This window comes from Bubalus bubalis, chromosome 2 (genome assembly GCF_019923935.1).
Source record: "Bubalus bubalis isolate 160015118507 breed Murrah chromosome 2, NDDB_SH_1, whole genome shotgun sequence".
In the NCBI taxonomy this organism is placed as follows: Eukaryota; Metazoa; Chordata; class Mammalia; order Artiodactyla; family Bovidae; genus Bubalus; species Bubalus bubalis.
Genome location: NC_059158.1, coordinates 19378494 through 19633529, shown reverse-complemented (window position 1 = coordinate 19633529; position 255036 = coordinate 19378494). Strand labels below are relative to the sequence as shown.

The 255036-nt window shown below is 42.6% G+C and overlaps 3 protein-coding genes, 1 long non-coding RNA gene and 1 other non-coding gene across 13 annotated transcripts in view; 3 read left to right on the top strand and 2 right to left on the bottom strand.

Moving 5' to 3' along the window:
* Positions 1–29012: 29012 nt before the first annotated feature.
* On the top strand, positions 29013–243417 carry RIPOR2 (RHO family interacting cell polarization regulator 2). 9 transcript variants are annotated; one of them, XM_025266481.3, is made up of 23 exons: positions 132820–132937; positions 191503–191644; positions 191942–192068; positions 195796–195951; positions 196639–196717; positions 198470–198493; positions 199888–199941; positions 203757–203906; positions 208227–208290; positions 213664–213707; positions 214915–215040; positions 215354–215502; positions 217319–217448; positions 221467–222150; positions 225706–225890; positions 228091–228259; positions 232150–232285; positions 233534–233695; positions 234632–234790; positions 235782–235987; positions 237735–237818; positions 241102–241192; positions 241468–243417. In XM_025266481.3, exons 3-23 carry the CDS (start codon positions 191968–191970, stop codon positions 241566–241568), a joined length of 3054 nt encoding a protein of 1017 aa, XP_025122266.1. In that variant the 5' UTR covers positions 132820–132937; positions 191503–191644; positions 191942–191967; the 3' UTR covers positions 241569–243417. The 9 variants fall into 9 exon arrangements, 8 of the variants coding, with proteins under 8 accessions (XP_044783888.1, XP_006051250.1, XP_044783892.1 ...); XM_044927950.2 differs by lacking the exon at positions 132820–132937 and adding an exon at positions 190594–190846; XM_006051188.4 differs by lacking the exons at positions 132820–132937; positions 191503–191644 and adding an exon at positions 29014–29465.
* Positions 95164–118529, bottom strand: LOC112579654. The gene is made up of 3 exons (XR_003103950.3): positions 118182–118529; positions 115995–116065; positions 95164–95244 (listed from the first exon to the last, which is right to left on the bottom strand). It is a non-coding gene; the product is annotated as an uncharacterized LOC112579654 (long non-coding RNA).
* Positions 178523–178629, top strand: LOC112583044. Its single transcript, XR_003107407.2, has one exon. It is a non-coding gene; the product is annotated as a U6 spliceosomal RNA (small nuclear RNA).
* Positions 243418–247300: 3883 nt separating the features above from the next.
* ARMH2 (armadillo like helical domain containing 2) lies at positions 247301–250166 on the top strand. The gene is made up of 2 exons (XM_006051191.4): positions 247301–247562; positions 249734–250166. Exons 1-2 carry the CDS (start codon positions 247301–247303, stop codon positions 250159–250161), a joined length of 690 nt encoding a protein of 229 aa, XP_006051253.1. The 3' UTR covers positions 250162–250166.
* Positions 250167–253691: 3525 nt separating this feature from the next.
* The window catches only part of GMNN (geminin DNA replication inhibitor), a 10761-nt gene continuing 9416 nt past the window's right edge, over positions 253692–255036 (bottom strand). The window contains exon 7 of the mRNA XM_006051192.3: positions 253692–254088. Coding sequence (XP_006051254.2) covers positions 253999–254088 — 90 coding nt within the window. The 3' untranslated portion in view covers positions 253692–253998. The remainder of the gene's footprint in view (positions 254089–255036) is intronic.

Sequence of the window (255036 nt, the reverse complement as noted above, 5' to 3'; positions counted from 1 at the left end):
ATAGACGTGGTAGAGACATCCTGTCCTGAAGACGTCACAGTTTAAACACATAAAGATTTTGAAGGACCATTAAGTAACTAGAATTATTTTCTTTGATGCCCAAGGCTGGATACCCACCTGGCCTCCATGTTTACTGCCAGGTAATAAGTAACTTGCCAAAGAAAGGATGTGTGTTAAGACATGAAAAAAAACCTGTTAATTGATGTCCCTTGTTTACAAGTAAATTGTAGGCTAATAATTATACTTTTTTGAGTTATTTGACAGACCATTATAGCTTTAAGAAACTGCTGTGATTTCAACTAGAGCTAGTAACTAAAAATGATTTCAGTTCTATAGCCATTGAAAATGTCTTCCTTATGTAATATACATTCCAACAAGAAGTGAATAAGATCTAAAGAAAACAGTAATATTTTGTCAAGGGATATAAAAGAAAACTAGAACAAATGGGAAAGTATATTATTGTCCGGATGGAAATATTTTATGTTGTACAAATCTCTAAATACAGTTAAATCCCAATAAAAATCTAAAATTCATAAAGAACCCCAACAAATAAATTATTAAAATGTAAACAATAAAATAGAAAAACGTAAGAAATATGAATAGGAAATTTTCTAAGGATATACAAGTGGCCAATGAATGAATTAGAAGAAGCTTAAATTCATTAATAAGGTGTACCAGGATAAGTTTACAAGAAGGCTCATTTGCAAAATTATTTAACATTTTAAAAATGAGAAGAAACAAGTATCAATTGTGACATAATTAAATGTATCAGAGTAAATCATACTAAGAGTGATTAAAAACAATGAGGTAAAGATATATTATTGATTCAGAAAGACTTATGATACAGATTTTAAAAAGAATCAACTTGCAAAGAATACAATATTATGAGTTTTATGTTAAAATAGCACTACAGGGAATTCCCTGGTTGTCCAGGGGTTAGAACTCCATGCTTCACTATAGGGGGTATGGGTTTGATCCCTGGTTGGGGATCAAAGATCCCACAAGTCACATGGCCAAAAAAAATTTCTTAAAAATAAGCCACTACATATAGTAATGTGTACATGAATGTGTGTGTGTGTGTGACCCTAACGAAGATTTAGAGAGCTTTACATCAGTCTATTAACAGGGAGCAGACAAGCTAGGAGAAGGCAGGTAACAGGATCCTTCATTTCTTGATTAATATACTTTTGTGTAGTTTAAATGTATTAACAAGAAAGCATTCCTGTATTTATTATGTAATTAAGAAAACAAACATTAGTATACATAGTATTGTAGACTCTAAATCCACCCTCTAACTCAGTTCTACTATTTTAAATATTTTTTCTGGTTTTATTCAATATTTCTATTTTATTGGGTATACATTTTTTATTTTGCTATGTGTTAAAATAATTTTAATGCCTGCAATACTCCATATTCTGAATGAACAAGAACTAACTCTTCTCTTGCTGAACACTATCTAATCTTATGAAGACTCTCATCCATTTTACTTTTTTCATATTTTTGGATTCTTTTCTTGGGATAGAATTCTTGAAGTTGGATTACTGACTTAAAGGATATGAACGGTTTGGCTTTTGGTAGGACCTCATCAATCTTCCAGCTAAGGAACAGACCCCTACAACATACGGACAATCTCTCATGCTATGTTTGCGCTAGTTTGTTCCCCACGGAGCTCTCTAATGTTAATTCTGCACACATTACACACTTTCTTGCTTGCAAGTCTTATTATACTATTTCTCTTTTTAACATCCCTTCATTTTTCTGAAAAAGAGCAACAACAAAGAACACTTAATACACATATGTATTCTAAAGCATGGAGAAGGCACCCCATTCCAGTACTCTTGCCTGGAAAATCCCATGGATGGAGGAGCCTGGTAGGCTGCAGTCCATGGGGGCGCTAAGAGTCGGACATGACTGAGCAACTTCACTTTCACGCATTGGAGAAGGAAATGGCAACCCTCTCCAGCATTCTTGCCTGGGGAATCCCAGGGACGGCGGAGCCTGGTGGGCTGCCGTCTGTGGGGTCGCACAGAGTTGGACACGACTGAAGCGACTTAGCAGCAGCATTCTAAAGCATTAACCTAATTGTAAGAAAGAAGATAAAACTCTGCCTATCTCTTAACCCCAAATATAATTATTTTGGTAGCTGAAACTCAGAGTTAATTTACCCAGTATCATAGACCATATTGGAGAAGGCAATGGCACCCCACTCCAGTACTCTTGCCTGGAAAATCCCATGGGCGGAGGAGCCTGGTAGGCTGCAGTCCATGGGGTCACTAGGAGTCGGACACGACTGAGCGACTTCACTTTCACTTTTCACTTTCGTGCATTGGAGAAGGAAATGGCAACCCACTCCAGTGTTCTTGCCTGGAGAATCCCAGGGACGGGGGAGCCTGGTGGGCTGCCGTCTCTGGGGTCGCACAGAGTCGGACATGACTGAAGCGACTTAGCAGCAGCAGCAGCATAGACCATATTGGGCTACCCTGGTGGCTCAGAGGTTAAAGCGTCTGTCTGCAATGAGGGAAACCTGGGTTCGATCCCTAGGTTGGGAAGATCCCCTGGACAAGGAAATGGTAACCCACTCCAATATTCTTGCCTGGAGAATCCCATGGACGGAGGAGCCTGGTGGGCTACAGTCCACGGGGTCACAAAGAGTCGGACACGACTGACCGACTTCACTATAAACCATATAGATTTTAAGAATATGTATTTTCCCCCGCGGGCTCAATAAATCTATATTAATCAGAAGGCAGGAAAATGTGCCTTGAATGGTTTCAGTTTTCCTGGCTTGGTCCTCATCCTGCATTGGTCCTCATCACAGGGGAGTCGGGGTTAGCTTTGGAAACTGCAATGAGCCGCGGTCACCGATAGGTGGCGGAAAAGGAGCGCGTCCAAACCCCGCGGCGCGCGAGACCGCTCTCTCCGGCCGGTTTCTGGATGCTGCCTGAGTCCTGCACGTCGCGGGCTCCGAGGCGGCTTCAGAGTACCTCAAGCTGTCACTCTTGCCAGAATCCTCTTCCTCTGGTGTTTGTGGGAAGAGAGGGGTTCAGCCGTCCCTCGGCAGCTCGCCCTCGTCGTCCCCGGCTCCTCCGCTGGGCACCGGGCACCTGTCGCCCGGCCTCCACGCCACCGGCTGGCGGACTGAAGGTACGGCCTCTTCAGCCCAGCGCTGACTGAAGTCAGGGAACGGCGGAGCAGGAGGCAAAGTTGTGCGCGAAACATGGCGTCGCCCTGTATCGTGGGAACACACCTGAGGCATCAAATCCTTACAGGAAGGCCCCTGGGCGGTGAGGGAGGTGGGGTTCAGTTCAGTTCAGTTCAGGCGCTCAGTCGTGTCCTACTCTTTGAGACCCCGTGAATCACAGCACGCCAGGCCTCCCTGTCCATCACCAACTCCCGGAGTTCACTCAGACTCACGTCCATCGAGTCAGTGATGCCATCCAGCCGTCTCATCCTCTCATCCCCTTCTCCTCCTGCCGTCAATCCCTCCCAGCATCAGAGTCTTTTGCAATGAGTCACCCTTCGCATGAAGTGGCCCAAGTATTGGAGTTTCAGCTTTAGCATCAGTCCTTCCAAAGAAATCCCAGGGCTGATCTCCTTCAGAATGGACTGGTTGGATCTCCTTGCAGTCCAAGGGACTCTCAAGAGTCTTCTCCAACACCACAGTTCAAAAGCATCAATTCTTTGGCACTCCGCTTTCTTCACAGTCCAACTCTCACATCCATACATGACCACTGGGAAAACCTTGACTAGACGGACCTTTGTTGGCAAAGTAATATCTCTGCTTTTCAATATGCTATCTAGGTTGGTCATAACTTTCCTTCCAAGGAGTAAGCGTCTTTTACTTTCATGGCTGCAGTCACCATCTGCAGTGATTTTGGAGCCCCCAAAAATAAAGTCTGACACTGTTTCCACTGTTTCCCCATCTATTTGCCATGAAGTGATGGGACCAGATGCCATGGTCTTCATTTTCTGAATGTTGAGCTTTAAGCCAACTTTTTCACTCTCCTCTTTCACTTTCATCAAGAGGCTCTTTAGTTCCTCTTCAATTTCTGCCATAAGGGTGGTGTCATCTGCATATCTGAGGTTATTGATATTTCTCCTGGCAATCTTGATTCCAGCTTGTGTTTCTTCCAGTCTAGCGTTTCTCATGATGTACTCTGAATATAAGTTAAATAAACAGGGTGACAATATACAGCCTTGACGTACTCCTTTTCCTATTTGGAACCAGTCTGTTGTTCCATGTCCAGTTCTAACTGTTGCTTCCTGACCTGCATACAAGTTTCTCAAGAGGCAGGTCAGGTGGTCTGGTATTCCTATCTATTTCAGAATTTTCCACAGTTTATTGTGATCCACACAGTCAAAGGCTTTGGCATAGTCAATAAAGCAGGAATAGATGTTTTTCTGGAACTCTCTTGCTTTTTCCATGATCCAGAGGATGTTGGCAATTTGGTCTCTGGTGCCTCTGCCTTTTCTAAAACCAGCTTGAACATCTTAAAGTTCATGGTTCACATATTGCTGAAGCCTGGCTTGGAAAATTTTGAGCATTACTTCACGATGGTGTGATCACTGACCTAGAGCCAGACATCCTGGAATGTGAAGTCAAGTGGACCTTAGAAAGCATCACTATGAACAAAGTTAGTGGAGGTGATGGAATTCCAGTTGAGCTCTTTCAAATCCTGAAAGATGATGCTGTGAAAGTGCTGCACTCAATATGCCAGCAAATTTGGAAAACTCAGCAGTGGCCACAGGACTGGAAAAGGTCATTTTTCATTCCAATCCCAAAGAAAGGCAATGCCAAAGAATGCTCAAACTGATGCACAATTGCACTTATCTCACATGCTAGTAAAGTCATGCTCAAAATTCTCCAAGCCAGGCTTCAGCAATATGTGAACTGTGAACTTCCTGATGTTCAAGCTGCTTTTAGAAAAGGCAGAGGCACCAGAGACCAAATTGCCAACATCCTCTGGATCATGGAAAAAGCAAGAGAGTTCCAGAAAAACATCTATTTCTGCTTTATTGACTATGCCAAAGCCTTTGACTGTGTGGATCACAATAAACTGTGGAAAATTCTGAAAGAGATGGGAATACCAGACCACCTGACCTGCCTCTTGAGAAATCTGTATGCAGGTCAGGAAGCAACAGTTAGAACTGGGCATGGAACAACAGACTGGTTCCAAATAGGAAAAGGAGTATGTCAAGGCTGTATATTATCACCCGGCTTATTTAACTTATATTCAGAGTACATCATGAGAAACGCTAGACTGGAAGAAACACAAGCTGGAATCAAGATTGCCAGGAGAAATATCAATAACCTCAGATATGCAGATGACACCACCCTTATGGCAGAAAGTGAAGAGGAACTAAAAAGCCTCTTGATGAAAGTGAAAGAGGAGAGTGAAAAAGTTGGCTTAAAGCTCAACATTCAGAAAACGAAGATCATGGCATCTGGTCCCATCACTTCATGGCAAATAGATGGGGAAACAGTGGAAACAGTGTCAGACTTTATTTTTGGGGGCTCCAAAATCACTGCAGATGGTGACTGCAGCCATGAAAGTAAAAGACGCTTACTCCTTGGAAGGAAAGTTATGACCAACCTAGATAGCATATTGAAAAGCAGAGATATTACTTTGCCAACAAAGGTCCGTCTAGTCAAGGTTTTCCCAGTGGTCATGTATGGATGTGAGAGTTGGACTGTGAAGAAAGCGGAGTGCCAAAGAATTGATGCTTTTGAACTGTGGTGTTGGAGAAGACTCTTGAGAGTCCTTTGGACTGCAAGGAGATCCAACCAGTCCATTCTGAAGGAGATTAGCCCTGGGATTTCTTTGGAGGGAATGATGCTGAAGCTGAAACTCCAATACTTTGGCCACTTCATGCGAAGGGTTGACTCACTGGAAAAGACTCTGATGCTGGGAGGGATTGACGGCAGGAGGAGAAGGGGACGACAGAGGATGAGATGGCCAGATGGCATCACTGAGTCAATGGACGTGAGTCTCAGTGAACTCCGGGAGTTGGTGATGGACAGGAAGGCCTGGTGTGCCCCGATTCATGGGGTCGCGAAGAGTCAGACACAACTGAGCGACTGAACTGAACTGAACTTACTAGCATGTGAGATGAGTGCAATTGTGCATCAGTTTGAGCATTCTTTGGCATTGCCTTTCTTTGGGATTGGAATGAAAACTGACCTTTTCCAGTCCTGTGGCCACTGCTGAGTTTTCCAAATTTGCTAGCATATTGACTGCAGCACTTTCACAGCATCATCTTTCAGGATTTGAAAGAGCTCAACTGGAATTCCATCACCTCCACTAGCTTTGTTCGTAGTGATGCTTTCCAAGGCCCACTCGACTTCACATTCCAGGATGTCTGGCTCTAGGTCAGTGATCACACCATCATGATTATCTGGATCATGAAGATCTTTTTTGTACAGTTCTTCTGTGTATTCTTGCCACCTCCTCTTAATATCTTCTGCTTGTGTTAGATCCATACCATTTCTGTCCTTTCTCGAGCCCATCTTTGCATGAAATGTTCCCTTGGTATCTTTAATTTTCTTGAAGAGATCTCTAGTCTTTCCCATTCTGTTGTTTTCCTCTTTCTTTGCACTGATCGCTGAGGAAGGCTTTCTTATCTCTCCTTGCTATTCTTTGGAACTCTGCATTCAGATGCTTTTATCTTTCCTTTTCTCCTTTGCTTTTTGCTTCTCTTCTTTTCACAGCTATTTGTAAGGCCTCCCCAGACAGCCATTTTGCTTTTTTGCATTTCTTTTCCATGGGGATGGTCTTGATCCCTGTCTCCTGTACAATGTCATGAACCTCGGTCTATAGTTCATCAGGCATTCTATCAGATCTAGTCCCTTAAATCTATTTCTCACTTCCACTGTATAACCATAAGGAATTTTATTTGGGTCATACCTGAATGGTGTAGTGGTTTTCCCTACTTTCTTCAATATAAGTCTGAATTTGGCAGTAAGGAGTTCATGATCTGAGCCACAGTCAGCTCCTGGTCTTGTTTTTGCTGACTATATAAAGCTTCTCCATCTTTGGTTGCAAAGAATATAATCAGTCTGATTTCGGTATTGACCATCTGGTGATGTCCATGTATAGAGTCTTCTCTTGTGTTGTTGGAAGAGGGTGTTTGCCATGACCAGTGCGTTCTCTTGGCAAAACTCTGTTAGCCTTTGCCCTTCTTCATTCTGTATTCCAAGGCCAAATTTGCCTGTTACTCCAGGTGTTTCCTGACTTCCTACTTTTGCATTCCAGTCCCCTATAATGAAAATGACACCCTTTTGGGGTGTTAGTTCTAAAAGGTCTTGTAGGTCTTCATAGAACTGTTCAACGTCAGCTTCTTCCACGTTACTGGTTGGGGCATAGACTTGGATTACTGTGATATTGAATGGTTTGCCTTGGAAACGAACAGAGATCATTCTGTTGTTTTTGAGATTGCATCCAAGTACTGCATTTCAGACTCTTTTGTTGACCATGATGGCTACTCCATTTCTTCTAAGGGATTCCTGCCCACAGTATTAGATATAATGGTCATCTTAGTTAAATTCACCCATTCCAGTCCATTTTAGTTCGCTGATTCGTAGAATGTCGACATTCACTCTTGCTGCCTTCTGTTTGACCACTTCCAATTTGCCTTGATTCATGGACCTAACATTCCAGGTTCCTATGCAACATTGCTCCTTACAGCATCAGACCTTGCTTCTATCACCAGTCACATCCACAACTGGGTATTGTTTTTGCTTTGGCTCCATCCCTTCATTCTTTCTGGAGTTATTTCTCCACTGATATCCAGTAGCATATTGGGCACCTACCGACCTGGGGAGTTCCTCTTTCAGTATCCTATCATTTTGCCTTTTCATACTGTTCATGGGGTTCCCAAGGCAAGAATACTGAAGTGGTTTGCCATTCCCTTCTCCAGTGGACCACATTCAGTCAGACCTCTCCACCATGACCCGCCCATCTTGGGTGGCCCCACATGGCATGGCTTAGTTTCCTTGAGTTAGACAAGGCTGTGGTCCTGTGTGATTAGATTGACTAGTTTTCTGTGAGTATGGTTTCAGTGTGTCTGCCCTCTGATGCCCTCTTGCAACACCTACCATCTTACTTGGGTTTCTCTTAACTTGGACGTGGGGTATCTCTTCACGGCTGCTCCAGCAAAGCGCAACCGCTGCTCCTTACCTTGGACGAGGGGTATCTCCTCATGGCCGCCCCTCCTGACCTTGAACATGGAGTAGCTCCTCTCGGCCACCGCCCCTGACCTCGGCTGTGGGGTAGCTCCTCTTGGCCCTCCTGTGCCCTCAGGAGCCACTGCTCCTTGGACATGGAGAGGGGCGGAACAACACAATTCCAGGCTTCTGTTTAGGGAGGAGACGGGTTAAACCGCCTGCTTCTCCAGGCATACTTCACCCACCAGTGAGGGGACTCTTTTCCACCTGCAGAAACTGACCGAGGCTCAGGTCTCCTGTTCCCAGGTAGTGCGTTTCCTCCGGTCTGAAATATTCTCTCAGTTATTCCTCAAGGGCATCCGAGGTGCAGTCAGCCTTCACCTCTGCGGGACCTGCAGACCTGCTGGCTGAGCCGAGGGGCCCTGCGGCTCAGTCCTCAAGGCCCCCCGTGTCCAGGGCAGGGACTTAGCTGGTCCTCTTAGACCATGGTCCCCAACCCCTGGGCCATGGACCCATACAGGTCCCTGTCCTGTCAGGAACGGGGCTGCACAGCAGAAGGTTAGCGGTGGGCCAGGGAGGGAAGCTTCATTTGTATTTATAACTGCTCCCCATCGCCTCCAGGTGGGACCCTCTAGTTTCAGGAAAACAAGCTCCGGGTGCCCACTTATTCTGCATTATGGTGAGTTGTGTAATTATTTCATTATATATCACAATATAATAATAATAGAAATAATGTGCACGATAAATGTAATGAGCTTAAATCATCCCCGGAACCATCAACCCCACCCCCACCCCACCCCAGCCCTAGTCTGTGGAAGAATCGTTTTCCATGAAACCAGTCCCTGGTGCCAAAAGGTTGGGGACCACTGCTCTTAGAGATAGATTCTGCTCTGGGTAAACGTGTGGATAACAGTTGAATCAAACCCACAGTTTATTAAGGGTTGTTGTTGTTTAATTGCTAAGTCTGTCTGACCGTTTTGCCACCCCTTGGACTGTAGCCCGCCAGGCTCCTCTATTCATGGGATTTCCCAGGCAAGAATGCTGGAGTGGGTTGCCCATTCCTTCTCCCCGGGATCTTCCCAACCCAGAGATCAAACCTGTGTTTCCTGCCTTGCAGGTGGATTCTTTACCACTGAGCCACCAGGGAAGCCCTGTTCATCAAGGGACAAATGTTTAGTTTTGGAAAAGCAGTCTCAAGTTTTAAGAAGGAAGGCATAGTGTCCTAACTTGCCAACCGCAGAGTTCAGACTTTGCTTTATTGGTTAATACAGAGTTTCTTCTTGTCCTTTGACATCGTCATCCGCCCATTCCTGTCCAGCCCTGCTTTTCAAATTGCGCATCTTTGGGCCAAGTGGCACAATAAAGAACTTTGTGTCTGAGCTATTTCCTCCTTAAAGGGCACACCCAACAGTAGATTCTTTCAACTTTGCAATCTCATCTTGTAAGTATTAGATTCTTAGCGTCCTCCTCAGCCTCAGTCTTGGGAGGATGTTTTAATCTTCCATTTACAAAATTAAACACCAAGATGGGAGGATTGTACTGCTGTGTGTCATCACAACTATCCCACAGCTGAAACACTGTCCTGCTGAAAGGGCCTCCTGTGTTACTGATAATCTGATAACAAATGATGGATCTGCCCAATAATCCAGCTAAAAGAAGAAGGAAGGGAACCTTTCCCTTCAGAGGCATGGACCTAAACAAGCTGGACCTGTGAAGCCCTTGTATCCATTAAAACGTCATTTACAGGGAATTCTCTGGAGGTCCAGTGGTTAGGACTCTGTGCTTCCACTGCAGAGGGTTTGATCCCTGGTCAGGGAGCTAAGAGCCCTGTGCAGGGGTTAAAAAAAAAAAAAAGGACCAAATTAGCATTTCCGGAGCTGGTCATTTGAGTAGCTATAATTGACTGAGGCTAATGGAAACTATGCAGCAGTTAAAAACTTTCATTTATCACTTTTGCATGAAAAAATTCTAGGACCAGGGTTAATTTGCCTTCATGAAAAAATAGGTCAAGCAAAATTCTTATAAAGCCAGGAAATGAAGCAAGGGTTCCAGATCCTCAGGCTAATATTTCCCTGAGAAAAAATTAAAATATCAATGGCTTCACGGGCCAGGAGCAAACATTTTGTTGCCCTCTGGGTGCATACATTCATGCTCAGTCGTGTCTGACTCTTTGCAACACTATGGACTATAGCCTGCCAGGCTCCTCTGTCCAAAGCTTTTCTCCAGGCAAGAATACTGGAGGGGATTGTCTACGCTCTGGGTAGACAAATATTATTAAGTACAAAGTTCGACTAGACATTTGGGACACGGTGAGCACAGCATTTATTGAAACACGGGGTCCCAGCTACCCTGACCCTACCAGCTGAAGTGCCCAGGAACTCAGCTGCAACTCTGTGGCACTTACAGTGAATTCTGGAAATGACACATGTCCAATAATAATTATCATTATAATTAGGGTATTACTGTATGCTTTTTATAAACTATTTGTGAAGCCAGAGAGCTTATTATTCAATATCATCACCCAGGAAACATGACACTTGGGTTCCTGCCCCAAAAGAGGACCATTTGGAGCTTGAATCCCATCTGGAATTTACTTTTCTCATCAAGAGGACAAAATACCACAACTCATTCTCATCTCCCATCACTGACTAGGAGAGAAAAGAGACGAATGGGAGACAGAGTGCTTTGATTAAGGAGTGCTGCAAAATTGGGCAAAAAAAGGAAGAAATCCTTCTCAGATAAAATTCAGCCTAGGCTGATAGTTTGCAAAGCTGATTAGAGAAAGCAAAAACTCTTTAGGAATATCATTGCAATATACTCTGACCTTACAATGCAATGCTAAAACAAAGAATTTTCTTTGACGAGTGACTAGTTTTAACAATTAGCTGAATCTAGTCCCCAGTAGAATAACTTCAGACACTGAGGAGGTAGGAACTGGAAAGCCAGAAAACAGTGAAAGCCCAAACAGTTCAATCTTATCATCACACTTAAGAGTTTCATCAATTTCATCAATTGGAAATGAAGGAGCGATTCATATCAGAAATTTGCAATGTCATTTGCAGTTTGTTGTATGCAATGTTGCTGTAGAGAAACCTATATTCGGCTGGCATCCCAGAGTATGCTGGTTCTTAGAGGTGCATGATCTGAAGAACGTGTGACTGCTGTGAGGGATCAGCCTCACCATTGAGACTAGGTTCTGGGTCTCAGCTTGGGTGGGTCAGATGAGGGGACAGCAGATCCTGTTTCCTTCTGGGGTGCCTCCTGCCTGTTTACTCGGGACACCTCTCTTCCAAGCCCATTCTAGCTTCCATTGAGCTTTTTCTTTCTCTACATGTGCCAAGACTCCAACCGTCCTCATCGCTTACCTATTAGGTATGTCCAGCCTACACCTCTCTGCACCCACCTCTCTCTTCTCTGAACCTCATCACACCACACAATTGAGCACCCACTGGATGGCCAATCGTTTTATGTGGCTGGTCTGTTTTTTTGTTTTAACTTTATTTAGCTTTCTCAGGTCTTAGCTGCAGCATGCAGGATCCTTGTTGAATCATGTGGGATTTCTCATTGCCGCCCACGGGCTCTGTAGTTGTCACAGGGGCTCTGGGGCACGCAGGCTTCAGTAGTTGCAGTGCTCTGTCTTCGTTGCTCTGCAGCATGTGGGATCTCAGTTCCCTGACAAAGTATCAAACCCACATCCCCTGCATTGCAAGGTGAATTCTTAACCACTGGACCACCAAGGAAGTCCCTATGTGGTTAGTCTTGTCTCCCTGTTTGTGTCTATAAGCTGTAGAGGTCACAGTCTTTATATTTCTGTGTTCACACTTCTTAACACAGTACTGTTTTCTATGAATACTTAATATTAACAATAGTTAACATTTATGAAACTCTACTAGATGTCAGGCACTCTGCTAAGCATACAATATACATTGCTTTTTCTTTGAGGTATACTATCAATAACTTACTGTTAATTCAACATTCAGAAAACGAAGATCATGGCATCTGGTCCCACCACTTCATGGGAAATAGATAGGGAAACAGTGGAAACAGTGTCAGACTTTATTTTTCTGGGCTCCAAAATCACTACAGATGGTGACTGCAGCCATGAAATTAAAAGACGCTTACTCCTTGGAAGGAAAGTTATGACCAACCTAGATAGCATATTCAAAAGCAGAGACATTACTTTGCCAGCAAAGATTCGTCTAGTCAAGGCTATGGTTTTTCCTGTGGTCATGTATGGATGTGAGAGTTGGACTGTGAAGAAAGCTGAGCGCCGAAGAATTGATGCTTTTGAACTGTGGTGTTGGAGAAGACTCTTGAGAGTCCTTTGGACTGCAAGGAGATCCAACCAGTCCATTCTGAAGGAGATCAGCCCTGGGTGTTCTTTGGAAGAAATGATGCTAAAGCTGAAACTCCAGTACTTTGGCCACCTCGTGCGAACAGTTGACTCACTGGAAAAGACTCTGATGCTGGGAGGGATTGGGGGCAGGAGGAGAAGGGGACGACAGAGGATGAGATGGCTGGATGGCATCACTGACTCGATGGACGTGAGTCTGAGTGAACTCTGGGAGTTGGTGATGGACAGAGAGGCCTGGCGTGCTGTAATTCATGGGGTCGCAAAGAGTCGGACACGACTGAGCGACTGATCTGATCTCTGATCAATAACTTACAATATTATATTAGGTTCATATGTACAACATAGCAATTTAAATACATTGTTTCTTTCAAGATAGGAGGACGGTTCTATTATCCCTATTTTACCAACTTGGAAACCAAGGCTCAAAGAGCTAGATAACTAACTTGCCTAAGACACACCATCTGTTTGATCCAGAAACTTGAACAGGAGTGTTCCTGTGTATAAAGCCCTGGTCCTAACCCCCCAGGTGTTGCTTCTCTGGTAGATGGATGACAGGCCGGTGGCATCGCTCAGTGGCTGAGTGTTTCTCCTGTGCCCTCTGCCTCAGGGGTTGAGGGAGGTGGCTCAGATGATCTCACCTGGCCGCAGGACCTTTGCAAGGATTGGAGACAAATAAGTAAGGTTCTCCCTGGGTGCCTGTTAAACAGGTCCTTTGCAATGCTAATGGATTTTCTGGAGACAGTGAGCAGCTCTTGGGGGCAGAATGGCCCGTGATGCCTGATTATGCATTCCTAGCACACAAGCCTCCTTTTAGGAGGTATGGGACAGATGATTAAACAACTATTCTCTCTCCCTCCCCACCCCAATCTGCTGCCTTCTGTCCACCGAGGACACTTGCTTTATTTTTTTAAATAACTGTCTGGATTTAAGGATACATGCGAATATTTTCTTTTCCCAGCTGCAGCACGAAGTGCCTGGATGTTTCAGATTCTTGGGTCTCTCAGAGATGGTTTGCATCAACAATAATGTCCTCTTAGGATATGGCTGGTTAGAAATATGATCCAGATTAGTGCCTTCCAAATTACAAATGTAACAATAACACTGAAATATTAAATTATCATCATGAAGGGCTAACATTTATCCAGGGCTTTCTCTTGGCATTCAATCAATATGCTAAGTTTTTAATAAGCTTTGTCTCATTTAATCACCAAAACCACCACCAGATACATATTTATTAATTGTGTGACCTGGAGTAATTTCTTAAGCTCCCTGGGCTTCAGTGCCTTGGTCTGCCAAATGGAGATAACAATAGTACCTGCCTTGTAAGTTTGTAATGATAACCGAATTAAATAATCCACATAAAGATTAGTGCCACTGCAAAAAAAAAAAAAAGAAAAGCTCAGTGTGTCTCCATTTTACAGATCAGGAATCGAGCCCCTGCAGAATCTTGCCTAAGCCACATAACTGAGATCTAAACCTCAAAGTGAAATCCATTAACCAGTCTGACATACTGCCTTGCTTAGTTAATTGCTGGTTTAATTTTAATTTTAATTATTTAAACTGTTGTCTTTTGTCCTCTCACTGTACTGTGTCTGGTTGGGTAGAGAACAGGGCTACAAAGATGAAGGTCAGTGAATACATCCCCCACTGGTAATCCTGCAACCCATAATAGAACGATGAAGGGGCTGAGGGGCTGTGGATGAATCCATGCATATCCATCATCACTATTAGAATAAAACCAAGCTCTACTGTTAGTAGCTCCAGTTAGGGTGACCCTGTGTGCCCTAGTTCTCCCAAGCCAGTCTTAATTTATTACAGTCTTCCTGGTGTAATTATTAAGAGTGCCCTCTTCCTTCTAAAAGGTCCGTGTTTAGACAATCAATTATGTGTTCACTTCATCCACAGTCATATCATCTTTAGCAAATAAAGGGGAGCATGTTCCTTAGGGGAAGCCTATTGGTCTGAAATGTGAGCTACAGTGCTGGCTGCCCGCCCATTTACCTGTCAAGCTACCTGCATTTCCACTGCTGCTTTCTGTGTGGTCTTGACATTTTCTCAGCCTCTATGAGTGTACTGTTAAAATCTCAGAGCCCCTGTTTGTCCCATGTGTCCTCAAGGAGCCCTAGTGTGTGCCCCCCATTCCTGTCTGGTTTCCCAACTTGGTGCCCTTTACTCTAGACTTGTCTTTACATCCCCTGCCATGTCTCATCCTGTAGGGAGCTGCTCTCTGCTTGTTGTTATGCTCGAAGTATGAAAACTGATCGTAAGTGTGGTAGATGGTGTTGCTTTTGTCTTTGTATTACCCATTTCTTGTTCTCTTGGTAAGATCAAGTTTACTGAAGTTTACTGAACCACCCTTTCCTACTCTAAGTGGGGCTGAACCCTCTTCCCTACCTCAGCCATCGGCACATGGCTAGGCTTATCCATCAGAGTTACAGCAGTTGGTTCTCAGGGATTACGTGACTCACTTTAAGACAATAAGGAGCAGTCCTGAAATTTGGGCTGGGGTGACAGGGGTTGCTAAGAGAGTAGGAGGGAGCTACTGAGGCCATCTGAGAATGAAGCCAACACAGAGGAAAGCAAAGCTGACCAAAAAAAAAAGAGTTCTGAGGACATTATTTTGGCATCTGGCTCATCTGTGCTTACAGTCTACCCTGATTGTTGTTGTTTAGTCCCTGAATCATGTCTGGCTCTTTTGAGACCTTCCAGGCTCCTCTGTCCATGGGTTTTCTCAGGCAAGAATACCAGAATGGGTTGTCATTTCCTTCTCCAGGGGATCTTCTCGACCCAGGGATCAAACCCACATCCCCTGCATTGGCAAGTAGATTCTTTGTCCCTGAGCTACTAGGAAAGCCCTCCAAAGCTTGGTTTAATTGGCTCTGTAATCAGGATAGATTCCTGAGTCAATTAAACCCTACTTTATGTTTATGTCATTTCAAGTCAGATTTCTGTCACTTGCAACCCCAAAAGTCCTGGTAAACGCAACAGGGAAATGTGTTGTCTCTCTCAAAAGGTTTACATTTCAATCACAGACAGGCTTTCACCCAAAGAGGTGAATTTGTGCAATAGGGATTTTAGTCTTCAGTGCCAAGCTGAGGTGGCCAGAATATTTTGAAGTGAGGTTAGGAAGAAGAGATAGCCCAATTCTGCCACACCAGGGACTGTCTCATCTGCCAGGCATTGAGACTGGCCCAAAGGAGGACCTTGGTTGGCTTCAAGGACACAGCCAGCCCTGTGTGATCTCTTAGCGTAAGATCACTTCTCACTGAAATCCACTCACAGTGCCTGTCCTCCTAACCAGCAGTAGCCACCCCCACAACAGTCATCAGGAGTATTACTTTGTGAGAATCAGCTAAGGTGGCAGCTTGTCCTAGAAATGTCACCTCTTATCCTGCCTCCAGTTGCTGGCCTCCCCATGTTTAGCTTTCAGACAGGCAGCTGGACTTGGCAGGAAGAGTCTATTTTTCTGAAAGTTAAAACTGCTCTCCCAGCTGGCGAGGGAAGGGGGCCAGCAAAGAAGATCAGGTCACATACCAAACCAACCTCCTTTTCTTTCTTTCTTTTTTTTTAAGGAGTGGTGTGGCTGTCCTCCTTGTTTTCTTTGAAGGAAGATAATTTTATGAAGGCAGAGAGACTGGGCTCCCCAGCAGCCTCTCTCAGTGGGTGGGACCCACTGAAGAATGCAGGGGTGAGAAACAAAACCAAACCTCAGAGGCTAGAAAGAATGCATTTCCCATGGACACCAGTTACATCCATTAATGGCTCACAAGTGAGTTCAGATTCATTTTTTGATCCATAGGATTGTTTTAAATTGAGCTCCAGAAACAGGCCCTGAGAGCTGGATTCATGTGTAAGTGATTTATTAAGGAGATGTTCCCAGGGAAGCCAGGAAGCTGGGGATGACAGACAGAGAGAGGAAGAACCCAAGAAAAGGACCATCTCTGGCCAAGTCCCCTTCTCAGCCTAACTCCCCAGGGGAGCTCTGGGGGTGAATTACGCCTCAGGGTGTGTCCCCACTCCAAGGCAAGGTGGCTGGGCTTTCAGACTCCCTCACCAGCAGTTGACACTTCCTGTTTATGGACCACCCTGGAGGAAGGGAGAACTCCCAGGCCCTTCTGGCTCTTTACACTTGTGACCATTTAAGAGCAAAGGCACACAGAAGCCTTGGGTGGTGTGGATAACACACAGATACGGTAAAAGGATGCCAGGTATCTGACATGGGCTCCAGCAGTGTGTATCAGAGTCATCACAGAAGCTTACAAAATGCAGGTTTTCTGGGCTCATCTCTTGGGGAGGATTAACTGGCCCATGAAGAGACCCTTTCTTTCTTTGAGAACTACACCCCTCCAATCCCCATCCATCCACCCCTGGGCGTGCACGTGTGCGCACACACACACACACACACAATGCCACCTTCCACATCTGAGTTCCACTGTTTCCATGATCACAGTCCAGCCAGGGAGATTCTTTCTCCTGAGACTTTGGTCTGGGGACTGACAGGCTTCTGTGACATCTGGCTGTTGGCTTGGCCGGGGATGGAGTGGACTTAGAGGTGAGCTCCCCATGTGGGTTGACTGAGCTTGGACATGGGCCCAGTGAAGTGGAGAAAACCAATCCACAGAAAGAAAACAGAGGATGTACCAGATTAATAGCTAATAAATATGAGACGCTGGCACTGTTTTTACACAGCTGAGCCCATCTGATCCTCACCGCAACCTTGTGGGATCGGAGCTGTCGTTGTTCTCAGCCAGAGTCAAGACACTCCAGTCTCAAGTGGTTTAGTAGCTTATCCAGGGTCACACGGTTTGAAAGGGTGCAGTCGGGATTCACTCCTCTGGTTTGACTCCTGGCTCACTCGCTGCCCGTGGGCCCAGGAGGGTAGTTGAGCACTCAGAAGCCCAGGGAGAGTTCATGACTCCTGAGAGCAAGCGAAGGCCAGGCAGTGTCTGACTGACGGCTGCCCAGGTTCCTGGTGGCGGTCCTCTCTTCAGACACCTGCTCGAAGCATTTGCTGTATCATCTTTTTATAAATCCTCTCCCCTCACGTCAAAACAAAACAAAACAAACTCATATTGTGTTTATAGTGGATTTCTATTGCTTGCAACTGAGACTCTGAAGGAGGACACCTGCTCTTGCGGAAATGAGAAAAAGACTGAAATTTGTCTCCAGGCCTTTTCAACTCCAAAAATTCTTTTTCTGGTTCTGTGCCCCAGGTTGGCTGTACAGGAGTTTCACCTGGGTCAGAGTCCAGGGTCAGAACAGGCAAAGGCCAGGTGATGTGACGCTAGCAGCTGCACAGCCTCAACATCCTTATTCCAGCCTCATCTCTGGGTCCTCCGAGTCAGAGTACAAATCTCCCTGGGAAGGAAAGTTCCCCCATGAGAGACAAGCCTTTTCAGGTGGAGGGGATACGAGTGAGTACCAAGGAGGAACCCCAAACTCTTAAGAACTGTCAGAGAAATCATGCTGTGTGTTGTGATTAGATTACGTCCAAGTGGCTTGATTACTGCTCTCCACAGACACAAGATAGGGAAAGAATGGAAACAGTGACAGACTTTCTTTTCTTGGGCTCCAAAATCACTGCAGATAGTGACTGCAGCCATGAAATTAAAACATGCTTGCTTCTTGGAAGAAAAGCTATGACCAACCTGCTGCTGCTACTACTGCTAAGTTGCTTCAGTCGTGTCCGACTCTGTGCGACACCATAGACGGCAGCCCACCAGGCTCCCCCGTCCCTGGGATTCTCCAGACAAGAATACTGGAGTGGGTTACCATTTCCTTCTCCAATGCATGCATGTGATCCCATAGACAGCAGCCCACCAGGCTCCTCCATCCCTGGGATTCTCCAGACAAGAATACTGGAGTGGGTTGCCATTTCCTTCTCCAATGCATGCATGCATAGTAAGTCGCTTCAGTCGTGTCCAACTCTGTGCTGCCCTACAGACGGCAGCCCACCAGGCTCCTCTGTTCACAGGATTCTCTAGGCAAGAATACTGGAGGGGGTTGCCATTTCCTTCTCCAATGACCAACCTAGACAGCATATTAAAAAGCAGAGACATTACTTTGCCAACAAAGGTCCTTCGAGTCAAAGCTATGGTTTTTCCAGTAGTCATGTATGGATGTGAGAGTTGGACCATAAAGAAAGCTGAGTGACAAAGAATTGATGCTTTTGAACTGTGGTGATGGAGAAGACTCGAGAGTCCCTTGAACTTCAAAGAGATCAAACCAGTCCATCCTAAAGGAAATCAACACTGAATATTCATTGGAAGGACTGATGCTGAGGCTGAAACTCCAATACTTTGGCCACCTGATGTGAAGAACTGACTCATTGGGAAAGACCTTGATGCTGGGAAATACTGAAGGTGGGAGGAGAAGGGGATGACAGGATGAGATGGTTGGATGGCATCACCGACTTGATGAACATGAGTTTGGGCAGGCTCTGGGAGTTGGTGATGGACAGGGAAACCTGATGTGCTGAAGTTCGTGGGGTCACAAAGAGTCGGACATGACTGAGCAACTGAACTGAACTGAACAGACACAAATAGAGTCAGCCAGAGTGCTCACTAACAGGAGAACAATGTCTATAGTAGAAGAGAATATAATGCAAGGCTGATAACTTCATTTATAGTTGAAGTGAGAAGATCCAGTTTCCTTTAGCAGTCATATGGGCTTCCCTGGTGGCTCAGACGGCAAAGAATCTGCCTGCAATGTGGGAGACTTGGGTTTGATCCCTTGGAAAAGGGAATGGACTCCAGTATTCTTTTTTTTTTTTTTTTTTTTTTTTTGCTCCAACTAAATCATTTAGTTTCCCCTGAAGAAATGACTGAAAAAAACGTAACTCTGGAAAAACAAGGCTAAACACAGCATTCTGAGTGTTGCATGACACCACCAACCCTCTACATGAAACGGTAATAATGCCCATTGGTGGATATACATGTCAGAGGTTTAAATTCCATGTGTACAGATTTAATAACTGCAAAGAAAAACAGATGCAAAAAAATTAAAAAAAATAAAAACAGCCAGACAAACACTGTGTATACACGATGTCCCTTTTGCATTGTACTTTAGAAAGGGGGCCAGCAGCACCCGGCAGTAAACCAAGGGCAGAACCCCACTGTTGATGGTGTTACCACTCTGCTCAGCTCAGCGGTCATGGCATCAGCTCTGTGTCACCACCTGCCACAGCTGAAGCCTCCACCCCTGGCTGCACCCACAGCTGCCCCACTCCAGTATTCTTGTCTGGAGAATCCCATGGACAGAGGAGCCTGGTGGACTACAGTCCATGCGGTCGCAAAAGAGTCGAACATGATGAGCAACAAAACCCTTTCACTTTACGGCCAAGGGAACAATTTCCTCTCTGAAGCGATTTGAATCCATAGAGGTATACAACCTCTATGCAGGATTAAGGAAAATTTTATTCTAAACTACTGAACTATAAAGAAAATTGTAAATGGTTATAAGAAATAGAGATTTAAATTTGAGTAAGATCTTCATTCCTTCTCTTTAGCCATTCTATGATACTCCTCAATGTAATATATACATAGTGTAATATATAGAGATCTATATGGTGAATACATAATACCCTCTAGAATATAAATGGTTTTTCATCTTTATCTTTGATGAGCAAGAGATTTTCAACAGAGCATTTACATTCATTAAGAACTTATGTCAACAAATATTCAACCCTTGATATCAAAGACAATTGTAGCTTATACTTCTAAAATTAAGGTTAAAGAAATCTAAAAATTCTAATCTCCAGAGTTAAACTCACAAAATCAACACCTTAGCAGAAGATACCTTTAAAATGACCGTAAGGTTGTAAAACAAAAGAAAAAAAGACCTGGTTTTGTCAATAGTCTTAACCACAGGTGACAAATTTGCAGTTGTTCCCCCTCTGGTAACATGACAGGGATTCCCAGTCCATCAGCCCAGCCTTGCTTACTGAGACTGGCCAAGACCTCAGAATTCTTTCCAGAGCAGCATCCAGGAAACAAATATTAAGCTGTTGGTGATGGCATCTTACTGTCTGTATCAGTCTGTGTTCCTTTGAAAATTACAGGATCTTCTGGCTAATTTATGGTAAAGGAGAGTTATAATAGCTCATAAAATCACTAAGGGGGCTGAAGGTACACAGTCTAGCCTGAACTTCTCAGGCTAGAAGCTGGGAGCTGTAGGCAGCAAGCTCCTAGAAGCATCGTGCCTCTGCCATGATCAGAAAGCTTCTGAGTTTCATCCTGCCCTGCCCCTTCTGATTTTAGCAGAATTAAAGCCACTGCACTGGCCCAAAGGTCTACACTCCCTCCACAAGGCCAACAGCTTGCTCTGCCCACCTGCTCCTTCAAGACTCACATCAGGGCACCAGCCTTGTTGACTCTTAAGTCATGTGAGGATCTCTAGATGTGGGATACTTGTAGGTTTCCACCCTACACAGCAGGAAGGTGCCTTGCAGGAGGGATGGCAGTCTACAGTTCTGCTTCAGCATCTCACGATGAACCTGTGGCGTTAGATACAGGAAGAAAGCACGGAAGAATCAGGAAGAACTCTAAGATATAACAGTTGGGATTGGCTAATGTTCATCCAGCACTATCTAGGAGAGAAGGTGCCCCAGTGAGATAGATGTCCAGTCCTTTGTAGAGGTAAACCTCTAAAGAGAGGAGAGAGAAGCTCTGGGCCATTGTCACCTGCCAAAGCATGGTCAACTGTCTTGCTTCCTCAGGACTGGAGGACTTCCCAGAATGTACAATTTTCAGTGCTTCACCTGGAAAAGTCTCTGGCAAGCCAGAATGCATTGGTTGTCTTAACTCGGTGACACTAACCATCAGTATCAGTCAACTGACTCAAGGACTTAGTTCAGATTTTACTCTCACCTAGCAACATTTTGGTTAGATTTTGGCTTACCCCCAGTGTGGGGGATAATGCCCCCTAAACATTTAGCACCGTGTCTGGTACATAGCAAGCGCTCAGTAGATGCTTATCTTTTTGTAGTTTAAGTGTATTTCACTTTTGAGTACGTCCTGACTGGATAATCTACATGTTTCATTTCCTTGGCAATTTTTCTTCCTCTGTACTTGAACATGCTTCTCTCTGATTTGCATGCATCTTTCTGTTGAGATTTTGCTTAGGTAGTGTGAGTAGTTTCTGGAGACATCTCCTGGGCCTCTCCGGCTCCCAACCTCAGCATCACATGCAGGAACAAGACGGGTCCACCAGAGGTGGTCCACACTCTCTGAGGCTCCAAGTGGGCGGCTGCTGGTGTCTGGAGCATCGCCGTCCTCCGACTCCCTCACGTGGCAACGCCCTGTGGTCTAAGAGAGCTACTTCCTCCGCCCGTGGAGGCAGGAAGCCTGAGAACTGAGGGCTCCTGAGGGTAACGGCGCTGATCAGCCAGTTGGTGAGGGAGGCCCTCGGAGGCCAGAACAAATTCACCTTCTTGCCCACGACTAGAAGGCTTGTCCTTCCCTGGCTGCGGCATCTCCCCTCAGCCCTGCCTTTTCAGGCCACGTTCTCCGCTCCCTCCTCCCCTCCTCCTTTCACTTCATTCACAAGGTCTCTGTCATCTCCTCCCACAGACTTTGCTCTTGTGAGTCTTTGGCCTGTGTTGCCTTTATTCTCAGTCCTCTCCCCCGCTTGATATGGCCCGTCTTTCAAGGCATCGCTCAACTGCCTTGGATTTCCTCTTCTGCTTCCTCTTCAGATCCATTTCTCAGGCATCCCAGTCCCCAGCTGACTTGATGCTGCTGCTCTAAAACCAGTCACATCGGATTTGGTAATAGAGTTCTTTGTCATCAGTCTACAGTCCAGGCTGAATTTTAAAGTCTCCAGGGCAAAGCCATGTATTATGCATCTTTGTGTGCCTGGTGCCTAATACAGATCTAAAATCCAAATTAGGGGCTTCCCTGGTGGTCTCCAGTGGATAAGACTTCACCTCCCAATGCAGGGGGTTCAGGTTTGAGCCATGGTAGAGGAGCAAAGATCCCATTTGCCTCACAGCCAGAAAAACAAAACATAAAACAAAAGCAATATTGGAAAATCTGAATTAGATGAACCTGGTAAGGAAGAGACCCCCAGACTCCTTGGCAGACCTCCCTCAAGCAGGCTAGATAGATTCCCACAAGTTTTGGACCCAGAAACTTTAGAGAGAGAAGATTCCCTGACCCTTTTTTTTCTTTATCTCCCTTTAATCTCTCCCCACTCCAGCCTAAAGGCACATAAAAATACAGATTACTCCAGTTAGATAAATATCCCTTGGGGAATTTTTCTTTTGGGAATGAAACTTTTCAAATCCAGTTTTGTAGCATAATTTAAAAATATAGTCCTTGTTATGGTCCTTGATCACGCATAAAATACAATGTTTAAAACATTGCTGAAAACCCCAGATATCCCAAGATGTCTTTGTAATGGCTTGTGAATGTGGAAAGAGCCCTGATCCATGAAGCAGAACAGCTGAGTATGAATATAGCCTCAAGAACCAAGTGGTTTTTTGCCACTGACAAGACATATATCCCCTTTGAGTCCCTGTTTCTTCCGTGAATTGAAAGAGTGGGGCAGCGATTACTGAGATCGCTCCAGCTCTAGGATTCTAGATCTGACTCTATGGTTTCTTAAAGTAAAAGCAGAGAAGCTGCTCTTGAATCATGGACTTTTCACCGCTCCCCCTACCCCGTCATGTGACAAGGCTGGGAAGGGTCCAAATCCAATGACATTAAGATCAAAGAAGAGTTGAATTTTCTAAGACTAAATATAATGAGGAAGTATCTGCATCTTGAGTCTCCCCAGAGGAAGCCACACACAAAGGTCACACAGATCACTGCTCTCACATTTTTCTTCTGCCTAAATCGAGGCTGCTTGTGCTGATGGAGTCAGAGGGGAAAATGGACCTTGTTCTTGTCCACGTAAAGGCAACTCAGCTCCACTGACGTCACTCAGGCACCATTTGCATAATAAATTATTTTCCAACTTAAAATATCTGGGCCCTTGATCACAGAAGAAAACAAGTCTCTTCCACGAGACCTCACAGTGTTTGTAAATGTCAAGGGCTCTTGGGACAGACACTGCATAGCTCAATTAGCAAGCTCACACCCAGCATCCCTCACAGTTTTTCTTGTATCTGTTTCTTTGGGTGATGTCTGAGTCTCTGCCTTCTGAAGCTTAAACTCAGTGAATGGATTCTTTCTCTCTTGTGTGCCCAAGAGGTGAGTGCTTCAAATTGGACCCTGGATGTTACCTCCTGAATGGCTCCTTTCTTTCTCTCTTCCAGTAAATCAATCATCAACTCTGTTGGTTTAACATCTTCATTAGGCATCCCTTCTTCTCTACTGCTGTGGGAGTAGTTAGTGTGGAAGTAAGTAAGGAAAGTGGATTTTATCCTGAGAGAAAGTACATTATTAAAGGGGCTTATGTGGTGGCAGTATATGGTCAGACCTGCATTTTCAGAAGTTGACTCTGGCTTTAATGAGCATGTGGATTGGGGTGGGTGGCAAAAGTGGAACAGGAAGACACTGATGAGGGGGTGTCAAGGCAGTTCATGTGACAGGATGATGGTCTGGGCCGGGATGGTGGCTGTGAGCACAGCTAGAGGGAGGATCTGGGAGGGGACAAGGAGGTGGATTCCCTCGGATCAACCGTTGGTTTGAATGTGGGCAGGAGGCTTAGGGCACTAGGAGGATCACCTACGCCTCTGATGGGGGCAATGGCTGGGAGGTGGGCTGTTCACTGAGACAGGAAATGATGCAGAGAAGTAGTTTGAGAGTGAGGAAGGTGGGTGGGGAGAGGGCAGGGATGGGCTGTGTCTGCCAGCAAGACAGCAGATAGAATGCAGGCACTGCGTGCTCTTTCATCGTCCAACTCACAATTGTCTATCTCTCCTCCACAAAAACCAGCCTCAAAAAATGTCCCAGCTCTAAAAACTCCTGTGAAATCTGACCTCAGCAGCAGTGGCAAGAACACTGAACTGAGACTGGGGGTGAGCTGCGTTAAGACTTGGCCCAAATCCATCAGCCTGCTGTGTAAACTTGGATGTGTCCCCAGACCTCTCTGAGCCTCGGTTTCATTGTCTCTAAAGTGAGGCTTTTGAATGTGAGGTTGTCTAGGACAATTCTCTAATAGCTGTCAGATGTTCTAATTCATTATCATTTAGGAATTGCCTTTGCCAAGGCTGCATGGGACATCTTTCAAACACAGAATAGTATTGCCAAATTTAAAATATGTAGAGCATAGTGCATAGTTGGTGAAGGCGATGGCACCCCACTCCAGTACTCTCGCCTGGAAAATCCCATGGACGGAGGAGCCTGGTAGGCTGCAGTCCATGGGGTCACTAAGAGTCGGACACAATTGAGCGACTTCACTTTCACTTTTCCTTTCATGCATTGGAGAAGGAAATGGCAACCCACTCCAGTGTTCTTGCCTGGAGAATCCCAGGGACGGGGGAGCCTGGTGGGCTGCCGTCTATGGGGTCTTATAGAGTCGGACACGACTGAAGTGACTTAGCAGCAGTAGCAACAGTGCATAGTTACACTGTTGTTTTTTTTTAATTGCTTAATTTGAGTTAATATAGCTTGTGGTTAGGCCCAGAGCCAGGCTACCTGAATTCAAATCTCATCTCAGTCACCTGCTGCTGTGTGAGCCCTGCAAATTATTAAACTTCTCTCTGCCCCCAGTTTCACCATCTGTGAAATGGGTACAGGATTATGGTGACAGTGATCTGAAATTAATATCTGTAAAATACTGTATCGGATAATTGCTATTTGGAGTAACTACTCTTTAGCCTTCATTCATTTATCTATAACATGGGATTAGTAAAACTACTCATTAATAAGAATATAGGGGGAATTAAATATAATAACATAGCCACTTAAAGCATGCAACCCAACGCCTGTTTCTTGGTAAGTACTCAGTCAGTGCAGGTAGATAGACAGCCCGATAGACATAACTAGAACTTGGCTCTCAATTGCTTTCCAGTTTCCAAAAAATAAACAAAACAATTTGTCCCTTTTGGGTATGTTTGTGACAGGAGAGAAGTAAATCAGGTGCGGTCCTGTCATTTCCTCCTGGTGTTTAATAAGCTTTTATTTTAAAGTAATACCAAGTTCTCCTTAATGGCTTTCTTTAAAAGGAGCACAATATGCCTTGGCTTAGCAATTTCCATTCTCCACTGAGTAACTGAAGATCTGCTTCTCCCCAGGACAGTTTTAATGTAGAACTAGAAATGCTGGTGCTCTTTCTCCTGAACATAACACTTAGCTTGCATTTATTGAAAATAAGTTAAAGGAAAAAGGTAGCAGCAAGGATCACATAATTATGCTTTTCTCCATATTCTTTTTAACATATTGCTCCTAGCAGACTCTGATTCTGCCATGAAATTCTGCAACTTATGAAAATTTAATAGCACCAAAAGCCCAGAGAAGAGTAAAAATTGATATTCTACACGTCACACAAATGCAAATGTCGCTTGGGAGAATAACACTCCACAGACCATTTACTCCCGGGTGTTTATGAGTGTGTACTTGATGAAAGAACAGATAAAGCTCGAAGAGTTAGGGAAGGGAACCATATGGTAAGAGCTAGGGGTCTGCAGCAATGCCAATCTGACCAGAAAGAATGATGACAAGAGATGGAGGCGAGGCTTCCGTTTCTAGTTTCACCCCCACCTCCAAGTCTCACCATGATGGTAAAGAGTAAACTGGCAAAATTTGTATTTCAATTCACTAGAGATGAGGATCTGATCTGATCTGAGAGATGAGGAAATGCAAAGTTTTCAGCTGCCTCTCATCTTAGACCTAATTGTACTTTCCACCCACTCTGGTCCACTGTTCCCCTCATCTGCTGTTGTAAATTATGTACATTGGAAAAGCATTGACTCATGCAGCAGAAGTTTGGGAAATGTGTGGACTAATGAGGAGGAAAGAAGATCTGATCCTGATTGCAAAAAGAAAGGGTTGCGGGGCGGGGGGTGGGCGGGGCGCTTCATTTTGTATTACATTCTCTATATTCAAGTTTATTGTGGATACAGACATGCAGGAGCCAAATGGTGAAAGAGAGTCACAGAAGGGAGTGTGACCACAGCACTCTAACAGCCTCCCCAAGTTTCCCCTCATCTCTAATTTGCCTAGCTGGCAGCTACCTGATTTGATTTATGGTAAGTGACGTGAAGAGCAGAAAATTATGTTGCAATTAGCAGTTGTACAAGTCAACAAACAGAACTGTTAGAATAGCCATCCTAGGTCTCTCAGACAAGCGGCTCTCTTGTGCTGGGTGTGTCACTCTAGGGAATTATGTCCAGTTGGCAAGAGCCAATAAAACTTCCACAGGATTGGTCCTCATCTTGGTGTCTACCTTTCCCCTGCTTCAGAAAATGAAGCTTAGGATGTAGACAAATCAGTGAGGACTCAGGTCCAGTGGCGATTTGTCTGGATCAGCAAAGCCCAGCATGACCCACAATTGCCAAGTCACTACACTTGGTAGAAAGGTTTAGGTCGTGGTCCCTCACACTAAGAAAGATAACCTGGAAATGGACTCAAGGAATCTTCTAGAAGCTGGACAAGGCAAAGAAACTGTCCTCTCCTAGAGCCCCAAGAAGATATGCAATCTTGTGGACATCTCAATCTTAGTCCTGTTGGACTCCTTTCAGACTTCAACCTTGAGAACTATAAGAAAACCAATTTGTGTTGTTTTATGCCAAGAAATATGTGGTAGTTTTAGTGACGCTTCCCAGGTGGCTCAGTGGTAAAGAATCCATTTGCCATTGCAGGATATGTGGGTTCGATTCCTGTGTTGGGAAGATCCCCTGGAGAAGGAAATGGCAACCCACTCCAATATTCTTGCCTGGAGAATTCCATGGACAGAGGAGCCTGGTGGGCTACAGTCTATGGGGTCACAAAAAAGTCGAACGTGACTTAGGAACTAAACAACAACAATTAGTTATAGCAGCAATAGGAAATTAAACCCAGGACTCCTGATAGAATGTATCCGAGATATCCGAGACCACCTCCTTTTGCAGGTAAGACAAGGGAGACCCAGGGAATTTGCTAACTTTCAGAAACTTGTATGGCTAGTGACCAACAGCCTGTCATGACATGGAGCAATTCCTTGAAGCTAAACCTAAAGCTTTTTGCTTGTATTAATTCACTAAATCGTCAGCATGACCCGAAGGCTGCAGTTCTTTTTAGCCTCATTTTACAGATGAAGAAACTGAGGTACAGTGAGGTTAAAGCCATGATGCTACTAAGCAGGCTACTAAGAGTCTGTGCCCAGGCAGTGTGGCTCTGGAACATATTCCCTTCACCATCAGGCATAATGCTGGTTGGACAAGGAGCAGTCCCATAGTCTACCCACCCCTAGAGTTAGCTTACCTTCATCTCATTTCATCTTGACAACCCCATGGGGTATGCAGGCTATTTCTATTTTAAGATGAAGGAAACAAGGCCCAGGGACTAAAGCACACCTCTGGTTTGTAGCAATCATGACCCAGCCCCCTCCATCCCCCCAGCAGTTTTGCCTCAGTGGCACCAGGAGGGACACAAAGGACAGAGGGCAGAGTTTCTGACTTCAGCAGGCTTATGGATCATCTTGGGCTAAATTTGGTAACTTGAATATCACTTTTTCCAGCCCTGACCTTCTAGCAAGACTATTCCTGAGGCTTTGATCAATAACTGCTGTCTGAAGCAATCTGACATGACACACTGAAGAGCTTGAACAGAGTAAGTGATCAATCATAGACAGCGCTTCCCCTGCCAGGCGCAGCACCCAGGGGTCACAAATTGAGGCTGTTATTATAGCCAATACAATGCATTTCGTTAGACTGTGTGTTTATTTGGTGTGGCTTGAGGATGGGCTGGTGGAGGTTTGGGGAGGCAGGCTCAAGCTGCCCCAGCCATGCCTCGGTGCCACCGGTTTCCCAGGCAGACCACACTGCAGGCTCAGGAGAGGAGCACACAGTCTCTGCCACCAAGAAGCTGATGTGCTGTTTGGACATGCACCTTAAGACAAACCGCAAACAAACAAAAGTCCTAACACATAAGGGCCTTCCAGGCATGATGAGCGGAGAGGCACAGCTGTGTAGGGGCTAGCCCCATCAATGTGGGTGCAGGAACACTTCCTGGAAAAATAAGATTTTGAAGCATGAATGGGTGGGTGAGGAGGGAGTGTGGTCTCAGGTGGAGACAAAAGTGTGTGCAATGGGATGGATGAGAAAGTTCAAATGAGCATTTTGAGGATAGTGAATGTAGCAGGTCAGGGAGCATAAAGGATTCATGTGGGCACAGTGAAGTCCTGATGTTGGTTACCACTGAACCTTCATTTAGTCAACAAGTGTTTATTGTTTGCAAACTGTGCCAGGCCCTAGACTAGGCACTACAGACCCAGAAGCAAATAGATCACGTGTCCTAAAAGGAGAGCACCACTGCCTGATTGGGGCTCCAGTCACCCTGCCCCGTGTCCTGGCAGCCAAGCTCAGATCTTCAATCCCGCCTGCAGAGAGGGATCCCCATTTCAGGCCATTCTTCCTGCAGATAAGTACACCTGCCCTCCCCCAGCCTCTGACGTGGGGCAGACACAGGAGCCCTGCGATCTCAGCACGAATAAATTACCGGCCCATCATCTTCATGCATAAAACATGGCACAGGAGGCCGGAGCCGGGCAGCCCATTGCAGCAGCTGCCTTCGGGCCAGTCCGGAGTTAAGGGAAGGTAAAAAAAAAAAAAAGGCAAGTTACAAGATAAAAGAAGTCAACGGAAGCCTCGGATATATAAAAAAAAGAAGAAGAGGGCTCAAAAAAAAATTTTTTTTTTTTTGTACGTCTGGCCCTGACTTCCTGTATCGCTGCGAGCACTTTTTTTCTCCAGCCATGAGGAGGTGTTAGACCCTCACTTTGGGACCATGGTGTTACCATCACGACTGCATTGGATCAGAAACAGGCCATGGAGGGACCGGATCCGGAGGCGGCAGCTCAACCGTGAGTGTCCGGATGCTGCCCCCTCCCCTCTCCTCCCTACCATCCCCCTCCACACCTTCCTCAACACAGGCATTTGGGCCCCTCCTGCTAATAGGCTCCAAGCATCCCCCTACACCTACTCCTTCGTGTCCTGTGCCTCATCTCCCAATGGTCTTTTCTTAATTTTCACCCACTCCTCTCTGTTCCTGTGTCCTTCCAACAGCTCTGTCCTAATGAGAGGTAACTAAACATGCTTTGTTTCAAGTAACAAGCAAGGGCCTCTTTTCTATATTTCTTCACCTTGATAGAAAGTGCAAATATTAATACCAATCAAGGGATTGTGTGGGTCGGAATTTTTGTTTTTTACAGTAGGGGGAAAATGCAATGTCTAAATCAAACAGGTATCAGTGGTGTAATTAGAATGTATGAACTCAGCGAGACACATTTCCTTTAAAGACCCAATCATATGTTTCTTAAATGATCAAGCTCAAACTAAGATCTCCTTTGAGTTAGAGGAACTCTAACCAAAAGCAAGCTTTAATTTAATTCATTGATTTGTTATTTATTAAACTATAGTTGACTTAAAGTATTGTGTTAGTTTCAGTGGTACAGCTTCAGATTCTTTTCCATCATAGGATATTACAAGATATTGAATGTAATTCCCTGTGCTATACAGTAGATCTTTGTTGTTTATTTTATATATAATGGTATGTATCTATTAATCCCATACTCCTAATTTATCCCTCTCCTTCCCTTCTCCCCTTTCAGTTCAGTTCAGTTCAGTTCATTTCAGTCGCTCAGTCGTGTCCAACTCTTTGTGACCCCATGAATTTGCAGCATGCCAGGCCTCCCTGTCCATCACCAACGCCAGGCCTCCCTGTCCATCACCAACTCCCGGACTTCACCCAAATTCATGTCCATTGAGTCGGTGATGCCATCCAGCCATCTCATCCTCTGTCATCCCCTTCTCCTCCTGACCCCAATCCCTCCCAGCATCAGAATCTTTTCCAATAAGTCAACTGTTCGCATGAGGTGGCCGAAGTATTGGAATTTCAGCTTCAGCATCATTCCTTCCAAAGAACACCCAGGACTGATCTCCTTTAGAATGGACTGGTTGGATCTCCTTGCAGTCCAAGGGACTCTCAAGAGTCTTCTCCCCTTTGCTAACTGCTAAGTCACTTCACTCGTGTCTGACTCTGTGTGACCCCAGAGACGGCAGCCCACCAGGCTCCGCCGTCCCTGGGATCCACCAGGCTCCGCCGTCCCTGGGATTCTCCAGGCAAGAACACTGGAGTGGGTTGCCATTTCCTTCTCCAGTGCATGAAAGTGAAAAGTGAAAGTGAAGTCTCTCAGTCGTCTCTGACTCTTAGCGACCCCATGGACTGCAGCCTACCAGGCTCTTCCGTCCATGGGATTTTCCAGGCAAGAGTACTGGAGTGGGGGTGCCATTGCCTTCTCCCTTCTCCCCTTTAGTAACCCTAAATTTGTTTTCCGTATCCTTGAGTGTGTTTCTCTTTTGTAAATAAGTTGATTTGTATTATTTTCTTAGATTGCACATATAAGTGGTATCATATAATATTTGTCTTTGTCTGACTTACTTCACTTAGTGTGACAATCTCTTATGTCTGTCCATGGACAATGTTTCAACCTTTTTTTATGACTGAATAATATTGTGTGTGTACCAGATCTTCTTTTCCATTCATATGTTGATGGGCATTTAGGTTGCTTCCATGTCTTGGCTGTTGTAAATAATGCTGCTATGAACATTGGGGTATATGTGTCTTTTCAAATTAAAGTTTTCGTCTTTCTGGATATATGCTCAAGAGTGGAATTGCTGGATCATATGGTAGCTCTATTTTAGTTTTTTCAAGAAGCGTCTGTACTGTTTTCTGTAGTGACTGTATCAGTTTACATTCCCACCAATAGTGTGGGAGGGTTCCCTTTTCTCCTCTCCAGCATTTAATGTTTGTAGACTATTTGATGGTGCCCATTCTGACTGGTGTGAGGTAATCAAAAGGGAGAGTGTAGTATTGAAGTAATCGGAGAAAGAGAAAGCATTCTAAGGACGTATGTGTCAAAACCACTATCCATCAGTAAGTAACAAATTGGTATATGTCTGTTGCTGGAAAGGTGTATTTAACTCAGATGTCAGCAAATTCAAAAGGTTAGAGGGGCCTGGCTGCTAAGGTAAATGAATTGAAAGGGCTATTGTCATGGTGATTAGGAATAGCTCATTCTCTTCTTATCTCTGCCGTGAGAAAAACAATAGTGAAACCATGATGATAAATTATAATTGCCTCTTTGCCTCAGTCTGGGGAGGCAATAGGGCATGGTGGAGACTGTGGTGCATGGGAAAGCACTCATCTAGGAGGGCACCCACCATTCAGTGCTGTCAGACTACTTGCATGAGGAATGGGGAGTCTGACAGGTTGTCAGATTTCCCATTTTTTTTTTTTTTTCAAGAAAAGCAAAAGAAAAGTACTATTTTCTAAGTAAAAGCTCTCAAGTATAAACATTGGAAGTTAATTCTGTAAATTGTAAATATAGCTAATAGTATGCTTTAATGCAAAATGTGACAGCTGTGGGCCACCAAGCCCTGGTTTAAGCGCTGGGTGTTGTTCTCATTAAAGGCCCATCACATAGTGTATTTAAGCCTAGTTATAGAGTCAGACACGACTGAGTGACTGATCTGGTCTGATCTGATCTGATACGTTGGCGATCCTTTCTTACGTGTTAAAAGCTCCTGGAAAAGAGTTAAATTATGATGAATGAGTGGTTTAGGAACATAAAGACCATCTACTAGCTTAGGAGGGCAAGCTGGGCTGGTTGGATTCCAAATGGCACCTGGATACAAGGAATTGCACCTGCAAAATCTTTCTTTAATGTAATTGAAGAAGCTAATTTTTTCAGAGTCTCACCTTATTCATGTGCTTCTTTCGGTTGCACCTACCTTGATTTTATTTATTTATTTAAATGTATTGCTTAATTGGGGGGAACACTTTACAGTGCTGTGTTGGTTTCTGCCGTACAACAATGCAATTCAGCCGTAATTATACATACATCACCTCCCTCCTGAGCCTCCCTCCCTCTCGCCATATCACCCCCCCGGGTCATCACAGAGCATGAAACAGGGCTCCCTATGTTATATAGCAACTTCTCACCAGCTATCTGCTTTACACACGGTCGTGTGTATATGTCGATGCTACTTTCTCTATTTGTCCCACTCTCTCCTTCCCCCACTATATCTGCATCTGCTTGATTTTAAATTCCAGTTTTTGTGGTCCCTTAGATGAGGACATCTTTGCTGTGGGATGTGCCACCAAAAAAGGATGGGGTGTGATCTGCATTGTTACATACTGACCCAGGGGTCAGCCTTCCCTCTGAAAACAAGAACTTGGGAGAAGGGCCTGCTTCATTGTACTGATTACAGTTAAATTATGAAACTAACATCTGGGTACTGTGATACGATGTCTGCATGGATTTAATATGAAACAATGATGTGTTAGTAAATGTTTAATCCAAGCTTGACATTCAGCAGGCTAGTTCTGACTTCTTTGGCCTATGTGTCTGAGGCAGGAGGGATTCTGACCTGCTGTATTAGGGTCAGAGAAATAGCAGCAGGATCCAGCTCATGGAACCCTTGAGCATGTCTGAAGGCAGAGAATTAGAGGCCATGGAAAGGGAGAAAGAGTGGAGACAGTGAAGAAGGAAGGAACAATGGAGAAGCCTTCACTGCAAACACCAGCCTGCAAGGCTCATCCTAGACGTTGTTTATCCGTTGCTAGGATCTGTGTTGGATAATTTTTCAGCCCTCTTTTTCTGAGGCCTTTCTTACAAGTTAGCATCCCCTCTAACTTGGTGACCCTAGGAGACCCTAGCATTGTTGCCCCTTGGGGTTATTCTGTCATTGAGAAAAAAAAAAACAGAAAATAACTCTTTTTTCCTTAAATACAAGCAACCTTGAATGGCAGTAAGAGGTGCACATGGTACAACTCACCCCTTTCATGCCCGTGCAGACGTTGCTAATCAACCACAACTTTCTCTGTCTTTCTTTTTTCCCAAGGAGGCTATGCCCAGTCTTAGAATCCTTTCCAATATAATGCTGCTATTTGTAATCAGTTAGACTTGCCACAACAGTTGAAATGTGAATTTGTTTTTTCTATTGCTTCACAACAAATTATCACAAGCTGATTGTCTGAAAACAACATATATTTATTATCTCACAGTTTTCATGAGTCAGGAGATTGGTTATGAATTAGCTGGGTCTTTTCCTCAGGGTCTCCCAATGCTGCAGTCAGGGTGATAGCCAAGATCACAGTCTCTTCTGAGACTCAAGGTCTTCCTCTGAGTTCAGTGGTTGTTTGCAGAATTCAGTTCCCTGTGGTTTTAGGACTGAGGGATGAGCAAAGCCTCATCCATTGTTTCCTAAAGGCTACCCACTATTCCCTGCCACAGGGCCCTCTCCACAACTTGGCAGTTCTGTTTCCTCAAGGCTAACTAGAGAGTGTCTGTTGCTGTCTGTAATCTCGCCGTTAAAGGGATCGTCTGATTAGGCCAGGCCCACCCAGGGCAACTTCCCTTTTGTTTAGTTCAAAATCAACTGATCTGGGACCTTAATTACATGTGTAAATTTTAAAATCTTTGCCATATACTGAAACCTAATCATGGAAGTAAAACCTCATCATATTCACAAGCCTTGTCCACACTCTACATAAGGAAATTATACAGAGCATGTACAGCAGGGGCAGGAATCATGGGAGCATATTAGAATTCTGCTTACTACAAAACCATTTGTCATCCTTGCACTAGAACTTTGATTTTGAGCTTCAGGAAAGCTTTGTTTTTCTTTTTTACTTTTTACTGTGAAAATTTTTCAGATGTTCAGGAAAGTAGAGAAAATAATATAATGAATCTCATATACCCATCATCTAATTTAACAGTGATTAACATTTTGCCACATTTGCTTCATCTGTTTTCCTGCTGAAATAGTTTAAAATAAATTACAAGCATTATGACATCTCAACTCTAAATATTTTAGTAAGAGCATCTCTAAAAACTAAGGGCCTTTTTCTATTTAACTGCCTAATAAAATGAATGATGATTCCCTAATATGATTTAATACATAGTTTGTATTCACATCTCCCAGGTAGATAGAATACAATTCTTAATGTGCTCCCCTAAAGCCTGTAACCCTTAGCAAAACTTCTGGCATCTAGCGTACTTGAAAATGTTTGAATTCAATCAAACATATATTCACATTAAAGCAGTGACCTCCAAAGACCAGTTTTCCCCTAGTCCCTCTCACTTCTTCTTTTCACTGCCCGAGTCTGTAATGAGATATTTACATGATTTACAGTCTATAATTGTGCGGGGTGGAAAATAATGAAACCAACGTATGAGCTGTAATGTCCTTCTTAGCGATAGTTGAATTTTAAAAGAAGCCATCAATTAAATCAATTGTCTAAAGAAAATATTAAAAATAAAAGATACCAGCAGAGAAAGCCCCAAATATGTGATGGTGGGCAGTTACCTTGAGGAGGTGCTTATCTGACATCCTGAAAACCTTATCAAGCTGCTTACCTGAGCCCTCCCCAGGTACAAAGGGGTCTAGATAGAGCAAAGCGGGCACCCAGCTTTCTGAACGATGACAGTGTCAGCTCAGGGTCTGGCCATGAGGGGTGGGCACAGATAAGAATGACCCTGACTTTCCTTGAGTCTGCTAAAATTGAGGGATGGTGAAAGGAGAGAAAACCTGGAAAGTGTATAAACATTGATAGCAGGGACGTCACATGCCTCTTCTACATCTTAGCTATTGTGGGCAAGTCCCTCTACTTCTCTGAATGTCCACTTCCTTAAGCCCAAAATGGTTGTTATAATGACACCAACCTTGCAATGTTATTGGGGAAATTAAAAGGTAAAGTATGTCAAGCGCCTAGCACAGTGCTTGACACATGGCAGCAGTAGCTCTTCGGGGTCCGAAAGACTGGTAGTGATGACATTTGGGACAGGGCGAAGGGGCTGCCATGGCCAGCACCACACTCTGGTCTAGAGGGAAATGCCATGCTGGAGAAGGCAGCCCCCCTCTTCCTTAGCTCCTAACATCATACCACTTTACCCCCTTATCTGGCCAGCTTGCACCATGCGAGGCAGGAGGCAACTCAGTCCTGCCAGGGGAAAACCACTCTGGCTCCTGGGGGTGCAACTAATTCCTGATCTGGGAAGCCAGGGTGTTTTCCACCCACGGTGCATCCCCAGGCAGTTTGCAGTACAAGTAAATGCATCCAGGTGGCACAGACCAAGGGGAACTTACTGCTTTGCCCTGCGTCTGGGGAGGGCGTTGATGGAGGAGACTACAGGCAACACCCTCTGCGGGCCCAGGGGAAAAAATGGAGGCAGTTCTCTTGTCCCTGAAAGGACAACAGTGACACAGCTGATAGACGTCTGGGAGTCAGGAATGCTGCTGTCCCCAAGATACCATTGGTCACTTCCTTCCCAGTGTTAATGTGACGTGGCTGTCTCTGGTTGTCTGGTTTGGCCCTTTCCCTGACTCAGTGTGGTGGTTTTCTTGATCATGATGGGGCATGAAGGGGACCGGTAGGCAGCAGTCTGAGTTCCACAGACCTGTCTCTGGACAGTGGTTGGGAGTGCAGGTGTGACTTTGAAGGAGGGCTCTCCTAGATTGGCAGCTCTCCTACACTTGGAGGTAAGAAGAACCCAGCCGGTTATTCCTTATGCAGTGTGGCTTTGGAAGGCAGTCTGGTTCAAAGGAAAGTCTTGGAGTCTTCTAAATACCTGTGTCACTAGATGAAATGGAGGCCACGGTTGGTTCTGCGCAGACCCCAGAGGGGGCCAACGGATGGAGCAGTATGCAGGGCTGCCCACTTGGCAGATGACTAGTGCTTGCCAAAGACCCAGCATCGGCTTACAGAGCAGTCTGGCTGACTATCGGCTTTCCTGGCTCACCTGTTAACTGGGGAGGGTCGGCAGACGTGCTGTTGGGCTGGAACGATTCTCACATTTCTCCCCAGGGCTCCTCACCCTCAGGATTTTTCACCAGCTTGGGGAAGCCATATGGCTGCAGATTGAGCTTTTCAGCCTGGGTACAGGCACCCAAACATCCTAGACAAGAGAAGAAGCCATATTGTTGCCTTTCCTGATCTGCTTGCCCTTGTTCTGACACTGTTAGCCTAGCTTCCAAATGTCAAATTCGTTGTGGTGCTGTTGCTGATTCAAGGTGGTCTTCTCGATTCTTTTTTTTTAAAATGAAGTATAGTTAATTTACAAAATTGGGTAAGTTTCTGGTGTCCAGCAGAGTGATTCAGTTACACATGTATATGTGTGTGTATATATATATGTGTGTATGGATATGAGAGTTGGACTAAAAAGAAAGCTGAGCACTGAAGAATTGATGCTTTTGAACTGTGGTGTTGGAGAAGACTCTTGAGAGTCCCTTGGACTGCAAGGAAATCCAACCAGTCCATCCTAAAGGAGATCAGTCATGGGTGTTCATTGGAAGGACTGATGCTGAAGCCGAAACTCCAATACTTTGGCCACCTCATGCGAAGAGTTGACTCCTTGGAAAAGACCCTGATGCTGGGAAAGATTGAAGGCAGGAGGAGAAGGGGATGACAGAGGATGAGATGGCTGGATGGCATCACCATCTCAATGGATATGAGTTTGAGCAAGCTCCAAGAGTTGGTGATGGATAGGGAAGCCTGGTGTCCTCGACCCCCCTGCAATCCATGGGGTCACAAAGAGTTGGACACAACTGAGTGACTGAACTGAACTGAATATATATATATATATATATATATATATATTTCATATTCTTTTCCATTATAGCTTATTATGAGATGCTGAATATAGTTCTCTGTGTTATACAGTAGGAACTTATTTTATACATAGTTTGTATCTGCTGATCTCAAACTCCTAGCTTATCCCCCTGTGCACCCCCTGCTTTCCCCTTTAGTAACCATAAGTTTGTTTTCTGTCTGAGTCTGTTTCTGTTTTGTACATTCATTTGCATCATTTTTTTAGAGTCCACATATAGTGATTTCATATAATATTTGTCTTTCTCCGTTTGACTTACTTCACTTAGTATGTTAATCTCAAGGTTCATCCATGTTGCTGCAAATGGCATTATTTAGTTCTTTCTTGTGGCTAATATTCCATTGTATATATGTACCACATCTCCTTTATGCATTCATCTGTCAATATACATTTAGGTTTCTCCCATGTCTTGGCTATTGTAGATAGTGCTGCTATGAACATTGGGGTGCATGTATCTTTTGGAATTAGAGTTTCCTTTGGATACATGCCCAGGAGGGGGATCACTGAATCATATGGTAGCTCTGTTTTAAGTTTTTAAAGGAACCGTCATACTGTTTTCCATGGTGGTTCTGTCCTGTCTTACACACCATGAGTTCCTTTCTTGATTTCTGTTTCCTTGAAAGCCATAAACTTAAAGACTTGGGAGGAGGTGAGCAAGGGGTCACCTCAAGTATAAAAAAGCAAATAAAGAAACCTTCAAGAACATTTCTATAATCCACAGATCACATATTATCCTAGGTTTCAGTCTGCGTGCATGCTACGTATTCAGTCGCTCAGGTGTGTCTGACTCTTTGCAACCCCATTGACTGTAGTTCCCAGCCAGGCTCCTCTGTCCATGGGATTTCCCAGGCAAGAATACTAGAATGAGTTGCCATTTCCTCCTCCAGGGGATCTTCCCAACCCAGGGATTGTACCAAAGTCTCCTGCATTGGCAGGCAGATTCTTTACCACTGAGCCACGAGGGAAGCCCAGGTTTCAGTCTAGCCACCTCATAAAGTTGCCCATGAACAGCCTCAGCCCAGACAGCAGGTAGGCCAGCCCCCTAGGGCCTGAGTTTCTCCCCAGTTCCACATCCTGTTTTCCCGCTGTTCTGCCAGTTACTGAGAATTTGGCTGTATTTTGTCGTAGGGAGCCTAGTATTCATACTGGTGTAATAATTGGTTATATCACTTCAAACATGACTTTACCTATTTTCTCATCATCCAGAATATTAGTTATTTCTATGGGAGTCTTACCCTCGTCCTTCCTGCCTGAACAATTGAGTCTGGAGTGCCACTGCCAAATGCCCCATTCCAGCTTATACTGTCAAGGAAAAAAAGGACTGGAAACCTGAGAACAGGAGATACTTTGAATAATTCAAGGGGGTTCTGTTGATTGAGAAAGTGCTCTCTTTGTATGTACACTGACCTGGACAGATATTTCAGCTGTCTCCAGCCAAGGATGGACAAAAGAGAGAGTGTGGAGGAAAAGAGGAAGGAGAGGAAGAAGAAACAAATTTGAATACAACTAACTAAAATTAAAAAAATGAAAACAGCAGTGGGATTAGAGGACTCAGAGCTTGATGGCAGGTCTTAAAGCCTTTAATCCTCAGATTGGTTGTTGGTGGAGAGATCTAAAGAGCCCCAAAGTTAATCACTGGAATAACATCTTGGACTCTGGTTGGAAGCAGAAAATTACCAAAATTGCAGACTTTGTCCATAGAATTAAACCAGTGTATTAGGATGGGGTAGGGGAGGTGGGGGAAGAGTCTTACGGGATAGAGACCATCTTAGCCTAAAAACAAGCCACTGTGGGATAGAAACCATCTTAGCCTAAAAACAAACTAAACTTCTTTAGTTTGTTTTGATCTGATACAAAACTATTACGTCTTTGTTGTATAATAACCACACAATACAAAAAAACATATGAGGGCTTCCCTGGTGGCTCAGTGGTAAAGAATCTGCCTGCCAGTGCAGGGGGCATGGATTTGATCCCTGGTCCAGGAAGATTCCACATATCGTGGGACACAACTACTGAAGCCCAAGTGCCTAGAGCTTGTGCTGTGCAACAAGAGAAACCACTGCACTGAGAAACCCACACACTGCAACGAAGAGTAGCCCCCACTCACTGCAACGAAAGAAAGCCTGGGTGCAGCAACGAAGACCCAGCACAGCCATAATTAAGTAAATCTTTTAAAAAAAGGAAAAAAAAAACACATAAGAGAGCAGGAGAAAGTCATCTAGAATTCCCAGCCCCCTCATCGTACAGCACAGTGATCCCATTTCTTTTTGTAAAATATGATCAATATGTTATTTTCATAGGCTCCGTTCTGCAACTTGCTTGTTTCATTTAACAACATAACTTGAGTACTTTTCTGACAGTCAGTATCCATAAATAATCTTTAGACTTTAGATACAGTCAAATTCAAATGGAGGCCTGCAGAGTTTGGGCATTTTGAATGTATCTAATCTGATTCACTGAAATATACCTTAAAAATTATTATAATTATAAAAGTGGATTGAATTGGATGGGGACTGAACAGTCCACTTAATTTTCACATAACCTGGTAGTCTCTGACTTTCCAGCCATGCTGTACTGCCCTGTCTGTACTCAGATAATAATGTGGCGTGTTTAAAAGATCAGGGTAATCAGGAATGGGTTTGTGTATCTACTTTCAGAAAACTATCCCTACACACTCTATGACGGGTAAATCTTTTCATCCCCCACCACATGAAGGGTGATTTGAACACAAGTCCAACCATTCCTTATCCCGTCACAGGTTGGTACCTGGTTTGCAAGATACTAGGATGCCCTTGTGCTTACGGCTGGGTAGATTAGCATGGATCTTCATCATAGAATGTAACGGAAAGAGGCATCTTAAACCAGAGCCCCCCCCAAAAAAGAGTTAGGCAAGATCAAGAAAAACAGAGTCTGGGATATTTGCTCACCATCTGAATTGCTGCTGCCCAGAGCTTTGTTCCCTGAAGTTTTTGTACGAATAGAGTCAAATTAATCCAATTCTTCAGTGTTCAAGCAAGTGACAAAAAGCCATAAAGAACTTACTTGCTAGTATTGTGTTAACAGGAGGATAGCAAATACATGCAAATGAGCCTGCAAATAATCTCAAGAGATTCCCCACTGTGGACCAAGAGGAAGCTTTACTTCTGTCAGGATGGTTTCAAAGGGAGAGAAAAGATGCTTTTTTGAGCTGTCAGAAACTATGAAAGCAATTTTGTGGGCCTGAAAGCACCCTCTAAGTGGTGCAGATGATGAAGGAATGTGTTAGATGTATTTTTAAATGATTTCCAAGATTTCATAAGCACAATTTTTACATACAGAAAGGTTGAAAGAATTATAGTGGGACTATCCAAATAACCACCACTTAGATTCTACCACTAATATTTTACTATACTTGCTTTATCTTATACCTATCCATATATCCATCCCTCTATCAATCCATGAATAAATCTTATTTTCAGTGCTTTCAGGGAATTTCCTGGCTGTCCAGTGGTTAGGTTTCCATGCTTTCACTGGTTCGGACCTGTGTTCAACCCGTGATTGGGGAACTAAGATCACACAAGCCCTGTAGCACAGCCAAAAATTAAAAACAAAACAAAGCAAAAATGCTTTCAAAGTTAGTTATAGACATCCACACACCTCACTCTAAATACTTATATATATACACACATGTATATATATGTGTGTGTGTCATTTAATCTTTGTTAATGGTTCTCAAGTTTTTTGAGGTTTAATTTACATCCATTTTTTGGTGTATAGTCTTGGGCTTCCTAGGTGACACTAGCGGCTAAGAACCCACCTGCTAATGCAGGTTAGATGTGAGAGATGCCAGTTTGATTCCTGGGTCAGGAAGATCCCCTATAGGAGGGCACAGCCACCCACTCCAGTATTCTTGCCTGGAGAATCCCATGGGCAGAGGAGCCTGGTGGGCTGCAGTCCATGAGATAGCACAGAGTCGGACACGACTGAAGCAACTTAGCACGCACCCATGTGTGAGTCTTGATAAACATCTATAGTTGTGTAACTACCACAACAATCAAGATTTGAAAAGTTCCACCACCTCAAACATTCCCTCATGCTCCTTTGTAGTCAACCCAAGCCTTCATCAACCAGTGGTCTGCTTTCTGTTCTTATAGTTTTATCTTTTTCAGAATGTTTTCTACATGGAATCTATAGCTGTAGCCTTCTGAGTCTGGCTTCTTTAGTTTAGCATAATACATTCAAGATTCACCCATGCTGTTGCATGCACATTTGTGCATCTTCACTGCAGAGTGGGATCTATTATTGGGTGTATTTTTATAAGGTATAATCATGTGCAGGTGGTAAAATCCCTGATTCCCCCAAAAGCCTGGGCAAACAGTGATTACCACAGTGGACAACCCCTCGGGTCTCCATGGTTCTCCTGGCTCTGTTCCCATCTCCAGAAGCTCTAGACAAATTAGGGACAAGGAACCTCTCTGGAGTCCTGATGTGCTTTGTCTGTGCCCTGGGAGTATTAGTGGGAACTACTCAGGGATACTTTATTTACCTTTTAAATTATCATCAGTAAATGATTCTGGTTCAGAAGGTATCAACCCTACCTTTTTTCCTGTGACACTGTATGTGATTGCAGAGACAAGTCGGGATTGTTTTTCCCAGTATGAGACCTAAATCCAGGCTGACATAGAGGAGCAGAGGCAAGGTGGCGGGTGTGGGGCGGAGAGAACCAGAACGAGAGAGAGGGAAGCCCGTTCTCTATGGAGGCCCTACTGGCCTTGACAAGCTCACACAGTTGCAGAGGAGCCAGGAGTCCTGCTGGGGCTGAAGAGCTCTGACTGGCCCATTCTTTCTCCCTCCATTTTCTTTCCCTAATGCAAGTTAAAATTCTGTGTTTCACATCTAAAATAATAACATCCCACACACAGAAGGAAAAGAGTGAAAGAACCTGTTGATTTCTTCAGGAAATCATGCAGTTTAGCTTTAGGCTTTTAGTCTAACTTTTAACTGAGCAGCCCACACATCGTTATCATTCTCTCAAAGGACTAGACATCAACTTCCTGCTATCTCCTCCACAGCTAAAATGAAGTTGCCTGGTTTTAAGATGAGCAGCATAATCTTCAGGGAGAGACTACATTTTTTTTTTCACCCTTACCCCTAATGCGGTCTCCATTTCTGTATCATCTTAAGAAGGTAATGTGGAGGGCGAATGTGAGTGTCCCCACCAAGGGCATGGGATTTGTTTTCAGGTCTCGCCTCTCATCATCTGGGAGACATCAGTCAGACTACTCACCCTCTCTGTGCAGTCAATATTCTTTCTTTTTTCACCTAGCCAGAAGTTTGCACTTGGTTTTTTGTGCAACCCTTCTTAGAACACCTCTTCCAGGGTAACTGCTTCCAGGATTCTCCTGCCTCAGGTTGTATTAGGAAATGATGGCCCCTCGGTACCTAGACACAGCCCAAGTCTCACCTTTCCTCTTCCCACATCAAACCAAACTCTCTTCTCCCCATCACCCCTCACTTATCCGCACTTCCCGGCACTGTGCCAGGCAGTCTATGAGTCATTCTTTCATTTGATCCTCATCCCAGCCCTTTGAGGTGAGTCCTTGTACCCACTTAGCAGGTGAGGACTTTGAGGCTCAGAGAAGTTAAAGGACTACTGAGTGGCAGAACAGAGCCAAGATTCGAAGTCATTTCTATACAAGTCCAAAGCGGTTTTCATGGCAAGAATCTACCTCCAGGACTCAATCCCAAATCAGCTCTCAATCTAATCATTTCTCCAGCTTCCTGCACTATCTATTCAGAAAAATCCATTTTACCATGCCTCCCCACATCTCAAAATGTGGGCCCAGTTTTAATGCACACAGCTCTGGGAGTCTCCTGAAGGTAGATTGCAGGGCTCCTGATGTCTGATTGCAGTCAGAGAGATATCTATTGTCTGCTGGGAACACTATCTTCCCGTGCTGTGCTAAATGTAGAGGTGATTGAGAAATATATGGAGGGGAAACGCCGACCAAATGTTAAAATCTATGAAATATCTATCCTGAGTCCCTGGATTCTTTTCTAGGCCAGACAGGGGTGGTGAGGACCACTTAGAAAGAAACCTGAACACCTTGGGCTCAGAGCTAGTGCTTGTCTTGACCAGACAGTGTCCCCTGTCTTCTCCAAAAGCAAGTAAAAGCCAATCCCCCAGCCTCCCCTCCACAACCGGAAGCTCTGCTGCCTCCAGGGCCCCAGCCCTGTTTAAAGACCCCCTTGACCCAGGGAACTTGCCTCTTCCCACCTGTTTAGTGAGTTTCCCATCCTGGTGGTGGCTTCTGACCTCTGTGCCTTCCCAGGTGGCACTTTGAAGCATAGAACAGAGCAGAGCGAGACCTAAAATCGCTCCAGGTTGTGGTGACCAACACTCAAGGGCCCCTTTCCTCCCTAGCAGAAACTCGGTTCAAGGCCGTTCCCATGCTCATGGGAAAATGACCTTTTCTGTACTCAGAAGGGGCTCCGCTCCCAGTCTGCCATTTGTGACATGGCCACCACGAGCCTCAGTCAGTTCAGTTCAGTCACTCAGTCATGTCCAATTCTTTGCGACCCCATGGACTGCAGCACGCCAGGCTTCCCTGTCAATTCCCGGAGCTTGCTCAGACTCATGTCCATTGAGTCAGTGATGCCATCCAACCATCTCATCCTCTGTCATCCCCTTCTCCTCCTGCCTTCAATCTTTTCCAGCATCAGGGTCTTTTCCAATGAGTCAGCTCTTCACATCAGGTGGCCAAAGTATTGGAGTTTCGGCTTCAGCATCAGGTCTTCCAATGAATATTCAGGACTGATTTCCTTTAGGATGGACTGGTTGGATCTCCTTGCAGTCCAAAGGACTCTCAAGTTCATGGTGTTGAACTTCTCAACACCACAGTTCAAAAGCATCAATTCTTTGGTGCTCAGCTTTATTTGTAGTCTTTCTTTATATTCTTTATATTTCTTTATATTCCTCTGTTTACTCTAAAATTGTCAAGGTCTTTCACTTAAGACAGCTATAGTCTAGACTATACCAAGGGTCACCAAGTCAAAGAAATTGCTGGGGAGGGGACTTCCTGCTTGTCCAATGGCTAGGACTTCGAGATCCCATTCCTGGGGGCCCAGGTTCAAAGTTCAATCCCTGGTCAGGGGACTTCATCCCGTAAGTCTCAATTAAGAGTTCACCTGCCACAACTGAAACATCCTACATGCCACAATGAAGAAATTGCTGGGGAATTCATCTTCTAAATTCATACAAATGTTCTCTTTAAAAGTATACATTGATTTTTTTCCGTTTTAAAAATGGATGGTAAAAAGAGAAATTTACAGCAATTCAAAATAGAGTAACAAAATTCATGTCTCCAGAAATTCTGAGGCTTCTTGTTTTTCAGGAGAAACAAGAAGGATTTATAATTAGTGTTGTCATTGTTTGCATATTGATCTTTCAAAGTGCTCTAAAAGATCAATCATTTCAATCTACCCTTCAGTCCTTTATTTTTATCTGCTAAGCAAATGTCAACTTTAGCTTATCTTTATGTGAATTTCATAAATATGAACCTGTGAGACTTGAAATAACGGAACTCAGCTCTCCATTCAACTTGTGGTGAAATGCACACCCATATAAATAACTAATAAAAGTGCACTAACAGCCAAATACAAGCAATGGAAGCAACTTCCCTCTCTTCCACACACAATAGCCCTTGATTAACCATACAGCACTAGGAAATTTTAAAAACCTCTTATGTAGCATTTTATACTTTTGTTTACCTTTAATTTTACCTATACATAGCATTCATTTATAAAACTGTCTTTCTGAACACAGTCCTTTCAAAAATGGCTCACCCGTGACTCAGAAAAACCAAGTCTTTGTAACTCTTAATCCCAGGCAATTTCTTCCGTTTCTTTCGTTCATGAATATGCTTAGAATTTGGCTTCAAAATACCTTGAGATAAAGGACAAAGAAAACATCACTTAGAGTCAGAAAGAAGCTCATCAGTACATCCCAGTCTTCCCATTCAAGCCCAAGTTTCAGTCTCCCATGGCTCTGATTCTTGACTTCTAGTAAAATCTGCTTCTTACTCTTCTTGAACAAAAGTGACCACTGGAGGGCCTGTGTGGGGGGAGTGATGGCTCCTTAAAGTCCAAAATCCGAGTTTCCAAAGCCACGTTGAAATATTCGTATTCATCATATCATAGGAAGTATATCTTTTTAAACCCTGTGTGCATTTCCTTTAGACAAACGTGTGGTCTTCTTAATTCCAGCAACTAAGTTTTATTTTAATCAATTATATTCTGAAAAGAGTAAAAGGATAATTTCTTTGTCTTCAGAAATTCAGTTTAAATTCCAAAGACCTTTTACATTTCCCTCCTTTTAAGGCACAAGTATTTCTAGGGTGGAAATGAGGGGAATAGAATGAGCTTTCTTTTTGTCTTCTGTAATTTTTTAGAAAGTGAAAGTGAAGGTGCTCAGTTGTGTCTGACCCTTTATGACTCTGTGGACTGTAGCCTACCAGGTCCTTGGTCCATGGCATTTTCCAGGCCTGAATACTGGAGTGGGTTGCCATTTCTTCTCCATGGGATCTTCCTGACCCAGGGATCAAACCTCGGTTGTAGGCAGACGCTTTACTGTCTGAGCTACCAGGGAAGCCAGTGTCCTCCCCCAGCTCTGGCCTCCCAGACCACTGTTGTTCAATAGGAAGTTTCTATAAAAACCCAAGGTATTATCCCCAAATAGCAGAAAATTTAAACACCATTGCACTAGTGGTAAAGAACCTGCCTGCCAATGCAGGTGATGTAAGAGAGGTGAGCTTGACCCTGGGTCAGGAAGATCCCCTGGAGGAGGGCACAGCAATCCACTCCAGTGTTCTTGCCTGGAGAATCCCATGGACAGAGAAGCCTGGTGGGCTATGGTCCATGGGGTCGCAAAGAGTCGGACACGACTGAAGCGACTTACCACGCATGCCATTTTTTTGAATTCTTTGTCTAGAAGAACCAAACCACTAAATAAGTAGAAGCTTTTAAATGATCCATTTCGCCTCTGACTATATCTTCAATCAGATTCTTAGAACTCCCACCACCCATGTGAGCGCAAGAACCTGTGGGTCGGGGCATGAAGCAGAGAGGGCCTCCCAGGCCAGCTCAGTGGAGAGCCAGACACACACCTCCACCTTCCCTGTCTACTCCCTTCCTCCCCCACCTGTCTTCTCTTTTTCTTGGTTCTTCTTCCCTCCATTATGATCACATGTCTCATCACTCACCTAATGATATGTAACCCAGAGTCACAGACTTGGTCTCCAAGGATGTTGTAAACCTAAAAAGGATAGAAACTTTATTTTTCAAATATGCAGCTAGAAGCTCAGAAAATAGCTTTCCATGTCCTAGAGGGACACTGTGGTGGGTCAGGCCACTCCAGGACTCAGTGCCGGAGACCGTCAGTCATTCTTCGTCTCTCTGACTGCTCTGAAAATGAGTCTACTGGACAGCAACACTCATATTTCCAAAATTATACTGTGGTTGGATTTTCTCTTTCTCCTGTCTTCAGGTGTCTTTGACAATTAGTGAATAGATCTCTAAAACTTAGAAATCTTATTTGGGCTGATCAAAGGTACAGTATTCGTGTTATATTAAAAAGGAATCTATTGCCCTTAAATTATGGATGATTAAACAAACTGTGGTACCTCTATACATGGAGATACTAATCAGCAATAGAAAAAAGGACAGATACATGCAACCACATGGATTATTCTCAAATGGATTACATGAAAGAAGTCAGGCTCCAAAGGCTACACACTGGATGATTCAGCTCACATGACATTCTGGGAAATGCAAAATGATAGGACAGAAAACAAATCTTTGGTTGCCGAGGGCTGAGTAGAGAGGTTGACTGCAAAGAGGTCTGAGGGGAAACTTTTTCTTATGATGGAACTCTTCTAAATCTTGATTGTGATGTGGGTTATACTATCTAGGCATTTATCAAAACTCATAGAACTATACACTAAAAAGGATGACTTTTATTCCATATAACTTTTACCTTAAAAAGTATCTGTGCTTTGCTGTGCTTAGTTGCTCAGTCATGTCCAACTCTTTGTGACCCCATGGACTGTTGCCCACCAGGCTTCTCTGTCCAGGGGGATTCTCTAGGCAAGAATACTGGAGTGGGTTGCCATGCCCTCCTCTAGGTAAAAAGTATTTAATCTCGTTAAATTTATGGATTTATTTCTGTATAGTTATAGAGCATTTTAAAAAGTCTAATGTGTAGGTCCTCTTGCCACCAACTTTCATTATAAATCGATTATTTGATTCAAAGAATTAAGAAATGCAGGGCTGTTTCATATAGTAAGATAGATTTCCTTCTGGTCCCTTACCAACTCATGCTATAGACAAACTCTCCAGCCAACTGCTGGGACCCTTCACAGTCTTTCCATATTTGCTAGAAACCTTCTCCCATAACTTATACCTGATCCCTCTTATCAGGCAGGGCTGTGTCCCCTCAGCCTCTCTAACACCAGAGCTTATCCCTCCAACCAGGCCTTTTTCCATGTAGTTGCCTGATCAGGAATGCTTTCCTTTTCCCCTCTCTTCTTCCTCCTCTTCACCTTCCTTCACCATCAGTGAACACCCAGGAAATGAGTACTATTCTAGGGACAAGGGAAACAAAGAATACACTTGATAAGAATCTTATCCCCAAAGAGCTCGCAGGTCCAGGAAATAGGATTTATGCAATGTGGTTAAAATGTTTTGACAGAATGATTTGTGAATTTTTTTTTTTTTTTTTAGCTCTTCAGGGTTATCTAACTTTTTGACATTGAATACTTTCACAAGTAATTTTTGGTAATAAGGAAAAGCAGAAATTAAGGGCTTAATAAGTGGTTTGGACCAGAGGTGGTGAGACAACTTGACATTAGGATGTCAAAAATTAGAAACTGTCAGTATCAAGAAGGGAACTGGTGGGAGGAGATGTCCTGTGGAAACCTGTTACAAATGGCAGACACATCCATCTTAATCTATACTGATGCTCTCATTCACATTAAGAATCAAGCCTGAATATCAGATTGATTCATTGGATAGCACAGGAGAAATTGACTTTTGGAGAAGCATAATTAATTGCAACGATCAGATCTTCAGTCAGTTCAGTTCAGTCTCTCAGTCATGTCCAGCTCTTTGTGACCCCATGGACTGCAGTACACCAGGCTTAAAACACATCGCCTCTGTGTTTCATTTCAAATTCAACTCAATTCAATTTTCATTCTTTAAGTCAGAATGAACTTTTGGTTCAGAAAAAAAATATTCCTTCTTTTTTGCACAATTTCTACTAACACAGAAAAAGACACTTACTTTGGTGGTTTATTACTCAAAAAATAACAAGTCAGCACTACCCACAAGCAAATTTCAATACTAGCTTCTGCTGTGATACATGGGCTTCCCAGGTGCGCTGGTGGTAAAGAAGCCCCTGCCAGTGCAGAAGACTCAAGTTTCATCTCTGGGTCGGGAAGATTCCCTGGAGAAGGGCACGGCAACCCACTCCAGTTTTCTTGCCTGGAGAATCCCATGGACAGAGGAGCCTGGTGGGCTACACATCCAGGGTCAAAAAGAAATGGACACGACTGAAGCGACTTAGTGTGCACATACATGCTGTGATACATATTATTGAAGATCGTTTGTAAAATAAAAAAGTGCAAAGGAGACATTAAAAATTCTGTAATCCACCATCTAGATATAACTGTCATTAACATTTTGAAGTATATCTTCCTACTAGACTTTTGTTTATGTACATATTTGTATAAAATAATTGGGATAATATTATGTATATAAGATTTTGGTAGTCTGCTTCTTTGAATTAATATAGGATCATAAAATGTTACTATGATAATAAAAATTCCTCAAAAACTAGATTTTTCACATAGTAGCTATAATATTTCATCGTACAAATATATCAAAACCTATTGACATTGCTTTCTAATTGTTCGCTAGAATTACTGTCTTTGTACAAATGTTATCAACACCCGACTATTTTCATAGAAAAGATTTCTTTAAGTGTGATACTAGGGTATACATCAAAGACTATAAATATCTTTAAGGCTCTTGATGTTGTTGTCATTTAGTTGCTAAGTTGTGTCCAACTGTTTTTTGACCCCATGGACAGTAGCCAGTCAGGTTCCTCTGTCCATGGGATTTCCCAGGCAAGAATACTAGAGTGAGTTGCCATTCCTACTCCAGGAGATCTTCCTAACCCAGGGATGGAACCCAAGGGTCTTGTGTCTCTTGTGTTGGCAGTTGGATTCTTTACCACCAAGCCACCTGGGAAGCCCAACGCTCCTGATACATATTGTCAAATTGACCTCCTTGAAAGTAGTAAGAATTTATCCTGAGAGTGTAACAACTTAACAACTTTGCTACCTATTAGAGTATTTGTGTTAAAAATAAACACATTGGTCAAAGGTGGTACAGTTTGGGCATCAAAAAGAATGTCTCCTATTAGTTGAAATACATTAAATATACAACAATCTTAAGTTCTTAATGAAACACACACAAGCATTTACAACCTCTGAAGGTTTCTAGAACACTAATTTATTATCCTAAAAATAAGTTTGAAAGAAGTAAGCTACACATCTGTACTTTCTCCTCTGTATGGACTGTACTTCAGTAAGTAAATGATGAAGGAATCACAGCTAATGAATGTAGAAGAAATAACAGAATTTATAAAATTTTGAAATTCTCATGAAATAATGGATAGAGACAATGATCATCAGTGACTGTGTAAACTATTAATGGGAAATTTGGGGGGAACCCACCAATTGATCTTAACATCACAGCTAGTGACTGTTAGTGCCTGGGGCTTTGATGAAAATAGGAAGCATACAGCATCACCTATGAGTAGTCTTACTGAAAAAAAAAAAAAAAAAACTGAATTGGCATCTAATCAAGATTTCATCTAATCTAGATCTTATAAACTACTAGTCCCAGGGACGGGGGAGCCTGGTGGGCTGCCGTCTATGGGGTCACACAGAGTCGGACACGACTGAAGTGACTTAGCAGCAGCAGTTTATTAGGCTACAAGGAATGCTGCTGCTAAGTCGCTTCAGTCGTGTCCGACTCTGTGCGACCCCATAGATGGCAGCCCACCAGTCTCCCCCGTCCCTGGGATTCTCCAGGCAAGAACACTGGAGTGGGTTGGCATTTCCTTCTCCAATGCATCAAAGTGAAAAGTGAAAGTGAAGTCGCTCTGTCGTGTCCGACTCTTAGCGATCCCATGGACTACAGCCTACCAGGCTCCTCCCTCCATGGGATTTTCAAGGCAAGAGTACTGGAGTGGGGTGCCATTGCCTTCTCCAAAGTAGACGAACAAATTAAACCACATCGTGAGGAAGCAAGCAATCAGCCCAAACTAGAATGTCAAAATTATAGGACAAATTTTCAACCAATCGTGTTTTTTGGCTAAAATGCTGGGGACAATGAAGGAAAGTTCTGTGTAGAAGAATACCTGCTTTAAAAAAAACTGGAGAAAAAGTAACAGAATAAAAAATTATTATACAGTGGAGATCCAATATTGTCCAATGAGTACTATGTACAAGCTTTCTTTTTTGGTGGTAGATTATTCTGTATATTACTGAGTTTTCTTCAGCTAGAATTATTAAGGTTTTGTTTCTGATTTTCTGGGAACGTGTATGTTTGTTATTTCAATGTAAAGCATTAATGAGCTAGTTAAATTTGAAATAGCAAGGCTAATTCAAACACTTTGGGTAGTGACCACCAGGTGGCGCTACTTTATAGTTTTTCTAAATCCAATATAAAACATTCAGAAATTAATAACAAGAAGCATGGAGAAGGAAATGGCAACCCACTCTAGTATTCTTGCCTGGGAAGTTCCATCTACAGAGATGTGTGGCAGGCTACAGTACATGGGGTCGCAAAGAGTTGGACACCACTTAGCGACTCAACAATAACAAAATGGATCTAATACATTATCCACTCATATAATTTTTTCTAGAAAAGCATAGCTCCGTATTAAGCAATTTTGTATAATGATCAACTTTTAACTTATCGGCAAATCTAAATTTCTGTTATGGGTCCTTGTCACTAAACACAATTGTTATTCAAGGATTGTTCAACTCAATTTTTTTTTTAAAGAACATTTATATTTCTGTCACCTTTGGAATTTTCTCAGGATTTATGTATATTTTACAGCTTTGTTTCCTATTTTACAGCAATAGAATTACATTTCTTTCTTTCCTATTAGATTTTGAGCTCATTGAGGGCAAATAAGATTTTATTTCTCTTTATAACTTCATGCTTGGCAACTTTTGGTTCCTGGTAGGTGCTCAGCACAGAGAAGGCAATGGCAACCCACTCTAGTACTCTTGCCTGGAAAATCCCATGGATGGAGGAGCCTGGTAGGCTGCAGTCTGACATGTCTCGAAGAGTCTGACATGACTGAGCGACTTCACTTTCACTTTTCACTTTGATGCATTGGAGAAGGAAATGCCAACCTACTCCAGTGTTCTTACCTGGAGAATCCCAGGGATGGGGAGCCTGGTGGGCTGCCATCTATGGGGTCACACAGAGTCGGACACGACTGAAGTGACTTAGCAGCAGCAGCAGCAAGTGCTCAGCATATGTCCATAGAGAGAAATGATAGAGTCAGGAAGAGAATGCAGTGCATGTTGTAAATCTCAGTTCTACCCATCGTTACTGTCTTTATTACCAATATGGGTTATTCTTTCCACTTCTCCAAGTAATAGCTTTCCTGGCTAAATCAATTATAATTGCCCTCTACCACACAGTGGTCTGCAGAGAAAAAGCAATAACTAAACACCACCACACACTTGATTTTTTTTCAGTACCAATAATTCTGTATGCATTCATTGTATTTTTTTCAGGGCAAAAAGAAAGGAAAGGGAGATAGTTGGCATGTATTACAAAATGACAAAAGGGAGAGAAAGTACCCAGTAGGGTGAAACCAGCTATTAAATAAATAGCCTCCAGTAATGGAGTCACAAAGCTCAAGCTCAGTAATGAAGGGAAGGGGAAGGGAATAACCAGACATGCTTTTCCATCTTTTCTCCATCCCTCTCTCACCATAAATTCAAAAATTTTGGTTTCTAGTAGTAAACATGGTTTTATGTTCATTTGACTCCTGTTTTGTGGCCACTATGACATAAGTTTCTGGCACCCATGTAAAAGTTCATGAGTGACATATATATATATTCATCTTTTTCTCGGTTTCCCAATCCCCACTTTCTATGCCAAAAGCCCTGACAATCCTTGTTGTTCATTTGGTAAGTCATATTCAACTCTTTGCAACCCCATAAACTGCAGCACACCAGGTTTCCCTGTCCTTCACTATCTCCTGGAGTTTGCTCAAATTCATGTCCATTGAGTCCATGATGCCATCCAACCATCTCATCTTCTGTCACCCCCTTCTCCTCCTGCCCTCAATCTTTCCCAGCATCAGGGTCTTTTCCAATGTTGGCACTTCTCATCAGGTGGCCAAACTATTGGAGCTTTGGCATCAGTCCTTCCAATGAATATTCAGGATTGATTTCTTTTAGGAGTGACTCGTTTAATCTCCTTGCAGTCCAAGGGACCCTCAAGAGTCTTCTCCAGCACCACAGTTTGAAAGCATCGATTCTTTGGCCCTCACCCTTCTTTATGGTCCAACTCTCACATCCATACATGACTGCTGGAAAACCGTAGCTTTGACTATACCTCTACCCTAGACTGGAGATTAAATACATTTGATCCATTCAGATAAAGTAGTAGAATGTCTGTTTCATGTGAATTTTAAAGAATCAGAGTTTAAAAATTGGAGTCAGTAAATGCTTTTTATATTACAAGATAGAAAAGCACAACTGAAAGGAGGTAGTTTGACAATTTAAGGTCAGAGGTCATTTGATGCGTGTTCACAATTACAGAAAGGAAAAGAGTGATGCATCAGTTGAAGGGACTTTATTACCACTAGAAGTGGAACTTTTAGTCATGTATTGCATCCGAAGCTCACTCCATCTCTAGTCACTGAATGTTCTTGGATTCATGACTGTTTAGTCATTCAATGATCAAACGCTTCATTTTCCTTCCTTCACTTTCCTCTTAGGTGTTTCAGCAGCAATTAATCATGCTGTGGAATGCTTATTACAATAGCAAATGTCATGAAAATTGAACATACAGCTAATTTTACTTTTCATGAATAGAGCTCCTGTGGTTTCCCTTCAAGGCTAATGGAGGGGATACATTCCCTCCTTATTCTCAACTTTAAATCACTAAGATTTACCTTCAGGGATCCAGCTTCCACTCAGTCTAAATTTTTCATCATTGTGAATTTATTTCATATGGTTCCATTCCATTGTTGATGCCATATACCTTAGGAAGTACTGGAGTGAATAGCTATTTATTATTTATTTTTAAACTGCATTTTCAAGAGAAGGCTTTCAAACTATGATTAACTTCATTTTCTGTAGGTCTATGACAGACCACTTCCTCATCTAGTTCCATCACCTATATATAAGAGTGCCCTACAAAATCTCCATGGAAAATTAGGGAAATTTATTTCCTGAAGGAATAAGCAAAACAGGCACTTCTTTTCCCCCCTACAATTACTGTAATAATGTTTGACATCAATTAGTAAGCAGGGCTTGTAAAGGAAATGGGAATTTGGTGAAAGCAACTGATTGAATTGTCCTGAAGTTAACACAGAGTAGGGAAGATCCTATGAATTTTCCAGTGGCTTTTAAATATGACACAATCTAAGAGGGCAGCATGCCCACTCGAGCTCTTTAGAAGACAGAACATGTCTAGTTAGGCTGCAGCAATGATGTTGCCCTTCACTTCCCATCCCATCTTATCGGGAAGGTTTTGTTATTTTGTGCTCATTTCAGAAGCTGATGTGTAAGTGGTGTGTATGTCTGTTGCCATGACAACCCAGCAGCAGTTGGCGCAAGCTTCTTAACAGAGTACAAATGTGCTCTGGAAGAGATGCTTGTCAGAATTTGCCAGACTGTTTTCCCTCCTGGCTTCACACAAAAGGTTTAGAAGGTTCCTAACTGCATTTAGAAGAGAGACAGGCTGAAATTTAGCATTTGATTCACATGAATAATGACTTTCAAAAGCTCTGATCCCCTGCTGAAGTAATCGTGCTCCAGTCTATCATTTCAGTACATTGAGGGCAACTCTATATAATTAAAGAGAAGGACCAAGTATAAATGCAGCAAAAAATCTTGATGAATACCGGAACTGGGGCTTTTGTTGACTTTTAATGTGACTCATAACTATCTACATTTAATCAGAGGTCAGTGTGACTGCCTATGTTCTTATTCCTATTTTGGTTTGTCAAATTTGTGTGTAGGTGCTGTACCAAGAGAGAACAAACAAAAACAAAAAAAAAACCCCAACCAACAACGCAAGCCAAGTACATGATCCCACAGGCCCCTCTCCACACACTTGCTTTGCCCCATTTTTCTTTGTCCCTTTAAGTGACCAAAAGAATTCAACACAGCATTTTGTGCCAAGTTACACACAATTTTCAATTATTTAGGGATGGATTGACTGATCTTTGGGGTTCTTTGAGTCCTTCATTTTTACTCCTTGCCCTCCCCACTGTCTGCCAAATCTCTTTCAGAGGACACATAAAGGAAGTGAAACACAAATTAATTCAACATTTCTCAGCAGCTTTCAAGAGAGTTTTGTTAGGAAGATGAGATCTAGTCAAAAGGGATGTGGGGATTATCTGTGCTTCATGCTCACCCAATCTTTGGAATCATGAGTTATCTCTAGTTGGCTCTACTTAACAGAAAACTTTTGTTAGTTACCTCATTATTCCATTAAAGGTAGCTCAGAAAGTGAAATAAATACCGGCTTTTAAAAAATCTTCATATATCTTAAAAAGTGAGTGCTATTGAGAAAGTCAGGTACCAAAGTTTACAGGAAATTTCAAAGTGATCATAGTTTTGTTTGGATCCTAGTTACAACTTGATTCATTGAAAGAAATATTAATTACACCAGGATTCAGTCACATCTGACATGTCTTTAAGGAAACAGTTTAAACCTAATGGATCTTAGTTCTGTTGACTATAAAATGAGTGAGTAGGCAAGCAATAGTTTTCAGGTCCACTTCATGTCCAGTGTTCTGTTTCCTTCTGGGAATTCTGGAAAACCTAAGTCCCAAAATGTACTGATTCATTTTAATAAATTAGAGTTTAAAATATATACATATATAGGCATGAAAGTTAAAGTGTTAGTCACTCAGTCGTGTCCGACTCTTTGAGACCCTATGGACAATAGCCTGCCAGGCTCCTCTGTCTTTGAGATTCTCCAGGCAAGACTACTGGAGTAGTTTGCCATTCCCTTCTCCAGGGCATCTTCCCGACCCAGGGATCAAACCCAGGTCTCTTGCATTGCAGGCAGACTCTTTACCATCTGAGCCACCAGGGAAGAAACTATCTAATACAGATATAGATATATGTATATAAACATCTATCTATCTATCTATACACCTCAGAGATATTGTGGGTTCAGTTCCAGACCACTACAATAAAGCAAATATCTCAGTAAAGAGTCATACAAATGTTTTCATTTCCCAGTGTTTACACTATACCGTAGTCTAGTAAGTGTGCAATAATGTTTTGTCTAAAAAGATATGCATACTTTACAAATACTTTATTGCTAAAAAAAATGCTAATCATCATCTGAGCCTTATTGAGTCATAATCCTTTTGCAATAGTCATATCACTGATCACACATTACCATAACAAATGTAAAAATAACAATGAAAAAGTTTGAAATATTGCAAGAATTACCATAATGTGACAGAGACACGAACTGAGCAAATCCCATTGGAAAAATGTCAGTGACAGACTTGCTTGATGCAGAGTTGCTATAAACCTTCAATTTGTTAAAAAAATAAAAAGCTAGTATTTACAAAGTCCAATAAAATTAAGTGTGTCTGTCTTACAGTTAGCAATAAGAGAAGCATTTTAAAAATCAACATTGAGGCCCCTTCCAGCCCTCTATCTTAGGCCTGCTCGCCTCAACCCACCTCTGTCTCCGTCCTTACCTAATCCTACCCCTCAGTGTTTTAAATAAGAAGCTAACGAAGAAACTGCACATTTCTGGTTTCAATTATTAACTTACTTAAATTCAGGGTGAGCATCTGTTTCAGAGAAGGGATTTTAACATGAAGTGAGAGGTTAAACTAGATGAACTCCAAGTACCCTATCAACACTCACTTTCTGATTTGAAATATTGGTGCTAATTGTACAAAAGAACCAGGGCAGAGACCACCTATAGCCTAGATCACACACTTGTAGTCTGTGGCTGGAATTCAGCCCACAAATGCTTTGTTTGGCCTGCACAAGTGATTTAATTTTTCTAAAGTTTGGTTACCAGCATTTTAAAAAATGAAGATTTTACATTTTAAAACAATCCAGTTTTCAGCTTCTATTTCCAGTGGAAAGCAGCTGCCCTTTCTGGTCAAGGCAGATGCTCCCCACCCTGTTCACCACCATTCCCACTCCACTGTGTCCTCATTCATCCTTCCTGCCCCACCCTGTCAACAAGGGACCTATAGATGCTTGATTTACTGGTTGGTCAAGGACCACCTACTGTCTTCAGACCACCATTGAAGAAATACTCTTCCAGGAGAAAAATCATTGAGTTTTCAGAGAATATGACCTGACTCATATCCAATCCAAAGTTAGAGCTTCCTAATGGGGAACTGTACTTATTTAATGATTTTTTTTTTTTTTTCAAAAAATGAGAGAGAGAAAATGAAAAAGCAATCTGAACACAGATGACAGATATTTGGTATGTGGGATGCTATTTTTGCATATCCTGATGAACATCTCACTCTGTGCAGAGAGCTGTCTGCCTATGCTCACCTCTGTGAACAAAAGGAGAGAAATCAATCAGAGGTTTCCAGTGACAAGGCAGTGCTTCTTCATCAGACCATCCTCCCTTGATAAGAGAGTAACTGGTGGTTCTGGATCTCCCCCTCTATGGATATAGGTTTCTGGGTTTCTTTTAACAGCTTTATTGAGATATTACTCACATATCACAAAATTCGCCCTTTTAAAATGTACAGTCCAGTGATTCTTTACTATATTCACAAAGTTGTAGAGCCATCACCACTAATCGCAGACTATTTTCATCACCCCAAAAAGAAAGCCACTCCCCATTTCTCCCTCCATCTTCCCCTCCCTTAGCCGTAGGAAGCCACTGATCTGCTATCTGTCTGTATGGATTTGGGTAATCTGGACGTTTCATATAAATGGAATCATACAATATGTGTCTGACTTGTTTCACTTAGCATGATGTTGTCAAGTTCACCTGTGTTTTAGCATGTGTCAAGACTTCCTTTTTAGGACCAAATAATATTCTATTGCATAAATATGCTACCTAGTGTTTATCCATTTTGAAGTTGATGGACATTTTAGTTGTTTTCACTTTGGCTATTTTGAAAAATTCTGCTAATGAGTATTTTTGTATAAGTCTTTGTGTGTACATATGTTTTCATTTCTCTTGAAGCAGAACTGCTGAATCATATGGTAATTCTATATTTAACTTTTTAATGAACTACCAAATTGTTTTCCCCAGTGGTTCAGCATTTTACACTCCAATCAGCAAGGTATGTATGAGGGTTCCAACTTCTCCACATCTTGTTATTGTCTGTCTTTTTTAGTTTAACTATTCTAGTGGGCGTGAACTATTATCTCATTGTGGGTTTGATTTGCATTTCTCTAGTGACATGTGGATTGGAGAAGGAAATGGCAACCCACTCCAGTGTTCTTGCCTGGAGAATCCCAGGGATGAGGAAGCCTGGTGGGCTGCCATCTATGGGGTCGCACAGAGTCGGACACGACTGAAGTGACTTAGCAGCAGCAGCGGTGACATGTGGCTTTAAGCATATTTTCATGTCATCTTTTCATTGGCCATTTGTATATCTTCTTTGGAGAAATATGTAATCAAATTTTTATTCCACTTTAAAAATTAGGTTGTTTATCTTACTGTTAGCTGCAAGAGTTTTCTATTTATTCTAGAAACAACTAGCTTGTCAAATATGTGATTTGCAAATATTTTCTCCCATTCTGTAGGATCATCTTCTCATTTTCATAAAAATGTCCTTTGAAGCACAAAAGTTTTTTACTTTGATGAAATCTAATTTAACCACTTTTTCCCTTGTCACTTTTGCTTTCAGTGTCATACCTAAGAAAGCATTACCTAATCCCAGGTCACAAAGAATTACTCCTAAGTTTTCTTCTAAGAGTTTTATGTTTTTCGGTTAATGTTTAGGTCTGTGGTCTATTTTCAGTTAGTTTTTTCTATGTGATATGAGATCGGGGCATGCAACTTGTTTTTATAGTTAAGAACTTTTCTCATGCCACTTATGCTTTGACCTGTCTTTGTTAAGGAAGGCAAAATATGAAAATGCAAGGTGCTTGTACATCCTATCCTAAGGAAAAAAGCTCTGCTCAGATTGTCAGTGTGATACAGAATACTACTCTGCAATTAACCTCATGCTTTATAGTATAACAGAGATCAACCAAAGTTTCCTGATAACATTTTACTTTGCAGAAGAGCAGGGTAAAAATGTGGCTCAATGATTATGTGGTATTTTCTTCAAGAGTTCAGATAAAAGATCCTAAGTCATGGGGCAGTGATCCACAGGGCCCCCGCCAACCTGCCTTATTCTCAGAATCACCCAAAGACTCAAAGCTGGATACTGGGAAACTGTTCCTCTGTGTGAGATTCTGTTGACTCCCAAATCCATGTTAGTGCATCTGTGAGTAAACATGTATGTGTGTAGACATGTGTGTACATGTGCACATATATAAGTGTGGAAAGGTTGTATGTATACACATATCCATGTGTGTATATGTATATATGCGTGCCCTCAGTTCCCAACATAAAATAATAAATTGTGTAATCATTTCTGCTGGCATTTGCATCCAGCCTTGAAAAGTGAAAGACTGTGTCCTCTGAATTTCTCACTTGCTTGGAGACACTGAGGGCCTCCCCCACCTCAGGGATTATTGCTCTTCTTTATTCTGCTTCGCTCCCAGAAAATAATCATGGAGAATTTCTGGAATTCTCCTCTCTGTTAATAATCTTTGTTATCTTCTGCCTAAGATAAACTTTATGGGAGAGCTTGGGAATTTTACCACTGTTTTTAAAGATGATTTCTGCAAGAAAGTCTATTATGCATTCCAAACAATTGATTTACAAACTTTGGAATTCAACTTATGTACAACTGAGGGGCTAGTTTTATGGTTTCTTAGTCTTCTTCTGGTTTCATGGTTTTGAACAAAGGTCAGTGAAAGTTAAAACCGAGGAATGACTTCCTATTAATTCCTGGGCATTTTCATGAAACTTGGAATCTCAGAAGTGAATGTTTCTGGGGAAATTTGGCCTGCAGAGTCATAAAATGACTTCTAAGAGTTCCCTTTTTTTTAATCAACCAAATTAACACCTCAGGCTGTAGTATCTGGGACTGAGTCATTGGAAGAGGGCAAGTAAATTCAGGGAAACCATTAATCAAGATAAAGATTGATAGGCAAAGAGGCACATGGTAAAGAATGTGGCATTTTGTCTGACATGCTACAAGAAAGCAGGTCTTCTCTTGCCTTTGACATTGACCCTAGTAACCTGCACTTGCCCTTGGGGTCCCTGCTGCTGCTGACCCGTCTTCCCCCAGGAAGCCAGCACACACTGAGCTTTCTACACTAAGCCCCAGCACATTAATCAGAGATCTGTTTTCACTATTTATGCTGCTTTCCCTGGGGGAAGGCCATCCTGAATTAGTGTCCTCATCCCATCCTTAACAAGCTACATGAGCTCAAACAAATTATTTAACCTCTCTCCACTTCCACTTCCCCACAAACCAAGAGGAGGTAGTACCTGCTCCACTTGGAAAGCAGAGCTTCTCCCTCCTAGCTGCCTGGTAGAGTCACCAGAAGATTGTTGTTTTCAAATGTCAGTGCCTGGGCCCACACCAAGTAATTACATCAATGTCTCTGGGTTTGGAGCCTGGGGAAGAATATTTTTTGGAAGCAGCCACAATAGGGACCACCGTCCTGGAGGAGTCAATTAGACAAGCTTGTGAAAAGTGCCTCAATGCCTATAAATCACTACACAAATCAGAATTTTTATCTTTTACTTTCACTAAACTGACCCTCATGGAATGTGGGCTATGTATCCTAGAGGACCCTGTTCTAGAGAAGACGAAGGAAACTAAAACCTTGGGGGTTTTTTAAACATTGGGGGTTTACCAGACTAGCAACTCACCAGATAGTAGAGATGTGTGTTATCTTGTAATTGTGTATTATGAAGGGTAACACACTCAGGTCATGGTTGAGGGCTTATGCCTGGCCATTATCATTGTACCTCTCTGCTTATCTGCACGTAAGTAGACAGAGCATCCAGAAGGTCTCAGGATAAAGGCCATGTCTTACCTACCCCAACGGCAGGTACAGTGCCCTGCACTGGGAATGAATAAAGTCCTGGTGGAACCTGAAAGGGGAAGAGAGGGAGGGTCACTTCTGCTTGGGAAGATGGGCCAGGGCTTCATAGAGAGACTGACATTTCCAGTGGGCCTTCAGTGGATGGTTAGGACTTTCACAGAGAAGCAGACAGGCCTGGAAGTTCTGAGCAACTGTGACAGTGTCATCAAGAGTCATGGAGAATGGCAGAGGCCACAGTGGTGAAGGGGGACTGGAAGGCAGGGAGATGAAGGCAGGGAGACCCAGTAGCACGTAACAGAGTGGTGTATCTGAAAGCAGGTGGTGGTAGGGCCAGAGTGCGGTGGGGAAGGGGGGCAGTAGGTAGGAGTGGCAGGACTCAGCCAAGAGTAGAGAAGGGCATCCAAGGGTGGGACAGGTAGTGAACAAGCACGAGTCACGGTTTGTATCAAAAAGAAACCACATGTCAGTGCTGAGGATGCAAAAATGGATCAGAAGGTCCTCTACAGAAAGGGAAAGTCAAACATTATGAAAAAAATGAAGCCCTCTGGGGTACAGACCATGACTAGGTGGACCATATAAGGTCCAGCTGACCATGCAAATACAGAACGCCCTCATCATGCATTTAATAGTTTTTTCTTCATGTTATTAAGAAGGTCAGGATACTGGCCATTTTCCCAAGCAGTATTAGGAAGACATTTTTTAAAAAAGAGTCCACAGGCAAATCAGAGTAGCAACTTGTGTGAAACTAATCTAATAATTGCCCCTGGACCTTGGCTCAGAGAACCCCACCCAGCGTCTGGTTGAGCAAGAGGCTCACTTGGAACCTGGCGTGGAGACTCACGTGACATCCCATTCCAGGGCCGTGGGGCCTGGGCAGCAGCACCACACAGCATATGGCTTCTAGTTCCTCTAGGCTTTCAGTCACCGCAAAATTTGTTTGTTTTTCCCCAAAGGAGAGTGCTGCCTGGAAGCCAGAAAAGGGGAATGCTTCTTCTTTCTTAGCCCAGCTTCTTGGATAGCTGTGCTGTGACCACCCGTTCTATCTGACTTCCTCTTCCAAACCCCTCTCCTTCCTGTCAGTAGAATTCTCAGAACTCTCACAGCTTTGTAAGTATTATCAGATGCTTTTGCAAGACCACCTGGTGGTACAGTCTGTGCTCTACAGAACTGTCTCCACACTCAGTGACTCATCTGCCCTTGGAGGACATGGGGGTGAAATGTACAAGCAAGAATGGAGAGTTCTAGGGCACTCTCGCTTGAATTGTGGTGCAGGCTTATGAATGCACAACAGTAGAAGGAGATTGGCATTTGTGGGGGCAAGATAGGGTGAGAGGTTTGAAAGAGAGATGAAGCTTTAAGGCCAAAAGAAAATAACAATTTTGCCCTCAAAGAGAAACTAGTAATTTTTTTCAGATCTATCTTCTTTAGGCTATAAACCTCATGAGCACCACGAGGGGCTATGGCACCGTCGTAGTTCATTTTTACCCCATAAAGTACTGACAGATACATAGTAGGTGCTTAATAAATGTTTATTGAATGAATGAACAAATGAATAAAGGTAGAACAGAGTCATAAGAGCATTGAAAATTAAGCCATTTAAAAATATACATTAATGTAAGAAGAGAGGACTGCATTTATACATATTAACAGAGTTCCTCTCTGGGGAGAAGGATTAGAGATTATTCTAATTGTTTTCCTTTAATAATTTTTTGTGATGGTTTCTATAATTGGCTCTTGTGTTTGTTTAATAGAAATGTTTTAAAGTAAAGATTCAAAATTTTAAAGGTCTGGAAGGGGCGATACAAAATGTAAAGTAGTTTTGTGTTGGGCATGGAATTATAAAGTTTCCTTTGGTCACTTTCTGAAGTTCTGTTGCTTTTATCATCTGAAATAGTTTAATAAGTGTCTTAGTTCAGGCTGCTATGACAAAATGCTGTAGACTGGGTGGTTTATGTGTGTGCTAAGTCACTTTAGTTGTGCCCAACCCTGTGCGGCCCTATGGACTGTAGCCCACCAGGCTCCTCTGTCCATGGGATTCTCCAGGCAAGAATACCGGAGTGGGCTGCCATTTCCTTCTCCAGGGGGTCTTCCTGGACAGAAATTCATTTCTCACAGTTAGGATGCTGGCAGGTTCAGCACTGGTTTAGGCCACTTCCTGGTTCATAGGTAGTGTGTCCTCTTGTGTTTTCAAATGGAAAAAGGGATGAGGGTCTCCCTGGGGTCTCTTTTATAAGGATACTGATCCTGTTCATGACCTAAGCACCTCCCAAAGGCCCCACCTTCTAACACCACCTCATTGAGGAGTTAGGATTTCAGCATAGGATTTTCAGGGGATACAGACATTCAGTTCACACACCGGCTTAGCAAATCATCCTGGTAGGAGCACCACATTGTGTAAGGGCTGGGATCCCAGAGTTCACTAACCACGAAGAAAATATCAACTTTAAGAGGAGAAGTAGGTGAAGAACTGAGTTCTATTATGATATATCTTTCAATTGGTTAAAAAAAAAAACATTAATAAAGATTTTCTTTTTTAAATCCCCCTTGGGGGACCTTCCCTCGTGGTCTAGTGGTCAAGACTTCATCTTCCCATGCAGGAGGTGCGGGTTCGATCCCTGGTCAGAGAGCTAAGATCCCACATACCTCATGGCCAAAAAAAACAAAACACAGAACAGAAGCAATATTGTAACAAATTCAGTAAAAACTTTAAGATGGGGGGAAATCCCCCCTGGAATTTTTTAAGTCCCGCATCACATTCACCAGAAGCTAAGTTGGCCCAGCATGCTTTCTTCATCCTCCCTTATCAGAAGCTGTGTTTTCTGATTTTCTGTTCATGGTTAAGGATTTTTTTCATTGATTAAGATGAGACATAGATTTCTTATGCTTCTTTCAAATGGAAAATTAGAAGCTGGTTATTTGCGCATATTTTTCAAATGCACAGGTAGGAAAATGAGAGCACAAAATATGATTGTTGTATAAATTCTATGACAAACTATGCAGCTTGGTGATCCTATGACACTTTACAGATGAATGAGGAGTTTTGTCTAATGAGTTGATTTATAATCTGGTCCACAAACACTGTGAGCTAATACCTGCTTTGCTTGAGGTGGAACTGGTGAACAGAACCATGTGAAGGAGCAGCGGCAGGAGTAGGCACTCCAGGTTCTATTAGCACCACCAAGTTGGGAAATAAACAGGGAAGTTGTCTTGGTGCAAAGCCGTCAGCAAGGGCTAAGGATGGAAGAGTTCCCAAATGAACACCGTGATGTAGGTTGTAATGGAGTGGATGACAGCACTGTGTGTGTGTGTGTGTGTGTGTGTGTGTGTGTGTGTGTGTAGGCTGTTTGAATGTATTGGGGAATTAGCTTATTTTTGGAGTATAACAGATTTGAATGGTAATTATACCAATCCAAAGGAGGAAATTAAAATGTAAGAATACTAAAGCACCTTATGAAAGGAGCCAGAAAACATTTGTCTTCTTTTAAGACAGAAGATTCACACACACACACAATGCCAAACAGAAAGTAGGTGTGGCTTCTCTCCAGAAACAGCCTATGCAAACTTTAAAAAGCCTTCACTTAATTTTTGGCCTCCACTGGGTAGGGCACCGGAGAAGGCAATGGCACCCCACTCCAGTACTCTTGCCTGGAAAATCCCGTGGATGGAGGAGCCTGGTAGGCTGTAGTCCATGGGGTTGCTAAGAGTCGGACACGACTGAGCAACTTCACTTTCACTTTTCACTTTCATGCATTGGAGAAGGAAATGGCAACCCACTCCAGTGTTCTTGCCTGGAGAATCCCAGGGACGGGGGAGCCTGGTGGGCTTCTGCCTATGGGGTCGCACAGAGTCGGACACGACTGAAGCAACTTAGCAGCAGTAGCAGCAGCAGGGTAGGGCACAGAGCACAGTAGGCCATGGATAGCCCCTTGCATAATGGGAGCTTTCTGATTGGCCGGCTAAGCAGAGATGCAGGTAATTTTCCTGATGCAGATGACTGTCAAACTAATGCTATTTGCAGACACTCATCTCCCTTCTTGGCAGGAGAAAACCTGGGGTGAGGTGGTGAGGGGAAGGTAGAGAAAAGCCCAGCATGAGTGGTGAGTGGTTAGAAGAAAGGAGAAGCTATTATTCCATCCAAACAGAACTGCTATGGAAATGCTGGGCTAGGGCAAGAGGCAGGTATGGTGAGATATAAAGAGACTTTTTGGTTGTCACTGATTATTGGTGTTCAGTTACATGACTTTGGTTGTCTAAAGCCTGTGTGTGCTCACCAGCTACTTCATTCTTTCTTTCTCATCTCCATCATTCAACAACCAGATCCTATCAGCCATGCCACTTTAAACCCATCTTTCTTTTCGTGGGGTCTGGATATCACTGTGGTTTTACCTCTTTGACAGATATATTGCTTTTTTGAGATATTCAGAAACTGTCTAAAGTCATGGGAGGCTGAGATAGTAGACACATCACGACCCTGATTTCTCTTGTCTTGATTCTACTCAGTTGCTCATGTTCTCTGTATGTTGCCCAGAATCCCAAGAAATGCATTTCTATCTACTTAGCATTTATAAAATACAACTGCTGCTGGTTTTATTTGTTCTCTATTATCACAGTCACCTAGCAGATGAAAGAATAGGAGATAGACCCCTGGTGGTCCAGTGGCTAAGACTCTGTGCTCTCAATGCAAGGGGCTCATGTTCAATCCCTGGTTAGGGAACTAGATCCTACATGCTGCAACTAAAGACCCTGTGTGCCACAACTAAAGACCCTGTGTTGCTGCAGCTAAGAATGGTAAGCCCAAATATATGTACATATATATAAAGAAGAGTGGAAAGAGGCCATAATTGCTCTTAGAGCAGATGTATTAGAACATTTTTAACATTAAATGTGAATTCAAAAATACTATTTGAACAAATGAGCATCAAAACTATCTTAAAAATTCTGAGAATGGAGAAAGAATGCCTTCTACTGAAGGTATAAAAAAGTTAGACTTGGAATAAAAGATAGTAGTGCCTTTAAAGGCAGAGATAGTAACTATGGTATGTTGATTCTGAAAGACTCAGTTTATGTAGACTAAGAGTGGAAGGAAGAATTCTGTAAAAATAAATATTGAGATACCTCTTACACAGTGATATGCTCAAAGTCTGAAGTCAAAATATTGATATATTCCGTAAATTTTATTTCTCAATTGTGAAATGATCAGTATTGTGTTTTAGAAATTCATACTCTGGGAAAAATTATTTAGAACATTTTAAAGGTTCAGGTGTACATCAAAGGTCAAGATATGACTCACCAGTCTTTCATCTCTAAGGTCTAGTCTGCTCAGTGAAAACAATAAATGGCAGAGTTCTGAATGTTCATGTCTTGACCCCAGAAAAATTCACAGAAGCAGCAATCCATGTGAACTTGTCTTCAATCCCTTTTGTACTTGAATCTTTAGCAATGCTAGCTATAAATGCAGTTAACCACCCACCTCATTTCAGGAGACCTGTTTCATCTTTCTCGTATTGGACAATGCCCAGTCATTTCTTGCCGGGACGTTCGTTCACCCCAGGCATACAAAGATGGTTCCTGTGACCACCTTCACTACTCCATGTGGTATTCCTGATTGGTACTGTGCTGGGTGAAGCTGAGGGCCAAGCTTTTATTCTGGTCAAGAGTTTGGGTGGCAAAAATGGAATGTGGTCCAGAAAGGAGTAAAATGTCATGTGTCAGAAAGATTAGGTTGTCTTTAAAGGACATTAGGTTGCTATTGCAAGTTCTTTCAAGAATTTCAAAATGTGATTTTTGTTTTCGATGGAAAACGTATGAAATTTAAAAACATCCATTTCCTGAGAGCTTTCTGAATGGATGAGGAAATATGGATGATTCACAGACCATTTTAAAGTAGTGATGCTGGGCAACATGATTATAATGATTAAAGATGAAAATGGAGAATGCATGTGCTTTGGATAAATCCTTTTATAACAGGGAGTTGTTTTTTCTCATAATTTTTATTGATTTAAATTCTACTAACCAGGGAACACACTTTATGTTCTTATCCATAGAATTTGTGCTTTGTCATAGTATTTGATATGAATATATCGCATAAAACTATATAATATGGCTATCAAAACCTTAGGTAATTTGTATTATATGCCATTTACTAAGTTTTCTAATCACATCTCTAATCTAAGAAGAGGGTTGGCAAACTGTGGCTAGTGGGCCTAATCCAGCCCACTCATGTTTTTAAATAAAATTTTTTTTGGAATACAGCCAAGCTCATGTGTTTACGTACTGTCCATGACTGTTCTCACAGTACCATGGCAGAGTTGAATAGTTGTATCAGAGGATGGTGTGGCCCACAAAGCCAATCTGACCTTCCATTAAAAGTTTGCTGACTTCTGACCTGAATTATTAGAATTTTACAAGACTATAAATATGTACATGATCTTTGTATATATATATAATATATGCATATACATTTCTTTATGTTGTTATATATGCATATATATACATGTATGCTTATACACACATAGATGCATAAATATGTATATAAGCATATATAGATACACATATGTATATTGGGTTTACATGTATATATGTGTATACATGTACATATGCTCATAATTTTTTCCTTCTGGTTTTATTGAGATATAACTGACATCTAGCACTGTATAAGTTTATGATGTACAGCATAGTGATTTGACTTACATACATCATGAAATGATTACAAGTTTAGTGAACATTCATCATCTCATACAGATACAAAATTAAAGAAATTAAAAAAAATTTTTTTTTCCTCATGGTGAGAACTTGGGATTTCCTGCCTTAACTTTCATATATAATGTACAGCAGTGTTAATTGTATTTATCATGGTGTATCTTATATCTAGAAGTTTGTACCTCTTTTTTTAATTAATTAATTTTTTACTGAAGGATAATTGCTTTACAGAATTTTGCTGTTTTCTGTCAAACCTCAGTATGAATCAGCCATAGGTATACACATACCCTTTCCCTTTTGAAACTCCTTCCCATCTCCCTCCCCATCCCACCCCTCTAGGTTAATGCAGAGCCCCTGTTTGAGTTTCCTGAGCCATACAGCAAATTCCCTGTTGGCTATCTATTTTACATATGGTAATGTGAGTTTCCATGTTACTCTTTCCATACATCTCACCCTCCCCTCCCCTTTCCCCATGTCCATAATTCTATTCTCTATGTCTGTTTCTCCATTAAGGTTTTACATCTTTACCACCTTCATGCAATTCCCCCACCCCTCCCCACCTGCACATGCTCAAATGAATTGAATTCTAGGTGAGCCATCACCAGGGAATATCCTTAATTATATTTGAAAAAATCTAGGTCAGTAGCCGCTTTCCTGAATGTATTGTACTGGTTCACCTCTACAAAAATCTAAACATTGCCATATAGAAAGCATGTTCTTTGTCTCTTTGACTCATGGGTCTGTCTCTGGCGTAAGCACGGCTACGAGGGTGTTTGAGGGCCAGTGTTTCTTTGCTGCTGGCGCAGGAGGCATGTGGTGCCAGGACTTCAGTGCAGCAGGCTCAGTGCCAGGTTCCTGGGTGATGCCTGCTGTTCCCCCGCAGAGGGACTCAGAGCACTACAAAGAACAGAGAAGAAAAGAGCACGGGAAGAAACCAAAGGTTGGCTGTATTTAAAACAAATAATGTAGCCCAACATTTTTGCTAGGTAATTTTAATTTGAGGGGAAAAAGTGTGGTATTTATTGTTGAGTCAAAGTCCCTCAACCCAGGTATTCATTCATTTAATTATTCATTTAATAAATGGCTCATGGAGCATTTGCTCTGTGTCAGGCACACTGAGTATGAGGAGGCAGCCCTTCCCTCGAGGACCTGACAGTCCAATGCTGGAGAGAGATGCATGAGCGTTTATAGTGGGGAGCCGTGGGTGAGGCGCCTGTGGTGCAGGCGTGCTATGGAGCCCACAGGAAGGACACCTATCTAGCCTTGCAGCCTCTGGGAGTCAGGAAAGGGTTTCTAGAGGAAGCAACCTCTAATCAAAAGTAAAGTGAAAGTGGAAGTTAGCTCAGCAAAAAGACACTGGGAAGAACCTTCTCTGCATGACTAGAGTGGGGGTGACTAGAGCGGGGAGAAACCATAGTGTTGGGTTATACAGATGGCTGGGAGGCTGGGCCTGAAGACAGAGGGGTGTAGAGGTGAGGAGTGGGGTGGGGGGTTTCGAAGTTCACTTAGAGCTAGAAGTCTGAGCCAGGCAGCCAACCTTCTCTCCCTATCATGCAGGTCACTGTCCCCAAGGATCCCTGATCAGCCTTCATCGGGTCTCCTAGATCAAATAGGAGGGTGGGATAGTCTGATTCAGCGCCATGTGCAGCCATACTGGAACCTGAAGCAAGCATGTGTATTGTGTGTACATATATGGTTGTGTGTATATGTGTGTGTGTGTGTGTGTATATATATATAGGTATGTGTGTGTACTCAGTCGCTTCAGTCCTGTCCTCCTCTTTGCTGCACTATGGACTGTAGCCCTCCAGGCTCCTCTGTCCATGGGAGTCTCCAGGCAAGAATACTGGAGTGGGTTGCTAAGCCCTCCTTCAGGGGATCTTCCTGACCCAGTGCTTGAACCCATGTCTCCTGAATCCGCCTATAGTGCAGGAGACCCCAGTTTGATTCCTGGGTTGGAAAGATCCTCTGGAGAAGGGATGGCTACCCACTCCAGTATTCTTCAGCTTCCCTGGTGGCTTAACTGGTAAAAAATCCGCCCACAGTGCAGGAGACCTGGGTTCAATCCCTGGGTTGGGAAGATCCCCTGGAGAAGGGAACAGCTACCCATTCCAGTAGTCTGGCCTGGAGAATTCCATGGACACAGGGGCCTGGCATACTACAGTCCATGGGATCACAAAGAGTTAGACATGACTGAGGGGCTTTCATTCCTGCATTGCAGGCAGATTCTTTACTGCTGCGCCACTAGGCAAGTCCATATGTGTGTGTGTGTGTGTGTATTATATATATATGTATGTGTGTATCTGTGTGTGTATGCACCCTTATATACTCTTACCCCAAAATGCTCTATAGGTTGAATCAAGTGGAAGAAGTAATTAAAGTTCTACAGTCAAAAAAAACATGACTACATATAAAGTTCCACAATGCTCAGTCTGGTCACAGGCCACTGTCAATCATCATAAACCACCTTGCCTGGCCAAACTTGGGCTGATTAACATTCCCATTGTGCAATAATACAGATCACTAAACAAGCATCAGTAGATAGTCTGTCTCTATCTACTTTTTGATATTTGTTCATTTGGATTTTTTTTGCCCATAATTTAATCTACACATGAAACTAGAACAATAGGTGAAAGGTCCTATAAAAAATAGTAAAGAGTTTGGACTTTGTCCTGAGGCCATAAATAATCACTGAAAGATTTTAAGTAAAGGAATAAAGGGGTTAGATTTTTTGATTTAGAAATCTCAGCCTAGCTGAAGGTTTGAAGGTAGATTTGGGATATTACATCTGCCATAGAAATCCACTAAAAGTATCAATTAGGGAGATTGGTATTAACTTTATAAAAACAGCCCACAATACAAAATCCCTGTGACTGAGGACTGCCTATATAAATATACAGTGATTTGTATAGATGTCTGAAGGTAAATATTTGATTATGCACAACTTTTCAAAAACACACTCCTGTTTTTTCATAAGTGATCATTTGTTTCATTGAGATTCTCAAAGAATTACTTGAGTGAGTTGATGAACATATCGTAGTGTATAAATTGCCCAAGAAATACTTTTAAATCCAAAATTCAAGAGAGCAAACAGATTGAGGAAGTTATGAAAAAAATCAAAGGAGATAATGAGGAATTTGGCAGTTTTGGAGTAAAGGCTGATTTGCATCTGAAAATCTTTCTCTAATGCTGTTTCCTTCACCTGTAGTACCCTCCTGCTACCTACAAATCAAGCTCTGCTCCTGAGAATTTTCTGATTGCTCCAAAGCATTCAATCTTCCATCCCTCTTTGGATCATTTAGTACTGTACCAAAAAACGGAATGTGCATGAAGATCACGTCAGTTCAGTTCAGTCGCTCAGTCGTGTCCGACTCTTTGCGACCCCATGAATTGCAGCACGCCAGGCCTCCCTGTCCATCACCAACTCCCAGAGTTCACCCAAACCCATGTCTATCGAGTCAGTGATGCCATCCAGCCATCTCATCCTCTGTCGTCCCCTTCTCCTCCTACCCCCAATGCCTCCCAGCATCAGAGTCCTTTCCAATGAGTCAACTCTTTGCACCAGGTGCCTAAAGTATTGGAGTTTCAGCTTTAGCATCAGCCCTTCCAAAGAACACCCAAGACTGATCTCCTTTAGAATGGACTGATTGGATCTCCTTGCAGTCCAAAGGACTCTCAAGAGTCTACGCCAACACCACAGTTCAAATGCATCAATTCTTTGGCAGTCCGCTTTCTTCACAGTCCAACTTTCACATCTATACATGACCACTGGAAAAACCATAGCCTTGACTAGACGGACCTTTGTTGGCAAAGTAATGTCTCTGCTTCTCAATATGCTATCTAGGTTGGTCATAACTTTCCTTCCAAGGAGTAAGCGTCTTTTACTTTCATGGCTGCAGTCACCATCTGCAGTGATTTTGGAGCCCCCAAAAATAAAGTCTGACACTGTTTCCACTGTTTCCCCATCTATTTGCCATGAAGTGATGGGACCACATGCCATGATCTTAGTTTTCTGAATGTTGAGCTTTAAGCCAACTTTTTCACTCTCCTCTTTCACTTTCATCAAGAGGCTTTTTAGTTCCTCTTCACTTTCTGCCACAAGGGTGGTGTCATCTGCGTATCTGAGGTTATTGATATTTCTCCCGGCAGTCTTGATTCCAGCTTGTGCTTCTTCCAGCCCAGCATTTCTCATGACATACTCTGCATAGAAGTTAAATAAGCAGGGTGACAATATACAGCCTTGACATACTCCTTTTCCTATTTGGAAACAGTCTGTTTTTCCATGTCCAGTTCTAACTGTTGCTTCCTGACCTGCATATAGTTTTCTCAAGAGGCAGGTCAGGTGGTCTGGTATTCCCATCTCTTTCAGAATTTTCCACAGTTTATTGTGATCCACACAGTCAAAGGCTTTGGCATAGTCAATAAAGCAGAAATAGATGTTTTTCTGGAACTCTCGCTTTTTCGATGATCCAGTGGATGCTGGCAATTTGATCTCTGGTTCCTCTGCCTTTTCTAAAACCAGCTTGAACATCTGGAAGTTCATGGTTCACGTATTGCTGAAGCCTGGCTTGGAGAATTTTGAGTATTACTTTACTAGCGTGTGAGATGAGTGCAATTGTGTGGTAGTTTGAGCATTCTTTGGCATTGCCTTTCTTTAGGATTGGAATCAAAACTGACCTTTTCCAGTCCTGTGGCCACTGCTGAGTTTGCCAAATTTGCTGGCATATTGAGTGCAGCACTTTCACAGCATCATCTTTCAGGATTTGGAATAGCTCAACTGGAATTCCATCACCTCCACTAGCTTTGTTCGTAGTGATGCTTTCTAAGGCCCACTTGACTTCACATTCCAGGATGTCTGGCTCTAGGTGAGTGATCACACCATCGTGATTACCTGGGTCATGAAGCTCTTTCTTGTACAGTTCTCATGTGTATTCTTGCCACCTCTTCTTAATATCCTCTGCTTCTGTTAGGTCCATACCATTTCTGTCCTTTATCGAGCCCATCTTTGCATGAAATGTTCCCTTGGTATCTCTAATATTCTTGAAGATATCGCTAGTCTTTCCCATTCTGTTGTTTTCCTCTATTTCTTTGCATTGATCACTGAGGAAGGCTTTCTTATCTCTCCTTACTATTCTTTGGAACTCTGCATTCAGATGCTTATATCTTTCCTTTTCTCCTTTGCTTTTCACTTCTCTTCTTTTCATAGCTATTTGTAAGGCCTCCCTTTTTGCTTCTCTTCTTTTCACAGCTATTTGTAAGGCCTCCCAGACAGCCATTTTGCTTTTTTGCATTTCTTTTCCATGGGGATGGTCTTGATTCCTGTCTCCTGTACAGTGTCAAAAACCTCCATCCATAGTTCATCAGGCACTGTATCAGATCTAGTCCCTTAAATCTATTTCTCACTTCCACTGTATAATCATAAGGAATTTGATTTAGGTCATACCTGAATGGTCTAGTGGTTTTCCCTACTTTCTTCAATTTAAGTCTGAATTTGGCAATAAGGAGTTCATGGTCTGAGCCACAGTCAGCTCCTGGTCTTGTTTTTGCTGACTGTATAGAGCTTCTCCATCTTTGGCTGCAAAGAATATAATCAATCTGATTTCGGTGTTGACCATCTGGTGATATCCATGTGTAGAGTCTTCTCTTGTGTTGTTGGAAGAGGGTGTCTGCTATGACCAGTGTGTTCTCTTGGCAAAACTCTCTTAGGCTTTGCCTTGCTTCATTCCGTTTTCCAAGGCCAGATTTGCCTGTTACCCTAGGTGTTTCTTGACTTCCTACTTTTGCATTCCAGTCTCCTATAATGAAAAGGACATCTTTTTTGGGTGTTAGTTCTAACAGGTCTTGTAGATCTTCATAGAACCATTCAACTTCAACTTCTTCAGCGAAGATCACCTAGTAGATTTATTAAAACAGAGTTTGAGAGTCAGTACTTCTAGGGTGAAGTGAAAGTCACTCAATCGTGTCCAACTCTTTGCGACACCATGGACTGTATAGTCCATGGAGTTCTCCAGGCCAGAATACTGGAGTGGGTAGCTTTTTCTCTTCTCCAGGGGATCTTCCCAACCCAGGTCTCCCACATTGCAGGCGGATTCTTTACCAACTGAACCACAAGGAAAACCCGAACATCTAGGGTGGGGCCCAAGAATATAGATTTCCAACAAATGCCCTGTTGATGCTGCTGACTGGAGGCCACACTTTGGGAACCAATGCTCTAGGATAGTAATTATTTCTCTTTAATGTGCATACAAGTCATTGGGGTCTTGTTCAAATGGAACGCCTAAATCAACATCAGTGGTTCTCAACAAGGCATGGGTTTAGTCCAGGAGAACATTTGGCCATGTTTGAAGACATTATTGTTTTTTAAGAACGGTGATGGAGACAGGGGTGTAGATCTAGTGAATACAGCCCCAAAGATGTTTCTAAATATCCAGTGATGCAGAGGACAGCCCCCCCACAACAAAGAATTATCTAACCCAAAACATCACCATTGTGAAACCCTAATCTAAACCATACAATTTAGATACCATCTTAGACCATTTTCTATTGTCTCTTGCAACTGTAAGGAATGCAGTTTCTTCAGGGCAAAATACCGTAACTAATATAAAAATTCTGAGGCTACCCTTAGGGGCAAACACCAGCTCCCACCACACCCCACTGCCAGATGCCTAACACAGTGCTTATACAACATGGCAGCACACAGGAAAAGCTTTTTTTAACTATTCAGGATTATTTAAACTAGTGGTTCTCTGCTTGAGGCTGTCTATTAGAATCACCTGGGGGAGAGGGCGATCCTTACAGCACAAATGCCCACCTCCCTCCACAAAAATTAATTGCTCTATGCTTTGGGGGAGTTTTATAAGCTCCACAGGGGAGTCCAAAGAGTACCCAACTCTGAAAACCATGGGAATTCAACCTTGCTAGTGACCCCACAATTGGAACAGTAAGAGCAAGAAGGGACATTTGTCGCCTCTTGAGCATACATATGATTGCAGCTGAAGAATACCTTTTATTCCAAAACCAGTTAGACCTGAAAAATGTCACTAGTTTAGTAAGCATTTGTTATGTACTACCTGGAATTGTGCATTGTGCTGTGTGCTAGAGACACAAAGTTGGCAAGTTTGAGGGCTCTGCTTTACAGGGACCTCACAGTACAACAGCGAGGTGAACTACCTACAATAGAGTAAGTGCTAGAACAGAAGATTGTGCCCCTGCAACATGTCAGGGTGACATGGGGATGCTTCCCGAGGGAAGAAGTGGCTTGCCCTTCCCTGGAGCACCAAGAGAAAGACTTCCCAGAGAAGGCAACCTCCAGGCTGGGTGTTGAAAGTAAGTGACGTTGTCTGGAATCGTCAAGGTATCAGCGTGGTTGGATTGCCCATGTTAAAGGAAGCAGGAAAAGTGATGGGGAAGAAAAGGAAAAGATGTACAGAGTTGTGGGGTCCGTAGGGCCATGTCATGAAGGACATAATGCTCAGGATTTGAACTGTAGGGACAAGAGGAGCCAAGGATGGTATTTTAAACAGAAGTGATGTTGAGAGATGAGCCCATTCCAGTCATCCCATCCTCATCATACTTGGGAGCTGTAACTGGACTGAGCAGAGGGTGCCTGGTGTGTTGTCATCTGTGTGAGCAGTGGCCCCTGGGGTTGTGCGATGCTTTGGCCCTGCAACCATTCCCACGCTTGCTTAGCTCATCCTCCTTGGGCAGAGTCTGCTGCTGCTGCTGCTAAGTCACTTCAGTCGTGTCCAACTCTGTGCGACCCCATAGACGGCAGCCCACCAGGCTCCCCCGTCCCTGGGATTCTCCAGGCAAGAACACTGGAGTGGGTTGCCATTTCCTTCTCCAATGCATGAAAGTGAAAAGTGAAAGTGAAGACGCTCAGTCGACTCTTAGCAACTCCATGGACTGCAGCCCACCAGGCTCCTCCGTCCATGGGATTTTCCAGGCAAGAGTACTGGAGTGGGTTGTCATTGCCTTCTCCTTGGGCAGAGTCTAGAGGATGACAAACCATACAAAGGCATGGGTTAGGCTTTAGGGATTGCCAGTTGCCCAGACCAGGCCTGGCTGACCAGAGCCCTCCCTCCCCGTGGTTGCCTGCCTGTCCATGGGCTACGTCCCCTTTACCCAACCCTCTTTGTCACTGCAGACATAGAGGGGTCCTGCCAAACGGTTCTTCTCTGGAACTGTTCTCCTGCGACTTTCACTTTGCCTCTTCAGCAGATTCTGCTGCTGAGGCCCTGGCCTTCTCAGTGACCACAATCAATGCCAGAGAAGGTCTCTGTGCACATCCAGGCTGAACATCACTTCAGAGGGAAGACAAACAGTGGAGCTGAGAGGCTAGATAAGGCTGGGATCCTGCACAGTCCTCATAATAAAGAGAAGAGGTGATCCAGAAAGGGTGGCCAAAAGCCTGCATATTTACAGAGAGCTTTGGCCTAATTCTTAGCTCTTTTATTACAAATCATGGACTTTCTATTAAAACCGAGCTATCAATTAAAGCACACTTGAAGTAGCATCCTATACCTAAAAAATTCAGCCAAAAAATAATGGTAAGACCCATTGCTGATGAAATTATGGTGAAATTAATTTGTATACTTGGAGGCATTGTACACTTATATAATCCTTCAGAAAAGCAATTTTGCAAAACAATTTAAGAACCATTAAGATACTCATAACCTTTAATGCATTATTGATAAAAACAAAACTCTAAATGCCCTAAGATGCTGACTGAAGCATTGTCTGTCACATCAAATAACTAAAAACAAACTACTCAACAATAAAACATATTCTTTTAAATTATACCATATCAACAAAATTAAATGTTATGACCTCTTGCAAAGACTGAGAATTAAGTAAAAGCAAAATGTTTTCATCAACTAGAATTATATTCAGCTATAACAGACGGTCTAAACCACAGTGACTCAGATAGAGTTTATTTTTCTCATAAACTGAGAAATCCAGTTTCAGTGTTGCTTCAAAGCCAACATCTCTGTGAGTCCCCTGAGCTTTTCTTCTTGGTCACAAAATGGCTGTCAAAGCTCTAGTCATTGTGTCTTTGACCAATGTAAGAAGAAGGGGTAAGGGAATTCCTTTTTATGGTGAAAGCAAGAACATTCCCAGAACTCCCAACAGGAATTTCCTATGTCTCTTTGGCCAAATTTGGTTCACAGGTCACCCCCTAGCTGTAAAGGAAAATGAGGAACAGGATGATTACAGTTGGTTACCAAACTTGATTCATCACCTGGGACCAGGCACATTGCCATTTAGAGGCAAGATCAGGATTTTATTAACAAGAAAGAAGGGGGAAATGAGTATTTAGGAACAAAGTGACAGTGTCTTCCTCAAAATCAAATAATATGAACCTTTTCATGACAGTTGTGTAAAACCATGTGTGTATTTGAGCAAGAGTTGGTCGGGAAGAAAGATGTAAAAGGAGAAGTATATTCATGTATAGGATTATGCATGTTTTCCCTAAATTTTCTGTCAATAAAGCTCTTCTAAAAAGAAGCAGTGCTTTGGTGTAGAGTCAAAACACAAAGAAAATGACTCCCAAAATGCAGTGGCCTTGTTTATATATGCTCACCCTTCACCAAAAATTGGCTTCAGCCAATGATGATTCCTCATCAGGTGGATATTCTTTTCAAACTGAAAATGATGTATTACATGAGTAATCACATTTGCCTTCCAGATCTTCTGTTTGCAGTTGTACTCTATTATCCTCAAACCCTCCATTTGCAAATGTCCTGTTCTCTTTGAGCAAGTTGGTGGTCAGACTCTTAGCATCTGTCTTGTTCTTGCATGTCAGAAGTATGTATATGAGGCTGCAGATTGGATTTACTGAAGGTGAAACAAGTTTGGGGGAGTGTTGCAGGCAGAAGCCTGCTGCTGATCTCTGGCCAAGGGTTTTAAAGGGAAATTCCTGCTTTGGTTGAGGGTTTGGCTAAGTGGTCTCTAGGATTTCTTCCAACTCAGAGTCCTCATTTGTCGGAGCTGAAGTTGCTGTTACTTGTCTAAATAGAAATTCCAGATGGTTAATCTCCCTCAAGTATCTAAGGATGGTTATAAAAATCAATTTAACAATTTCTAGTCTTATTAAAAATTTGAGACATAGTTTGCCAAGTCTACGGGCAAACAGAAGCAGTTCAGGGACTCAGGATATGACCTAATAAATATGAAGCAGAACTAGGGGAAAACACGCAGTGAGGCCGTTGAGGAAGCTTGCCTCTGTGTCTGACTCCTCACTCCTGACGATTGCTCCATCTTCTCCTGTGGTGGTCCCCTTGGGCTCCCCCTCCCTGCAGCCCTCCACTAGGGGGGATCCCAGCCATCTATTTTATGTGCTTTCTATTTCCCATACCCAGCAAAACTTCCTACTTCCTATCCCTTCAGGATCTTTCTTCTTCACGACACCTCGTGGACGTGATAACAATGAGTTCTCCACTTCAGGTGCCCTACATGCGTTCACAAGTGGACTGTCTTCCAGAGATGTGACGGTCTCAGATTCACTCTGCCCACAGATAAAACAAAGAGGTGGGAGCAAGCATTAACAGTTCTTTACCATCTGACCTCCCAGCCTTCCTAGTCCTGAACCTCTGACAGCTATCTGCCATCCAACCTGGCTCTATTGCAGGCTTTTAAAAATAAAGACTGTCATCTATATCCATTTCATTTCTTTGGTTCACAGAACATTTAATGTTTGAAACACCGTGTTTATTGAAAATTTGTGAGGTTTCACATCCAGATTTCAGGCAGCTGTTGAGGAATCAGATCTGGCAACCCTGGCCAGCATTTCTCCTGGCTCAGCTATCCATAGAGTTGAGTAGAGGCTGCCTTTCTTAGACAGGATAAAGCTCTCTAGGGCACAGTCTCCACCATTTCCCACAAAGGCCAGGGAATTTGTCTATTACCTTTCTGCTTCCCTCATTTTCCTGACCTTCTTGGCTCTAGAAGTCATTTGAGTTTGTAACCCTGCTTTAAAGATTGCAGACAGTGCTCACTTTGAATGGTTATGCAGGACCCTAAACATGACTGAGTAAACTGAAATCATGCAAAGTTAATAATCAATAGGAAAATGAACATTGTTCCATAAACTAAAAATGTTTGTCAAAACATTAAAAACCCTCTTACTGCCAGTTATAAGGAGGAAAATGAAAACATTGTAAAACTAATATTTATTTAGTAGAATATAATTTAAACATTAGAAATATTGAGAATTAAAATGTTTTTATTTCTTTGTGAAAAACATCATAAGTAGTTTAAACTGTGCTAGACTTCTGTATAATGTGCAATATGGAGCAAGCATCTTCTGTACCTTGGCAAATTGTCATATTCCTTTCTAAATATGCATCAGCCTCCAACATTTTGTCCTTTGTGCTTTCAATGTCATAAAGTATATCTGAGAGTTTTTTAATGAGATGCTTTTGCCGGTGTCACTTCTGTCAGGGCATCCTCATCCTCTCCTTCATTTATTCAGTACGTTCTCCTGACTGCAGGTCTGGAGTCCCTCCGGTGTTTCAGTGTCCGTATTCTCACAGTTATTATTTCTGTAACTCCCCTTACGTTCAGTTGGAATTTCATTTACCACATTATCACTTTTATTTCTCTATTTGTTGGCCAGTTCCCTCTTTCCAGTATCCATTTTAGTAAAAACATCACATGGTTTTACCACTGAGCAATAAGGAGGCAACAAAACTACACACTTCGCTGTCTGTGCAAACTGACATGACTAGTCATGGACCCTGATGCAGATCTGTCATTTCTGTAAGTGATTTGTGGACTGAAGGCTCTAAGTGAAGTTTGTATCTGTACCATCACTCATGGTTAATATACTGCAGGAGCTGAAATTGGAACCGTGAAGTTGAGAAACTGGTGTTACTTAACGAAATCATGGAAATGGAAATTCATGCATATTGGAATCATACAAAGTGAGGACTGTCTGAAATGTCTTTTGCATTTGTGACACAAGTTAGGGAAGCTTTATAAGAATTAAGATTTAGACTGGACTTTAGAGGTCACCCAGGCCATCTGACTTCCAAAGGAAGGGTCTCCTTCTATAGTATCCTACCTTGTGACCATTTGCAGAGCCCTTGAGAGAACAAATCATTATCAATTGCTTAAATAACGCTTATTACATCTTCCCCAGTGGCTCAGAGCTAAAGAGTCCTTGGGTCAGGATGATCCCCTGAGGAAGGAAATGGCAACCCACACCAGTATCCTTGCTTGGGAAATCAAGCAAGGTGGATTACACCTACAGTTGGGGTGTAATTAGTGGGCTACAGTCCATGGGGTCGCAAAGTCGTTCAGGACTTAGCCAGTAAACACACAAAAAAGTGCAACCAGTTTTTGGCAAAAACTTGTTAATACAACATTCTGACCACCAGGTGGAGGGCTTGGCTCCCTGTCTTGCCACCCCTCCCCCTGCTTTGGTGCTAAGGACCAGAGCTTTCATCACAAAGGTGAAAGCTTTTTTTTGTGATGGTGAACAAAAAAGGAATTGGAACCCTGAGTCCATATGGTGAGCTTTCTCTGTGGAGTCCTTCCTTACCCCTCAGGTACAGGTAGAGGGACACAGGAAGGCCTAGAGTGAGATTAGGCTAGTTCATGTGACTCAGCTCTTGACCCGTTGTCCCCAGGATGCTATTTTTTTTTCCCCTTGATCTTTTGAGCTATAATTTTGTTACTAGCTTGAGTGATGAGGATGCCACTTATTCAGTTTTGGTGAACACATAATCTAAGCAGAAGAACTTTTCATCACTCCAAGTGGCCCAAAACACTTGGATTAAGATTTCATTATGAATTCCATGGGCCTAAATCCCCAGGTGGGATTCTATGGATAGCCCTCAGATGCAGAATAGTTGTCCCATGGGAACCTCGCTGGGGGACATGATTGTAACAGCTGTTAAGGTTCCGGAATCCTGGATTTCATCTGTCTTGTGGAAAATTGCCTTGATGCAGCGTCTACCTCCTAGTACACTACCAGGCGAGCTATCCCAGAGGTCACACAGCAGAATGGCTCACAGATCAAATTAAAATGCTCAAATCATATGGGTTATTAAGTAAATTTAAAATACACAGGGGGAATCAAGTGGTCATAGCACAATATATGATGTAAATGGGGTGGAAGGACCTGAATGGCACCTGAATCCTAGGGTGTGCAAAATTCATCTGTTCTTTCTCTCTCTCACACAGTCTTTCTCTCTCCTACACACATTAGCCTTCACCACTGATGCTTTGGTTTGTGAAAACTGCCACTGAGGTTAGAGCAAAGGGATCCACAGGCAAAAAATACCTAGAGCTAGTGATACATATCGTCAGAGAAACACAGGAATGGGAACAAGTATGCCCTTCTCGTTAATTAGGTCATTAATTAGCTTACAGAAGAACCATAAGTTTTATTTGTAGTTCATGGAAAGAGAATGCATAGGCCATGATGGCTGACACCAGTGGTTGGCCAAATGAAGGCCTTACGAACATTGAGTTTGTGTATTTTGTATCCTGAGTGTTTGGAAACTTTTTTGTTAGTGCTTCATATGTATTGGAGAAGACAATGGCACCCTACTCCAGTACTCTTGCCTGGAAAATCCCATGGACAGAGGAGCCTGGTGGGCTGCAGTCCATGGGGTCGCTAAGAGTCAACTGAGCGTCTTCACTTTCACTTTTCATTTTCATGCATTGGAGAAGGAAACGGCAACCCACTCCAGTCTTCTTGCCTGGAGAATCCCAGGGACGGGGGAACCTGGTGGGCTGCTGTCTATGGGGTCGCACAGAGTTGGACACGACTGAAGTGACTTAGCAGCATATGTATATTTATTACTTCATGAATATTAGGATTTTCCTGGCTTATTCATTCTTCTCTATCTACATTTAACAAACTCATGTTCTTCTTACACCTATGTTTACTTGGCACATCTTACAAGTTTCATCCATCCTATTTGGTTTTTTTCTTCTACAGCATAGCTTTGTCTTCTCAGCAAAGCAACACACGCACATTACAAGTCACTCTCAGAATATTCAATTCTTCCATTCTAACATATCATACAGATGTGTTATTATAGTTCATCATTATTGTAGTAAACAGTATGGAAATAGCATCTTTTAAACAATTCACCCGTATCAACATGAGTCCATTCAGTCCAGTCTTTTCAGAAGCTCCAGAGCTGTGACTCACTATTGGCTTCTCAGACCATGAAGCTACATGAAGCTCTGTACATCCATATGTCCCATCTTTTCATCTGCTCTATTGTCTTTGCAGTGTCAGGGTTCCTCTTTTGGTGTTGCATTCTTATTTGTTGATTTATCTTTTGTGCTTCCTTAGCAGAAGCATTGTTTGTGATGTTTGTGTAATTATCCACCTATTAAAGTTGATTTCATCATATCCTCTGACAGGTCCAGAAGACCATTATCTTTTGAGTGCATTGAGACATAGTCTAAAAAAGAGCATAATACAGTCTGACCACAAATATCATTAATTTTTAGATAAGGCAACCCTTTCATTATGAAAAAATATACAGAAAAAACCAAGACTGAAAATTTTATTTCTGATATAGTATGTTTTGTGAGGTACTAGTCTTATTTTATAAATATTTATATAAGTACAAAAAGATATGGAGTATTGAACCTATACAGTTAACTGTATCACAAAAATTAGTTTAAAAAACTACTCTTCTAAGTGGATCAATCAATATCTGACATCTTTTATGAGTAGTTATTATTGTTTGAGTTTTCTTGACAGCTTATCAGAAGAGCCTTTATAGAAAGTTTTCTGAAACCTGGGGGATCAGTTAGGACAAGTCTCCAAGTGAAAATGTGTTCAGTGTTCAGCTGAGAGATCAAGATAGCTTAAGGAGTAATTCACAATGAAACATTAAGCACAATCAAGTTCATTATTTCAGTCCTAGGTAATTAGTTCTTATTTTGTGATCTTGGGTTAAACTCTACTTCATAACTAAAAGAATCCTGAAAATTCCAATTCTGTCCTTGGGTAGAATCTGGTAGGTGTCAGATACCATCTGTTTTTTAGATTCTTTGATGCTTCTTCTAAAACTCAATTTCAGAGTTTGTAGCAAGGGCCTTTGGATGAGTGTAAGGGAAAAATGGGAACCATCTGTTGATGACAAGACAGTTTAGGCCTGGTTACTTTAGTATATTAATCAACATTATCAATATGGAGAAGGATAGAATGTTCTATTTAGGTGTGATGCTATGAGTAGTGAAGACATTGACTCACCTCCAGGGCTTTCTGATTTATCCCATGACATGTGTGCTATGGGGCTTCCCTGGTGGCTCAGATGGTAAAGAATCTACCTGCAGTGCAGAAGACCTGGGTTTGATCCCTAGGCTTGGGAAGATCCCCTGGGGGAGGGCTTGGCAACCCATTTCAGTATTCTCACCTGGAGAATCCCCATGGACAGAGGAGCTTGGTGGGTTACAGTCCCTGGGGTCACAAAGACTCAGACACAACTGAGCAACTAATAGCCTACTAGGTTCCTCTGTCCATGGGGATTCTCCAGGCAAGAATATCGGAGTGGGTAGGTGAGTCGGACACGACTAAAGCGACTTAGCAGCAGCAGCAGTCTTTCCCTTCTCCAGGGGATCTTCCTGACCCACGGATCAAACCTAGATCTCCCACACTGCTGGAGGATTCTTTACCATCTGAGCCACCAGGGAAGCCATGTGTATGCTCTACTTGCCACCAAAAGACAAGGCCACTTGTCTCTGGGGACAAAGTCAGTTTGTTGGCAATTTGGTGTGTCTTTGTTTTGTGAACATTGCACATCCCAGGCTTATACCATGTGGTCCCTCCACTCCACTTGTAACCCTATTGTTAGCATATTAATGAGACTCAACCTTACCCCCTTTGCATATCTTTTTTTGTTTTTAAATGATTGGATCAAATATGTGATTTGAACCTTTTAATTTGTTCTGGGAGCCTCTCTGTTTTGTGACCTCTAGAATAGTTTGTCTGATAATATGTACTTTATACTTCCATTGCATCATCAAAACAATTTCCCATATGATACCACCCATCAGTCACTCCATCTTTAAACCTCTCTCTACCCTCCCAATTTACAGAATGCTATGAAATATGTATTTTTACCTCCATTTGACTGATGGGAAACCAAGACTGGCTGGAATATCAGTCCTGTAACTATGGTCCTCCGACACACTCTTTCCGCCGCACCCCAGCGGTCGCCGTGGCCATGTCAGTCAGCCTTGACTCCTGCTTGGCCATCCCAGAAACTTCATAAGAAGCCTGTTATAGTCTAAAAAATTCTTCGCTCTGAGTGGAAAACTGCTTCTCTATTACTTTTCCCTGTTAATCCTATTTCTGTCCTTAAAGGAATACCCAGAAGCACTTCAGATACTTTAAGTTAATATCTTCCTCTCACCCCACTCCAGACTACAGTCCCCCAGCCACATCTGCTGTCTCTCATGTAACAGTGATGCTCAGGTGACTCTTGGTCATCTTTGGTTTATGAGAAAACTTGATGCCCAACTCTGAGCAGAATGTTCTAGGTGAGACTGGATAAGCATAGGACACACAATCAAACAACTATATCTCTGGGAAATAAATTGTCCTTCCGGGCATGTATTTCAGTTTAGGGGCAACTATACAATGTTGTTGGTCTTCACTGGGGTCAACTAATCTTAGCACAAATTCCCAGCTTGTTTAAAAAAATACTCATCTACGAGATACAATTAGGGCGCATTAAAAAAGTGTTCAGTGCTCAAAGTATGTGGAATTTTAATTCAAAGTAAGGCCAATTTCTTTACTTGTAAATCCTCGGAGAGGCATTATGACATAGGAGCTAAGAGTGGTTTAAATCCCAGTTCTGTTAGCTGTGCGACCTTGATCAAGTTACTTCACTCTGTCCTTCAGCTTCCCCATAAAGAGACCAGAACAATAAAAATAGTACCTACCACGGAGGATTAAATGAATGAGTATACCTGAAGCCCTACAACTATGTCCAGCATATAACAAGTGTTAGAAAAGTATAATTAATATCATGCAATGTACACTATGAATCTTCTGATAGAAAATTCTGTGGAAGAAGGTTGGACAGTGCTTCCCTCTGTTTTTATCATGTTGAAATATAATCAAGATTTTCCCCATTCTTTGTTCATGCAATTGAAATCTGGTCGTAAATACAGGACTTTATAATCTGTTTAGTCGCTAAGTCATGTCTGACTCTTTTTGTGACCGCATGGACTGTAGCCCATCAGGTTCCTCTGTCCATGGGATTTCCCAGGCAAGAATACTGGAGTGGATTGCCACTTCCTTCTTCAGAGGCTCTTCCCGACATAGGGCTCGAACCACATCTCCTCCATTGGCAGGCAGATTCTTATATTTTACATGATTTTTAGAACATTATTCCAGTCTTTCTACAGCCTTTGAACGTTGATTATATCATGAGTTCTATCAATATTAACTAGTACTTGAAATCATGGGAAATAAAACATAAGTGTCCCAGAGTGACTTACCCTCTGCCTCAGCCCAGATCCTTCTCTTTCTAGGACCTAGAAACAGCAATTTGATTTATGTTAAGCAGGAACCTTGTGGTCCCAGAATCCCCTACTTCTCCTTCCCTGGTCATCTCTAATGGGAAATGTGTGTGTGTGGCAGTGGTGGGGCTGGGGGGACACGACGTCTTCTTATCAATGGCCCTTTCATCACCAGCTGGAGAACATGTCAGGGCTGGATGTCCTGAGCAACTGCCTTCCTTTCTCAGGTTTATAATCCACTTGGGTTAGGATTTCCTGGGACAATGTGGTCCCGCTGAGCTATTCAGGGCCAGTCAACAACTTGTTATTGTCAAGAGATTTTGCTCACTTACAGCCTTCTCTTTCATTTCAGTGTTTGATTTTTAATTACTTGGCCTGTGGAACCCCTGGTCCCACCTCTTGCTTTTCAGTTTACCTACAGTTGCCATTCTTGGCCATTTTCTGACAGTGTTAGAAGAGAAGAAGCTCTTGAATTCCAGTTGGTAACTGACCCCTTTACTCCCAGCAAAGTTGCCTTCTGTCCTTTTAAAGCAGCCTAGCCAAGTTTGCTGAAAATTAACTTGTCTATGGAATTGATGCCCCTGTTGAAAATATTGAGAGGATGATACCAGCTCAGATAGTGGTGTTTCCTCATGGTTTTAAGTCAACTCCCCACTGCCAACTGGAAAAAATTAAGGTCTCTTTAGTGTGGAATTGCTCACCACAAAGAAAGCTGGTGCCAGTTATGTGTGTCATGCATGGGAAGCATTTCCAGAAGGGGAGATGGCAAGACCATTGCTTTTTCATTTCATTCAGATTACTGTCCATTTAATTATTGATCAACTTAGATGGCAGAGTGGTTGGCAAGGCTTCCCCAGGTCTCCGAGACTAGTCTCAGCAGCTGCGGTGGGATGTACAGGACATCAAGAAGAATTTCCATCAAGCCGTCTCCTTGGGGCACCAGGGTACCAGGGCCAAGAGGAGGGCCAGGATGCCCTTTCTTCCTCTGATACTACATGGAGTCTCTGAGCTAAGATCTTGAGGCTGATTTTATTTCCTAAGTCAGAGATAAGTTCATGTAAATATAGCAATAAGTGAAGCCTATGTTTTATTGAGCATTTATTATGAGGTCAGATAAGCGCCAAATGTTTAAATGTTTGTCTCATTTAGTCCTCCCAATAACTCTTTAAGATAGAAATTATTATAAAATTATTCCCAAATTTGATAGATTAGAAAGCTGTGAGTAATTTGTCCAATAAATCACAGTTTGGACCAGTTGTACATGTAAGAAAACAGGGAGACTTGAACTAAAGGTAGACATTTATTTATTTTTTGGTGCTCTAAAATCACTGAGGATGTTGGCTGCAGCCATGAAATTAAAAGTTGCTTGCTCCTTGGAAGAAAAGTTATGACAGACCTAAAAAGCATATTAAAAAGCAGAGACATCACTTTGCTGACAAAGTTCCATATAGTCAAAGCTATGGTTTTTCCAGTAGTTATGTACAAATGTGAGAGTTGGACCATAAAGAAGGCTGAGCGCCAAAGAATTGATGCTTTCAAACTGTGTTGCTGAAGAAGACTCTTGAGAGTCCCTTTGACAGCAAAGAGATCAAACCAGTCAATCCTAAAGGAAATCAATCATGAATATCATTGGAATGCCTGATGCTCCAATACTTTGGCCACCTGATGCAAAGTGTCGACTCACTAGAAAAGAACATGATGCTGGGAAAGATTGAGGGCAGGAGGAGAAGGGGGTGACAGAGGATAAGATGGTTGTATGATATCACCAACTTAATGGACATGAGTTTGAGCAAACTCTGGGAGACAGTGAAGGACAGGGAAGCCTGGCATGCTGCAGTCAATGGGGTCACAAAGATTTGGACATGACTTAGTGACTGAACAGCAATGTAAGTCCTTTAACAGATACCTGCTTTGCAAAGATTTTTCTCTCAGCCTGTGGCGTGTCTTTTTATTCTCTTAACAGTGTCTTTTAAAGGGCAGACATTTTTAATTCTGATGAAATCCAGCTTAACAATTTGCAGAAATACAATCTCCTAACTAATTTTAAAAGGAGGTATTTCACCCATATAAAGTCCTTATTATGACCATCTGACAAACTGATGTATGGCATCCATTTTATATGTAGAGAATGACAAGGACATCAAACAACTACTGTTTTTGGATTCTCCAGAAGTCACAGAATAAGCAAGTCATTGAGATCAAATGTTCTTTAATGTATAAAGAGATTTAGACACTAAGAAAGTTTTTTGAAATATTTAGTGTGTATATAAGCTTACTTGATCTCAGAAATGTGTAATTAGCAAAATGCAACACCAAGCAAGAATAAATCTTACTAAGGCAATAGTAATGAGGCAAGTTGAGTCACTTAGAAAGGGAACTAAAAAAAAAAAACAAACACACCCTTGACTAAATGACTAAATTTGTTCACATGGGCCATGTTAGTCACACTAACTACCGGATAATTCATTCTGTGTGAATTCATTCTGCAGAACTAAAAGAATTTGGATCCTGAAGTAGCAACAACCAAACAAAACTATTACTCTTTGTATTTTGCTTACTTATTTTTGAACAAAGCCAATAATTATTAACAGTCCTTTGGAAAATTGGTTTTGTGGAAGAAAACGTTTGGTTTTCATTTTGTATGTTTTAGAATTATATGAATTTTAACCACAAGTATGTTTTTCCTTTGTTACTAAAAAAAGAAAGAGAGAGAGAAAAAAATCTTTTAGAAGTCAGCAATTGTAAAGACATTATTAACCTCTGAAAGGTTGAGACTGAGGCACATACTCTGATTAGGGTCATTTTTCATCAGTTCATTCCTTGTAAATCAACAGGTGAGGCCCAGCCCAGGGACCATGTGCCAAGCTCTCTGTTTCACTAATGACCCTTCTCCATGCTTCTGTAGGCTTAAAGCAAACTAAGTACCACGTAAAGAGCAGTTACTGGGTACCAGAAAACCTCCTAAGCATTTTACAAGTATTACTTCATCAAATCCTTGCAACAGCCCTCTGAGGTAGTTACTATTATAAACTCTATTTTATAGATGACAAAACTGTGGCACCAAGAGGTTAAGTGACTCGCTCAGGGTTGCACAGCTATAAAGTGGTAGAGACAGGAATTAGACCACAAGCAATGTGGTTCCACAGCCTCTGGTTGTTGTTCAGTTGCTCAGTCATGTGTGTCGAACTCTTTTACGACCTTATGGACGGTAGCATACCTGATTCCTCTGTCTATGGAGTTCTCCAGGCAAGAATACTTGAGTGGCTTGCCATTTCCTTCTCCAGGGGATCTTCTCAGACCAAAGATCAAACCCGTGTCTCCAGCATTGGCACTTTACCACTGAGCCACCAGGGAAGCCAGAGTCTATGGTATTTGCCACTAAAGCCAGACAGACCAGGCTGCCCATGATGCAAGGCTAAATTGGGATTTGGGGACGGGCCAGGAGACCCTGGGCCTACTCAGTATGGATTCCTTCTACCAGTTCTGCAGCCAGAGCGGGCTAAGTACAGACTCAGCATGGGGCCAAAGACAAGGAAATGTTCCACAGAGATGAAGGGAGAGTCCTCCCCTCCATTGTGTTTCATACTTTGTCATTCAACCTTATCTCCTTCCTTCCTAACTTCAGAATTCCTTCTGCCTTGGAGGGGCAGAAGTATGCTGGATAAGCAAGAATTTATGCTGACAGTTTTTATTTTAGAATCCAGTGTGGCTTCACGGGGAAGGGAAACCTGGGAAAATATTTGTTTGGGTTGATAAGTGCCTTTTACTTATTCACGAGGCAACTCTGAGCTCTCAGGACACAGAAAGCAGCTATTGAAAGCTTTATCCAAAGATAAAATTCTTTATAACCCTGTTGGTCTTCATCCAAACTCTGCACCCTTTTGTTCAAATAGAGGAGAGCAAAAGCAGTGGCAAAGAGAAAAGAATTTCAACTATTTGAGACCCACCCCTGTTTTTGTATCTCATACAGAGGTGGAGAAACTATCCCACAGGGAAGCGAAGCAGAGGAATTTGAGATAGAAGCCTGGGACAATGAATGAATGTGCTCATTCAGAGAACCAGAGAAAGGATGTGTGCCCGTTCCCCACTCTGCTAGTGCCCGCCACTGTCGCCCTGCCTCTCTGATCTGATACTGACTCACCTCCCTTACCTCCCCCGAGCCCAGCCTCAGCATGCCAAGGCAAGCTTCTGAGGCGCTGGGGGCAGGGAGGGGCTACTGGACTAGAGTGAGGCATCAATGGCCCTACCCCACGCCCCATGATTCCATGACACCCTTGCCTGTATCCTTCATGCGCCTGTGCACACTGCTCCTTATCTACCCTTTACCCTACAGGTGGGGGAGACCGACTGCCTCCCTAATTCACAGACCTTGGTTGCACTTGTGGCTATAACAAGAGTGGGAAAGGGAGGAAAACCATAGCTTAGCCATAATCTTACTTTCACATCAGGGAAGTACACAATTCATATATTTTTTTTTTAATCCTTTTTATGAATGCATACATTTGTAAAACTTTATATTATTGGATCACATTTAAGATGGCCAGGTGTCCTGATTTTGCTCACTGTTGGTGACATGTCAAAGGTGTATGGCTGTCCAACTCTGTGAACCCCTCCATGAACTGTAGCCCACCAGACTCCTCTTTCCTTGGAATTTTCCTGGCAAGAATACTGGAGTAGGTTGCCATTTCCTTCTCCAGAGGATGTTCCCGACCCAGGAATTAAACCTAAGTCTCCTGCATCTTCTGTTCATGAAATAAAGAAAACCATATTAAACCTTCATCCCAAAATATGTCAACCTCAAAAGAGTACACTTAAGTCTCAAGCAAATGTTTCCGGCATGTGATGTAATGGCAGCTTTGTTCCACCTCCATTTCCATCCTGGGGGCTTTTCACATCTTGCCCTGAGATGCTCACATGGCTCTGAAATTCTCCCACCAGAAGAAATAATGACCATATATAGGGAATTTACATATGTCATAATTCTTATGACATAATTCTTATGATAATCCCCTGAGAAAGGTACTGATATTCACCCTATTTTATGAATGAGAACACTGAAGAGTGAGTGTTTAAATAGCCTGCCCAAGGTCACATGAAGAAGTAGAATTTAGGATTTGAACCCAGAGCACATGCTCCTAGCCTTCATTCACCATGCAGCATTACTGACAACAAATGAATCAGACTTACTCCTGTATAATAAATCTCTGGAGGTAAACTTTCAGACACTGTGTTATGTGGTATGAGAAGATGCTTGGAAGCTGGGGAGGGAAGGGGACAATTTTTCGTGGTCATTGGTTGAGCCAGTTGGCTTTTGTCTTCAAAGAAGATCTTTGTTATAAATGAGACTGACTCTAATTACTTAAAATGTTATATATTTATATATTCATGTGAGGTGTGCATGTATTTGTGTGTATGTGTATGAATAAAAGTGGTGGCTTCACTGAAGTACATAATTTTAAAATTTAAAAGCATCCTCATATTGAAAACATGGAAATTCAGGCTCAGAAAAGTTAAGAGATGTGCCTAAAACCATACATACAGGTGGTGACCTTCAGCTTAACAAAAATAGTTCTGGAACCAGAATATGTTGGCCTGGTGTTTTTATATATGTGTTATTTATATATGTATGTATTCATCTGGAGAGTCTACGAATAGAATGTAGAAGGGAAAAGACTCATTCATACTAGATTCATGTTTGGGAAATCAGTTGTTTTAAAGCATTTTTCACCTTAAAGAATTTTCTTATTTATCCTAATGAGATATCAAAACCTCTCTCTGGCTGTTCTAGGGAAGCTTTAACTCTCATAGCTTCATAGGCTGAACCTTTTCTTTCATGAGTTTATTTCAAAATAAACAAGCAGCCCTTACTGACCATATGTCATTGGAGTTTTGACTGACATTCAAGCTGGTACTGAGAATCCACTGTTGATTATGCAGCTTTAGATTATAAACAGGGATGGGGACAGAAGATTTGTATGCAGTTGAATAAACACGTCTAACTTTTCTTAAGACACTGATGACTTTAGTTCTCAATACATGTACATGCTGAATAATTAGGCTTTCAAAAAGGAAGATGTTTCTAGAAACCATCTAAAAATCAGGGCAGCCTTTCAGCAGGAACAGTAGTTACCCTCCCACCACTCACTGTTTCTTTCCATCATTGAGATTTTCATCAAAACTAGAAAATATTTATTACATATGATTTCCCTGATTCTTTTTATATTTGAACAATAAAATGTGAATTTATAGTGCTTGACTTTTGGAGATAAAAATTTGCTATCAATTGCCTCTAATGTTCGAGACAGACCTTGCTCTTAAGTGAGAATTAAAATGGTTTGCCTGATGTTCCAAATTTTTTAATTAGATTCTTATCTTTATTATGATTTAAAAAAATACAAAGGGAGTTTTCTTGCGGTCCAGACTGAGCTTCCAGTGCAGAAGGTGTGGGTTTGATCTCTGGTGGGAGAACTAAGATCCCACATGTGATGTCGCCAAAAGAAAAGAAATACAAAAAGGAATACATGTTCACTGTAGACCTTTTAGAATGATCAGAGAAGTTTCTAGGAAAAAATAGAGAACATTGGTAATCCATTCCATGCTTGGTATATTTTTTCTGCATGTGTAGCTATTTTTCCCCACAAAATTGGTATCCCACTCTATTTGCAGTGGGTGCAAATTTACAATTTTCTTACAATTGTAAGCATTTTCTAATATAATATATTCTTCTTCAAAAACAAAATTTAAATGGTTGTATGGTATTTCAACATATGGAAGTGCCATAAGGTAAGTAACTATTTTCTTATTGTCATACATTTGGTGTTTCACAATTTTTTCCATTGTAAATGATGCCATAATAGTATGTTTGTATATATTCTTTGATTATTTCCTTATTATATTCTAAATGTAAAATTATCAACAGGGATTAGTGTTTTTGAGATTCTTTTAGCATGTTTCCAATTTGCTCTCCAAAAATACTAGACCAATAAATGCTTTCATTGGCCTTTCTTTAGCTGTTAATGAGTTTGATGCATTTCTGAGTTTACCGTTCATTTATACTTCTCTTAAACACTGTCCTTACCCAGTTTTTTTTTTACTGTGCTATTCATATTTTCCTTTTCTAGTTTTTAATTAGAGGATAATTCATCTTTTTATTTATATGTATTTATTTTATTTAGAAGAGTTTTTTATTAATGGACATTTCCCATTCTTTGTTATACTTGGTGTAAATATTTCTAAGTGCTTAAGGTTTAGTTGGACTTTTACAGTTAACAGTTAATAGTTCTGTAGAATTTCAAAATGGATATATATATATATGTACACTCACATTACATATATAATATGTAACCTATATAACAGCTTTATTGAGATATAATTCACATGCCATACAATTCACCTAATTAAAGTGTACAATTTAATGTTTTTAGTATGTTCAGTTGTACAGCCATCACCACAATCAATTTTAGATTATTTTATCATCCCCAAACGGAACCCCATACTGTTAGCAGTCACTATCTATTTTTCCTTTTCCCCCAGTCCCTTCACTTCACTTCAGTCGCTCAGTCGTGTCCGACTCTTTGCGACCCCATGAATCGCAGCACACCAGGCCTCCCTGTCCATCACCAACTCCCGGAGTCCACCCAAACTCACGTCCATCGAGCCAGTGATGCCATCCAGCCATTTCATCCTCTGTCGTCCCCTTCTCCTCCTGCCCCCAATCCCTCCCAGCATCAGAGTCTTTTCAAATGAGTCAACTCTTTGCATGAGGTGGCCAAAGTACTGGAGTTTCAGCTTCAACATCAGTCTTCCAAAGAACACCCAGGACTGATCTCCTTTAGAATGGACTGGTTGGATTTCCTTGCAGTCCAAGGGACGCTCAAGAGTCTTCTCCAACACCACAGTTCAAAAGCATCAATTCTTCAGTGCTCAGCTTTCATAACCACATTATGTTTATCCATTCATCAGTTGGTGGACATTTAAGTTGTTTTCATTTTTTGGCTATTATTAATAATGCTACTAGGAACATTCATGTACAAGCTTTTGCATGGACATGTGTTTTTGTTTCTCTTGAGTATATACCTAGAAATAGAATTGCTGGCTCTTACCATAACATTTGAGGAACTGCCAAAAGGTTTTCTAAAGCTGCAGCACCATTTTACATTCCCACCAGCAATGTATGGATTCCAGTTTCTCCACATCCTACTCAACACTTAATATTGTTTATCTTTTTGACATAGCCATCCTAGTGGGTGTGAAGTGGTATCTTACTGTAGTTTGGGTTTTCATTTCCTGATGAATAATGATGTTGACCATCTTTCCATGTGCTAATTGGCTATTTAAATATCTTATTTGAGGAGATGTCTATTCAGATCAAATGAATGTATTTTGACAAATGTCTGCCTTTCTCCCTCCCTCTTCCTTCCCTTCCTTCCTTCTTTTCTTGCTCCTTCTCTATTACTTATTCTCAAATTTGTACTTTAAGACAACCAAAAGAGCTGAAAAATGCCTGTTTCCCTCAACAGTTGGGCAAGCCCACTTCCAGCCTGAGTACTGGTCCAGGCTTCATATTAACAGACGTTTCCAATTAAGAGATCCTATCCTTGTCTCCACCCTTAAGATAAAGTCGTTACTCAGCATTTAAAAATGCATTAGTAAAACAGTTTTCAAGGTTGAAAGGGCTTTAAAAAAGTATCCAGTCTAACCACCCATGAGTTCCTTCTGTAATATACCCCGCCAAGTCACTCACACAGCACATGACAGGGAATTTGGTACCTCCCAGGCAGTTCATTGTTTTGCTGGACAAACATCTTTGTTCCTGGTAAGTGTTTCATTATATGGAGCTGTAATCTACCTCTCTGAAGCTTCCACCATCTAGTTCTCGCTTAGAGTCATTATTAAATCCCTGAGCCCTACTCAGATACCTGAGAGCCTCTCCCCTGTTAACCCTCCTCTGAGGTTTCTCTTCTTCAAGGTAAATATCCTAAATCTTCCAACTATCCTCAAACATTGTGATTTGTGTATACAGACTTTACCAACCTTCTCTGAAAAGTCCAATTCTTTTATTTCCCCGAAAGAGTGTGACTCTCAGCATGGGAGGGGTGAACTGACTAGGGGCAAGGAAGATGGAAATGTTCTAAATTCTATAGTTTATGTGCTCTTTTCCTATTGTTCCTGTCATATTGAGCAAGCTGACTTTTGGTTGACTTTTATGTTGAGTTTCATTGGCAACAAAAATACCTGTGTGTTTTTATCCTACATGAACTTCTAATGAACTCCATCTCTGTGTTTCTGCATATCTTTGTAGGATTCAAATATAAGATTTTATTTTCACCCTGTTAAATGTCATTTTGCTGAATTTGGTTTCATCAAGTAAAGATAATTAATGATAATAATAATATTAAAAAGGATAATATGTCAAAAGCTCTTATGGCCATTTTTCCACTTGAATCTCACAAATAACCCTATGAGGTAGACACAATTACTCTCATTTTATAGTTGAAGAATTTGTGACTTGGCTTGGGTAACTTGTTCAGAGTTACATCCATATTTGCTGTATTTAAAGGCCAAGCTCTTGGGCAACTCATCATATTATCTCCTATGCCTTGGGAACCCAGCACTCTCAGGCAGTGGAGTCACTGCTTTTCAGTGTTCTTACCTACAAATCTGTCAAGTGTGGCTTGTATAGCTCCTTCTAGCTCAGTTTTCAAACCACAGAGCTCTAAAGCTTCCACAGCTCCTTCAGGAGATGAAGGGCGTCCTCCCCATTCTCATCTGACCCTTTCATCAGAGCAACTCTCCTTTCATCTGTATTGTATCCAGGGCTTTCTCTTAACGATACATAAGATGAAAAATAATGCTGCCAAAAATAGAGTTGCAAAATACCCATGCTAAGCCATTGATTAAAATTTTGAAAGGGATAGGAGAGAGCCACAGTAGGCTGCCAGGGATCCTGCCAGGTAGGCATCAGCCAGTCAGTCATAACCGGCTCCATCATCCCCACATCCAGTAGACGTCCCCATCTTGTCCATGGGGATATGCTGAAAGTGTTCATCAGTGATTTGCTGAATCCAGATGCAACAGGTCACCCTGATCCCACTGATCTAAGTCATCCTGGCAAATCAAGCAATGATGTCAGGCTGGCTTCTTGTTAGTGAACCCATGTCATTGCTTCTGGCCAGTGTCTACTCTGAATGGAAAGAGTCTGTGCTGAAATTATGATGAAGTATGGTGAATGCTACCCTTGCTGGTGGTCTTTGCTGCTTCTTCTAAGTCCGAATCATTCCTTTAGTAATTCATTTTAGTATTTTCTTCAACAACCACGGCCACAGGAATGGCGACAGTAACAACTGCAAAACAACAATGATACAGTCATAGGTAGACTGGAGCATGTTCCAGACACTGTTTTAGGAGCTTTACATGGATTATCTCATCTGGTTTTCACACTAGCATGAGGTGGGTACTATTATTATCTCCATTTTCCGATGCGGAAACTGGTACTTCAAGAATTTATGTTATTTGCTCAAGATCACACAGCTCATTGATAATGACACCAGAATTCAAACACAGTCATCTGACTGCAGAGTGTGGGCTCTTTACCACCATATAATAACACCAGAGACTCAGTTAAAATCTACCTTTTTGTCTCTCCTGACAATCAGCCCAATATTTCCCACCTTCAGAATTTCTACCCTTCTCTCCACCCCACCATTCTTTAAAAACATAGCCACACCGGGGTTCACCAGTCTCTCTCTGCTCGCTCTTCATACCCAGGGATGGTGTTCATGTGGGCCTGGAAGCTATACCCTGAGAGATGTGTGGTTCCCCACAGATTACTGTTCTAACTTTAAATTAAACACATTCTCGGGCTCCTCCTCAAGGGGGTCACATTTACCTGTCATGGGAGAAAGGGCAGGGCTTTGTATTTGAGAAGTGGCCCGGTTACTAGCTCTCCTCAGTCTTTGTTCTCACTTCCTGAAATCTGTCCCTCCATTCTTAGTCCTGTGACAATCCATATGCAGAATTCAGAATAATTTTCAGTTTCCCCCAAATAGTCCTTAACAGCTAAACAACAACAACATAATAATCCTCTCCCCTCCAAAGTTGTTATTGGGTGATGTAGACTCTACTGAAGACTTTGTCGGAGAAAAGGAGTAAGGGATTTCCAACACATCCCTCACAAGGTAAACATCCAGATTAGCTGTTTCTGTTTTTCATGGTTCCTTCTGCTCTCACCAACAACAGGGCCTTTTGGTTATGCCCTCTCTTTCCCCTGAAGCTTCCATGCTTTCCCTGCCTCAGCTCTCTTCTTTTCCCAAACTTCCTACCCAGGAACTTCAAAGATTGTCTCTCTTATAAAAGGCATTTGAACTCTGAGCCTTAAAACTATGCCCAAACTAATTCATTTTGTTTATCCCACAAATACTTACTGAGCACCTACTCTGTGAAGCAGTTCTGTCTTGCTCTGGTGGAGGAGGCAGATGATAAACATGTAATCAATAGATAATTTCACCTAGTAAGAGTAACAAGTCCTTGAAGAAGATCAGATAGGGCAGTGGGAGAGAAAGAGTGGAGCCAGGAGCTGTCTGGGATCGGTCGGAGGGGACTCTGGGGAAGTCTCTCCAGGAAGGGAAGCCTGAAGTAGGAATGTCCTGAGATGAGTGAGCTCAGAAGGGTGGAAGAACAGAAATAGGGGAGGGGCAGTGGCCAGATGCTTGGCTGAGCAAGTAGGTGAAAGTGAAGTCACTCAGTAATGTCCGACTCTTCACGACCCCATGGACTGCAGCCTACCAGGCTCCTCCACCCATAGGATTTTCCAGGCAAGAGTACTGGAGTGGGGTGCCATTGCCTTCTCCAGAGCAAGTAGGAGAGAGAGTGAAAGGAGGTGAAGTTGGAGAGTAGGGCAGGGCAGGTCACAGGGAACCTTGTCAGCGAAACCCATCCTTGCACTGGTCCTGGACCTCTCCGTCCACCTTAGACTGCAGCCTGGTGGTTTAGTGGGTGCCCTGACAATTCAAGTGTACACTGGGTCTCACCTCCCCCATCCCCCCACCCCCACCACCCCCGCACCCAGTGATTCAAAACTGCCCCTCCCATAAAGAATAGTGAATAAAAGTTCTTCACTCAGTAAGTCAAAGAGCTTCCTCTGGTTGTTCTAATGCACAACCAGAAGGGAGAACCACTGCTTCTGAGGCCAGCGCCTCAGAGTTTAATGTGCACGATCTGTTAACTTGCAAATTCAGATTTTTACCCATAGCAGCTCAACAGGGGAGGGCTGGAACATCTGAATTTCTCCCAAGTGATCAGATACTCCCAGGTCCCTGGACCACTCTGCATAACCAGGCCCTAGAATAATGGTCCTCAAACTGTGGTCAATGGACCAGAAGTAACAGTATCACCTGGGAGCACGTGCAAAAATGACATTTCCAGGTGGCCCTACCCCAGACTTACTGAATCAGAGACACTGGGGTGGGGCCCAGAGGTCTGCGGTTTAACAAGTTCTAGATGATTCTGATGCAAGCTAAAATTTGAGAGCTGTTGCCCTGGAACACCTAGGTTCTCTCAAAAGCTCTGTATACAACTTGCTAATGATGGGAAGATATTAAGAAGAGGTGGCAAGAATACACAGAAGAACTGTACAAAAAAGAGCTTCACGACCAAGATAATCATGATGATGTGATCACTCACCTAAAGCCAGACATCCTGAAATGTGAGGTCAAGTGGGCCTTAGAAAGCATCACTGTGAACAAAGCTAGTGGAGGTGATGGAATACCAGTTGAGCTATTTCAAATCCTGAAAGATGACGCTGTGAAAGTGCTGCACTCAGTATGCCAGCAAAATTGGAAAACTCAGCAGTGGCCACAGGACTGGAAAAGGTCGGTTTTCATTCCAATCCCAAAGAAAGGCAATGCCAAAGAATGCTCAAACCACTGCACAATTGTACTCATTTCACACGCTAGTAAAGTGATGCTTAAAATTCTCCAAGCCAGGCTTCAGCAATACGTGAACCACGAACTTCCAGATGTTCAAGCTGGTTTTAGAAAAGGCAGAGGAACCAGAGATCAAATTGCCAACATCCGCTGGATCATGGAAAAAGCAAGAGAGTTCCAGAAAAGCATCTATTTCTGCTTTATTGACTATGCCAAAGCCTTTGACTGTGTGGATCACAGTAAACTGTGGAAACTTCTGAAAGAGATGGGAATACCAGTGCACCTGACCTGCCTCTTGAGAAACCCATATGTAGGTCAGGAAGCAACAGTTAGAACTGGACATGGAACAACAGACTGGTTCCAAATAGGAAAAGGAGTACGTCAAGGCTGTATATTGTCACCCTGCTTATTTAACTTATATGCAGAGTACATCATGAGAAACGCTGGGCTGGAGGAAGCACAAGATGGAATCAAGATTGCTGGGAGAAATATCAATAACCTCAGATATGCAGATGACACCACCCTTATGGCAGAAAGTGAAGAAGAACTAAAGAGCCTCTTGATGAAAGTGAAAGAGGAGAGTGAAAAAGTTGGCTTAAAGCTCAACATTCAGAAAACTAAGATGATGGCATCCAGTCCCATCACTTCATGGGAAATAGATGGGGAAAGAGTGGAAACAGTGTCAGACTTTATTTTTTGGGGCTCCAAAATCACTGCAGATGGTGACTGCAGCCATGAAATTAAAAGACTCTTCCTCCTTGGAAGGAAAGTTATGACCAACCTAGATAGCATATTCATAAGCAGAGACATTACTTTGCCAAAAAAGGTCCATCTAGTCAAGGCTATGGTTTTTCCTGTGTCATGTATGGATGTGAGAGTTGGACTATAAAGAAAGCTGAGCACCAAACAATTGATGCTTTTGAATTGTGGTGTTGGAGAAGACTCTTGAGAGTCCCTTGGACTGCAAGGAGATCCAACCAGTCCATCCTAAAGGAGACCAGTCCTGGGTGTTCATTGGAAGGACTGATGTTGAAGCTGAAACTCCAGTACTTTGGCCACCTCATGCAAAGAGCTGACTCATTGGAAAAGACCCTGATGCTGGGAAAGATTGAGGGCAGGAGGAGGAGGGGACGACAGAGGATGAGATGACTGGATGGCATCACTGACTCGATGGACATGGGTTTGGGTGAACTCCAGGAGTTGGTGATGGACAGGGAGGCCTGGTGTGCTGTGATTCATGGGGTTGCAAAGAGTCGGACATGACTGAGTGACTGAACTGAACTGAATGATGGGAAACTGGTTGAAGAGAAAGAAAAGCAATGAGCTGATGTAACTGGCCACCTGCAGAAGCAGCCAGGAGTCAAAGGCACTGTCTCTGAAAGGTGTAACCCTATTCAGTATTGTTCAGGCAATTGATACCTTGATGTAGTTCGGGTTTCTTATCCTGGGCTCTACGGCAGGTTAGCTGGCTAACTCTGTGTTGCTGGAGGCTGTCTTGTGCATCAAGACAGCCTACTATTTATGGCAGGCCAGGGACTGGGGTGCAGGAAGTGGGACATCTGTGGCACACAGTTTAAGGAGGCACTTGCTTTCAGGGACCTGCAAGTATTGGTCCATCATTTGCATGACTCTGAGAGTAAGTGCCTCCTTAAATCGTGCATCCTAGGTGCTTCACTTGCCTCACCTCAGTCCTGCTTGTTTTTGCAGCATCCTTATCCTCTTCTCATTAAAGGCCAGTAGCAACCTTCCATTCCCCACCTGCTATTTTTGGCCATGAAAAATGTCTCCAGACACTGGGGGAGCACCATCGCCCCAGCTGAGAACCACTGATATAGCTGCAAGCACAAGGATTTGTTACAGACTGAGGTTCTAATCCACAGGTTGTCTGGCTGGAGGTTGGGTATAAAAAGTGCTTCTGCTCAGCAAGGAGTGACCTTATCAGGAGGAGACACTGAAAATACCCCAGAGATGCTCCCCTCAAGCGAGAGAGAGCTCGCCTTCCGTCTTGGCGCCAGTAGTAGCTCAGAATCCTTGGGCTACTGCTTGATAGCTGAATACAAATCCTTAATATAGGAACAGCAATTGAAGTCAACCTTGGATGTGTGGGGTCAAGGTGTGAAGTATGAAAGTTCACTGCGTGTCACAGGGCTGGGGTCTTGCTGCTGAGATGTGGGGCTTGGGGGACTCTGAGGACCTGGGTTCCAATTCAAGGGCCTGACATTTAATCTCTGAATCATGTACCTTCTCTGAATCTTCAACTATCTTCATCCATAAAAGAAAATAATGAAAATACCTACCTACAGAGCTCCCTTGAGGATTAAATTAGATCTCATATTAGCTCACAGGAAAATAACTAGTATATTCTTTAATTCATGCAGCAAAGTTTTGCCCTAATGGAAGCTTGATGCCAGTTAAAAGAAGGGCAATTATATGTGTTTTTAATATTTATTTATTCATTTATTCGACTGCCTCAGGTCTTTGGTGCAGCATGCAGGATCTTTTGTTGCTGTGAGGGGCCAATTAGATGTTGTAAACGAATTTGTAAGTGTAGCAAGTCACCTGGGCAACGTGTACAAGACATGTAGGGAGACCTGTGTTGTAAGGACCACTTAACTTCCTGTCAGCTGTGTGATCCTCATCACTCTCGCCAGGTCTCAGTCCCTCGGCAGCAAGATGAAGGGGTTGGAGCAGGTGGTCTTCAGAGTCCTCCTCCCTTCCACTGTGATTCTGTGCGTGGTGGCAGTGGACCAGGTGTCTTTGTCCGTTACACTACCTTTGGGCAATATCTTAGTCCCAGGATTCCTCCCGCATCCTTCTCTCTTCTCAGTGCCCACTTCCACCCTCCCACACACAGCCTCCTTCCAAATCACTCCCCAGAACACGGTGAAAATGAGCCAATTTCCCGAGCTGCAGCATGCTTCTTTCCCAGCCAGAGTTCTGAGATTGATAATGATGAGACTGGCTTAGGCTTTGCTGGCTTTCCTCAAAGCCTTTCTCAAAGACTGACTAGCTCCCCTGATTCTGTACCACTTCCCAGTGACTCCTTTGGTCAATAACTTGAACCATCTCTAGTGCCAGGAGGGAGGAAAGCACTCACGCCCCTCCAGCCGGCTTCTCCCCAGGGTGTTCAGGGTAACAGGTGGTTACAGAGGAGGGTGATGGTCTGGAGTAGCTCCACCCCTGGACTCCCCCAAAGGACTCATCATGGGAAAAGAAGCAGACCTCAGGGAGCTCCCACTATGTGCCAGATACTCTGCCCTTTAATCCTCCTTGAGAGGTAATGGCATAATCACATACTGAATTAGATACAAAATCTTTGCATCCCAAATCCAGAGGGAGCCAGGTACAGCGCAGTGACTTCATCAAGCTGGTTACTTGAACTTATCTATCCTGGGCTGTGGGCTGTGGACTCACCCAATAGTGCTGTACCCTGGATCATGCCTAGTTCTCCATCCTCCTTCCCATTTAGACAGAAATAAACACAGGGATGAGCCTCCCGTGTAACATGACTTCATCGTACATAATTGTCAGAATGAAAACCTCCCGGTTGCATATTTGCACAATGCCAGTGATTACGGTGATTAAATCAATCAAGCCCAATTTCATAATCATCAAATGTATAATTTCCTATCTCGACAGGGCCCCAGCACATGGCATCCCAGCTGTCTGATACAGGAATCAAAAACACAGTATTAAACAAAACATTTGGGGCTAGAGTTAGGTAATTTGGTAAACTTAATGCCATATTAATAAGGGTGATAAGACAATAAAACTCCATGCAGATTTTGTATAATGACAATGAAATATCTGGTTTGTGATTTCCCCAGTGGTGACTTAGTTCTGTAGCTCAAGTGTGAAAAACACTCCCACTCCCCCAAGAAATTGCCCCACTGAGTGCTTTATTCCCAGAAAGAATCATTCAGTCAATCATATATATACTTTAATTATATTATTATTGCTACCATTATATAAGGAGCTTTGTAAGATGCCTTAGTGTGGGTTGTGCAGAAAGCTTGATGGCAATCTGTCCATCTGACTTTTATGTGCTGATTGATGCCTCAGGGGTCCCAGGCTAAGATCTTGAGCCTCAAGATCTCTTTAAAGCACAAAGAACTTGAGATGGGAAGCATGACTTCACAGGCTCTATTTCTTCTCCATAGCTAGAGAGAAGAAACTGTACCAGAGCCAAGGGAGGAAAAAGAAAGATTATATATTGCTTATTGTGCCTTTCACCTAATCCCATTCTGTTTCTGTACATGAGGCAATCATTTTCTTCCTGCTGCAGTTGATCATGTAAAAGTTTCCAAGTACTCAGTTTATTCAGTTGTGACAATCAGAGATCCTACAAATTTCTAGAGTTTGAAACTCTTGCAAGACAGAGGAAAATTAATTTATCCAGAATTGTGATGAGTGATTTTGAAGGTTACTGATTAGAGTAGGGAAGGGGCATATGGAGGAAGGGGTTTGGGCATTGGCCATCAAAGTTTAACTTCTAGACCTCGGTAGAAGTTACAGTGGTATTTGCCTTATACTAATTCATTAGCTATATATTTGTTTTGCATATTTTTCTTTATGTTTTATTTTACAATAAAAGCAGTCTTGAAAAATCACTGATCTGCAGATAATTTGTAAAAGCATTCCCCGTCTTAACTGGACTGAATGACCTAAAGGTTTCTCCTTCCAAGGTAGGCAGAATGATGGTTCCCCCAAAGATGTTCGTGTCCGAACCCACAAAACCTTTCGGCCTCCTCTACTGAGGTCTCCAGAGCCAACCAAGGAAGGGGTTAAATGTTGGAGGACTAGATATTCCTGCCCCAGTGGAATTTGGAGCTCAAATTCTCTCCCACCTGGCCTCAAACAGAACAGAGGTATTATGAACCATTCTTCCATTTCCAGACCACTGAATCCTAAAACATCAAGCAAATGCAGCTATTGACTTTTCTAATATTGCTCTTGAAGATTAATGGATGTACTTCATTCTCTAAATTGTGAGGTTTTCATAGAACTAATGTGGCCAGAATTGTCACGTTTTTACATCCACCCATCGACAATCTCCTGTTTTAGCTCTAGGTTACCCTTTCTCAAACGCTATTCTTTAAGTAGCCTCAAACTCAGCACAGTAAGCAAACATGAAGTCTCTTTTCTCTTACCTCTCTCAGGCAATGTATCATACCATGAAAACCAAATAAAAAGATGGACTATGAAAGAAAAGTATGCTTTCTTGAGATCAACTGCCTCCTTTAACAATTAACGATGTCTCTTGGCATGTTGAATAGATTAATTAATTAGAGATTGCAGAGTCCTTTAAAAACCACAACTCTGTATCTGTCATAAATATTATGACAGACTAGTATATTAAGTATTGTTAAATGATGCTAATATTCTTCCTTTTAGCATCTTTCAAATAGGTTTTTATTCCCTTAGTTTTTATTCCCACAGCCCCTGCCCTAGATACAGGCCTTATCATCCCTTATAATTAGTGCCCGCTACCTCCAAACTCTCTTTTCGCCAAACCACAATTTATGTCACAAAAAGAACAATCCTAAAATAGTTTTTTTATTTGTCTCTCCTGCAAGGCCTTCAGTGGCCACATGGAACCTTTAATTATAAGTCCAAAGCAACTTATTTAACCAGCAAAACAGTAGATGGAAAAGAATTCCAGTTGCAAGATATTCTTATTTTCCTTATCTGGTGCTCAAGGTCATTACCACACTATGTATGCCATTGCATATTGCCCTGCCACACCCTTTGAGAACCCTCCACCTCAAAGGCCAGTTCACACAATGAGTTAAGAGCATGGGTTCTGGCACCAGACTGCTCGGGTGGGCATCCAGCCTCTGCTCCTTGTGGGCTGTAAGACCTAGAGCAAGGAGATTTACCTCTCTGGACCACATTTTCTTCATTTATAGTGGTAGTCTTAGTTGCTCAATTGTGTCCAACTCTTTGCAACCTTATGGACTGTAACCTGCCAGACTCCTCTGTCCATGGAATTCTCCAGGCAAGAAATCTGGAGTGGGTAGCCTTTCCCTTCTCCAGGGATCTTCCCGACCCAGGGATTGAACCTGGTCTCCTGCATTGCAGGCAGATTCTTTATCATATGAGCCACCAGGGAAGCCCTCTTTATTTATAAAACAAGGCTAATAAAAGCATCCACTTTCCTGGGTTACTCTGTGGATTAAATAAATTAATACATAAAGTTCTTAAAATAGCACCCCTGCCATACAGTAAGCACAAAATATTAAATAGGACTTTTGTTACTTAGTGTTGTAACCTCAGCACCTAGCACACAGATGGGGAAACTGAAGCTTGTAGACTTTAATGACTTGCCCTAGAGCTGCCTGATGAGTCCAAGCTGGAGTTCCAGTCTACACATTTGGCTTCAGAGCCCAGTCTCTTGACAACCACATTATCCTGTATCCACCTCATCCCCTGGCTTCACAGAGCAGGGACTCCTTAAACCTTGCTCCAATTGCTTACTAAAATATCTTGAACATTCTAACTTTTCACACACAGTTTGCCTGGCCTGGAATACTCCCTTCTCCTACAAGTCTCCCTAGTTTCTTATCAGTTCAAAGTGTTCCATAGTGTTCTTCCTCTGAATTTTCCTGGCTCTTTTACTGCCTGTAAAACTCACTGGCACTGACCACATCCTGTCTTGTTTTGTAACTTGTCTTTTTTATGTGCCTTGTTTCTCCAACAAGACTGTAAATCTATTGAGGATGGACTTTGTTTGCCTTACGGTTCTTTGTGTTCCTAGTGGGGACTAGGATGGCGCCTTGCCCAGAGCAGACTCTCCTTAAATGTTTGCTGATTGATAAATGGGCACAAAAGCAGCTAGAAATGGACAAAGCATCCTCTTATTCTCACCACTGCCCCTTTCGGGGCTTTAGCACATCCTGCCCCTCACTCATGACTGTGAAACGAGGAAGGGCTTGGGAGATGGAGGTTAATAAACAGGCATCCTCCATATTCTTCCCTTATGTCTGTCGCATCTGGTATCTTGGCACAGAGGGAGCATCTGCAGATGAGCTAAGTGCATCCTTTTCTGGAGGTGCAAGAAACCTAGAGAGGCATCTTTCCCCGCCCCCTCTGAATTTAGAACCATATGAAACTTAGATAGAAAAAATAGGCAGAAGAAAATCAAAATAACACCTGTATTACAGGAAATGCAGAAACATTTCCAATGTAGACAAAGACCAGGTTGGACAGTGTGGCTTAGATCTCTTGGCCAAGTGATGGGTTAATCTCCATCCGCCCTCCTCCCCAGAACTGGGCAGACTTACCTGCCCGGTCATAAGCAGCACTGGACAACTGCTAGCCTCCCCCCATGGGACACTGCCCTAGGACAGTTTAGTGTGTGGAAGAACAGAGGACATAGAGGCAGCTGGCTCTAAAGAGGAGACAAAGAGGATGGTTGAAGCATGCTCAGAGCCATCTTCCAAATTCACCGATCAGCTCAGTCACTCCTCCTCCACTGAGAAGGCTGAATGAGGGCGGGATGAGGACAGGGGCATTTCTCTACTGTGTGTCCCTCTATGTGAAAATACAGAATCAAGGAAAGAGAAGCTCCCCTGTGATAGCATCCATCTGGCTTCATGCATCAGGCTTAACCATTATTTCCTTGGTCAGCCAGAAGTGAGGCCACCCTCTCAGGAAGAATAGTCAGCAGTCTATTAGAGCAATCCATCCTACTCTCACAGGACCAATCCCCCATTCGGTTCAGTTCAGTCGCTCAGTCGTGTCCGACTCTTTGCAACCCCATGGACTGCAGCACGCCAGGCTTCCATGTCTATCACCAACTCCCGGAGCTTACTCAAACTCATGTCCATCGCGTGAGTGAGGCCACCCAACCATCTCATCCTCTGTCATCCCCTTCTCCCACCTTCAATCTTTCCCAGCATCAGGGTCTTTTCAAATGAGTCGGTTCTTTGCATTAGGTGGCCAAAGTATTGGAGTTTCAGCTTCAGCATCATCCCTTCCAAAGAATATTCAGGACTGACTTCCTTTAGGGTAGACTGGTTGGATCTCCTTGCAGTCCAAGGGACTCTCAAGAGTCTTCTCCAGCACCACATTTCAAAAGCATCAATTCTTCGGTGCTTTGCTTTCTTTATAGTCCAATTCTCAGATCCATACGTGACCACTGGAAAAACCATAGCTTTGACTAGACGGACCTTTGTTGGTAAAGTAATGTCTCTGCTTTTTAATAAGCTGTCTAAGTTGGTCATAGCTTTTCTTCCAAGGAGCAAGCGTCTTTTAATTTCATGGCTGCAGTCACCATCTGCAGTGATTTTGGAGGCCCCAGAAATAAAGTCTGTCACTGTTTCCTTTGTTTCACATCTATTTGCCATGAAGTGATGGGACTGGATGCCATGATCTTAGTTTTCTGAATGTTGAGTTAATTCCCCATTACCAACTACTTTTCCTGAGTAGATACTCCTAGGACCTGTCATGGGCCTAGATTTTGTTCTGAGAACATTCCGGAATGAATCAGAATAATATATTAGTTAAATTATTTCCATGGCCACCTGTTAAGGGTTGAATTTTGTCCTCCCTTCTGTCTTGGGTATTCCTTTGGAAAAGGTGTATGGATTCATTACATATTCTACTGTATTGTCTATAGATTATAAGATAACGTCAAGCATGTATCTGCTGATACTTTTTAAGTTGACCTGTCTTCAAACTTAGAAATGTCTCTTAATAGTAGGCTTCCCTGGTGGCTCAGATGGTAAAGACTCTCCTGCAATGCAGGATCCCTGGGTCAGGAAGATCCCATGGAGAAGGAAATGGCAACCCACTCCAGTAATCTTGCCTGGAGAATTCCATGGACAGAGGAGCCTGGCAGGCTACAGTCCATGGGGATGCAAAGAGTCAGGCATGACTGAAAACTATCACCCACTTTGTCTTCCCCAAGAGATTGAAGTCCTAACACAGTACCTCAGGTGGTAACCATATTTGTAAATGGGGTTATTATAAGTATTATTAGTTAAATTGAGGTTATACTGGATTTGTTATATTGGTTATACTGGGTGGGCCTGTAATCCATACCCTTTTAGAAGATACAGAGACACAGGGAGAGAGTGCCATGTGACGACAGAGGCAAAGATTGAAATGATGTGTCTGCAAGCCAGGGAGCACCAAGGACTGACGGGAGTCCCCAGAAGCTGGGAGGAAGCATGGAATAGGCTCCCCTCAGAGTCCTGCCAACACCTTGACTTCAGACTTCTAGCCTCCGGAACCAGCAGAGAATCCATTTCTGCGGTTTTAGTATTTTGCTACAGCAGCCCCAGTAAATTAGCATACCTCCCTGTATCCCCAACTGAAACTCTTTCTCACCCCAAACTCTATGCAGACACATTCTTAATGTAATTCATCAACATCAAAGAAATAATGCTCCATTGAGGCATGGATTGCATTTCTTGGGAATGAGAATTCTCAATAGCCAAATTCTGAGAAATCTTTACTTTCTTCTTTCCAAAGTTTTATTCTTTTTTCCTAGGTATCAAAATAAGGATTTGACAAACTGGGAAATAACTAAGAAAAAGAGATTTATTTTGTTTTACTTATCTTATGCTTATAAAAGTTGCTTATTTTGGCTTTCAGAAAGAATTTTATTTCCATTTTACATTCAAGTAGACTTTTTTCTGTGCAAAAAGATCAAATGGTCTTTAATATTATATTAATTTTAAGCTTTGTCAGCATCCATCCATCCTTAGACCATTTTCAATTAAGGTGTATGTGCAAATTCTGTTTTGCTCACTTCAACATTCTTTAGTATGTGCATTCATGTGACTACCAGACCGCAGTTATTATTTAGGGTTCTATTTCACTGTAGAACCTAGTTTATTTATCCCTCATCTGCTTCTTGGGCATTGAGATATTTTTCCATTTTTGCCTATAGTAAATAACATATCTTTGTATGTAGTTTTTCTACTCCTAGAGTATTTCCTTAAGTTTTTTCCCGAAAGATCTCACTGGGTGAAACCATTAACAGTGTTACCTGTTACCAAGAGACTTTCACCAAAGACTGACACAGTTGACAATACTACCAGCAATGTCCTCTGAGGGAGTTAAGCATTTAAAGTTTCATTTGGCAAATGTATAATACCAAACATTATGTGCTTCTCCATAAACCAGGACAAGATTTTAAAATTGGCATTATAATCAAATAACTCTTGGAGCTAAACTACATTTATTTCCTACCCCAGCACAAGAGTAACTTCTCCCACATATCTGACACATAACATTCTTAAGGAAATTATTAGCTATTTTTAAGGAGCTTCACTTTACTTTTACGCCGAAATTCAGTGTTGCTTAGTTCTGCTCTCATAAACTCTAAAACAGCAGGACTTGAGAGGAGACTAGCTGTTTTCACAGGGAGGAAAAGATAAAGGAATGACTTGATCTTATGTCAGAAAGGATCCCCAGCTAAATCCAACTCAACTGAAATGTTTGGATCATATGCTGTTTCTAATGAGCTACTGCTTTTTCTATTAAAAGGAGGAGAATTGTGGATTTGATGGTCTTTCTTTCTGTCTTTTTGTAATTTTGGGAAGGAAAGTATAAAGAATAAAAGTATGCATGCCAAGACAATTCAGATGGGGAATTTTTCAACAAATGGTGCTGAATAACCACATGCAAAAGAAGGAAGTTGGACTTTTTCCTTACACAATATGCAAAAACTAACTCAATTTGGACCTTAGCCTAAATGTAAAAGCTAAAACTACAGATTTCCCAGCAGAAATGGTAGGAACAAATTTTAATAACATTAAAGGATTTAAACCCTTTAATGACTAAAGGATTAGGCAATGGTTTCTTATAAAGCACAGGTAAACAAACAAATGAAAAATTTTAATTACATCAAAATATAAAATTTCCTGTATCAAAGGACACCATCAAGAAAATATAACCCACAGAAAAGGAGAAAATACTTGCAAATCACATATGTCATAAGGGGCTTGTGTCTAGAATATGTAAAGAATGCTTGCAAAGATAAATAACCCAGTTTTTAAAATAGGCCAAGAATTTGTCTAGACATTTACCTAAAGAATATCTACAAATAGCCGATGAAAAATTGCCCAACATCATTAGTTGTTAGGGAAATGCAAACCAAAACTACAGTGAGATACCACTTTACACCCCCTGGGATGTGAAGACAGACAATAGCAAGTATTAAAGATGCAAAGACGCTGAAACTATCACACATTGCAGGTGGGAATATAAAATGGTGTGGCTTTGGAAAACACAGTTCCATACAAAAAGGTATACAGTCAGTGTTCATGGCTGCAATCTTCTCAAAAGGTAGAATAAACTCAAATACCTACTAACTAATAAATGTATAAATTAAACGTGGTGTATTCATACAATGGAATGTCATTCAACCATTAAAGGGAATGAAGTACTGTTACATGTTTTAACAAGAATGGACCTTGAAGACATTACACTAAGTGAAAGAAGCAAACCACAAAAGACTGCATATTATATGATGGTATTTATGTGAGATGTCCAGAATAGAAAAATCCCACCATTTCTACAGAAAGTAGCTAAATGGTTGCCTGGGGCTGGGTGAAGTGCAAAAACTTGAATAGGGAGTGACTACTTACTGGCACAGGGTTTCTTTTTGAGATATTGAATGTGTTCTAAAATTAGGTTGTGGTAATGGTTGCCGACTCTGAATATACCCAAAACATTCAACCAAATACCCTAAATGGGTACATTTTATGGTAAACAAAACATATCTCAATAAAGCTGCAAAATTTTTTTTAATTTGTCTAATCCCACCACTAGAGATAATGTACTTAACATTTCCCACATCTATAAACTTTGCAGATCTCCCTCAGTAAGGGTTCAGTGAGTGGTGAAGGAGGATGTTGGGTTGTGTAACTCTAGACAAGTTATCTTTTCTCCACTGCATATTAAGTCTTGTTGTTATTTGTTGTTTAGTTGCTAAGTCATGTCTGACTCTTTTGCAACCCCATGTACTGTAGTCCCGGAGAAGGCAATGCCACCCGACTCCAGTACTCTTGCCTGGAGAATCCCATGGATGGAGGAGCCTGGTAGGCTATAGTCCATGGGGTCTCTAAGAGTCGGACACGACTGAGCGACTTCACTTTTACTTTTCACTTTCATGCATTGGAGAAGGAAATGGCAACCCACTCCAGTGTTCTTGCCTGGAGAATCCCAGGGATGGAGGAGCCTGGTGGGCTGCCGTCTCTGGGGTCACACAGAGTCGGACACGACTGAAGCGACTTAGCAGCAGCAGCAGCAGCAGTACTGTAGCCCTCCAGGCTCCTCTGACCGTGAAATTTCCCAGACAAGAATACTGGAGTGGGTTGCCATTTCCTTCACCAGGAGTTCTTCTCAATCCAGGGATCGAACCTGTGTCTCTTGTATTGGCAGGCAGATTCTTTACCCCCGAGCCACCAGGGAAGTCTAGTCTGTTTATTATCTGCATTTGAACCAAAGCCGTAGATGGTAACATGGGAGAATTACTAGGTTAAGTCAAGGGCCAGACTGTAATCACTGAATCCCCTTCTTTTCACTGTTTCTCTAAACAGTGAAACAAGTTCAAGGAGTCAAACTCCTTTAGAGGAAACATCTGAATCCACCTGTTTGTTTCTCTTCATCTCATTTCTACTACTCTACAAGCAACATCATTTCTCACCTAGATTGTTGCAAGAACCCTTAAACAGTTGACTCTGCCCACACTCTTGCCCTCCTTGGCATCCATCCTCTACCCAGCAGCTAACCTTTCTCCTACTTGAAACCCTTCTCTGTCTCCTCTGATATTTAACTGCAGTTAGATTTCTGTAAAGGGACTCACAAGATGATGTACTTGTGTTGACCCTTCCAACCCCAGGACCTTTCATGTCCCTTCTACCTTACCCCACCCTCTGTCCCAACCACACATCATTTCTTTCAGTTTCTAGTACATAACATTCTCTGTTGCTCTCTTTTCTAGGACTTTATACTGTGGCTCTCTCCAGCTTAACAATTTCTACCCCCACCTCCCTCTCCCCACTCGCAGTTCCCATCAGGAGTCTCTGTTCAGTCTACTCTTCATTCTTTAGGAATCATTTGGATGTCTCTTTCTCTGAAAGTCTTTCCTGACTCTCATGGCCCTTGCTAAGAGCTCTCACAGAACCCTGTACTTCCCCATAATAAATAACATTTATTGCATTAAATGGAAATTGACTATTGACTTACCCCAACCCCCTACTTACCAGCTAAGAGACTTTAGGCAAGCTACTTAACTTCTTTATGTTTTCATATGAAAACTGGAGACTAAAAAAAAAAGTACCTACCTTATTGCCTTGTTATAATGATTAGATGAGATATTTCTAAATCATTAAGAACATTGCCTGGCACATAATAAATCTAGACTTTAAGCCTCTAGAGATGTTTAAAATCTTATTTACTGTTGTATTCCATAGTATTCATTCAAGTAGTTCATTCAGTAGTTCATTCAAGTATCATTGAATGAACAAGTATAGCAATCAATTCACCAAGTAAATATACAGAAAACTCAAAGCTAGTTCAGATTTTCAAGATCCAGGAGAGATAGCAAATACTAAATAAAACAAGTTTCAGGGAAAGCAAGAGAAGATAGAAGCAAGAACAAAGGTAGCAGTTAAATCACTGGAGAAAGGTTACTCAATGAATAAAACTTGGAGGGCTGGTTAACCATTTGGAAGAAGCTGAATTGAGAATTTATCCACAGCATATAAGTAATTTTGCACATAACTATGAATGGAAAATGAAAATCTTAAAACAACCATGTGTAAACAAAACTCAGTATTTGTCTGATTGTGGGGTATAATAGATCTCTATAAGCGTGACATAGAAAGTAATACTTCTTTTTTCAAAATTTATTTATTTTTAATTGAAGGATAATTGCTTCCCAATATTGTGTTGGTTTCTGCCACACATCAAAATGAATCAGCCATAGGTATACGTATGTCCCCTTCCTCTGGAACCTCGCTCCTGTCCCCACACCCCTCTAGGTTGTCACACAGCACCAGGTTTGAGCTCCCTGCATCACCCATCAAATTCCCATTGGCTATCTGTTTTACATATGGTAGTGTATATGCTTCCATGCTAATATTAAAGTAATATTTCTCATTAAATATTTAACATGGGAAGATGTTCTCTATAAGCTTAGAGCTCTGTAGATGAGTTGTTAGGAATTCACCCTCCAGAGGCAGACTGCTGCTGCTTCTGCTGCTGCTAAGTCGCTTCAGTCGTGTCCGACTCTGTGCGACCCCATAGACGGCAGCCCACCAGGCTCCCCCGTCCCTGGGATTCTCCAGGCAAGAACACTGGAGTGGGTTGCCATTTCCTTCTCCAATACATGAAAGTGAAAAGTGAAAAGTGAAAGTAAAGTCGCGCAGTCGTGTCCGACTCTTAGCGATCCCATGGACTACAGCCTACCAGGCTCCTCCCTCCATGGGATTTTCAAGGCAAGAGTACTGGAGTGGGGTGCCATCGCCTTCTCCGCCAGAGGCAGACTGCCTCCATCCAAATCCTAATTCTATTGGTTACTGTGATGCAAATTTAGATAGTATACTTAGTTCTTAGAACCTGGGTCACCTCATCTAGCAAATGGAGATTGTCATCATAATAGCAACTATACAATGTGTTATGAGAATTCAATGAGATAAGATTCATATATCAAAAATGACATAGAGTGATGCCTAACAGGACCTATTTTTTCTTGTAGTTTTACATATATATATATTTAATTGAAGTATAGTTGACTTCCAATACTATATTAATTTCAAGTGTACAACATAGTGATTCAATATTTTTATAGATTATACTCCATTTAAAGTTATAAAATATTGGCTATATTTCCTGTGCTGTACAACATATCCTTGTAGTGACTGAACGTATTTTAATAAAATAGACATATATAAAATTATGTCAGTTGGTTACATCTGAGATGGGGTTATAGGTATTTCATTTTTCTTCCTTTTAGCTGTACTTTCTAATTTTTCTACAATGAGCATGTACTGCTTTTAAAATAATAAAAATATTTTTTAAGTTTCAAAAATTATTATAAAATCTCATTGTAGGAGACTATTTGCAGTCATGCAAGAAATATTCATCATCTATTGCAAGAGGAAAAAGATTTATAAAATAGTATTTACAGAATAATTTACATTGTGTGAAAAATACTTATTTAATGTACAGATGGTCTGTATTTTCTCTGAAATAAGAAATAAGATACAAAGAATGACTTAAACTTTGAAATAGCTGTGGGGAATGAAAAGGGGCTGATTAGAGATGTATCTTTTTATTATTTTGTCATCTTTTAAATTGGCATATAATTGCTTTACAATGTTGTGTTAGTTTCTGCTGTACCACATGAATCAGCTATGTGTATAAGTTTATCTCCTCCCTCTTGAGTAGAGATGTATCTTTAAACAATGTGTGAGCTGAGATGAAGGGCTTACTGTATTAAAAAGTTTACAATAATAGTATGAACTGTTTTGGCCCTTAGTGCTCAGAAGTGCAGGTCAGGAAATAGAGACAGTCTAGCCTAAGGCTGATGAAAGGTGACAAAGGAAAATACCATGCATAGGAGAAGGTCTAGAAGGTCATGCACCAAAATACCAACTGTGGTTATTTCCAGCTGTTGGGATTATGGTTGTATTTTAAATTTCCATCTTTAACCTCACTTGTCTTTCTCTCTCTCTCTCTTTAGTTGCTAAGTTGTGTCTGACTCTTACGACCCCATGGACTGTAGCCCACCAGGCTCCTCTGTCCATAGGATTTTCCAGGCAAGAATACTGGAGTGGGTTGCCATTTCCTTCTCCATGGGATCTTCCTGACCCAGGGATCAAACCCGGGTCTCCTGCACTTCAAGCAGATTCTTTACCCACTGAGCTACTGATTAATTTTTGCAAAAAAAAAAAAAAAACAACAACATGGAATTATTAAATTGTGCAAGTGAAAGTAAACCCTCTCTGCAGAACTTGTCATCCAGAGGGAATCACTTGTTAACATTTTGGCTACCATCTTTTTCTCTAAGTGCACGTACACACACATGGCAGATTGTCACTTATAACCTGCTCTCTAAATCAGAATATAGACGGTCACAGCTCCTAGTTGTTTTTTTTTTTTTTCCAGCTATTAAGTCCACATATGCCACATTAGGAGGAAACCCCTTAAGTTCTGGCCAGCTACCACAAACTATCAAAAATCTCAGGGACTTTCTCCTTCCAAAGGGCATAAATTTTGCTATCAATGCCAGGAATTGTAGGAATTGGAAGACGTCATCAATCCAATTTATGCTGTTCATTTTGTTGCCATGTGATGTCACTGCTGGAGACAGGGCCTGCACAGTTCAACAGATGACGCCTCTTATCTGATCACCCAGTAAGGGGTCCTTGATCGCCCCAGTACTCACCCACCCTGCTGGGGTGTCTTGGCTTGTTTTCCATTGCCCAGTCAACACCCTGCCAAGGATAACAATTGTACCAGGGTGTTTAGGTCTGAAGACACTGAGTAGAGATAGAAAATATTATTGAAAAAGAAAGAGCCACATGCTGAGTTCAAACCAACCCCACTCTGTGTATTCTGGTGCTTGTGTTGAATTCAGGTCACCACCCTCTCCTCAAGGTAATTTTATTCCAGGTGGCGGGGAGTGTCTTACTGTGCTTCCCCACTAATTCTAATACCCAGCATTTCCCCTGCTGTGACACCAGATCAGGTATAGGGTTACTAATTATTTACATATGTGTACATCTTCTTTCCCAGACCAAAAAAGGCTCTCACAAAGCAGACAGCCAACATTACATTTCTCTGTCCAGTGTCATGCTAGAGCCAACTCAGGCCTGCTAGCAAAAGTCAATTGTTAAATTTTCAAAAATGTTATGAGCTGATTGTTACAAACAGCTGTTATATCAAGTTAAGTTACATAAATGTACAATTGAATATATTGACAACAAACTTAACAATTACCCAAAACTTATCACTTCCTAGTTACCCCCATATAACTAATGAATACCTGTACACTTGAGGTTTCTGCATCTATTGTGCCTGTAGGATTAAAACATAATATCATGGTGTGCTACTGTGTGTCACTTTCCAGCTTTGAGTTCAGTGATGCCATCCATGTTGGTAACTTGAAATCAGTCACAGTAGGGGTATTTCCACTATGAAAATCAACAAATACTGCCAATCAGCTCCCCCTCACCCCACCCAGAAGCTAGTTTTTAACCTTTACCAGCATGTCACTGATAGTCTGGGTTCCCAGCAGCTAGAATGGCAGGGTGCCCAATGAATCTTGGGTGGATGGATGGATGGATAGATGGACAGATGAATGGATGGATGATGGGAGAGAATAATGGGCAAGAGGCACGTTTCAGAGCCTTGGAGACAGAAATAACACCCACAAGAGGATGTTAGCTAGGTGGAGCATTTAATTTTCTGCTCTTTCCCTTTCAGCCTGCCCAGCCAACAACCTCAGTTGTTCTATTTCCTTCTTTGTTGGTTTCTCATGTTGTGTTCTTTCATATTGTGCAAAAGAGTGCAATATAGTACAGAAAATGTAGTCATCCTATTTCTGAATTCAGTGTTGCCTCACCACATTTCAAAAGAGGCATACGTTTTTCATTCTAGCTCATTCCACTGGAGACAGTGGTGTGGCAATGCACACTGCAGAATACAGGAAACTTCCCATTTACCACTCACTACATATTTACCACTAGATCCAGCGGAAGGTAAGCAGGGGTGGAGTCCTTTGTGGCAAGGTTATTTTTACCACAAGTTCCGTTCACATGTGCCATCTATCCCAGTGAGTACAAAGAAAAGGGAACTAAATATTACTACTGAAGCAGAGTAGTCTGTGTGTTAGGTAGGGGCCAGCGAAAATCTTATCCAGAAAATACAAGAAGGAAGGAAGGAAGGAAGGAAGGAAGGTCTGAACTTTTTCTCACCAAAATTTCATAACATTCCCACGAAATTACCCTTATACCAGTTTTTAATATTTCTACTAAGAGTCTTTTATATAGTTTTATTTTATGGTTTAAAAAGAAGAGAGGAACCAAGAAAAAGAACTACAGGGGCAGAAGTCTGAGGCAAAGTGGTGGAGGAATATTTATTATAAACACTTGCTCTGGAATTCCTTATTAAACACCATGAAGGGGATCCTTTTATGGAAGTCTTACCTTTGTCAATAAAATCTGATGATGTCTCCTCCAGTGGTTGACAGGTAACCTTGTGTAAGACATCTATTTAACTGTAAAATGCATGGATTAGCCAATTAATTTACATGAGAAAAATCAGTCCCTCTGTCACCAGGGCACAGGGTCTGCAACACAGGTTCTCCCAAATGTTCAAAACCAGATCAGGTCTCGTGTGTTTCCACCCTGAATTGGGAAGTGGGGTAAAGTTCGTTCATGGGCAGAGCTTTGTTCCCAGCCATCCTAACACTACATGACCCAGTGCCCACCTACTGCTCTCCCGGGGTCCTCCCACATGTTGATAGGAACCTTCTAAAATCTCTGATCTCAGTGAGATCAGAGAACTTCAGGGAATCCTTTACTCACTCATTTAGAAAATGTCTGCAGAACACTGGTTCCTACTAGGCTTGAAATGAAGATGCCAAGGTTTTATTGACCTTTGCCCTCTGGGAATCTCCCAGTCTAGCAGAACAGACTAGATTAAAAATGAATATATGGCCTAGATCCTGCAGCTTCTATGCTTGTGTAGAGTTGTCTGTTTGTGCTATGTACTATGACACATCAGAGGTTAGAATAGCAAATGAAAGATTTCTGAGAAATCAGCCCCAGTGCAACAAACTCTATTCACCCAACTCTGTCCCCTTTGCCTGTGAGATATCTCCACAGTGGGGCTTTTTTTTTTTTTTTTTAGTTAAATATTTTTTCATGTTTGTGGAAGAGTTCAGTCATCCCTTGAAAACTTCTCTGGCATGGCTTCCCCAGTCTTGACTCACCTGTTTTTTGAAAGTGTTTTGACTTGCTCTAGCAACTCTGCCCATCACGTGTGCCTGCTGCCTAAGGACCTAGATCCTTTGTCCTAAATCTGCCCATCGATAACTTGAGGGCAGTCATACTGAACTCTCTTAATTACCTCATCAAAAACTCGGAAGAACAAGTGACAGACACTCCTCAATTCCTTAGGAGAAACATGCCTTCACTGGCATTAGAATTATCATCATAAAGAAAACCATGAGATCCTAGGGAGGTGCAAAAGCTAAAACAGGGCCCAAATTTTCCCAAGGGTGAGGAAAGGATTGTGGGTGAGGAGGGAGGGAGGAAGAAAAGAGAAAGAATCTTCCTTTTAAACACACGTTATCTCTCCCCTCACAGAGTTACCTGGTCCAAACAGGAGCTTAACAGAATTAGTATTATCAGATAATATCTGTAATCAATATTAGTTCATACTTTTGCAAAAAGCTTTTCTTAGAGACAGTCCAGTGAAAGAAACACTACCAGGTGCTATTCCAGGAACACCTGGTGTTTGGCTCAGCACTCTGTTCCGCAGGAACGTCAGGGACGAGTATAGGATTCTGAACATAACACCCGAGCCGTGTGTACTAACCAGGCAGCTGGCTGCATGTGCAGGTTTTGCCACCAGGTCACATCTAGGTCAAGAAGTAGAACTTCCGCCTCCACTCCCTTTACCCCACCACATGCAGTCCTTGACACCTCCTCTTTTTTTTTTGTACTTTGTTAAAATGATGAAATTTTGGATGAAATTTTATGAGAAATTATCTCACCTATCAGCTGAGAGTTTAACATTTTCCCAGTGGCTACCCTTCCATGCGGTGGACTGATGCTGCAACCCCCTGCCCCCACGAAGGGCAAAGGTGACTGTCTTCCTCAACTCTCGCTAACCTCTGGGGGCCTTTCTTCCACCTCAAGGTGGTTCAGAAAGCAGCTGCCTGTCACCCCACCACTACTCCAGGTTTTCATGATATTAGCAGACAGGAAGTTGACATTTATACTGTTTCTGCCACGTCTACACAGGACAAAGCCTACCTACTCACATCCATTTATTTACCCCTGACCCATTTTCTCCAAATTTGCTTGCTTCTTCGCTGACGGAATGACTAGAAGGCTGGCCCAACAGAACTACTTCACAAAATCTGACTGGAAGGTTATCTGAAGAGCACGGAGACCCTTTCCACTGAGACCCTTCCCCTATACTGAGGCTGAACTTTTGGGGATTTTGGTTTATAGCTCTTGGGCAGCTCAAGATAATGGAAGAAGTCTCTCAAACCTGCAGTAGAAAATGACTTTCAGAACCTCCCCACTCAGGACAGTTTCATGAGGCTTGTGTTTTCACTTTTGATTCCTGTGTGTTTGAAGGGCTGGCTGCTTTCTGCTCACCTCGCACTAGAAGCTGCAGTGCTTTTTCTTCTTGCTTTCTTTTTCCTCCTCTGGCCTCATCACGTCTTGGTCTCCTCCTCTGGTCTACGCCCTTGTTTATAAGGCTAGGTTCACTGATTCAGCTCTGTTTGTGGTCTGAGAGAGGGTGGGTGGCATTTTCAACCTGTTGTCACACCCAATATAGCACTAGGGGAAAAAAAAATAGTCTTATTTTGAAGAGGTAGGTAAGAGGGATTGACACAATCGTGAAGAGATGAAACAAACCATAGATTGTTTTTTAACACCTCTCAGCTGAAGAGAAATCTGAGAGCAGGAACCAGAGGGAGTAGGATGGAGAGTAGAGGAAAGGGGAGCCCAGTGCCTCAAAATAAAGGCCCCTCAGTCATAACAAAATTTCTCCATGGGCAACCTGAACTCACAATTAAAGAGGAAAAATTTTTTTTTGAAATGTGCATGCTGATTAATAACTACAAATTCCCGTGTGCAATAATTTGAGAGAGACAGAGAGAGCTGCCCTGACGAGGAAGCTCAGCTCATCCCCTCACTGCTCCAGGTTATGGCCATGGTCACGTACTGCATTTAGAGTCACAGTGACTTTTTCTTCTGCTCCTCCTCCCACTCCTCCTCCCCCTCCTCTCCTCTTCCTTTTATCTTTTCTCTCTCTATCTTCCCTTCCTCCCTCTCATCCTCCCTCTTCCTCTCTCTCTCCCTCTTCTCCTTCTCTTTCAGCTAGCTTTTTCTTTTAGTTAGAGGCAAGAGACTAACTTGGAGCCCTGTTTTTTCCACTGAAGTTCAGAGCGGCTCAGTGAACTATAAAGCACCAGCAGTGGATCACCCTCTTTCTCTACCAGCTCAGTGGTATATTTTGGGCACACTCTTTTCAGGGAGGGAAGCAGCTGGCGATACCCCACTTCTTTAGAGGGAAAAGCTTTGAAACCACTGTCAAGTTGCTAGACTGGGGACCTGGGAAAAGAGTTTGTTGTTGTTATTGTTCAGTCACTTGGTCGTGTCCAATTCTTGGCGACCCCACGGCCTGCAGCACGCCAGGCTTCCCTGTCCTTCACCATCTCCCGGAGCTTGCTCAAACTTGTGTCCATTGAGTCGGTGATGCCATCCAATCATCTCATTCATCTTCTGTCATCTCCTTCTCCTCCTGCTTTCAGTCTTTCCCAGCATCAGAGTCTTTTCCAATGAGTCGGCTATTTGCATCAGATGGCCAAATTATTGGAGCTTCAGCTTCAGCATTGGTCCTTCCAAAGTATATTCAGGATTGATTTCCTTTAGGATGGACTGGTTTGATCTCCTTGCTATCCAAGGGACTCTCAAGAGTCTTCTCCAACACCACAGTTCAAAAACATCAATTCTTCAATGCTCAGTCTTCTTTATGGTCCAACTCTCACATATATACATGACTACTGGAAAAACCATGGCTTTGATTATACAGACTTTGTCAGCAAAGTGTTTCTCTGCTTTTTAATACACTGTCTAGGTTTTTCATTGCTTTTCTTCCAAGGAGCAAGTGTCTTTAAGTTTTATGGCTGCAGTTGCCATCTGCAGTGATTTTGGAGCCCAAGAAAATAAAGTCTGTCACGATTTCCATTGTTTTCCCCATCTATTTGCCATGAAGTGATGAGACCACATACAATGATCTTAGTTTTTTGAATGTTGAGTTTTAAGCCAGCTTTTTCACTCTCCTCTTTCACTTTCATCAAGAGGCTCTTTAGTTCCTCTTCGATTTCTGCCATTAGGATGGTGTCATCTGCATATCTGAGGTTACTGATATTTCTCCTGGCAGTCCTAATTCCAGCTTGTGATTCATCCAGCCCAGCATTTCACATGACGTACTCTACATATATGTTAAATAAATAGGCTGACAATATACAGCCTTGACGTACTCCTTTCCCAATTTGGAACCAGTCCGTTGTTCCACGTCCAGTTCTGTTGCTTCTTGACCTGCATACAGGTTTCTCAGGAGGCACATAAGGTGATCTGGTATTCCCATCTCTTTAAGAATCGTCCACAGTTTGTTGTGATCCACACAGTCAAAGGCTTTAAATAGTCCATGAAAAAGAGTTAGAAAATGGGAACTTTGTCCCTCCTGCACAGGACTGAACTCTTTTTCAGTAGACAGGATGCATTGATTGTCTTTCCTTTTACCAGGCTTTGTTTTCACTGATCCTCTTAATTGTGATTTACACTTCAAAACAAAACACTAAAGGAGGAAGGAGCCTGCTAAGAAACAAAGGAGGAGTCGTGATTTTTTTCGTCCGTGATTCTCTATTTTCTCCATCCAAATGGTTCAATTCATTTAGGTCTTTCTGGGAGGCTTCAGCAGGTCTGAAGCTCATCTAAGGTGAGTCCGGAACGTGGGAATCAGTTTCAGTGTGCCGAGGGCTTATCCAGGGCCTGCTTCTGCCCTGCAGTGTTCATATAGCACCCAGAGCCAGATTTCTGAAATTCAGGAGGGCTGACATTTCAAATCAAGGAGTGTTTTGGGTATCCTCCCACAGAACCTTAAAAAAAAAAAAAAGGATACAATCTGGAGGTACTTTCCTACCCAAAGAAAAATATTCTTCCCTTAGCGTCATGCTTCCTTTTCTTTCCCCTTCCTTCCTTCCTTCCTTCCTTCCTTCAGTGTTGTTTTTGAAAGAACTCTTTCCCCAGATTGTTTTTCTGTCCTCTGTATAATCAGGGGTCATGGAGACATATCTATTAAAGGGAAGCCACACTGGGAAGAGTTTTCAAACACATTTAGCCAAAATCAGAATACAGAAAGTCCCAGATTTCAGCTCCTTACTTTTGTTGCTATCCCGGAGGAGAAGAAATTCTGAAGCTAAAAAGAAACCAGTCAGGAGAGGATGAATGGGTCATAGCCCACAAAAACAATACATGCAAATGAATGGAGCTCCCGGGCCCTCCCTCTGCAGATGCCCAGACACCATGCGCTCCAGATTCCATAGCTTTCCTGGGTCCTCGACGCCTGCTCTACTTATGGCAGGAGTTGCACCAGCATCTTTAACAGTCTAGAAAACCCAAAGTACATTTCAGAAAACTGTATACCTTCATATATCTAAAAGATGTTATTAGTTTTAAACATACAAATGTAATGACATCATTTGTAACTGTATACGTGATATACAGCCACGTAATTTAGATGATCGTTAACATATTAGACTTCTTATTTTTTTTAACACCAAAAACGTTTTGTATTGGTATATAGCTGATTAGACTTTTTAAAAAAGAATCTCTAGTTTAAGGTCATTAGTATCTTAGCTCAGTATATAAGTCAGGCAGGTAGGATAAATCAATATTCTAGAAGGACTCTTTTTAAATTATTGTTTATTTATTTATGGCAGTGCTGGGTCTTCGATGCTGCCCCAGGGCTTTTCTCTAGTTGCAGTGCACAGGCTTCTCACGGCACTGGCTTCTCTTGTTGCGGAGCACAGGTTTTAGAGTGCGGGCTGGGTAGTTGTGTGCACAGGCTTAGTTGTTCCGCTGCATATAGGATCTTCCCGGACCAGAGATCAAACTCATGTCCCCTTCATTGACAAGTGTCTTATCAACTGCGCCACCACAGAAGTCCCAGAAGTATACTTATCTCATGAAAATCTATCGGGAAACCGATGGCACATTTTATTAGAAATGTTAGATACATCCCAGAAGGTGCTGCTGTTCCTACCACACAACAAAGGCCTACTTCAGCCCAAGTTTGGGGCAATTTCCCTTCTTAAAAATGTAATTATTTTTATACTTGAAATTCTTTTCTGATAATTCTATCACATTTCTCTGTTAGAAAAACTATGTGTATACATATTTTCTTTTTTATTGAGGAACAATTGATATATGATGATGTGTTAATTTCAGGTATATAACATAGTCGACACTTATAGACATTGTGAGATGATCATGATAAATCTAGTTATCATCTGTCACCATTATATGTTATTATGATAATACTGAATGCATTTCCTATTCTGTATATTACATCCCCATGACTTATTTATTTTTATAACTGGAAGTGTGTGCCTCTTAATCCCCTTCACCTATTTTGCCCATTCCCCCCACTCCAACTGCCCACCTCTGGCAATCACTAGTTTGTTCCCTGTATCTATGAGTCTGTTTCTGTTTTAGTTTTGTTTGTTCATTTGTTTTGTTCTTTAGATTCCATATAAGTGAAATTTAGATTTCATTTAAGTGAAATCATACAGTATTTGTCTTTCTCTGCTTGACTTGTTTCACTTAACATACTACACCCTCTAGGCTCATTCATGTTCTTGAAAATTGCAAGATTTCATTCTTTTTATGGCTGAGTAGTATTCTATTTGGGGAAGGCAATGGCAACCCACTCCAGTACTCTTGCCTGGAGAATCCCATGGACAGAGGAGCCTGGTAGGCTGCAGTCCATAGGGTCACAAAGAGTCGGACGTGACTGAGCAATTTCACTTTCACTTTTCACTTTAATGCATTGGAGAAGGAAATGGCAACCCACTCCAGTGTTCTTGCCTGGAGAATCCCAGGGACGGGGGAGCCTGGTGGGCTGCCGTCTATGGGGTCGCACAGAGTAGGCATGACTGAAGCAACTTGGCGGCAGCAGCAACAGTATTCCATTGTGTATATAAACCACATGTTCTTTATCCATTTGTCCACTGATGGTACTAAAGCTGTTCCCATATCTCAACTATTATAAATAGCACCGCAATGAACATGCAGGTACATATATGTTTTTTGAGTTAATGTTTTTGTTTTCTTCAGATAATCTGTATCTTCTTGTTGATATTTTCCATTGTGAGACTTTCTTCCCATGTTTAATTTCCCTTAGTTCTTTAAATGCATTTTAAATAGATGATTGAAAGTCTTTGTCCTAGTAAGTCTAATACTGAGCTTCTTTAGGGACAGTTTCTATTGATAGGTTTTATATTGTTTTGTGTGGATGGCTCATAATTTCTCATTTCTTTGCATGTCTCAATTTTTTGTTGAAAACTGGACAATTTAATTAGTATTATTTGGGAACTCTGGAAATCAGATTCTCCCCTTTCCCTAGGATTTAAAAAATATTTATATTTATGTATTTGGTGCACCAGGTCTTAGTTGCAGTATGTGGGTTCTAGTCCCCTGACCAGGGCTTGGACCTGGGCTTTCTTCATTAGGAGAGCAGAGTCTTAGCCACTAGAGAAGTCCCCTAAGGGTTTTATTGTTGTTTAATGACTTTTCTGAACTAGTTCTGTAAAGTCTGTATTCTTTGTTATTTGAAAGAATAACACTGAAATCTCTGCTTAGTTACTTGGCAGTCAGCTAATGTTGGACAGAGATTTTTTTAAATGCTTGAAACCAATTTAGTCTTAGCTTTTCCCAGGTCACTCTGTGTGTAAGCTGGGACATACTCTCAAACTCTCACCTTATAACGTTGCCTTAACATTTCCTTCCTGCTTCTTAAGAGCCTCAAGATAAGACAGGGGTGACTGTTTATGGCCTTTGAAGATCTTTTCTTAGCATGTGCACAGCCTGGTCATGTATTCAGCCCTACACATGTTTGGTCTTCTGGATTCCCAGGAACACGTCAGAGCTTTTCAAGTCCCCTCTAGCTATTTCTTTCCTCAGCTTTTTTTTTTTCCTTAAGATTTTGGTTCACCTACTGTTTTCCCACAGTTCTTTCCACCACCCTGGGCTGCTTAATTATTCCCCAGTTGTCTCTGATTGCTTTCAACAAACAGACCCAGGAAAGAAGCTGTTCACTCTGGGCAAATCTGAGTCAAATTAAATACAGTCTTGTAAATGGGGTCTTCCAGGGACCCAATAGACAAGTCAAATCATGACAATTTTCTGAGGAAAGGGGCTTTAAAGAAGCTCGAAGCCCATTCCCTAACCACTCCAATGACTGCCAGTCTGCTGGTTTTCACTGTACTGTAGGCTCTTGGTTTTCAAGGCTACAACAGAGCTGGGGAAGGCAAATCATCCAGAATTTCATTCAGCCTGTCCTTTAGACTTTCCCAGCACCTGTAGTAAGCAACCTTGAGTGTGGCTCCTACAGTTGAGAGATACCCTTAAAACTGAGAAAGGGGAACAGGAAGACTTTGAAGCCTCTGGGAGGAATGTCACCCAACAAGGTGGGTATACTCTCTTGCAACATGAAAAGAGAAATATTGTTAAAATCACGTTTCTTTAGTCCCAGCTCCTTATCCACGCCATCCTGCAGTTAGGCACATTTTATGTGCATTTTTACAGTCAAAGTTACCCACAGATAAGATTATTTCTGGCTCTGTGGGTTTTTTCACCTTCTTTTTCTTTCTTGATTCCAAACTCTCCTCACAGTTTCAATTCCTCTCTCATACTTTGTTCTCCTTTCTGTTTCTAAGATGCCTAATTATTTCAGATTCCTCCCTGCTCTGAAGTTTTTGTACCTGAAAATTAAATATTTCGAAATACTTTCTGGAGGAGTGGGAAATTCTCCAGAAATGGGTGCAGAGAGAAGATTGTGAAGCTCATCCTGTATTGATATGAAAGCTCACATTGGATGATGACATTTTCCCATCAGTGTGACTTCCTCCTTTAAGCACTTCACATAAGGTCATTTTTTTCTAAAACAGCAAATCATGCAGAAATGTTTAGTAAATAGCCAATCATTATAACTTAAATTCTTATACTACAAAATAGTATCTTATAACATGTTGATTTTCACATGTTCAACACAACACACACATAATCATTTATGCATTTACTTAAATGTTTCCCACTGTGCCTAAAATATAGTAGATGTTTATTATCAATTTTTCAAATAGATAAATGGATGAATGAATTAATGAATGAAGGAGTAAATGAATGAACACAGAAATGGGCAAGTAGAGTGTCTCAAAGCAAGGACAAGACCTTGATATTTGCATACCTGGTACTGCTGCTGCTGCTGCTAAGTCGCTTCAGTCGTGTCCGACTCTGTGCGACCCCATAGACGGCAGCCCACTAGGCTCTTCTGTCCCTGGGATTCTCCAGGCAAGAACACTGGAGTGGGTTGCCATTTCCTTCTCCAATGCATGAAAGCGAAAAATGAAAGGGAAGTCGCTCAGTAGTGTCCGACTCTCAGCGACCCCATGGACTGCAGCCTACCAGGCTCCCCTGTCCATGGGGTTTTCCAGGCAAGAGTACTGGAGTGGGGTACCATTGCCTTCTCCGTAAATACCAATTGCTCAGAGTACAAAAGCTTTGCCATATTCCAAGTTCTGTTGTTAAACTTAGCCCACGATTGAAGTTTCTCAGTCGTGTCCGACTCTTTGCGACCCCATGGACTATAGCCCACCAGGCTCCTCCATCCATGGGATTTTCTAGGCCAGAATACTGGAATGGGTTGCCATTTCCTTCTCCAGGTAATCTTCCCGAACCCAGGTCTCTTGCTTTGCGGGCAGACGCTTTACGGTCTGAGCCACCAGGGAATCCCAGGCTGTCACAAATCAGACTTGATTAAAATAGTTGGCTCACAGGATTCACACTATGAAAGTAAGCTTCATCCTCACTTTCGTTCTCTTCCTCAAATCCAATTATCAGAGCTGTTTGCCTCAGTCACTGAAATGCAAGTTCCTTTGGTTGTTGTTCCAGACTCACCTCTCACTGTTTAGTCAAAGCCACTCTCTATAACCTACACCTCAGTAAATTGACCAGCCCTGAACACCGAGTTTCCCAAGCCTCAGTCTTTTTTTCCAGGATGGATTTGAAGGGGATCAGAATATATTGCTCCAAAATATGTCCCATTAGCATGAGGATTATTTCTGCATATGTGTGAGTTAGGTTGCTTCAGTCATGTCCAACTCTTTGTGACTCTATGGACTGTAGCCTGCCAGGCTCCTCTGTCCATGGAATTTTCCAGGCAAGAATACTGGAGTGGGTTGCCATGCCATCCTTCAGGGGATCTTCCCAACTCAGAGATCAAACACAGGTTTCCTGCATTGTAGGCCGATTCTCTACCATCTGAGCCACCAAGGAAGCCCCAACACCACCTGGGAAACCCTAAAAAAAGTATTTTTAGCTGAAGGCAATTCAGAAATAGCAGACACAGAAAGCAGAACTTTCTCCCATTCTGCCTAAAAACAGGGCATAAATTTCCCTTTGTAAAGGTGTTCCCCTCTTGTATAGCAGGAAAAGGAAAACAACTCTTCATTAACTGAAGGTCACTTTTATCACCAGAGATGAGATGAGCCTGCATAGCATATCTTATTAAGCAATCCACGGGTAAAGAATCTGCCTGCAATGCAGGAGACACAGGAGATGCCAGTTCGATCTCTGGGTAGGAAAGATCCCCTGGAGGAGGAAATAGCAACCCACTCTAGTGTTCTTGCCTGAGAAATCCTATAGACAGAGGAGCCTGGTGGGCTATAGTCCAAAGGGTTGTAAAGAGTTGGACACAACTGAGCAACTAATCATGCACACACACATATCTATCATGCATTTCCTAGTTTCTTTCTCACAGTTCACCTCCACTAGGAGCTCCAACCTCCTTGCCTTCCTTTGTCTGGTCTTCCTTCTTCTAGTTGCTTCTCCACAACTTATCACTCTTTGTTAAATTAGTATACAGCCCCCAAATCTAACCACTTCTATGGGATTTTAAGATTTTTCTTATGAATTCCCCAGGCATTATACAAATATTAATAAAATCTGTATGCCTCTTCTCCTGTTAATATGTTTTTGTCAGTTTAGCTATTATATATATTTTTTATTTTGCCATTTTTGTCATTTATATAAGTAGATTCATATTTATATTTTTATGAGGCTTTCTTGGTCAACATGATGTTTTTGAAATGGATACATATGGCTGCACGCATCTGTAGGCCATTCATTCATTTTCCTCCATACCCAACACACCATGCATATACACCTTCTCTCTCTAAGGTGAGCATGAACTTTGGGAACAAGGAGCATGTTTTCTAACACAGTGCTCTGAAGGCATTCTCAGTGGCATCTGTGGCCTGTTCTTTGAGATTGTTATCTGTCTTTTTCAAATGTCTGGACTGGAGAAGAAAAGATTGAGGAGACTGTCCAAAGGGCTATTAAGATTTTGTAGTGAACATGGTGGCTACTCACTTTCCATCCCCATTGAGGCCTCAGCCAGAGGAATGGCCCTAAGCCGCCCTGTGAGAGATTACAACTGGGCATGTGTGGTGTGCCTTGTGCTATGTCACTTCCTTTACATGAATTAGCCTTTGTAATCCTCAAAACAAGCCAAATGAGGAAGTGTGTTAGCTTGCTAGGGCTGCCATGACAAAGCTCCCCAAGCTGGGTGGCTTACATAACCGAAATTTATTGTTTCATAGTTTTGGAGGCTAGAAGTCTGAGATCAAGGTGTCATCAGGGCTGGTTCCTTCTGAGGGAGGCAGGGAGATCCTGTTCCATAGCTTCTGGTGGTTGGCTGGCAGTCTTTGGCATTCCTTGACGTCTAGATCTCTACCTCCATCTTCACATGGTGTTCTCTCTGTGTGCCTGTCTGTGTCTAAATCCCCCCTTTTTATAAGAACAGGTGGATTTGCGGGGGACATCCAATTCAAGTATTACCTCATCTTCACCAGTTAGATCTGCAATTATCCTATTTTCAAATAAGGTCACATTCTGAGGTACTGGGGTTAAGAACTTCAACATATGGATTTTGGTTGTGGGTGGGAGGTGAGGACACAGTTAAACGCATAACAAGGAGATATTATTTTCTCCATCTGAAGATGAGGAGATAGGCTAAGAGAGATTATGCTCAACTTGCTGAAGTAGAATGGCTGGGGACCCCAGGGTTGCTATGGTAACCTGGTGGTTCTGAGGTGGGAGAAAATGGAGGTGATGCAGATCCCCAAGAGCCACACGGATGCCTTGGTGACCCAGATCATTGTCAGTCACTCCATAAAGCTGTTTAGACGAGAAGCAATGGAATGAGCTTTAGAGTTAGTCCAGTCTGCCACTCACTTAGCTATGTGCTCTTAGGAAAGTTATTTAAGCTTTCCTAAGCTTACAGATGAAGCAGATTGCAATACAGATTGCTTCATCTGTAAAACGAGAAAATAGCATCCACCTTGTGAGGTTGTGCAGATTAAAGGACATAGGACAAAGGGTGAAAAATGTAGTGATCATCAAAACTGAAACCTGTCCTCTCATCCCAGCCACAATAAATGGAGTTCTGGTTTACATGCAGATTTCCTACAGTTTGGGACCATTTTTTTGGATATAGTTTAAAAAAATACACACACACAACATAAATTTACCCTCTTAACAACTTTTAAGTCCACATTTTAAGTCTACAATATGCACACCGTTGTGCAACAGATCTCTAGAACTTTTCATCTTGCATGACTGAAACTATATCCATTGAACAACTTCCCATTTTCCTCTCCCCCCAGCCCCTGGCAACTACCATTTTGCTTGCTGTTCTATGAATTTGACTCCTTTAGGTGCATTGAATAAGGGGAACCATACAGTACTGGTATTTTTGTGACTGGCTTATTTCATTTAGCAAAATGTCCTCAAGGTTCATCCATTTTATATCCTATAACAGGATTTCCTTCTTTTTTAAGGCTGAATAATATTCCATTGTATGTATATGCCACATTTTCATAATCCATTCATCCATGAATGGACATTTAGATTACTTTCGTATCTTGGCTATTGTGAATAGTGCTGCAATGAACATGGCAATACAAGCATCAATTTAAGATCTCGCTTTCAAATTTGGCGAGGAGGGGGCAAGGGGGGAGGGGGGAGGCGGGGGAGGGGGAGCAGGGGGAGGGGTGCGGCAGAGTGTATGCCCAGGATTGGGCTTGCTGAATCATATGGTAATTCTATTTTTTAATTTTTTGAGGAACCCCCATACTGTATTCCATAGTGACTTCATCTTCCAGTTCAAGCCCATTAATATACTTTAGGTAATTAATCACAATCCTTGACCAGAAAAGTCATTTGAATGGGAATTGGGGTAAGGGATGTGGTGGAAAGGTTAGAAAGAAAGGGAGAAGAGGTGATCTAGAGAAAGACTTCAGCTCCAGCTATTTGCCTCTCAGGGTATTTCTCAAGGTGGGAGGGGCACTGTTGGCATTTAGAGCTGGACAGGCCTTCCTCTCAAGCCACTATCCCGTGCATTGCAGAAAGGTTACCAAGACATTAAATATCAGCCATACCCCTAGACATTGTGCATCCCCAAACACTCACTATTTCCAAACTAACCCCAAGGATTGTACCAGCCCCGGTTGAGCTCAGTTAGAGGTTCGTACAGGCCCCAGGCTACATATTCTCTTTGAAAACCCTATGGCAGCCAGCACGGGGGGGATGCCCACTGCTGGTGCTCAAAGGATATGGAGCAATGGGAACTGTCTTTAGCAACTCTTTAGTGATGGGGATCCAAAATGGTACAGCTACTTTGGAAGACAATTTGGCAGTTTCATACAAAACTTAACATACTTTTACCATAGTGCTATGCTATGCTAAGTTGTGTCTGACTCTTTGCACCCCTACGGAGCCTGCCAGGCTCCTCAGTCCATGGGATTCTCCAGGCAAGAATACTGGAGTGGGTTGCCATTTCCTTCTCCAAGGGCTCTTCCTGACCTAGGTATCAAACTCACGTCTCATGTCTCCTGCATAGGCAGGCGGGTTCTTTACCACTAGCGCCACCTGGGAAGCCACTTTTACCATACAATAAGTAATCCCACTCCTTTTTATGCACTCAAAGGAGTTGAAAATTTATGTCCACACAGAAACCTGCACATAGATATTTATATCAGCTTTGTTCATAATTACCTAAAATTGGAAGCAACCAAGGTATCCTTCTGTAGGTGAATAGATAAATAAGCTGTGTTACATCAACAATGGAATATTATTCAGTCTTAAGAAAGGAGGGATTCCCTAGTAGCTCAGCTGGAAAAGAATCTGCCTGCAATGCAGAAGACTCCAGTTCAACTCCTGGGTCAAGAAGATCCACTGGAGAAGGGATAGGCTACCCGCTCTAGTATTCTTGGGCTTCCCTGGTGGCTCAACTGATAAAGAATCCACCTATAATGCTGGAGACCTGGGTTCGATCTCTGGGTTAGGAAAATCCCTTGGAGAAGGGAACAGCTACCTACTCCAGTATTCTGGCCTGGAGAATTCCATGGACTGTATAGTCCATGGGGTCGAAAAGAGTTGGACAAGACTAAGCAACTTTCACTTTCACTTTCAAGAAGAAACGAGCTATCAAGCCGTGAGAAGACAAGGAGGAAACTTCAATGCATACTACTATGACAAACATAGTGTATTAAAAAGCAGAGACATCATTTTGCCAACAAAGGTCCATATAGTCAAAGCTATGGTTTTTCCAGTAATCTGTACAGATGTGAGAGTTGGACCATAAAGAAGGCTGAGTGCCAAAGAATTGATGCTTTCATATTGTGGTGCTGGAGAAGACTCTTGAGAGTCCCTTAGACAGCAAGGAGATCAAACCAGTCAATCCTAAAGGTAATCAACCCTGAATATTTATCGGAAGGACTGATGCTGAGCTCCAATACTTTGGTCACCTGATGTGAAGAGCAGACACATTGGAAAAGACCCTGATGCTGGGAAAGACTGAGGGCAAGATGAGAAGAGGGGGTCAGAGAATGAGATGATTGGATGGCATCAGCGACTCAATGGACATGAGTTTGAGCAAACTCAGGGATATAGTGTAGGACAGAGAAGCCTGTTGTGCTGCAGTTCATGGGGTCACAAAGAGTCAGACACGACTTAGCGACTGAACAACAACAACTAGGTGAAAGAAGCCAGTTTGAAAAGTCTGCATTTTGTATGATCCCAGCTATGACATTCTGGAACAGGCAGAACTATGGAGCCAGTAAAAAGATCAATGGTTGCCAGGGGTTGTGGTAGGGAGGGATAAATAGGCAAAGCAAGAGGATTTTTAGGGCAGAAAAACTACTTTGTATGAGACTATAATGGTGGATACATATCATTATCTATTTGTCCAAGCCCATAGTGTATATGCTGCTGCTACCGCTGCTAAGTCGCTTCAGTCGTGTTTGACTCTGTGAGATCCCATGGACTGCGGCCTACCAGGCTCCTCCATTCATGGGATTTTCCAGGCAAGAGTACTGGAGTGGGTTGCCATTGCCTTCTCCTCATAGTGTATATACAACACCAAGAATGAACCCTGCTGCTGCTGCTAAGTCACTTCAGTCATGTCCAACTCTGTGCGACCCCATAGACGGTGGCAGCCCACCAGGCTCCTCTGTCCCTGGGATTCTCCAGGCAAGAACACTGGAGTAGGTTGCCATTTCCTTCTCCAAAGCATGAAAGTGAAAAGTGAAAGTGAAGTTGCTCAGTCGTGTCCGACTCTTTGTGACCCCATGGACTGCAGCCTACCAGGTTCCTCCATCCATGGGATTTTCCAGGCAAGGGTACTGGAGTGGGGTGCCAGTGCCTTCTCCAAAGAATGAACCTTGGGCTCTTGTAAAGCTTGGACTCTGGATGATAATGATGTATCAGTGTAGGTTCATCAGTTGTAACAAACATACCACTCTGGGAGGGAGGGGGAGATGGGGAGTGGTGGAGGTGGGGTGAGGTTTGATAATGGGGGGGGGAGCTATGTATGGAGGGAAGCAGGGGATTACGGGAAATTGCTATTACTTCCTCTCAATTTTGCTATGAACCTAAAACTGCTCTAGAAAACAAAGTCTGTTAATATATGTGTACATATTTTTAAAACCCTACTCAGTAAACAGAATTGCTAGAAGTAAACACCTTGGGCCAATAACTGCCCACGATCGTCTCTATTTGCATTTTCCGAGCTTCTGACACCTGAGGGGAGAGGGCTGAGAAACCCCTAGTGAAGTTGCAGTTCACTCAGATTTGTGTTTGAACAGCAGTATAGAATTTAGCACACTTTGGGTGTTTCCATATGGTGATGCCAACCACTGGTACTCACGTGACAGCTCAGTGGTTACTCCTCATTCTGGGAGGAACTGCCTTCTGAGTTACATTTTCTACTTTCTGCTTTAGTGGTAAGTCTGAAGTATCAGACTGAGTCAGTATTATTAAATGGAAGTTTTTTGATCCAAACGATTTACCAAAGATGATCTGAGTCAGTAAGAGTCTACATGTGCATTAAATTTGGTGTAAGTTTTGAAAAGTTTCTAATCCTCAAATGCAAAGGGTTTGTTACAAAAAAAGAAAAATGCGACTATTACTGAGTAAAAGAAAAGCTCTGTCCCTCCAAACGCCTGCCTGGGTCTAACAGAGAGGCTTGCTGTCCTTCCAGATAAATTGTCACTGAAGCAAAACTGAGAGAGGAGAAATGTGAACCCCCTCTCTTTCAACACTACCCATTGTGTTCAAATTCACAAGTTGGAAACTTAAACGCCTACCTTCCTCTTTAAGAAAATATGAAAGTTGTTGCTAGAAAATAGAATTCATTGCCCTCGGACTTGAAGTGTTATCTGTGTTCAGCTTCAACCGGATCTGCATCCCCCTTCCCAAAAAAAAAGAGAGAGAGAGAGAGAGAAAATTCTTTCTTGTCAGTGGTGAAAATCACCCCACCTGGAATGCACTCTTCAAAAGGTTCTCGAAGCCTATTCATATGAATGAAGCTGCTTTCTCAAGGGCAGAGGCGGAAGCTGCCCTCTTGGGGCGCTTAGGCAACCTGGGGAAGGGAAACCGCCTCTGGGGCCAGTGAGGCTGCAGGGGCTACGTGCCGGCTGCAACGCTGACTGCCATCTCCAAGATGCAGTACCTGGACCCCGAGGAGCTGCTGATGGATGAAGAGGATGATGTTTTTGGTGAAGGTAAACATGTCTTTCTGGCAGGAGCCTTTCTGATCGACTTTGCTTAGCTCTGACACTGTTGGAAACTTTGAACTGACTTGGGTAAGGAACTGGAGGACTCTGACAGCATCCAGGATGGGATGACACCCCAGGAGTGCAGTGCAAAACTGGGGACAAAGGAATTTAATGGGTCTCCCAAATGCTTTTTTTTTTTTTTAAACTGACAAAAGGTTCAGTTTAGGGTAGAAAATAGTGCTGATATCCCTTTGTCCCTCTTCTATGCTCTCTTGTCTAACACCTTAAGAGAAGGAAGTCTGTCTCCCTGCTCAGCACACAGCAGGAGTGGTTGGACTAATGGACCAGGGAATGTTCTCCACGGTGCCATGCTGCTTAGCTCTGCACCACCCGCGGCTCCCTCTGTTCTCTCTCTACCTTTGGATCTTTCCCTCTCTCGATCTTCCTGGCACCCTGGCACCCCAGATCTCTCTGTTGCCTCTCCCTTTTCCTCTCCTTCTAGGCTGGGAGGTGGCAGCCTTACTAGCTTCTGATACCCACTGCACTGCCTGGGTTTCCCTAGGTAGACCTATGTGGTGGAATTTGACATTAAAGTTTGCAAATTGAAATGGCTAACCTTGTAATCTACAGATTCCTTGTTCAAATGCTGCTTATAAGATTGGGCTGCAGGCAAGAGCTTTTCAAGAATCTGGAACTGTCAAATTAATGGTTATCTGGATTCAGGGACCTCATAAATTCATTTTTATTCACAAGAACCATATCTGGTATTACCCTATCAAGTAATTTTTTAAAGGAGCTCTGGTAAAATTTTTTGCAATTACCCAAGTAATTAAAGTTTATTGACGACAAATGAAAGAGTATAGCACAGTAATCTAATCATCTAGGATGCAACCATTATTGATGTCTGTCTTTACATTACTTTGTTGTAGCCTCAGAAATATTTAAAACCATATATTTTTTTTTAATCACGATTTAAGACAGCTTAAAGAATATCTCCCCGAACTTCCTTGCTGTTTGCCACATTCTCGGACTGTTGCTTTACTTGGATGACAGATAGAGCCACTCTGACTTGAAGCTTGCTCTTAGGCTCCATTCCTCAGCTTTCACTTCCACTTAACAGATGTTTTCTCTGTGTATACATACTAAGATATTTACCCCCTTCATGAATTAGAACATGTTTACAACTAGGAAGATAAGCCTAAATGGGACAATTTGGTAGTTATCTACCCAGCCTTCAAAACACCAGGCCACAATTTCTCCTTTGGCTCAAAGGGAGACGGTAAAGCATCTGCCTACAATGCGGACCCGGGTTTGACCCCCGGGTTCGATCCCCTGGTTCGATTCCCAGGGGATCCCTGGGAAGATTACCCTGGAGAAGGCAATGGCAACCCACTCCAGTAGTCTTGCCTGGAAAATACCATGGACGGAGGAGCCTGGTAGGCTGCAGTCCATGGGGTCGCAAAGAGTCAGACACGACGGAGCGACTTCACTACTACTACTACGGTGCTAAAGAGCGCCACCTATAGACAGATGCAACCACCGCACTGTAAATTACTATGGCCACCTGATGCGACGAACTGACTCATTTGAAAAGATCCTGATGCTGGGAAAGATTGAAAGCGGGAGGAGAAGCGGACGACAGAGGATGAGATGGTTGGGTGTCATCACCAACTCAATGGACATGAGCTTACTCCTGGAGTAAGCTCCGGGAGTTGGTGATGGACAGGGAAGCCTGGCATGCTGCAGTCCATGGGGTTGCAAAGAGTCAGACATGACTGAGTGACTGAACTGAACTGATAGATTAAGTGGCCCCTCTCTGAAGGGCTTCCCAGGGGGCACAATGGTAAAGAATCTGCCTACCAATATAGGAGAGGCAAGACACACACGTTCGATCCCTGAGTTGGGAAGAGCCTCTGGAGTAGGAAATGGCAACCAATTCCAGTATTCTTGCCTGAAAAATTCCATGAACAGAGGAGCCTGGCAGGCTATAGTCCATGGAGTCACAAAGAGTCAGACACAACTGAGCATGTGAGCACTCTGAAAATTAAGACCTCAAGGAAGCAGGAGTTGAGGAGCCTGTAAGATCTTTCTCCTGAGCAGTCATGATTATCAAGGTGATGATTTCAACCTCAACAGGCACAGTAAAGAGTGAAGTTGGGAGTCAGACAAGATTCCGATTCAAATTCTCATTTTGCTTCTTATTACCTATGTGATTTAAACAAGGTAATTGCTAAACTAAACCTCTGTTTCCTCAGTGGGGAGATGGAACAATAATACCTATTGGGTTGTACAAATTTCCTTCATAATAGATTCATAATATTTGCACGGAGCTTCACAGGTGATATACTTTATACTTTTCCAGACTAATTTTCTCATTTAACTTAATCTCTGCAGATTAGAGAGAGAATCCTTACAATTCCTGTATCTAGCATATTTTTATCCAGCTTTTGGAGTCATGGATCATGTTTGCCTATTTATTGAAAGCTTGTCTGGGTAGTTCCTTCATTTTAAGTAAGCTCCCTGCGGGATGTTAGTCAAGAGCTTCGTCTCCAGACCTACACTGCCTGAGCTCTGCCACTTAATTTACTCTGTGATTTTAAGCTGGTTACTCTACCTCTCTGTGTCTCAGTTTACTCACTGTAAAATGGACTACAAACTGCCTAGGGTAGTATATGGATTAAATATTATTAATATTTAGGAAGGTGCTAAGCACTCAATTAACACTAATTCCTACTCTGAATTCACAAAAATGGCTTCCTAGAGTTCAGAAAGTGATGTATATAAGGAATTCTATACAGAGTTTTTTTCCATGTCTGCTTAACCTAGTGTCTGATTAGCCCTTCAGGTTCCTCTGTGCATAGAATTCCCCAGGCAAGAATACTGGAGTGGGTTGCCATTCCCTTTTCCAAGTATATTCAAAATAGGACTTATCACAGAAAAATTGGTTTATAAACCACTTTTCAGAGGTATGATAGGGTGGAAGCACCAATGGACAAGTGGTTAGGAGCCTGGACTGTAGTCCTGCCCCTGCTGTTTTGCAGATGTAGGAGCTTAGGCAAGTCACTTAACCTTATTGAGCCTCATTTTTCACCTGCAGTAAGAGGGTTGATTACATATTCTCTCAGATCTCATTTGAAAAGCTCCAGCATTCTATTACATCATCTTTTCTCCACAGTGGCATCTACCTAGAGGAATTCAAGCTGCTTGGAGGTTTCCTCCATGCTTTTGGCTCACTTAAACATGCCTAAGAAAGCAGAAAGCTTTTGGTCCAATCAGTTTCCTCTAACATAAAGGAAGGAAGAGGCCTAGGAGCTTGTTACTAAGGCAACTGTATTTCCTGGTAATGGATACACTTTTAAAGGACCCTTTCCCCCCTAAAGAAACACAAATTTAGGATTTTGGTCCATTTGGTTGAAAGTATATATAATTCATTTAGATTTATGGACCACAGAAAGATCTGGGAAGAAAAAACATGAGTTTTCTCACAATATGTTTTTAACTGCTTTTCTGAGATCCTGTTCGCTTCAGCTTTTGTTTTCTGTGGTTAAAGAAAATGTTAAAGTTCACGTAATTAAGAAGCATTGGTGTGTAACTTTGCTCTTGTTCTAGAGAGAGTTGCATATGGTTAGTGAGAGAGAGAAGCAGTCACCCACCTACCCACTAGAAACCTCAGTGTTTGTTTCTCTCTCCTTCCCTCTTTCTCTCTCTTACACACACACACACACACACACACACACACACACACACACACAGGTTGGCTTTCCAAACATCATCATGCTATTTAGAAAATGGTTCCTATCAGGTAGACTGTATTCTTTGCCGGGAGAATGATTGATTTGATTACCACGCTATTGAAAAACCAATAATTGGAATTAGAGAGCTCCTTTCTCATTATTGTTTCAAACATATCAAATTAAAGGGCTTTCATCTGTTTTGTCACTGTGCCTTCTTGACAGGCAGTCTGGTGTATGTTAGTAGAAAGAACTGGATGGATAATAATAGTAATGATAACTGTAACAATTATGATGGTGATAATAATAAGAGAAAAAAAAGTGTTGTGCACAGTGGAGGCCCTTGGCCAGCTTTCAAGAACAGAATAAGATTCGTGTGTGGGAAGAAACAGGTCCTCAGGTGGTGGTCTACCAGTAGCTCAGCAGCCAAAATTACTCCTTGGCACGAGTCAAAGTTGCAGTTCTTCTTTCCTTAGAACCACAAGCTTTCCCTGCCTTTGTTTTCACCCCGATGTTGTCAAGTGCAGTGATGAGAATAATAAAACCACCACCAGTTCACAGTCATCTGTGCAAAGTATTTCGCAGACTTATATATTTCCTGGACACTTACATGCCTGTTAGGATCTTGCTTCTGGAAAGACCACTGGAACCTGCAATGTGTTTGCCAGACCTTCAAATGTTCTGGTACAATGAAGCACAGCATAGGATTACAGTATCTAGGGAGGTTGTTTCAAACTCCCCCAAAGGAGAATGCTCCCAGATGGAGATAAACTGGCAGAAGGGAGTCTACTTGACCAATAGCTGCTTGTCAATCTTAAAGAGATCAAGAAACGCTTGGGGAAAAAATGCTACACTGTTTTGAACCAAAGCTCTCTTCTTTCCCCAAGCCAATTAAGCCAGCATTGTTTTTTTCCCCTTTCAAAAGTAACTTCAGCTGATAGCAAGAAAATTGCAAAAAGTTTGTCAAAAAGAGAATTATAAGTAGAATAGATGCCCACTTTGTCTTTCTTTGTAAACTGCTTATAAAACCAAAGTAGATTTTTTTTTTCTAAATAGGTTAACAGTTATGCTACCTGTTGTGATCTGGTATGTTTTGATATTGTTTACTGAATTACATTTTCCCTTTCCAAAACTGAAAGAAGAAAAGGAAGAAGGAAAGAAGGAAAGAGGAAAGGAAGGAAGAAGAGATTAAATAAGTTTATGTACAAAACCAATAGATTCTGAAAGTTCAGGCTGGTTTAGTCAAACCCTTTAGGGGAAAAGTGTTGAGAAAGAACATAAAATGTATGTGCCTTGGCTAAACAGAGTTAGTTTGGTTTGATTATGCCACATTTCATAGTTATAAATATAATAATTGTAATTTGGCTATGTTAGTCCTTTTTCAAAAATACTCATATCTGGGGTTCTCAAATGAAACCCAAGTAAGGGATTGAAGAAGGAGCAGGAAGAGGCTACCGTAGTTTCCTGGGTTGAAAAAAGTTGATCACTTTTTGCTTTTGCAGTTTGCTAGATCGCTTGGATCAATTTCCATTCTTGGACTCCTGGAGGAATGCTTCAGTTGGAAGTTGTTTTCTCTACTTTATTTGTCACAGAGGCTGGAGCAGACACAGACCTCCCCACAATAATTCATGCCTGTGTGACCTATGCCTTGGATTACTACAAAACATTCCCTTCCCAGAGATGTCTAGGAAGCTTGCTTTGGCTGGTGCCAAAGAGATGGTGTCATTTCAGGGGCACAAACTAAAATAGCACATTGCACTAAAGCTATGCAGGCTGTCTTAGCCACCAGTCCACCCTGGATTTATGGCCCCTAGTGACCTCTGGGTCACCTACTTAGATCAGGCCAAAGCCAAAAAGGGGCCCAGGAGCACAAATAAAGTATTTAAAATGCTCATTTAATAATTTTATGAGCAGCCAGTAAAGTCTTTTCAGGAACGGTATGAGATAGCCTTCAGTATATCTTCTATAGGATTTGAGTCAAAATACAAATATATGCATACCTACTGTTTGTGTGGGGGTAAAAAGTTAAAAAAAGAAAAAAGAAATGTGTAGTTGTTATGACCAAAACAGTGAAATAAATTGAGAGAATTGCCCTTGCTCCTTGATAAGAATTACTTCACTCCTGAAGTCAACATATTTTTTTATAAAGAGATGTGATGTATCCAGTTACCTATGCTTCGCATGTTTTCCCGTGTTTAGCAAATATCGGCTTATTCCACTTCTCTTTATTTTTAAATGGCTAAGTTTTGTCTATGAATTGTTTACCAAACAGTGGTGACATTGAATGAAAATGTTTGCAATTCAGTTGGTTTTAGAAGAGGTTTTAAAGACGGAAAAGGTATTAGTTGAGTCAAGTTGAAATTATTTCAAGTACCTGAAGGACAGGGAAGAAGGAAAAATAATAGTGACTGGTCCTGGCAAGCAAAAATAGAAAGAAGAAAATGAAAATACCCCACTGCAGGGGCTGGTAGGGTATTGAACATGCATGTACTTCTTTGACACAATGTTCCAGGCTGAATTGGAGTTGGAGGCCGGTTTATGGGAAGCTGAAATGTGGATGTGCCTGACTGACTAGAAGGGTCATGATTCTGTAGCATGTGTACGATCCATAGTGAAGGGATTTGACAAGAATCTGAAGTGTTCTATCCCTGTTGATAGACAAACCAGGTCATAAGCTGAAAAACCACTTCACTTTGTGCTGTGTAGACAAAGCCTATCTCATCACTTAGCAAGAATTTCCCTTCAAAAAAAACAGAACAATTCACTTGATTACTTTTAGATATTTTTAAGAGAAATATTTTGAAATATATGCTGAGATAATGATCACAAAGCAGGTATAATGGCCAGTTTCACTCCAGAAGGCAAATTCATGATAATTTATACTATCATCATTCTTTCACATGTGGACTTTCCATAGCTTACACTTTTCAAGCCTTAACCTGCTAAACAGAGGCTTCAGGCAGAAGACGTTTAAGATCAGTTATGGATACAAAGTAAAAGTTTCAGATGTTAAACTGTGAAAGTAAGGAAAATGTGAACTTTGGGCAGGGTGACTTGTCTATTTTCCCAACTGTTGTTCATTTGCTAAGTTGTATCTGACCCTTTGCAACCCCATGAATTGCAGCACACCAGGCTTCCCTGTCCATCACTAACTCCCAGAGCTTGCTCAAACTCATGTCCATTGAGTCGCTGATGCCATCCAACTATCTCATCCTCTGTCACCTCCTTCTCCACATGCCCTCAGTCTTTCCCAGCATCAGGGTCTTTTCTAATGATTCAGCTCGTCTCATCAGCTAGCCAAAATATTGGAGCTTCAGCTTCAGCATCAGTCCTTCCAATGAATATTCAGGATTGATTTCCTTTAGGATTGACTGGTTAGATCTCCTTATTGTCCAAGGGACTCTCAAGAGTCCTCTCCAGCATCACAATTTGAAAGCACTAATTCTTTGGCACTCAGCCTTCTTTATGGTCTCACGTCTGTTCAGGATTACTAGAAAAACCATTTGTTGGTGTTTAGTCATTCAGTTGTGTCCAACTCTTTGTGACCCCATGGACTGCAGCACGCCAAGCTTCCCTGTCCTTTACCATCTCCCAGAGCTTGTTAAAACTCATGTCCATTGAGTCAGTGATGCCATCCAGCCATCTAACTTTGACTATATGGACCTTTGTCAGCAAAGTAATATGCTCTCTAGGTTTGTCATAGCTATTCTTTCCAGGAGCGAGAGTCTTTTAAGTTTGTGGCTGCAGTCACCATCTGCAGTGATTTTGGAGCCCAAGAAAATAAAGCCTGTCACTGTTTCCATTGTTTCCCCATCTATTTGCCATGAAGTGAATGGGACTGGATGCCATGATCTTAGTTTCTGAATGTTAAGTTTAAGCCAGCTTTTTGACTTTCCTCTTCCACTGTCACCAAGAGGCTTTTTATTTCCTTTTCACTTTCTGCCATAAGGGTGGTTTCATCTGACTATCTGAAGTTGTTGATATTTCTCCCAGCAATCTTGATTCCAGTTTGTGATTCATCCAGCCCTGAATTTCACATGATGTACTCTGCATACAAGTTAAATAAACAGGGTGACAATATACAGCCTTGACATAATCCTTTCCCAATTTTGAACCAGTTCCAGCTGAGGGAGAGAGAAAACACTGGGTCAAGCTTTGTAAAGATTGGCATTAATAGATAACCTGGTAAACAGAAGAGATCTTCTGCTGTATTAGGAGGCTTAACCCTGTGAAATAATTATTTCTAAATAAAATAAAGAGAAGAAAGAACAAGTTGCTGCTTTCTGGAAAGTGACGAAGTTGCGGTGCCATCTTTTCACTGCAGATCTTTCCTTCTTAGTCTTTGGATCATTGGTTAAAAGTTTAAATATTTGTACTATACAACTTAAACAGCAACAGGAGAACACCAGCTGGTCTCTTCTGCCTCTTGACGTCATTCTAAACTGTCCATTCAGTGTAAGAAATACTGAGCTGAGAAACAGGAAGAAAATAATTTGACTTTCAGATCACAGATTGAGTCAGCTGGCTGAGCAGTTGAAGATAACTTTTTTCTCTCTAAATTAGCATTTGGGAAACTCTGAGAGGGAGTAAATATGAAAGCATGTTCTATGATGGGATTTTCTTTGCTATTTGTAACAGCACAATGAACTGATAGAATGGCATTTGAAGAAAAGTGTGTCAAAGAATCAAATACGCAGATACAGTTTGTAGAAGGCACATTTCACCACTTTGAGATAAATTATATGGACTGAAACATGAAAAACAACTTCTTTCCCTTCAACTTCTGGTTTACATGCCAAAGGTTATCAAGAAGAGACATTTCTCAGCCCCCTATTAATCTCCATTAGCATCTCTAAAGACCAAAAAATAAATGATAATTTAGAGTCTTAATATTGGAGAAGGCAATGGCACCCCACTCCAGTACTCTTGCCTGGAAAATCCCATGAACAGAGGAGCCTGGTAGGCTGCAGTCCATGGGGTCGCACAGAGTCGGACATGACTGAGCAGCTTCACTTTCACTTTTCAGTTCCATGCTTTGGAGAAGGAAATGGCAACCCACTCCAATGTTCTTGCCTGGAGAATCCCAGGGACGGGGGAGCCTGGTGGGCTGCTGTCTATGGGGTCGCACAGAGTCGGACACGACTGAAGTGACTTAGCAGCAGCAGCAGAGTCTTAATATAAAGCAGGATAAAAAGCTTTTTCAGAAAACACTGCTATTTTGAATGATCTGCACTCCACAATCTGAGTAAAAAACCATATGCTTGCTCTGCACAGTTTCCACAGAAGGACAGACCCCTTTTCTGGCCACAGGGCTGTACTGAGTACTTCACACACAAAGATTCTAGAGCCACCCATGTTTGTAAATCTTTGATTTTTTTTTTTTTTTTTTTTAACCACTCAGATTTCCAAACTGAGGGAAGGTAGCAGGGCTGAAAGAACCAAATATCTGTACTCAAAAGACCTAAGTCAACTTAATAGCAGTTTGACTTTAGGCAAGTTACCTAACCCCTCAGAGGTTTCACTTCCCTTCTTCCACTTGGAGATGATGATAATTATAGTGATGATGATGATGGGGGATGGTGGTCACCTGCCCCCCAAATCGCTTAATATTAATGGAGATAATGTCTGAGATCATGGGAAACCAGTAAGGGCTTACTGGTTAGTTACATTACTAACTTAATGTCAGTTGGTTTTTCATTGTGATTTTCTCAGCTGTCCCAATCTCCCAAGTCTATACAATCTCCCTCTTCTACTCTTGGCCTGTGATCAACAAAGACACTAGCTGACGAGAGCAGAGCTATGGAGACTGCTCGTGTCAGTTTCCATAGAAAAGTGCGTCTGGCTCATGAATTAACAAGCCTGACTGCTTGCTATCTGACCTCCACCATGTGACCAAGGCAGGGCTTAGAATAATCCCATCACACGGAATAAATATATGATTTCCTACCTTTTTTTCTTTTTTGGTGGGGGGGGACTAACCAATCTGGTCTTCCTCTAAAACTTCTTAGAGTTTTAAAATAAGCTATGGCAGTTTTCTTATGTAGAGAGTCCCCTTTGCCTCAGTCAGGAATGCAGGAGGTGAAGAATCATATCTTCAACATTATCTTTACGATACACAGGCCCTTTCTCCAGGGTAAATATTTACCTGCAGTAAACATACCCCAGTTACTGCCTCCCCATCACCACTTTACAGAGTACTTTTAAAAAAGTAACTTGATAAAGGTTGGGCTTTCTGTATTTGCTAAACTGTTTCTAATTTAAAGATAACACTTATTGAAACTTGCATTATGTATATGTTAAGAGCATTTTAGGATGGTAATTAAGATTCTAAACAAAGCCTCTACAACATTTCCTCTAGTGGTGTTTTGCTTTGTTTTTACTTCCATTGCTGTTTAAAGATATTTTTCAGTGGTAAAACCTCCTGGAGAAAAGCATAGTCATCTGTTTGCATATAAATCAAGCGCATGCTCAGTCACGTCCAATTCTTTGTGACCCCATGGACTAGAGCCCACTAGACTCCTTCTATGCATAGGATTTTCCAGGCAAGAATACTGGAGTGGCTTTCCATTCCCCCTCCAGGGGAACTTCCTGACCCAGGAATTGAACTCATGTCTCCATGTGTTTACAGGAAGACAAACATTAGTTCAGTAGTTTAATATTAATAATTATACTTCATGGAATAGAAAGCACATCAATAGGATCTACCCATTGTGAATTAATCACCAAATCTTTATTGAGTACCACTCAAAAAGAGTTAGGACAAGGGGACAGGACTGGTCAGGCTGGAAATGGCCCCAGCTGTAGGAGGGCAGACTGAAAAGTGGTCAACCCAGATCCTCCCCACTCCTGGAAAGACAACCGCTGGTGGCTCAGAAGCATTGGCTTCTGTTAGAAAAAAGGCAATATATCTTGTCATTTATGTTATGAACTACAGTGCAGAAGACAGGAAGAGCCCTGCATGTCTTCCTAACATTAATGATACACCCAAAAGGTGGACGTTTATGCCTTTATAAGCTACTGGGCAACGTTGAAAACTGCACATAGCAAGTCAGTAGCTCATTACCCACCCCTTGACCTGAGCAGGAGTTGGCAAACCATGGCCTGCAGGCCAGACACAGCCCACTGCCTGTTTCTGCCCAGCCTGCAAGATGGTGATGGTTTTTACAGACGAGCATTTGCAATCAGTTTGATGATCAGGAACGTTGACCTTCAACTCCAGTTAAGCAAGATATTATCACAAAGAAAAGAATTCCATTCTTCTCCTTAGTAGATTGTGTGTGTTAGTCACTCAGTCATGTCTAACTCCTTGCAACCCTATGGACTATAGCCCCCAGGTTCCTCTGTCCATGGAATTTTCCAGATAAGAATATTGGAGTGGATTGCCATTCCCTTCTCCATTGCCAGAGGATTGCCATTGCCATCTCCCTGGGATCATCCTGACCCAGGGATTGAACCTGGGTCTCCTGCATTGCAGGCAGATTCTTCACCATCTGAGCCACCAGGGAGGTCCCTTAGTGGACTGGTATTACCATAAAAAAGTGCTCAATTATTATATTTTGAATTTTGCCCATATAAAATGTGAGATTTGGTTTCCTCTCTTGTTATATGTATGTAAACAATTTCCTCATTTTTTACATCTTGGCTCCCAAAGCCTAAAATATTTACTTTCTGACTCTTTACAGAAAAAGCCTGCTGACCTCTGGTTTAGGTCATCAGGTTCCATCATTTTGCCTCTTAAGATCATTGAGAGTTTCTTAACCATTTCGCTCACCAGCTCTTCCCCTTTTCATGTCTGCTGAGAGAGTCCTATCATTTTTAAATCCCTTTTAAGAGGAGATTTGTTCCCTCTTAAATATCCTTTTTATGAGAACACATGTCCCTCAAATTACATTGCTTTGTAACATCAGCTGGTAGGATGATGAAAAATTGATAGTTTAAGACAAAACCAAAGACAGAACATGCAGGGTGGGAGAGGGTAGAGACAGTAGCATCCATCAAGTAAGGAGAGAGACAGAGGAGGACTAAGGCCCTATTCTCTGTTAGGTGAAAGAAGGTGACAGTCAGGAGGTGTCCAGGGCCCCTCCCACTTACACCGCTGCATCACTTCAAGGCACTGCCCTCTTCATCTGACTCTTTGGGCTCTTTGTCCCTGAGATCTGAAATCCTTGGACCTCCTTGTAAGAGATGATTGATGCATGAGCGTGACTCAGTGCCATCTTCTTGGCTTTTCCACACACGTCACCCCAAGTCTCCCAGTTCATCAAGGAGTGATAGTGCCAGACCCTGGGGCATCATTCAAAGAAACCACAAATTGGAAATACAACCCCCTTTACATTAGGAGATTACATGGGATTAGCAGAACTTTGGTCATCCTCAAAACAGTGCTGGCTCTTGCCCGCTGCCCTCTTCTGTAAGGCAGACCTGCCGGTGTCCACACAGCCCGCATGTTAATTTGAGGACAAGGAAGCCTTTTCAAAACAGGCATGAAGGAGACAGTGAAAAACACCACCCCACACACCCTTGCACGTTTGGTAGGGCCACTTGGCTCCTAGTTGCTAAGCATTGAGAGGAGCTGGAATGTTCAGCACTATTAGACATCTCTGAGCAGTTCTAACCTGCTGGAGGGGAAAAATATATTACTGTTAAAAAGAGTTTGGGAGCCATTATGCACTGTCAGTGAGACTGTAAAATGGTGCAGCCACTTTGGAAAGCAGGTATAATTCCTCAAAAAATTACAAGTAGAGTTAATATATGATAGCAATTCCACCTCTGGCCTTGTACCCAAAAGAACTGAAAGCAAGGTCTTGAGGAGATTGTTGTACATCCATGTTCATAGCCCCATTATCCACAATAGTCGAAAGGTAGAACAACACAAGTGTCCATCAGCAGATAAATGGGTCAACAAAATACGGTATGTACACACAATGGAATATTATTCAGCCTTAAAAAGGAAGGGAATTCTGGCATGCTCTAACCTGGATGAACCTTGGGGACATTAAGCTTGGTGAAATAAGCTGGTCACAGAAAGACAAATCACTATATAATCATGAATATGAGGTGTCTAGAGTTATCAAATTCATAGACAAAAAATGGCATGGTGATTGGCAGGGGGTGGAAAATAATAAATAAAAATAAAATAGAGGTGGCAGAGGAGGAAGTGGGAAATTGTTGTTTAATGAGTATAGCTTCAGCTTTATAAAATGAAAAGAGTCCTGGAGATTGGTTACACAGCAATGTGAATGAACTTAACACTACTAAACTATACACTTAAAAATGATTAAGATGGTAAATCTTACATCGCATGCATTATATTTACATATATATATATATATATTTCCACATTAAAAAAAAATTAGGAATAGCTATACCAAGAAACAGGAAAGAACAGGCAGTTCCTGAAAGTCTGCAAAACGGTTGCTTTTTCTTGAGCTATGTAAACTTAACAGCAGGGAACTGAATTCTCATGTGAGATAGAAATGGTTCCAGGGAGCTGATTCTGGGCATATCTGACACAATCTTAAAAGGACTGTTTTCTCCATAACAGGATGTTTAAGAGTTAGATCTGGGAATTTTTCCTACCAATGTCTGCCTAGTTGGAAATCAGTTTTACAATCTCTGAATAAATATTTTGAGGTTAGCGCTTACTGAAGCTCTTCTAAAAAAGTAGCATAATTAGCAGAGGCACCCCCGTCAGGAGCTTATGAACTATATAGGGATAGAAGATGAATTATTTTTTCATTCATTAAAGACTATCTGTTGAGAGTCTACCATGGGCCAGATTCAGCTCTACTCAGCTCTTGGGATCAGCAGTGACTATGACAAAGCCCCAGCCCTGGTGAAGTTCTGCTGGTGGTAGAGGGAGCCAGACAGTAAACAAACAAGTGAAAACACGATGTGTCAGATGGAGAGAAGTGCTACGGAGTAAAAGTAAGTGCAGGATGAGACTAGAGCATGGTGGTCAGAGAAGGCTATGCTGGCAAATGCCCAGAGGCTTGAAGGGACTGCAAGGCTGACCTGGATATCAGAAGGGGAAGGTTCCAGCAAGAGTCAGAAGGCCAGTGTGGCTGCAGCACAACATGAGCAAGACTGAGAGCAGTAGAAGATTTGATCCAAGAGGTTCCTGGGGGCTATGTTAGGGGGATGGATCCAGCTCTTGTACAGCCTTACAGGCCATTGTAAGCATTTGGGTTTTAGCTCTATGGGAGATGGGGAACCACTGGTGAAGGTTGAGCAGAGTGACATAATCTGGTTTGCCTCTCAAAAGCAATATCTGACTACATCTGGAAAATAAAAATGGCATAAAGGGCAAAAGCAGGAGAGCCAGTTAGGAGAAGATGGCAATAGTCAGAAGAGAATTGGTGGGGGCTTACCAGGCCTGATAGTGATTGAATTCTGGAGGTGGGGGGGAAAGGCACTAAGGATGCCTCCAAGACTCTGATCCAGGCTTCTGGAAGGATGGGCTGCTGTTTATTGAGGTGAGGAAGGCTGCTGGAGAAGTAGGCTTGGGGTGGAGGCAGTATTGCCCTGATGGGGAAGTAGGAATCCACTTGGGGATAGTTGAGCTATAAACAGGGGATGACTTCATGAAGTCCCTCTCCAAGTACCCAGCATAGTGGGCACTAGGAAATATCTGTTGAAATGTTGATGATAAAGCAGCATATACATAAGTGAGAATTATTCATAGATTTATCTCCAGTTTATGGAGATTGGGCTGTATCACCTGCATGGGCTGTTCCATAAAACTAGGAGCTGGAGAATGCAATACAAACTGTGCACAAACACTTAAGGGAAATTAAAGGAAAGATGGGGGGGGTGTCATCTGGACAGGCTTCTTGCAGGTGAATATTTGGAAGAGAGGGCTTCATATCTTTGGGAGCACTGTTATGAGATACAGAATGACGATGGAAATGCATCTGTGAACTCCCGTTCCTCACGTGGCCTGCCTACATTTGGTGCTAGGTTCACCATGTTAAGATGCGTGCATTTCTTGCCCTTTTGCTCCAAGGCTGTACATCCATAGCATCTCAGCTGAAAGAGACCTCTTTAGAGGTTTTTGTACGTGTTCTCCTAATAGGAGATAGGCTAGGGTCAATCCCATTGCTAAACTCCCTGCCTTTCTCCCCCTTCCCCAAGGAGATTATCAGTCTCTGTCAGTCACATATCCATTTAACAGTCAAGAGCCAGCAATCAGCACATTCGCTTGTATTTTAACTAAAGCCCCACGAGCTGTGTCTTCAATCACTTCTCTTTATTCTAATCCTAGAGGAAAATTGTTCTTCCTCCTGTAAGATAGTCTTTTGTATCCTTGAAAACCATTAAAAGAACATATTCACGTGCCAGTAATTCCCCAGACCCTGCAATAGCCAGTCAAATGTTTGTATTCCACCACCAGGCACTTGAGTTGACTAGTATATCTATGCCAACAAGAGACCAAGTATATTCTAAGTGCTGAAGAGACCCGAATGTCTGCAAATTAGGATCTGAAACACAGGGACGCACGCCCCACAGCTGTTGAACTTGAATTACTCTTTGAATGCGGCACCCAGGGCTGAGAGGCACTTCTCAGAGAGGCCTGTGTGCATTCGTTCTTCTAAACCCTGCCGGTGCCCAGAGCTTACATCCTCATTTGGACTTTACAGCCGTCTTGGGTACAGGGAGCAGACGAGAACAGGTGTTCAGATTTATATTCTTCAAGCAGCCCCTTGAGGCTCATTGAGGACAGGTCAGTGAAAGAAGAGGCTGAAATGAAGCCTTGCACCCCCCCAGTTCTCGTGCCTGCCAGCAGACAGCTGTTCCAGCCGCTTCCTGCTGCCGCTCATGAAAGCATAACTGAGATTCAATGAAAAATAATTTAATAGAGGGTTGCTTGGAGCAGCCCCTTACTTTGGAGATTGGCTGAAACCAAGGCACTTGGATGTGTTGCCATCGCTGTGAAATTTTCACCTCCAGCAGCCTGAGCAAGAATGACCTATTTTGAACGTGACAGCCCATGACACTTCGGCGGCGTGAATAATTTAATAGGTGCGAGAGCTCTGCCAACGCTGTGATATTACAGCAGCCCTGCCTGCCTGGCTAATTATGGAGGGTGACGGCGCCCCATCCCGTTGTCACAGCTTCTATCCGAAGCTGCCAGGGACGTGGATTGTGTGTGAGCAGAGAAGGAAAGAGGGGAAGTGGGGCCAAGCCTGGTCCCTGCTACCAAAGAAGGCTTTGTGGGTCGAACAAGCCCTGCCGCAAGAGTCAGATTTCCGCTTTCCCATCTGCAAAGTGAAACTGTGCAGGGCCCACGGGGTTGGAGCTTGTATCCAGTATCCCCGATCGATCGCTGAGGTGGAGGCTGGGAAAGGGTGATTTAGGAAGGAAAAGAGGCACTGGACGCCGAAGCTAGCAGGGAGTGCTAATGGTTTCCAGGCCTCAGAGAGGAGATACCAGCCTTTTAAACATGCAGCTGGACTCCCAGCCCCAGGAGCAGGAATATGAGCTGAGTGGCTGCAGAGAAGAGTGAACAGCTAGGAGGAATCTCATTTGTGGCTTCAGAACCTTTCTCTTGTGTTCTAAGCCACCTTGATCCTCCCTTCAGCTCTCTTGGGCTTTGCTTAAATGATAGCGACAGCCAGTTAACCTCAGAGACCTGTTTCCGATGTGAATTGGACTCCAGAATAATGTCCATGAAGATGGTGAAGATTAACAAGCAGCGAAAAAGTTTTAAGTAAAATGGTTTCTAGGTCTGTAATTCCTCCTAAAATCACCTCCTGAAGTTAACAGTCTCGATTTCATGCGTTACAGAGGGACCAGCCTTTAGAAAGATTTGTACATTGCTGGGGGACAGTAAGGAGAAAAGAAATTGAACAGGATTATGTGTAACAACAGATCTTGCCTAAAATTGAAAGAGAAATGAAAAAAATTAAAGGAGTTACATAAAGAAAAAATATTTTAAAAAATATGAATGACTGGCTAAAAGCATATTTAAAACTTTTTTTCAATAGTCTATAGGCTATTATTAATGTGCATTACTTAGGGGAGTATTAGGAAATGGATGGCTGGCTCATATGAGAACAATTCCAAGAAAGTTTATTTACAAAGAGATGACTTATGGAGGTCTGAATCAGTAGAGTGTCGGGGAAGCAGCGGGCAGAATGAAGCCAACACGACCTGGCTCCAAAGGATGGGAGAGGAAGAGATTTCTAGAACCTGCAAAGATAGAGAACTATATAGAAAGGCTGCCTGGGGTTGGGGGGGAGCAGTCATCTTTTGTGAAAGGGTACAGCCAGCCCAATGTGACCTCAGAGGGAGGAGCCTCAGAATTAACATCCTCACCTCACTCCTTTCTCCTCTTCTAATCTCTTTTGGGGCTCCCCATTGGCCAAACCCTACTGGACATCACTGGACGTTGATGTGGTCCCTCTGTGGGGAGCGCCAGAGCAGACAGCAGCAGGAGTGATAAAGGTGGAGAAAGAACAGGAAGGGGCTGCATGGGACAATCTGCAAGCCACAGGGGCCCAGGGGACACAATATAAATAAATCACCTTGGAGAACCATACAGACAAATGTCCTCCTTTATGTTTCCCCTGATAATGGGAGAAAAAGGAAAAAGATTCATTATGAAGTGAAAGTCAATTTAGAACCTTAAGAAAAGCCTACATGTCAAGCACCTAGCATTGTGTGTATACGTGCATGGTGATAGTCTCCAGTCACTTCTGCATTCATTCTGCATTATTTTATCCTTCTTTTAATGTCTTTGTGCAACAGTATTTGTTAAAATGATACTATTTACCTTCAGCCTTACTGGGTTCAGAGCTATAGGAATTTGTAAAGTTAACGTTCTACCAAAATGTTTGTCAGTCTAGAGCAGAGGTTCTCAGAATATAGTCTGAGGAGCCCTCAGGTTTCCCAAGACTCTTTCAGGGTGTTCCCCAAAGTGCTTAACAATTTTTAAAAATACAAGAGGATTTAGGTTATGTTATATAAATAAATATGAGTTTTTTAAGTATTGAAGTATAGTTGATATACAATATATGTTATAGGTATACAATAATGATTCATAATTTTTAAATGTTATGTTTCATTTATAGTTATTAAAAATATTTGCTATATTCCCTGTATTGTTTCCTTGTAGCATATTTTATACCTAACAGTTTATACCTTTTAACCATGTTTCCCTCTTCTCTTACCCTCCGCACTGGTAACCACTAGTTTGTTCTCTGTATCTGTGAGTCTGCTTCTTTTCCATTATATTCACTAGTTTGTTGTATATTTTAGATTCCACATGTAAGTGATATGCAGTATTTGTCTTTCTCTGTTTGATGTATTTCACTTAGCATAATGCCCTCCAAGTTCTATACATATAAACATATATATATATATATATATATATATATATATATATAAACTAGATTACATTATTGTGTAATGGGGCTTGAGATCAAAAAATTGGGAAGTGATTTTTATAAATTAATTATTGCAGAAAATGACCACTCCTTGTAATATAATAGTAATATATGAGAAATCCAATCTCAAGTTGCTGGACAGAAGGGGGTTGTTTGCTCCATGTAGGACATATTTTATTTCCTGTCAGCCTTGGACGTTTTGCTGACTGTCTTTCACCCATGCAACTTCCAGGTCACTTGGTGCAGAAGCTAGAAGTGGGGGTGAAGGAGGGGTTTAAGATTGGATCATGTGCCTGAATGCATAGGCCTGATTTCAGACCCCCCAGGCATCCACTCCTGGGACATACTAAAATGCTAAGGGTGTTGGCCCAACTAGTTTCCCATTGTGCAAGCAGATATGTGTGACGATGGTAAGAAAACAACAGCATGAGATGCCTGCTCCCTTGAGGACCTTATCATCAGAACCAGACACGGGCAAAGGAGAATGGGGTTCTGCTCTCAGCAGTTCAGAGAGTAGCGAGCAAAACTCAGCTGTCATTTATTAGGTTGAAACGTACTTCTATAGGTCCAGCTCTGATGTCAAAAAATACAGGCTTGTAAACATACTTTTTCCAGAGGATAAGGTGACAGAAGGCAGCAGGGACACTATGTGCTCTCATTCTAAACATAGTCGATAGTTACTGATGATTCTCTACGCTCTTTAATATAGAAGTTACAATGCTGTAAGTGGTAGTAAGCATAGTTCCCGACATCAAGGAGTTTATAAACTGATGAGGAGATGTGTACCAAATATTTAGGCTGGAAGGAAGGCGTGTGATAGGGTCTTATTCAGGGGACACACAAGGGACTTGCAGGAGGATACAGGCAGAGTGTGGAGGGCCAAGGAGGGCATTGGGAAAGGAGGCAGTGTTTGAACCAGGCTTTCTGGCTAGGCAGGGTTTTAAGAGACAAACCTCAGAGGTTAAAGAAAACATGATGGGCAATTCTCAGCAGAAAGTTTACAGGCAGTGGAAATGGCCTGAGCAAAAAGGCAGAAGTAGAAAGTATCAAATGTTAGAGCCCAAGGAAGCTTGGTGATCAAGTGGTTCAAATCCTTCATTTGACAAGTGAGGGCCCTGATATCACAAGGGTCGAGATTTGTCCCGAGTCTACAACCCACGTGTTTCAACTCAAAGTCCAGCACTTTTTGTAAGGCTGTTTCCCGGACACCATCATGATAGGAACAGTCAAGGCTTAGACTGGGTGCTGTGAAGAGATGGGGATGCAGCCGAAAGGCTTCTGGAAACACACTGTAGTGCCACGAGGGCCGGGCACCTGTTGGGACCTTACCCAGACCCATGTGTCCCAAAGTACGCTCTGAGACAACTGTAGCAGAATCGTCAGCATGCTTGTTCATATGACTGAATTAAAAAATCAAAATCTGCATTTTAAACTCCATCCTAGAGTGATTCTTATGCACTCCATAAACTAGAAAAATAGAAATAAAGGAGGGGAGGAAGGAGCGGGTGGGATGTATGGAGAGAGTAACATGAAAGCATATGCATTACCATATGTAAAATAGATAGCCAATGGGAATTTGCTGTGTGACTCAGGGAACTCAAACCAGGGCTCTGTAACAACTTGGAAGGGTGGAGCGGGGAGGGAAGGGGGTGGGAGTTTCAAGACGGAGGGGACATAGGTATACTTATGGCTGATTCATGTTGATTCATTATCCTTCAATTAAAAATAAATACATTGAATTATAAAAAACAAATAAAAGGGAATAGAGAAAAATTGGTTATAGCGACAAGTGAAACATTAGTAGAGGTGAGCAAGGGGGGAGGGTAAAGAGTTATAGTAGGAGAGAGGAGTTCTAGTATCTTCCTCTTTCATGGCAGCATTCCCAGTCATGATTTGGCCTTGCAGTTGGGTGACCAAATGCCTATGGGGGAAGGTCATAAGAGCAGAGAAGGAATTGCAGAATCAGGGTGTTAGATATGCTATCCACTTGGATATTAAACATCATAGTTCTGAAGAAAGATTCGATCTCAGCTCTATCTGGCTACCTCTCTGCAGGACTAGTTAACTAAACAGAGAGTAAAAGCCCGAATGCACCAGCATCGTAGGCAGAAGGAATACATAGAGAAATACAAACGGATAGAGGTGCCTAGGTAAAAGCAGATCTCTGGCACCTTGCGGTTAGAGCACTCACTTCACTTCATAATGGCAGTAGGTCTTCAGACATGTTCTGAATCCCGCATTAAATATCTGACGCTCTAAATCAGGAAACAATTGGCTGCACTTCAGATGCTCTTCTGCTTTCTTCTAATGAATTGTGCATTTACTAAGATTGATTGGTGGTGCAAAGAACAGAGCCTGGCATGACCAATTCCATCCCCTAAACAAAATCTGACCTTAAAAATGCCCATGAGAGGAAAACAATGAAATTCGGTTTTCAGAAAAGACCTTTTTCAGTGCTGCTGAAGTTCAAACACCCTGTTTTATGGCACCAAAAATAATCACAGTTCCCATAGCACCCATAGTACTTCCTCTTTCATAACACCCACCTCAGTTATTTACAGCTGTCCTTACAACCAGGCTCCTCAAGATGGGTTCCATGACTTTCCTGTTTATCTCTGTGGTTCCTGCCCTTATCAGAGTGCCTGGCACCTGAGTTGAAATAATAGCTATCATTTTTCCCTCCTGCTGCTGCTGTTAAGTTGCTTCAGTAGTGTCTGACTGTGTGACTCTCTGGACTGTAGCCCACCAGGCTCTTCTGTCCGTGGAATTTTCCAGGCGAGAATACTGGAGTGGGTTGCCATTTCCTTGTCCAAGGGATCTTCCCGACCCAAGGATCAAACCCATGGCTCATATGTCTCCTACATTGGCAAGCGGATTCTTTACCACTAGCACCACCTGGGAAGCCCTCATTTGTCCCTGCTGCTAAGTCATTTCAGTTGTATCTGACTCTTTGTGACCCCATGGACTACAGCCCACCAAGCTCCTCTGTCCATGTGATTCTCCAGACAAGAATACTGGAGTGGGCTGCCATTTCCTTCTCCACCATTTGTCCCTTGGGCTGTTAAATTAAAATTGATACATGGATAGGGACTAGGGGTAGGGTAGGGGACTTGTGTTAAACTGTTGACTGCTTTGGAAAAGGTCATTTATTTCCATTGGTGTGAAAGCATGACAAAGTCTCACACTAGAGGAGATTTCTATAATACCCCCACCACCAGTGCCTAACAAACTCTGGGCTTCACTGTTTTCCTGGATGAAGTTTCCAGGGCTACACCAGTGTATCTCTGAATGCTTCAAGTGGTGAGGTTTTCGAGACAGAATTAGAGAGCCCTCACCAGAAATTAAATCAGCCAGAACTTTGATCTTGGGCTTCCAGTCTCCAGAAGAGTGCGAAAACACATTTCTGTTGTCTAAGTCCACCCAGTATATGGTATTTGTTATGATAGTCGTAGCAGACTAATACAGTGGGGAAACAGAAATCTACTTCTCTTCAGGGTGGGTGTTAGACCCTGCTCTTCCCCCTAGACTTTTCCTAGGTAGTCTATTATAATCTAATCTGGTTAGCAATAGACTACTAACGCTAGTAATACTACTAATGCTAGTGAAGCTAATCTGTAGTAGCTCTTATTTCTCCCAAGACTTTTCCTGCATAACTGTACTTCTTTCCAGGCTTCTTTCTCTAGAATGAGGTAAATGGAGAAATGTTTGGAACCACTAGACTCTACATAATTAACCATAATACAAAGTGGCAGTTGCCCAGCATCTCAGGAGATGTTAAGATCTAAGATGCTGTGCAAGTTCTGAATTGAGAATGCAGGGAAAGAGGCAAGAGATCTGGGGAAAACAGATACAGACTAGAGTACTGAAACTGGATCTTAATGAATAGATGTGGCTGTTAGGAAATGGGGTGAAGGCTATGGGCATGGAGATAGGCTGGGGGTGGGGCTGATGAAGGAAATAAAAAGATCAAGGTAAGAGTCCAGGTGTGCTCCAGAAAGGCAGAGTTATTCATCTTTCATTCACGAATTAGTTGTTAAGTTCTTACTCTGTGCTGGGGATACCACGATATATAAGGCAGAAACAATCTCTGCCCTTATGATCTCACACTGCATGCACCACCTGGGAAGCCCTATGATCTCACAGTTCAATGAAAAAGAGACCACGGACAACTAAAAAGGTAAAGAAAATCATTTCAATTTACAACTGGTGCTATAAAAGACACAGTGCATTAAAAAAGAAGAATTGAGGGGAAGAATATACTTAAAGATGTAGGTGGTCAGGTAAGACCTCTCTGAGAAGTGATTTGGAACATTTAGGGAACTGAAAGAAAGCGCTTGTGACCTTAGTGACCTGAGGTTAGTAAAAGAGAGGCTGGAGACATAAGTAAGGCTGAAAAGGATTGGCTCACCAAGATCTTGTAAGCATTGTCATGGATTTTGGATTTTATTTTATAATAAGTGAGGAATGAAGGCAGAGTTTTAAGCAGGATAGCGACCACAACATAATTCTTATTTTTAAAGATTACTCTTTCTGTATGAGTTATCTATTGCTACCTAACAAATTGTCACAAATTCAGCTGTTTAAAACAGCATGTGCTTATTATTGCACAGTTTCTGTGAGTCAGGAGTTCAGGAAAAGCTTCAGGCTGCAATCAATGTGTTTTCTAGGGCTAGGGTCTCATATGAAGGCTTGACTGAGGAGAGATCCACTTTTGAGCTAATATGATGGCAAGATTCCATTTCTGTGAGCTACTGAACTGAGGACCTTGGCTCCTTGTCATATGAGAGTCTCCAACGTGGCCGCTTGCTTTATCAAAGCCAGCAAGGGACAGATTCAACTAGCAAGATAGACATCAAAATCTTTTATCATCTAATCATGGAAGTGATATCTCAGCCCATTTGCCATATTCTATTGGTTAGAAGTAAGTCACTAGGTTCACACTCATGGGGAAGGGATCACATGAGGGTGTGAATACTAAGGGATGGGTATCATTAAGGACCATCTTAAAGTTGTCCCGCCACAGTAAAGAATGGATTCTAGGGAAGAGCAAAGTGGTGTCGAGGAGATCAGTGATACAGGCTAGAAATGAAGGATCCCAGAGAAGGATGATGGTAGTAGAGCTGGAGAGAGGTAACCAAGAATGAGAACTGTCAGAGACAGAGCAACAGGTTTTGCTGGTGAATTGAGTGTGGGAAGAAAGAAGAGGCATCAGTAATGACTTCCTGACTTCTGGCCCTCTAGCAGTGGGTTGGATATTGGTGCCATTTATTCTATTTTTAACTAAGATGGTTAAGAATAGAGGAAGATCAGTTTTGGTTTATGAGGAAGAGAATCAAGAATTGGCCAGCAAGAAATTAACAGGAATTTTAAATAGGTACTCAGATATTGGACCTTAGAGGAGAGTTCTGAGTTGGAAATGTAAATCTGGGAATCTTTTTTTCTTTTTTTTAATATTTATTTCTTTTGGCTGTGTCGGGCCTTTGTTGTGGCTCACTGGATCTTCTTCGAGACATGCAGGATCTTTCATCACACCACGTGGGCTCTGTAGTTGCAGTGTGGGAAAACTGGGACTCTTTAGCACAAGAACATGACTTAAAGCCCTGAATGAATAGATGAGACCCCACTGCAGGGCCCTGAATACCCATCTAAGATGTTTATGTGTATTTAGAACTCCATTTAGTCCTCTGTAAAGTGCCTCAACCTACCTTTAGAACCACTTTTTGCTTGCCCTAATTCTAATTATCTTTTAAGGAGGATATCCAGGTTCCATCCTCTCCCTCCTGCTGGTTTTGCTTACTTTGGTGGGAGGAGGGAAGAGTGTATCTTCTGATTTAATCCTACCTGTCCTTGTGGACTATTTTGCCATTGTCTTAAACAATGTCATTCAGTCCCCACACTTAATTGGGGTATCACCATTTAGGTTGTAAACTATTTGAGTGGGGCATGAGGAGAGCATTCGTTTTTCCCCCGTCCTTTTCTCAGATCTCCACAAATACTTATTGTATGAATGAATGTTTCAATAGCAGTTTTATTTATGGCCACTGTAGTAGCTATCAAGAGGCCAAGAAATGCTGTAGGAGTTGTGGAGCCGTTTGGACCTTTGTGACTCTCAAATTTATTGAGGCTGGAAAGGACTGGGTTGGGGGGGGGGGGTGGTCATTGAATAGGTAAAAGAGAAAGGAGGTAGAATAAGGAAATATCTGCAAAACCTGGGCTCAGCTGTCAACTATCAACAAGGATACAACAGGGATGAACCCAGGTCCAGGCTGAAGGGAAGAAGGATATATGACAGACAGGATGGTAGGGCCACCATCATCCAAATTTGCAAGTGTCAAAATCCAACTTTTGCAAAAGTATCTAAAGTTTACTCAATTGTGTCACCTTGGACAAGTCACATTAATTCCCTTGAATCTTGGTTTTCCCATCCATGAAATGGGAGCATTAATACCTACTACAGACTTATCAGTCAGTTCAGTCGCTCAGTCATGTCCGACTCTTTGCAACCCCATGGACTGCAGCACACCAGGCCTCCCTGTCCATCACAAACTCCTGGAGCTTGCTCAATCTCATGTCCATCGGGTTGGTGATGCTATCCAACCATCTCATCCTCTGTCGTCCCTTTCTCCTCCCACCTTCAATCTTCCCAGCATCAGGGTCTTTTCCAAGAAGTTAGTTCTTCGAATCAGGTGGCCAAAGTATTGGAGTTTCGGCTTCAGCATCAGTCCTTCCAATGAATATCCAGGACTTATTTCCTTGAGGATTGACTGGTTGGATCTCCTTGCAGTCCAAGGGACTCTCAAGAGTCTTCTCCAACACCACAGTTCAACAGCATCAGTTCTTCAGCGCTCAGCTGTCTTTATGGTCCAACTCTCACAACCATACATGACTACTGGAAAAACCATAGCTTTGACTCGATGGACCTTTGTCAGCAAAGTAATGTCTCTGCTTTTTAATATGAAAACTTATAGTCAGGAAAAAATGATACAGTGCTTGTAAAGTATCTGCTTCAGTGAAAGTCGCTCAATCATGTCTGACTCTTTGTGACCCCATGGACTATACAGTCCATGGAATTCTCCAGGTCAGAATACTGGAGTGAGTAGCTGTTCCCTTCTCCAGGGGATCTTCCTAACCCAGGAACTGAACCCAGTCCTACATTGCAAATGGATTTTTTACCAGCTGAGCCACCAGGGAAGTGCATCCGCTCCAAAGTCTAGAGTATAAGAAGAAAACCAATGAACAGTAGCGTTCAGCATCCTAAGGATTATGTCAAGTCAAGCTAACTCACTAGGGACACATATTGACCAGAATACCAGTTATTGAACACATATGAGGAATAACTTGCCAGGAAGACTGGAATGTTCGTATCATGTGGTCAACACATTTTCTCTTCTGAAGGAAAGTCTCTTTGGGAAAAATGAGTGCTGTTAGGAACTAGTCATTTGGAAGAAGGACAGAGGGAGGTGGGTATGTGGAAAAATCCAGCTGTCATGAAGCATGCAGCCTGTCAAGGCACTCACTGCTCAGGCTGCCCTCCATGGTCTAAGGCAGTGACCTGGTGACCAGGGCTTACTCTTGGGTGCCCTTTCTAGGCATCAAGCACACTCTGCTCCTCCTTTGAATCCTTAAGTCAGCTATGATGTAGCTGATTACGGTATGGTTTGAGTGTCTCAGAACCCAGGTGTGAGGATGCAGTCTCCTTATCACCACTGGGTAAGGACACAGCGTCCTCAAATGTTCTCTTTTCGTCCATATCTAAACTCACTGAGTCACCCAAGATGGGAATAGGGATACACCATTCTATTTAACATACTCTAGGTACACAGTGCATTCAGGATGATGACTTTACAGATATGGAAACTGAGACCTAATAAGGGATTCCCTATTTAAGAAAAGAGGCAGAGTCCTTGTCTCTGGGTCTTTGTACACTCCCAGGATTGGACAGTTTCCACTCCAAAGACTCTTTCCATGGAATGTCTTTGCCTGTCAGCTCCACACTTTCCTAAAGAAAACACATTATGTATAGTTCTCATCTGCCAAAACAAAACAAGACAATTCTGTTTCTCCCCATTGTTATAAGATCTCGCTGCTCAAACAAGCTCTAGCCGAGAGCCCACACAAAGCAAACGTCAAGGGGGCTTTCCAACACGACTCTTGCCAGGGGCAACCAACTTCACACTCACAGACACACACACACACACACACACACACGCATGCACACGTCACCGATGTCGCCCCAGCGCATTATTTCGATGCACAGCCTCTCTTCGAAATTCCAAAAGGTTAGCTGAAAGAGCCTTTGCTGGCCTCGGCTGTTCTCCCGTCTCCCTCCAATGCCCTCGGTCCCCTGCGCGAATTCCAGGGATAACTCCAAAGCGGTGACACCAGCCCGTGTCAAGGACCACGGCGTGGCGGCGATCAGCTGGCCGCCGACAGCAAAGAGCAGCCTTTGGAGCTGGGCTGGAGTAACTGTCAAGCAGCTGGCTCCCCCGCCCCTCCCCGCCCCGGCGACGCCGCGGGCCCGGAGCCCGCCCCGCCCCCGATCTCCCCGCCCCCAGCCCCCCGCGCGGCCGCCGCCGCTCTCGCTCCGAGCGCAGCCGGCCCCGCAACTTCAGCCAGCGCCGCCGCTGGCTGCCACGAGCTGAGGCAGGAGGTCGGCCGCCGGGGCCGGGGCCTGGAAGCTCGGGGTCCGAGCACGTCCCGCGACCCTTTGTCCCTTTCCCCGAGTGAGCGCGCTCAGGCTGTCTGCAGAGCCGAGGTGCGGGCGGCCCCGGGCATTGCATTGGCACGGAGGCTGTTATTCTAAGCCGGAGACCTCAAGTGTCCCCCTGTCATGACAAGGAGCCTTCGTCTTTAGGTATGTGCACCTTTTTATTTGTGCTTTTATTGCTTCTGATCTTGCTGACAGTCCGGGTGAGGTCTGTGTGGCGAGGGTGTCGTCGGCTTGAATGAGTGTCGCCTATTAAGGAACCCTTGGGACCGGGGCGTCCTTGGTTTCCTCCGCCTGGGAGAGTTCGGGTCTTTCATGCCCACAGGATAGAGACGCTAAGTTGCTGGGCAGTAAAGGGGCACAAGCACTTTTGCAGGCAGAACGGAGGGATGCCCAGGAACGTGGCAGGACCGGCCCAGAAGGTGCTGAGGGGCCTGCGGCATTGCCCGGGGACTGAAGCGTTGTTTCTGGGGCGAGGACGCGCGTGGCTGGACATTAGGTGTCCGGGGAGGGGTCTTGGTGCGAGCGCTTCGGGATGCAGGTCCTAAGATACTGGTTGCCGCCGAGCGACTTCCGGCACTGTCAGTGCCCACGGGGAGTCCAGCTCGCATCTGGGATTACAGCCTCTGGGATGCTAACTTGCCCCCAGGCTGCCCATATTCAGCTTGGCTACGAACCAGCGTCATCCCTCCAAGTCTGGATTCCAAACCGGCAGTGTGGGGTCGGGGAATGAGAACTGGGCGGGGAGCAAAAAGGAGAAATGTGTGGCACTGATGCAGACGAGAGTCTAGAAGAGATAAGGAGTGTCGACGCACCTGATGAGGAGCACCGGTGCAAGTTTCTGTGGCGTGGGAGATGGTCTAGGAAAAAGAAGCATCTGCACCTCTGTTACCGCGAGACCGTAGCCTCCTGTCCCCCTCCCCCAGGATGGTGGGGAGCGCATAAAGAGCCTCAGTCTAGGAGAAGGTAGCTGCTGTTGGAAATGAGACCAGCGGAAGCCATCCAGATGTTAAGGTGGGAGAAGCGTTGGGCCGTTCGCTGGTGCGAAGTGACAGCTCCCGCGGGAGCAAGAGAGCAAGTGGAAAAGCGAGATAACTGGACGGATTTTTATTGGGGGGGAGGGGCGGAGGTGGTGCAGAGGGGATGTTGGCAGCGTCGAGGGTCCTTATCCTGAAGATACCAACGTGTTGCTCGAGTGAGTGACAGAGAGGAAACGTCTAAGCTTGGGGGCCAGGGGAAACAACCATGATTGTCTTGGAAACCAGTCTGGATCTGTCTTTTCTCCTCTCTCCTCAATTGCTCTCCACTCTCCACTCACTGCCAAGTTCTAGGACTGTGACCAATCGTCCCCCACTCTTAAAGAGACTGTACTTGTGATATGTATGGGACTGGGCATCTCCTCTGAGCCTTTGCCCCTTTGTTATCTGACACGTGATCACTTCTTCCTTTTTGTTTCCTGTCACGTTTACCTGGCTCTGAGTATGTTCCTCTAGTCCTAGCCACCCCCCAGTTTAGTATATTCATGCTCACTTACTTTCCCTCTTCCTCTTGCTTCTCCAGCCTTTTTGGAACAGCCTCTGATTTTTCCCTCTCACCCCCACTGTCTGCCTCCTTTGTGTCTCCATCAGACTGTTATAGCTGCTATTCCAAGCAGGGGATGTCAGCTGTGAACTCTTCAAGAATGAACATCATCAGGCTACTCTCCAGTGGTTAATTAGGAAGCAGCCAGTGGCTAACCTGCTGTAGGAACAAATTGCAGGGGTGTGTCTACTCAGGGGAAGAGCCACTAGAGGAAAAGGCCTCCCTGCTCTTCCCCACCCCTCCTAGCCCAGCCCTTGGGGTCAGCCTCTTGTGCCAAGCTCCCCCTGCCACAGAGATGCTGCCAAATCCTGGCTCTTCCCCAGGAAGCTGATGCATTTGTCTGTCCAAAAATCTGCTGCATCCAAACATCTGAAAACCTGAAGAGTGGAGATCTGTTTAAGTAAAAATGTACTGCATATGTTGCTTTTCGAAAGGCCCCCCAATGGGTGCTGCTACTCTCTTCCTCTGCCAGTCCAGTGTGAGATTTTGGTTTTGAATATTTTATCTTCAGTATAAATATAAAGAAATACCAAGCTAGAGTGAGGAAAAACTAAAAGCCTGCACTGGGACTTGACTTGCCTAGAATTCTGTGTACTCGAACACAAATGCTGCCAGTGGCTCTCTTCTTTCTGTTGACTGCAAAATCAGATTATTTCCAGCAGAAAAGGGACACATACATCCCTCTTCAGGGGTGACCTGGAGAAACCAGGGGGCCTGGGAAGGAGATATTTATGTCTGTGGGTGTCACTTCAAAATTCTACTCTTTAGTATTGAAGTCCATTGACTTGGGGCCCTTCTGATGACAGTCAGGTGTCCTACCCTAAGCCTGAGGTTGCTGGGTGGATACATCCCTGGTGTGGGAAAACCCCACAGCCCAGCTGTGATACCAACCATGTGCCCAGTTGTGACTATAACCAAGTCCCTTCTCTGCTGTATTTTGGGTTAATTCATGTATTATTGACTCACCCCTCAGCGTCAGGAGACTAAAATACAGACAGAGGCCATTCTGGAGGGTGAACAGCGCAGCCTGCACTTTTCATATTAAATAGTAGAGTTGGGTGAACAACCATCCCTTGGGCTGAAGTGTTTGCAAACCAGTGTTTTATTTTACTGCTCATTGCATTCAGTGAGTTGGGGAAAAAAGATAAAAGGCTGTCTTGTTTCTGTTCTGAAAAGAAGTCAGAGGTCTAAACTCAGTTTCTTCCTTTTCTTGGGAGGAAGCGTGGTAGAAGTGAAAGTCTTGTTTTGTTTATACAGTGGGTTCTCCTCGGGGCAGTGGCAGATATTTGACTTTCCACGTGGGCCTCCTCCGCCTCGGTGGCCATGGGCCGGGCCTCCTGCTTCTGAACGGCTCCTTTACCAAGGTTATTTTCATCTGCCAAGCCCAACTCCACCGAGTTGGAGGAGATAGACAGCTTGTGTTTGTGGCCATTCAACCAGAAAAGAATACCAGCTGAAAACAGACAATGAAGCAAGGGAATTGGGGGTGGGGGTGGGGAGAGGAGGTACAGATAGGCCAGCAGCACATAATTGGTTCCCCAAAGGCAAACCTAGACACGGGATAGCTCGGTGAAGCCGTTGTCATGTAAACACCCCATAGTGCGATTATTAGAAAGATCTGTTCAGAAAAGGAGAGCGATTATGATTATGCGCCTTTTCCTCTGGAGGAAACCCTCCTTGGCGTCATTCCCCTCCACTTTTGAAATCATATCCTTATAGACGGTTTCTCCGCACATTTTCCCCCGAAAATGAAAACCTCCCCCATTGTGCACATGGAGGCCTTCCAGCCGATTCCACGAAACAAAAGCACTCAATGCACAGATCCTGAATGAATTAATACCGAAACACCCACACGTCCTCCTCCCTCTTCCTGTCTCCTCTCTGAGGCCACCAAGTTCCTCACTGGGGGAATGGCCAAGGTTTGTTGTTATTGTTGAGGGGTGGTGGGTTGTGGGGTTTTTTGGTTACAGTGTACCCATCCCACTTTAGTTGGAAGTATTCCCTAAAAATAATAGATGTTTTTCTCGAATGTGGCCAGTTCCTAGAAAAGATCGTTTTACACATGGCCCGATGCTGCGTGCCCTCCCTGGACACCACCGAGAAAAGAAACCACTGCGATTTATTTTCTCCCATCGTTTATATGACACTGATGAGCACTGCGTGGAGGAGATGAATGTTTTCACACGTCCATCACACTAATTAAAAAAGAAAATTAGATTTCTTTTCAACAGTGAAATCAAATGAGGTGCAATGTTTCTGTGTTGTGTTTCATAAGCTCAAAATGAGCTCTCTGCCAGATGGAGGATGGCAGTGTCTTAGACAAAGGGAATGTTTTTCACACCATTTAGCATTCAAATATAATAAAGTGATAAACAAATATAATAAGTATAATAAAGTGATGAATAATCATTTTTATTTCTGAGGTGGGTTGGAAGTCCAAGTCCTAAATTACAGTGTTCTGTAATTTAAGGGAGCACTGGGATCTGGCCAGAATTAAATTTTTCATTCAATATAAAAGTGTAAGATACTGATTGTACCTTCTAGGAAGTGCACAGTCTGGTAGAGAAGGAGGAGGAACCCAGCTGTGTTGGACAGAGTGCTGTCCGCATGTCTTGGTTTGCCCTGCTTACATCTGTTGTCTCAGCATAAGCATAAATGTTAATAGCACCCCTTTCACTCAGAAGGATTCTGGTTTGGTCACCCTAGAAAAGGGGCTATGGGAGGTCAGAGGAAGGCGAGGAAGGCTGTGACTGGAGTAGTCAGTGAGGATTTCATCCATGTGCCTTTGGTAAGATTATAGATAAATGGAAGGGAAAAGAGAAGACACTAGATAAGACTAGGAAGATTGTGAGCTCTCTGAGGGCACAGAGGGCCCATTTTGTTCATTCCTGGATCCTCAGGGCTTACATGCTGCCTAGCAAGTCGTAGGCATCCAGTGTGAACTCACTGCCTGTGACCTAGATTTAAGATCAAGATGAAGGTAGAACAGTTCAGGACAGCAAAGCAGTGTGCCTGGCAAAGGTCAGATGGGCTCAATTATGAAATAAGGCTATTAATAATGGCAATGGTATTAAAACCAGGCTGGTGATGACCATCCCAAAAAACAACCTGTGTACAGAACAATACCTTACAACTCTTTCTTGTGTAAGTCACTTGTCTTTGGGGTTTAATGCTGTGGCTTTCACCTCTAGCACTGGAAATGATCTCTTGCTCCTCAAGCAAATTGTTCAGGAAGGAACTGAATGAACAATGACTCCATTCACTTCAAACTTGTCCCCTTCTGTCCTTGTCTTCTAGGAGGACTTTTGGAAGAGAGGCAAGGGCGGGGTTGGGGGGAAGGTACCTTACAAATAACAAAAGCAACACAGATGAACACAAAGAGTACAGGGTTTTTCCTTCCCCTAGTAGGGGGAATAAATCCATACTGACAGTTTCCTGGAGCAAGTATAAATTCCCGAGAGATTATTCCTGGGACAGCATTTATTTTACTTTTTGCTGTATATGAAGGCCTAAAGAGACTTGGTCTTGGCCTTAACTGTGACAGTCCAACTTCTAATTAATGTCCCCCCTGCTGAGATACAGCGGTTCAAGGTCAATTACCCCAAATAAATATTCCAGGATAACTACCAGTAACCCTTGAATGGCAGTGCCATACTTTTCTATTATAAAGTTACTTAGCAGCATTTAGCCACTTTGAAACGAAGCATATCTTCCAAAATTATAATACAGTTTATTTGTCTTGGTGATGGTTCACCATCAGAAATATGTGGAGCTTAGAAAAGAGAAAGATAGACATACACAGGGATATAGCACTGAGAATGTGCATCGGGGTTCTGTTGCAGACAATGGAATCCACTCAGCAGAAGAATATAAAATAAAATGACTTACACAATTGTTGGGTCAGGAAGGCCAGGGAAACACACTGTACGTCAAGCCTTCTGGAACAACTTTGAAAGTCGTGTTGTAATGGAGTCACTGCCTGGTCAATAATGAAGACACTGCCTGATGATTTAGGAAGCTGCTCTCTCCAGAAGGAAGCCGTCACTGCCACGGTCAGGAAACAGCCAGCCAGGAAGCCAACACAGAAAAAGCAGGTAGTCCGTGAGGGTGATTGCCAGTGGTGACAACAGAAGAGGTGGGAGTACAGCATGCTGCTGCTGCTGCTGCTAAGTCGCTTCAGTCGTGTCCGACTCTGTGCGACCCCATAGACGGCAGCCCACCAGGCTCCCCCGTCCCTGGGATTCTCCAGGCTAGAACACTGGAGTGGGTGGAAGTACAGCACAGTAGGCAAAATAATGTGCCGCCCCCTCAAAGATGCCCATGACCTAATCCCCCCAAACCTGTGAATGATGTTACCGTACATGACAAAAGGACCTTTGGAAAGACGCTAAAGTCAAGCTCCTTGGGATTATCCTGATGCTCCACCTGGGCCCAGGCTAATCTCAGCAGCCCTTAAAAGCTGTGGTCATGTGACTATGGAAGACGGCCCAGAGAGATGCAGCATTGCTGGCATGTTTGAAAGTGGAGCAAGAAGCCCCAGGAGAAGAAATGTGGGTGGCTTCTAGAAGCTAGAAAAGCCAGGGAACTGGGTTCTTCCCTAGAGTCTTAAGAAGGGAACACACCTGTGCTGACACCTTGATTTTAGCCCCATGAGACCCATTTCAGACTTCTGACCTCCTGAACTGTAAGATAATAATTGTGCGTCACCTTATGCCACTGAATTTGTAGTAATTCATTACATTAGCCATAGGAAGCTTAATACCACAGCCTCCCCTTCAAATCTTGTGGCAAGCACACTGGTGGAGGCACCCTGTATCATGTGCAGAATCTGAGCTACAGGGGATTCTGGGAAATGTAGTTTTCTGCTTCCAGGCTTCATTACTGGAAGTCACCAAGATGGGGCTTGGAATGACATCCAGTGCCAATCACAGATAGCCATTGCAGCTGCCATGAGAAGGCATGGGGAGCCTGGCGAGCTACAGTGTATATGCACTGCGCCCTGAGGGACGGAGGCATGTGGACATGGCAGAACAGAATTGGATGCCTGAGATATTTAGGAAGTTTAACAAGTGTTATTAAGTCATTAAGGCACAAGGGGGAGAGGAGGAGAAGGCCTCAGAATAGTTGCCTGTTTTACTGAGCTAGAAGTTACTAACTGATCTGTTAGCTCTTGCTGGCAGGGTGGTACTAAGGAGAGATTATACATAAGTATCAGTATCAAGGATAATTACTGACATATAGACAGTCTATATGTGTTTTCAAACTGTATTTTCCAAAGATGGCCTCAACAGTATCTCCCACCCTATAAGGCCCTTCCTACAGAGTGACTTTGATACTCTTGCCATTGAGAAATGAGGTTTTTGTCCCTCCGCCCCGCCCCCCGCCCCAATCATGGCTCTCTTGACTCATAGAGAATTGACTTCCAAGGCTAGATTACAAAAGATTACTCAGCTTCTTACTAGTTCTTGAAGCTGTCAGCCACCATGTAAGCTATCTGATAATCCTGGGGCTGCCATGCTGTGAGGAAGCCCAAACTAACTGACCACAAGGAAAGGCCTGGGACCACAGGAAGAAAGAGAGATGCCTGGGCCAGCCCCCAGCTTCTCTGGTCCCTACTACTCCGTGTCCAGCCACCATCTGACTGCAGCAGAGCCCTTTCCAGCTCCTGACTCACTCTTGTTGTTCTAGTCCATACTATCAGATGCAGAAATAAGGTCAATTAAAACCACAATTTTTTTGCTATTCCTATCACATTTCTTCACTTTGAGGTAAATAGCATGACAGATGTCAGTAGTAGAATAACCAGATCTAAAGCCTACCTTTCCTCTTGTTGAATATTGGCCAGAGAAACTCATTCTTAAAATAGATATTAGAAGCGAACAGAGGTTGGTTTGTTGGTTGAGGATTTAGGAAGAGGGGAATTGGTAGCCTTGAGACAGAATTTCATACTGGCTAATTCAACAGGTGAATAAGCAAGACTCCCAGTAACTTCTTTTGAAAGTAGAGTTGTCTCAGTGTGTCCAGTAGAAGTACCACAAGTCTTTAGGGAGTGTTGTCAAATAGGGACCCACTTAGGAGATGGAGAAAAGGAGATGAAACACAGCTGGACAAACCCATGATCAAATACAGCTAGCCACCCTGGCAAGCCCTTCCTCACCAGCAGGCTGACTGCTCTTTTCACTTCTTTTTTCTACATGCCTCCTTCCTTGATACCTAAAGTTTACTTCTGAGGTTCAAGGTGTCCCCTGGAAATAGTACATAATATTAATAATGCATTAGTTTAAATAGCACCTTCTATTCCTGTGGGGTTTTGCAGTTTTCAACAACTTCCAGCACACCCATTGTCCTTTTAAACCAGAGAACCCCACGATGTGGGCGGGACTAACATTAATGTCCCTGGTTTCACCAGTTAGGAAACAAAAGGATTAACTGGCTTGTGCAAAATCACGGTGCTAGTATGTCTAAGAGGCTGGGTTAGCGCCTAGCCTTTCTCACTCTCATTTGGGGTCTGCCACTCCAGAATATCCATTCCATTTGCCTCGGTAGCAAAATCAATGTTAAGCTGGAGAGAGAGAGGGATGATTTGTTCTGCCTGCCCACACCTTCAGGCACCAAAATATGGCCTGCTTGAAGCCTAATTCATTGAGAGCCTGAAGCGCAACTATTTCTCTTCTTACCTGACTAATGCTGTCAGTTTGTTACCATATTTTGCAAGTGGACACCTGCCCCGATAATGACACAAGAAAGGTCAGGAACTGCTCCCTTTGCAGGCTCCCATGACATCCCTAAAAAAGCTTGCCCTTTGAATTTTGTCAAATAGTCTTCGGGCTAAAATAGGACAGAAATGACATGCGCTGTTACTCTTTAAAGGGTTATTTCTTATAATTTTTTTTAGATCCTCAAAGTGTGTTTCTTCACATTAAGATATTTTCCAGGTGTAATTTGTTTTGGCTCTGAATGTTACAAAATGGCTATTTCACCACTAATGGAAGAAAATAGCCAGAGCCAGAAGAGGCTGAGGGGCTGCGTTAGCTCAGGGAGCTTTCATGTATGTGAATATACGGTGATCAAGCTAGAGATACTGAAACAGTATTGAGAGAATGTGTAGTCTTAATTTAAGGAATGAGTATCTCTCCTTTACAGTCCAGCTCGGGGGGAAATAGATGCAGGTAGACCGTGCACTTGGGGCCTCCCAGGTGGCTCAGTGGTAAAGACTCTAGGAGATGCAGGAGATGTTGGTTCGATCCCTGGGTCAGGAAGATCCCCTGGAGTAGGAAATAGCAACTCACTTCAGTATTCTTGCCTGGAAAATTCCATGGACAGAGGAGTCTGGTGGTCTCTAGTTCCTGAGCGACAGAGCACACAGCACACAGATCTTGCATGTAGATTCTCTTTTCTCTTTGAGTAAATTATGCAATCCTGAATGTAGACACAGGGGAGTCTGAAGTCTTTGTAATTTAAAAAATAACACCCCCCCCCAAAAAAGCCCAATTTCTGAATTATAGATGTGTTCACTTGTATCTCATATTGGATGTTGACATAAAGCCCCTCTTCCATAGTGAAGCATTGAATCTAAATTAAAATGTTTTGTGTAATATTAATAATAGCTATCATTTAATAGCATTTCCAATATGCCAGGCACATGCAGTCGTTACCTAAATTCTCACAATGACCCCAATGTAAAATTATCATCTGTATTATAGATGAGAGAACTGACATTGAGCAAAATTAGTAAAGGCAGAGTTCAGTTTTAAATCCGGGTAGCCTGGTATCACGGAGAAGGCAATGGCACCCCCCTCCAGCACTCTTGCCTGGAAAATCCTATGGATGGAGAAGCCTGGTGGGCTGCAGTCCATGGGGTTGCAAAGACTCGGACATGACTGAGCAACTTCCCTTTCACTTTTCACTTTCCTGCATTGGAGAAGGAAATGGCAACCCCCTCCAGTGTTCTTGCCTGGAGAATCCCAGGGACGGGGGAGCCTGGTGGGCTGCCGTCTATGGGGTCGCATAGAGTTGGACACAACTGAAGCGACTTAGCAGCAGGAGCAGGAACAGCAGCAGCCTGGTATCAAGTCTGGATTGTAGCTGTAAATATACAAAGACCCCAGATTCAGAGTTCCTATGACTGCCAGTTAGTAGCATGTTCCATAAGCCTGAGTTCTCCCATAGAACTAAGCTGGCTTGTGGTTCCCAGATCACTTGGCTTAGTCTCTCAGTACTCAGATAGTTCATGTAGTTTTCAGGTTGAGATTCTTAGTTGATATCAAGGCATTAATGAGACATCTCAGGATTCTATTGTAATCACCGAGAAGTTTTCCCATATTATCCAGCCAAAAGATTCATCAGTCCAGCTAAGTAGGCATTGTGCCTGCACTGAGAAGTACCTGATCATGAGGAAACAGACATTTTTCTACTGGGTAAACGATCCATTCTGATAAATGACAGTGTCAGTGATAAGCCTTCCCCCTCCCCGTTATCAACTTTGTCCCTTACAATGCTTCAGAGATCTGAAAATCCCACAAAAGAGGAGGGAAATGGAGAAAAGGCGATTTTGTTGTTTTGTCGCTAACTCATGTCCGAATCTTTGTGACCTCATGGACTGTAGCCCACCAGGCTCCTTTGTCCATGGAATTTTCCAGGCAAGAATACTGGAGTGGCTTGTCATTTCCTTCTTCAGGGGAATCTTCCCGTCCCAGGGATTGAACCCACGTCTCCTTCTTGGCAGGTGGATTCTTTACCACCGAGCCACCTGGGAAGCCCAACTTGAGAGAAAAAAGGAGTCATTCCTTCTCTTTTAGAAGGACCATTGTCTAATCCATACCCACATGTAAAGTGTCTCTTGATCAATTTTGCCTCAATTACTGAATGTAGGAAAACAAGATCATTGTTAATTCATGCAGTTTAATTTATGCATAGGAGAATTATGCAGGGTAATTACCTGCAGTTGAAGGAAATGAATGGTGTCAGATCTGGTTAATCCGTGCATGTTTCACCCTTCTATCCCTCTGTTCTCAGAGAAGACTTAAAGTGGTAACCAGTGTGTGATATGAAAAATTGCATTGGTTTGTTAAACAGAAGTATTTTTTGCCTTTGATTTGCATCACAAATAGAGTTCTCAGATTTGGACTGACTACATTTGAATATAATTTTCAGAACAAAAGCTTTGATTCACTGTCTTAACTCCTGTATAATCTTTTCCAGAAGTGCCCATTTTTTAAATCAGTGCAAGAGAAATTATCTTCATGCACCCTGTGTTAGCCTGAGTAAAATTTCCTTCGTGGGAATAATTCAATGGGAATGATGATTATTTTGTTTATCAAGAGTTATAGGGGATTTATAATAATGATTGCTAGTTTCCACATTGTTCAGAACCTCTGAGATCTAGTGTCTTCCAAAAACTAAAACTGAAACAAGCAGCTGGAACAAATTATGGGACAGTGAGTGGACAGAGATGGAAATATGCTCATGACTTTTGCCAAGCAATAGGTTAAAGCAAGCAAGAGCTGTTAAAGCCTCTTTGAATTCATCTATGGTAATTGGGAGAAAAATACGATTTAGTTTTTGTTGATGTTGTTCAGTCATTAAGTCATGTCCGACTCTTTGCGACCCCATGGACTGCAGCACACCAGGCTCCCCTGTCCTCCACTATCTCCCAGAGTTTGCTCAAATTTATATCCATTGAGTCAGTGATGCCATCTAACCATCTGACCCTCTGCCACCTCCTTCACCACTTGCCTTCAACCTTCCCCAGCATCAGGGTCTTTTCCAGTGAATCGGTTCTTCACATCCGGTGGCCAAAGTCCTGGAGCTTCAACTTCAGCATCGGTCCTTCCAGTGAACAGTCAGGACTGATCTCCTTTAGGATTGACTAGTTTGATCTCCTTGCAGTCCAAGGGACTCTCAAGAGTCTTCTCCAGCACCACAATTCGAAAGCATCAGTTCTTCAGTGCTCAGCCTTTTTTATGGTCCAGCTCTTACATCCATACATGATTGCTGGAAAAATCATAGCTTTGACTAGATTTGGTTAAAGTTTATTAAAAAAAATTATTCTTTGTAACTTTTCAAAAACTTGAGACAGGTTATAATATCATACAATTAAAAAGAGAATAAGTATCAAAAGGAGGAACTCAGAAAAATCAATATCTTAACTTTAAAGAATGAATGTTTATGCTATGATTGAGCAGCAAGTTTTGCTCTGAACTTCCCTGTAGCCAGACCAAAACAAGTATATACTAGGTTATCACTGAAGTTACTACTATCAGAAAGATGGACTTGGAGCAATTCCTTGAAGGGCAAATTACCCCAGCAATGAATTGCAAAAGAAAAGTCTTATGTGGGAGCTTAGACGAGGTGAAATTGAGCTCGTTAAACCAGAGCACTGCAGTAAAGTTCAGAAGTCAACACTGCACGTTGACCTTCACTCTTATTCTCTAACCCCTCCATCACATTCTCCTAAAGATCCAAAAGGAACAATCAAAGTAAACTCCATGAAGAGAAAAAGAAATATGTATTTTTGGCCTACAGTTGTTATGTTTGGGGGGACAAAAAGATTCAACTTTTCTAAGGTCAAGTTACATGCCGTGATCAGATTTTTGTCTTCAGACAAGGTTAACAGAAGGTTGAGGATGACTGCTGCCTTCCCCACACGCCCTCACAGGGGAGCCCAGCTGAGACAATTGAGTTGCAACTTCATGATAATCTTATTACAGCACCAGATTTCAGCACTTGAGGTCTTGGGTTTTAGCAAGACCAACTCGACTAGCAAAATGAAGCAGAGCATAAAAACATGAGACTTTCATTGTTTAGGTGAGGCCATGTCTTTTTATCCTTGACCTTGATGATAATGATGACGGTGATGATGGTGGTGGTCATGGTGGTAGTAGCAGACATCCGTTTTACTGAGTATGTACTCTGTGCGTTATACTTCACAGGCTTGATTTCCCTTAATTATCACCATAACTTAATGATGTAAGTGTTTAGAGACGAGGAAACTGAGCAGAGGTCGTTGTTCTAAAGAGGATATTCACACCAACTGTGTGACTGCAGACTGATGGTCTAGCCACACACCGTAAACTTGAGGTGTCTGTATGTGAACGTATGTGTTTGAGCTTCTGGATCCTGCTGCTTCATTGTTCTTACTTGCTGCTTGTCTCTGTTGCTTACAAACACACTGACTGCAGCAATCTCTAAGATTCTGTCTCACCTAAGACCCTCTTTTAATTAGAGCTATGATAGCATGACATTGTCTCTGAGTTGACTCTCAGGAAATATGTAACCTACATATACATGTGTTAAGTTTAAGTGTACTCTCATTTACTAAGACTAATGCTCCCACCTGAACCATTTTCCTTGACTCGGAAAGTCCTAACAGAAACATAACTGATAAATCTGATACTGCCCTTCCCTGCTGAGAACATTAATTGTGATACACAGCATGGTCTGAAATCCAGCTCTGGAAGGCAGCAGAAGGGTAGGGGGTGCAATGACTGGCTGTGTCCAGCCACCTGTCCACGCTGTTGCCCCCCTTTTCTCTTCACCCTCATACCCCAGGCTGAACAGTTGGAGGGCATCTGCTCTTGGGGCTGAAACACCCGCACGGCCGACTCGGAAACAGTAAACCCATACTGCCGAATGATATATTTTTGGTGCAGAGAAAAATTTTGTCCCTCCTAGAGATCAAAATACATTCTTACATGAATGCATGTCATTTTTTTAAAAAGACATTGCCCAGGTCACATTCCAAATTCTGCCCATCCCATTGGATTGTACTCAACACCCACATTTAACGTTCTCTGTACTTTCAATTGCAAAGTCTTGAGATGAGGTTTGAGAAACACAATGTGAATGACATCCTTCAGAAGAGAAAAATGTTCAGAGCAGCTGGTTGTCTGGAGGGCGTCCACTGAAAAGCTCGCAAATCATACTGTAGAAAATCAACTGTTACAGATGCCTGGTGGTAAAGTATCCTAGGATCTTGTGCTGTATTTAATACCAACTGCATTTTTTTATTTAGGGGGAATCAACTTTTTTTTCACCACCTCTGCAGATATTATATAGTCTCTAATTGAAGCCTAGCTCAGCTAATTCCACTTTCAAGAGACTTGAGAATGTACAGTACTTATAAATGAGCTCCTAGGTAAAGTATAAAACTCATGAAATCAGCCTCCCAGTTTTCTCTGGGCGATGCACAGGATGTCGTCATCTAGACCTCATTAAACTGGAGACAACTTGGTAATACATCCTCATCACGGTAACAATCAAAATAGCACCTGCTCTTCACTGTTCTAAGCACTTGAATTCATTAGCGTATTTAATTTTCACAGCAAACTGGGAGTTTGTTTCTTTTCCCACTTTTACAGATGAGGTAATTATGGTCTGGAGAGGTCAGGCAACTCATCAAGGCTGCACAGTGTAAAGTGCTTCTGCCAGGCAGGCTGAATTCTTTGGTCTCCACGCCGACACAGAAGGCCTATATTTTGGCCTTAAGTTGGGAAACATAAGATTAGATGACCATGAGTTCCAGTCCTAATAGGGAATTACTTTTGAGTCTTCACACAGTGGACGGTTTTTCTTTTAAACCCTAGGATACCCAAAGCCATTCCTTTTTTGCCATTAGAGAAGTGATGCAGTTTTGTCCTGTGTTTCTGGTGAAGACTGGCAATGCCTTTTCCAAATATTTTTTTGTATCGGAGTTGGCATCAAGCAACTAAAGAACATTAATAACTCCATTTTTTGTGCATTGAAAGAATAGGAGGTAGATGTGATCAAGATTATGGCATACGGTGTGGAGAGAAAAAAAATGAAACCCTGGGAAGATTTTATGTATCTCTGGCAAGGCTCTACCCAAATCAATTAAATTAAAACCACTGGGGATGAGGCTCAGACAATCACATTATTAAAAAGTTCTCCAGGTAATTCTAATATGCAGCCAGGTTTGAGACTTTCTAAACTGTATTATGCTCTTTCTAGAGGTTATTGATAGTTATATCCATAGGAAGGTGCAGAGGCCAAAATATAGGTTAAATATTTATTTTAATGTGGTAAATGTCTTCAAATAAGCCCAGTAACTCAGTTTCTAACAGTGAACATGGCTTTCTGGATTTAGTCATGAATTTGTTACTCCTGAATAGCAAGGATTACCCACTTGTATTTGTTGACTCTAAAATGCTGTTATTATTGTTATACTGTGTTATAATGAGCATCTCATTGTGGCAAATGGTTGAGTGAGTGAATTCATGAGTGCTCAGCCACTCAGTTGTGTCTGACTCTTTATGACCCCCTGGACTGTAGCCCGCCGGGCTTCTCTGCCTGTAAAATTTTCCAGGCAAGAATACTGGAGTGGGTTGCCATGCCCTCCTCCAGGAGATCCTCCCAATCCAGGGATTGAACCTCAGTATCCTGCATCTCCTGCATTGGCAGGTAGGTTCTTTACCCACTGAGCCACCTAAGAAGCTCATGGGGAATGGTTATGGAGTAAGAAAATAAAAAATAAGAGTAACAGTGAAACAAAGGTCAATTGTTCTCGAACCCTCTGAGCACCTGATCAGTGCTAGTTAATGATGTCTGTGAGGTCACAGGGTGTTCTGAGTACTGGTGACCCTTCTCTCCAAGTTGATGGAAAGTCATATTAAGAAACAGACAAAAAAGGGAATTCCCTGGTGGTCTGGTGGTTAGGACTCCAAGCTTTCATTGCTGAGGGTTGGAGAACTAAAATCCTGCAAGCCTCATGTCATGGCCAAGTTTAAAGAATAAGAAGGCAAAGAAAATTGGAGGAGAAATTCTGCTTTCTCAGCTAAAGGAAAGTAGAGATGGGTAGAAACTCTGATTCTAGATCCAGTTCTGCCAACAGTCTTGTTAGTACAGTTGTCTACAGATGCGTCTCCTTACCTATGCAATGGGAATCATGACAGTTGCCCTACCTTATTTACATGGCTGTTGTCAGAGTATAGATGTCAGAGCATTTGGAAAGGACCAATCTGCAGATTTGAAATGTTATTATGAATCTCCTCACTAGATGATAGTAGAGATTCAGATAGCTGTGTGGCCACCAAAAGATGCACCATTCTCTTTATTTTTATTCCCCAAAGGGTCACCTGTTCTAAGTTCTTTTAACTTTGGCATCAGTACTAAATTCTTTAGAAGCCCTATATGGTGGAGAAAGTGAAAGTGTGAGTCGCTTAGTCATGTCCTACTCTTTATGACCCATGGACTGTAGCCAACCAGGCTCCTCTGTCAGTGGAATCCTCTAGGCATGAATACTGGAGTTGTTTGCCACTCCCTTCTCCTGGGGATCTTCCTGATCCAGGGATCAAACCTGGGTCTCCTGCATTGCAGGCAGATTCTTTACCATCTGAGCTACTATATCTACCTCTATGGTGGAGAAGGCATCTGTCAATTGACTGGAAAACTGAAGTTCCCTATACAGAGATTATTTCATCTTTTCAATTTTGCATGACAAATGCTCCCAGGCTCAGCGCTGCCAGTTTGCTCAGAGCCTGCACTTGTTCCTCAAGTCCTGACACCTCAGACCCCCCGTGGCCCTGTCCATGGTGAAAGCCTTGGACTATTCCCACACGCTTATCCCGACCAGGCAGAGGACAGAGGCAAAATCTGAGGCCCCCGTGACCCCACATCTCTGTTCCCTGTTGACCTTCTCCATGGCCAAGAGAGGTGGTCCCAGTTTGGGGTTTCTGTGTTTACACAGATGTTGGTCCAGGAGGAGTGGAAAGTTAGGTGGGTCTGGAACTTATTAAAGCCAGTTAATTTGGCCTCCAGTGTGGTCAAATTATAGGCTTCTTGTTTGCTTTGAAGTGGGATTGGGTCGACCCACCAAGCAAACATGCTAAACCAAATCTCCTTCTCCTTCTAGAGAAAATAGACAAATTTCCCTTCTCTCTGACTTCCTCTTTATCTGCCCTGAGATTCAAGGAGGACAGAGATCATCATGTATTGCATTCATGCTACATCCCCCATTCCTACATTCCCTGTGTTCTGAAGTGTTCCATAAAGGGGCTAAAGGCTAAGAAGTAGTTTCTGACACGATACTTGACTTCTTCATGCTAGATGTGGGCCGTGACACCCATTCACTATGCAGGATTGCTTTCCTGTATCAGCGCTGGAACAGTAGACACATTAAAACGTTCAAATTGCACATAAAGCAAATGGAATAACATATTCCTAAAAACCCATCACCCAGTGCAATGATTGTCAAGAATTTTCCACACTTGCTTCATCTATCCCTCTTGTTATTGTTGTTAAAACATCTTAAAGCAAATCTAAACCATATGTCATTTCACTCCTACAAACTTCCGTGGGCATCTCAAAAGTGTAGACATATTTCTGCATGATCCTAATTCCATTTCACACCTAGCAAAATGAACAATATTTCCTTAGTATGAGCTGAAGTCTAATCCATGTTAAAATGTCCCAAGTATCTCAAAAATGACTTTTTTCAGTAGGTTTATCATCACAATCAAGACAAGGTTTACACATTGCATCTAGACGTATGAGGAGGAGAAGGACAAGATACTCAACCAAAAAGTCATTTTAATCCTTAAAGTACCATTTGGTTGCAAAGAAAGAACAAATGCTTATGGACCCCACACTGGACCCATCAACATATGGCAGACTCCCAACAGTATATCTCTTGAGTCTTGTCCTTTCTCCTCCTTTTTTCCCATGAATAAATGATTTGCTCAGCAGGGAGTCTGAAGCCCTGTGAAGATCTTAACCTACTTTATTTCTCCCAGACTGGCCAGATGGACAGGGTGCATGGAGACAGTGTGTAGGACCCAAGAAAATGAATGAAAACCATTTTATTGCTAGTGAACTAGAGACAAAATTTAAAACCCAGAGCCAAGAGAAGACCAAGCATTTCAGAATGAGATTTGAGTCCCAGAAAATAAAAAATAGCCCTTGGAACAACTTTAATGTGACCAGAAGATGGAGTAAATTCAGGGGGAAGGGCCTAGATAGGGTTGACACTGGTGAGTCAGGTGATGGAACTGGTGAGTCAGGATGGAATGGTGTGGTGGGGGAGACAGGTTGTCTTGGGGAAAGTCTTCCAACTCCTCTTTTTCCTGCTTTTGAAAAAGGGATCTGACTCCCCTCTAGGTGGATTGGCTAAGGACATGAATGGGCAAAGAATTACAGACAGCTAAGAGTGGAGATTAACTTGCTAGCTGACTGGGAGCATCGTGTGATTTTTTGGAGTTACGTGGGCCTCTGTGAGGGGAAGTATCCTGACAGTGCCTTTGGGCTCAGAATCCAAGTAATACGGCATTTCACATGTGTACAAATAGGCCTGTAATGTAGTCTTTTGTCTTTGCTGTTGGGAGTCTGCCATATGTTGATGGGTCCAGTGTGGGATCCATAAGCATTTGTTCTTTCTTTGCAACTAAATTGTACTTTAAGGATTAAATGGACTTTTTGCTTCATTCCTGTTTTTACAGCTTCAAATCCTCTGGTTGGAGCAAAGAACAGTAAGAAATTATTTTACCCTCTTATTCATAAAAAGGAACGTAATTCTGCTTTGTTGATAATCTAAGCATTTGCACATAGCTATACCTAACTGCTTTGCATTCTGGTTATAAATTATTTGGTTTTGGCAACCAAAAATAACTCAGCAGATGTTGTTCATATGACCACCTTCTTGGTATGCAGGAGCAAGGACCAGTAATGAACCCACTATTCCCTTTATAGCAGTTTAATTTGCTAAAATTACCATGCAGAGAACATGTGTGCGGGCCTCTGGGAAACCACGCAGCTTTGAAACTGCTGGCATGTGATGGCACTTTCAGACACAGCCTTACTCTAGTTGAACCACAGAGTAACTCTCTGACACTGGTTTCTTCTGAAATGTTATCATTTGCATCCTCCTTTTTTCACCTCTGCTTTGTTCAGTAATAATTCACATGACTTCAGACAGAACACCACAGGTTTAGGGAGACCAAGGTCACATTATCCGAAAAAATTTACTCCAAGGCAGGGAGAATTAACAGAAGACACAAAATTCTCCCTATTAATATCGGGTTGGCCAAAAAATTTCTTCAGGTTTTTCCATAAGATCTTAGGGAACAACTTTTTTGCCAACCCAACACATAATAATTGGAAAGTGCCAACATTCAACCGGATCATTTCCATGGTAAAAACATCTTTTTCTTTGTATGTTGCTTTAAAAAAAATGGTGCTCACTTCAGCAGCACTTATACTAAAATTGGAACAAGAGTGAGAAGATTAGCACGGCCTCTGTGCAAGGATCACGTGCAACATTGTGAAGCATTCTGTGTTTTTCTATTACATGTAAATTAGATAAGCAATAAGGACTTGCTGTACAACACAGGGAACTATTTTCACTTATCCTGTAATAACCTATAATGGATAACAATCTGAAAAAAAGAATATAACTGAATCACTTTGGTGTACATCTGACACTAACACAATATTGTAAATCACCTGTGCTTCAATTTAAAAACTTAAAACATAAGGTTTAACAAACATTTCTCTGCTTTTACCAGACTGGAGTGCAGACACAACAGGTCATTGCTTCCTGTTACAGAAAGGTCATTGCTTCCTGTTTCATGCTAAACGCCACTCTCCCTTTATAGATTATTAATTTTCATAACAAGTCTATTATGAGAACTTTTTCTATAGAGTTATAGTTATGTAAACGAATCACTCCAATAGCTAACAATAAGCTCTTGAAGTTGATCAGAACACACCATCACTTACAGACTTCTAAAAAATGCATGACACAGGCTGTAATCAAGAGTATCAGAATAGAGACTGTGAATAATAATGCATATCTTCCCACGTAAATTCTTTCATCTTCCCTCCTCTGGATGAGCCCTCACTATTTTTTTTACATAAAAAAGCCAAGTGAAGGAGCTTCAGGGGCCAAAGCTGAGAAGGTGTCCAGGTGTTCTAACTGTGCATCTCAGCTCCTTCAAAACCCCTACGAGCTGCGCTTCATACCCTCGTGTATTATATTCAAGTCTATAATAAGATGCCTGAATGCTAAGCATTTGAAGTACTGCTTTTAAAAGTGTTGTCATAACAACAGAAATAAAATGACGAATGTAACTTGAGTTTGAAAAGACTGCCTTAGCTTTGAGTCCATTGCTTCACCTAAGCAAGGCTTAACTATCACCTCCTAGTGCAAACGAAAGCTGTGATCCGATGGCATTACCATAATTGAGTTGAGGTCTTTAGCTGTAAGGTGGTTCAGTGGTAAAGAATCAACCTGCCAGTGCAGGAGACACAGCTTCAATCCCTGTGTCGGGAAGATCCCCTGGAGGAGGAAATAGCAACCAACTCCAGTATTCTTGTCTGCAAGAAACCTTGGACGGAGGAGCCTGGTGTGCTGCAATCCATGGGATCACAGAGTCAGACACTACTTAGCAACTAAGCGTGCATGCCATTGCATAAAATTGTCAGTCAACCCTCCAATAATTCCACTTAATTGCTCTGATGGCCAGAAATAAATTAATTGATAAGAAAAATCTATTTGTTTGATTGTGTAGGCCATATCTAAAAAGCTTAAAGATAATTCATCTCCTTTCTCTGAGATGAGCTATATCATGTAGCTTAATTATAAGGTTCAGTTCCATATTCTACCTGACTCTCATGCCCATGAACGAATGCATTTTAGACACACATGCTAGGCAAAGGAAACGTGCATGGTGCATGCTGATGCTTCCCAGCACACTGTTGGGGACGTTCTTCTAGAACCAAAGGGCTTTTTCTCTTTAAGATGGCCAAAGATGTAGCTCCATTCTAGTGAAAATAATAAAAACTATGAGCTTACCAAAAAATGGTGATTTAGAGATTTCTCTGGTGGTTCAGTGACTAAGACTCCAAGCTTCCTCTGCAGGGGGTACAGATTCAATCCCTGGTCAAGGAAGTTCTGCATGCCAAAAAATAAATAATAAATAAAAAGTAAAATAAAGTACAAGAAAATTGTAATTTCAAACTAAAAAATAAAGTACAAAAAAATTGTAATTTCAAACTTCTTGAGTCTTCCATTTCTTAAGATAATCAGCTTAAATCAATCCACATGCAAAGTAGACACATTCAGAGGTGGGAAATTTTGCTTCCCTATGCTCTAGCGGTGGACAAGTCATTACACATGTTCCCAAACTCATAGGCTATATAAGACCAAGAGTGAATCCTAATGAAAATTACAGACTTTGGATGATGGTGATGTGACAGTGTAGGTTCACTGACTGCAGCAAATGTACCACTCTGGTGGGGGCTGAGAGTAGGGGAGACTGTGCATGCATAGGGGCAGGGAGTATATAGGAAACTTCTGTACCTTCTGCTCAATTTTGCTCTGAGCTGAAAACTGCTTTAAAAAGTAAAGCCAATTAAAGAAAACTGTAAAAAATGACTTTACTTAATTTTAGTAAAGTCAAATAACAGCAGAAGATATTAGTACCATTTTGGTGTATTTTGAAGTAAAGAAGCAACGGTCACCATTAGCTAGAAATGAGTTGCCAAGCTCTAGGGGTAAACAGGCTACATGCAAGAAAAGCCTAGAGGAGCTGATAACACCAGGCATGGGGCCATTTCCTTCATACTGGAGCGTTGTTTTTGAATCTGATGATCAAATAATGAGGGTTTGTGGTGGGTGGATTTTTTTCTCAGCAGGATCAGCCAAGCTGTCTATGAGGACAGTGTTTCCAAGAAATTTCCCCTTTTGATGTGCATGGTTTTTACTGTTTTGTGTGTGTGTGTTTTTTTTAATTAGTAAATTGACTTATTATTGCTAATAGCGTCAAGCTTCATTTAAGCACAAAATGTTTTTTCCTTTGAACCAGGAAACAGTTGGTCCTGTTTTGATGTCTACTTTGCACCAAATGAGGGTCTCTGAGTGTTTTAGACTTTGCATTTTAAAATGAGTTATGACAACATTAGTCAAAATCCATTCAACCCCCCTTGACATTTAAGCAAGTTTTAGGTCCTGAATCATTTCTCTTCTAATTATCGTGAGGCCAGCTGCTTCTCTCTGCATTTATTTAATCCACCAGAATGGAAGAAGAGGGGTTTTCATTTTCCTCAGGCTGAAATGGTGTCAATTATATAGAAGTTCTTACAACTGACTGTTCCAGTGAGTAGACATGCAATTAACATTTCTTCTTTACTCTTCAGATGGTTCTGCATGATGCTGAAAATAGCTTCACAGTGCTCTGCTCTCATTGGTTTGAGGGGGGAATAAAAGAGAAAGAAAGAGAGGAGCAGTAATATCAAATTACTTTATTTCTATTTATCTCTTTCGGCTTCCCTGGTGGCTCAGTCAGTAAAGAAACCGCCTGCAGTGCAGGAGACCCAGGTTCGATCCCTGAGTCAGAAAGATCCCCTGGAGAAGGGAATGGCAACCCACTCCAGTATTCTTGCCTGGAGAATTTCATGGGCAGAGGAGCCTGGCAGGCAACAGTCCATGGGGTTGCAAAGAGTTGGACACAACCAAGCGACTAATACTATCTCTTTACCTAAAAAGTATGTATGGTATTATAATTAGTGCATTCTATTTGATGGATAAAAGTCAGATATACCTTCTAAGAGCTCATTCTAGACATTGATAGTAGAAAATAAACCATTATTCCACACTAAGATTTTTATATATGTTATCTCATTTTCTCCTTGCAACAGCTTTGGTAACTTAGGTCTTATTATCCTCATTTTATTGACAAGAAAAATTGGAGCTCAGAGAGAACTTGAGTGAAACCTGGGTTACCTGGCTCCAGAGACAATGCTTTTCTATCCTACCCTGAGCATCAAAGAAGTTGGTACAGATAGATGGTACCTATGCTCAAGAAGTTTGTAGCTTGTTAAAAGAGATGAAACATTCAGAGAAATAATTATAAAACACCGAGTCCCTGAGTATGTTAATTCCCATCAATAATTGGAAGGTTTGTCAGAAATAGAGTCACAGATGTACAAAACAAACTTATGATTACCAAGGCGGAAAGAGGGGGAGGGATAAATTGGGAGATTAGAATTGACATATACACAGTACTATATATAAAATTATGACCAGCCTAGAACCTAGACATAAAAGTAACGACCAACCTAGATAGCATATTAAAAAGCAGAGACATTCATTACTTTGCCAACAAAGGTCCATGTATTCAAGGCTATGGTTTTTTCAGTAGTCATGATGTATGGATGTAAGAGTTGGACTATAAAGAAAGCTGAGCGCTGAAGAATTGATGCTTTTGAACTGTGGTGTTGGAGTAGACTCTTGTGAGTCCTTTGGACTGCAAGGAGATTCAACCAGTCCATCCTAAAGGAGATCAGTTCTGAGTGTTCTTTGGAAGGACTGATGTTGAAGCTGAAACTCCAATACTTTGGCCACCTGATGTGAAGAGCTGACTCATTTGAAAAGACCTTGATGCTGGGAAAGATTGAACGCAGGAGGAGAAGGGGACAACAGAGGATGAGATGGTTGGATGGCATCACCGACTCAATGAACATGAGTTTGGGTAAACTCCAAGAGTTGGTGATGGACAGAGAGGCCTGGTGTGCTGTGGTCCATGGGATCTCAAAGAGTCGGACATGACTGAGCGACTGAACTGAACTGATATGTAAAATAGATAACTAATAAAAACCTACTGTATAGCACAGAAAACTGAACTCAATACTTTGAAATGACCTACATGGGAATAGAATCTAAAAAAGAGTGGATATATTACATATATATGTATATGTATATATGTATAATTGATTCACTTTGCTACATACCTGAAATACAACATTGTAAATCAACTATAAATCAATTCAACTACACTCCAATAAAAATTGAAAAAATCAGTTAAATAAACAGCAAACTTTGAAAACAATAAATAAATAGATAAGATAGAAGTGCAACCAAAAATACTGGAAATTTTGTGGTTCACACGGCAAGATTCCTCTGGTTGAGCTGGTTGATTTGCTCAGAAAATGCTTCAGGAAACAGTTGACTTTTGCATCAAACAGTAGTAATGGATCAAACCCACTGAATAAAATAAGAATCCATGAGTCCATCCCAACAGACCTGACAGCGAATAAAAGCAAATAAAAGGATTCAAGAAAGCTCTTACAGTCCAAAACAATGACTGAGTTCAAAGCATACCATTTTGCCGCCATCATAATGATAATTGATTTGGGCAAAAATCATCAATGGTTGCTAAAACTTCTAGGTTAAATAAACAAGATATTTGCATAGCCTCAAAGTACCTCCTTACCAACCACTTACCAGTTACAAAGGCAAAAATAGAAACTTTCCAGGCATCCAACACCTTAACCAAGGGATCAAAGTTGACATCAAAGTTGTTCTATAAGTTTCTTCATCCATTCACATCACTTGTCTCAGTTAATCAGTGTAATATCATGTGCATGTATTTATCGTTTGGTTAGTAAACAGAAGCTGACAACTGAGAAGCAAATATTAGCCTTGCCTTGATTTATTTTAAGACAGAACACTACAAAAAAAAAAGCCAATGACTTAAATATATCCACTTTTTTTTTTTTAAGATTAGTCAACTGTTCTGTAATAGGTACCTTGCAACCATATAATACACGGACACCTATTTTTAGGATTCATCTTAAATAATCATTTAGCATAGCAGGCTATTCACATCTGGCCCACATGCCTCTTTCAGACAGCTGAATTATACTTTTGCTCTTGACCAATATGTGGGGGAGCATAAACAGGATGGCATTGTTAGGAGCGGGGAGTGGAGGAACACAACCCGGGCATGACGAAATGAGTCAGAAAGCACAGTGGGGCCAGTGTGCTGTGTCTTATGTGTTGCCTACAGGGAAAAGGATCAAAACATGAAAATATTCAGCTCTCAGGTAGTTGCTTATTAATTGAGCTTTTCCTTTTCAGGTCCTGATTCCTTGGCATTTCCTCTTGCAGAAGGAATGATGACTTTTTCTGGAAACTGATAGAGATTTTCCAACAGCTTTATTGATGTAAAATTACATATCATAAATTGAATTCATCTTAAGTATATAGTTTGAGTTTCAGGAAATGTATACAGTTGTCCAGCAATCATCACAGCAGTTTTTTGAACACTTACACACACACACACCCATACAAAGTTGTCTCATGATCCTTTGTCTGTTCCCATCCCTGGCACCAAGCCAACACTCAAGTTAATTGTAGAATTGTCTACTTTTACCTGCATGTCACCCCAGCAACCTGCCAGCTGACCTGCTGGCTGTTGCCTTATCACAGAAGATTAGTCTCAGTCTAAGGTGGAGATGGTATAGCTTTGTAGCTATGCAACTATTGATTTCTAAGTTGACATTCTCCCCCCGTGAGAAATGCTTCAGTGAGAACTAAGAAATTCTTACTTTGTTCTGAAATCACAGATGTCTCTCATATTTTCTGTCAATAGTGGGGATCTTCCAGAATTATCTGTTTGTGTTGTATATTGGAGAATTCAGATAAATGAAAAAGAAGGGAAACAGACCATAAAAACCTTACTCTTCCAGGGTGAAGAGAGTGATGTCCAGCTGTCGTGTGGCTGTTTTTTAAATTTCATAATGCTTGATGTCCTGCAACTCCAGCATGTATGAATGCTAATCTGCTCCTTCCTTTCCCATAGGGAAATCATTCTTGCAAGGATACACTTTGCCTTTGACAATATCTTAAAATAAAAAAGAAAAAGCATCTATAATATAGACTGGGTCTTCCTTGGTGGCTCAGTGGTAAAGAATCTGCTTGCCAATGCAGGAGACACAGGTTCAGCCCCTCGGTGGAGAAGATCTCCTGGAGAAGGAAATGACAACCCACTCCAGTATTCTTGCCTGGGAAATCCCATGGACAGAGGAGCTTGGCTAGATATTCTACAGTCCATGTAGTCACAAAGAGTTGGACACAACGTAGCGACTAAACAGCAGCAGCATAATGCAGACTGAATGGATCCCTTTTATCATCCAGAAGAGCACCTGGATCGTGGGTCAACCTAGTGTGTGTGAGTCACTCAGTCACATCCAATTCTTTGCAACCCCATGAATTATGGCCCGCCAGGCTCCTCTGTCCATGGAATTCTCCAGTCAAGAGTACTGGAATGGGTGTCATTTCCTTCTCCAGGGGATCTTCCCAACCCAGGGATTGAACCCAGGTCTCCTGCACTGTAGGCAGATTCTTTACTGTCTGAGCCACAGGGAAGCTCCTAAGTACCTTCTTAAAGGTAGTTGAAGAGAAAAGCCAATTATAAACCATAAAACATAGTTTTAAAAGACAGAATATGATAGAAAAAGCAGCATACACAATTTAGTATGCACTATGCTCAAAATTATTGAGTTGAAGAAAATTGTATGTGCCAAAATTCTACTGGTGGTTGTCTTTGGGTGGATAGAAACTATATGGTTCTTTACTCCCCATCTCTGCCCTAACTTCTTTTTACTTTTCTGTATTATCCTAATGCAGCAGAGTGCTTTTATGCTTAGAAAAACTAAAAATAATCTAATGATTCCTATTTCCTTTCATGAGTCTCAGTATACTTAACTTTGATCAATAGTAACATTTCTTCTTGGAGAGGGAAAAGGCAACCCACTCCAGTACTCTTGCCTGGAGAATCCCAGGGATGGAGGAGCCTGGTGGGCTGCCATCTATGGGGTCGCACAGAGTTGGACATGACTGAAGCGACTTAGCAGCAGCAGCAACATTCCTTCTAGCTGACTGGTTACTTTGTCCAATTATGGTTAATCAATGCTTCTAAAATGTCTACTGTGAATTCATTCATTTGGAGATTCGTGCCTGAGAGGTGATGAAAGGGGCTCACCCTGTCTTACCTAACCTTGAGGGTCCCCAAAAGGAATTGTTCACACCTGGGGAGAGAAGCTTGCTAACCCAGGCTAATCAAATTCACAAGAAAGTATAAACCAGAATACCAGTTTATAAAAATGTAAGGGGAAATGGAACTGTCACCTGGACTGAACTTTCAAAGCATTTTTCTTCCATTTTTGCTGTTTATACCGGAAGCACTGTCAGGAGCTGCGTGTTAGGATCTGCTGCAGAGCCCTGCTCTGTGATGGATGCCCTTCATTGCCCGTCCTCCAAACAACTCTCCAAGGTTGACCTCTGTCATTCATTCATTTATTCTTAAGAATCAGGTTATCTTTGAGTTCTCCAGGGCACTGGCTAGTTCCCCCTCTGAACTGTGCTCGTATTGGACCTTTTATTTTTGGTCCAAACAAGGCAAGAAATCTAGTGGGGTGAAGGGGGAACCTCTTGATTCCTTGATCTTTTTTATCTGCCTCACACCCACCCTCTCCAGACCCTGCCATCTCCAGACTCAGTGCTCTTCCCAAATTGTCTGGTGATTTGATAAGCTACCTTCTAATTTAAACAAACTAGGAACTTCAGGTCAGCTGGTGGCTCATCACACCCACCAAGGCCCAGTGTACTTGTATCACCATGTCATATCAGAACACATGAAATCCTGTACTCATTTTATATCAAAAGACTCTGTTGTGTGTTCACTTGGATCTTAGCACTGCATAGCCAGGGAGAAGGCAGCAGTTTTCACTGTATGAAAAGAAGAGAGACAATTGTGGCTTTCTGGCTTCTGTGCTAGGAGGCTCAGCTCAGAATGGTAGGGTTCATTCAACTCTTAGTCAAGGTGCTTGGGATTCCTCCAGAAAGAATCAATGCTTCCCAGGGATTATGGGAATTGTGGGGCAGGGGTGGCCACATGGTGTAACAACCTGGGCCGCCTGGGACAAAGCAAAGTAAGGAACAAACCATAGCAGCTTCACTGTTTGCCTAAGGTTCGAGACCTTTCTAGGATTTAATGCACATAAATGAATGTTAGTTCTGCTGGCATTTTCAGAAAGGCCAGGTGAGAAGTCAGTAACTTGAGAACTAGAAACATGTCTAGTTTCTAGAGCTAGAAAGCTGGAAAGTTTCAAGTAGCAGCAGCCCAAGAAGAGTGTTATTTTACATAGAATTTCTTGCTTATTAGGCATGGTATTTGGTGAGTCTTAGCAATATGTACGGAGAAGGCAATGGCAACCCACTCCAGTACTCTTGCCTGGAAAATCCCATGGATGGAGGAGCCTGGTAGGCTGCAGTCCATGGGGTCGCTAAGAGTCAGACACGACTGAGCGACTTCACTTTCACTTTTCACTTTCATGCATTGGAGAAGGAAATGGCAACCCACTCCAGTGTTCTTGCCTGGAGAATCCCAGGGACAGTGGGGCCTGGTGGGCTGCTGTCTATGGGGGTCGCACAGAGTTGGACATGACTGAAGCGACTTAGCAGCAGCAGCAGCAGCAGCAGCAATATGTACTGGGTATAGTGCCTCCTACCAGGAGTCCAATCCCATCTCTAGAAGTCCTTCAGATCAAAATAAAGAAGTTGGTCTGTAACTCAAAGCTCATCATGGGAACTTTATTGAGGAATCTGAATTATTAGGGTGTAATCAGAATTTATGAAACCTAATACCTTATTTCTCAGAAATCATATTTCTCCTTTGCAGGACTTACAGATATAAACAATTGTATAAATAGAGCTGTTACCCATCAAAGTTGTCTTATATGTTCTTGTATGTGAGATCTCTCTCCTCTCTAGTCCCAACTCTGCTGCTGCTAAGTCGCTTCAGTCGTGTCCAACTCTGTACGACCCCATAGCCAGCAGCCCACCAGGCTTCCCCATCCCTGGGATTCTCCAGGCAAGAACACTGGAGTGGGTTGCCAAATGTCTGCAGTTTCAAAAAAGTATTCTGCACCATATCAATCATACATAAATCTATTTCCTTTACAAAAATTCAAACAGTATAGAAAAATTAAAATGTTTCTGACTGCCACTCAATCCCACCTCTCCATGGACTGTCTATGTATACTTTCAGAACTTTTCAATTCATATACATAATTTTATATTTTGTTTTCAACATTCCTGGTATCATGCTCTAACTTGTTCTGCAATTTGTCCTGAAGGAGGGGGGTCTTTCTGTGTGGGCATATTGTTATAACTGCTCAGGTTATGCCATAATGTATTAATCATTCCTATAATGATTAATATTTATATCATTTCCACTTTTCTCCTATTACATAGTTGACTGTCATTAACTTCCCGGTATATAACTTTTTGTGAAGTTGAGTATTTCTACACAGGAGATAGCAAAGAGTAGATGTGACATATTGAAGGATAAATGTGTTTTACACATTAAATAGAAGATACTACCAGTTGTCTTCCAAGCTTTGGGTATCACTTTATACCACTATTAGCAGTGATAATGCAATTCTATTGATATTAGTACATCAGTCCTTTCTTTAGGGGAAAGCATTGCTTCAAAGAAGCATCTGCTAGTAAAATGCAAATGACAAGAAACCAGTTTCGAGTCCTTAAAGCCTGCAAATGAGTATGCGTAGCTTTAGGGATAGTTTTGCTGGAAGAAAGCAGGTCTGTGAGAGTCTAGGAAGCCAATGAGCAGGTTGAGGACTTAAGGCTCCAGGAGGTGGGAGTGGTGTCATCAAAAAGATGATAGCAGAGTTACAGAGTACCTAGCCACTGGGGAATGGCTGAGGCTGCTGGAAGACTAGTAGCCAAGTAGTCACCCCCACTTCAGGGTTAGGGGTATGGGCAAGGGGGTGCTTTGTGCACCCTTACCCATCATCCCTCCAGCTCTTCCCTTTCTCAACCTACTCCTTTTTCTCAAGAGCCTAACTTTGTGCAGAAGCCCTCAAACTTATTTTATGACTCTCCTTAGGCAGTGAGTCAGCCTCCAGGGGAGCTGATGGCAGGATAGGGATCTCAGCCTAAGCCAGATATCAGCCAAATTCTTCTCTGATAGATAATGATCATTTTGCAGACCAGATAGGCAAAACAGAACATTCACAAAACTGCTTACCCCTCTTCCTGTTCCCAGCGGGCATCCATTCAACAAGTAACTGTAATGAAAAGTGTCTGAGGACATCCCGAAGCAATTTACAAACTCAGAATCCAAGACAGACATTTTTGTTCTCAAGAAGTGTGCCTGGAGACACATAGTTTTTTGAGGCAGAAGCCTGGTGTGTCTCCCTTTGCCTGGCAAAGCAATAAAGCTATCCTTTTCTTTAAAAGAAGCAGCAGCTTTCTTACCTGGTACTGAAAAAAGGGAAGGGGTAAAATTATTTCACTATCCAACTCTAATGTTTAATTCATTTAACATTTAAACTTTCCAAAGAGAGGCTTATTTAAGACTCTTTTTTAAAAGTTGGATATTTAAAAAAAATAAATAAATAAAAGTTGGATATTTGAGAAATTGTAACAAATTGTTTTGGTTGGGTTTGAAAATTTCAACCAATTCAGCATCATCCTTTTTTTCTTTTCTGGGCTGAGCATCAGAACCACCTGTGGTCCTTTTCAAAATCCCAATACTCAGGTCCATGTCAGTTATATCAGAATGCCTAGGAGTCCGTGCAACTACTGATCTAGTGGGTAATAGAAAAACATCTTTTTTGTTTAAAAACGTAATCTCTAGGAAGTCAAAACAATAACACAGTTAAAATATTTCACACACTTTTAAGTCTTTTTCCCATGACCAAAGCTTGCCAGGATGCAACAGACCTATTGAACAATAATTGACAAAATGAGATATGAAACTGACTAAATTTGCCAAATTGAGACTTTAAGGTATGTTTTATATAACAAAATTATTGAGTACAAAAAGAACATGTTTTCCTAATATTTATTAAATTTTCTGGACCTTTTTCTTGATATTTATTACAGTTTCTGGATATTTGCTATGTTTACATGTGATGCAAAGATAGCACAGGCCCGCTTTATGAACCTAAGAAGGTGTTTTTAATGAAAATTGGACAGACTTCTTAGTAAGCAACAAAGAACACTTAAGAGGACCTTATTAAGGATTTATGTGTAAATCATGGTTATTTTTTAATGTTGGGGGTGGGGAGAGGCCATCAGAAAGAGTCTATTTGCACTACATTTTGTCCTGCCATTCACGCATTAGATATTAATATTAATGAATGTGCATACTTCCACATCATCATGGCTTTTAAAATTCTGGAGAATGCTCCCAAATTTCAGCCTCCCTGCCCCCATCCCTAGCTGGAATGGATGGGATGCCTGTCCCACCCAGATCAAAGAGCAACCTGTTGCTCACTGCAAAGCCTCTTGCCAAGTGAGTCAGCGCCAGTGTGCATGCAAGAATGCATGCAGCCCAGAGCTGCTTTCTCCTCGGTGGCTGGGGAGAAGGGGGTTTAGGAGCCTGCAGCCTCATGGGGAAGGGACTGTTTGTTCTTTTCTCTCTGGGGAAGCAACTCATTCAGACCTCCTCCCCTGACTGAGCTGCTTCCAGGAGCTCTGAGCCGGTCTCAGTGATACTGGACCACAGGAGCGTTCTGCTGCTGTTTTCCAGCTTTGCTTGCTTGTTTGCTGGGTTTTTTAAGGGCAACTATTGATGCTGTTGGTGTCTGCCCACTTTGGAAGTCTTTAGCCTGGACAGTGGCTGTGTCTCCTTCCTCCTGCTGGCCCGTCCCCCTCTCTGGACTGAGGTTACCTGCTAAAACAATGGTATGTGCTTTGACTCTTCTTGATATAAAAGGAATAGAATTACCTAACTGTTCTAGGGCAGTCCTTTGGGGAAACTAATCTTAGGCTTCTGTGCAGCTTAAGTTTTGTTATTTTATTAAATATTTATTTCTCTGTTATTTATTTGGCTGCGCTGGGTCTCAATTAGGGCACATGGGATCTTTGATCTTCATTGTGAAATGCGGGATCTTCAACTACGGCATTGAGACTCTTAGTTGCGTCATGTGGGAACTAGTTCCCTGACCAGGAATTGAACCTGGGCCCCCTGCAATGGGAGCTCTGAGTCTTAGCCACTGGACCACCAGGGAAGCACCTGAGGTTGTGTTTTGACAACGCATCTTGGTCAGCGGTACCAAGTCTTTACAAAAGGCGAGCTGGTGACTGAAATAGGGGTGTGTGCTTTCTGCTATATTTTCCCCTTTCCCTTCCTTGCCTGTTCTCATGGGTTCTTATCATAACCTAGATTATCACTACTCTTGTGAGCACTCCCTATGCGCGTCTTTTTTTCTCACTGCCACAATAGCAGCATGATCTGATCTTTCAAAATATACTTAAATGTAGAAAAAGGGAGAACAAGTTTAAGTAAGTTCATCTCTCAGGAAACCTACTGTTTTTTGTCTTGTGACTTCCAAGTGTAGAATTCCACCCTAAGACTGAGCCGTGCTTTGAATGTGACACAGAGCCTGTCTGAAACTTGACTTGGCCTATTTGTGTGCTTCTGCTGTTGTTACTGCTGTTCTAAATGGAGGGAAACATTACAGAGTTTTCATGATTTGGAAGGTACGGTTGAACCTTGTTTAAAAAAAATAATCCCTGAAGGAACCCTAAAGTAACTGATAATGGTGTCTAATTTATATTTATTTATGTCTTTATTTATTTATTTATGTGTGTTTCTTTACCTAAGAACTGAACCCTTTGGGTTAAAAAGAACATGTCATAGGAAATAAGTCTTAGAAGCATCTAACAGCCTCATGACTCACCTTACCCCATGTCACTTCCTATTATCATTGACAGGCTTAGCATGTTTTCTGTTTGAACCTGCCTGTTATTTGCCTTAATCTTTCCATTGTCTTACAGGACTACCAACCAGACTCCCAGAAATCATGTTGGTAGGATCCCAGTCCTTCTCACCTGGAGGGCCCAATGGGATCATCAGGAGCCAGTCCTTTGCGGGGTTCAGTGGCCTTCAGGAGCGGCGATCCAGGCAAGTCATGATGGTTCTCTCCTGGGACACAGCTTGAGAGGGATGCGAACCCTGATGCTCTGAACAAAGTCCGCATCCGTGTGGCCTGGTCAAAACACACACCTGTGCTGTTTTAACCTCTTTCATGAAAAAGATGTAATGTTCCCCAAATTTCTATTATTTAAGAATTGCTCCTGCAAAGAAGATGGCTGAAGATTTAGGACAAGCTAGCAATACGTGTGTGTAGCTCTCCCTACCCCCACACCACCCCCACCCCATGTTTTTCAGATCTTTTGATACCTGTTGTTAAAGTGCCTCCAAACATTTGAGCCCATTTATCCTCTAACCAGTAACAACAGATTTGCCTTTATCCACACATCTGCTGATACTGAGCATTTTCTAAAAATCTTTCTCAGTCTTTTAGATCATCCTTGCTGCTAAGTCGCTTCAGTCGTGTCCGACTCTGTGCGACCCCATAGACGGCAGCCCACCAGGTTGCCCCGTCCCTGGGATTCTCCAGGCAAGAACACTGGAGTGGGTTGCCATTTCCTTCTCCAGTGCAGGAAAGTGAAAAGTGAAAGTGAAGTTGCTCAGTCGTGTCCGACTCTTAGCGACCCCATGGATTGCAGCCTACCAGGCTCCTCCGTCCATGGGATTTTCTAGGCAAAAGTACTGGAGTGAGGTGCCATTGCCTTCTCCTAGATCATCCTTAATTGAGGTTAAATGTGTTTTCATAAGTTTACTTGTCTTTTGTCTTTACTTTGGAAATGAACAGTTCATTTACATCCATTGCCTATTTTGAGGGTGGACATTTACATATTTTCTTACAGAATAGTAAAGGTTCTTTATATACCCATTGCAGCACCATCTATGGTAGTCTTTTCCTGCCAATTTAAATTGTTCTTTTTTTTCTTTTTACCTTTTGACCCCCTTGGCCCATTTCTCCTACCTAGCCTTCAATCCCTGCCTCTGACAGCCACCAATTGGTTCTCTATATCTACGAACTTGGTTTTTTTTTTTCTTTTAGATTGTACATTTATCTGACTTACTTCCTTACGTATGATGCCCTCAGGGTCCTTCTATGTTGTCACAAATGGCAAGATTTCATTGTTGTTTATGGGTGAATAGTATTCCTTTTGTTTTGTTGATGGTTTCCTTTGCTTTGTAGAAGCTTTTCATTTTTTTAGTTTGATGTAGTCTTTCCTTGTATATTTTTGCTTTGGTTGCTTTTGCTTTTGGTGTTTTATTCAAAAAGTCACAGCCAAGACCTGTGTCAAGAAGTTTACTGCCTATGTTTTATTTTAGGAGTTTTATGGTTTCAGGTCTTACATTCAAGTCTTTAATCCATTTTGAGTTAAGTTTTTTATATGGTGTAAGAGAGGGTCCAGTTTCATTCTTTTGCATGTAGCTGTCCAGTTTTTCCAGCACCATTTATTAAAGAGACTGTCTTTCCCCCATTGTATATTCTTGACTCCTCTGTCATAAATTAATTGACCATATATGGGAAGGTTTATTTCTGGGCTCTCTATTCATTGATCTATTTCCAGATCAATTCATTGATCTGTACTGTATTCATTGTATTCATTGATCTCTATTCACTGGTCATAGTCTGACCCATGCCAGACTGTTTTGATTACTGTAGCTTTGTAATAAAGTTTGAAATCACCCCTACCCCTTTTTGAAGCACATTTCCATTGTATTTGGGGGATTTGAATTGTATTTGTAATTGGGGGATTGTTTTTGGTATGAAGTTATGCAGTGGATAAAGACTGTCTCTGCAGACTGACTCTGGGGAGCAGATGTCATTCAGACACAGTCTTGAGAAAGTTATTCTTCACTTTCCCCAGTATCTCCTCTCATCTAAAACAGAACCTAGGGGAACTCAAGAAAGAAAAGACAGGTAGTGAAATAAGTAACATGGAATAAAGTTGGTCCCCAGGTTTTCTGACATGATAAAGGTCTTGCATTCTTAGGGGGTTTGTGTGTTTTGACATATTGTCCCCTTTGGTACACCCAGTGATGGCAGAGGAAGGTAACTAAGAATTAGCCTGGAAGGTGCACACCTGCCACACTCAGAGGTCACGGCTTTCCACTTGACAGCTGGGTCAGTGAGTAGTCTGGCCTCTTAGCTTCCTAATCAGATCAGTAGCCTGGGGTTAAGTTACCATGTGTCCCTCTTACCACTGTAGGCTGCCTCCCTGCCTAATAGAGATTTTGAGTTTCATGTTATACTGGAACAAAATTTATTCCATAAAATAAAGCTTAAGGGGATTCCCTGGTGGTCCAATGGTTAGGACTCAGTGCTTTCACTGCTGAGACCTGGGTTCAATCCCTCATCAAGGAACTAAGATCCTGCAAGCCTTACAGAGCAGTCAATAAATAAATAAATAATAAATAAAACTTAAAAAACAAATCTATCCTCAGAGATACTGCAGATTTGATTCCAGACCACTGCAGTAAAGCAAATATCATAATAAAGCGGGTCGCATAAATTTTTTGGTTTTCCAGTGCATATAAAGGTTACGTCTATACTACACTGTAGTCTATTAACTGTATAATAGCATTATGTCTAAAAAAAATATGGACATACCGTAATTAAATACTTTATCAGTAAAAAATGCTAACCATCATCTAACAACACAGAACTTCTGCACATCTTCGATTTGTGAAAAAACACAGTATCTTTGAAGTGCAATAAAATAAGGTGTGCTTGCCTACAGAAGTAGCCCTTTGTCATGCCCTGACCCTTTATTTCGGAGAAGGCAATGGCACCCCCCTCCAGTACTCTTGCCTGGAAAATCCCATGGACGGAGGAGCCTGGTGGGCTGCAGTCCATGAGGTCGCTAAGAGTCGGACACGACTGAGCGACTTCACTTTCACTTTTCACTTTCATGCATTGGAGAAGGAAATGGCAACCCACTCCAGTGTTCTTGCCTTGAGAATCCCAGGGACGGGGGAGCCTAGTAGGCTGCCGTCTATGGGGTCGCACAGAGTCGGACACGACTGAAGTGACTTACATTACAGACCCTTTATTTAAGATGTATTCATTCACATCTCAGTCGAATTTGCCTTCTTTTTATACTTTTATTTATTTATTTACGTTTGGCTGTGCTGACTCTGTTGTGCTTTCTCTAGTTGCAGTAGCAGGGGCTGTTCTTTAGTTGCAGTGCTCAGGCTTTTCATTGCAGTGGCTTCTCTTGTTGTGGAGCATGGGCTCTAGGGCATGGAGTATGGGCTTAGTTGCTCCTCAGCATGCAGGATCTTCCTGGATCAGGGTCGAGCCCATGTCTCCTGCCTTGGCAGGGAGACTCTTTACCAATGAGCCACCAGGGACGCCCCCCAGTCAAATTCAGTAGATGCTTACACCTCATGTCACATAGTGAACATATTTTTTTAGCTGGATTATATCCTTCTGCCTGTTCATTATTTCTACCTAGAAGTGTGTGTCCTTGGCTTCCCATGAGGATTCAGTGATGTGACATGCTTTCATTCAGAGTGTACATTACCTACAGCCAGGCTTTGACTCTGGGTAGCCACTGCCCAGCCAAACTTCCAGATTTCAGCAGTTAAATCTAATACCACAAAACAAAATGTAGGGTGGCTCAGATCTATTAATATGCAAGGGAATGTTACCTATCCCAAAAGACACTAATGCAGACACAAGATGATTAAAAGGCATTTCTTTGATCAGATCACTTCGGCTGCCAGAGACTCAAACCATTTCAGCTTTTCTTTTCTCTTTCCATAGATGTAACTCCTTCATTGAAAATTCCTCCGCTCTCAAGAAGCCTCAGGCCAAACTGAAGAAAATGCACAATTTAGGACACAAAAACAGCAGCCCTCCCAAAGAGCCTCAGCCTAAAAGGGTGGAAGAGGTCTACAGGGCTTTGAAAAATGGACTTGAGTAAGAACATCAAACCTAATGATTCATTGAAACCTTTTTCCTTTCTAAAATCCTCAGGAGGGTCAGAAAAGCTAGTCTTGTAAGATAATTTTAGAATGTCTATTTCTGTAGCATGATTGCACCATAATTGAGGAAACATTAAATGAGTCCGAAAGATAAGAACTCTGTCTGGTTTCCATCATAGCCAAACATTGAAAGAGACCTGAAAAAGTAATATATTTATATTTAACTCTGCATTGGATTTCACTTCAACAATGGTAGACAGGCATCTGTTCTAGAGACTGCTGAAGAAGGGTTCTAAAACCTTCCCAAGTATATTATAGCAACGGTTTGTCCAGAATAAAACTTCCCTAGTGTGTGATGAGATACATACAGTCAATGTCATGTGGAACTTAGATGGGATTCCATGAGCCCAGACCCAAGACTGACTCCATAATACTCACCCCTCCCTCTTCATTGGTTTTGCCTCATGGGGTTCTCCTTTTAGACCATCTGGATAATATCAGAGGCAACTGCTAGAGCTTTCAAAATGTGGAGAGTTTGGAAAAATGCAGAGCCTTTCCCTCACCAGCTCTGCACTCCACAGAGTAAGGTTCAGGTTCTTAATCCCCCTGTTCAGGTCAGCATCAGCACTCATTCCACTCAGTGGTCATGGAGTTCATGATCACATCTCTCTTATCTTTACAGTGAGTATCTGGAGGTTCACCAGACAGAGCTGGACAAGCTGACAACTCAGTTAAAAGATATGAGAAGAAACTCGCGCCTGGTAGGTACTAATCATTAAGATGTTAACGCAGTCGGGTTTTGGGGTGGAAGAGGAGGCGCTGCTAAGTAACTTATCTTACTAGATGAGCATAGGATGAAGAAGAAGCTTCAAGAAAAGCAGATCCAAGGGGCAGAGTACCATCTGCTTCCAGATGTGTATTTAAATGCTTTATTTTTAATATGTTCCAGTATTTTCCAAGCATATTTATGCAGACAAACTTTGTAATCAGGAAAAAAAAAAAACTTAAAAATAAACTCCCTATACCCCTCCTCCCAAGTAATATAAGGAACTGAAAAGTTGGGATTTTCCTCTGGGAGATAGTGATGTACAGGGAAGCCTGGCATGCTGCAGTTCATGGGGTCACAAAGAGTCGAACACAACTTAGCCACTGAACAGCACCACCACCATATTTTTAGTGTTGGAATTTGGAGCCCAGAACTTTTGTTTTATCTCCAGTTTTTAAAAAGTAATAGGTGAGTGATATCAGAAAGGGGAAGGAAGCTCAAGAGGCCACTGTTAGGAGAAATCAGAGGAGTCCTTGAGCCATTTCAACTGCACATGGTATTGTTGGAGATTCTTACAAGTTTCCTCTATTCTGAATCTGTGAGGGCTTCTCTGCTTGAAGAGGTGTTTCTAATGATTTTAAATGATTCTGGTAAGTCCTAAATGATATGCCTTAATGTTCCAAGGCATCAGAAAGCCTGGGAAAAGTTTACATACACAAGGTTCAGATATACATGAATAGCTGTTATCTTTTTTAAAAGATGTGCTAAAATGTATATTTTTGTCCTGAAAAGCCTGAAATATGCAGGCTTAGGGACTTCCCTAGTGGCTCAGTTGGTGAAGAATCTGCATGAAGTGCAGGAGACCCAGGTTCGATCCCTGAGTTGGGAAGATCCTTTGGAGAAGGAAATGGCAGCCCACTCCAGTAGTCTTGCCTGGAGAGTTGCCTGGAGAAATCCATGAACAGAGAGGCTGGGTAGGGGTTAAATTCTTCACAGAAAGTTGAGGTTTTATATTCTAATGATATTAAAGGATAAAGTGCTCCCATTTATGTGGAACTCACTGTGGAGTGGCCTTCAGAGCTTTTGAATGTCCTTGACAGTCCTCAGTGGCAACAAATGTTCCTCTTTGGAGAACAATGGTGTGTGGATGGAGGCGCTTCCAGCGGGACTAAGTGTTCCAAAAAACCCTTCTGATGGGGGCTGTGGGCTTAGTGTACTGATGCTCCTGTGATATGGTGACCCAGGAATAAACATGCTTTAAAGACAATTTGTGGAAAGCCTGTCACCACTCTCAAGGACTCTTCTTAAATATCAATTTTTATGTGTTTAAACAGGAAGGCAAGTCTTTTTTAACACATATATCACTGCTATTTTTCATGTTAACATTAAAAAAAATTTTTTTAAGTGAAGATGAATTTCTGTGCCCCTCACTATGTAAGAGAGGAGAGCTCAAAGCAAGTGAACATTTTACAGCTCCCAGGGGGCAGCAAGGACTGGGCAGGGTTCTGGAGACACAGAATATAAATAAATACTAGCTCTTAAAAATATTCTTAGTGGTAATTAAAATAACCCAGATTTTTGCTCTTTTAAAGCAAATGTAAAAAGTCCAACAGAACATTTTGGGGTTGATCATTATTTCACTGACAATGCAGAAATGCAGACAAAATCCTTCGATTCATGTCAGTAAGGGTTTTGAGGGAACTATGTTTTAACCCGGATACTCTTTTTTTTTTTTTTTTAATTTTAGGGTGTGCTGTATGACCTAGACAAGGTAAGTTATTGTTCTGTGTTCAGGGCATTGCTGGGGGGAAAAACCCTTCATCTTTGAGAAGTCAGCAATCTCCTCTTAGGTCCAGCTAAGGTCCTAGAGAAAGAGTTCATGCTTTTATCTAATGAGAATGATGTAAGTACTATGATCTACAGACTCAATAATGTGTTTAAGGTCACTTTTGTAAAAATGCCACCTGGTTTCAGGGTTTCTCAGTGTGCTAGTAAGTTTAAGAATTTTCCAAGTGTTTAAAGGTCCATACCTGTGTTCTCTCTAAACGGGAACTATCATATTTCATCAAATGGAAGAAATCTTTGATTGGAAAATACATCATTATCTTATGTGCCACTAAGAAAAAGAGTGATTCCAGTTAAACTGTGACACATTTCTTTCTTTTCACTTAAAAAGTGTATTTTACATTTAGTGACAAACTCTTATATGTACATATTTTATAAAGTTATATGCAATGTTGTCTCTTTCCATGCCTTTCTGTATATTTGAGACCTTTGATGCTGAATCCTAGTATAATCTGTTTGCAAATATTTTAAAGGGTAATTAAATTTAATATTTATAACTCAAATGGAAGAGGTGACACATAACCAACTATGATTATCTTGAGGCAGGCACAGACTGCAGCAGTTGTGAAATGCACCCTAGTTTCAGAAACATTAAAATGGGGGTGAGTTCATCTTTGAACTGATAAAATGTCATTATGAAGGAATTTAAGTATACTCCAATATGATACTGTCCTGCCAGAAATCCAGGAAATTCAATTTCTTTGGCCTCCCTTGATGTTAAACATAAGGATTCTAAAAGCTAGCTCAAGTTCATCTTTCAGCGTGTGTATTCAGTATTTTTAAAAAATACTGTCTAAGTTGATACTAGAGAATCTTTTAAAGTAGTAACAGAGTTAGGAAGAAAGGGGAAATAGTTAACAATTTCTGGCATTTTTGAGTATGAGATAATAAAGATAGCCACACAGGACTTCCCTGGTGGCTCAGTGATAAAGAATCCACCTGCCAATGCGGGGGACACAAGTTCCATCCCTGGGATCCCTGATCCAGAAACACCCCACATGCGGTGGAGCAACTAAGCCTGTGCAGCACAGATATTGAGCTTGTGCTCTAAAGCCTGGGAACTGCAACTACTGAAGTCTGAGCACCCTAGAGCCCATGCTCTGCAACAAGAAGCCACCGCAAGGAGAAGCCCGTGCACCACGACTAGAGAATAGCCCCCACTTACTGCAACTAGGGGAAAGTCCCGGCAACAGCAAAGACCCAGCACAGCCAAAAATAAATGAAGTTGTAAAATAAAAATCTTTAATAAATAGCTACACGTGTCTAATCAGTGAAACTGTAAATGTCTGTACTGTTTCAAACTTCTTCTTTTAATTCCAGCAAATTAAAACAATTGAAAGATACATGAGACGCCTGGAGTTTCACATCAGTAAGGTAATTGACATTCCTCTTGTCTTTGCCTGTTTTTCAGTTCTCGGTCACTAATCAGTATACCTTTGGCCTGAACGTAGCATCTAGTCCATGGAGCATTTCTTATCCAATTGATTCCTAGCCTGATTAGCAGTTAAATCCTCTAACAGGCAGTACAGTTGGAGGAAAAAAATAAGAATGGAAAGCCTGATGAACTAGCACATTTTTTACTCTGCTTCAGATCAACAGATATTTAGTGTTTCCTGTGCAGCGTGCCCAGTGACTAGTGTAGAATACAGCTTCAGTGTGGTCTGGTCAGAGATAAGATTGCCCCAGACTGACCCTACAAAAATCTTCACACTTGCTTAACTTTACACTTGTGTCCCACATATAACGGTTCCGTATCCTTCCTTGATAAAGAAGGAACCCCCATAATCTTCTTTATCAAGGCCTTTAAAATACTTAACCACAGCTGTAGTGTAGCTCCCTCAATCTTTCTCATGCTTACTTAAGTTTCTTCCACTCTTCTTCACATGGCTTGGTTTCCAAGTTCCTTTTCATCTTCACTGCTTCCCTCTGTGTACTCCAGTTTTTCAGGGTCCCTGATATCCAGCCCTGAACCCTACAAATTGTTGACTGATGGTCCCACCACCCTAGCATGGAGTGGGACTATCCCCCGTCACTCTGGACACTGTCGGCAGTATTGGCATACCCTAGAAACAATTCCCGTTTGAGAGCAGCTGAATCACACTATCAGCAATTCCTGTTCTCATCTGCACCCATCAGAGGCACCCACTCATCTTCCAAGTGTGGAGACTGGAGGTTTTAGCTGTTCTCTCTACTAGGAGTCAGAAGTCTCAGGTTTACTTCCATCTCTGCCACATACTCACTGGGCTGTATCATCCAGGTGGACCTTGACTTCCCACTCTGTATAGTGAGCCTGGAGTTGCACGTAGTCAATCTAGATGATCCTAAGAATCCTTTCCAGTTTAGAATTCTGTGATGATTTATACGTCTGTAAACGTTTATATGATACTACTTTTGTACATTCCTACTTTGAAAGATATTTATTACCTTGGTAAATCTGAAATTGCTCCTATTTCTGTTCAACTCAATAAGTAAAACAATGACATCCATTAGAAGATATTTATGTGGCAGGTGAGCTTTGAAATTACTCTGTTTAGTTGGGAAAATAGCAAGAAAACAGAATTAGTATTAGGAAAAAGTGTATTTATCCAGCTCATATCCATCATTGTAAGATATAACATTCTTAGTGGTTATTAAAGGCTAGTAACCCCCTATCTGTGGCATCTTATGCATGGATGCCTAACAAATCCTAACAAGTTATATTTTATTGACTCCATTTATTTGATGAGAACCACTGCTAACTTACAGGACTTCCCTGTAGCTCAAACAGTAAAGAATCCGCCTGCAGTGCAGGAGACCAGGGTTTGATCCCTAGGTTGGGAAGATCCTCTGGAGAAAAGGATGGCAGTCCACTCCAGTATTCTTGCCTGGAGAATCTCATGGACAGAGGAGCCTGGCAGGCTACAGTCTGTGGGGTCGCAAAGAGTCAGACACAACTGAATGACTAACACACACACACACACACACACACACACACACTGCTAACTTATAGGTAAGACAAATTCTTGCCTGCAGCTTCTGCTTAGGTGAGTGCAACCACCTAAATCCACCAACCCCAAAGATAACTAAACCCCTGCTTAGTTATCCTTTATGTGAAAGGTTAACTCCATTTGGCTAGGATAGACTAATATTTAAATGACAATAAATATGTATAACTGAATCACTTTGCTGTACACCTGAAACTAACATTGTTAATCAATGATACTCCAATATAAAAAAAATTAAAAATAAATAAAAATATTTTAAAAATAAATGAAAACAGAATAAACTATTCTTTAAATGTAAAGTAGTATACTAATCATTAGGGCTATACCAGTGGTCCAGTGAGCAGTTTCCTTATTGAGAGGATTACAGTCTCAGCGACTTTGGGAAAGAGGCTGAAGGGCCGGTCCCCCAGGAGGCCACACAGATGAGGCAGCCAGGCCTGCACTAGAAGAGATATCAGCTCCTGTGTTTCTAAGTCTCCAGGGGACCAGCCACATCAGACAATCTGCACCGTTTATTTAAATTTTCAAACTCCTCACCCATCCCTAAGCTACTAAATCAGTGTGTCAGAGTGAGGCCTGGGCATCAACATTTTAACAAGCTCACCAAGTGAGTCTTGGTTTGAGTGTATGGAAACCGCCCTCAGTGCCGCTCACCAGCCAAAGGATCTTATCAGCAAATATGCCACCATCCCTTGGGTCCTATACCTCCCTCTTATTCAGGGACAATTCCACCAACCCCAAAGATGAAAGACTGTTGATCCTTCCAGAGTTTTGACGATTCCTTTCAGAAAAGTGGAGTGAATTGTCAAAGAGCAGCAAAGAATCCTTTAACCAAGAGAATCATCTTCAGTCTCTTAACATTCATGTACTCGGCTAAGCATCACTGACATCTGTATAGAGAGAGCAACTATGGAAAATTATACCATTAACAGGTAGTAGTAGCAATGCTTTTTAGAGATCAGCCAAAAGTTTGCCTTCAGGACGAAAGGGGAATCTTAAATGCTGAAACCCATCATATTCATCTCCACCTCCTTCTGAATCCACAGCTATAGCCTCCTTTTAGATAGAACAAAGTTTGTATGGAAATGAAAAATTCAAGTAGTCCTAGGTAGATAAGTGCCTCCCAGAACATAGAATGTTTAGTGATATCATGCTTTTTAATCTACATGAAAATTCCTACAGTTAACTGAGGTTGGTGTGTTGATAACTGAAAATATTACAAGAGACTATAAAGATAAATATCTGGAATAACTTTAGGTTTTCTCAGTGTAGGCACTATTGACATTTCGGGTAATTCCTTGCTGTAGGGGGCTGTCCTCTGTGATGTTTAGCAGCATCCCTGGCCTCTACTCACTAGAGGCTAGCAGCACCTCCCAGATGTGACATTGGAAAATGTCTCCAGATGTTGCCAGATGTCCCTTGAATATCACGCTGGATTGATTGAGAATTACTGCCTGAGAAGTATTAAGTGACTGTCAGGCTTATCTAATGAGTATGATCAATAACCACTTGCAAAGAGTATATTATTATTTAGAAGCCTAAGCATAGAGGTATTGCAGAGAAATGTTCATTTCCATTCTTCCCATTTATGTTTTTAATTGTGGTATAATTTACATGACAAAGATGTCACAGTTCTTATGTTCAGTTTGATAAGTTTTGACAATCATGCTTCACTCTAATTTTAAGAATAACTTGCCATTGTTTTCTGTCTTTTGTTGAGCCACATCTTTACAAAAATCATTTTCGATAAATAGTCTCATGTTCTTTTTAAAAAGAATTCTAAATCTGGATGTGTGACTATTACCTGGTGACACTCTTAAAATAAAGTGATAATAGCCCAGTAAATGCAAGGTCTTCACATCAGTGTGATACTGTACACACTCTTCCAGTGTTTGTTCCTTGTGTAAAAGACTCCTGTCCTCATTATCTAAACCTTATCTCATGCGGTCCACCAAAGTTAAGTTCATTTTCATTCCATGCCGTTTGAAAAGACAGCTCAGGGTAAAATCTGGTTTGAAATAGAAAATGGAACTGAGTGGCTGAAACAAAAATGATGGGTCTGTCTAGAAAGGATGGTACTTCTACAAGAGTCTGCTTCTGAGTTCAGAAACATAAAGTATCTTGAACTCTTAGCAATGGCCTGTGTCACTTTCTTCAAGTGTGATAAATATTGATCGTGTTCTTGTTTTGTTTTGATTCTGGCAGGTAGATGAACTCTATGAAGCTTATTGTATCCAAAGACGCCTCCAAGATGGTGCCAGTAAAATGAAGCAAGCCTTTGCAACGTCACCTGCCAGCAAAGCTGCCCGTGAGAGCCTGGCAGAGATCAACCGGAGCTACAAAGAGTACACAGAGGTACGTGCCAGCCTGCTCGGCTGCTGAACTCCACCTGGCCTGACCTGAATTGAATTGTCAAGAACCATAGGGCTTCCCAGGTGGTGCTAGTGGTAAAGAATCCACCTGCCAATGCAGGAGATGTAAGAGACACACGTTCCATCCCTGGGTTGGGAAGATCCCATGGAGGAGGGCATGGCAACCCACTCCAGTATTCTTGCCTGGAGAATCCCATGGACAGAGGAGCCTGGCAGGCTACAGTCCATAGGGTCGCAAAGAGTCGGACATGACTGAAGCGACTAAGCACACAAACATCCCGAGAACCAGGCACCCTGCAAGCTCATTCTACTCTTTAGAGAGAGAAGTTTTGCTATTTGCACGTCTTGCATTTTCTTGAGGCCATCAGTGCAGTTTTTAAAATGTCTCTTGGGTGGTATCATTCGTGGTATTTTGATTCAGCACCTCCTATAAACTCCAGAGCAAGTTACTTTCTTGGTCTGTGAGCTTCACCTGTCAGGCACACCCCTCCTGGTGTCGTCGTTCATGGGCGTGCAAATCCACAGGATTTTAAATGCTGTGAAGCCGTTCACAGGACAAGTGTCCTACTTCTTTATGTGTACCTTCTATGCACAAGTGGATTACAAAGGCATGTTAAAAACGTCAGCAAATGAATGAGCCACAAATGTGCTGGTTCTGCTCATTGAAATGCACTTCCAGATTCTCTAGCTTTATCCCTGCAAACTGAACAGACCTTGTGGTTAAGATGGCCGCCCTGGATGTTGGGTTCACTAACCTCCTGCCTATGATTATTTTATTGTAAGAAATTTCTGTTCTATTTTAAAGGAGGGAAGAAAAAGAGTCATGAACAGAAGCACGCTTTTCTGCTTTCTGATGGTCTCTGGGGCCCAGACATACGACACAGAGAGGTCTTCGCTCCTCCCGGGGTCACCTGATAGCAGTGTCTGAGATGAAATGACTGAATTATTAAAACCTTCTCACTGTCCCATGTGTCTTTGTCCAGAGATCCAATGTCATGAATGAAGTCATCAGCCTGATGAGGGTCTACTGGACAGTTCCCGGTGTGAGCATCTGTCTCAACCCTGGGACAGGAGGGACGTCTTAGATGACTTGCCGCAGGATCATTTCCTGTGTAACCCTCCAGCCCTGCCTCTTCTCTGAACCAACTTTGTCTTTTTTCATGGCTTAAAGCAGGGCTTCTTCACCTAAGTTCCCTTTTCGGGAGAATGCTTTTTGAATGCATGAAATAAAGCCCATAGGAATTCAAAGGAAACAAATGATATTGAAATAGAGTTAATTCAGTATTGTCAGCACAGTGATCAAAATATTTTTGAAACCAAATGTGTAGTACAGTACAAGACTGCTGCTTTATGAACACATCAAACTATAAGATTTAGCAACGGCTCCAATAACTATTGAAATTTCAAAGTATTGAAATGATTTCTCAAGATGCCTGCAACAATTGATGTGACATGAACGTAGACTTTTACTAGGTCCCAGTCGTACGGCTGCGGCTTGTTTTCTCCATTCATGATATACAGACATACTAGATTTCAGTTAGAGATTAGTGGAAATAGCAACATGACTTTTTCTTTTTTCCCCCATCCAAGTTGATGGAGCACAGGCTAAGACTCTCTGGCTTAGAAGCAGCCCTAGTTCAGGAGACCTCATTTCCATACATCTCTGAAGTCAAAAGAGCAGTTGCCGTGAGAGTGGCCATTCTCAGTACACATGCCGAAGACAGAGCAGCAGCCTGTGCCTGTCCCAAAACTTTTGTAGGGTGTTTCAGAAACACCCACCCATGGAACCCTGCTCAGTGTTATGTGACAGCCTGGATGGGAAGGGAGTTCGGGGGACAGTGGATACTTGTATGTGTATGGCTGAATCCCTTTGCTGTCTACCTGAAACTATCACTATTATTGTTAGTTGGTTATACCCCAGTATAAATAAAAAGCTTTAAGAAAAAAAAAAAAAGAAGTAACAACCCCTGGTCAGGTGCCAAGACACGACATCATATTGGCTCACAAATTCAAGGTTGTTGTGTAGTGTAATTTCAGCAAGAGGAGAAGGCAGGCCAGGACATCGGTAGCTTCTTACCTCACTTGACATCAGGTGGATTTGTGTCTTCACATAACCACAAAAAACAGGGATTTTATCACAAAGAGGGTTTAGGAATTGATGGTTCTGGGAGCCTTTTGCAATGGCCGCAGTGTTCATCCAGGGCTGCCTGGGGGAGACAGAAGACAATTCTGACTGTGGGTGTCCTCAACTGTTAAACTAGCTGTCCCCTGCCCCCACCAAGTTTCCTAAAGACTCTGGTCACAGTACTGACAGGTACGATAACATCGTTGATAGATTTCTAGAAACAGTAATCCATTCCTTCCCAGAGACACCCAGTGCTCAGAGGAAGAAAATTGGTTTACAAAGCTGAGATTTTGTTTTCAAAACTTTCCAGCTGCACAAAGTTCAACCTCAGGAAGTTTTCCCCAGCTTTGCTGAGCTATTTGAGGTACTGACGTCTAAGAGTCAGAACCCCTAGCTTGCAAGTCAATCCTGAAGCCCTCTGCAAACAAAATCCAAATGGAAGCAACCCCTCAGCCAGGATGGGAGGGGAGTTTGGGGGAGAATGAATACATGTGTATGTATGGCTGAATCCCTTCACTGGCCACCTGAAACTCTCACAACATTGTTAATCGGCTGTACCCCATTACAAAATAAAAAGTTTTAAAAAAAGATAGCATATGGAAGCAGCCCCTGTCCATGCTCATTGATCTGCCCAGGCCACAGGCCCGAGCCCCCAAAATGTGATGGGGAGGAGCCTGCAGATGCTGCCCCAGGGTGTCTGTGTGGGGCAGGGGGACAGGGGCACGCACAGGAGGCTGGCACAGAGCCTTCTGCTTAGGACACCAGAGGTGACGGCTGTGTGCTGTGCTTAGTCACTCTATCGTGTCTGAGTCTGCAACCCCATGGACTGTAGCCCACCAGGCTCTTCTGTCCATGGGATTCTCCAGGCAAGAATACTGGAGTGAGTTGCCATGCTGTTCTCCCAGGGATCTTCCCAACCCAGGGATCAAACCCAGGTCACCTGCATTGCAGGCAGATTCTTTACCGTCTGAGCCACTAGGGAAGCCCAAGAATACTGGAGTGGGTAGCCTATCCCTTCTCCAGCAGATCTTCCCGACCCAGGAATTGAACCGGGGTCTCCTGCATTGCAGGTGGATTCTTTACCAGCTGAGCTACCACCCAAAGCTTAAACTGGCCACTGCAGGAGGGCCTCCATGGGGGCAGCCCCCAGCCACAGCGCTTTTCTCTTGATTTCTAACTGTAGCTACTCTGTTATTTAGGTCCTCAGACACTGAGGAAGTAGGCTGGGTGGTTAGACATCTAACCACAGGCAGAGATGGTGTCGCTCCTTTGTCTCCACTGTTCCCTCAACATTAGATGAGGAGAGGACGTTTGTCAAACCCAAGAGTCATTTTGGGGGCCTCCTGGCACAGCAGCAGGAATCCTGCCTCAGTCGCTTGGAGTACAGTTGAACTTCTCAGCTCTTTTGACTCCAAATTATTGTAAAGAAAATTTTCAAACCTACAGAAAACTAAAGACTAGTATGTTGACCGTCATTACTTTATTTAGACTTACCAGTTGCTAATGTTTTGCCATATTTGCTTTCCTTCTCTTGCATATGCTCCGTTTTTTTCCCTTTTTACTAAGTCATTCGATAGTAAGTGGTAAATAATGTGACATTTCACCCCATAAATATTTTAGCACGGATGCTTTAATGAGAACCTGTGTAACACATGTATTCCTTGCATAACCACATACCATTATCACAACTAAGAATATTAAGTACCAGTCATTGAATAGAATGATCTAACATCCTGTACATTTTCAGATTTCTCTTATTTGGTCCAATAATGTCTTTCATAACTCTTTTACTTTATTTACTTTCAAATCATGATGGAATCAGAGTTAACACATTACATTTGGTTGTTATGTCTCTTTAATCTCTTTTAACTAGAATTTCTATCCCATAATACTACTGCCTTTTTATATAATCCAATTTTAGAATCTCGCACATTCCAGATCTATCTGACTGTTTATAAGTTAACTTGGTCTCCTGTGCTCTAAATTTCCCACACACTAGAAGGCTCATTTAGGCTTAGGTAAAACATTTTGTCAAGATTGCTCCAGGAGCAGGGTCGTGTAACTCATTGCAAACAGGTAAATGCCTCCGGTTTGAGCAGTGGTTGTCCACCCCTGTGAGAACATGGTGTGCTTTGAGAGAAGCTTAGTTCTAACGCTGGTCCCCTGTGCTCTTTCTAGAACATGTGCGCCATTGAAGCAGAGCTGGAGAAGCAGCTGGGGGAGTTCTCCATCAAGATGAAAGGTATCCTCCCCCCTGTTTAGAGAGGCAGGCATCAGCCTGTAGAGCTCCTCCAAGTGTCACATCACACACTCTATTGTCCTTGCAAAGATACTAGGCCACCCTCTCTCAGCTCTCCCCACTTAATTTATTGATGCTCCAGAACCTTCATCCTGAGCCTTGCCTACACACTTTAATATTTACTATAACAAGATCTCAAACATACACAAACATGGAGAGAATATTACAAGGAACCCCCATTGACCCATCACCTCGATTTAATAATTGGCAAGGTTTTGCCACCTTTGCTTCATCTGCTTCCTTGTCTTTGTTTTTCCTTTGATGAAATAAAACTCATATGTGGGAGTCTCCCCCTGTAGACAGCAATATGCCTCTCTTAAAGAACAGGGACATCTTGGGACCTCTCTGGTGGTCCAGTGGTTGGGACTCTGTGCTCTCAGCACCAAGGGCCCAGGTTCAATCCCTGCTCAGGGAACTAAGATCCCACAAGCTGCATGGTGCTGTCAGGGGAAAAAATAATAGGGCATCTTACATCACCACATCCCAAGTATTATCACTTCTAATAAAATGAACATGCCTTTGTTATGAATCCATTCCATTGGCAAATGGCCCAGTCATCTTAAAAATGAGTTGTATAGTTGGTTTGTTCAAATCAGGATCCATACTAGGTCCACACATTATCACTGGTCATCAAGTATCTGTTTTTAGTTTCCTTTTTATCTAAAACAGACCCCACTCTGTTTTGTTTTGTTTTTTCTTACCATTGACTTACTACCTTCAAGCCACTGTTGTACAGAATATCCCACGTTCTAGACTTGTCTTTTGGCTTCTTGGTGTCATTAAGTTTGTTCATTTATGCTCTACTTTCCTGTAAATGACCTGCCAAGTTCTTTATTTTTAAATGCTTTTTAGTGTTTACCCTCCCAGAGGACTGTGCATTTTCCCACCGCCTTTCTGGTACTGACTCCAGAAAGTTCTACCCTAGAAGCAGTGTCAATTTGCACCGCTAGCATCTTCAAGACAAAAAGAAGCCCCAGTGTTAGGAAACAGAGCATCCCCCAAGTGTCAGGCTAACAGCCCAGTGCCGGCAGGGCTCTCAAATGAGCAGCCCTCCCAGCAGGTCCTTCTTCCTTCTGAGTCTGGGCCATCTGCCCACTCACCGCGGGGAAAATGGCTGCTGTGTGCGCCTTTCCTTTGCTGGGGTGTCTTAGCAGCTGCACCCCTGGATTGCTAGTGGGGATTTAATCACCCTCTTGCCTACTTTTTGCCATCAAGGAAGTAGGAAAGGGGAGCTTTTTTAAAAAAGCGTTCAACAGGAGAGCTTCCTTTTACAATGAGTCACCTATCAGGAGAGAGATTTTTCTGTCAAGTTCGATGCCTGGAGAGCTTCTCTGTATGAGTATACCTGCCAGTCCACACGACCTTGACCCTCAGCTGCCCACGTGGCTTTGTTCTTCTCTCCAGCAAATCCCATTGCCAGTCAGGCTGTTGTTCAGTATGAAGTCTCAACACTTACTTCACTGCTGAGGTGCGGCATCTGTGCTTTTTCAGATTTTCAGTCCATCCTCTCCATTTTGAGTCCTCACCAGAGTCAGTGGTTCTAAAACCACTAGGGCCCTGCCCCCCTCTCAGCATGTCAGGGCGGGGCCCTGGAGTGTGTGTATTTTTCATCTTCAGGATGATTCTATCAGCAGCCTGCTTCTGGAAAACCACTGTCCTGGGTCAACGTTTCGCAGAGAATACTTCTCTCTCCTTCCCCCAACTCTCGAGGCACTAGCCACGCAGGCTAGCACAATCTAGGGTCTCACAGATGAGAGAAATTCCTGTCACACCCATCTTCTCACTGTTAACACAGGCAGTATCATATATCCCGTTTCTGACACTGTTATCAAATGCACCAATTTGGGGTGGGATGGTAATTTCCCCATTTCTGCCATGGGGAACAGGGTTAAGTGACTTGTCCCCAAAGTCACACAGTACTTTTTTTTTTTTGGCTGCAGTGCACTCCTGGGTTGGCATGTGGGATCTTAGTTCCCCAGCCAGGGATCAAACTTATGCTCCCTGGAACAGAAGCGCAAAGTCTTAACCACTGAACCATCAGGGAAGCCCCAGAGGTGGGAAGTTCTAACAAAGTTGAGCAGATATGATAAAAGATTGCTCAAAGAATGTTCTCTTCTCTATGAGATGGTCATCCTCCGCCCAGCACACAGGCATCCCAGGAGAGGTGTAGGAGAAAGGGGATCCCACCCACCAGATCTGGACCTCAGGCCTGGTGGTCAAGTGAGGACGCTGTGGGGACCCTGCCATCCACTGGGGGACTGGCTGCCCAGCTGAAGAACAAATCTGCGTTATGACGAGTTATCGTGATGGACGGACTGAACTTTCTGCTGGCTCCTGCTCTTCCATCACTACCCTTGACTTGGTTCTCTCCACCTACCCAGTGAGCTTCCCTGGCTTCTATCTGGGTTCAGGGATCAGTCAAACTTGCAAGCTCACTTCCACTTTCCTAATCTAACATGAAAACGTGAACTATTTCTATGAAGCCTTTCAAGGGCAATATCCCCATGAAAATCTTCCTTTCTCTTGATAAAAGGAAGCCAGTCACTCGCGCTGCCAAGAAATCTTGCATCTTTGCATTTAGCTACTTTATCTGTTATTAATTCTGGTAAGAAAAAATTACTGCTCCCAACATACATAGTGACATAAACTGAGGATCTTTCATAACATTCTCAGACCTGGTAACTCAACTTCTTCCTGCCACACCCTTCCCCACTTCCCTTTTCACCCCACCCCAACACACAATAACAAAATCATTCTGTGGGGCTTTTGGCGGGGGTGGGGTAGGTGATGGTGGTAAAAGCAATTGATCAAATGCTCGCTGAGCTCCTGCTGTTGGCCAGCTGCATCCTGGTAAACGGTCCCTGGCCTTGACTTCCACACAGTCTACTGGAGAAAATGGATGCATGAGCCAGTCCAGTCTAATTCAGTGGAATAAACAACCTGCCTAACCAATAATATGGCCAATTGCTTAGAAGCCTGGGGGGAGGGGTGAGAAGGGGGGACAGAAGCAGGGAAGAGAAAGGCTTCCCGGATGTAATTTTTGGTTAGAATGAGAGGACCTTGGGCTTCCCAGGTGGCACTAGTGGTAAAGAACCTGCCTTCCAATGCAGGGAGGCATAAGAGACTCAGGTTTGATTCCTCAGTCAGGAAGATTTCCCTGGAGGAGGGTATGGCAACCCACTTCAGTATTCTTGCCTGGAGAATCCTATAGACAGAGGAGTCTGGCGGGTGATGGTCCATAGGGTCACACAGAGTTGGATACGGCTGAGCAACTGAGCAAGCAGGAGAGGACCTTGGGAGGAGAGTTGTGGGGCTCCTTGGTGCCAGATTTTAAAGAGGCTCCAGTGCCAGGCTAAAGAGGGAGGCTGCAGAGCCATCCACCAATGTGCACATGAAAAGATCTGGTCCGTTACCGAAATCAACTTCTCCCAGTTATTACCTACTTCAAATTAAGTTCCACGCAGTGTGTATGTCCAAAAGTCTGTCCTGGCCCTTGCAGCTTTCAGAGCAGGTCCAGCCCAGGAGAGGGGACATCTACAAGGGAGCCAGTAAGTCTGCATTATTTATGTCTCAGCATAAATCCGTCAGGCCTGTAATGGGAGCTCCCAGCTATTCAGCTATTTGGCTGTTTTCCTTGGAGTAGAAAGTGTGACTTCCTTAGCTTCAGAATGGCTCCCCCCCAGTGCTAAATTTTGTTAAAATTGTCATGAATTTCCAACCAGCCTTTTCTCTGTGTATGTGCTGCCAGCCAACATGTGTGATCCTTTTTATCTTTGGAAAAGAAGATCCTTGTAGATCCTTGTAGAACTAGAAAAAAAAGGGATGTGTTCTTCTGGCACAATGGCCCTTGAGCAAAGGAAGAGCGGGGTGGGCGACTGCTCACTGTAGTATCTGGGGCTTCTGAAGGAGGTTGTGGGAGAGCTGTTTCATCAATCAGTCGCGTTTACAGTAAAGCATCCGCAAGAGGCAGGAAGATGCACCATGGAGATAAAAGGTCCCTCAGCCCCCACCTCCCATGTCCTTCCCTGGTGCTGACCCCTGTGGTGGGTTTTGGAGTGGTCATCATGAAAGCTCTGTAGACAGTGCCGCGTTCATCCCCAAACCACTGAGGAACATGAAGCTTTCCCCAACTGAAAGTCCAAACAGGCCTCAGACCAGAGTCTGAAAGGAACCTGGCCAGGTTGAAAGGATACTCGCTAGGCAGTAAATGCAGCTGTTTCAGTTATGCCGTCAGTACCGTAATGGCTTACATAAGCAGATAGGACTTGAAGGAGCATAGTATGGCCCCGGGCCTGTTTTTACCTACGTACTGCCACATGCCACGATGTGGTGATAATCACAGTATCAGTGTGATACAACTACAAGCAATTCCAAAAAAATTTTGCTTTAATAACATGAGCTGAGAAGCTCAAAAACATCTGTACCAAGTAGCTTTCTCCTGTTTGGATAAGTTCTTCCAATACAAAATTTCTGGTGATTTTGAAAGGGAGAAAAAAAAAACCTTCAAAGGATTTTCACCTTTACTGTCCTTTATCCAGTAAGGATATCAGATCAGTTGTTTAGGTTTTTGTTTTGTTTTGTTTTGTTTTTTAACCAGGCCTCCACTGTAATTGCACAGGTAGGTAAACAGGCAGTTGATGAATTCTGAATAGTCTGTAGAGGTTTTTAGAGAGTGCTTAGGATTTTATTGGAGTTGGCATATCCAGCCAATTTGGATTTATAAAAATAAGTTGATTGTGCTTTGCTTCAGAAGCACTAAAAACAAAAGACTAATCCTCCAGAAAACTATTAGTGAAAATTGGCTTCTTTAATTCTGCTCTTATTTCAGTAAATCTTTTTAAGAGGCTTGTTAATGTTCTACTGGTTAGTAGAAACGGGTCCTCAATGGAGTGATTCTGTGGATGGAGAGGTGTGAGGAAATGATAAGTTGCTGCCATCTACTGACAGAGAGTGGTAACAGCAGGTGCTTTTTGAGGCCTCCATGGACCTTCTCTATCTCAACCCTGGTATCACCCATGGAACTGGTGGAAAGCACATTCATCTATCTCACAGTCTCACGACTTAACGGGGCTCTTCATAGAAGAAACAGCCTTATCTGCCTGGCGAGCACCTCTCCTATCATCCCAGCAAGGAATGTTCTCTCTCATTGAGATAGATTGAATTCCCAACAATCGCTGTGCCCACAGAGGGTCCCCAGAAGATATTACATGAGTTTTCACAAAGGCCTGACACTTTGAGTTTTATAAATGTGCCAGTGAAGGTTTGTAAAGAGGAGAAATTGACTCTGTGTCTCTGATCCCAACTGCTTGCTTACAGGTCTTGCTGGCTTTGCTCGCCTCTGTCCTGGAGATCAATATGAAGTAAGTATGGTGTCAGACTGGGTGTTGGACTTGAGAGACAAGAGTCAGTTGTCATTATTTTGCCTCTTCAATTGTCTTTTTATTTGTATTTTTTTTAATTTTGAAAAATAAATTTGGGTCCATAAGAAAGTTTAGAGATTAGTATAAGACCTCTCATATATGGGTCATCTAGACACTGATTTTTAATATTATGCCACATTTGCTTTATTATTATTAATACTGCTGTTGTTATTTTTCTGAACCATTGTAGATCAATGCACAGATATCAAGACCCTTCACCCATAAATTATTTTCCTGAATATAGAAAGACATTCTCTCATATAAATGTTGTCCAGTTCTTGACATGAGCAGACTTAGCATTGATCCCTTAGCTCGTGTCGTTAGATATGAGATCTACAGTCATGTTTTTCCATGTCCCAATATTGTACTCGATAGCAGCTTTTTTCCTGACCCAAGATCCAATCCAGGATTATGACTTCTTGTAAGTATCAGGAGTGAAGAATAGTGAAATCTAGATCTTTCTTTATAAAAAGTATACTCTATAAAGTAAAAAACGCTTTTTATCTTTTTCCTTTTCAAAAGGGAACCTCCATAATTATTTTATCTAACCGTCACCTCCAGAACCTTCTCTAATCGTTCATCTTGGTGGGAGGTTGGGGGAATGTATCTTCCTCTAACCAGGAAAGCTGTCTGACCGAGGGGAGTCTGCACACCCTCTCCCCAGTGTGTATCAGGTTTCAAAATCCTTGTCCAGCTCCATCTCCCTTTCCCAGAAGAAGGATGTCTTATTTCTTGCTTCTGGCCGCTGAGTAGATTTTAGCTGTTGGCTCCTTGTCTCTCTGAAGGGGCTGGGGAGTGTGCAGAATTAATCCAGTGGTTGTTCTACTGAAGCAGAACTAAGGAGAGAAAGAGCTGGTTGACCTGAGTGAGCTGAAGGGCCTGATACAATAACCTTTTTTTAAAGGAAGCCCTCCCGACCCGGTCCTAGAGAAGCAGAACTTACTCCCTTTTGAAAGTCTTTCCCCACTGGTCCTCTGCTCCACCCACCCCCACGCCGAGAATTTGGAAGAAGCAACAGTCAGGATGTGGCGTGAGGGTGCTGGAGAAGAGGAAGAGCGGTTTTTACCTGCCTTTCCGATCCTGGTGTTTGGAGGGGAGGCGGGTGAGGGCAGTGGAACCTGAGGACCCTCTGGCGTCTTCTCCCCAGATTTTCATGAAGTATGGCCGACAGAGGTGGAAACTGAAAGGCAGGATAGAGGTAAACGGCAAACAGAGCTGGGACGGAGAAGAAATGGTGTTCCTGCCGCTGATAGTCGGGTTCATTTCCATCAAGGTACGGGATCGGCACTGCTGTGTGTTGTCTTTGCTGCTGCCAAAGCTGAATAGTCTGTCATGGAGACCTGTCCCCGAGACCTTTGCCTGCTGCCCCTCCACCCCCCAGACCGCTGTCTGTGCTACAAGCACATCCCCAGACCCACCCTCGTGTCAGAGCGGGCAGCGTAAATGTGAGACGGGCTTGGGAAACACCCACACCCAGCTTCAGATATGATTCTGAAATGCCTGCCCCGGCCAAGAAAAACAAAGGACAGGGGTGCCTTCGTCCAGCGCTGTCCTGTAAGGCCTTTCTCCCTTCCCTCTCTCACCAGGTCACAGAACTCAAAGGGCTGGCGACTCACCTCCTGGTCGGCAGTGTGACCTGTGAGACCAAAGAGCTGTTTGCAGCCCGACCTCAGGTGGTAGCTGTGGACATCAATGACCTTGGCACCATCAAACTCAACCTGGAAATCACCTGGTAGTAAGTTGCCCTTTTTTATATCATCGCAATAAAAATATGTGTCACAGGCTCGTGCTGTTCCCGGGGTGGCACATGAACCATCAGAATCACCAAGGAGCTTGGCATGAACGCCGACTCTCAGGCCCCACCCCAGGGCCCAGGAATCTCTTTAACAGGGTTGCTAGGTGTTCACACATGTTAATATCATATCACTACTCTCCTCTTTGACTTTCTGTTTTTAAACATTTTATCCTGCCTCTGTCCCTCCTTCTCAACCCTTGAACGTATATAAAGAGATGTATCTCTCAAGCCAACTGATGTGAAGGAAAGAAACGGTTCAGTATGAGATAGTTTGTCTGCAGAAAGATCCTGATGCTTGCTGTGTTGTCTTAATTGCTTAACCCTCTTTATCTCAGACATCATACAGTGCTTTGGAAAGCTTTGGATATCCTTAGTCTCTCCACACTCTAAATGCTGAAATAGAATATTTCCAAAGGGCAAGAGAAATCTTTTGTCAAAGTAAGGAACTTAAAAGTGGTTTCTGCTAAGAGGGGTGAGGGGTGGTCAGGAGGCTCAAGAGAGAGGGACCATATGTATACATGGCTGATACACGTTGTTGTATGGCCAAAACCAACACAACATTGTAAAGCAATTATCCTCCAAATAAAAAGTGGTTTTCTGAAGTCATCCCATGGGAAAGGTCTTGCTAGTTATGAAACACTGGCTGCTCACAACAGTTGATCTTACACCCCTGTTCCCAAGTAACAAGGGCCTGTCGAATATTAACGTCCGGGCTCCTTTACGATACAGAGGGTCAGGCATGGAAGCAGCAAAGATGTGTAACCTTGTCACTGAAACAGTGTCCACATGATTTGCCTAGCCCGGCTCTCCTCATAATTGGTAACAACTGACATCTCAAATGCAAGCTCCTGCTGGATGAGCCCATGGCGGGATGACTAATGGCATCATTGTGAACAGACTGTTGTCCTCTCAGCCATGCAGCAGGCGCTGGGTGAACTGAAATGAACAGGAGTGTTTTCTTCAGAACCAAACAACAATCTATTACTTTCCTGTATCATTAAAGCATCTGTCCTTGCAAAGCTCCAGGAATTTTTACAGACTTCTTCAACATCTTGTGTTATGCTAAGTCACTTCATTCGTGTCCAACTCTTTGTGACGCTATGGACTGTAACCTCCCAGGCTCCTCTATCCCTGGGATTCTCCAGGCAAGAATACTGGAGTGGGTTGACGTGCCCTCCTCCAGGGGATCTTCCTGACCTAGAGATCAAACCCACATCTCCTGTGGCTCCTGCATCACAGTAAGATTCTTTATGTTTATGTCTCTAATATGAATGAAGAAGCAGATTTAACTGGTATCCAGGTGTGCACATAAATTTTGCTTAAAGCTGTGATGATAATCTGTGGTCCCTTGGGTGAGTCTAGACTTCTTTTTCTGCTTCACTTTTTTTAAATCATGGTTTGTTTGGTAACAGACCAATTCGGCCAAAACCAGCCCAGCTCTCCAGCTTCCCTGGTGGCTCAGTGGTAAAGAATCTGCCTGCCAACACAGGAGACATGGGTTCTATCCCTGGGTTGGGATAATTCCTGGAGAAGAGAAAGGCAGCCTACTCCAGTATTCTTGCCTGGACAGAGGAGCCTCGCCGGCTACAGTCCAAGGGGTCACAGAGTCAGACATGACTTAGTGACTGAACAAGCAACAAGCCCAGTTCCCAGTGGCTGAGTTTACATTAGTATAATGAGGTGCTTCCTTGGCCTGAGGTCCGGTGATGATGGGTGATTTTAACAAGCATGTTCATGGGGTCCTGTTGTTTTGCAGTCCGTTTGACGTGGAGGACATGACCCCATCCTCAGGTGCTGGGAACAAGGTGGCCGCCCTCCAGAGAAGAATGTCCATGTACAGCCAGGGTACCCCGGAAACGCCCACCTTCAAAGATCACTCCTTCTTCGTAAGTCCTGTGTGCTTTCTGGAAGACAGATGATGAATCTGAGGCAGTGCTTGCAGCCAGCCTCTGAAATGCTTAACGTACAGTGTTAGGAAGTCTCTATAATTCCTAATGCAGTCATCCCTCTGTATCCTCGGGGGTTCATTCTGGGAACTCCCCTTTGATAGCAAAATCCGAGGATGCTCCAATCAGTCCTTGATATGAAATGGCAGTGTTTGCACATAACCTTCACATCCTCCCGTGTACGCTAGATCATCTCTAGATTACCTATGATACTTAATGTAATGCAAATGACACATAAATAGTTGTGAATACAGCGTAAATGCTATGTAAATAGTTGCCAGCAAATTGGCAAATTGAAGATTGTCTTTTTGGAACTTTTGGGAATTTCTTTTCCATGGATGCATAACCCTCGGATACAGAGGGGAGGGCCAACTGTGATGTCATCTTCAAGTTCACCCTAAAGGGGTGACTAAGGGAAGCACATGCCTAGATGCCCGTGGCCACCGGCGCCCAGGTGGTCAACCTGCTCTGTCCCTGCTCTGCTCCCCACCCCCACTTACCTGTTACTTTGATCAACGCATGTCAGCTTTTCCATCCATTCTCTGAGATCAGCCTTTTAAAGACATAGAAGTAAATAAGGGCCCCTTGTTTTAATCAGAAACGCTTGCTTAAGAGCTGACAGAAACATAGTAACCTGCTACTTTCCACTAACTCCCCATCTTGCTTTGACTTCTGAAGAGATGGTTGCATCCTTCACCAGACAAGCCAAGGCTGTCTGTCTTGAGTGCCTTGCAAGACTCTTTCTTTGCCAAGCTGCACCGCAGCCGCTCTTTCAGTGACCTGCCCTCCCTCAGGCTGAGACCCAAGGCCGTGCTAGAGTTTTATGTGAGTGTGGGTGGCCCGCCGGGGTGTGACGTGCTTGCCTTTGGGGGCTGGTGGCATGTATGCTTTGGCATGCCTCTTGTTTTATCTTCGCTCTCATGCTCACTGGCTAACGGTTACAGGTCTCCTGTCCCCAGGGTGGGAAGTTTGGGCTTGCATGCACCTTTGTGAGAAAGGCCATCTGTCCTTCCTTTCCCATGATCTCTGCTTTTGTGCTGTGACTTTTCTCCACTGTGGCAAAGATATCCATGGTAACAAGATTGTCATTTAAAAAAACACAGTTACACATGAAGTCAAAGAAGGTTCTCATTCACAAGTTAAGCTAATGTATCACTAATATCAGTCTTTACAGTTGTAGCCTTCAAAAACTGGCATGTGAGGAAGTCAGAAAGATTTAAACCAATTTTCCTAGAGCTCTTTTTATTGAAAGAAGTTCTTAGCCTTAGTGCGTTTTATGCTGTCATAGTAAAAGAGACTCTAATTTTCAGTCAAAGATGTAATAAGTTGCCTACATGATATGTGTTGCCCTTTATGCCACAGGAGAATATACATACACATATGTACATACATCCATGGAATGTTCTGCCCTTTACAGACATATAAAGTAATCTTTGAATGTGCAGAGAGGAAAGGGTTAAAAGTCTTCTGGTTAATAATAATAATAATAACCTCTTATTCAATGAATTAAAAAAAACACACAGGTAAAATGGATGAGGCTAAACTCCAATAAAATTTCCAAGGGAAGTGGGAAGACGATATGGGAAAGATAAAGCAGGCACCAGCTGATACAGTAACTATCAACGCCAAGTATATATTCATGCTCATACAGTGCGAGTCAGAGGGCTGGGGAGTTGGCAGTGATTTTAGTCACATCATTTAAACAAGAGCAAGATTAGAAAAAAATGTGATGGCTTCCTATAGCCTTTTGAACTTGATGAACACAGACTCCTCAGAGCAGCCAGTTCTCTTCTGGCCCGGCTCTCCAGGCCCACCTCCCATCTCTCCAGGCTTCATTCTCTGCCCAACGCCCCACCTCCCCATGCACCCTCCCTCTCAGGATCTCCCGCAGACTGTTGTTCCTTCTAGAACACACTTCCTCCCCCTCCTTCCTTTCTTCTCTGTCTTCTAGGGCTGAGTTCCAGGTTGTGTCTCTCCCAGGCTGCAGCCACCCCCTTGCTCCAGCGCCCGCATTACCCGTCAGTTACAACATGCCAGCCCTCGTGTGCCTGTTTGTAGGCTCGGCCCCTTGGCAGCTGGTACAGCCCCTTCGGCAGGCAGCTCAGTCTAACTCGACCTTTGCTGCTGAAGTCCAAGCAAATATGGGCTTGGGAATGTGAGGCTGCAGAGAAATGGCTGAAGTGGAGTTTGGAGTTTAAATAAGAATCGAGATCACCCAGGGCCCTCCCCCCCACTTACTTAGCCAGGGCCTCTGCCTCCCTCAGAGCTGCTGGGAGTGTGTGTTCTGAAGGCGAGTTGAGGCTGGGCCAGACAGCTCAGAGGACCAGGGGTTCTGTGAGATACCCAGAGGACCCCATGGAGGAAGTGCCGGGAGCAGGACTCAGCCTTCCGCCATCTCTCCCCAGAAGCTTCCTCTTTCATATCTCCCTGGAGGCATAAAGCCTGTTTGGGGGGGATGAGAGGAGGGTGCAGATACAGGAGGAAGGAAACTGAAATGAAGGAGCTGGTGGTAATAGGGGGAGCAGCGGCAGCCCCTCAACGGTCCCTGCAGCTCCCTGTACCCCCTCCCCATCCCGCCCCACCCCCCGGACTCTGAGGAGCACTTTTCAGTAATCACTAATCCAGGAAAACATTCTCCGTTTTAGACACAAAGAAAGTGAACCTGCAGAGGTCACTTGAGGGTCCCAGTGACACATCCTGAGGTTCCAACCAGACGAGAGTGGAGAGTTTGGGTTGAAACTGCAGGTGTTTGGACCAGGGACGCTGCTGGAGGAGAACGGGGAGCCGTTTTCGGTCTGTTCCCCACTTCACTTGCTTTAACATTTTTGTTTCCTGGGTGTATTCCCAGCACTGTCGTGATCAATTGTTGTTGTTTTTAAATTTTTTTATTTTTTGTCAGTGCCACATGGCATGTGGGATCTTAGTCCCCCGACTGGGGATCAAACCTGTGCCTCTTGCTGTGGAAGCACAGAGTCCTAACCACTGCACCACCAGGAAAGTCCCTCACTGTTTTATATGAAATTAAACTAGGTACTTATATTTACTTAAACAATCAAATCTGGAATCCAAGAGAAAATATTCATTTTGAAGGAGTCGATCTCAAATAACTAGAAAACTGTCCCCACTGAACAGTGTTTGGCACTTCAACACCATGCAGACCACAGTGTCAGGGAAGATGACTCGGAGATTGTTAATGCCTGCATAAATGAATTATCTTTGTTACCTGGGTATTTCTGACCTCTGTCTTCTGAGTTCTGCTTCACGGATCACAGAGCTGGGGCTGTCCGGCAGAGCACCCGGGGCTTCCAGACACCCTGGGAGCTCTGGGGTTTGCAGCGCTGGAACACAGTTATTTAGTTCATGAGTCTTTTTCTTTTTATAGAAGCTCTGCAAACATATTTCTGGCCTTGAATTATTTGTGGCATGGTTACTGAATTTAATAAAACATTTTCCAGGGCTTGGGATTTGTGGGTAGAGATTTTCAAAAAATAATTTATGAGAAATGAAGCAGAACAAAGCATCACATCTTTTGAATGAAATAGCATGAGTGCTGGAAAGCCCTTTAAGATCAATGCCAAAAAAAAAAAAAAAAAGAACCGGTGGCGTTCTTAACTATGGCTGTCAGATATTGTAAGATCCTGGGATTTAGGAAACAAGCACCGTTGCCCTGCCTCCAACTTTTTCGTTTCAAAAATGTCAAACCTGAGACCCGTACAGTGAACTTTTACGTAGATTCAACAATGGAAATAGAGTTTTTAAAGGCTTGTTTTGTTTTGCCATGCTTGCAGATACACACACACACACACACACACACACACACACACAATCAACAAATACAATGTTAATATCGTGAAAGGTCTGTTTCTTATTTTAATTGTCTTACATTCTGTCTGGAAATGAACAAGGCCAAACACATCCCTTGTTTCCAAAATCATAATGATTTGCCTTTTATCTACAGTCAAATCTACCTGATGACATTTTTGAAAACGGGAAGGCAGCCCAGGAGAAAATGCCACTGTCCCTCAGCTTCAGCGACCTGCCCAACGGGGACTGCACCCTCGCCCCGGGCCCAGCCGACTCTCTCCCTGGCGCGTGCGCGGCAAATCCGGAAATCACCATCACCTCCGCAGAGATGCTCCCAGGCAGTCAGTCCTCCCAGAACGAGGGCTTGGAGGACTCCAGCTCGGCCTCTCGCAGCAGCTCCTCGAGAGAAGGCTCAGAGCCCCGGCCCCACCCCGAGGGAGAGACCCAGGGGCTAGGGAAGCCCGAGGGCTGCCGAGCGGCCACCGGTGCCGGGCCGGAGCGCCTGTTGCTGCAGAAGGGAGTTGCAGAGGCCCTTTTGCAAGAGGCCCTTCTGCAAGAGCCCTCTGAACTCAAGCCCGTGGAACTGGACACTTTTGAAGGAAACATCACGAAGCAGCTGGTCAAGAGGCTCACCTCGGCAGAGGTGCCGGCGGCCACGGAGAGGCTGCTCTCGGAAGGCTCGGTCAGTGCAGAGTCGGAAGGCTGTAGGTCTTTCCTGGATGGAAGCCTAGAGGACGCCTTTAATGGGCTTTTCCTTGCGTTAGAACCACACAAAGAGCAGTATAAAGAGTTTCAGGATCTGAACCAAGAAGTCATGCACCTGGATGATATTCTAAAAGTAAGTACCTTTTCAGGGAAATGGGATTAGTTTCCGAGACAATCTCTTAAGCCAACATTCTATTTAAAATAGACTTATCTTTTTTTTTTTTATCTTTCCCTATCACAGGATCAGTAGATAATCAATATGTAAATGACATTGATTTTTTAATACTAGTTGTTGTTTAGTTGCTGAGTCGTGTCTGACTCTTGGTAACCCCAAGGGCTGTAGCCTACCAGGCTCCTCTGTCCATGGGATTCTGTAGGCAAGAATACTGGGGTGGGTTGCCATTTCCTTCTTCAGGGGATCTTCCTGACCCAGGGATCGAACCCGGGTCTCCTGCATCGCAGGCGGATTCTTTACCGACTGAACTACCAGGGAAGCCCCTAAACCACCACCAAATGGCATTTATTTTTTAACACTAGTTGTTGTTTAGGTGCTAAGTCATATTTGACAGTTTTTGCAACCCATGGACTGTAACTCCTCAGGCTTCTCTGTCTGTGGGATTTCCCAGGCAAGAATACTGGAGTGAGTTGCCATTTAATACCAGTAGCATATATTAATTTTTATTTTCCTGACAACGGATCAACTTTAGGAAAATGACTAGGGGTTAAATTAACAGCTCTAGAGAATATCTCGGAGAAGGCAATGGCACCCCACTCCAGTACTCTTGCCTGGAAAATCCCATGGACGGAGGAGCCTGGTAGGCTGCAGTCCATGGGGTCGCTGAGGGTCGGACCCGAATGAGCGACTTCCCTTTCACTTTTCACTTTCATGCATTGGAGAAGGAAATGGCAACCCACTCCAGTGTTCTTGCCTGGAGAATCCCAGGGATGGGGGAGCCTGGTGGGTTGCCGTCTGTGGGGCTGCACAGGGTCGGACACGACTGAAGCGACTTAGCAGCAGCAGAGACTATCTAGACTCCCTCAGCCCCAGAGTTCATCATCCAGATCCCAAATGTGAAATGAATGGTGGCCTTTTGAGCATCATATCTCATTGAGATGGTACTAGAGAGGGTCCCTCTTGGAATTTCCAGGAAGCAGGAAGGCCCTTCCCTGGTTGAAGACAGAGTTGAGCAGCCAGGATGTGAGGACCATGGCCATCTCTCCCTGCCCCGGGCACTACCTCCTAGAGGATTCCCTTCTCAGCAGTTGGCCCAAATCAGTGAAATAGAATCCCAAATTAATCACTCACAGATAATCTAGAAGCCAGAGGACCCTGACTCCACTAGCGATATCTTCCTCTCTTGTTCCCAATTAGACCACTCAGGATAGACATGGGAAGAGAGGATTCAGAAAGGTGATTTCTTCTTGGTCAGGAGAGCCTCATAATGAGGTCATTATTGCTACCCCAGAATGTATCTGCCTCCACTTGGTAGATGAAATTTAATACAGATTAAATTTTTAAAAACATGGCACAAGAAGACAGAACTGGAACTTCTGTCCTAAAACCTGCTGCCAGCTCTTGTGTTCTTTGCTTTGCCATGCTGATGTCTAGTGCCATAAAGAAGAGAACTTGGATCCTTTCTCTTGAAACAGCAGTTCTTTGGGGACCTGTTCTATAAGATTAGCTTGAAAATACAGTGCCAGGGACAAGCGGAGAGTCAGCCCACAGAAGTCTGTTGCATCCCTCGATATGACGGTTTGAAAATGTGGCCTTCCCCGTGGCATCGGGAACTACCTTCCCAAGGCTATTCTGACAGTTGCGGTCATGCTGACCTGGCTCTGGAGGGCATGTCTGCCCAGGGCAGAGGAGAATTCAGGCTCTGACTCTCCACGTCCTCTATTGCTCATGACAGATGGATTCTGCTGTAGGTATAGGCTCTTAGCAGCAGGGAAGGGCACTCTGAATCTGCTTCCCATCAAACATGACTCCAGAGCATAAGCTCAGGGCTCATGGATGGAGGCTGTTTGTCTAATATCCCAGTGAAAACTTCTTTGATCCCTTCAACAAGTTCTTATCTGCACAGTTGACCAGCTTTGCTTAGTGGGCAGAAGGGTGTTAAATGTGAAGAGCCAAGACACAATCCACCTAAAATAAATGCCTCAAAGAGAGCTAGTGGTGATGGCAGCCCCCATTTCCAGGCCTCTAGGGTGCTCAGTCCACCAGGAAGCACTGAGCAAGTCATCCATTAGTCTTCTAAAAACCTGGTGGCTGTCAGTTTCTTACAGGATTTTTATTCCAATCTGCTCTTGTTCCAAAACTGTCCTCCTAAAATTCTTAACTTCCCCCTTCTTTCTTTTGATCATATTTAAACACATCCGTACTGTGCACGATCAGGTTCTGCAATCTAGCTTAGGAAAGAAGACCCTAGAAGTGGGCTGAGTTGGGAATGTCTCCTCCTCTCTCTCTGAGATGGAAAATGATATTAGAGTCAAGGTCTGGGGCAAATGGCTTTGTCTCCAGCCAGGATTAAAGCATCTGCTGGCAAAGCATTCTCTTTTTTTTCCTCCTTCACACTCCTAGGATGCTAAACACCTTGAGGATCAGAAACTAAATGGTGCTGCCTCTTGGACGGAGATCACTGAGGGCGAATGAAACAACTGATTTAAAAGACTCAGACTCCTGCCAGGCCCTTCCGACCCCGTGTAACGAAGTCAGCAGGGAGTGCCACCTAACTGGATGGAGGACATTTAGCTCCTTTTACTTGCAGGATTTGTCCCGTTTGATCCCTCACAACATCCTTTTGACTATTTGGGAGAACTTCTCCCCATCTCTGTGCCCAAAACAATGGGCATTACCCTGTTCGTAATGTTTCTGTTTAATGTCCAGAAATACAGAATTCTCCAGGCCATAGAATGGATTTGCTCACATAATTCCAGGGCCCAGTCAGGGAAGAAATGGAAGTTGTTCCTTCAAAGACAAAGTTGTAAAGGAAGCACAGCTATTCCTTGTCATGTTCGTGCCATTTATTTTCTCCTTGATGCTCAAAGGAAAATTACATGCTGTGAATGTAAAATTAGTATTTAAATCTACTTAGAGAGTGTGCATTAGTGAATCTGAGTAGTTTTCTGTTTCTGGGATTTGTTTTGTGAATCCTTTAGGACAGGTGCCTTAGTTAGCTCGCCCTGTCAGCACGGACCACGTTGCCACTTGGAGTTAAGAGATTGGTTAGTAGTTGGCATTGACCCTTTAGATTTGGCTGCCAGTTGAATTTTATTTGGGGTTGAGCACTATTAAGAGAGAGCCATTCTGTTTCCCAAGACTTTCTGATTGTAATATTTTTAAAACTTTAAATTATAAATATTTCAAACAGGAATAGAAAGAATCAAATAATGGATCCCAATGTGGCCATCAGCACACTTCCACAATGCTCAATTCATGGCCAAACTTGTATTCCTCTACTTGCTTCCTTCCCTCCGATTGTTTTGGAACAAATCCCAGATACTGTGTCACTTTATCCACGGTTGTACTTTTTTATAAGAAGATTTTCAAATGAATTTTTTTAATGCCAACAAAAAAATAAAAATAAAAGCTTGAAAAAAAAGAAAGTGTCGCATCTCCCGTTGGGTGTCTTGGTTGTGTTTCTCCTTCCGAATATGTTGATATTCTCCTTGGTACCTTCTGCCTTTGCAGTGCAAGCCAGCAGTAAGCCGAAGCAGGTCTTCCAGTTTAAGTCTTACTGTTGAAAGTGCTTTAGAAAGCTTTGATTTCCTGAACACCTCTGATTTTGACGAGGAGGAGGAGGATGGTGATGAGGTTTGTAATGTTGGAGGAGGTGCTGACTCAGTATTTTCAGACACTGAGACTGAGAAAAATAGGTAAGTCTTGAAGTCAGCATCTGCTTCTATTTCTACTGTTATTGCTGGTACAGCAGTTCTTTATTGCTACCAGATAGGACCTGATACACATCTTCAGGAAGATAAAACTCTCTATCTGAATTGGTTTACAGATCCTTTTCACTGTCCTGTATAAAATGAAATTTTCTTTTTTATAAATGAAAGGGAAATTTTTGTACAACTATGTGTATGCTTATTAAGTATGGATGTGTGCATATCCATCTTGTAGGTTTCAGTGTGTACAGCTTGGGCCCAGTGTAATGAATTTCAAATTAACTCCACATACTATGTTTCTGGAGAACTCTTACTGGATGATCAGTCTTGACCTGGTTCTCCTTGATTTGCATCTTATTCCTAATTTCTTCATTTTGTTAGACCTTGCTTTTCCAATCCCTTATCTGTCTATTCCTTTTGGCTATTGGGTCTTTGCAGTTGATTAAGCTCATCAGTGCCTGTTTCAAAGCCAGGCTTAAAACCCACAGCACATATTTTCCTTAGAATGTAGAAAGGGATGACTAATAACTGATATCTGCCAGTGGATCTACAGGCCTCTGGGTGGAGAATGTGGCCTTCTCTAGGATGGAGATGAATCAGGGCAGTGGGAAGGGAGGATAAAGATGAAATATTATCACTTTCTTCCTGGGCTTTGTTGTACCAAACCACATGCTTAGAGCTAGAGCCTGGGGTCCATTCTGTAAGCACAGTGAACATAGCTCCATCAATTTGCTGAAAAAAAAAAAAATGCAAAAACATTTTCCCAAAGGAAAATGTGGATTTCCATCCATCTTTTCTTTTGACATGTTATATGCACAGGTTTTCAAATTACAACAAGCTATGACTGTTCAACCTTCACAGACCTCTCTGAGTGGTGTTACTATTTTGAAGTTGTGTTATTCCTGGAGGGTTTCTTCTGCCCAAATGAAACCAGGAAAAGAAAAAGGGAGAAATAGAATTTATCCCTTGAGCAAACTAGGAGTATAACAAAGAGAATTTAAGAAATGAATGTCATGTTTAAGTTATCTTTCTGCATTCTACACTGAGATTTTCTAACTTAATTGCATTTGTGAAATGCTTCTTAAATCAAACCTCTTCTTGTATACTTGTTAGCTGAAGCTATTACATAATAGATCAAGGTTTTTCTTAATATAAGCATTTTAAGAACAAAAATATCATAGCCTTTGTAAATTCTATAGAACATTCCTATTAAAGATGTCTAATTTGATCAGTCTTACTGTGTGTTATCAGATGTTTAGGGTAAATGTGTGTGTGTGTGTGTGTGTGTGTGTGTGTGTTTTAAATGTGGATTGACTACAAGCTGAATGTTTTCCCCTTGGAAACCCAGTGTGAATCAGAGTAAAGCATTCAATGCCTTTAAACTCTGGTGCATGATCTTTTTAAATTATGGAGACTAGGGCCCATGAAACTAGAACCCAAAAATCACCTAGCTGTGTGAACTAGGATGCTGTGGTTAACACTCTCTGCTGGCCATTCCTTCTGTGGGTGAAATGAGACTCTTCTCTCCCTCTCTCCCCCCTGCACAGATTCATTTTAAGAATAAAATTAGATAATAAATGCAACATACTTATTTTTAAATGTAAGTGCCCATCATGATACAACTTTAGATATTTCAGCAGTGTTTACACAAAGCTTGCAAGGCAGAAGAAAGTGATGCAAATGCCCCTTTTTGCAAACATCATGTTTCTTCCCAGTGGCTTTGCTTTCTCTTTTTCTTCAAGTGGCAGTTGATTCAAGGCCAGGAAAAAGCCTTGACTGATTATTTTAATGGTATTGCTCTTGGGAAACCACAAATACAGAGGACAGTTTTATCCCAGAAATTTGGCAAATCACCCCATCAACAGAGCACAAATATGCCCCCAAATGAGGTCACATTTCAGAAGACTTCTTGGTGAGACGACTGTATGAATAGTTCATTGTGCTTGACAAGCAAACAGAGAACTCTGGAAGCAATCTATTTGTAGGACCTTTTTAATATTAGGCAAATTGGTGACCAGGCTTAGTGATAAAGTAGTATTTGAAGGGTATCTCGATTTTTTGAGGTAGGAAATGCAAGACTTTTCAGTGGGTGCTGTGGGGGCCTGACACAAGCCATGTTGAGTTTTGACCTGTGGTCTCCATGCAGAAAGAAACAGCTAATGTTTCGCTCCCCTTCCTGCTTCAACAGTTACAGATCGGTTCACCCAGAAGCCAGGGGGCATCTCAGCGAAGCCCTGACTGAGGACACAGGAGTTGGGACTAGTGTGGCAGGAAGCCCTCTCCCGCTGACCACGGGGAATGAAAGCCTGGACCTTACCATCATCAGGCACCTCCAGTACTGCACCCAGCTCGTCCAGGTAGGACTGGAGACTGAACCAGGTTTCTAGAGCCCAGGTTGTTGATGCACCAAGAATGTGTGCTTCCTTTTTTTTCAGTTTTCCCAGGAAAAGGAGAATTCAGGAATGTGAGAATAATCATCTACGGCCAGACCCCCCTGAATGTGCCCTATCTCATCTGCTTTGATTTGAACTCAAAAACTAAATTGCATGGCCATCTTCCTTCAACCCTGGGTTTTTCATCTTAAAATCTAGATCTCCAGGGACTTCCCTGGTGGTCCTGTGGTTAAGACTATACACTTCTACTGCAGAGGGTGTGAATTCCATCCTGGACATGGAACTAAGATCCCACATGCCACATAGCATGGCCAAAAAAATAAAATAAATTTTTAGAAATTAAAAAAAAAGTCTAGATCTTCAGACCTTAACAGGTAGTAAGTGACATGTAGTGGGCTCTCACTTTCAAATTATTTGATAATAGGTGAGAGTAATGTGATTTTTTAATTTTAATTATTTGGTCACACTTCACAGCATATGGAATCTTAGTTCCCTGACCAGGGATGGAATGCATGCCCCCTGCAGTGGAAGCGAGGAGTGTTAACCACTGAACCACCAGGGAAGTCCTGTGATTTTAAAAAAAAAAGGAATTTGCATTCTGCCATCTACGAATGGACTTTGAAAGCCAGTATTACTGAACTTATGTTAACATAAACCCAACACATTAGTTAGTTTTCCATCACTTGGACAGCTAAAGGCAAAATGCTACAGAATATAACCACAGTTTCCCAGATTGCGAATAAGTACTAATTAGCAATGAGAAAGAATATTTTACAGATATTATCCTCACCAGTTCATTTTCATTCTGGGACACCCTGGGGCTCATTTTTCTTCTCATATCAGGCTGGTGTACCGCTTAAGATTTTGCCATAGTTGTTGCTGTTCAGTCACTCAGTCATGTCCAACTCTTTGCTACCCCATGGAGCACTCCAGGCTTCCCCATACTTCACTTCTCCCAAAGTTTGCTCAAACTCATGTCCATTGAATCAGTGATGCCATCTAACCAGCTCATCCTCTGTCACCCTCTTTTTTTCTTGCCCTCAGTCTTTCCCAGAATCAGGGTCTTTTCCAGTGAGTCAGCTGTTTGCATCAGGTGGCCAAAGTGTTAGAGCTTCAGTTTCAGCATCAGTTCTTCCAGTGAATATTCAGGGTTCATTTCCTTTAGGACTGACTGGTTTAATCTCCTTGCAGTCCAAGGGACTCTCAAGAGTCTTCTCCAACACCACAATTTGGAAGCATCAGTTCTTTGGTGCTCAGCCTTTTTCATGATCCCTCTCTCACATCCATACACCACTACTGGAAAAACCATAGCTTTGACTAGATGGACATTTGTTGGCAAAGTGATGTCTCTGCTTTTTAATATGCTGTCTAGGTTTGTCATAGCTTTTCTTCCAAGGAACAAGTGTCTTAATTTCATGGCTGCAGTCACCGTCTGCAGTGGAACAACTATTTTGACATTCTTTTGTTGCAGCGAGGGTTTTAGCTGTTGAACAAAGCACTTTCCCCCAAGCAGCTGCATGAATGCTTCCTCCTCTCCCAGAGGTTAGTCTTTTCCCAATCTTGTTCTTCTCTCACCTTGCCTCAGTGTGTGGGAATCAGGAACAGAAAGTGAAAGCAAATGTATAATGGTTGTAAGGGGCTGGGCCAGGCAGGAAGAGCACAAAAAGAGGAGAAATCATGCTTTTAAGAGCATGTGTTCAATTGGAAGCCTGAGGCAGGGTGGGGAGGAAGGACCCAGGAGGCTGGGAATGGGTTAACATTGCTTTTTCAATAACACACTCACGACGAGATGTAGAAGAATCTGCTTCTCCATGAATAGAGAGCCTCAAAGCCACCTCAGACACTCACATTCTGTGGGAAGCTGGTAGGCAGTCATGACTCTTGCACTAGGTTGGCCAGTACCCCAGTGGATCTCTTTTGTTGAGTGTTTAATTTACAGGCCAGGTACTGACAGCCAGTCTGGCAGACGGTGCACATTTTTTCTGACCAAAATGAACAAGGATTGTTGTTGACTTACAGCTATTCTCTGTTCACCAAGCATTGGAATGAGATGGTGTTCACAGCCCTTTGTCCTTGGTGAGCCTGAGACTCTGCTGAGCAAAGTCCCTGTTCACCTTTCAGACGTAAAGCCATTACTTCGTGAGACATGGGAGAATTCTGGTCCATGGAGGGACGGATGTGTTCGCTCAAAGACTAATTGGTGTGCAAGAGTCAGTGCAGTGTTTCTCTCTACAGTAAGGCCATGGTTGTAACAAATTCAACTCTTCTGTGGGGAACAACAATACTAGAAAAAACAAGAGGCAGTAGTCCCACCCAGTCCATTACTACCTGGTACATGGGACACTGCCCAACTCATGAATTGTTTAATAAAGCCAATTAGATCTTTAAAAAGACAAAAGAAAAACAAAAGAGATAGACATAAAGGTGTAGAATAAAGGAGATGTAGAATAAAGTAGAAATCAAGGTAGAAACCTGATTTCTAATTCACAAGATGGTTGGATGGCATCACTGATTCAAAGGACATGCGTTTGAGCAAGCTCTGGGAGATGGTGAAAGCCAGGGAAGCCTGGCATGTTGCAGTCCATGGGGGTGCATAGAGTCGGACATGGCTGAGCAACTGAACGACAACAACCTAAATCAGTAAGCTTGCTTATTCACTTGGTATATAATTGCAGAGATAAAAATGGGTATTCCATAAGAATTAACGTGAAGTCGCTCAGTCGTGTCCAACTCTTGGCGACCCCATGGACTGTGGCCTACCAGGCTCCTCTGTCCATGGGATTTTCCAGGCAATAGTACTGGAGTGGATTGCCATTTCCTTCTCCAAGGGATCTTTCCAACCCAGGGATCGACCTCGGGTCTCCTGCATGGTAGACAGACGCTTTACCGTCTGAGCTACCAGGGAAGTCCTCCATAAGAATTATAATAGCTATAATTATGTTTAAAATAGAGCAGTTCTTTTCTACTCAATATTTTTTTACATGAAAGGCATTTGTATATAATGGCTTGACTTTTGAATTTGAAAAATTCATTTTGCTTTAGAGCCCAGATGGTTGAGACCATACAGGATGATGGTACAGGTCTGCATCCTGCAGTCATGCCTGCCAAGTGAAGGGGACAGAGACACAGAAAGGACTAAAACCTTCAGACAGTGACTGATTTCTGTCCTTTCTCCTCTCAGGTCTCTCTTTCTTCTCATGACCTGCACACAAATGAAATCACTTGCCATTAATGTGCTCTTGGACAGGTTGCTTTACCTCTCTGTACCTCAGTTTCCTCATCAGTTAACTGGAAAATCAAAAGTACCCACTTCTGGGTAGCCACAGCTGGGTTGTTGTGCAAAATAACATGAGCTAATTCATGTATAAGGCCCAGACCAATGCCTGGTACATAGTAAGCACTCATTAATGAGATAAACTTTTGTTGTAATTATGATTATTATACAACATGCTCTTAATTTTCAGCTTGAAAACAATGATATGAATCCAGGTCATGAAAAATAACTGCACTCGTGAAACAAACCTTTTTTCTGCTTCCACACCAGTGGCAACCTAAATATACTCTTCAAGTTTCAAAGAGGTCTTGTGGATTGACAGTACGTACAGAAAGGCAACTTTATAATAATCTTGCAGCCCTACTACTGAAAAAACTCTAGAATTTGCCCAGGCATGAAAAAAGTTGAAAGTAACAAAAACATGTCTGATTTCATCAGATGTTGTAACCGGCCTGGAATAAGGAACACTACACTGGAACAGAAAGGTGTATGAGTTTAACATCCCTTCTTCATTCGGAAGGATGAGGCTGAGCTCTATTGACAACAATAATTGACCCAGTGGTTTTGTTTGTTTTACCAGCAAATTGTTCTTTCAAGCAAAACCCCATTTGTGGCCAGCAACCTCTTAGAGAAGCTTTCCAGGCAAATCCAGGTGATGGAGAAGCTCTCGGCCGTCAGCGATGAGAACATTGGAAACATCAGTTCTGTCATTGAAGGTGAGCCCCTGCGGTGACACCGCCAGGTTCTTACAAACAGTAGCACCACGAGCCTTCCACCCACCCCACCCCGCCCCAGTCCCCACCTGCATCTATTCATGGCTTTGTTAGGATGGCAGAGAAGCACTCTTGGGCTGTAGAATAGAGGAAGGTTGCCACATGAGTGTGGTCATAATTAACATCATGCTTCAGCTTTTGGAGTCAAAGCAGCAGATGCCTAGCTTTTTCTAGGGGGCCTCCACCTCCAGGAGGCAGACTCTAGTGTATACACAGAACCCCCTCCTCCTCTGCTGGTGTGGTTCCCCCTGGGGACAGGTGATCAGGATTGCCCCTGTGCAGTGGAGCTGGCCGAGACAACCTCCATAGCGGTTGATGGTCAAAGGCAAGATGCTCCCAAACCTACTGTGAAAGGCAGAAATACGAGGAGTCAAAGGCCTTCAAGAGAATCCCTGGTTCAGAGTTTTAAATAGAAAACTTGACACAGGAGAGATGCCTTTGAACTTGTGTGGTCTGGCTACAGGACTAGTTCCTAGAGACAAGGATTTGTGTCTTTTTTTCCCCATCAGGTAGTGGAAAGAGTGGGAAACCAGGATCTTCTGGATTATCTCCAACTAAGCTTGAAATTCCCTGTAGGTTCTTTCTATACGTTTCTGCCTCCTGCTTCTGGTCCTCCCAGGAGCAGGTGACCTTGACAGATCTCTGAGATGTGAAAAGCGGCAGGACATTCAGGCTCCTGTCCGCTCCTCCTCCAGCCCCTTGGCTTGATCAGAGCCTCTGGAGTGAAACGCTGGCTGTGGCACATGGCTCTTCAATCATTTCAGTCGGAGAGCCACCTGGGAAGGGTGCAGAACTCCTTTAGTCACCCTCTGCTCTGTCCCCCCACTGCAGAAAATCTCCTGGGGTTTGATTCTCTGATCCTGTACAATTTTATTTGCTAAATTACAGGAGATGAGGGGATTATACTTTCTCCCAAGGGTAGACCTGCTGTTTTCTATCACAGAAAGCAAACAGTTTGCTTTTGCCTCATTTTCTTTAGTGCCCAGGCTGGATGAGCTCCTCATCTCCACTTCTTTGCCCTCAGGACCACCTGCCAACAACAGGGGAATCCTGTAGTTCTGCTTAAAAACTGGTCTTAAAAAAAAAAAAGAAAGGGCCATGGTGATGCCTGCCCCACCCCACCCAGGTCCATCTCTGCATCTGCATCTGTTTCACTGAGTCGTGGGATGGGGGGTTGCTCTTCTATTCCAGCCATACCGGAATTTCACAAAAAGCTGTCTTTGCTGTCCTTCTGGACCAAATGCTGCACCCCGATTGGGGTCTACCACAGCTCCGCGGACAGAGTGATTAAGCAGCTAGAGGCCAGCTTTGCCAGAACCGTCAACAGAGACTACCCCGGGCTTGCAGACCCAGGTACAGGGCAACGGAATGAGAGAAATATTTCCGTCTTTTGGGTTGAGAGTAGTAAGCGCTGGTGCAGTCCCCTCAACACTCCCCGCCGCAGCTAGCCCAGAAGAGAGGCTTCCCCTCCAGAGAAAACATCATCTACTCAGAAAACGCAAAGAAAGGAAAGACAGGGAACATGTTTTCATTCCAAATATCAGCAGTGACTTTGAAAAGGACCGTATGTCTGTACTACTATTGACAAATGTATCCTTTTCTCATTAAAAAGTCACCAATACAGGAGTGTCAAATGGTATAACCACTTGGGAAAAACTGCTCTACAGTTTGTATAGAAACTGAATATGTATACTCCTATCCTATGATCCAGCAATTCCACTCCTAAATATGTCAAAAGAAATACGAGCTTATCCTCATTTTTTAAGAGGACATGTATAAGAAGGTTCAAAGCAGCCTTATTCATAGGAACCAAAAATGGAAACAATTTAAATGCCCATCAATAGGAGAAGGAATAAATGGTAATATTACACAGCAGTTTTCAAAAAGGCTCAATTTACTGCTGCAAGCAATAATTTGGATGAACCTCACATAATTTTTGAACAAAAGGAGCTAGATTCAAAAAGTACATACTATATAGTTTTATTTATATGAAGTTCAAAAACAGATAAAGCCAATGTACTGATAGAAGTTTGACTATTATTGATAGTTGATAGAAGTTTGATTCCCTATGGTTGGAGCATACTGGGAGGGGGCACAGGAGAACGTAATGGCATCCCAGTGATCTCTTGATCCAAATGATAGTTACATGGGTATATAGATATGCTGTACACTGAACTCCCTTTACAGACTTCACTCCTTCGTGTACCTCAATAGAAAGACGAATGAGAGATGAATGAATGATTGATTGTGTTTCTTAAAAACTGCTTCGTATCTGCCCCTTCCAAATAGTGTTTCACACCCTGGTGTCCCAAATCCTGGACCGAGCTGAGCCCCTGCTTCCCGCCAGCCTGTCCTCCGAAGTCATCACTGTTTTCCAGTATTACAGTTACTTTACGAGCCACGGCGTGAGTGACCTGGAGAGTTACCTGAACCAGCTGGCCAAGCAAGGTAGGACGTGTTCTTTGCTCACACTGTGGGGGGCTCAATCTGGGATAATTTTGGTCTCTTCAATCATAGTTTTTTAGTGATGATAGCTTTTTCTTCCCCCAAGTCAACAGCTGGGCTAAGATTTGTGTTTTAGATAGCTCCTGGACGTTTTTAACATGAGTGAGCCCTTTGACAATGAAACAGGGGTTTGCTGAGCATACCCTTTTCGCTCAACAGGGGTGTACCATTAACAGGAAGCTGATAAATGATTTAAGACCCTGCTAAAGTTTTTGTCTATCATTAATGTATTTGCCATTTGTAGGACTGAGCCTACAGGCAATGTTATTTTATAGTGCCTTTTTGGTGGCGCTTTCATAATACTAAGCAGAAGTGAGGTTCCAAAGAAGCCAATGGGGTGACATGTTGGGAACAGAAAGGAGGGAGAGACGAAAAAACAAATCTAAGGCTTCATCTTCAGGGATTGAAGAAAACACAGCAACACAGGGAGGAGCAGTGAAGCTTGCCATAGCCTTCTCGTGTGGCACTCCGGTTATGAGGAAGGGAACCAGCTTCTGCCCTGAGTGAAAGCCTCTCCAGGAGTGGAGCCAGGCTGTGAGGGGCTGGTTTCTGGTTCCCAAGTTTGTGCTGTTTCTCCACCCACGCTTGACGATGGGCGGCAGGAGGGTGAGGCGAGAGGAACCAGGTGTGTTCTTGGGAGTAGGTAGGTTGGCAAAGTGCCAGTGGCGGAAATGCTTCTGACCCTGACCCGGGTTCGGGCTCAGTCCTTCTCTTTAAACCCCGAGACACCATGTTCAGCACAGTAATTGGCATCACAGGAAGAAGAAAATCTTCCTCCGCCATCACTAATCAGAAACATCGCCTTTCTCATATGCTAATTTTTCATATATTCTTGGGTCTTTTATTAAGTACATCCCTGAACCTTACTTGTATCTGTAATAAGCATGCTACTTTACCAACAGAAAGTGACTTCTGTTTTCTTCTGTCTCTCCAGTTTCGGTGGTTCAGACTCTGCAGTCACTGAGAGACGAGAAACTGCTCCAGGCCATGAGTGACCTTGCCCCCGGCAGCTTCCCGGCCCCGCAGGAGGAAGTGCTCAGGACGCTGGCTCTGCTCCTGACCGGGGAGGACAGTGGAGCTAGTGAGGCGGTGACGCTTTACCTGACAGCTGCCTCCAGAAGCGAGCATTTCAGGGAAAAGGTAGGGCATGAAATGATGGACGGCAAGGCAGAAGCTTGTTTAAGTTTATGCCATTTACTGTTAATATTGTGTCATCTCTTCCTTTGTAAAAATAATTTTCTTTCCCCTGTTTTTTAAAATTTAAAAAAAAAAAAAGCTGTGTGGCACATGGGCCTTCTCTAGTTGCAGCGCAGCAGACTCCTCTAGTTGTGGAGTACTGGCTCTGAGAGCGCTCAGGCTCGATCGTTGCAGCTCAGGGGCTTCTCTGGTTGCCCTGCTGCATGTGGGATCTTAGTTCCCCAAGCAGGGATTGAACCAACATCCCTGCATTGGAAGGCAGATTCTTAACCCCTGGACCACCAGGGAAGTCCCTTTTCCTCTTATTACTGATATACACTCTGTAAAATTATTTAAACTATAAAAATATACTGAAAATAGTTAAGGTCCTGTAAGTCCCAGAGAAAACTGTTCATTACTTAGTGCACATTCCTTCAGATCTTTTCTATGTATATGCTAACATATATAATTATTTTTTCTTAAATGAGATCACACTATCTTGTTGCACAAATGATTTTTCAAATGTAATGTATCATGGTTATTTTCTTTCCATGTCAGGACATATTGATCTACTTTATTCTATTTATACATTAGTGGCATCTCAGTATATAAATAACCTGTTATTTTTGTATTGCATATTGATAAGCATTTGTGTAGTTTCCAACTCTGAAAAATATGATGAACGTACATATGTGTGTTCACACACACATATGTTTTATGAATAGTTTGCAGTTATGTCATCGAACTATTGGGTCAAAGTGCTAGAATACTTTTTACTTTAAAAGCCATCCCTCCTGTTGCTAGGGAGGAGACAGTTTACCTCTCTTGGCTTCAATTCAACAGTCATCCAAGTGTAATAAGCATATGCAGTTCAAGTACTTTGGGGCCTAGTACAAGCAGGCCCTTTACAACCTGAGAGCCCTTTACAACCTGAACAGTCATTCTAAAACCCACATCCCATCGACTTTCAGATCAGTTAAAGAAAATAAAAGTTGGCCCTTCTTGTCCTTGGGATGGGTCTGCTGTTGAACTCGGAGAAGAGTTTGCTGAAACTTTCTAAGGCATTATCTAATTATCTAAGTTAGTGTGTGGTGGGATGTACTCCTGGGAAGATATTCCATTCTAATACATTTTGGCCCAAGAACATGGACTTCATATTGTTCTTTCCTACAAAGCTCCAGTCTTTTAGGAGAGTTTGCTCAAAATGCTCTTCTGTGGGCCAAATACCCTCACCCACACTGAAAGAGCAAGACATAAGAGACCATGTATTTTGCAATGCCAGTCATAGAATAGAAGGCATGAATGAACTGGATAAAAAGATCAAGCTCTTTTAATCAACATGAATTTTAATGGATTTTTTTTTCCCCCTCTGAGGGTAGTGCAAAATGTCTCATTTTACCTGTAGCTTATCTCAAGGAGTAAAAATGATATATACGTCTGAAAAAAAAAAGTGAAAGTTAGTCACACAGTCTTGTCTGACTCTTTGTGATCCCATGAACTGTAGGCAGCCTGGCTCCTTTGTCCATGGAATTCTCCAGGCAAGAATACTGGAGTGGGTTGCCATTCCTTTCTCTAGGAGATCTTCCCAACCCAGGGATTGAACCTGGGTCTCCTGCATTGCAAGCAGATTCTTTACCAACTGAGCCCCTAGGGAAGCCTGAAAGTACAAACAAATCAAAATGTCTTCATGGCGTCCTTCCTTCTCTTTCAGGCCCTGCTCTATTACTGTGAAGCCCTAACAAAGACTGACCTCCGGCTCCAGAAGGCAGCTTGCCTGGCCCTGAAAAGCCTGAAGGTAAGGCCCAGCCTTGGAGCCCCTGGCAGGTCAGCTTTGAGCTGACTTTGGCTTTGATACTAAGCCAGGTGCATAGACAGCTTTCTTTCCGTATTTGGAAGTACCTGCTTTAACAGTCTTTCTCCTCTCCTTTACCCTGTATATTAGTTGGGAAGTCCTTTTTGTCTTCAAATAGTACCTAAATGTGACTTGGTTTTGTTAAAGTCAATACTTTTTGGAAAACAGTTCCCTTTTTTGGTAGCTCACAGGAATCAATTCGCCTCAGGGCCACTATTAGAAAAGTGTCTCTCGTGCCAAAAAAGAGATGATGTGCTGATTTCATCAAGTTTTCTTGTGTACAGAAATACGGCAGAGATAAATAAAATTGGTGAAGAAGTACTAAAATCCAATGTGCCAATAAACTTTCAAATCCTTCCCTGGAAACTCTTTTACTAAGCAGCTTGTCCATCTTCATTGTGTCAGAGGGCTGAGAATTGCCAGTGTTTTAAGGAGCTTGCCTTTTAGTAGTCAAGATTTAATGTCTGACTGACCTTAATCATGAACTATAAGATTAATCATCCTTGAGAACAGAATGAAAATGCCACACCTTGAGGTCTGCTAAAATCTTGGATGTGTGCGGGGACCTGCAGACCTAATGGGACATGAAGAAAGGGATTAACACCTCAAAGGAAAAAGTTAATGACCTGTGAAGAAAAACACTTCTGGGAAAATTTGCCTTCCTTGTTACTTGGAAGGAACAAAAATTACCTTGAGGTGGCCAGGCCCACAGTGGTTGCTGTGCGTTTGGGTGCTGAACTGTTAGTGACAGGTCAACGATGATGGCTGCGACCAGAGTTAATGTAAAGAAAGACAGAAGGATACGTGATCGGCACCAGTTTTTGTGGATTTGCATGCTGTGAAGGTTTAAAAGCTACAGTTTTAAACTCCAGCGTGTCCACAGTCTGGGAGCAGCAATTCCTCCCCACTACTTTAATCCCATGGATGGAGGAGCCTGGTGGGCTGCAGTCCATGGGGTCGCTAAGAGTCAGACACGACTGAGCGACTTCCCTTTCACTTTTCACTTTCATGCACTGAAGCAGGAAATGGCAGCCCACTCCAGTGTTCTTGCCTGGAGAATCCCAGGGACAGGGGAGCCGGGTGGGCTGCCGTCTATGGGGTCGCACAGAGTTGGACACGACTGAAGCGACTTAGCAGCAGCAGCAGCACTCTTTCCTCCTCAAGCAAAGACCTCTTTCTAAACCACCCCCAGCCCCACAGCTCTTGAAAGGGGCTCCAAATAGCATGATGTAAAAAACACAGCACAGACCCAACCAGTCAACTCTCGTTAACGTGTCAAGAGAAAAAAAATATTTTTTAGATGAATGGCAGCCAACAGACATCGGCGTGTCTCTTTGCTAGCACCACACGGGGACAAGCTGAGGAGCCAAGGCTTCAGATGCAGTTGTAGTCCCCCATCTGTCTCACCGGGCCACACGAACCCAAAGAAACACCCGTGCTTGCTTCTGTCTGTCGTCTTCCGGTGCCCACACCACCACTGCCACTCCGTAAGGCTCACTTTCCTCCAAGAAAGAAAACCTTATAATGTGTTATTTGTTATCAACTCTTCAAAATCACTGGAAGAGCATTTTATTCACAGCTGCTGCTGCTGCTGCTAAGTCGCTTCAGTCGTGTCCGACTCTGTGCGACCCCATAGATGGCAGCCCGCCAGGCTCCCCTGTCCCTGGGATTCTCCAGGCAAGAACACTGGAGTGGGTTGCCATTTCCTTCTCCAATGCATGAAAGTGAAAAGTGAAAGTGAAGTCACTCAGTCGCGTCCGACTCTTAGCGACCCCATGGACTGCAGCCTACCAGGCTCCTCCATCCATGGGATTTTCCAGGCAAGAGTACTGGAGTGGGGTGCCACTGCCTTCTCCTTATTCACAGCAGGCCCTTTTTTATTTACGGCCTTCAACACTGGCGCTCATGGGCACTCTGGTGGGCTCTCTTCTCCTTCCGTGTGTCCTCCCTGCCATGGTCATGCCTATGCTAACAATTCCCCATGTTTCCAGTCCATGTCATCCCTTCCATCTCTGATCTAGCTTGCTCTGAGGTATCTTCCCTAGGAAGTCTCAGACTCCACCCATCTCACCCCTACTTCTTGTCTCTGGTGTACGAGTAGATTGTTCAACTTCTTTGCAGGAGCTCAGGCCAGAAACCTAGGAGCCATCAGTGACCTGCCCTTGCCCTCAGCCTCCACCTCCAGCCAGCCTCCTCATCCTGCACATCCCACTTCCTTGGTAGCGGGAATCTGTCTCCTCTTCATCCGCATTCTATTCACATGTTCCAGCAGCGTTCCTACCAGTCTCTCTGCCTTCCTGTAGTTCATCCTCTCCTCTGTAGTTAGAAAGCTCAGAATTAAAAAACAAGTCCTATTTAAACCTCTTACATGACTTTTCATGATCTTAGAATGACATCCAAAACTGTTAATATGGCTTATAAGCCTCCCCTTGATTTGGGCCCTATATTTCCTTCTCCACACCCCCAAACACTACGTACACAGACACACACACACACACACCTCTTTACCACATGCCCAAACTTGACCAACTCCTCTAAGCCACACTTGCCCCAGGAAGACTTCCCTGATCAGACCACTCTGCATCTCCAGTCATGTTTGGCCCCAGCACCCTGACTCAGCCTGTCACCCATCATAATAATTAGTTTACTTATTTCACCGTCTGTTTTTCCACCGGACTGTAAACTCTTAAGGGTCAGGACCATGTCATGTTCATGGCTGAGTCTCCCAGGGCCTGTGAACCGCCTGGTTCACAGAGTGCTCAGTAAATGTTTGTGGAAGAAACAAATAGACGAATTCCCATCCTTGACCTTTACTCGTCTCTATTTTAATATATAAACTAAAATTAGGAATTCTTAAATTAGAGCTGTTTTGGAAGGAATGAGATACAGCAAAAAGAATAGGAGAAGTGGATTCTATTCTGGAAAAGCAGGCTGGTCATTTCCTTCTCTCGGCCTGGAGTCCCCTGTGAAATGAGGAACTTCCTTGGTCATCAGAGTTCCCACAAGTGCACATCCTGAGCTCCATCCAGGAGGTTCTAATCTGATGTGTCTGAGTAGCATCAGGAATCTGTACGTTTATAAGAGCTCCCAGAGTGATCCTGATACTCAACTGGGTTTGGGAAGACCTGGGTGGTTTTTAAAGTCCCCACCAGCTGTGAAAATGCTAAGTCTCATATAGTCCCACACCTAAATGTCAGAACACTGTTTTAATCTTTTCTCCTTGTAGGCTACTGAAAGCATTAAAATGCTCGTGACATTGTGTCAGTCTGATACTGAAGAAATCAGAAATGTGGCCTCAGAAACTCTCTTATCTCTTGGTGAGTTTTTTTGTTTTTGTTTTTTTGTAACATGATGTTTATTTCTGACACTCACAAAGGTAATGGTAAGAAGTTTCATGTGCCTTGTTTGAGCAGGTTTTCTCCTATAGGCTATCTGCTCAACCACTTACACACACACACACACACACACACACACACACACACAGTGTGAGGGACTGATCAGTTAATACCAACTGGTATTAATTTATTATTCTGAGTGATGAATAAAAATGTTTAGTTCAAACTGGTATTTACTTTTGGTGTTCCGTATCCAGGAGAAGATGGGCGGCTGGCATATGAACAGTTGGACAAATTTCCTCGAGATTGTGTAAAAGTTGGAGGTCGTCTTGCAAGTGAAGTTGCCACGGCCTTTTAATTACAAGCTGACTCTGCCTAACAGCTGTCTTAATAAATGGCCCTGTTAATCAAGATGGTGCTGTGACTTAGCTGGAAGCTGTTGAAGTTGTCTGAAAATTTAAAGTGTTTTAGAAGGAATCCAAAGTCCAGTTTCACAGTGCTTATCTACTTTTCCTTTGGCCAATAGAATAGGGCTATGTATATTTCAGTAGATTACATCATTGACTGCCGCTGACAAAACTTAGTAGAAGAGTCTGTCTTATCTAGTACGTATGGAATTTTAAAACAGCCATCTTTGTACTTTTTTGGAAGTTCTTCTATAAGCTTGAAATAGTCACACGATACTTTGATAAATATCCTATGCCTTGCAGTTTTTCCTCTGTTGTGTTCTCAGGGTTGAGTGGCCCCTTTAGGTACCTAATTTTACCTTAAATGCGAAGCAAAAAAAATAAAAGGATTTCTTCAAATACAAGTTTGCCTGCAGAACCTGGTAAAAGAACACATTATAAGATTTTTTATTTTCATTTTTTCAAGCCGCCACAATTTCTTTTGTTTCTCTATTGTGAAAAATCCAAAGGCATGTTTCCAGTATGTAAAACAAAGATGGATTTAAAAAAAAAAAAAAGATGGGTAGATCACTAAAAATTACCTTATTAAGATTATACCATACTCATTTTTAAGAAGATACTCAAAACCTAAGCTTTTTTTTTAATAAGAGACATTTTTAAAATGATACTTTTTATAATAGAAGTATTTAGCTGCTAAGGCAGATCAAAACCAGAAGTTTTCAGAAAGTTATGATGCTCCTTGAAGAAGAAGAACATAGAAGTTGGAGGAATCCTAATGGGGTGAAAGGGGCTTCCCTGGAGGCTTATGGTCAAGAATGTGCCTATCAAGGCAGGAGATGCATGTTCATCCCTGGGTTGGGAAGATCCCCTGGAGAAGGAAATGGCAACCCATTCTACTATTCTTGCCTAGGAAACCCCATGGTCAGAGGAGCCTTGCAGGCTACAGTCCATGGGGTCGAAGAGTCAGACACGACTTGGTGACTAAATGACAACAGTGAGGTGAAAACAGAGGATCAATAACAGTGGTCTTTGCTTTTATAGAAAGTACTATAAGGTAAGGAAGAAGAATGCCCTGAATGGTTACTGCCCTAGAGAAATCATTCATCACTGGATAAGAACCCTTGGCCAAATAGTCAAAACAGCTCCTGTCATTGCTTTCATATCAGGGTAGTAAGTCCTTTAAATAAAATACAAGTCCGTTTAGTAGCTCTTATTAAATAACTTTTCTTCCTCTTAAGAGTATATAAGGTGGGATATGCCAAGATATCAAAATAATGTGTGAGTGTAATTTAAACTATGGAATATCTACTATTTTCTGAATGTGCTTGTATAATCATTTAGATGTTATTTGAAATATTTACATTTTAGCAAGACCTTTAAAAACAATTCTTATTTCGTTTAAAGTGTAAATTGTTTATCAGGCTTCCTGGTAGATAAGTTCTTTCAACTGTGAAGTTATAATGTATATATAAATTTGTAAATTTATAAATATTATATATATATGCATATCTTCCCTTTTAAAGGTACATTGTACAGCCTACAGTTAGTATGTATAGTCTGTAGTCCCTGTCAAATGGTTGAAGTGATTTTTTTTAAATAGTCAAATCACAAATGTCACAGAATTGTTTTGTTGTTTGGGTTTTTTATTTTTTTGAGTATTGCATGAATAATTCTATACTTTTTGTATTCACTTCTGCATTTTGTTTTTGGTTGAAAGGGGTGCTTTTAGTTTTGTGGCATTTCCATTCGTCACTCTTTCAATCATGTAAGTTAAAAATAAAAATTATTTTTGAATTACTAGTTTCGTGTTCAGAGTCTGCAGTATTTTTTCACATGTTCTTGTTGAATTGGTATTTACACAACCCACTACACTTGATTCTCAACTTGAATTTATTCTTATCTTGAAATTCCTTCATCCATACATGAGAATGACATTTACTTCTCAGATTTGTTGTAATGCTAATTGGAGGAAAAACAGAGCTACATTTTATCTGATTCTTTCATCTGGAACACATTCCTGTCCCGCCCCATTTTGTCTAAGTTGCTATTGGTGTATTTTAAATTTATGTATTTATTTTTTGGCTGTGCTGGTCTCGTTGGTGCGAGACATAAAAATTCCTGCCCTCACAGGGCTCATATCCTAGAAAAAGAAGACAATAAGACAGAGAAAAGGAGGGAACTCCCTGGCTGCCCAGTGGTTAGCACTCCGCCTCTCCACTGCCCAGAGCCCAGAACTAAGATCCCACAAGCTTTGCATTGTGGCCAAAAAAAAAAAGACGGAGAAAAGGAATGTAATTGCCCAAGGCCAAGGCTGGGGATGGGAAATGGGATAGGGCAAAGATCACAAGTTTCAAAGAGAGTGGTCAGGGAAGGCCTAAGAGAAAATGACTTGCGAGGATCATCTGAGGAACTGACAGATGAGTCATGTGGATATGTGGATACCCCTGGGAAGAACACTCCAGGCAGATACAACGGTAAATGCGAAGGCCTTAAAAAGGGACCATGCTTGTTTTAGATTTTCTGGTAGCCACATGAAGTAACAAGAACAGAGGAAGCTAATTCTAATAATATGTTTTACTTAACCTAATATATCCAAAATCTTTCAACTTGTAATCAATATAAAAAGTATTAATAAAATATTTTGCATTCTTTTTCTCATACTTTGAAATAGAGTATATATTTTACAATTACAGCACATCACAGTTCAGATGGGTCACATTTCAGGTACTCTGTAGCCATATGTGGCTAGTGGCTACCATATCGGATAATGCAGGCTCTGTGTTTCCTCAGTTGTCCCAGTCGTAGCCTTTATAGAATATACACACACACACATATGCTCACGCACATACATGCACATACATGGATACATGTTTGCAACCATGGGTTCCAACCATGGCTTCCATGTTTAATTGTCATGCCTCTTCAGGTTCTTTTTTACTTGATTTACACTGTTGTGTAGCTTCTGAATCAGAGCAAAGTGACTCATATAGATTTAAAAGTATTCTTTTTAAAATTCTTTCCCGTTATGGTTTATTATAAGATATTGTAGTTCCCAATACTGTATAGTAGGACTTTGTGGTTTATCTATTACATTTATTTATAATAGTTTTTATCTACTAATCCCAAATTCCTAACTTATCCCTCTCCCAACTCTCCCTTTGATAACCATAATTTAGTTTGTTTTCTATGTCTGTGAGCCTGCTTCTGTTTTGTAAATAAGTTCATTTGTATCATATTTTAGATTCCACATATAAGTGCTATCATATGATATTTGTCTTTCTCTGTAAGACTTACTTTACTTAGTATGATAATCTCTTTGTCCGTTCATGTTGTTGCAAATGGCATTATTTCACTCTTTTTGTAGCTGAGTAGTATTCCATTCGGAGAAGGCAATAGCACCCCACTCCAGTACTCTTGCCTGGAAAATCCCATGGACAGAGGAGCCTGGTGGGCTGCAGTCCATGGGGTCGCGAAGAGTCGAACATGACTGAGTGACTTCACTTTCACTTTTCACTTTCATGCATTGGAGAAGGAAATGGCAACCCACTCCAGTGTTCTTGCCTGGAGAATCCCAGGGACGGCGGAGCCTGGTGGGCTGCCGTCTATGGGGTCGCAGAGTCGGACACGACTGGAGTGACTTAGCAGCAGCAGCAGCAGTATTCCATTATATATGTACTTCATCTTCTTTATCCATTCATTTGTAGATGAATATTGAGGTTGATTTCATGTGTTGGTTATTGCAAATAGTGCTGCTATGAATATTGGGGTGTATATATCTTTTCAAATTAGTTTTCTCCAGATATATGGCTAGAAGGGAAATTGCTGGATCCTATGGTGACCCTCCTCTTTAGGTTCTTTTAATCTGGAACAGTTGTGCCCCCACCCTTTAAACTTCCACACCTTACTATATTTGAAGAATACAGACAAGTACATTTTGTAGAATGTCCCAGATTTGGACAGGCATCCAAATTTCTACCAAAAATACAGCCAGTAGGATCTGTTGATAAGTTGGAACTGAGATATGAAACAGACAAAAGCCAAGGGTGGATCCAAAAATTTCAGTCTGAAAAACTGGAAAGATGGAATGCCATCTTCCAAGACAGGGAAACTGAGAAGCAGCAGGTTTGGAGAGGAAGACCAAGAATTCTGCTTTGAGGGTCTGTTAAGTCAGGGAAGCCTCTTAGGCATGGAAATGGAGATACCATCTTGGTGATTGAAAGTACATGTGTTTAGAGTACAGGTGAGAAATCCAGTTAAAAAAGAAAAAAATTGGGAGTCTTCATTATGCAAGTGGTTTATTTCATCTGGTTTATTTCATCTAGGAAGTATAGATAAAAAAACAAGAGGAGCTACAAGGACTGAGCCTCAGGCCACTCCAATATTCAGAGGTCATAAAGAAGAGGGGGAGACAGCAAAGGAAAAGGAAGATGGCCCGTGGGGAAAAGTTAAAGGAATATGACATCTTAGAAACCAAGTGAGAAAAGTGTTCCGAGGAGCAATGAGTGACAAATGCTGAGTTCTGAGAATTGAATTCAGCAGAGGGAAGGTCCCCAGTGACCCTGATGAGCAACTTCAGTGGAGCTATAGGGTTGAAATCCAATTTGGAGTATATTTAAGAGAAGTTCAAAGAATGTTCAAAGAGCAAGTATGGCAGCTCTTTGAAGAGTTTTTGTATAAGGAGGAGAAGAAAAATGAATAACCAGTGGAAGAGGCTGTATACAGTCAAGAGAGTTGTTTTAGTTTTTTTTAATGAGAAAAGGTACAGCATGCTTGTTGATGATGCAAAGGTCCCAGCTGAGATGGAAAAATTGAGAGGCAAAAGAAGGATTGTGAGCAAATCTCCTTGAATGGAGTGAGGAGGATTGGTTGAAATCTGCATAAACGGAGGGAGCATAACAGGAGGAAAGCCAGAGGATATGGACACACACAGGTCAGAGGGTGGATATCATGGCGAGAACTGATGTAAGTCCCCTTTTTGGGGGCTGCCCTGGGTTTTGTTGCTGCACGGTCTTTCTCTAGTTGTGGTGCGCAGGCTTCTCGTCCTTTCGACTCCTGGCCTTGGGCTCAGTAGTTGTAGCATGTGGGCTTAGTTGCCGCAGGACATGTGGAATCTTCCCGGACCAGGGATGGAACCTGTGTCCCCTGCGTTGGCAGGCAGATTCTTAACCACTGGATGACCAGGGAAGTCATGGAAGTTCTTTTTTGACTGCTTCTATTTTCTCAGCAAAATAGGATCAACATAGAAAATCTATGATGTAGAGAAAAACTCTATGTAGCAAGTAAGCAAAATTGGCATAATACTATGAAAGATGAGTGGAAAGTTTGACACGTTGGAACAGTCAAAGCAGAATGAGCAAGTTCCTAATAGACATCGCCTAAACAAGGCACAAAGACAGGACCTCAACTGAGTGTGTGTTAGGGGGAACCAGTTTAGTTTGAGGTGAGATTCTGCACCAGAGAAGCGAATGTAAGCTTGGTTTAGCGCAAAGTGCAGAAGGCCTCAACGCCAGGCTGAAGAAAGAAGTTCAGCATACATGTCTCCCCCCACCCGCCCCCAACCCCCCGCCCCGGATTTGTGTATTCAATTCCACGGTGTTGCTAAGTGATGCGTTCCAGAGTTCTTGACCGTTCACTTCTGTTACTGCCAGGGACGTGACTGAGGCACCCTTGGCCTTTTCACACAATGGCAAAGACTCAGGCTTATTTCGTGCAGTTTTGGACTCAGGTTCTTCAGTGCTTCGTGGGGCTATATCACCGCCTCCAGAAATGCTGGGGTGTCGTGAAGGGCTTCTGCACTACGAACGAGGAAGAATACATCCCTCCAGCTGAGAGTATTTTTCATAAAGAAAAAATTCTGATGCTTGGCAATATTTTGACGGATAATTCTCTAGCCCTTGAACAGAGAGCTCAAGCTGCCTATAGAATTGGACTGCTGGCCTTTACAGGTACTGACTGAACCAGCGGTACTGATGGAGGTGTTCCACAGCCTTTCTGCCTGTTCTAGCACTGTCAGTGAGTCTCCTAGCACTCATCTTAAGGGTCCGATAACATTTCCTTTGCCTAAATTATTAGCCTTTCATCTTTGTACCACCAGATGATTACTAATTACTTTCTCCTCAAGGATCTCCCATCTGAGCTACTAGCTTCCCTAGTAGCTCAGATGGTAAAGCATCTGCCTGCAATGCAGGAGACCCAGGTTTGATCCCTGGGTTAGGAAAATCCCCTGGAGAAGGAAATGGCAACTCACTCCAGTATCCTTGCCTGGAAAATCCCATGGACAGAAGAGCCTGGCAGGCTGAACAGTCCGTGGCGTCACAAAGAGTCGGACACGACTGAGCAACTAACACACAAGGCTCTCATGTTTTAAAAGAATGTGTCCATCAGATATCCTTTCTAATTTTTATTCATTAAAATTATATATACACATATACACTGAAATTGCCTATAAATTTTTTTTAATATAAAAAAATCAAAGACTATTCTGAATTGATTTGTCAATCCTTTTACAGGGAAAAACTACTTAATATTTTATATTTTATCTTGCAAAAAATGCATTACACAGGCAATAGTTTAGAAAAATCAGAACTTTAGGCTCTTAAAACACTTATTAATACCAGGAAAGTCAATAGGTGCATTAGTGAAAAACAGCTATTAATGTACACTTGGCTAGAAAATTAAGCAGTAAGGGTTGAAATTATATTTAAGGGCCCTTGTAGCTCAGATGGTAAAGAATCTGCTTGCAATGCAGGAGACCTGGGTTCTATCCCTGGGTTGGGAAGATCTCCTAGAGAAAGGAATGGCAACCCACTCGTTTTCTTGCCTGAATAATCCCATGGACAGAGGAGCCTGGTATGCTACAGTCCATGGGGTAGCAAAGAGTCGGACACAACTGAGCGACTCACACAAACCATTTAAAGACACACTGTTCTGTCAAATCCAAACTCTCTTCACTTTTTTTTTTTCTAATAAATGTCAGGATGTGTAAAAAAATATTTATAGACAGCCCTCAATAACACATCTCCTAATTAGAAGCTGTTGTTGGTAGCTGTTAGTGTCATTGGTAGATTATTTTTTAAATGGGAAAATGAATTATTTTGATGCCGTTTGATAGACTACTTCCACTGAATGGTGTCCATGAGAGAAAACATTTACTGTTTACAAAGATCAATGGGTCCTAAGGTGCCAGAATGATTAAGAACCACTAGCACAGAACCAGAGAGAAGACAGAAACTCCAGAGAATGCCCATGTGCAGGAGGATAAATCGTAACCACTAATGAGGCAGGCTCAGTTCACTACAGAGCTGTGGTCAGCATTGGGGGTAAGAGTTAGCTAATTATAAAGGGATCAGAATCCTTTAATTACATGTGGGGAACAACGAAAAGCGCTCATGCCAGCTTTTCGCTAACACTTTACATCAGAGAAAATTCTTAAAACCATGAAACTGTGGTAGTACAAATAAGAGAAATCCAAGCCAGGTCAAAACTCCAGTGGCTAGAATCCAGACCACTGTGCCAGCTGCTCCTCACCATCTAAACTGTCTTCCTCAGCGCCTTGTTATCTATGACCTTCTCAGAGTTCAAGATTTGAACTAGGAAGATCTGGGGTTCAGGTATAGGATGGGAGTGGAGTCAAGGACCAGGTTGGCCCCAGATCTGCAAGAGCCGGGCTGAGAAACACGTTAAGGAGAACAGAACAGTGATGGACAGCTTGGGAAAAACCTCTCTTGCCAGTTAGACCCTGACCTTGCAGCTCAGCCTGTTGGTTTTTCCTTTGTTTGTGCTAATGTTCTGGTACTTCTTCAAGCACTGAAGACCGAGACTCGGGAATGAAACTGTGAGGGAGATCTGCAAGGTGAACACAGCCAGGCTTTATTCATCTTGCAGTACTGACAGGTGCCAATGAAGGAGCCAGGGAAGAGCTCTGAGCAGGCAGGGACCTCCCAGTGCTCTTCATGTAACCCCACGCTGATCAATGTACACATTCTCAACTTCAGAGCAGCACGTGGAGTTTGGGGTGGCGGGGGAGAGGAGAACTGAGTGTAACACAGGAGCACTCATGTTACTAGCTACTAGACATATCAAATACTTCTGGAAATGCAAATGCTTTGTTTTACAGGAGGACCCACTGCTGGAAATTTTGCAGCTGAGTACATGAAAGAAGTAGCTCACTTGTTGCAAAATTATGAGATGGTACCAAAAATAAAGATCCTGCTGCTCCAAAGTGTCGCATCTTGGTGTTACTTAAACCCTGTCAACCAGAGAAGAGCCAAACATTTGCAGTTTATTCCTATTCTCATTGATCTTTTTAATGACACATCTGAGTCTACAATGAAAAGTGAAACAAACAGCAGCCTCCTGGTTAAATTCTGGGGTTGCTATGTTCTCTCTGTCATGACATGCAATAACTTGCCTTGCATGCAGGAGCTTAAACACTGCAGTTCTCTGAAATATCACTTGCAAATACTGGCCAGTGAGAATTGGTCTGGATGGCCTGAGAATTTTGCAGAGGTGCTATATTTCCTCATTGGTTTCCACAGGCATTAATTTCTCTAAACCCAGCTACCTGATGCCACTGCCTGCACCCCACTGTATTACCCTGGAAAACTGAAATAAATAACAAGAGCTGGTAACGTTATTCTTCAGCGTTTTCTTTTAGGTGGTTGAAAAACTGTATATTCATTTTCAACATTACTGTGATTAACCAAACTTATGAAAAGCGCCCTTGTTGAAATAACCTCATGAAAATTAAGTTTATAAAATGAGAACTCACTGGAAGATACATTACCTATGTAACTGTTAGAAGCAGTGGTGTGTTTGGTGGGTGTGGTTATTACTGACATTTAGCTAAGGCACCCAGAAATGCCAAACCCAAACCCAACTCACAGCCACACAGATGCTACAGTGGATGTAGATGGATGCTGTTGATCTATAGTGGATGCTGTCGCCCTACTCGTACGCATTCTTGCGTTGTTTCAGTGCCAGCTTTCAAGGTGCCACATCCTTGGCTGAGGCCATGTTTGGCTTTCAGACATGATCTTACTGCACATCAGGCTGACCAGTTCAGGGGAACTCACACTTCATGGGAGCAGTGCTCACCTCCATTGGTCCAGCTCTGGAAAGAGATGGAGTATTATGTGTACAGACACCCAAAGTACAGCCTAAAGCTCACCTCTTGGATTTTCACCGTCCGTATTTTGTTAGAAAATATGTAAAAGAAAACTTGCACTTCCGTACTGTCCAGCCTCATCAAAAGCTTTGTTACAAAAAATATTTATGAAAAAGCGCTTAAAGGATTTGTAGCTTTTTGTGTCTCTGCTGCTGCTGCTAAGTCGCTTCAGTCGTGTCCAACTCTGTGCCACCCCATAGACGGGAGCCCACCAGGCTCCCCCGGCCCTGGGATTCTCCAGGCAAGAACACTGGAGTGGGCTGCCATTTCCTTCTCCAATGCATGAAAGTGAAAAGTGAAAGTGAAGTCACTCAGTCGCGTCTGACTCCTTAGCGACCCCATGGACTGCAGCCCACCAGGCTCCTCCGTCCATGGCATTCCAGGTGAGAGTACTGGAGTGGGGTGCCATTGCCTTCTCGGTTTGTGTCTCTAACCACCCTAATATTTGCCTCTAGCTTAAATTGGAGCCATCAAGAGACTGAACTGAATACTTTCGTCTTTCAGACATGCCTTGACTAAACTCAGTGTCATGCTTTCACCTTTCACTGAGGGGCCTGGACAAAGTGTAGGTCCATGATCTTTATTACAGGAATGTTGTTAGGGATGCTATTCACATCATGTGGATTCATGAGGTTCCCTGGGGAAATTGTCTCAAAACTTGAAACAGGAAAAACTGTGTTCTGCTGCTGAGTCACTGAAACTTTTCATCCTTTGTGGACTTTGTGAACTGTGTAACTCAGTTTCCTCAAACTAGAACTCAGTTTATAGGAGATCAGGGTTGGAAATCAGAAGGCCCATTTAGAAACTGCGTCACAGAAATTACGGTTTCCAAATGCTTTTGTAATTCAGAGTCAGATAATGCTGGGTCTCTGATGAAAAACAGGTTCAGATTTGGGCCTTGAGGCATTTTTATGCTAAGCTGTGATTTTACGCTGGCTTACCAAAATTGTAACAAATGGTTATTTCTCTTTGTTGTCCCTTGTAAGGATTCTCTTAGAAGCAAATGCTAGATAGCAATTCGAGCACAAGGGCTTTATTTGCTACTCTTCATAAAGGACTTATGCTTTCATTTCCCTCAGGTAAGAGCAGAATGGCTGGATCATATAGAATGTATGTGATTAATTTTTAAGGACCTGTTGCACAGTTCAACAGCACCTGTGGCATTTAATATTGCCACCAGCACTGCCAGAGTCCCAGTGGTTTCATATCCTTAACTCTCGGTACTGTGAGGTTTTATTCACACGTGAGCCATTCTGATGCACACGTGACACTCTCTCACTGCAGTTTCACTCGCGCGTCCCCGGTGACCAACAACGCCATCTCTCCCCGTGCTTGCCTGCCATCTGTACATATGCTCTCCAAGGGGCCAACCTTTCCTCCACTTAAAGAAAAGGTGGTCTATCTACTTAATGAGTTTTAAGTTCTTTATAGATAGAAATCCTTTGTTGCGTATGTTTTACAAGTATTTTTTTCCAGTCTGTGGCTTGTCTTTGCATTCAAAAATTTCAAAGAGAAATTTTTGATTTTTATGCAACCCGATTTATGGTATAATTAGTGATGTGTCCTTTTGGAGAAATCTTTACCAAATCTGAGATCACTAAAATTTCCTACTTGCTTCTAGAAGATTAAGTTTTAGCTCTGACGTTAAATTTTAAAATCCTCAGTTCCCTCCTCTTTTGCCCCCGCTACCAAATCCTAGCAATCCATTTCTGACATTTTCCAGAAATACTATTTGCCAAGTCATCCTATTCTACTTAGCTCTCCTCTTTACCACTCATTCTAAACTCCTCTGAGTCCCCTCTCCCTCTAATCAAGAATATCCTTAATTCTTTTTAAAAATTATTTTTATTGTGGTAAAAAAACAATGAAAAATTTATCTATTCTTCCTCAATTCTCTCTTTGGGCTAATAGACCAAATCTAAAATATACAGAGCTGCACTAATACAGCAGCCACTGACCTCACATAGCTCTTTAAAATATAAATTAAAAAAAATAATAATAATAAATAAATAAAATAAAATAAAATATAAATTAAAATTAAACTAAACTGTTAGTTCCTCATTCATATGGCCACATTTGGTACTCAAGGCTACCTGGGTATTATACTGGACAACTCAGTTCCAGCATCCCAGAAAACTTTATTGGACAATGTTGCTATAGGTTAATAAGTTTCCATAATTTAAAATTTTTAGTCCTCACAAACACAGGGATGGGATTTACCTCAATATTAGAGATAAGAAAATTGAAGTTCTAGAAGAATAACATGCCTAAAGTAATCCTTAAAAGCTTGATATTGCTCTTTATTGTCAATTTACACAAAGTTGCTTGTATGCTGTCCACAGAACTTACTCAATCCCAATGCTGTATACTTCTCAATTTCCCTTTTGTCCTTTTCTTTTTACAAAACATCCTTCATTTCACCCTCTTACTTCAATATACACACTTTGTCTACACCGGTATGTGAAATGTGTGAACAGAAAGTTTCAGAACCCTGTTATTCCTGCATTTCTTTATCTGCTCCACCCTCTGCTTTTCTAGGCCACCAGCACCCCCCCAGCATTTTACCCTCCTAAGAAGAGCAGGATCCCACCAGCCTGTTGAGCCGTCCCGTGGCTAGTCAGATTCACCTGGGGAGCTTTGGGACCTCTAGATGTTCACACTTCTACTTGGTCCTATTACCGGGGCCTGGAGTCTGGAAATCCAATTTCCCTCCAGTGAGCTTGAGATGCAGCCAGATTTAAGAGGGAAAACCTAGCTATCTCAGTCCAAAGAGGGAGAAGTCATTTTCCCTTGTTTTCTTCCAAGCTAGTTAGCAGAACAGAAAAGGAAACAAAACAAAAAGCACAGAAATAGACAAATTTTCTACAGAGACTCTTTATACTTCATTCTTCCAAGATACACACAGAACTCAACAGAATGAAGTTTATTTATTATATACACAAGTCATGTCTGACAACTGAGAAAATGCTATTTACACAAAACACCATAGATTAAAAATACACAGTATTTGTATTTTAATACAATAATAGGGTTCCAGGATACAAACAAGAAAGTCTGATAACAAGTTTTCATTATAAAGTTATTTGTTCTGCTACAAAGAACTACAGCGGAGGTAAACTTTGGCAGTTACTGAATTTCATATACTCGGTTTTACATCTGTAGAGGAAGCGACAACTTCTTCAGCACATGTACCACCAATTTCTGAGTCTTCTACTTCACTCAGAATCCTCAGCAGTTGCCTGTTCAGGATCAAATTCCTGACTATACGGTGATTCAAGGTTGTCCAGAGGTTCATGACTCAGCCTCTTTTAAAGAATAAACCAATAATTTCTTTTAAAAACTTTGCAATCCAAGTCCATTATTACTATGCTGATATAAGGACCCTCACTGTTGTGATAAGTTTCATTTCATACTGTCTCTACTAAATTCACTTACAAGCAGGCATGTGTTATATCGAAGTGCTAACCATATTAGATCCTATTTCTGCAAAGTCAGTGTTTACAAATTTGCTTATTTTTAAGTACTGAGATGCTTTCAGAATACAATTCAAACCAGTACTTCTCAAACTACAGTAAGGAACCAGGTTTCCTATCTGCTTTGGACCAATACTCCCTCGGCAGTTAAGAGAGTTACTACAGCGCTTCCAAATGAAAACTTTATTCTAAAATGTAAGGCAGAAATTCAGTACAAGAAAAGTTTTGATTTGAAAAACTTCCTTCCTAACCACAAGATGATTTTTTGCAGACATGAATAAATTTAAGACCTAGTTTTTAAGACTGGTAAAGTTAACAGTCATCAGGGTAATACTTATAAACACATTAGTTACTTCTAAATTTTAAAAAAAGTCAGATAAGATGAACAAAGCTATTCAGTACACCAGTTATTAATGCCAGTTTTGTAAGTGCCCATCATGTCTCATTGGCATTATAGTTAAAATTAAAACTGTGTATATCTGGTTGTATATATATGTGTGTGTAACTGATTCACTCTGCTGTGTACCTGGAACTAACACACACTATAAACCAACCATACTCCAATAAAAATGAAAAAAAAAAAAGCCTGTCTGAAAATTTGACACCTGTGAAATATAATAAATTCCCTCTATTTTTCAGATATAATTCCTTTTTATATTTCTACAAGAAAACAGGTGTTCTTTTGTCTCATAATAATAAACAACAGCATCTAACAGTTATTGGGTTCTCACTGTATACAGGCAGTTCTCTCAATTTTCTCCCTATTATAACTCATTATTC

Excerpts from the sequence above, each read along its gene's own strand:
- RIPOR2 (XM_006051188.4), top strand. The coding sequence starts at position 29,390 with ATGGTGTTACCATCACGACTGCATTGGATCAGAAACAGGCCATGGAGG. Across the intron at positions 225,891-228,090 it reads ACTGAGACTGAGAAAAATAG|TTACAGATCGGTTCACCCAG; the intron begins GTAAGTCTTGAA and ends CTGCTTCAACAG. Across the intron at positions 234,791-235,781 it reads GAACCAGCTGGCCAAGCAAG|TTTCGGTGGTTCAGACTCTG; the intron begins GTAGGACGTGTT and ends CTGTCTCTCCAG.
- ARMH2 (XM_006051191.4), top strand. The coding sequence starts at position 247,301 with ATGGCAAAGACTCAGGCTTATTTCGTGCAGTTTTGGACTCAGGTTCTT. Across the intron at positions 247,563-249,733 it reads TGGACTGCTGGCCTTTACAG|GAGGACCCACTGCTGGAAAT; the intron begins GTACTGACTGAA and ends TTTGTTTTACAG.